This window comes from Falco punctatus (assembly GCF_963210335.1).
Source record: "Falco punctatus genome assembly, chromosome: 5".
In the NCBI taxonomy this organism is placed as follows: Eukaryota; Metazoa; Chordata; class Aves; order Falconiformes; family Falconidae; genus Falco; species Falco punctatus.
The window spans coordinates 67,517,940-67,806,297 of record NC_137584.1 but is presented as its reverse complement, the minus strand read 5'-3'; the positions used below and the strand labels follow the sequence as shown (position 1 = coordinate 67,806,297).

The 288,358-nt window shown below is 41.5% G+C and overlaps 2 protein-coding genes and 2 long non-coding RNA genes across 14 annotated transcripts; 1 reads left to right on the top strand and 3 right to left on the bottom strand.

The window, feature by feature from the left end:
* The first annotated feature begins 53,066 nt into the window (after positions 1–53,066).
* PRDM1 (PR/SET domain 1) lies at positions 53,067–157,260 on the top strand. Of its 6 annotated transcripts, XM_080389841.1 has the most exons (9): positions 53,067–53,652; positions 54,294–54,387; positions 55,139–55,177; positions 133,855–134,103; positions 140,891–141,010; positions 144,185–144,437; positions 152,149–153,257; positions 153,566–153,694; positions 154,121–157,260. In XM_080389841.1, the coding sequence occupies exons 1-9, from the start codon at positions 53,597–53,599 to the stop codon at positions 154,694–154,696; spliced, it is 2,625 nt and encodes an 874-aa protein (XP_080245967.1). In that variant the 5' UTR covers positions 53,067–53,596; the 3' UTR covers positions 154,697–157,260. The 6 variants fall into 6 exon arrangements, with proteins under 6 accessions (XP_080245967.1, XP_080245969.1, XP_080245968.1 ...); XM_080389843.1 differs by lacking the exon at positions 53,067–53,652 and having other exon boundaries at positions 54,066–54,387; positions 55,139–91,403; XM_080389842.1 differs by lacking the exons at positions 53,067–53,652; positions 54,294–54,387; positions 55,139–55,177 and adding an exon at positions 132,230–132,355.
* Positions 123,760–132,373, bottom strand: LOC308064812. The gene is made up of 2 exons (XR_013928534.1): positions 132,285–132,373; positions 123,760–131,474 (listed from the first exon to the last, which is right to left on the bottom strand). It is a non-coding gene; the product is annotated as an uncharacterized lncRNA (long non-coding RNA).
* On the bottom strand, positions 156,636–182,268 carry LOC308064811. The gene is made up of 4 exons (XR_013928533.1): positions 172,508–182,268; positions 165,103–166,263; positions 159,803–159,959; positions 156,636–156,756 (listed from the first exon to the last, which is right to left on the bottom strand). It is a non-coding gene; the product is annotated as an uncharacterized lncRNA (long non-coding RNA).
* A 2,732-nt stretch (positions 182,269–185,000) lies between these two features.
* ATG5 (autophagy related 5) lies at positions 185,001–266,772 on the bottom strand. 6 transcript variants are annotated; one of them, XM_080389859.1, is made up of 8 exons: positions 266,661–266,772; positions 265,636–265,796; positions 258,533–258,660; positions 252,392–252,470; positions 246,614–246,776; positions 233,024–233,118; positions 211,320–211,437; positions 185,001–186,858 (listed from the first exon to the last, which is right to left on the bottom strand). In XM_080389859.1, the coding sequence occupies exons 2-8, from the start codon at positions 265,741–265,743 to the stop codon at positions 186,722–186,724; spliced, it is 828 nt and encodes a 275-aa protein (XP_080245985.1). In that variant the 5' UTR covers positions 265,744–265,796; positions 266,661–266,772; the 3' UTR covers positions 185,001–186,721. The 6 variants fall into 6 exon arrangements, with proteins under 6 accessions (XP_080245985.1, XP_080245989.1, XP_080245986.1 ...); XM_080389863.1 differs by having other exon boundaries at positions 265,666–265,796; XM_080389860.1 differs by having other exon boundaries at positions 265,636–265,807; positions 266,661–266,768.
* Between the last annotated feature and the right edge of the window lie 21,586 nt (positions 266,773–288,358).

Here is a 288,358-nt window from a genome sequence, read left to right as displayed (position 1 = left end):
TGACCATGCTCTTCACACAACGGACAATTACTTCATGCAGTAGATCAAGGACTTCTGGAGTGCATCAGACTTTTAGCACATGCAGAGACCCTCTGGGCAGAGCATGGATATGCATTCCTCAAAATCTGCATTGACAAAGTTTCTGGTCTGAAAAACAGGAGGGTATGTCCTGGAAAACCCAGATGTGTGATAGTTTTAACTGAGTCTAGTCACAGGAGGGATTGTGAAGGGGTAGATTAGGCCACAGATGACCATAATTCTTAGAAAATGCCCTCACCAAACTAACAATCAGCCATGGCCTATATGCAAAATTCAATTTTCTTTTCATGGGGAATGGAAAAACCACACTTCTGGCATAAAAATTATTCTCCCCTGACAAGTTTCAAATCCTAGTCCCATGGGAGTATGGAAACACTAGCCCTTCCTAAAAGCAAAGGAACAAAAGCACACTACAATAAAATTTTTCACTAATGTATTTTTCCTTAATGTCATCCTTAAAAACAGCTGGATACATGTTACTAGCTTCTGCAAAAGCATCTAAGTGAGACATACACCTAGGAAGTTCTCAGCCAGAAATGTAAGAAAATTAATTCAGAATTGCAAACATCTGGCACAATCAAAACTGCTCAAAAAAAAGCCCTTATATAGGGCAGTACTAGACAAACTTAGCAATGCTGATGCTCTGTCCATAGCAAAATGGGTTTAATTCAATTTAAGAGTCTTCACAAATGATTGTATCTTTTTAATTAAATTAATTTAAAAGCCTATTTTATTTTTAACTGGTGAAAATTTCATGCATAAACCCAAGAATAAACAAACAAATAGAAAGATGCTAAGGAAACGGGACAATAATATGCCTTTATGTGCAAGACAACTTGATTCATTAGAGTAGCGTGGCAGAAGCAAACTTTTAAAAAGGACTTAAATGTGGTCGCTCTAATCCAGACCCAAATCTAGCCTGGTTACTTCACTGTAATTGAGATCAGATTCTGATGCCACCAGCAAAAGTTGCAAATACTCTTCCGAATACCATTAGTTCACCCTCACATTTGCTGGCAGAGCTTTAGCAACACATTTTGGCACCTGGGAAGCCTTCTTCCCTGGATTGCTTCTGGCTGCTTCTGCTGGCAGGGGTGCACCGCTGGCTGGCTGATGTCGAAGGCAAAAGCAAAGGCTGTCTTGCTGGGGCTCTGGCTAGGGGTGCACTGGACAGGGTCCAGGAAGCGAACAAAGCGATCAGAAGGCAAAGGTGTCTGCAGTACGCCGGATAAAAGGAAAAGTGACCTGTCTGGGAACAAATCCAAAGTTTGAAGGAGGGGAGATGTGACTGTGCCTTCCTAATTCTGTCCAGGTCTCAGAGAGAGAGAGAGAGAAAAATAGCACTGGGGGAGTCATTTTCTCATGCCATCTCCAGCCAAAAGTGAGTTGTTACCGGAAGTCTTCTGAGCCACACTGAGTCAGGAACAGAAAAAATAAAGGGCTCTGGGACTTAGGGCAATACGTAGATGGCTTGAGGCACCCACTTCCAAAGCTGTCATCCACAAAAACTCCACCCAGCAGCCACACAGCCCTGGAAGTGCCAGCATCCACAGGGCTCCAGTGGGGTGCGGACACAGGCCTCTCAAACCCCACACCAAGCTATGTGGTGTGGGCAAGCTCAGGCACAGGCACAGGGATGAACCCCTGGCTACAGGCTGTTAAACCTCCCAGAGACCAGGAAATATGAACCGGGAGGGTTTTGTCCACAAGCATCTGTGCTCTGAACAAAGATACATCTCTGCGGGCTGCTTCTCTCCTTTGCCAGAACAAGTCACATTTACCCCACAGGGGTTTTTCTCACATTTTATAGGCAAAACAGAATGCCTGGTGTGGGCCCAGGCTGGAAAAGGGATGGCTCAGCCCCACCTCTGGTCTGGAGTATTCCAGAGTGAGGGTCTTGTGCAGATGTTGGCAGGTTGCTCACATCAGAGAGATAGCAAGTATGGAACAACGGGGCTTGTGTTAGTTCACTTGAGTCCTTAAAGCAGCAAGTGAGCAGTCAATGGGACCTGTGCAAAAGCAGGCATTGCACTGTAAAATGATGTACTTTCTCTGGGCCACATCCATGCTTGGGCTGCTCCCAGGGTAAGGGTGGTGAGACAGCAATAGGTAGGAGAAGGCTTTGTTGTTCACACATTTAAACAAGTTAAGGCCATACTTTTCCTAATATTCACACTGATCACAATTTTCTCTTTATAAGTGTATTTATATATGCATGATGCATTTTAATTGATGAACACACGTATACATATACTGCGTATTGATTTAGATTGTGAAGAGACTATTTCATCCTGCGTTAGTAGCACTTCAAAACCTCAACCAGTGCTATTGTGAGGCTGGAAGCCTGCCTGTTTATGCAGATAATTGTAAAATATAATTCTTCCTTTATCTTACACCCTCACTCTTCATATAATACTGTAAAATCCGATCAAGGCACATCACCAGAGGCTCAGCAGTGTGTGTGTGCAAGCAGGTGTCCCATCCATCTCTGGTATTGATACTAACATCAGCCCATGCAAGAGACTCAAACAACAGTAAATAGGTTTCACACAGCTTTAGCAACACTTTGAGTTGTTTTGTTTTGTTTTAAAAAAGGGAATTGAAAGCAGTACTAAATAAAATGAGAGGGGTCACAAGTCTGTGGCCAAAATGGAACAATAGCCATAGTAAACTGTTGGGCAATAAGAAACAAGAAGAGTTTTTCTTGATTGCTTTTGTTTGTTTGTTTGTTTGTTTTCTACCCTCCTTGAATGTTTTCCACTTCATGTCAACCACTGGATTGTGGAAATTGATTCCTTCTGGATCTTTCCCAGTTATGTGTGCTGGGACACTGGCAGTCTGCAAGACAGAGAGAATAGTTGCCTCTGATTCAGATTTCTTGTTTCTTCTGTGGGAATGATCCTCTTTCAACGGGTTGAATTTCTCCTGTAAGACTGGGAGCTACTAAAGGGTTAGGAGCTCCAGCATCCACGCGGTGGTGTCAAGTGGCTTCTGACCCATTTCAGAGCAGTCTATACATTGCAGCTGTTTATGAACTGCCCGTCACAGCAGAAGGGGCGATGGTGTGCAGCTACTTCACTTTTCCTCCAAAATGTTTGTGCCTGGTTTGCAGACTGGCTGAGCTGCCAAATACCAATCCTTTTTGCTGTCCTGTCAGCCATCAAACACCAGACCTACCTGATGACCATCTCTACTGAGGAACAACGCAACCAACTGCCAAGCGCAGCAGCACCTTGGAATAGTGCGTTGAAGTGTCAAAACCAGGGTTAGGATCTCCAGTTATTTCAAACAGGCTTTTGATCTCTCACCCCTGTAAGATCTCATAGACGGTTACTCAGATGACTTCCCTTCAGCAAAGGCAGCTATAAAGGCTTTGGACTACCATAAGGTCAGCTAGCAGTTCCACCTGCAAACTGAGTCTGGGGAGATCCGGGAGCCAGTGGAAGTCACAAAACAAAACCTTGTCCCACATGTCATGGGAAGGGACTTCCTCTGATCACCTGCAATGGGTGCAAAGATCTTCAAGCTGTCATAAAGCCATATACTCGTCAAGAAGAAACCGCTGCTGGTTAGATGAGGCTGGTGATCATTCCTGACTAATGGAAGAAAGCTCAGTGCTTGCACGACCTTTAGGAGAGCTACTCAAATGACTGTGAACTGTTTAAATAAAAGCAGAGTTTGGCTCTAAATAATCAGTAGCTTAAGAATATCAATAGTGTCTCAGTGGGTTAGGGGAAAAATGCATTACAGGTGGCTTTCTAATTGACCAGAGAAAATCTTGGAAATTTAATCAACACATTTAGTCTACACATCAACAATTCGTTTCACAGATGTTTTGTTAAGAGGCCCACAGGCCTTATGTTGAGTAAAAACTCCATTCAACAATCTCTATTTTTACTCATATTGTTGAGTGAAGAGAAAATAGATGCTTCAGTTGACAGTCGAGGTCCCATTTTGCTACACATGGTCTACATGCGAAGCAGCAACCAGTCCATCCCAGTACATTTACAAAGTGAGCACATAGTGCAAAAGCAGGTGCCTAAAAGAAACAGGAGGTACTCAAACTAACAGGGAAATGATTAAGATTAATATGGTAAACGTCAGCCACCCAAAGCCATTCTCAGACATTTTATAGATTAACTATCTTCTCAGAGGCATAAAGCTCAGCAAGTCTGAAGTTATCTGTGGAGGTATGAGACACGCAATGTCTACTCCTTGATGCCTTTGATGAGTATGGCTCTTTCTGAAAAAAATCCGTTATTTATTTTTTGGTGAAGCATTTCATTAAACATTATGAAAGGAAAGATATTTTCTGCAAAGTGAAAACAAAAAGCAGTATTTCTGAATACGAAGCATCCATGGGAGATGTTTTTGTTTGTTCCTCCAGCACAAGCCAAATCTTTATCTGCTTATTTTTATTAGCATTATTGATGCATCAGGGAAAAAAGTAAGCAACCAGAGAGTGTTCTTTAAACAGATAATAAAATCCATCATTCTCAAAATCGAAAACAGATTGCTTCATGCTGAAAAAAAATGGTCTCATCATAGGCATTGTTTTACAAGGGAAAAAAGACTATACTCATTTGTAAAATGAGGAACTTTCACAAACAGTGAAAACCAAAAGTGCTGACACAAGAAAGGAAGAATGTTACCACATTGCGATGCGAAGAAAAGAGACCAAAAAATCCAAACCTATACACTTTCAGTCCTATGCATATACGCCCTCGCTACATTCACTCACTCACTCATTCTCTTTCTGATGTGATTCAAACATTTTAAGAGGAAAAACTAGGAATCTCTTCCAGTTGAGTGGGCTTAGACCAGGTTCACGTGGGCAATGGGTATGTATGCCCAGAAGTGTTTCTGTCACCTTCTCCTTCCTGTATTTAAATCTGATTCTTTCTTCCATTAAGGAAAGAGAAATCCATTTTGTATCTGCAAACTCTGCATAAAGGTAGAATAGACAAAAGCATTCTTGTTAGTGATTAACTTTCTTCTGTCCCCTTCCTTGTTGTTTCACTTATTTGAAAGATTTTTGGGTTTAGTTCTCTGGAGCAAGGATTGTCTTACCCAAACACTCTACAGCAACTAGCAAAATGGTTCCCTTGCTTGGATGGGAATTAGTAGCGTTACTGCAATATCTATACATAATAATAAAAGAAGATTTCCTCTTTAAAAAATGCCCTAGCCTTTCCCCACTGAGAGGAACTGACAAAAAAAGACTTTTAAAATTACTCTATTATGTTTGACACCGGGTTTAGTCAAGAAAAATAGGAAACTATGAGTATAAAAATCCTCAAAAATAAACCAACATGGATAGCACAATGGGGGAATTTTGCACAAGCTGTAGTATTCCCATAACTGTTTAAGAACTAGGTGGGAATAAAAGGCATCAGATTTGTCTACTTTGACTTCTGCTTAGGAAAGGAATAACTTTCCACCTAGGAAAATAACTCTCTTCTTCCTGACCGCTGTCCTGTCTTTTGAAGAACATCTTTTAAACATCCTGTTTCTTCAATACGTCTTTGTTGCAAACCAAGACTGTGATCTAATGCTTAGTCAAGAAGGGATCTTCCTGGCACAGGGCCTTCTGGTGGGTATCACACAAAGGCTTGGATGAGCAAAGTCTCACATGTTTGTTTCAGACTGTGATGACCACCTTAAATTGACACCAGAAGAGACGCTTCCTTCTCCAGACAACAAACTGTTGAAATGCTAAGACCAAACTTTTTAATGAAACCAGAAGGCTGCCAGCAAGATGTGTTTCATCAACCACGTATTATAGTCCAAGAAGACAGAAATCTCAGCAGTGAGTCAGGAAGGATGGTTATTTCAGATTTTAATAGTAGTAGTGAACTCTATACTAATCTGTAGGGAAAAGAAAAGGAAAAACTGAGGAAAGAACCACTCTGTAGAAGGTAAATAAAGAAAGATAATCCTTTTCACAGGGCTTTCCAGTCAATGATAATAATAAAATGTTTTCAAAATAGAAATAATAATAATAAACAGATGAAGGGTTAGATATCTCATCAAACAAATAGGATGAAGAACTGGTGCAGTTTCTTAAATAGTAGTACTGTAGTTTGTGTTTAATAAAGAAAAAGCAGTAGAAGTGGGGAAGTAGAAGATACTCACAAGTCTTCACCTGGTAGACCACAATTGTTGCAGTGGGTGCTATAGGTGTTAGAACAAGAAAAGAGCTGAAGGAAGATACGCAGCAGTGGCTTGAATTTTGGTGCTTTGGGAAGCATTTTGGGAGAAGGCATTGGGGGTGTTTAAAAGAATCGTGCATGAAAAAGGTTCAGAACTGACTTTGAACTGAAGGGAGATCCACAAAACAGCTGTAAACCTCAGTCATATAGACATAGTGACATTAAGTTGTGAAGAGTCCTCAAAGTAAAGACATAAAATATTTATTTAGCACAGAGCTGAACTGGGACAGGCTTTGTATAAAAAAAGATTTTTTTCTAGTATCTTTTCTTCTTTATATTTTCTTTCTCATTGTTTGATTCCTGCTTTCCCCAGTGACTGTTTATCTGCCTTTCTGTTACTCTATTTTATTTTAGATAATGACTTAAAATTAGAACTGCTGAATACACTTGCTAATTGGGGAGCATCAAGGGGATTGGTATTCAGATCATTTTACATCCAAATAAAGCTCCAGTGGAAACTGCAGGTATTAGCCAGAAATGTGAAAAAATCAGTGCAGCTACTCAGGCATTAGGATATAAAAGATACCTGCTTATGCAAGTTGAAAAAGTATTCACTATGTGCATTGGTGTGTTTGTTGATTCATTATTATCTGAAAGATATTTAGTTAATTGTACTGCTGAAATATTCTGTATTGAATTTGACAATGAGGATAACAATATTCAGTGTTTTCTTTCTTCTCATTAAATTCAGACTTGCTTTTCTGTCTGAGACTTAAAAATGTTGGAAACAGCAGAATGGAAAGGTCTATGGGAGGTCTGGCTCGACCTTAACAGAGTCGTGAATCTGTCTGCTCATTTTCTATGACTCTGTCAGCTAATGTCTTCTACCAGCTATGCAACAACAGTGGAAATGTGGAGTTGAATTTTCAGTTGCACATGGGTTATGATGCACTTTGAAAGGACTATTACACTCCAAGTGTGGCCAAGATGTCCTTATGTATCCTTTGTGAATAGGTGATGATTGTCAGGACCTTCCTTTGATGCATAATAATGACTCCTTTTAAAACTTTTGCAAGTATAAGTTCAGATGTAATTCTTAATGACTCTAGGAAACAGGCTTTTCATTGTAATCTTAAAGAAATATGCTGGGCTTTGTAGAAGGAGAGAAGATTGAATCAAGAGCAGCTTTCAAGTGAAGTGTGAATGCAGAGAGAGACTAAATAATGATAGAGGTCACAACGTGAGAAGGCTGGAGAGGTCTGTGAGCAATTATGACAGCGATTTTCCTTTTGCAAGGTGTTATCAGACAGTCCCAGTTTTTCTTTCCCTTATCCAACACATCTAATACAAGGCTGCTGAACAGAAGTTGAATTTGCTATGTGAATGTGCAATTGCCTTGATCTGTAGACATCATGTTAGTGTATAGCAATGGCTAGTGAAGTATTGCATCCCACTGGAAAATGCTTCTAATGGGTCTGGTTTAAGAGCTGTTGTGAGACTCAGCTCAAACACAGGTCTCCCACATGCAAGAAATAGGCTTACCTTTCGTGTATGTTTCATTTCATGTGTTTAGGCTTAGTGATTACAACATCCTGAAACCAAAATAGTAGGCTAATTAGGAGCTGGAATGAACTTCCCGAGTCACTGGGTTCATCATCTCCTGGCTTTACTGGCAACGTTACATAATGCCCCCATAAAGCAATGGAGCTTCAGCTGAAAGTTACTCAGTTCTTGCTGTTCCTCCCACACAAACGTTGTTCCACACCCTCCCTGCTCTGATGGTCAAGAATTTTCTTCACTTTTCCTGCACAATATCAGATCCACTTTGTACCCATTTGTTCCTGTGCCAGCACTGGATTATGGTATATATAGCTCTTTTCCCTCTCCACTTTTCACTTCTTTGTTTTATTTGTAGTAAGCAATTCTATCCCTTTTTGGCCTTCATTTTTTTAGGCTAAGAGAGCTAGACTTTTCTAGCTTCCCCCTCCTGGATGACAATCTTCTTTTCCCTTAATGGTCTCTGCACCTTCTTTGTACCTTTTTCCCTCTGAATTCCAGCCTTCCCGATTATGGCTGACCTGAACAGTACATAGTAATCCAGATAAGTTTTGCTGTATTTTGTACTAAAATGACAATGCTTCCCTCTCCCTCCTAGATGTCTTCTTTAAGACTGTGTCATGCTGGTAGCTGACAGTAACCCTGTGATCCATTACTATGACTACATATTCTTCCTCCTAAAACATTTCCAAATGATGTGTTCTGGTATATAGAGAAAATTTTGGCATTAATCCCTAACAGTGTGATGACTTTGTACTTAATATTATTAAATTTCTACTCCTATTATGCCAGCCCTCAAGGCCATCCCAATTATTCTAGTATTGTATCATCTCAGTTCTCTGTGGTACTAAAAATACCCCAACAAGTCACTGGAGAGAGCCTGACATGAGATCAAGCCTCAGCACCAAGTCCTTCAGAAACTGCCCTTGTCTACATCCATCTAAGCATACCATTTTCTTGTCAACACCAGGTGCTGTTGCCTTCCCCTTTCACCAGCCAGCCTACCGCTCTTGTACGTATCCCCATCTCTCCAGTCTGAACCGTGCTGCCAGATTCATGGGTTTGACGAGTCCAGGGAGATTATAGCTGTTGCCGTTCTTTTGACCATAAAGCCAATATTATATCACAGACAAATATGTGTGGGATAATATACCAATGCAAAACTTTTATTCTGTCCCATTTTCAGTGCCTTTGATTGTTTCTAGTGCTCAACTGTTTGTCCTTCAGATCAAGACATATGGAAAGACTGCCTGTAAAAAACTTTCTGTGGCTACCACCTGTTTTGCAAAACTAATCAGAGCGTAGGCAAAAATTACACTGATACATAAATTTGGATAGCTTTAATACATTGCAAAAAATGAAGGCTTCCCGAAAACTCTCTATTTTTTTAATTCACAACAGACTTTACGTTTACAGGAAACCACTTCTAAAATGCACCAGATTGCAGTATTTTTCGTGTCAGCTAGTTAAAGTGTTCCCAACAGCTTTTCTTTTGCCTACCCTCCAAGCTCACTTCTCTCAGTTCAGCCTGGAATTCCATTATAATTGAGCTGATCCAATTTTTGCTCAAACCACTTTCACCGCTGGCAGTCACCAGCCTCATATGAAATAACTTTGCAAGGCTGACAAAAACTGGAATTTGATCTCCTATGCAGGTCCATGCTTTGCAAACATATTCTGGTAAAAGTAGGAAGAGATTGCATCATTAAAGCCTGCAGTCAATTCAAAAGACTTTTCTCATCGGACTTTGTGACTTTGCAAAGAAGCGTTCGGAACTTTCACACACAGAACAGACCAAAGTTGCCCATTTCCTTCATCATCATAGGGTGGAATTAAAACCTTTTGGCCAAGCTGCCTAATAGGCAGCTGCTTGCAATTAGATGGAGCATTACATCCATTTCTTAACTAACTTCACAACTGGATAACTACAGTATGAGCAATATACCATGAAAATTTGCCAGCATGTTTAACTTATCTGCATTTCTGGTGGTTTCTGTACCTTGCCCTCATTTTTCCAGTCCGCTCGCATACTGTCTGACACTGACAGTTCCCACCCTGTCGCAATATGGCTGCTTATAAAGCTTTAAGCAAGACTTTTGTCAGTCTTTACGTAGATGTGCAGCTCTGTGGCAGGACATAGGTTGCAAAACTAATGCATTTGATCTTTCTAAAAATAGCCTTAGTGTCTGAGCAGAAAGCCAGTGATATCATGTTTTTTATATACTGCACTTTCATTTCCCCTGCTAAACTGACGTTAAGTCCCAGTCATCTTGCTCACACAAATAGCCTTGCTGACGTGGTTTTGCACAGAAAATCAAGAAAATTAATTTTCACTGTTTCTTCCAAAAGTAGAAACAAAGTGAACAGTACTTATGAAGAAAATGGCATTTGCTACCCCTTAAAAAAAGATGTCGCAAATTAAGAGACAGAATGTCTTTTCTCAAAGCCTATGTAAGAGAAAACACATCTAAATTCAAAAGTGATAAATTCTGCAAATGTAAAGATACTAAAAAAGTAAATTAATAGAATTCGTGCTCCCTATTAGTTACTCTGCTCTACTGGAAAGCATTAATATCCACAGGACCATAATATTAATGCAACTGGCCTTAAGGTAAGTTCAAAGACCAATAGGATGTATGGGAATCTATAGTGCTCAACCTGTGCAAATCCATTTGATGAATTTCCTCATTCCCTGCCTAAGAAAATAAACAGTTTGGGCCTTGACAATTTTACTTTCTGGAGAAGAGTGAAGTGGGAAAAATGTAGCAGACAGACCAAGGACAGGGTGACAGGTGGCAAAGATCTCATTCCTTCTGTGGACTCAAGGGAGAGGCACTGGAGGGTGTCATTTAGGAAGGACAAAGGAGACCAGTTTGATATGACGGTTGAGGAAAGGCAAAGGCAGAAGGACAACACAAGAATGGTATAAACTGGGGTACAACAAGCAGATGAAAGGAAGAGCAGGTTACTCTGAGATGCCAGGCAACAAATCCTGGAGTGTTAATGTGCACTGTGGGTGCCCCCCATGGATTCTTGCTGCCTCCACTGTTGTTGGGAGAATTGCTGGGCAACCACCCTACTGAGGTGAAGACCATGAGTGCCTCGTCTCACTCCACCCGAATGAAGGACAAGCCTACCAGGATTTATTGTCTAACAACAGGCAGCTTCTCCCCCAGTGATACAGGCTGGTATAATCTCGGGAGAAAGAGACAGGACACAGTGGACTCTGTACGCCCGTTCCAATGCTGGGGGGGGGGGGGGAAATCTGAAGTTTTCAATGGGGGTTAATAAAGGAAGCATATCTAATATGGTGCAGGGACAGAAAAACATGCACTTAAAAACAAGCTGATATTCTTTATATTAACAATATTTAGTCTTTTATTAGCATTTCTCAAACCTACTCCAAATCAGAAATTTAAGCCTTCCTTGACAGTTCACCTTCTGGCCAAACTCACAAGCCACTAAGCACAGCTGATATGTCCAGAATGAAAAATGTGTTTCAGGGACTATGTGTGAAAAAGGGGAAGGGGGAGAGAACCAAAGCTGTGAGCATTTATTGGTCTCTCATTCTTAATCTTTTAGTTCACAGAACTGCCTTGACAAAGACGGGCTTCTTAAAACCCACAGGTTTAAACTATATCTATAACCAAGGATCTCAAATACGGGTCCAAAATTTCATAAACGTGATAGTTTGCAGATTTCAAAGAATTTACTCTCTGGTATCCAAACTGCAATCTAAGTCACTGATAAGCTTGCACTGAAAACAAGGGGAACAGGAATTAGTTTTTCTAAGAGAAGTAGGACAAAAGCTATCTTAAAAGAGCTAACTTCAAAGAAAGGAGGTCAAATAACCTGCTGTCACGTAACACATCATTACGTTGGCATTCTCCTTGGCTCTTGAATTTAAACTTTGCAGAGAGGATAAGGATACTAGAAACTAAGACCTTGGAGTTTCCACTTCCTGTTAGTAACCATGCTTTACTGGAAGAAATTAATAACTATAAATGTGTCATGGGATGCAATATTACTGAAAATTTTAGCTGGAAAGAACCATCGCATGCTTTCTCCCTCTCCCATCCCTACACACATATCCTGTGACACAGGGTTTGCTTTCTTTTCCCATGTTCAATAGCATGTCCAATCTAACTTTCAGAGCCTGTTTGTTTACTAAGAAAAACCCAGTCTTCAGACAGTCAGTGCAGAGAAATTTTTGAAAACCATACTGTATCAAAAAGCTTTCAAAAGAGCATTCAGAATCACTAGCCAACATAGAAAACAGAAAGATTCCTTCAGGTGGCTCACCATGCCCTGAAAGTCTTGGTTGCCTTGACTTACCCAAGCAAAATTAGTATCAGAGCTGATCTCAGAGGTGGCCAAAATGGAATAATATCACTTTGAAAATACTTCTGTGCCGCAAAAGATCCATATTTCTAGCACTTTATTCTCACTGACAGCTTGTATCTCCCAGGGGTGGCCATGCTGCACCTCCCAAGTCCAGCTTTTCAGCAGCATCAAGCTTTCCTGTAAAGTAGCATAAGATGCATAAGGTTAGAGCCACAAGAGAGACTTAGGCATGGCAGATGCCCATGTTTGTGACCATCTAATTGCCCAAAACATGTACATTGTCTGTAATGTGCTCCCTTGAGCACCCGAAGACATGGTGGCTCAGAGAAGTCCTTTGCAGCCCATACATGCAAAGCGTCAGAACCAACGCCCAGGCACACTCCCATCACCTGCACAAAATGCTGGACGAAGGAAGGAAGCTATTTGTTATGCCCATTCCCACCACCACCTTTTTTAATATCACTGGCTCACAGTTAGAGCACAGATGTAGAGGGGGTTGGAGGGTGGGTGGACACCCAGTGCTGCAATCCCTCTTCTTCCTAAGGACACTTAGAGCTGTTCAAAGTAAATGCCTAAACAGTGTTTGCAGTCATCCTCACATCACAGTCTGACGCAAACGTGTTCAAATTAAAGTGAAATAGGTGCCACAAGAGAAATAAAAATACTTCCAATGCAAAGTTTTAGCCCTTTTTTATTGGTAACCTAAGTAATTTTTTCACCTAACCTGCAGTGCCTTATGAATCCCACCTGTGCACAATGCAAGGCAGACTATGCATGCAGTGCCTTATTGCAGTCTCATCCAGGGAGTCTCTTGTTTCACACACACGCCCTCCTTAAATATATGTTTTGATAGTAAACTTAATGGATTATGAGGGCTGCTCCGTTTTGATGCAGAAACCATTACTCTAAAACACACAAGCAATAACCTATTAGCGAGCACCCACAGTTAAAATGCCAGCCGACTGTCTACATTTCAGAAAGGTTTTTGTCTGTAGTGTGAAAAAGAAAATGTGCAAATCAGCTACAAAAGAAGGAAAGCCGAGGTCAGGGCAGTTCCCTGGAGCTCTCCCTGTTTACAAACATGGAGCGAGCTTGCAGAAAACTGGAATGAAGTTAATCTAAATGTTAGTGTAACTGAGATTGGAAACTGGCTCTGTATGCACCTCTGTAGAGATATCACACTTCTAGATTAAATGTGAGAAAAAATATCCTTTTATAATCATCACCTCATTGTTAGGCAGCAAATCTTAGCACAAAACGTTTGATGTTTGTCACTGACAAGAAGGTTCTATCCTTCTCACATGATGTGACACAGTTTCTGGCCCCAGACTCAGAATATATCAGCCGATGTCAACACTTTCTCCTTCCACTTTCTAAATATTGCTGATTAGGCCAAGTTTCATTTCACTGAAAAGGCCACTTTCTTTCCTGGCTGGGTGGAAGAGAGAAATTCAGAAGGGTTCAGACACGATAGCTACATCTCTGTCAGTTTAGACTGCAGCCTCTCCGTATTTCAGCTGACAAGTTCCCTAGATGGCAAGCATGCAAGGCAGCACAATGTGAATTTGCTGGTGGGGTATGGGTGCTTGGACCATTCTTAACCACTCTGCCTCCTCTTCTCCAACTCCCCGTCGCTCAAGACCCTTCTGCCAAAAGAGGTACTCGTGGAAAGAGCTGCAAGAGTGAAAGCAGAAATCTTTACAAGCATTTTGCTGAACTAAACCACTGAATTTCAGGATGCCATGCCCACCCTTTTTATGTCAGCTTTGCAAAAGAGTTCAGTTAAAGTTTATCAGAAACATAATTAGGGTAAACATTTTTTTGAGTTGCAGCTGAAACAGAGTTCTGCCACTATGACTGATGATGTTAGGTGCTAATGATACAACAGGGTGTCTGACAGCTGCTGGCTTTTGTCTTCTCTGATCCTATCTAATGTATATGGTGTCCACCCTGGAGTATTCAGGTCATGTTTGTTGGTTTTGTTCAGTGTCTTTCTACATACATGTTCACACACATATTTTGTCCTTTATCCCTTTTTTATCAACTAGTCTAAACCAAAAGATCTCCAGGAAAAAAATCAGCAAGTACTTTCCATGTGTATGAAGTTACATGTCATTGGCAGGTTTTGCACTTGAAATTCACTTTATTCATGTTCTCAGAGTGCCTCCTTCACATGCACTCCTCCATATGTCTTTGTTACCTTGTGCTTCGTGTTCCTCGTCAGGAGTTACTGGCACTATGAAAATAGAATATTATTTTTTTCACTTAGGATGTAAAAAATACTGTGCTCCTTCTGATGGAAAGTCTTTTTGAAAATACAGAAAGCTAGGCTGAGAGATTCCAAAAGTGGTGGCCCTGATAACGCAATGTCTACACTGAAAACTTACCATGGGTTTGTTTGCAGACATGGTAGCCCAAGAATATTTCTGTCCAAATCTGAGTATTTATTGGATAGAAAGCACAAGATAAAAAGACATTGAAACACAGCAAAGGATTTGAAATGGCAAGATGTTTTAATGGGAAGTCCCTTTGGTGGGTAAAGGACATCCAGTTCTGATTTCTTATTCAATTAGGCTCTTTATTTTGAGCCAAACAGAAAATGTGATTTCACTCAGGGAATGTCAAGTTGGTCCCTTTGAGAGCTGTACGGATGTTCTGCTCTTGGGAAAAACAAACAAAAGGGTGGAGAAATGGGATAGTGCAATATAGGAAAAAAACAGGGGTGCTTGTTTCCAGAAGCAAAGGAGTTGGTCAGTCAGGTCACCTACTCTGGGGTGGCAGGTGAGCCACGGTTGCTTTTGCTTTAGACCTTGGGCTCACCTGGGACGTTATCTGTGTCTAACCAAGTCCTTTTCCTTCTGCATAATTCAGTAGGTCTCTAAAATATGGCAAAGCAGGGAATGCAAGACAAAGGACTCTGCAGGGAAAGAGCAAGCAGAGAAGGAGGAAGAAGGTGCAAGGTGGCGGCCATGGGGTACGGGCACAGCAAGGGCCACAAGAAAGTGGCAGGTGAAGTGCAGTCACAGACACTGAAGCTCAGTTCCATCCCATGGCATGGGTGAAGGGGCCTCCTGGCCGGGCTAGTCTGGATCACCCAGTGACTGAGGCTTGCTAATAAAGGGAAAAGCCTCCACAGCAAAGGAGGCCTTCTGCTGGGGAATTCCCTAAATGTCTGCTCTGCCCAAAGCTTCCCTTTTCTCAAGATGCCAAAAAAAGCAGGGGGGGGGGGGGCGGGGAAGGGAAACACAGGCTTTCATTATTTCAGTCACCATTTAGGACTGAAACACAATATACAAATTTTGCTCTAATATCCAGTTCCCACACCTTTTTTGTTTGCCAGATAGGAACTTCAGGCTTTGGTGCTACGAATAGACTTTCTCGTCTGTACTAATTTTTCAGTTCATCTCTTTTTCATCCTCTTCGGTACTACTCATTGCTACAGGTAGTATAACACAAAACTGTCCGCTTCTCTCCTCCTCTGAGTTCACAGTTTGTCCAGACGTGGAAGGACTTTGGGCTGGTGAGCCTGCACGGCTCCGTTACCTCACTGCCCACTCAGCAGCCCGCAGCTGGCTAAACACATAGCACTGGTCCTGAAGACATCCTTTTTCTCTGTGCAGGCATGCTAAAGAAGCAGACAAATCTGCATGGAAAAGGCAAAAAAAAGGAAGTTCAGCTGGGTAAGCTTTATTTCTGGTACCACAGCACTGCTACAACTACTTTACGTAGATGGAGTCTTCTATGGTTCAATAAAGAGAAGAGACAATCTCTTCTTTGATTAATGTAGCCACAGATATTACCTGAATCTGTGCTGCAATTGTCCCCTGCATGATAATGCCACTGCCTAACTCCCCTTCTTCACAGCAGCACAAGTGCACTAGAAGACCTGTGTGCTTTCCTTTTGCTTGGTGTCGAAACCAGAACCCTTACTCTGTGCAAGTTCCCTGTACTGAAATGAGGACCATTGTTCTGAAGCATGTCCAGGATATTACAGACTAAAGCAATATGAACATTCACTCTAGTAAACAGATCTTTATTTAATTAAATTGCATGAGTACTATAAACTCAGAAAAAGAGAAGTATCTGAAATATAGGTTGATTTAATCCTCTGGAGACAATAGTCTAACAATACATGTGTCCAATTTTATTATTCCTGTGTCCAGAAATTACAGTATAAACTGATCGGTTGAGGGGAAAGTAAATCCTTGTTGGCAAACGGACAGCATGCGTTCACCAGTGAAACAAGTTGTACATTTTATTTGCCAAAAATGAATGATGAGCCAAAAAAGGCCTTTGTGAAGTGATTCAGCTTTTGAAAAGAGAAGTATTAAAAACCATATTTTTTTGTGAAAAACGTTTACCCCAAAATTTGAAACAGGTGAGGGATGTGCAGAAGTGATGCCATTATTCATAACGTATTTTAGTGGAATTTCGGGGTTATTTGTGTGACAGGGTTTGAGGCACATTGATTATGTTGCTGTCTCCTGGGTTTAGGTCGGCAGCTGATCCTCCCTTCATACCCAGGACAGGTCTCCTCCTTTTTTGCCGAAAGGCTCCAGGGGAAATCCTGGCCACCGGGCTCTGCAGGGACAGCCCGGCTTCCCTGGAGGGGAGTTTCCCACGCCCAAGTCCTGCCAGGCAAATGCTAAGAAAACCTGAGCCGAAGCGAGCAACAGGGCTGGGATTTGTTATGAGATTTTCTGGACTTCATTAGCAAAGCCAAGGCCCGGGAAGTGCAGGGACAGGACCCTCTACAGAAAACGCAGTCCGAAGCAAGGGGAGTAAAATACTAGCCCAGAGGTGCTCCCAGCGATGGGCACATAACACTGCACAGCTGGGCAGCAATTTGACTCATTTTTTCTATTATTATTTGATTGTCAAGGGGTGACTAGAAAAGGCCTTTTATATATATATATATATATATATATATATATATATATAATATATATATAATTTTTTACTTCCACAATTTTCAGGCAAATTTGAAGAAGCCTCTTTAGGTCATGCTTTACCACTGAGAATATCTTTTTCTCATATTACAGCTTTTGACAGTTACTTTATATTCCTATAGCTCCCAAGTGTGTCTGCTGGCCTTCAGGGGAATGGCAATACTAACTTATAAGAGGAACAAGAAGGGAGCAAGAATAAACCTGAACAATATTTTTCTTCTTGCATGGATAATTTATTTGCTAAAAAAAAAATAATTAAAAATTCACATTGATCAAAACAAACAGGTTTTTTACAGATAAGAAATTTAAATTAATTATTTCAGTGTCTCCTTAAGGCAAAATATCCTTATGTTCTCATTTTGAAAAATCTGAAGTGAAAGGGAATTTTTGTTTCAAACTACATCAAAGTTGGTCTGGCATAAAACTGGAGATGTCAAAGAAAATTTTACCTGGAAAAAAATGAAAGTATGTCTGTAGTGGTACAGAAACTCAAATTTCTTTTGAATTATGAGCTTTTAATGAACCATATAAATGTGTATGAATATAAGAGCACCATTTTCTTTTATATAGAATAATTAAGGTTGCATGGAAATAGAACAGTAGGTTTGCCTATTTCTTTGGTGCAAATCATAATTACATAAAACGTTTACTAATAATTTCAAATATGTGGTGGGAATAGGTCTTCTCATTTTCCGAACTCAACAGTATGCAAAAAAACAAGCAAAAAATATCATCTATACTTCCCCAATCTTTCCCCAGGTATTAAAATAACTGCTACATCACAACCTCCAAGTAAAAAACATATTTATTTATGGTCATTTTCCATTGCCATTTCCTATGATGCAGACCTGTGTAAAAGTTTGGGTTACCCTACAACAGAATATTTTCCTTTTGAAAAATGAGAACTAGCAGGCCTTGGCTAAACAAAACCCTCTTCCTAGAATATTATCTAAGGACGTGGGAGAAAGGGCTGTTTTTAAAGTCACCTCTTTGTAAAACTTAAAATTTAGATAGAACAGAAAATAGAACCCAATTTTAATTAGGGTCTAATGGCCCCTCACTGGCTGTAGAAGAACTGTTTCAATTACACTGTGACCAGTGTCTTTGTATGTCAATAGCTGGAGCCTCTAATAATGCCAATAAACTATTTCTTTTGTTTCCTTTGTTGAACTGTTTGGTTTGAAGCTATAAATTGGGGACAACAGCATCAAGCGTCATCCTGTGCTTATGAAACCATTATGGGGTGCAGAACTGTTCTGGGGTTTTAAATGTCCATTTCTCACAGGACCTCTCACCGAGCTGGAGTGCATCTCCTCACTTGCCTGTTGTTCACGCTGTTCACACTCCAAGAAAGGGCAGAATTAAAAGATTACCAACCTCGGATCCAACTGTGATATACTCCTTTTCTCCTGTCAGTCTGACCAAATACAGCGCTTGCCTTTTAAACTGACCTGATACTGCAGGTTGTTCTTAAATAATCAGCTAATTAAAATGTGACGTATCACAAACACCGCAACTTTAAATAACTTCAGTCGCCTAAAAAAAGAACTGATAGCTTTTCCTAAGGGGAAAAGCACTAGTAGCTTACTAAGAAAGCTTAGCCTCCAAGGCCAGTCTAGCTAACTATGGCCTTAGGGCTTAATCCTTGCAAAGTCCATCTGGAGAATGTCCTAATTCCACTGCCTGCTCTTCACGATCATCCTTCTGCTTTTTTTTTCCCCACCCTTGCATCCGTTTAGTGTCCTCATTTGCTTTCTAATGACTTTCTAAAGTGAACTCCGCTCTGGTTTCTTTCCCAGATGACCTTTAGCTGGCTTTCCTTTCCTTGCTTCCCTACATCATGGCAAGGTGAGTCGTGATACTCATATCTATATGAGCATCATACCAATACCATATGCTCCAGATACAGAGCAGGTAGCCAGCAACAAAGCTGAGCCATGATAAAACACACCTGTAACTTCCCAAAAGACTAGATGGAGCTGTGTAGGCATCTGAGCCACTTCTCCTGCACTTGGAAACAAGCAAAGGTGCTGAAAGATTTTAGCCCTGGTAGCCAGGGCCAATGCTTTATGTCAGATATTTCCAGTGTAATTTCTTGTGGAGCCTGCTGCTTTTCTCAGCCTCCAATAATTCATCTTAGCAGTGTCAGAGATGAAGCAGTGACTCCTTTCTGGACAAGGTCGTGTGTCAAAGCGAGAGGATTTCAAGGATTTCTGCCAACCTGATTCTCAAATACTGCAAGTACTATGAAACCCTTGTTCTTCTTGGGGTTGTTATTAATCAGCTATCAGAGCTGTCATGTAATTACTGCAAAGATACTTTCATTTGGAGAGAAATGTAGCAATCATAGCCTGTTTTCTGGTATCGTGGGGGTTTTTTTTCACCTTTAGAGTATGAACACAGTTTCTTAACTGCAGTCTTTAATTCAGAGGTGTTCTCCCTTTTACATACCCCTAACTTTCTTGCCTGAGAAAGACAAGCACGGAGAAGGGGCAGAGTGCACCCCTGCATAGCAAATGTAAAGCCTGCTCGTCTCAGGCTGCTTGTCTCATACCTCCCAGGGACCCCTGGAGAAGAAATCTGAGGATCTCTAGCGATATGTGGGCCAACAGCCGACAAGCAGGAACCCAGAAGTCCTCACAGAAGGAAGTGAAAATACTGCAGTGTTGTAATCACTGTAACCTTACACGTACGAGAACATAAAGGCAAATGAGATGGTTCATCCTTGCTGCAATTTCTTGTTACTTACACGCCAGTTTTCAAGCACAGACTCTTTAAGCAATTAAGTCTTGCAGTTAAAAGAGCTTGTGGGAGCCTTGTAGTGGCAGTAATTCTTTCATGTCCTGACACACTGACCTGAAACGCTCAATTCCCTTTACAGCATCAGGCATCTTAGTAACAGGGAAATCTTTGATAGCGAGGGTTTGACAACCTGACAATACGGTTAAATTTCCAAAGTGAAAAACTCCTGGGGTAAAAATAAGGTGGGTTAAACAGATACACCTAGGCTAATAACTAGGTACCTGTTTACACTTATTAGTCACCTCATTAAAAGTATTACTCTAAATAACATGCCAGTTATATTTGTTAAACCCATTTCACAGGAAGCTTAACTAAAAAGGAAAAGAGGTTAAGGGCCAGATTTTAACCTCTGCGTAAGTAGGTGGCTAATCACGGCTTCAGACACGCCTGGTGGAGGGGGAGGCCCTGAATCAGGGCAGAACGAAGAGGTAGGTGCATGCATAATCACTTCCACAGTGCCTGAGCTTAAGGCATGTTGTGGGATTGGGGTCTGAGCAAGAGGAGCAAACACTAGCAGAGCTGGGAATACCTTTTACTGCTCCGGGGATAATGCTTTTCTCTTTACGGGGAGGCTTTTAAATTATCTCTCAGTATAGCATATTAACAACCTTGGTTTTTTCTGAGTGCTGGTCTGCATATGTGGTGTGCCTGCAGATGCTGTGTGAGTTGTTCCAGCTCCCCTCAGCCCTGCCAGGTCTCTTCAGTCCTGACTTGCACACTGTCCTGCTCCACTTCTATCAACAGCAGAGGTTACCAGCTGTGGGATGCGCTCTTATATTCTAGGAACTATGATGTTATTACCAAATTTATTTTTCCATGTAACTTGAGAGAGGAATAAAAAGCAGATTCTCAGCTAGCACAGATCATCACGGCTCATTTGTGATGGGGGAGGTTCACCATACTACCCAGAACAATGTTGATCGTTATCAAACAGGGATTTGACTCTCAAAACCCAGGCACTGGGGAGACTCCACCAGCCCTCCACCAGCCCTGACCTCCAGAAGGGCTAGATGGGAGGATAATTCCAAATAAAATGCCTTGGGTGCTACATGGGTTGGATCCCTCTTCCATTTTCAACACAGCTTTTATTTTTTTGGATTCTTGAACCAGATTCAAAAAGGCCTTTAACGGGCAGCAGGGAAGGGGATGGGACTGAAGTCACTGTTTCTGCCATTTCCCCAGCTGCAAGCTGAGCTGTCAGCCAGTAGCCCCACGTGGGCCAGAGTCCACAGCACTCTCGTTCCTCTCTTCTTTGTCCTCTGGTGGGCTGCCTGCTCCTCCCCCATCCAGGTGTTTTTTTTCACTTGTAAGGTAAAATTTCTTCCAGGCTGTAAACTGCATTGGTTCAGAGACTCTGACAAATGGCACAAAGTAAGCAAAAGGAGCCTACAGCTGGGGATGGGAAGTCACAGGCATGGGGAGGGTACAAGTGGGACCTTCCTCGACAGTGGTGCTGAGCTGTTGTATCAGCTCCCACGTATCCTGTAGACACAGCCCACACCCACCACCCTAAAAGCCCCTGTTCAGCTGTTGTCAAAACCCCAGAAGGCCTTTCTTGGTCAAAAGCTTTTGAGGTGTTTAGCTCCAGGGCTGTGTGCAATGCCAGGGTTGTCCTGACAATGAAAGCTGAGCAGCCTGGTGCCTACCCCACTGCCAAAGCGACCCAAGGTAACTGCCTGAGTAAGAGGGAATGTAGCAGGGTGGGGAAAGAAGAGCTCTGGGTGCTTGACCTTGCCCTCAGGACTACTTCATGATCACTGGTGGAGAAGGATACAAGGAAGACACTGGAGTGAGGGCTCTTACAGCTACCCACAGCACTGAAGTGGGGCATCTCTTCCCTCCTGCAGAGTTTCAAAAGAAAAGATCCATCCTTGGTCAGCTGCATGGGCAATCAATGGTTTACACCTTGCACAGTAACAGGCCCAGAGCAGGGGAAGCCAGACATCTCCAAGTCAGATTCTGGAGGACCAGAAACCATGATGCACGAGGTGTCCCCTTGGGTAATTCCTGGCAGCTATGCTCAGGGTATCAACAAGAGATGGGTCACTCCTGCACATTGTGGAACCTACTCTGAGATGCTGTATAGGGTCTGGCTGAGCCCCATAGCAGCCCTCATGGTGCTGTGCTTTGTATTGGTAGCTAGAAAGGTGCTGATAACACACCAGTGTTGTGGCTACTGCTGAGCAGTGCTCACACAGTATCAGGGGCTGTTTCTCCAATATTTCCCCCATACCAATAGGCTGGGGGGTGGGCAAGATCTCGGGAGGGGATATAGCCAGGACAGCTGACCCAAACTGACCAGTTCCATACCGTATAACATCTGCTCAGATATAAAAGCTAAGAGAAAGGAGAAGGCAAGGGGGACATTTGTTATTTACAACATTTGTCTTCCAGAGCAATCGCTAAGCAAACTGAAGCCCTGCTTCCCGGGAAATGGCTGAACATCGCCTGCTGATGGGAAGTAGGGAATAACATCTTTTGTCTTCCTTCACTTCCACACACATGACTTTTGTTATTGTTTTGTTAACTGCCTCTTTCTTCACCCACAAGGGTGTTTTTTTTTCCATCTTATTTTCTCTTCTCCTGCTCTGCTGAGGAGGGGAGTGATAGTGCAGCTTGGTGGGCACCTGGTATCCAGCCAAGGTCAACCCACCACAGATGCCAAATCCTCCTCAAGGACTCAACAAGCATCCCAAAGCCCTCACACAGGGTTTAGGGCTCTGTGCAGGCAGTCAGACATCAGCAGGTGTTGTGCCATTTAACCTGTAGGCAACCATGCTCTTTATTGGATTGGGCCTGCCAGATCAGATCTTGAAAGTTATTTGTGTTTGTGCTTCGCTCAGCAGTGTGTGTAAGAGAGCAGAAATGCAAGCTATGTAGATATCCATCCTCTGTCAGTGCCTAAGAACAGCTGAAATAATTAGCAGATGGTGATGAAAGTGACCCACAAGAGAATCACATAACTCCATCCTAAACAAGCCTAGATAAAATTATTGTTGCAGAGGTAAAGGGATAATAGCAACAGGCTTCATTAAAGGAAAAGGAGACTTTTAATCTCCTGTACAGGGACAAGTTTCTCTTGCTGGAGATAATACCTGTAGGAATAAAAGAATCCTAATGTTCCCATGTTCCCTTATGAAATACTTTGAAATGCGTTACTGGAAACTTACTTTAAATACATATCAAGGCTACTCATAAGGAGTAGAAATCATTCTGATTTACCAGAACAAAGAAAAGAGGCTTGTGTAGTTGTTTCTACAGGATTTAGCTTATTTACCTCACAGCTGGATTATAGACGTACTGAAAAATGACCAGAGGCTTGATTTAAGTTGAAACATATATTATTCAATAAAGAGTCCAAGTCAGTAATTTAAGATCTAAATTGTTTCAGCAGGTTTTTAAGAAGAAGAAAGGTATTTAAAGAACCATAAATTCACAGGTATACTGCATTATATCCAATCACCCATGTAAACTTCTGAAATACCTTAAGTATACGTGAGATGAGATGACAACTTCCTAATTTTCTAATTGGAGTCTCGTCATGATACATTGCCTGTTTGGAGCTCTGTGGCTGCCAGGAGACAGGCAGAGCCTGGGCAGCGCTGCGGGAAGAGGATGCAATGGCAAGCCCCCCCCCCCCCGGCACCCCACTGCACAGTACATGTCTGGAGGACATCAGCTGAGTGGGTCCAAAGATTGTCTCTCTTCAGGAAACACAGCAAAATCTCTCTTTTTAGAAAAGTCTTCTCACCAGAAAAGTAACTTGGAACAGATATGCTTCCATGTCCCGTTAGTCTGCCTTTACTCTACAAAATGGGAGAGAAAAGTAAGGAAAATTACTAGTGAAGTCATGGGAAGATGAAAGCCACTTTGAGTTTGAGTTTGAAGAGAAAGAATTCAGTGGAGACTGCGTTGTTGCTGCTGATTTTATGTAGAACGTACTCAGATACTAACAAGATTATATAACCCAGATAGGTGCCTAGATAATCAGGCAGACTGACTGAGCTTATTTGTTTGCTTGTTTTTTTCTTTTTGTTGATTTGAAGCCAAAGATCCAAGCAAAGATCTCTGCAAAGGCGCAGCAGTCTGTAAATGGTATTTTCTCACATAAAGTTGTCTGAGAGGCTGAGGAAGAAAGATGAAGAGAACTTAGAACAGCACTTTTAGTGCTTTTTTAATAAAGATGTATTTGGAGTACATTCTCCATTCAATGTACATGCAGATCAGCCTTAATAATAACATATATTATATTTATAAATTTCAAAGAAGAAAATACTTCAGAGAAAGGTTAAGGTAAGTCTGAGGAGCCTTAAACAAACATTTTTATACGGTTTTGTTTTCTTCCAAAAGTTTCTTAGAGAAGACACTGAATTTTGTCATTTAAATCACATTTATAGAAGTTGATATATTTAATTTCAAATGTAGTTCTGCTTCTTAATCCAAGGGTACATACATCCCCATGTCACAAAATCATCTGATTATTTATTAAATCTCAACTGTGCAGATCAGGCAAAGTTTCAGACTATTGTTTAAATTTCCCTTTAAGAATTAGGTCACTTCTAATCTTCACATTTTAATAACTTCCTCTTCAACTGAAATTTAAATTGCTGAGAAGCTTTGTGGGGGAGAGGAAAACTCCCATAATCATGTCATTTGAATAATTTGAGAAAAACAACATGAGTATCACTCGGTACAGGTGAGCAGGATGCAGGTGAGCAGCCACAGTCAAGTGAGGGGTCTCATGCCATCCCACCATGCGAAATCTGGCTTGCCTTGGATTTAGGGTTAGGATGAGTAGGATCTTTGACACTGGGTAATTCATACCAGCCCTGTGCTAGGCATGGGAATGGATGGTGCCCCGCACTGAGGTATCTCCACTTGACAGAGAGAAATGGGTGGAGAGCTGGCTACCTCTGCGGCTCTGGGTACAAGTATGCTGAATGTACAAGAGATGGGGGACAAGAAGAATCCCCAAAAGAGAGGCAGTAGGTGCATTCTGCTAATTCCTGGGACCTATAACGCAAGCTGTGAAGTATTCAGTCACGTTTCCATAGGGAAAATGCTACATGAAAAGATACTGGCAACAGATATGCTAGCAAATTATGTATGGTTCAGTGCAGGGATTTTCCTGTTGCAGGATGTCAGGCTTCCCAGTCAGCCCAGTGTGGTGGGTGGTGAGAGCAATGACATCCCTTCTTCAATGGGAGCTGTGGTTCAATTCCTCCCAAACTGGTTCTCTGGGATCTTTCTGAAGCAGCAACCCAGCTGGAGAAGCTAAGCCCATCTAACTCTGATCTCACTGTGAGGAACCACGTGAGAGTGCTTGAGGAAGTGGAGAGGCAGACACAGCAGAGGACAGAAGGAGCAGTGGAGAAAGGAGGAAGGTGGACCCATCCCCAGCTTTCAGCCAAGCAGTGGCTTGCCATTAGATCAGCAGCTCATGGTCTATGACATCAGTAAGGAGCTTCAGGAAAACACTAAAGAGAGCAATTCTACCTGTACATAACTATCCATCTTTACAGTAGCCTTTCCTTCTGGCAGTGCAGACCTTCCACTGCCTCACTTGCATTGACTGACATGCTGAAGGCTGCAGAGTCCTCTTGCACCACATGAAGTCGCAACAAAAAAGAGCAGCTGCAATAATTTGTATCTTGTCCCACTCCTGGATGGAAAGAAGCCCCACTAAACCTGATCATTAAACCTTGTCAGGCAGGCAGAAGTATGCAGCTGAACCAGCATTTCTTTTCATAAAGGACCTAACCTTATTTTCAAAAATAAGTAAATTTCACAAAGTACTATGTCAACGTTATGTTAAAGAGACCTCTAATACCATGAACACCAGCTTCAGGCTCAAAAGTGATATGTATGCTTTCTTACTGCAGAGTGTGTTTATTTTTTTCCAGGAAGCTGGTGGTGAAAATAAGTTTCTTCCACAAGACATAGTAAGTGCCTCAGAGTCAAAATGGTATGGATCAGAAATGGTAGCTAGTATCTAACCCACTCAAAGTTTTGCTAAATACTCTCTGAATTTCATTCTTCCCATGCTTCTTTCTTTCTCTGCTGAAGTATTTCTTCCCATCAAACACTGAAATAAATATACATTCTTGGGCTGGCAAAATCTCTTGAACCACTGTTTTGTATTTGTGAAAGGAGTTGCTATGATGGGTGAAATGAAAAGTCAGGACTTCCAGGTGTCCCAAAGGGCATTCCTAGGACATCATCTAGAAAATCATGACAAACTGGCCACAACCTGGCACCAGCACTGTTGTAGCCTCTGAAGAATTCTCTGTGAGTCCATCTTTCATTCATGACGGCCATTGTATCCCTGGATCAGCTCCATCTGTTTTTGTCTTCTCTTAGACCCTTTACAGTTTGGAAACAGAGAATTTTGGACATTTGGAAACAGAATGGCCTAATCTGCTCTCCTGGGATGTGTAGTGGTGCTGTGAAAGGCACTAAAAACATAAACGCACACCTAATCTCTGCCTCAGAGTGATGCAAAACGACTTTGAAGACAGGACTGCAGAAGATTAGCGCTGTGAGCATTGTACCTGAGCAATCTAAGCTGCTGGCAGCCTCAGCTCTTTCAAAGCACTCCCACCTACCACTGTCTTGTTCTACATAATGTGACTCCATCACAGTTCCTAGAAACTGGTAGATAATCCTTTCTGAATCATAAACCTCCCATATATTCTCTATTGCTATATTTCTTTTTTCTTTCTGTCTCTTTCCAGCTTCGTTTCTATGTTAAAAAGCTCACAATTCATAGAAAAAGGTTTCAAATTGCTCAGCAAATAAGATTAATAGAAGTGTGGTTCAACGAAACAGGTCCAAAAGTCCATCACCCCCACTATCCTCTCTTTGCAAGTGACAAACAGGACAAGAAGGTCCTAGACATGCTGACTGCAATAGCTCATAGCCCTGAAGCTCCTTCCCTGCCTCCTTTTCCTTTGCCTGGACCAGGAGAAGCAGAGTAGGAGCTAGAGCAAGCTGACGCCACCTCACAAACTGCCACCACCACTTGCCAAGAGCAAAGACCTGACATGGCCAGTGCTGCACCCCATAACTATGTAGAGCTTCTGCTGGGTGCAGGCTGGTCCTCAAATCATCTGGAGAGCTGGCCCACTCACTGCTCCTCCTCTGCTCTGCACCTCCTACACAGAGGGAGTTGGGGGGTAGAAGGGAAAAGGGCAGAGTGCCCCGTCCAGCCCTGCCCTGGCTGCTCCACCACCCCCATGCCATCATTCACCTCCCTTCTCTCTGCAGCCTAATCCTCACAGGCCTTCTGCCACGCTGCCCCTAAAATCCCCAGGTATCAACAGGCTGACCTGGCTCAGATCTCACAGCTATCTGGAGTGAGTGCTCTGGGAGCAGGGTGCCCTCCTTTCTGTGCAACAGGGCCATGACAGCCCCTGGTCAAAGAAGGACCACAGAAACCTGGGGAACCTGAACCTAGAGCTGCTCTCCAGCACAGATGACAAATTGACACCATCTTGCTGCAAACAGAGTCTGTGCTGAGGAACATTATCTATCTAGAAAAGACCAAGACAGAGTGATCTCTCTTGTCCAGATCCCAGTGACCCATCTACAACACAGGTGGTTAAGCTTGGAACAGGATGCTATGTGCCTTCTCCCACCACTTCCAATGGTTCCAACACAGCTAACAGCTTTTCACCATCAACTTGAGATGCCCTATCATACAACCCTCCAAACTGCCAGGATTTCCTCACAACCTGGGGAGATCTTTGGAGTCACCAGATCTCCATGATCGGCAATGCCAGGTGGATCCCATGCTGTTTGCCCAGCTCACAGAAGGCCCCTCCTTCTCTGTCCCTATCCCATCTGGTCAGCATGCTCAAATCCCACAGTCTTCCAAGACACTCTTAAATCCTGCATTCCCCATCTATCTTGACTAAGTTTACAACCCTTGCCAGGTGCACCCTCGTATGCTGCTCTACCAGACAACATGATATCCAGAAAGACTGTCTTAGAACCACATCTTGACAACATCTTTATGAGTTCTTGCCTTCCCACTCCACTGCCTCATCAACTCATCCCACCTAGACACAAAGTGCTAGGAGCTCTCCTCACCAGGAGAAGGCAAGGAGCACTAGTGGGCTAGCATGTGCTCCGAGCTAATTCTGTGCCCCTGGGAAATTTGGCAGGTGGGGACTGTAGGTCCTGTTCCCAATGCCTGGCCCTGCCACATCTCCTTGCAGGGTCCCCCTGCTCAGCATCTAGCAGATACTTAGGTGCCTCAAGGGAGCATTTGGTGCAGTTGGGTGCCCTGTCAAGTCTCCCCTTCTGGTTCCCTACTTTTAACCCATTGACTCTCCTTCAAATCTCTTTATCATTTTTGCCACTTGTGATCTCTTAGAGTTTTTTCCTCCCCAGTGTCTTCTCTTCATCTCTCCTCCCCCCGTGGTCTTTGTTTTTTTGTTGGGCTGGGGAGGCAGCCCAGCTCTGTTAGGGTTGGGCTGCCTCCCCTACCTGAAGGGGAAAAAAACATGGGGACAGTGGCCAAAAGCAGATAACTTTGGAGGTGTACAAAACAAGGAAAAATACAGCAATGTTTTCCTGGTACAGTTTCCCAACCACCACACTCTCCTAGCCTCCAGCAACTTACAGGTCAGGGATACAAGCAAACACTTTCTTCAGAACTGTTCATCAGAACTCTCTTTCTTTAGTAATCCACAGTGGAGCACGTTCTATTATCTCCCACAAATAAATGTATATTAAAGGTTATGTCTGGCTATGGCAAACATTACTGGGTGAACAAGGCATGCTGCACCATGCCCATAAATGAGAGAGACCCATGATGTCCTTGGAGAGAGAACAGAACTTTTATAAAGCCATGGAGGTTCTTGTAACAAGCTTCATTATAAATGCAGACCGTCTGCCCATAAACTAAAAGTCAGTTCCTGCCAATTTCCTTGTACACCTCTAGTTCCTGGTACCTTATGAACCAGGGCTGGGTTTCCTTTCAGTAATGAAATGGAAAATGAAAGAGCATGAAGGGGCAGCAATGGCATGCTGTAACAGAGAGATACATATGAAGAATAAAATTCTTACCTTCTTGAAGTTAGCAGGATGTTACCACTGACTTCATGGGGCCAGAGTTTCACTCTGATCTGTAGAAGCTGGCAGGCAATCTTATCAGTCTTTGGAAAGTGCTGCTATGCTTGTTATTTGTAACATTTTAAGCAATTTCAATGACATTAAGCCCTAGGAGGTGAAGCCCCAGGAAACAGAAGGATGCAGGCAGCCTGAGTGATAATATCATGAGCCCTGCTAACTCTCTGCTCAAGTCAATACCCTCAGCTGCTCGATGCAGAGCTACAGTGAAAGGAAGAACACGAAGCTACCACTGGGACCTTGAAAGTTTTTGAGGGAAAACAAACCAAGATCAGCCACAAACAGAAAGTTCTGATGGGGCCACTTCTTTTTTTTTTTTTTCCCCCATATTGGGAAGTTCTGAAAATTCATCACTGTGTTTCTACTCACTCACTGGATCAGTCATATGGCAACTTATCTTATTTACATTTTTACTATTTCCATAATATCTACTCTAATCACAGCTTGTTAAAAAATTGTGGGCACACTATATGCAGGTGCCTAACTCCACCATAAATATTTACAGCAGCGTTGCCACTTAAGAGTTTTCACATGTGGCCATTTTAGGTGGTAATTTATGTGTGTTTTAACTCTTCTGATGCATTAGAGCATGCAGGTGAAATTTCTCTTTAAAAGTGCAAACAGTGACATCAAGTATTGCCTAATAGCTAGAGCATGCTTCACATAATACTCATGCTGTTTTGGGGTCTAATCCTTCAAATATTCTATGCCCTTCTTTAGATTTCTATAGCCTAACACATGGGCTGCTTTCTTTTTACAGTCTTTTTTTTTTAAAAAAAAAGTCCTCCCACCTTGCCCACTTCATCCATTGGTAAAAGACCTGACTGACTCAAATGGTAAAAGAAGTAGAGGAAGCCTGCAAGGAAAACTTATAAAATCGCTCTAATCTTTTTAAAAACTAGTTTCTAAAAACACATGCAGCATTTATTATTGTGTGAATAGAGCTTTGTGAAGGGGTCCTTTTATTATCTAAATTCAAGTAAGAATTTAACAAAAACACTTCTGAAGTTTAAAGAAGCGAAGCTGGTGATGACAGAGATTAATGTTCAGTTTCAGGGAATCCACTTATTAATTTTGTCAGGCTGAAAACAACGGTTAACAGTTTCCAAAATAGCTGAACAATGTCAGCAAACATTTGCTTTGGCTGAACTGAGACCCTCCCTTGCCCTAAGATCAGCTCCAGGACATTTTCAGAAAGCCTTTCTTTATCTCTTGACAGTGTGAAAAAAACATTACCTGCAAATTGACTTGCGTGTAGAAGGAAGCTATCATTCATGCTAATGGAGCCCATCAGCTTGCTTTCACTGTACCATGATACCCTGGAGCAAAAAATGTGAAGCCTGTTAAGCCCTGGGCGTAGCAATAGGATTTAACAACTCTAAAATGCCTACCTTCCTCTGTACACGAATTGTCCACCGCTATCCCACACATTTCTCCCCGTTACTGTGACAGCTGGTCAATGTAAACTAGCTCTTAAAAGATTTTATGTTGATTTTTATGCTCTAGGAGATGTTTGCTTAAAATAAAACTTTCAAATTCAAAAAAGCAAAGGCACAAAGAGACCTTGGAAAACTGCAGTAGAAAAGAGAGCAGAAAATTGTACAGAAATTTGTTTACAAAGCTCCCAATAATTTGGTAATGTGAAGCATCTTCCCTCCTTGCTGCGCTCCTCAAATAAAATGCTAGTGGGCACATTTTGAAAGCATTAGAGATCACAGCTCCTACAAAAACTTCGCTTTTATAAAATGTGAAGGCATGAGAAAGGTTAATCCCAGACCACAAAGCCAGAGAACAAAAGCATGAACAAGCTGGTCCCAACTGTGCTTGATAGAAAGGCTTTGACTGGGACACTCAGGTGGGTTAAGATGCACCAGATGTGTCTAAGTGGCGGGCAGCAACTTTGTTAGAGATAATTTACCAGTTAATAGTATCATAATGCTAACATGCGAAGAAGTGTTCGGTGGGGGGAAGAGATGGCTCGAAGCCATAATCTGCAAATGGGGAACATCAGACTGCTCCCAGCCTGGCCTCCTGAGATCTGGAGCCAAGCCAGCCCTGGGATCTGACACACCCCATCGCAGGCAAAAGAAAGGTCCAGACAAAGGGCTCATTGACAGGCCCTGCATCTTGGGTCTCTTCTCTTGCCCATAAAAGCTGATCATAACCCTCCAGAGCTGGTCCATTGGCCCCTGTCCTTCACTGGACCCTGTTCAAAACTGTGAAAGCACTACCCTCCTCAGAATCCAATCAACACTACGTACTGCCAGGCAAAAGTTAAAAAAAAAATAAGTCATTGACTATGAGAAAGGAAAAAAACCCTTGAGGATATGACTGAAGTCAAAAGAGAAGCAGCAAGATTAAACAGAGCACGAGCAGGGTGGAACAGCAGTCCTCGTGGATGGCACCGAGCAGATACCCTTCACTTCAGGTGAGACAACAACTTATACATCCCTCCACTGTGGATAGCTGGCAAAAAGAGATGGGTCAGGAGAGGGACAGATGGTGAAATACAAGAGGACAAGGAAGCAAACCATCATGAGAGAAGTGTTTTATGAAAGCCTACAGTGAAGTGTAATGCTCAGAGTCTTCAGAGCCCATGAAACCAGCCTGGACTGCTGCCTGTTTAACGAAGGCATCCTTGGGGTCAGCCCAACTGCCAGTGCCCAGCCGGGACACATAAGGCTGGAAAAGCCACAGAAGGGGCTGGGAGTCGCCCTTCCCTGCCTGAGATGAGGTGAGTTTGTTTTCAGAGGATAAAAAGGACTGAGATAAAGAAGGACTCTTTCTCTGGAGGTATCTTAAAAAGTCCCAAAGATACAGTAAGTTAAAAGAAAATGCTTGCAGACAGGTAAAAGAGAATGAATCAATATTTTCAGTAAACAAAAAAGGTATCTTTCACAGGCAACTGGTGAGACCTTTCCTTCTTGCAGTGAAGCAGCAGTACATCTCTAAACACAAAGCGCTGAAACAATTGCAACTGGATGGTGGTGAAAAAAATAATGTGGTTGAACCACTAAGGAGGCACAAATAGGAGAAGTAAATCTCCCTTTACATTGTGGTGAGTTGATGGAAAAAGGGAAGCATCTTTTTTAGAGACGGGACAAAGTTGGATTGCTTTCATGCCAACAGAAAAAGATCAGTCATGTGTAAATCTTCATACAAAAGAAAAAATGCCTAACACAATCCCGGGCATGTTTGGTTCAGATGCACCACTGCAACAGAAGATTTAGATGACTTCCCAGGACAGCACAGGTGGGTACCTAGGAAGAACAACCAAGGCACCACAGCATCATCCACTAGTGCCTGACCTGTGACAGGGCATTTTAATAGAACCATGATCAGGTTTGGGTTTCTTCTACTGGCACGCACACTCCAGGAGCATCTCTCTTAAATGACAGTTAAACAGAATTCCATTAGGTTGAAAACAGAAATAATAAGACTTCCAAGATGCCTTGATACTGGAAGATGTAGAAGTTGGGACAGATATTTCTGGAGACTTTCTTCACCTTGGGATTTTGTAACAGTCAACTTTTCACACTACTAGATTTTTATTTTTTAAAATGCAATACTGGACCATTGATTATCACTTTAATACCTCAGTTAGTTCTTATATCTGTTTAACGCTGGGAGGAGAGTCATAATTCAGGAGACTCTGCTCTGCTAGGAGCATCTGCATTTGTTATTCATTGCCCTTCTCTGAATACTTGGGATAGCTCTGCTCACATGCAATACTACTTACCCAGAAAGTCCTATTTCTCAGCTACCAGTGCAGATCTGAGATGGCCTCCAACTCTCTTGCTATATGCAACATCCTGTTTTCTGGATGTGGAGGCACTGTTTGTTGTCCACAAGGTGCATTCATTCAATCTGTTTTCAGGACTCTAGCCCAGGCCCTTCCCAGCCAGTCTTGCTGTGCTACTTTGTGCAGTGATTTGCCTGGGATTCAGTCTGGTCTCACAAAGCCTTTTTCACTAAGTCCTCCCCCTGGCTATAATCAGCACTTCCATTCTCCATCAGGCAGCCTTGGACTCTTGGTCCGCTGCCCACCTCTCAGTGGGTATGGCACCAAAGGACCCTGAGGATAGACAGGAGTTTCAAAAGCAGATTCATAGTGCTCGATGAAGACTACAGAAGTCTGACCAGAAAGGATAATAAGTCTTCCAAAAAATTATTTCTTTGCATCCTGTCATACCATAAAAGTACATTACAGACCATAGATTGTCTGGACTTACAAATGAATTCCCAATGTTTAATCTATCTGAATTTCTTTCTTGTGGTTTTTTACTTCAGTGTAATCCTTCACTAAACATTTTTCAGCCATTAGCTCAGGACTATACATTTTTCATTATTAAACTGCCTCATGTTTTCATTATATCTGCATGTCAGATTTTGCTTAGTGATATATCAGTGGGATCACCTCTCTTATTACTGCACTTGAATTCCTCTTCTGAGAGAAGTACAGTTATTTCAGATGAAAAGAGGCTCCTCAAAGCTAAATGGCCATGAAGTATATTGTCACAACAGCTACTCAGATTATTCTTGCCTGACCCATGACAATTTGTATGAACTGAAGTAATATCAAAGTAATATCACCTATGAGAAGGGAACCAAACCAAAAATTATTTTCTGGGGCAAGGTGCTATGTGTAGCTGGAGGAAACACCTGCCCCATGCAAGAGCTGCCTAAATAGACAAGACAGACAAAAGGTGTGAGAAAAGAAGTGTTGTTGCCCCATGTTACAAACTGGGACCTGAGTCACAGGGTGAGTAAGTGATCCGGCGAAGGTCACACAGGAAATCTGTGTCACAATTGGTTATTAAACCCAGATTTCCTGATTTGCCACTGAATCCCATAATTACAAGACCATCCTTCCTGTCCCTTCCAACTCTATCCATAAAGTACCTCAGCAGTTCGGCAAGGCTTTATAGGAAGAAAAAGCGTTCTGTGCATCCTGCAGCGTGATCTTGGATGACTCGAATCACTGGGTCCAAATCCATGGCCCTAGAGCCTCGCTGAGAAATTGTATTTCCTCATTCCCATCAGGCTACCTGCCTACCCTCATGCAGATGACCTCCAACCCAGCTCGTGCCTTGGCACCCAGCCTGCTCCGCTTCCTCACACCACCATCCCTGCTCCTTGGCCACAGTTCCTCTCACAGCCCTCCGTGCAGGCATCTGAACCAACCCTGCCCCTGCCTTCTGGTTTGTTGTGGTTTCCTCACTTTGTTGGTCGTGGTCTGGCTAGTGAGGCTGTAGACAGGAGGCCCTGGAGTTCTTCAGGGCGGATCCTGCAGTGCATTCAGTGATTCTACTTGAAACAAATCAAATGAGGTCACAGTGCACACAGGTTAGCTAAATCTTATCCCTCATACTTCAATAAAAAGGAAAAAAAAAAGAGTAAAGATGGCTGTGTCAGGAGGAAGACCACCAAGAAGATTTCTACCAGCAGGGGGAGGAGACTTGCAGCTTCAGGAATACCGAATTTCTTAGAGATTTAGGGAGCTTCCGGAAATCCGAAGACAAAGAGACAAAAAAGATTGGGCTGGGACTCCTATGAATAAGAGACAGAAAAGAGATGTGAGGATGTGAAGTGGACACAACTCAGCCTACCTAAGAAAGGAAACAACTGAAAGCAAACATCTGAAATATCAGGTTTAACAGGAAGATAATTATACAATGTCACAGATTTCCATAATGTGCTGAAGAAGACTCAGATCTAGATGAAAAAATAATTTGGGTCTGTTCTTAATGGTCTTCTGAAAGGTCTAAAAACTGGTTTTGGAAGTGTTAAAGAAGTAGGTAGTGGAAATAAAGAGAAGATACAGACAGGCAAGCCTCCCTATGGAAGAAGCAGCAAACTCATTTTCAAGCTTAAAAAAACAGAGCCATATGGCTGGATGGTAATGCAGGGCTGAACCCTATTTAATATCAGCATTAACACTATAGAAGCTGTTGCTATAGTAGTGACATCTGGAAGAAACCTTCAAATAGATTATTCTCTAACCTGGATGAAGGATTCTGCCAGTCTGTCTGTCAAAGAAAGCCTTCAGAGCAAATCAATAACAAAGATCTCATTACCTGAATGCAATGTAATTCAGTGGCTAATCAGTTTGACAACATTAAATATATAAGGAGAGAAGAAAAGAAGGGTGGAAACCAGAAGACATAATTAACAGCCAGGAAGGCAGAAATTACTCCAGGAACATGAGAAGAAACATCAGACTTTTGTACGTCACTATCCACAGAACTTGATCAGAAAAATCACACCTCCACTCTATAAACTGTTCCCAGTCCAGCTGATACTGTTCATAGGCTCCACTTAAAAAGCAGCAACGTTACCAATGGATACTATTATTAGTAAAGAGGAGAGCTGCATGCACAAAATGCTGTTAATTGCCAGAGCAGTGATAGATACAACGTCTCATCTTTGTTTAATGTTGGTCTGAATCCCTGTTTTTCTTTGGCCAAGTGGGAAGGTTCGTCTTGACTAATTGAGTCTGCTGAGCACAGACATTTGGCAGCCTCTGGAAATTCAATTCCTCCTTGTAGCTGGCCTCTCTGGCTGAAACAGTATGTGAAATTGTTGCTAGAAAAAGGAGTCTGTTGGTCTGTTTGTTGTTTGTACTTACACAAAAGCATTTTGGACCTGATTTATTTCTCCTCACTCAGCTGAAGTTGACAGGAGCAATTCTCAGCACTGCTTGCACCTTATGTAGTCACTGAAATCATAAAAGACTGTAAGAAAATTAACAGTGCCAATTCCATTCACTTGCACAATGTACAAAACAACTGCATGTCAAACACTCTGATGTGAAATGGTGATCATGACCATATGTTTTTGGAAGTTAACAGACTGTATGTGGGGATACAGCATTTTACTCTAGAGTTATCATTGAAAAAATCTTGGAAATAGTAATTGACATTTTTCATATTTGTTTTCAAAAAATGCTGCACTTTACATCCTTTAATGTAATATATCTATTTGTTTCCTGCAGAGAACAAAATTATTTATTCATTGAATAGACTTTGACATTCATCAGAGGTCTTATCCAGGCCCCTTCAAAGTCAGTGTGGATGAATACCTGGTCCAACCCTGTATGTCTTCACCATTCAGTGAGGCAGATCTGTCAGAGAGCAAAGGCATGGCACAATTCCTGACCTGCAGCCTATGGTCTTCCCAGGGGAGCAAGGCAATCCTGCTTCTCATGAACAGGCATGGGCCCACACTTAATAGGCTACATTATTTACCCTATGAAGCAACAGAAGTTTCATCGTACAGTCCAGTGGGAGCAGATTCTTGCAGAGTTCCCTAACGTCATCTAATGTGCCACCTGCAGACGTCTCAGAAAATTAGTGGTTTTATAGTTCACACTGTCCTGATTGTTCAAAGACATATGTGAGTGGGAGCTAGATACACTATCCATATGAGTAACATTTAATACCAATATCACCTAGAAGTTAACACAAAATGTGCTATTTTCAGTATGCCATAACCCTCACACAAACAGTGATTCTGGACTTTCTTGTTCATGAAGCAGAGTCAGAATGTACAAAGGTCAGGCACTGTTCAAAAGGTGAAAACAGAGACAATCTTTAGGCCAAAAAGCCCATGCTCTTTGCAAATCATTATTTTTTATTTAAATATACAAGGTTGGTTAAAGTTATTTAATACCAGAAATCATGAAGTCTAAGCAGGAGTAGCTGTAAAGAGAGGAAAAAGTAGATGGAGCACTAGAAAAAAAATAGAAATTTTGCTCCAGTTCTGAGAAAGTGGTTAAGAAGTCCCTGGATGGCTGTTCATGTAGTTCTTACTCTGGCAAAACTGCCACTGACTTTAATTGCAGTTCACTCAGTTGGATCAGCCTGCTAATCAACTAAGCACTTTTCATTTCATGGCAATAAGAAGGTGTGCTGAAAATGCCATCATATCTCTAACCATCTTCAAAGCCTAGAATGTCTTCACACCATTTCATGGGTTTCCCCTTTCCAGTACTAAAAAAGGATGCTATAAAAGTCATGATTTAAATGATATATTGCAATTTTATGGACTTGGAAGCTAATTTTGCTTAGAAGCATTTTTATGGACTTTGGAAGCCTAGAGTGGGGGGAAGCAGAGTTCCTAAGATCAAAAACTTTCCTTCTGTAGAAAAAGGTTTCAGGGGAAGCAGTTTCTGCCTCCTTTGGACAGGTCTCAATTGCTTCTCAGGTTCCGATATTGAAAGGTTTTTGCTGAAAAATACATGTAAAGAGGGAATTCATTTTATCTGCCTTGCAAACAAAAGGGATTATTTTCAGTTTCTCTTATGAGAGGGAGAAGGGTGGGGGTGTGTCTTTTCAGGGAAAAGCTGTGAGATATTTTCCTTAATTAGTTTAATTACAAAATGTACTAAGACTATTAGATAAACATTAGGCTGTTTTCGGGTTCAAAACAGGCAGATGTTAGCAGGATTAAATCGAAATACTTTATATGCCTTTGAAGATTTTTTTCACTCAGAGTCCTCAGCTATTTTTTTTTTGGTCTTTTTAGGCTCTGTAACAGCTCATATTATTATTTTTTTTCTTTTGATTAAAATTATGTCCATCTAACTCACACAAGTCAGCTTTCATTAGCAAAGCAAGCGGGATTTGGTCCATGGTATCACATTTCTGGAATCTGATGATTTCTTTTGTATTCATCCATTCTCCCTGCTCTGATCAGATTCTAATTACAGCCAAATTACAGCTATTGTCTCAAAGGCTGAGTAACATATTTGTGGTGGGGGGGGGGGAGAACCAGAAGATGGCCGATTTAAAAATAGGAATTATACAAAGTAATAAGAGTTGTTTGTAATATTTTTTTAATGCAAGATGGCAATGGTGGGGAGGGGAAGGCATCTCTACATCCAAGTAGGAGAGAGTGTACGGTTTGCTGAATTGAAGCTGTCTTTCTACAGCTCCCTTCACTATTAAGACTCTAACAACTGCTATGAGGCACGGAAGAACTAGGTAACTCCAAAGTAAGAATCACAAAACATACTGCTTTAGGACCTAACAAAGAGTTTATGAAATATATCAACAGGTAAAGTATCACTGGAGAAATAAACATAGAACATGTAGAGAAATATTCATAGTCATGAGTAAATCTGCTATAAACTTGTATTTATGTCACAGTTATATACATACTGAGGGAAGAAAAAACACTATACTAATCAAATGGGTAAAGAACTGAACACCATGCTTGAGTATGCTCATAAGCAATAACAACGCTTCTCTCAAACCATTGAAATGATTTCCAAACTGAATACAGGCCAATGGCATTTCAGGCACAAATGTCCTTAAGTGTAATTATTTTATCACCTGAGAGTGACAACCTGACATAACTACTTTTAAAGGTATGAATGTCATCAACCATAAATTAAAACAGAACTCAAAGTAAAAAGGGCAATGAACTATTTTGGTCAGAAAGGCAGTTTCCAGTGCTAACGTATTTACAAAGCATTTTTACCTTGTCACTTTTAAAATCTATTGCTAAAGAGCACCTCTAAGATTGGTTATTACCAGCCTGCAAATTACTCCAAGATACACGCAAAGCCAAATGAAAGACTTCTCAAACATTCTTGCATATCAATAGAAGTTGTTTTACAAGAACAAGGCCAAATGCAGTATATTTTACTGCATCACCCTGCTGGTCACTCAAAAGGAGCTTTGGGTACTCAGCAGCCTTTTGCCTCCAGAACTGGTCTAGAAGTGTGCGTTCATTATTTTCTCTAAGTCTATCCTCACCAGCATCCACCAAGTAGAAAATAACAAAACCCACCAGGTAGGCTGATGCTGAACAGATAAGTTCACCAAAAAAATCCATGAAACACAAGAAAATAGTATATGGATAATGCCACAAAAACAGTGATATATCACTACACATTCAGTAAAAAAATGTGAATATTGTGCATTGTAAAGAGTACACATCTTGAATGTCTGCTTGCATGTGCACAGACAGCCCACTGCCCTACCTTTCACATGCAGTAATCTCTTTAAAAACCTTTGATGAAAAAATACAGGCTAAAATCCATGAAATGTTTTTCCTGTACACAAGCTGAGATGTGCAGGTCTTCCTCAGAAAGAACTGTATAAATATCGTCAGGTGTTAGTATAATGCAATGACCATCAGATTTCAGTAAATGACTAAATCTATTAAATGATTAAGTCCTTGAGCACACCAATTCATGTCAAGTGTAAACATACGGTGAAACACTTTTAAATCAATTACCTGATGATAAAGGAATAATCTTCTTACTGAAAGCAATTAATGTATGTCAGGGCTATGCATTTAAGAGGTTTCCAGGATCAGAACCATCCATTTGATAGTACCTAAACTCACACTTTCAGAAGCTAAATATCACTAGCAGATGTTGAGTAGTACTGAAGCACAGAGAAAACTAAATAGTGTTTAATTTTTTTTTCTTCCGGCACATTTCATACCGCAGGATCTCATAACATTATACTTTACACAACACTGAAATGCCACCACTGATTTCCCTCCTGCCGTTTTTTTCACTACCAGTAAAGGTGACACGGGGAGGGGAGCAGAAGTGGCGTACTGCTCCACTTGTCCTGCTAAGAGTGGTATTGTGGAGCTCTTAGTAGCAAGGGTGACATGAATAGCATGTGAAAAAGAGATGTGATAGGGCTGGTTGATGCATTTTGCAGCAGTGTCTGAGCTACTCAAGGTGATTACGGTTGTGGAGCCAGACACAGCATCCCTGTGCCGGACTGGGCACATAACCTGCTTGTTCTGAGACCCCTGGACCACAAAAACTGAGACTTTTCAGTGGCCCCAACATACACCAAGCCAGCTGACAAAGAAGAAATACAGTCAGTAGTTTAACCAAGAGCATTTACAGAAATTGTGTATAGGACCTGCCACATTTTCTTTTGACTGTCTTGCCAGCCAGGCCCATCTCCTGTTGTCAGCAGAAACTGTGGCTCTTGGTCTTGCTCTTGGCAATGTCAACCTAAGGATAAATGAAGGACTGCAACTGCCTCCCTTTTCACACTCTCTTTCAGTCTCCTTTACTCCTTCCAGCCTTTTAGTTCCCACTTCTACAAATTACTATTTTTTTTAATTATTTTTGCAGTATTGTGGCATGGAGATGTGGGTAGAGGTGTGTCACCACCATGGTGACAGAGCTAGGAGTCACCCTGTACATATAACCACTAAGAGGTCACGTCCTGAGCAGAAGAATGATAGCGAATGCCAAGCATGAGCTCAGGGGGCCTAGCTGAAAAGCAGTCTTCAGCATGCATTATGTTGGATACTTCAAACATGCTGGGAAGATCTCATAGCATTGCACTGTGGCTATGCTGAATGACATGCAGCGTTAAGTGACGCTCATGCGCAGCGTGACTATGCCCACGTAATGCACAGAGAAACTGCATTACACATGGCTTGTGCAAGAAGTCTAGTCTCAATGAATATGCAATGTACATTCATTCTGCAGCAGGGCCTTAAGGCAGCTCAGTTAAGTGGCAGCGACAACTGTGGGTGTTGACAACTGTGGGTGTTGGTGGAGTACACTGATACCCATTCCGCTGAGAAATAGTAGCATGTTTCTGGGGCAGTCACAGCAGTTCATCCAGCACAAGTTCTGTGTTCTGCAGCATTGCAGGCTTTGTGTGGGTTAGGCTCACCCAAGGTTGCAATAGGATGGCGACCTCTCCTTTATCAGTCCCCCCTCTAGCTTTCATCCTAATTCTGTGAGAGAGAAGTTTGCTCTTCCCAGCACATGGGGAAGGGAGAAATTCCAGCCCGCTGCCAGCCATGGCTCAGAAACTTAAGCTGTCAGATGCAGACAAACAGATAGGTAAGTAGTTGCAGATGGAGTGCAGATAGAGATGGAGACGTGTCATGAGTCTTGGGACTTTCTTTTCCTTTGGTTGACTGGCCTTTGGCACCAGACTTTTCCTAAAGTTTCACTAGGTGCATCCTTACTTCATTTGGTTAGTCCATCTACCATGTAGGGTCCTGGCAATTTCCTCCTCCCTGCCCTCTCCTTCATGCTGTCCTCACACACCTGTATTGGAGGGGTGGGGTCTAGCTAGGGCTTCACTGTATCACTGAGTGATATCACCCATTGAGTGGTCTCAGTGTGCCTATGTCTGTATGGCAAACAAAATCAGAGGGGGGAAAAACAGTCGCAGTCAGAAACAGTTCCAGGATCACTATGTCCAGTAAAATCTTTGGACCTGTGTGTTTTTGCTCTGATTGTATTCTGAGAGCCACTTCCCGAAGTGACGTACAGGACCCTTAGATGTAGAGAGGTCCTTGGCCTACAGAGTCCCAGCCTTGGCTGACTGCATCACAAATGACGACAAAATTTATTTCCCTCCAACCCACATCCCAGGTTTCACTGACAGGTTAAGAAGAATCCCCACCCATACAGGATGACACAGAACCAAACCCTCAGGGACATCATATGCAGTATAGATGTATCACACCGAAGTATTTGACTTGTAGCAACTTTTCGCTCTCACTGCCCTTATATCCCCAAACTGACTGCTGGAACTTCAGCTATGGTTTACCTCCAATGTACAGTCTATATACTATACATAACCATCAGCAAAAAACTTTGAGCTTTCTCCCATGTCTGCTGAACTTCATTACAAATTCCCCTTAACCTTTAATGTGTAGATTCAAGTTCTTTCTCTAATGACTGAAGATCACTTTTAAAACCAGACCACTTCTATGTTTTAAAACCTGAGAAAGAAGTTTAAAAGACCCTCTTCTACTGTTTCCAAACCCAAACAATTGACCAAATTGCTTAATTTCAAAGTCTTTCAGAGTGGAAAAAAATGTCCTCAGTCTCTGCACACCAAACTAAGCCACAAATATGTTTTTACCATGACCATTTACAACTGGGAAATGTGTGGTTTGTAATGGAATGATCATACAGCTTTAGCTTGGGATGTCACAGGCCTTCTGGTAAGGTAAGAGAGAACGGAGCTAGTTCTGATCTTTCTAGGTTACGTTAGGCACAACTGTTGTAGTAAAGCAGCTTCCTGGCCCTTCACACAGTTTTACCAGTTCTGGGTTTTGTGGAATTCTTTTTTTAATAAATATATGGTCTAAGGCCCAGCTTGAAACAAAAATGTTCGTTGCTTGCTGAGTTGTATGAACTTTGGAAATATGGCAATAAAATGGACACATATGTTCTATCATTATTATTATTATTATGCTTAAGGGCTACAAAAATAAATCATTCTCCAAGCTCACACGGACAAAATGAGTACTGCCTTCTGTGAGAGTCTGTACTTACATGTATCTGTTTACTTAGATGCATCTGTTCTTGATATCTCGTGGAAAAATCAAATATTGTATCTTATGAAAAACCATTGCTGAAGCATTGTTCAGAAAATCAATCGTAAACCAGAAGTCCATTAAAAAAAGTGAATACCTGGGTCTCTCTGCTTGGAACTCTCTTTTATTGTTATTAATAGATCATTTATCTTCAATATGGTTGGAGATAAAAATTCCTTTTTAAAGTGATGAAATGATGAGATTTGCAAGTGCTGAAACCCCCTGATCTCCCCCTCTCTCTCATCACCTGATACCGGCTTAAGGTTTCACAGTTTGTAAAAATCAATGGGAAGTTCTGCCTTTGCCAGTGGCTCAGGCCAATTTAATAAGTACCCGAACAGAGAGGCAGCCTGTCGAAGGGGCAGTCACCTTTTGCCTGGCAGGAGGAGCTGCGAGGGCCGGGACACTGGAGCGCATTGTGTCCCCGTGCAAAGGCCTTCAGCAGCAGCGATGAGATTTCTTGGGATATCTTCTTGAAGACCTGCTTCCCACTCCCCCACCCCCCCAGCCTGCCCGTAACCCAGAGGGGAACCTGTGAGGGGATGGCCAGCTTCTGCCGCAGGACGTGGTTACTGGGATGGGGGGACTTCACATTTCCCGTAAAGGGCTTTCTCCTCTCTCACTGGGACAAGCACTTCAGAGGGAAACTCCAAGCAGCTGCTGGGCAATTTCCTTACAACTCTGTCCCAACATCGCTGTTTACAGTTTTATGAAGGCAGCTCCGACTGCCCCTTCTCCTCCTCTCCCTCCCACTTGTTCCAAGTTTGTCGATACCCGATCCACGACCATATTTTCTCCTTCCCTGGAGGAGTTTTGCGCTCCACTGACCTCAAGTTCAGCCCCAGCAAGGCTGGCAGGAGGGCTCAGCTGGTTCTCTTCCCCCACTTGCTGCAGTCCCTTGTGCTGGACAAGCAAAACCAGTGTAATTCAAGAGGAGGGAACCCTTCCCTCGCCTGCTTCTCACAGCCCCGGGCTCTACTGCTGGGGAAAAAAGTTCATCCGCCCCGGTCCCAGCCCACGGAGGTGAACCCCCTACGCTCCGTCCATGGAGGCCACCGGTGCTGGGGGCAAACGAGCAGGTCCAGACCCTCCCCCCGGCTCTGGCTGCCCTTAGCTCTCTCCTCCCCGGTCTGCACCGCTCCGCGCCGCCTGACACCGCGCACCGCACCGCGCACCTGCGGCCCTGCCCGCCTTCCCCAGGTGGGTCCCGGCCCCGCGGCACGGCTGTGGGTGCACGGGGGTGCAGCGCCGGGGGTCGGCAGTGGGATGGGTGAAGGGGTCGAGGGAGTGGACGGACGGACGGACGGACGGCTGTGCGTTTAACTTCCCTTGCAGCTTGATCTCCAGGTGGTTCCCCTCCCACCCTGTACCACCGCTCCTCACCACCGGACCTCTCTTGCCTCCCCGCCTCCCCTCCCCACTTCTCCCTTTTCGGCAGTGACAAAGCCTTTTTCTTTAACCCGTTCGGGCTGTTCGCTGCGATCCCCCGAAGATGGATTGACAAGAGGTTGGGAGGTCGGGGGCTTTCGCTCTGTCACCGGCTGCGCGGCCCCCGCCTTGCGCGCCGCCCCACGCCCGGGCGCGGGCAGCCGCGGGGGTGCGCGGAGCTGCCGCCGGCCACTCGTGGCGGGGACGGGCGCGGGAGCCTCGGGTGGAAAGAAAGGTGCGCGGGCGGGCGGGCGCGGCGCAGACCCCCGCGAAACCCGGAGCAGGGGAGGGGAGGGATCCCCCCGCGGATCCACCAGCCCGGCTCTCCCGCCGGCTTACGCGGCGCCCCGCGGAGGCGGCGCGCCGGCGGGGGGCGGGCAGGGCAGGGCTGGCTGCCCGCGCCGCGGCTCCGCGCTGGCTCCGCGGCCCGGCGGGGAGACCCGCGCTGATTCCCGCCGCGCGGAGCCATTCCGACGCTGGCCCAACAACACGCGGAAACCGCGGCCCCTCCGGTGGCTCCTTCTGCGCCACCGGCCACCCAAACATTCGTGCAATGCCGGCATTCGTTGCTGCCTAATTAGCGGCGCCCGAATCCGTCTGCTTCGTCTTGTTCTTCAAGACGTGGCTGCTACGCGAGCGCACATCAAAAAAGGAAAAAAAACCCACACCTATATTTTAATTAAATTACCTCGCCCTGCTCGCGGGGGGCGGGGGGGAGGGAACCCCCAAACCACATTCTGGGAGATTATCTCTACTTTCTGCCCGCTCTGCCCAGGGTTATTCATTCCGGTTGCCGTGCTGTTATTTATTGGCGTGTATTTATGTTTCCTAGTAGTTAAATAGTAAAGCTGTTTACGCAAACTGCAGCAAGGGAACCGAGGCAAAAAGATTTTTGGAAGGATGTGAAAATCAGTGTGGTTTGATAGTGCCAGGACTACGGCGGAGCTCGCATTTAAATCGCACTCTTCGTCCTAGCGCTTTGGTTGCGCGTAAAAAGAAAAGAAAAAGAACAAAGAAAAGAAAGAAAAAATAAAAGTCCCATACGCTGGGAATAATGTGCTTTTCGCGGTGCTGCCGAGGGGCTGGTGGTGGAAACCCGCCCGAGTTTGCTCCGCGCCAGCCCGGGGAAAGCTCCCGCGGCCGGAGCGCCCCGCGCCCGCCAGCCGCGTAGGGGCCGCCGCGGCGGGGACACCGAGCCCCGGCGCGCGCGGCTCCAGCCCCGCCGGCGGCTCCCGCCGAGGCCGCCCAGGTGCGCGGGGCGGCGCGGAGCTGCAGGTGAGCCGGGCCGGTGCCCCCCGCGGGCTGAGGCCGCTGCTTAACGGAGAGCGGTGCAAAGGCAGAGACCATTAACGCCGCCGCGCTAACAGCCTCTCCTCCGCGCCCATCCCGCCCCCGCCGCTGCGGCGCGGCAGCATCTGGGCACACCTCGCAGGTGGGGCGCGGGGCCTCGGGGAGCCCCCCGGGGTCCCCCGCGGGGCTGGCGGCGCGGCTGCCGGTGACGTTTTGCCAGCGCCCAGCCCGACCGGGGTCTGTTTTCCTCTCCCCTTGCACCAAATCTGGTGGAATGACCGTGCGGCCGCCCGGCACAGCCTGACGCTTTGGCTGCCCGGGGCTGCGCACCGCCAGCGCGGAACTTGTCGGTGGTTCCTGCGCTGGAAGGTCGGTCAGTCACCACCGGCAAGTCCTGATGCTCAGGAAACGCACCCGGGGGGGTGTCGGGAAGGAGAGTGGGCATCTTTTGGATTTTTCCCTTGTTCTTCCCGGAGGTTTATGTGAAATAAAAAATGTCCCGTTACAGTGCGGTTTAAAGTGCACGATTTTATGATAAAACACGAAGTCCCTCGACAAAGGGTTTAGGTTCAGTCCGAGGAAATACCTTGTCCCTCCGCGCCGCGGTGCCGGGGGCGGGAGGCGGCCGGGCCGGGCCGAGCCGAGCCGGGCCGAGCCGAGCCGAGCCGAGCCGAGCCGAGCCGAGTCGAGCAGAGCCGCGGCGCGGGGAGCCGCTCGCAGGGGCTACTTCAAACGTGCCCCCTCGTACAGGGTTTATAAAAACCGATCCCCATCTGCAAGCAGCTCCTCAGATGCCAAATGACCTGTTATTATCGGCTGCCTGAGTTTACCACTTGCCTCTGGGGTAAAACAACGGTAACCTTCCAACAATAAACTTACCCTGGGGGTGGAAATGAGATTCCGGGAGGCTGCTGATGTCTTCCTTGGATTGTCCTAAATGTGACATTTTGCATAGTCTTTAGTGGCTCTCTGGTCATTAAAACACCACGGAATTATTGGGGGGAGAGGGGTGTCAGAGACAAGGGGGCCTGTGCTTGCAGGGGGAGAGATGCACATGCTGGATTTTAGGAGTGGGGAACAGCGATCTTCCTTCAAGCACTTACTTTCCTCCTAAATCATGCTTTTCAAATCCAATTCACCTAATTCAGTGAGGACCTGAGCCTCTTTCTCACTGGTACAAAAAAGATCGGGTTGTTGGGGCTCTGGTCTAGTTGGCAAGCTATTGATTTCCCAGCTATCAGGCAGACAGACTGAATGCAATTCAGCAGATGCAAACAGGCAGAGCCTGGCTGAGAGATTGTTTTCCTCCAGAAAGTAACCTTGCAAGATGCTGAGGTTATTGACTTTGGAGTGGAGAAGGAGGTGTCTGATAATCTGCTCACGCCCTATCTCCCTTAGATTTATAGATCAGGGCCTCCCTGTCACTCCTGAAAATATAATCATGCTGGCAATAAACCCTGAGGGAAGAATGAGACGGCAAGTGTTTTTTCTCAGAGTTAACACAGTGACCTTTGAGTTACATACTTAAACGAGCCATGATGTTATAGCCAGCCCAGCGCTAGTCTGATTGCCCCGTCTTGGTTAAGCTGCCCGAGAAGGTGCCATAGCTGTCCCCGCACAAGCAGGGCTGGCAGCATCCCCCATACCCACAGCGCAGGGACACCCAGAGCACAGCACCTTGCTCTGGGTCTGAAACTGCTGCCACAAGGTGCGGTGATGGTTCTGAGATACATCGCTTGGGAGCCAGGGAGAGATCTGTCTCACTTTGTTTCACCAGATGGGAAAGCTACACCAGAGGGACTGAGCTTTTTTTCTGCTGCCTCCCCTCCTTTTTCTTTTTCTTTTTTTTTTTTTTTTTTTTGACAGAAACATTTCCTGTCTTCTTTGCAAAAATGTATTTTATGACCATCTTGCTGTGCAGATTTCCCCCTTTCTGGACATTGCACAGAGTAATGCAACACCTTCAATCTGTAGAGCAGATACCTCTTGATTTCTTTATCTCAGAACATGCCTTTGTCTCTCCTTCGACCTGTTCTTGCTCTTCAGTGAAAACTCACCTTTTTACAAGCTGTCAAACGTAACACTAACAGCTGAGCATTCCTTAGGAAAAAAACCATATTTACTTAAAAATCACTTAGTATTTATAGCTCCTTGATTTTTTATTAGCCTTTTAACAATGTCTCTCACTTTAACACTAATCCAGAGGGAAGGGGCTCTCTCCTGTGCTTGTGGCAGATATATCAAAACAGAGAAGGGGAAAAGAGTTGTTTAATCTCTTCTAGTATTTCTGATATTTAAGGCCATTTTGGAACAAGTAAAAGACCCCACTTTAGTGTGCCCCCTGCTAAAAAAAAATATTGTTTCCAAATGTCATGGTCTAGCTGGTTATAAGCAGGATTCAAACAAACAGCCCAAAAGGCTGCAAATGCAATGCTTCCACAATCCCATTCCACAGAGGAGGCATCATTTCCCAAGGGACCTCATTTAACAAGGAAGAACTTGTAATCAGGAGATGAAAGTTTGGCCCTTTGAAACAAAGATGGCCCAGGATTCACAGCTCCCCTTCACTTTCCTTCCTAAACTCAATTGAGTAATCCCAGCCTGCCCACAGTCTGGCAGATGGAAGGGGAGGATAAGTGCAGCTAAGTGGTATCCATCTTAAATGGCGCAAGTGGTTACTTTGGCCAAATGCTTGACAGACTGAGAGGAATTTCAGAGAGGCCCAAGGCAGCCACGAAAATGGGTAACAGCTTGGTAAATGTTAAACGGCAAACACAAGATTTGAAAAACACATTCACTGATTTGCCTCTTAATATACTGTAGTGACTCAGGATGGAAATCTGGACATCACTGTGGATAACAGTGAAAACCTCTGGTCAAAGGGCAGCAACAGTAAAGGAAGCTAATTAAATATTGGATAGCAAAGGAAAGGGGAGGCAGGCGTGGGAGAAAGATTTACATAAGCTTCGTCATCATGTAAATCAGCGGGAAGCCCCTGCCAGGAATAGGATCTCAAAAGAAAAGCACAGAAATAAAATGGCCCAGGGAAAAGCACCACGAATTGTCAGTGGTATAGACAACACTGATATTTGAAAAGATCATGGCTGCTTTGGGGAGTATGGGATAATGAGAGGGTAAGATGAATAACACAGATGTGTAAAATATAATGGGTGTAATATAAGGTAGATTTGGAACTTCTTGGCCACCCTCATGACTTGTATGAGTAATACATAAACAAGACAAGAGGAAATGGAAAAGAGATCTTAGGAATTTTCTGTACAAGGCAGTTACCTTGTGGAATGCACTGTCATCAGATGCCATTAAAAGCAAGGTCTTGATGGAATTCAAAGAAAAATATACATATGGATATTGTATTGATATGTATGGAGTTGTATTCCTAATCAAGGTAATAGTTTTGTACTATCATATTTAGAAGAAATGCAAGTCTTCATCTCTAAGTCCAAGTAATAGAATGTGTAGACAGAAACATGATTACACTAGCAATACTTTTTTTCGGTGGTTTTTGCAGCTTTCTCTGAAGTAGCCACCAACGGACATAATTTGAGGTTAAATACTGGATAAACCTTGGACTGAGCTAGTATGACCGTTCCTATGTTTCTACATCTCCTGGAGAGGCTCTTTCCTGGACAGTTTTTAGCCCTCCTTACTAGTGCCAAGTCTGGAACTGAATTCACAGAATAGAAGTACCAAATAAGACACTAAAATATTAAGTAGAACAATTCAAATAATGTTCTATCCTTTTCTGCATGTTTATTACAGCACCAATGTGAATTAGGATGTCTCATTGACTGTCAGAAAAATATTATAAGTCTCCAGATTTTTGAACAGGAGACTTGGAAGTTTTTGGAAATGTTGCATACTGCCAAAATAATAATGTGTGATGTATAAACTGTTTCCTTCTCGACCTATTCAAAATAAGAATCATGCCCATTTGTCTGTTTCTTCACACGTGGTAGAGTCAGTTTGACTGTCCTTTCCAATTCAAGTAATCACTACAGGAAATCTTTATATTAGTGTTCTAATTTGAGGGCTTAACTTTGTTTTTAGTGGAACTAGAAAAGAGTACAAACATGCAACGTAAACTTTCTTTAAAACTACAAAGAGAAAAGTTCCACTTTTATTTTTGTTCCTTAACTTTTAATAAGAATAACTTTAATTTAACACATCTGGGCAGCTTGCAGACTATCAGATAGTGCCTGCATATCTGGTGTTCTAAGTACCCTGGACAAATAATAATAAAAAATATCTCTAATTAAATAAACACAAGAACAACCACTGACACTTATCAACTGCCCTTACAGACCTGCAACACTGTTTCTTTGCCCTTCCAAACATGCATCTATTCCAGGCAAGGCAAAAAGAGTTGCGGGCTTGCACCCTGACAGAAAATAGTAATATCAGGCTGTTTGAAGCTCAGCAATAAAATAAGCAGCAAATTTTCAGGACTCTAATACAGTATTTCTCCCTCAGTACAGACTACCTCCGGTAACTGAAATTTCAGAGGTAAGGAAATTTCTCAACTAGACTCTTTGCCACTTCACATCAAGCATTTTCCATGTGGGATTGCTGAAGCACGTTACAAACTTGAAAGCAACATTTACAGTTGCTGGGACATGGTGGACTGCTTTACAGAGAAATATCAGTTACCTTGTACAGAAAAAGTAAGACACAACATCCTGCCCAAGATTCTGGGAAGTCTGTCTAGTTCAGGACTAGAAAGCTTAGTAGAATTCCCATAGCCAGACCACTTTTCCACATCGTGTTTAATCCGGCTGCCCCACCTCACACAGCACCACGCTTTTGTCACATTTTGTCTGTATCAGTTGTCTTTACGGACGAAGGACAAAAAAGGGTGTAGACTGCCCCAAAGCACTTTTCCGTCAGCTCTTTTTTTCAGAACAGGATGCCATTTAGACTCATGCATACCATTATCATAAATAACCTCAGAACTACTTAAATCACAAAGAGAGTTTGCAAGCATTTGGAAACAAAAATATGCACCAGGTATACATTTTAATTTATCCTTCCTTCTTGTTTTTTGCTGATAAACGTTGGTAAATGAGAATATTGTGAAAACCACATAAAGGGACAGCTTTGAGTTCACTCATGCCTCTCTTCGCTGCTCAGCACCCTGGTGTGTGTTTTCTGTGTACCTTAACATGCAAACACAGGCTTGGCTGTCTCAGATTATTCTGCTGTTGATCATAAACATTATTCTGCTAGGCAGCGCTCCCCCCTACAACTCTGAGGATGGAAAGCCTTTTTGTCAGTTGATTTAAAAATGTATTTCACTTCTTTGAGACCACTTTTTCTGATGTTGCAAAAGCCGATAAAGTCCCCAAATTTACTTAAAACATCACAGACACTTGATGGACACTTAACTTGATATTCCTTTAATTCTAGCCTTTTGTAAGTAAAACTGATGCTCTTTTAATTGCAAATATTTAAATCAAAATGCTCTGTGATGGAAGTGTGATAACAAATAAATATGTTCCTGCCTCTTCTTAAACTGAAAAAAAAGAGTCAAGTTCCTTCCTCTCACTTTCTGTATTTTTCCATCTTTTCCTTTTCTTTTCTGAGCATCCAAAGGTAATAGAGATTGATAAAAATGTAGGAGCGGGTGGGTGGATGGGTGTCAGGCAGGAGGAGGAGAAGGAAGATAACATTATTCCAGACCCTTGCTCTGTTTTGTTAGGACAGATTTAACCTTCGGGCAGCATCAGGAGATAGGCCTGAATGACTGCCTGATCATCTCTTCACTCTCTCTTTTATCTGGATTACCCCTCCACTCTTTTCAGGGATGATATCTCACTATTCTTATTTGGTAAATTAGGCTATTGTTTCCCTGTATTTCACTTATTGTAAAATGTTTTCTTTCTTAACTTCTGGCCATTGTTCCAGGGTAGTGAGCATGCTGTCACTGGAAAGGGGATTCGAGAGAACTATATAATTGGGGACAGATTCTGTCCTATTTTGCCTGTTAGCAGTAGCTTGCTGTCTAGTGCTCTTGATTTCATGGGGGGTTCTAGCAGAAAAAAACATGGATAGAAGGGGTGAAATCAGGCCTTGTAATTGAAGGGAAAATTAAGGAAAGATAATGAATAGTATAGAATATGGAATAGTCTCAAATGGCAATTTAATTTTCAAGTTAGCAAATACTCAGAATGACAGGCCATGCACTGGGTGGTTATTGAGAAAGCATTTGTTCACAGTCTGATTTATCAATGCTTCTTGTTGCCTCATGATAAACACTAAAAGAAGAAAGAAACACAAACACAAATATCACAGTCATTTTTGTTCTGTTTAACAGTGAATCTCAAGGCTAATGGTTTTAGTTCAGAAGCAGAAATTTCAGGACAGAATACTAAAATGTGTGGTGCCGGGACTTCATTTATTGTCACTGCAATGTATATTCTGTGCAGTAATATTTTATCTAACTGTGCTTTGAAAATACCCCCCCCCCAACCAAATTCAACATAATTATATATTTCTTGTTCATGCTGAGTAAAACATGTCAGACATTTTGGGAAATCAGGCTGAGGTGCAGAGGAACCAAGCATACTAGGACTTCACAGGACACGCAGCCTGATGGTTAGCACCGGCATCAGCCAGGCTTTGACGAAAGCCAAGCAATTGCTTTGCTTGTGACAAGGGCTTAGGCAAAGGTGGTTACAGGCCAGCTCATGGAAGATGATGAACATGTGTTGTGCCATGCTTGATGACTGTTGAGAGAAGGCCAGAGTGAAAGAACTTATATAAAAGCATTAACAAGGACATAATGCCAGCTGACTCACTCGGCACAATGTCATGTCTGCACAGGGCATGTGAAGCTGTAATTAGTGAAGTGCTGCTGTGTCTTCCAGAAACTGCTGGGAGCCACCAGCTCCGTTACATGGTTAATGACCACCTGCCCATAAGCACCATGCAGGCGATGGGCATTTCACAGGAGGCATGTGGAGAGCTTCTGTGGAGAAGGCTACTGCTCTTTTCTGGCTCTTTCTCGTCCCATTTGAATGGTACCAGCATTTAGATCAGAAGTGATCATGGCAAAACTTATTCTTCTTACAGAAAGGTCAGGTCCATGAGAGTGGGGTGCCCACAGTAAAAGAGGGGAGCAAGAGCAAAGTTGTAACTCCTTTTTCCTATTTAATTGCTCTTTCAAAATGAAGCAGGGAGGCAACAGCATTTGACATACTTGTATTGAGTGTGCCTCCCACACCCACCCTGGAAGTTTTATTCTAAGCTCAAAAAAACATGATGCTGGGCCAGATCCATCCCTGGCTAAATGTGCGGTGCTGGCCTCGCGGGTGGCGGGGTACTGAGCAGCTGGTGCCCGTAGGTGTGGGTACAGCGCGTTTTGGTGGGAAGTGCAGAGAGGACCGGTGGGGGCACCGCCACATCCCCGTGCCAGACACTGGAAACTGCCTGAGGTGACCCACCCTGTGCAAGCCTCTCCAGTGGCATTTTCGCCAGCCCCTTTAGATAAATTGACTGAAGGGATCAAGGAGGTTAGGGGGGACAGGACATGTCCCCACTAGGCTGGGGAAAGTGTCCCTGCCTACGGCTCTGAAATGCCCCACTCCTACCAGTCAGCCTCCTGCACCCCTCTGCTGCAGCACTACATGGGCCTCCCCAGACCGGAGCTCCCACGGACCCGGTTATCTTTTCATTATTCTCACTTTTTTCCTACTTCAGATGCGAGAGGAGGGCTGGCAGCGCTGGGTGCGCAGCGCCGTTACCGCCGCCGCGGGCCCAGGGGCGGCCCCGCACCCCGCCGGGCCTGAGGGGAGGCCGCTGCCCCGGCGCCGACCCGCGCCCTGACAGGGGGTCGGGGGTGCAGCTCGGCCCCGCAGCCCCCCCTGGAGCGAAGGGAGCAGCGGGGAGCCCCCTCGCTGCGAGGGCTCCCGTTGGGCTCCCGTTAGGCGCCGCGGCCCCCCGGGAGCCCCTTGGCGGGGCCAAAGTGAAAGTGAAGCGCCTCCCGAAACCCTTTGGGGGTGGCGGCAGGAGCCATGTGACAGCCGGGAAGCAGCGCGGCCGCACGGGGCTGCGGAGGGCGATTACCGGGAGGCGGGGGGGTGCGGGGGTGTACGATTCTAACGGCTGCGGTGCGCCCCCCCGCCCGCCCCGGCAGCAGCGCCGAGCGGCCCTGCGCCGCTGCCTGCCCTCCCCTTCCCGCGGTCCCGCACCGCCGGCGCCTTCCTCCCCGGCCGCACTCAGCCCGTCCCTGGGGGCGGCGGCGCGGGAGGCCGGGCAGGGCGGGCGGGCGGCACCCCCTTCCCTCCCCTCTCCTCCGCCGCGTCCCCCTCAGGCAGGGCAGGGCAGGAGCGCGGCCCGCAGCGCTGCCCCCGAGAGGAGGGACTCCCCTCCCCGGCATGGTCACGGCGGCTTATTAGGGTGGTCGTCTCCCTCCGTTTTTCCTCTTAATTATTATTTTCCATTTTCCTCCTCCTCGCCGCGGCTGTCACTGCTCCCACCGTTACTCTTACCACGCTTCTTCCCGGGGCTCGCGGCGCGGCCCTGCCCCGCCGCCCCTTTGTGCCCGGCGCGATGAGGCGAGGGGCCGGCGGGCGCGGCCGGCCCGCGGCGCCCGGGGGCAGCGGCAGGTAAGCAGGGCGGCGGCGGGGGGCGGGCACGCAGGGCAGCCGCTCTTTACCGCCAGTGCGGGCGGGCGAGCGAGGTGCCGGTGCGGCGGGGAGGGCGAGGAGCGGCGTGGCTGTGCGCAGTGACACCCCATGCCGGGCCGGGTTGGCCCGGGCCGGGCCCCCCCGCCCCGCCGCCCGCCCGCCCCCGGAGCAGCCCGCTCCTCACCCGCGCCGCCGCGGCCGGCCGGGTTTGTACCTTCCTTTGTTGTACTTAGGCTGTGTATAAAAACTTGTTGTCACCGCCACCCAAAAGGACACCCTCTCCCATCCCCCCATCCCTGCTTGAGACCTCTGGGGTCTCTGCCCCTTCGCGGGTTGCCCTTTGCTTTAACTCTCCCCGTCCCTTCCCGGTATTAAACCTGTCTCCGGCTGCGTATCTTTCCTCTCTCCAGCCTGCCCACCCCGAGGGCCCCCCTCCAACTTCTGTCCCCGTTTTGATTATTTTTTCTTACCCCCCCACGCCCCGGTTTCTAAGGGACACCCTCCAACCTGTCTGTAGGTATGTTTGTGTAACCAGACACTGAGAGTAGCTGTCTGCCGAGGAATTAACTCGGTAACCCCCAAAGCTTAGTTTGCATTCAATAGAGGTGTTTGTTTTTCAGGTTTAAACCTCCAGACGGGTTGAAGAAATCGCCCGAAACGAACCACTTGGCAGATTTTGTTTCCTCCCTTGAAATCCCTGTGGACGTGGAGCAGGTGGGGGATCGGGACGGGAGAGATTTTGGGGGAGTGGGAGGGGGTGGTGGGATGGAGAATGACCAGGAGCTGAGTGGTGTGGGAAGAAAGAGAAAAGGGCTTTAAAGTTGGGAGAGTGGAGCCGCGTTTCCCCCCTTCCTCTCCTCTGAGGGCAGGGAGGATAGCTCAAGGCTCTCACTCTCGTTCGTTAAAAATAAATACTACAGAAGTTGGCAAATTTTGTAGTTCTAGAGAAGTGGATTCTCTCCAGGATTAACGTAAAAAATGTTGATGTTTGAGGAACTGCTCTTGCTCAACCCGTAAATAAAGTGGAGATGTTGACAGTTTGTCTAGCCTCTAGTAAACGAGAAAAAAAAAAAAAAAATTCATTTCTTGAAGGGCATCAATAATTGCGAGGGGGGGAGGGAGAGGAAGGAGTTTAACTATTAACCTTTATCTGAGATCGTAAATGAGTTGAAACTCGTGTTTCTGAAGCTTCTTTTATGCATTTGCTTTTCTGTTTCCCCCCTTCCGCTTTCCTTCCCTGGAGATGGTGAAAGGTAAATGAAAACGATGATGCTCACATTAATTGGACAAGCAGGCGATTTTATGGCTCACCAGTAAAAAATAAATGCCACAGGAAAGTTGCTTGTTTGTAGTGCAAGCAGTGGGAAAGTGGTCTGGAGGGTGTGTGTGTGTGGGGACGGCAAATCAGCGGGGCTGGCTGTGGGTTGTGCTCTTACTTTAGGGGGGTTTGGTTTTGTGTTTCCAGATCATTCACTTGAAGACGCCGGAGGACGATTTGTGGAAGGTAAGAGAGCCTTTTCCCCAACAATATCCTCTGGGGCCACATACTGTGCGTACCTCAGTATTTGCCTACCACTCAGGCCCACAGTGCCAGCACACTCGTGCTGCGAAGTGATAAATAGGAGAATGCTGAGCTGTTGCTGGCCACGGTGTGGATATTGGGAAGCACAGCATTTTTTAGCAAACAGATGAGCTGCTTTTATGCACTAAGATGCTTGTGAAGCTGATTAATTCCTCCTGTCCAAAAATGGGGTACCTTTTCTTAATCGGGACATAGCGTAGGCAAACAGGAGATGAATACAATGAAAAAGTTTCTGTCCTGACTGTTTTCTGCATGTAGAAATAATATGCCTAACTTAACATGTAGGTTGTTTCCAACAAAGGTGTTAGTAATTTTGGTATGAATTGGGGGGGAAAAAATATCCTTGTATTTCTTAATTGCAGCTTTCACAAATGTGTTATGTTACTTTGTGACATTTGTCTGAAGTGAAATAAAATGGCTCTTACTACTACTGAAAATAAACTGTGTCCAGCCATCAGAGCTTTCCTCCTTCCTACAGGATTAATGAAGTGAATGCTGGAGATCTTGGGGAGGAGGCAAGGGTGGGAGAGATACAGGATCATAAAATTTGGCAGAGCAAGTGTTTGGGGGGTAGGTGTGTGTCTCTGTTAGTTTGTCAGTATTGCAATTACAAGCAAAGTATGCTGATCAGTAAATGCAAATTCAAGTAATCTAAAATGAATATTGTAGAAATGCTTTCCCATTTTTTTTTTCCTTAGGAAGAAAAGAGTCTTTCACTTGATTGTTATTATTTTGTCATTCTCTTGTCTAGGAATCAAATACAAAGACCGAGTAATACTGCTTATTCTCATGAGTTACTGTAGAAATCTGTACAGCATACTCGGTTCTGAGGTAGTTCCTCTTCCCTTCCCTTTAAATAAGTCCCTGCCAGCAACAAGTGTGTTGATATACTGATCTGAAGGACTTGGGCACGATGCCAACTCAAGCAATTTAAATGACATGGTTAATAGTGTTTCTACTGTCCTTATCACGCAGTGAACTTCCAAGTGATAATCGTGGATGACAAATTAACTCAAGTTGTAGCTCTCCTGTTCAGATGAACTTCATTTTGCTCTGATTGAGAAATATTAAGTGCTAATTCCAGATGAACTGTAAGAATTTGCAAAATATACCTCTCTCCTCTAAACATGTGATTTCTTTCTGGCAAATAACAGCCAATTAGATTATCTGAAAGAATTTCTAATGCTGAAGTGTTCCCATGGGTTCTACTGCTAGCACTGTCGTTTTCTTAAGTTTTTCTGTAGTAATAAATTTACGTGGAACACTGCATCCTTCAAATGAATCCTTATCAAACACTTCAAAAGAGAAAGTAAATTTACATAAAGTAGGTAGACAGTATAATATGTCTAACAAATTAAACCACTCTGTAATTCCTGTAAAGCATTTTGGATTGAAGTGAAAATGATTGTTCCATCAACTTCAATTTAAAATAGGTAACCTTTAAAAAGTTTTTAATATAATTTCAGTAGTATGCACACTGGCAAACGGTAAGCTATTTCACAGTGGAAGTTTTAAAGTTTTTCGAGTACCTCTGGCACTCATCCTGACTTTTTGCTGTGTAGAATTAAAAATTATAGCATAATATGAAACTACAGAAGAAGAGGCAGAGTAGTACAATTGATAGTTTAACTGCAGATTGCATGTATGATTGCTTAGATTATTATTTCTATTTTTTGCAAGATTTGATCCTAAAAATATCTCTGCTAGATCTCATCTTCCTGATTTCCAACACTGCTAAGTCTTGCCAAAAGCCATAGAAACACTCATGTTCTCAGCAGCTGTTAAGAACTTGCTAAAGCGCTTAATAATAATATGTTTCGTGTCTTGTGGCTGTGATTAAAATACAGTGCTGTGTGCTAAACTGGTAAGTTTGGAAATGCTATTCTTAATGGCCAAGATTGTATTTTTGAAAATTAATACGTGACTGCAGATTGTCGAATTTCACAGGTTTGATTCCTTGTGGCTCTGTCTGCAAAATTCATTCCTTTGAGAACAGTGAAAACTTACTAGATTCTACCTGTCTTAAAAGTAAGAATAATAATAAAAATAATCAATTACTTTCCTAAAAGCCTTGTACAATTGAAGAAGTCTGGCAGATTGGTTTTCCTTTTTTTTTTTCTTTTTAAATTTGTGTCACCAATCATATTATAGCCACCAAAAAAAAAGTTTTTTAAGTGTTAGCTTTGGTAAAATTGAAGGACCCAACCTGAGATAGTACTGTAGTACTGGAATCTTACCATGAAACTCCTGTTGCCCAAAGAATGAGTCAAAGAAAGGAATATGCCTTTATGTATATATTTGCTATATATTAGTTATGTTACTTTTAGTCATTCCTTGACCATATGGATCTGCTCTATTCAATAAAACTAATTATTTGTTGGTTCCAAGTAACATTTGGAAAGACACTGGATATGAAAGCACAGTATCTCTAGAAATGCTTTTAGATTGTTGATCACTCCTCCTTTTGGATGCTGTGAAATTATGATGGTGGCTTTCTAATACTCAGGATGTGAAGTTAAAAGTGATCTTTGTTGTTAAGCCTTGTAATTTATGAGGTTTTTTTCTCTGCAGCCCTCCTCAAACCTGATAGCTCTTTCAGTTTCACAGTTGGCCTCATGTTCCACTTTTCTTTTTGCTTTGAAGGCTGGGCGGAAGGCTTGTCAGGGTTTGCAGTTGTACTGCTCTGTGCAGGGCTGGGTGGCTGTGCTTGAAACCATATGGGTGTTACTCTTCAAGAATTGTTGCCACTGTTCCCAGTTTCTCTTTCTTACTAAAACCAATGCCAGGGATCTCTTCAGTAGCAACATATTACTTTAGAAATCACACACAAAGCATCATATACTTGTATAATGACATTTTGTAACGTAAAGCCTTGAAGACTTGGTGGTTTGTTTTTTTTGTGAAAACTGGGCATGTTAAATGCACAGGAAAAAGCTTTCAGGTTCAGAAAGATCAGATGTAGTGCATTTGAACCATTTGTCTCTAAAATATCTTAATCTTTTATCCTCCCTTATTTGCTCTGTTCATGTCTTAAGACCTGAAATTGCTAGTACATGTAATAAGCGTAATCTTAGTACTGTGAGGAATGCCACTGAAGTAATTGGAATAATCTCTGGTAAAGCAGTGCCCTGTGTTTGCAGAACAGACTAGCCCTGGTCTTTTAAGCCCCACAGGGCAGGGAATTGTCTTCGAAGTATTTTCTGTAAAGTGCCTGGCATGTCTGTGTGTGCCAAAAAATGATAAATAATAACAAACAGTAGTTGACAATTTATGTAGACTTTCTTTATTATTATTATTTTGGAATTTGCCTATAGGGTACTTTCTAGCAAAAAGAAAAATGCCAGAGTGGCTTCCAGCTGGGGCAAGATGTGCTGTGATGGCCAGAGAAGCTTTTAATCGAAATAGAACACACATATAATCTATAGTATCTTCTGTGAGGCCGTTGGGCCAAAACATTAACTTTTTGGCTTTAACAGTTTTCCTTTAATCTTCTTGCCACTTAACTTTTACTATGATCTGTCCACATTCCAGAAGTGTGGAATGAAGATGGGATAACTTTTCCTTACTTTCTTCCTCCTTTAAGCCTTTGGTGGCTTTTCTTTTGTGTGATGATATATGCTTCATTGGTTATATATGCTCTAGTCTTCCCTTCAAGCCTGTGAAGGTAGATGTCCTCAGAATCACGCCTGAAAAGGGGGGATGTTATATTCAGAAACACTCTAGTCTTGTGTAGCTTGCCATATGCAGGTGTATTGTGAATAGCTTCCTGATCATACTGTATCTGTGATTAAAGGTTCCTAAATAACGTTAGGAACCCTCTTATTAGCAATGTGTCACGTACAGAAGTTTTGAAACATTGCTCCCCACATCTATTTCCCAGGATAATTTTATTGTGTCTGCCAAGCGTCTTAATGTTTTAGTTACTAAACAGCATCATCCATATGAAGTAATTGAAAATGTTGAGAGTGTACAACTTGTGTGGTGGGAAGACTCAAATGATATTTGGGCAGTAAAGAGGAGAATAAATTATTTATCTTCCAAGCCTCTAATAAACTTTTTTGAAGGCAGTGTTACTAAACTAGTTCTTGACCTGAGAAAACTGTGAGTAGAGACACTAATTTTCAAAAGTTCAAGCTAAATATTCTTCTTTCCTATTAAAGTATAATGCCATTTTTAGAATTTCAGCATATTTTTAACTAAACCTGCTTTGTTAAGTAATGTAGAAAAGTAATCAAGTTTATTAGATGACTGTCCAAAATTTATGGTTTTGAAGAAAGACGGGATACTTATATGTGTGTGTGTGTATGTTCAGATTTGGACACAGTGGAGAAATCATAAATCCTAACGGTCATACAGAGCAGCTATGAGAATGTGATTAACTGCCTAATCATACATTTTTGCTCAAATGTCTTCTTACCCTATGTCCAGTTTTTCCTGATCTGTATAAACTAATAATATCTTCAGTGGAAAAAAAGTAATTAGATGAAAATATTGTGCCCAGATGCTGCACCGCAGGTCACACAGAAATGTCTGTAGAGCCTGAGAAAGAGTAGATTCTGCAAGTGGAAATGAGCATACTCCATTTCCTTTGAACTGACTGGAAAGTTACTTTCCTCTTTCCAGCTTGCCAGTTCTTCCAGAGCTGTAAAGGACTGTAGTAACTGAACCTTTCACCAACATTTTATTAAAGCAGGAAATATATGCAATTACAACAATTCAAGTGACTCAAGAAAGATTCGTAGAAACCAGTAATACATGCAATAATTTCAGTTCTTACAGATGCTCAGATATTGTTTTCCTTTTCATTTGCAGTTTGGAAGAACTTTGGATGGAAGTGGGGCTGCAGAAGGGCAAGAGTTCATGCCAAAAACTAAAGTTCATTTCAGAGCCTGCCTTGATTTTATTTTCTATCTGTGATACAGTCTTGGCAGAAAGTGAAAATATTCTGAACAAAACTCAAAACTTGACTGTAAGGCTGTAGGAGCTAGCAATTTTCAAAAATGTGTGTCTCTCCGATATACTTCCAGCTTGTGTAAGATGACACATTTTCAGTCTTTTTTTTGTATCTATTTTATTGTCAGAAACACATGGCAGGTCTTCAATTACTCTTAGTTGGATGTCAGCCCAGTTATGACAGTTTATAGTGGCTGAGGTTCTGTATAATAGTGACTTGAGAGCTGGGTTTTCGTAATGTCACATTCAATTAAGTCACATTTCATAGATAGCATGTTATGGTAAGGAAGACTAAACTTTTAGATTTTTATCCAAGAATTTCCTAAAAATATACATTTTTAAGATACTTTTATAGGAGAGGGAAGTCCTGTTATTTCGCTGTCTTTAATGGTTTTCTTAAACTTCTGTATGGTATTTACAAACTCCAGTTAATGATGAAGAATCAAATGCTATAAACTTGCACTGTAGATTGCTATGTCTAATGATGTTTTTAGGGTTGCAAATACTGGCATGTAATTTATAGCTAAAGTAAAATAATTTCTCTGGTCAGTTCATTAAGGTTATAACAGCAGCTTATGAATTGGAAACTATTTTAAATATTTTCAAGTAATTTTTTTTTTCTTACCTTTTTAATGAAATTGTAGAAGTGTACAAAAGACAAGAGGTGGATTTTGGGAAGTGATTTAGAGAAAGTAAAAAAAGAAAATAATTTTTTAAGAGAAGATCAGTAAAGCTAGAAATCACTGCTTTTGTGTGAACTTTGTTCCTAAAGAGAAAAACAGCCCCAAAATATTTTTTCTTTTAAAGTTTTATGAATATTTTAAAACAGTGGAAGAAAGTCTGTAGGGAGAATTTTTTTTAAGGCTAGATCTTGGAGGATTTTATATACCAACCTAAATGATTCTGTGATTCTATATTAGCTACAGATCACTCCTGGCTAGTTACAAAAACTCTGCAGGATGCCTACTCATACAAGGTTTTTGTTTTGAAATTAAACTGGGTTTTGCTTCTGCATTATAAACAATTTGAGTAATATATTGGACATACTATGTTGAATAGCAGAACACCCAAAAAGTTTGGTGGATCAGGAGTTTTATCCTTGCACCTTTTGCTCTGTACTTGTGTTTGCACAAGTTAAGTGTTGTCATATGAATCTGATTGCAGCGGGAGGGGGACACATGGGATGATGCAGACAAAGTTGTTTGCGTGGGAGTGCTGCAAGATCAGAGCCTTGTGCTTTTAGGTTGTCCCTCATGATTTCAAAATGAAAGCATGTTAACCTATAAGCTTAAAAATAGTTACTCTTAATTTAAATATGCATTGGCAGAATCCTAAAGACTTCTAAGTGCTCTTCTGCTGTGACTTCATATGCTGAGTTGTCTGTTATAGAACTTACTAATGAAAAAAAAAAAATCAAACCAAAAAATATATCTGATCAAAGCAGTTGTTAGAAATGACACTATTTGATAAGATCATCTACTGAAAATAAAGGGGGAAATGAGATCTGACAGAGGTAAAACCAGGTAAATAGCTTTCAGCTTTGCTTTTGTTATTCAAGAAGAGAAAGAAACAATAGGTGCTGTTTAGAGTCAGGAGCTGCCCTTGTAACCTCTGCTGCTCTTAAAATGCCTGAAGGTTATTGCATGGTTCTTGGTGGCTTTTATGCTTGCAGTGCAACTTTTAATTTTCTAACAAAAGGAGATGCAGTACCAGCCTGCTGATAAACACCGTGCAGAACACTTGGAGAGAAAAATGGAAAAATTCCTCACGCTTTTTTCCTTTCCAGTTACTGAAGTATACTGGCATATTTTTAACAGAAGAGCACTGCCTCCTATTTTAAGCTGCCAAAGCTGGAGGCTGGTTTTTAAAAAGTAGGAACATTCTTTCTACGAGGATGGGATGTGCTTTTTGCATTCAGTAGCCCCAGCCCAAACAAATGACTTGTTGCATGCTGTTTTGGGGAGTGATCTGAACATTCATAGGGGCTGTATCTATTTCAACAAGATTCCTAATTCTTGTTGCACTGGCAAAATCAAGTCGAGTTAGCCTTAAATCCAGCCTTCTCAGCATCAGAAGTCCAGCTGCCTGGCCCAGAAGTGTTCCTGCTGGATGTGAGAAGCACCCTTTCTCCCTTTCTCTGCAAATTGTAAAGCAGTGCACAGTGCAATACAGGCAAAACTCAGCCAGCGCTTTGGCCCTGTCCTTACATGTGCTGCATGAATTTGTTGGTGTGATCATTGCTGGTGTTTAGAATACCATGCTTGCTGTGATGCTTTGTACTTGGATACTGGTGTGATCAGAGGAAAGAAGGGGTCAACTTCTGAAGGTACTGTTTTCCAGCACAGCTGAAAGTCATGGAATGTAACAGTTTTAGGAATGTACACCTGTGAGTATATAATAAGAGAGTATCTGTTTGTGTATTTTCACTGCTGACATTCAGATCAAAGGTCCTAGGTGGTGATGTAGAGAGAAAAAGGGAAAGGGGCCACATGTCTTACCAACTCTGACCTGTCGTCTTGCTCATTGTTTGCAAGTTTTCACTAGAAAAATCAGTCATGAGGCTGCTTAGATGAAGTGACTTACTTTCAGAGGTTCACTTGGCGCATATGGATATTCAGTTCAAAAAGCTGCAGATTCAAGTCTTAGTGATTAAAAGAAGAAAGACTTATCAGCGAGTGCCGCCACTTAAATATCAAAACTGATGCTTTGGAGAGCGCTGGGATATCATCACAAACACTTTAAAAAACCCATTGTGTTCGGAGGCAGTGAGTATTACTCCTGGATGACTGATGCCAGAAAGGCTGACAAGTAAGCTGAGAAACATCTTAAAGCCTTTTAAGCATCTTCGACCCTTCACAACTACATGCCAGCTAAAACAAAAAGCTGAGGAGGAGTCTGTTGCTGGCTTACAGCTAAAGGAAATGTATCCCAAATGGAGGAGGATCCCCCAGGCCCTGGAAGTTGTTTAATTAATCATCACTTTCAGCCTGCTCATTAAATGGCTATTCTTTTCTCACATGGGCAAATGAAAAAGATGATTACACCTGGGAGAAACAATGACACCTGTTACAGCTTCCTTTACTGTTAAGCACAGTTTAAACAAAACCCCCAAAAACAAATAAAAAAATTAAGATTTAATTTTAGATACACAGAATTGGTAGAACTATGCTTGCTTTCTTTTTATGTAGGTTACATGGAATTTGTGCAGGTACATGTGTGTCATAATAATGTATGCTATTATACCTGGCAGTAATGCTCATATTCTTTAAGTTAATTTGCTTAAATTGGAAATACTAGCTTTTTTTTATTTATTAAGGTAGAAAGACTTTGTCAAATTCTTGCTTGCTTCCTTGACACATCTGAATCAATTTATGTATAACAAAAGTGTTTTACATGAAAGTGAAAAGTATCCTCACCAGGGTCTTCAGTGTTTTCTGCTCCTGTTGCATTAACATTTTGGTCATGATAGATGTCTTGGCAGCTTATGATGTAATTTATCATGTTGCTTCAGTGCTGGGGCTTTGTCAGCAACAGGGAATTTCAGGAAGAATTTTCCATTGGCTCAATAAAGCCAGCAGCAGCACTGTGAGAAATCTACATGGAAATCTGAGTGTAGACATGGCCTAAGGGAAACTACTCGTGTCTGATTTTGGGGCACATTTTGTAAGAAGTAGTAAGCCAGGGGTGTTGAGTAACTGTGGTCATCAAAGCCTAGCTTGCTGTCCATGCTCAACGTGCATAAGACCGCTTGCAATCTTTTCTCAAGATGTTGTGGAAAGTTATTAGCACTTTGATAATACACATTTTTCTTTTTTTCTTTTGGGCTCTGCAGCTCCAGTTTGCTCTGGGTAAATTCCTGGGGCACATTGCTTACTGTACTCAGGCCTGGGAAATCAGTATCTTACTAGGCGATAAAAACTGTTGTTCAGGCAGTTTGATTTAAGATATTATTTCAGAGACAGTGAGTCACATTGAGTCCTCATTTTGCTTTATCCGGATTTATTCCAGAGAAAATGACAAGCTGGGTATAATTTGCAAATGTTTGCTTTAGTTGCGCAGTTTTCACAGTGTGTTCTCCCAGTTGAAGGCAGTAAGGCCTGTGACACCATTTCACACAACCCTTGGCCACATGGTTTTGTTTTATTTTTGCTTTCTGTTGGCAGGCACTAAAGGGGGTGTTAATTCGTGGCCTGCTAATTTTGCTTAGAAGGTCTATTCAGCCATGAGCACAAAAAGGGTTACCAGCCTTGCTGTTGCCTATGGCAGCCGTGGTGCAACACCAGCATGTGCTGCTACAGTCACGATGCTGGACTATTGTAATTCCCTCACAGTAAAACCTTCAGCCCAGCTTCTCCTTTGCTTGCCCACTGCTTCTTCAGAAAGCAGCAGCATGGTTGCTTGTCAGCCGGTCGTACTATATGCTAGCTGTGTCAGCCTTCTATTTTTTGGCTTGGCGTGCTATGAAATAGTGACCTGACTTTAAGATGGTGATGCTATACATATTTCAAAGCTACGTGGTAGGACCTAGTTGCCTTAAAGATTGCTTCCTGGAGCTTTGGTCTGAAGGATGTTTGCCTTCAGATGCTAACCTGGTTTTCCCACCATTACATTGGCTACGAGCAGGAGTGGTGAAATTTTGACTTACTGGACCCTGCCCCAGCCCTTCAGGTTTAGCTTTAGTTCATTCTTTGGTCTTTTGGCCAAAGTAGCATTGTTCCAAGAGATGCAGGTCCACAGCAGCTTAAGCTCTCTTCTTCCTGTTCCTGCCTTCTCCCTTGCTCTAGAGCTGGCTCCCAGCTGATCCTGTACAAGCCACCTTACAGTCCTCAGCCTGCAGACTAAGTCACAGAAAATGGAATAGTTTTCTGCAGGGTTATCTCTCTGAGCTGGCTTGTGACAGAATTGGACGTGTTCCACCATGAGCAGCAAAGATGTGGTGGGAACAGCCAGCCTGGACAGGGGGGAATGGTAGCACGGCCCTGGCACCAACTTTCCTAGCTCTTTCCTAGCTCTGCAGTTACTACACATTTCTAAGCAGGAAAGCCTTTTCATTGCTTTATCACATGAGCAAGACAAAAGCTAGGGACATTTTATGCATCACTTTTAAAGGGCCTGGGGTGGTGGTGTTTTAAATGTTATCAAAATCCTTGTGGTTGCCAGTGACTGAGAACTGATCTGTATTGTTATATCATTTTGCTTTATGTTTGGAGATGATATATCAGCATAAAAATTTACAAACTAAGAAACTATAGCCCTTTAACTTAAACCCAAGGGACAAGGGTACAATCTATTCAGCCCTATGCCTCTCTAATGCTTGCTTTCTGTAAAAGACTTGGCAATACCATGGCAGGCATTTTTGGCTGAGGCAAGGAGTCTATTTGCAGTATTTACATAAATATATTTTCTGGAGCAAATGCCATTCACTGTACTTCATACCTAAGGTGATCAGCCAGTGGGAGAAAAAGAGTTCATTGCTCTTTATCGTGCGAAAGAACATAAAACACTTTCTGCTTACATTTTTGCCTTTTAACTATCAGAATTTATCTTCCCTGGGGTTTTTTGTTGGTTGGGTTTTTTTCCCTTTTTTTCCTAAAACAAGGCTAAAGAACTGAAGTAGGAGCTGTCTGAGTCTGGAATTGGGAATGACAGATCTTTTATTAAATTTATTTTCTTATTTTGGTCATCAGCTAGTGTTGAAAAAAAAATAAAAATCACCAGAACCTGAGTGTATGACATGCATAGATTAAAAAAAAACCAAACAACCGAAACAAACAAAAAAAACCAACCAACAAAAGTCTGATTAAAATGCCTTGCCCTGCCAATTGCTTAGCTTTTGGTCTCTTTATATATTTGAGGTTAAAAGCCAGCAAAAATAGCTAGTGGGGTGTAGAGTTCAAGGAAAGGAGAAAAAAAACAATTGACAGGCAGATTTTGATACAAAAATAAAAGTAGCAACAAACATAATGCCTTCTGTCTTCAGAATAATGTTGCAAAGGGTTTGTTTAAGTTTTATCCGCAGAAGGGCTTTGTTGTGTTCCAGTGATTCATAGGATAAAGTGATTTTTATGTCTTTTTACTTATATTTAAGTGGGATTTCTCTCAGATAAACAAAGTAACACACACTCAAAGACTCTTTCTGCCTCATTTAAACACCCCACCTTATCAAAACTCCATTTCCATGAGTGATGGATCTTGACTCTGGATGGGAGAATGAAGTATTCAATTACCTTATTTTCATGTGCTAATGAAGCAGAATGTGGCTTTAGGGGGTTTCTTTTCAGCAAGGTAGCCTGTTTGGTTATGCACATGCCGCCTTCTTATGTTTCCTTCCACGTCTCTGTCTACACTCAAGCGGTGGTCTTAATGGGCAACAGTGGCTAATCTGTCTGCGTGACAGCAAGCCTTGGCCTTCTTCAGCTCAGCAGGAACACCCCTGGCCTGTAATTAGCAGAGCCATCAAACCAACTGTTTGGCTCGAAATGATTTCTTTTGGCACGTCTTGGAACAACCTTATATGCTGAAAATCCACGAAGGTTGTTTTCTTGTTTCTGAATTTTCTTTGCTTCATGGAGTGCTGATGTGAGCAATGTGAGCTCTGAAATCCTCAGCCTGAGCGGCAGTAGGTTTGTACTCCAGCTGTCCTCAAAATGGGAAATGTCCAGTTTAAATGTTTGCCATTATTTGTTCAACTGAGCTTAAAAGTGCAGGTGCATTTTTGACTGAGAGTCAAACTGTAAAGGCAAGTATTTTTTTATAGCATTGTCATCCTGTTGCCGATGCAGGGAGAGGTATGTATACAGCTTGGGCGCTCTTCAGTACTGGGACCCCTTCCTCTGGCAGCCTCAGCTTTACCTCCATGAGAGGTACTGGTTTAATGGGTGAGATCATTCATACTTTTGAAGCTAAGCTTTTACTTAGTGCTTGGCTGAAACAGGAGGTAACGTTCAGTGCTTTACATGATAGCTCCTTAGCTGCAGTTGCATGTCCTTTTAGCACTGTATAATGAAAATGTATGTATTGTGGGGGTTTTCCTAGCAGCTGTATGCTAGGAATTAGGTGTGTCAGCTTCACCACAATGGATGATGGAGGGAAATAACCATCCGGGAGTTACTCACTGCCAGTTATGAAGTTGAGGAATTGGAAAAAGGCAACACATTTTCGGTTTTTTCTTCCCCAAAGAATTAAAAGCTTTACAAAGTACATTGAAACATCTCCAAGTTTAGGTGCTGGGTTTTTTTGAGGTTTTTTTTTTTTTTTTTTGGAGATGTCTGAAGAAAGTGAAGAGAGGCTTAAATGGCTATGGTAAGTATAAGAATAGTCACCTTCAGTTCTCCTGGAGAGCAATAGACTTAATATGTTACACTTTTTCCCTCCAAAATTCATGAATGTTCCTAAGAATTATTCAGCAGCATAATGAATCTCTGCTCCCACTAACTGATGGTAACTAGCAAGTAAAATGAGGAAGTGTAACAAACACCAAGTATAGCACGGGTTTTGTAAGGTGCACCAATGCTACTGGGTGTTTTGGATTCTCCTGAAGGAAAAACAGGGGGAAAGAAATGTATGAAAACAAAAACTGAAACCTTTGGATATTCTTTTGATGTAGTCTTTCACAAAGGTACTAAAGTAAGTGTAAAGTCCTGTCATGAATTAAAACAGGTGAAAAAAATAGGAGGCGAGTGATAATAGTTCACAGCTTTCAACCTGGAGGAGACTCCTGCTTAAGTGGAGCTTTAAAATATTGGTATGGGGAGCGGTGTGTGTGCAGGCAGAGAGGGATCAAGAAGCAGCGGTGATCAGCAAGGTTACCTGTCTGGTGGTTTGAAGTTATGTATGTTAAGGCTTGTACCCCCAGAAGATAACTTGAGAAGTATGCAAGAAAATTGGGTAACTTAATAACAGATATTGTGGCTGAAGTACATCACAACCAGATTTGATCAGTGCAGTGATGTTACTGGTTCCCCTTCATGGAACTAAGGCTGATACTGTGTTCTGCTGCAGCTGTTGAATACGGCTTTCCTACAAATGCCCCAGCCTGTGCTGGCTCCCAGGAAATTGACCTCCTGTGAAGGAAATTCCCAGCATGCTTCCCACCCCTCCAGCCTTCCTGCCCTTGGAGGGGAATTTTCATGCCTCTCCCTTATCTCTTGGCTATCCTATCTCCAAAGTGAGCTGAGGGAAAATAAGTTGTAGCTGGAGATCTGCAGAGCACCAGCTGCCTTTGGCAACCAGAGAAGCATACTGTGATCTGAATGAAGTCACAGCAGCTCTTTTATCCCTTAAATTTGGGGAAACAGTCCTGTGCTTTTTAGCTAGAGTTGGGTAAAAGAGGTTTTCATGACTAATAACTTTGTTTGCTAATATGTGCTGTTCTGAAAAGCAAAGCAATTAACTTGCTTGGTTATGAGTTCATGAGTTCATTTGTTGTTCTCATTAAGAGCTGGAGAGTTTTCAGTTGAAACTTTTAAAAGTTTTTAATTTCTTTAATCATTCTCAAAGTGCAGTATCTCAGAGCGTCACTTTCAAAATAAAACATGTACTTTTCAGAATACACAGACTTTCTTTGGGAACCCTTGGTGAGACATATTTTGTTTCACAGTACTTAACGTTATTCATTTGTCCCAAACCAAAAATTTTTCGCTGTGCAGAAAAAAACCAAGCCCTACTGCCGCCTTAACTGGTTTTGAGACAATTCTCCTCCTCCTCCCCTCCACCCCCTTTTCTATGTCCCTTTCTTGGATCTGCGTAGTAGCGCATCTGGTATCTCAGTGTGGCTTTGAAAAAAATAAAGGGAAGCAATGTAGCAGAATTGTCTCCTGACTTGAAAAAGTAAACTTTTTTATAGTGCTGCACTCAGCGCTAGTCAGCTTGGCAAGAGCAGATACCTAATGTGCATTTGGAGCTGATAGTAAATGAAAATTAATAATAAACTGCATATCTGTCTTACAAAAGTGTATTTATTCTCAGAATAAAAAGAAGTTTGTTACTTAGGCTTTTAGCTTATTTCCTAGATGTTTCTCAATTGAGAACATCTCACTAAAGTTGTTAACTCCTGTTTCACTTTCTGGTTCTCATACACCAGTACCTTGCTGCACCATTTACATTGAAAACGGTTGCAGAGGTCTTTGTTTCCACCAGCATGTTTATTGAACTTTTTAGAAGTTAGTAAACTGTTGTGTTTTGGAAAACTCCTCAAAAAACCTAAATTTTTCAGCACCTTCCATTTTAGAATTATGATGATAATGATAGGAAAGAAAAAAAATGGTGGCAGAGGTAGTATCTTTTACATTTTCTATCGAGGAGAAATGTTGAGTTCACTTTATAGTGAGATGTGTCTTGGGGACTGTGATACAGCTTTGTATATTTAAATGCATAATTCCTAGGCATGAATTCTGTGTGAGAAGCAGTCGTCTTACTGAATCTCATCTTACTGTAGAGGGAACTGTGAAAGTTTTATGATCATACAGTGTAACTTTTGTATATAATAGGTATAACCACTGAATTCAGAGTACTGAATTGCAGTATTCAGTGCCTAACAGTTTATAAGATATTTGGGGGTGTTATTACTTCATAGATGCACAGACTAGCAGTCCTCCTTCTGCCTGGTTATAGTTAAAGAAATCTCTACTGAGAAATATAAAGCAAACAGTCTCAATAACCAAGCAAAACCAGTAAGAATTGAGAGAAGAGTACAAAAATAGCAAAAATCATCTCAAGAAGAGAAGTCTGCCTCCCCAGTGAACTGATTAAAAACTGAAGATTAGCATTTACATCATGCCGCTTCTGGCATATCAATAATCTTATGCAGATGTATAGTGCCACTGAATTGTCTTGCAGCAGCATAGGCAGACATGTATCTTGGGGAAACTGAAAGCATTTACAGTATAAAAATCTATACCACTGAGTTAAATTCAGCCTGCAAACCTTCTTGCATAAGTAATCATAAAGCCACACTTAAGGCTGTTGTGTGTTGGATTTCACTTCAGATTCTGAGTAATCTTAAGGACCTGAGCAAGTAAAGCCATCGCAGTAGCCTGTTCTTGAGGTGACCAGAATATGGTAAATTTCAGAAATCCACATCTGAAATAAGAGGTTGCAAGCTCTTTACCAAGTGCAGACAAAGAAAAAAGGCTCTTTGATGTGGCTGTAGTGTAGTATCAGCTTTGTCTCTAACAAGACCTCTGTGCTTCAAACTTGATTTGTGTATAAAAGGCTGTACTGTTGGATGGAAGGGCTGATACAGGCTTATCCTGTCATCTCCACCCCCACTCGCCTTCTGCACCTCTCAGGTCATCTCTGTTTTGGCTGGCTTGAGTCTCAGCCAGCTAGTCATCATCCCAGCCCAATCACCTAAAAACCCCGGATAATCCCATTGGAGTGCATAAACCAGAGCAACCGTAACAGCAATAAACAATTGCATAGCAGCTGCTTATTGGAGACGTACACCCACTGGAGATGCCTTGGGAGGCAGGGGGACCTCAAACGCTGCTGCCCAGAGAGCAGGCACGTCGTGTGGCAAACAGTGCCTTTGGTGTCTCCTCCTGGTTCCCAGCATGCAGCAATTTTTCTGCCAACAGCAATTCGTACTTCAGCTGAATGTATACCTCTTCTTAATATTAGCATTGCCTTTCACCTCACTGCTACTCCTGCTGCTTTCTGTGCCTGTACATAGTAAGTACTTCAGGGTACATAATAAGTACTGAAGGGTCCCTCTTCCATGCTTTCCCCTAGCACAATCCTCCTTTGCCCCGGAATTCATTAGTGTAAAGGAGCTAGTTTTGGTATACCTCATCTGACAGCGTAAGATGGGACAGTGGCCTTCTTTCAGCCATAATTATTTACAAATTAGATTGCTATAAGTGGAGATGTGAATATGGTAAACTTTCCAATACGGTATTGTAGACTGTGGATGTGGTAGGAAAATGTTAAAGGATGAAATAACTAGGAACCTCCAGTGAGGCAACTTCCCTGCCCTTCTGCTATGCTTTTTTCACGCTACCACTGCCTTTTAAGTAGCTTTATGTTTTGGAAAAAAAGAGGTTAGGTATTCTGCTGGGTAAGAAATGTCTTGTCAGTCACATTAATGTAATTAAGCTATTACATGGATCATTGGTCCTTGTACTTCAGCCATGAAATGGCGTTGGCCGGTTTGAGAAGAATCCTTAGCTCCTGCATAGGTAGTGCCTGCTTTAGGGCAGCCGGTCAGGGAAGCTCATGAGGGGGTCTTCACTTCCTTCAGAATTCAGGCTGTCCATATACATGGCAGAAGATGGGATTTAGCAGTTAGTTAAGGACATTCTCAACTTGATTATTGAAAGGGTCCCACATAGTATCACAGCAGAATAGCCACTGTTGTGGTGCGTACATCGGCATGCTTTCTTGTTGCAGCGACTTGGGGTGCTGTGGCATAGAAGGATGGCCCGGGGAGCCCTGCCTTGCCCAAGCCCCACTGCATCCAGAGCCAGAGCACAGCACAGCATGGCATCGGGCTTGCACTGGAAAAACACTTTCACTGGCTCCAAAGTCTGGGTGTCCGGTTAGGGTGTCATCGTGTTTCAACTGCCGAGTGACTAATGCCCGGCCCAGGCAAACTGGTGGTAATAGCCGTTTCTGCTGTCCTGCTTCTTACCTCTCCATCCCAGAAAGTACTGATGTTTCCAGCTCTGCCGAGACAGCGCTGGTTGCACTGGCGTATAAAAATGATTAGTGACCAGCTATGCAGTGTAATTGCTAGCATGGCTGCGGTTGAAAAAAATACCTATGTTTGGACTTCAGGCAGGAGCTTGAGCACTGAGCTGCCTGTTATGCTCTTGCTGTGGGGAGTGCAAGAATGAGAAGTGACGGGTGAGGTATGCCTCCAGCCCCTTCCTCCCACCCCATGCACTCACGGGGCAGAGCTAACGTGCCAGGTAGGGCACTCTGCTCCCAGCCTGGAGTGTGGTCTCCTTTTACTGATTTTCTCTTATTTTTCAAAACATATTGCAGAGTATTTACCAGGCCATAAAAAATACACTGTGAGGAGTTATCATGTATAATTGCAGCTGCCAGGATGAGAAAAGTCCTATTTGTGAAGATGGTGATAGTATTTAGAGGGGACTGAGTTACTTTGGGTTTTGATGTGTGGTGTTTACATGCTACCTTACAACACTCAGCACAGCATGCTTGAGCTCCTAGTGTAAACGAGTCACAGCTCAGCTCTCCCAAGAATGTCTTCAAACAGGGGCCTGTAAGTCAGAATAGCAAACTCGATACCTGTGGTGCCCGGACCCCCATCACTCTGTGTGGCTGTGAGTGGAGTAACACAGGTCTCTCCCTTGTCATTTGCTCAGCAAATGAAGAGAGAAGACACAAGTGGAAAAGGTGACCAGCATGATTCCCACGTTGGCATGTGGGCAGCAGGTGTGCTCGCAGTGGCTGCCTGCCCACAGATGGGGCTGTGAGTTGTTACAGCTACTGAAACTGGACAGGTTGAGGGAATTCAGAAGGCAATCTGTTGATTTGTGTCCCCCAGATGACTCCTGTCCCTGATGATGGCTGCATTAAGGAAAACAGGGCTGCTTATCAGGCCTCAGTTGTCACTCATCAACCAAGCAGTTATTTTTTCCCCAAATACTGCTCAGAGAGCAACACATAATATATGGTGGAGGCTCTATTGTTTTCATTTTTACTTTTTAAACAAGGCAATTATTAATTGTAAAGGAGGTATTAGTTAAAGGAGATTCATACCTCCTGGCAAACTAATCCACCCTGTAATCTTTTACTTTTGGTTATATGGTTTAACATGTTTGTATGGCAGAGTGTTAGCTGTTATCACATGTTTGTGTCGCAAATCAGTTTGGTCAGGTCTAGATCTGCTGTAGAGGCACTTCAGATCACAGCTCACATGAGGGACTGATCCTCCAAGTATCATCCTGGGAATTTCTCCTCCATGCATCAGAAATCTAACTTTTTTGTTATCTGGGTAAGGAACAAAAGAGGAGCTGATAGAACTCACTCATTGCTGTTAGCCATGAAGCAGCCATGACCTTGTTTGTTTTGAGCTAGTTTTTGGATGAAGAAGGCATTGACATTTCTTTCCCCTCCTTTTAGATTGATGGGTGGAAGCAGTCCTTGGGATTTGGCTATTTTCAAAACAAAATATTTGACCTGAAAGGTAATATTTATAGCAGGCAGCTAATAGAAAACACGCTTGCCCTCTCTCTCTGTCTCTTGTGTATGTGTGTGTGTGCACTCTGGGTTCCCTCCTGAGCCTGACCTCTGCTGCGCACACTGTAGCTTCATTGACTTCACCTTCTATTCGCTTCTCCTGATAAATGAATCACTGGAAGCAGCAGGGCTCGGTATGCGGGGAAGCAGGGTGCAGGAAGTTCAGGGAAGTCCTGTGCCATTCTGACCCTCTGCAAATGTCCCCTCCTGCTGGAGTGATGGATGGCACGGGGCTTCTGCGTCAGTCACTTGTGAACTCCGAAGGTCACCCCAGACAGCGTATTCTCTCTTTGGAAAGACACCCTGGAGGGATGTTGATTTAGTGACATCTAGCAAGGACTGACCCTGTCAGTCAGTGCAGTAATGTTGGAGTGGGGAATGGTGTTAGTGTTGGGTCACTGGATGTAAAGCAGGAGAAAATGATAGCTGGACTCCATAAAAGCCCTCGTCTGGGTCACTGATTGGATCTGGCAGGTGGGAAAGGGCTATTTTGGATGAGGTATCTGGCTGAAAGAGCAACTGCAGTCCCAGCTTTCTTGCAGCAGCAAGTGCTTTGCGTTTAAGCAAGGACTGGGTAAGGCCTTCTTATTTGCTTGCAAACAGGTGCTCTCCCATTTTTTTCCTCAAGGAAAAAATATCAGCGGGATGGTAGGGTCTCTTAAGGAGCTTAAAAATGCCTGTGTGATTAGAAATGGTGGCTGCAGTTTTTTAGACTCCAGTTTTCTGTGAAGTTTGGATTTGAACACATCTAATTTTTCTCATGTTTGAACCCCTGTGTGCATGTTAATAAATCCATTATTGTTCAGTGAGGATTTGCTGTGATGGGGGGCTGGCTCAGTGGGATTCAAGGTAGGCACAGAATAGGCAGTGAGGTGCCTATGTCATTAAGATGAATGCAGAGGTGGTGGAAGCAAACCAGGTGCAAAAGCAGCATCTGGAGTGAGATGTGAAGAACCTGAGCTGGAACAAATACAATTCTGGTCTCCCTTCTCAGCCCCTGCTCAGATGCAGAGCTGGTGGGCTTACCATCAAGGCATTCGCAATACTGTAGTCTGGCCATAGCTGTAGACTTACCATATTATTTGAAAACACATCCTGGTTTTTTTCAGCCAGAATTGCTGGTACACCAAACAGCAGTGGCTTCACAACAATCCTGGAGACCCGACATGAAAACCTAGTGTTCTGCAAACATCACAAAGTTCCTGTTCTTGGTTTAGACGTTACAGGTTTGGAAACAGAGTTCATACTCGAATCAAGTTAGAATTTGTGTGAATTTAAGCAGAGTATTTAATAAAACTCTACTTAGACTGGGCCGTGGTGAGGCAGGATTGCAGAGATACAGACTGTGATCAACACTCAGCAGGAGGCTGTTTAGATTAAATACCAACTGTCTTGGAATGGTGGGAAAAGTTTCAGACAGAAGTTTTATTTACTGTTTTTTTGGACAAAGTTGTGGGCTTGCAGTATTATTTCAGGAATTCTGCTGGACAGATAGTTTTCCTCCTTGAAGAAATGTTCTTTGTGCATTGCAGTGTTCTTGAATTCAATGACTCCCTTACATATCCTCTGATGTATACGGCTGAGATCCAGTTTGCTCCCCTCCTTTATCTCCTTACTGTGAGACTGTAATCATCCATTTGCTTTCCTTCAGTCTGCATTCTTTTTGCCAAGAGAAAGACAAGGGAGAACTTTTCGTTTGGGGCAAGGAAAAAAAGCTTCACAATTTTGGAGTTTTTCTTGAGTTTTTTTTCCCCTTTTCCCTCTTTCCTTTTCCATTTTTCATGTTGACCTTCCTTCTCACCTTTCCTTTTCCTGTGCCCTATCTAAAGGGGAGGGCTTACCCTCCCTTCTCATCTACTCTCTTATTTTTGAAAATAAGAATGATGACTGATTGTTTTATCCCCCCTCGTTGTTTATCTACTTACTTGTCCACACCTGTTTCTTTCACTCTGGTTTCCTTCAAGTTTTAGCACGTATTTTCTCTTGTTCTGCCTTTTGCTTTTTGTTTCTCCCCTGTGATTATGCTGGATCCCCTGGTCTCCCCTCTCCTTGTTTCCTAGCTGCCAGCCCTGGGCTTGCTTCCTCCTGCCCAGCCCCAACAGAAGACTTTGCAGCTTGGCTGAGCAGCACCCACTGCCACTGTGGTGCCTTTCCATTTCTCCCAGCACCACAGCATCAGTTTGAGCGCTAATGTGATTTGCATCATTTTATTTTGGGGTCAACCCTTTCAATTGCTAATGCATGTAGGAAGCACCATAATGACTATGTTACGGTGCCAGGCTTGAACTGCATAAAACAGGGTCTACTGACTTACTTTCAGAATGAGTGCACAGTATATAAAAATCACAGAGAGGAAAAATGATACTCATGCAGTTAATGTCCCTGTAAACAGAATGAGTGATTCCATAAACAAATGTGGCAAGCACCTCCCTAAAATTAAGAAAAACGCATGTTTCCTGTAAGACTGCTTCATGTTTATATGGGGTCTACTCGTCTATTTCTGGCTCCCTAAAGTGAGCAATACAAAATACTGGAAATTGTAGTTAGACTCTTTCTCACTTAGGCAGGTAAGTGAGATTTCCTGTTTCTCCTTGTCATCTGGCTACCATGATGGAGATATTTTTTACAGTTGCTAATTCTGTCCAAAAGTTTCTCTTTTTTAGGCATTCTTAATTGCTGCAAAGTTTTCCTGAAATCAGTTTTACTAATTGGTGTCTTTCTTTTGCCTCAGTTACTTTTCTTTGTCTGACTTGGGTCTTGGAGGTTCCAGGTGAGACTGTGCCTACCAAAACAGTCAGTGGAACTACACAGTCCTTGTCACACAGCACTGTGAAATAAATCACCACACAATGGGCCTTGGCTGTAATGGGCTAAAAGCAGCTGCCCTCCAAAAGTCACAGACACAGGCGTGCACTGTAGGTCAGCAGGGAGCTGGTTGGAAGGTGGAAGTCTTGCAGGCACAAACTAATCAAAGAGTCAAATGCTAGAACAAAATGAACTGGCCCCATGGCCTGTGCAGATGGATGGGAGGGAAGTACAAAGACTGAAGTATTTCATCTGCAGAGGTGCAGTTTAAAAGGCTGATGTGTGAAGTGTGGTACTGCTCAGCATAAGCTGAGGAAGCCCGGATGATCTCCGTCGTCAAGTGAACCTTACACTTCTTTGTGTGAGCCATGCAGGACAGGCTTTGCAGCTGGCATCCACTGACCATGTCAGAAAAAGAAAGTGACGTAGACTTTGTAGAATACAGGTACTTTTTATTAATAATTCCAACAAAATACAAAAATTATAAAATTTGTTAAAATAAAACTGAAAATAATGAAAGCCTTTGGTCAGAATTGACTCAAGCTCAAACTGAAACTGTCTTGATTTTTCCAGTATTGCAGTGAAACCAAATACATATTAAATCACTGTAACAGTTAACATCCTCATGTCTTTTAAGTAGTCTAATGAAGTTTTTGTTTCCAATAAAATAATTTCACCAAAGCAACATTTATCATCTGAACTGCGCTAAGTAGGTTAATCAAACTGTAATATATTAAATGAACCACAAACACCACATCAGTTGTGCAAAGCTCTCTGGTTACACTTTCAGGTCTTGCATCCTAGTTACTCCTCTTCCATCCTGCCCAGCATAGAAATGCTGTAACACTTTAAAAACTCATAGCTCTTAACCAAAACCCATACGTGAACAATTTCAAGATGCACAGCACACTTTTAAATACTGTCTCCTTCAGACCCTTGCAGTGCTTAAGCACAGACTGTTTCTTACAGGACCTATCTCATAAGAGCTTTAGGGGAGGGTCCCATAGGGACAGTTTCATCTTCTTGTCCTGACAACGAAGAAACTGGAAACATCCTTGCTATTTAGTTTAAAAAGATGTCAGCAGACATTGGAAAATTAAGATGGTTAAAAGAGAAGAAACATGAGTGAAAAAAGCTTCACAGGTTCTCAGCTCGTGCAGCATTCTCGTTCATGAGTGGCAGAAGTGCGAAGTAGATGGCACTGAGCTTCTCATGAGTTGTTTTCAGCAGGGTAGAGACAGACTGATCCTTGGATGGTGTCCATTGACTTACACAGCTTCCTCTTTCCAAGGTGCTTCCTTGCAGAAGGTGTGACCAAAATGGCAGGCCATCTGAGATTATGATAAATTACGGTGCTTTAGGAATGATGCTTGGTGTTGGACAAGCAGTAACCACCACAGGGATGTGTACCATGGCAGCTCTGGTTTGTAAGCAGCTGGATCCATGTTTGCAGGAGGTCTCAAATAATGCATTTCTGTTTGAAAATGTTTAAACAAAATTTTAAAGTAGTTTGGGGTTTTGTGCCAGGGTCTATGAGCACCCCTCCATGTGCCCCATCAAAATTCCTCATGAGGAAGGCCACTTCAGAAAGTATGCTCTTCTGTTGTTGTAACAGCTCTACTTTCCAGAGAATTAAGCATAAAACTATAATTAATACGGTTATGAAAGCAGACAAGCAGCCTCTCTAAATACAAGCATACAGCTCAGTAGCTAAAATGATTGCATATCAGCAATAAAAAAATAAATTCCTGTACAATAAACGTCATTTTCTCTTTTGCTAATCTAAAGAGAAACATTCTTGTTCTTCATGTAAACAAGGCAACTGTAGTTACTTTCCTATTTTGGATTTCATCAGTACGTTGTCACAGTTTATTTTCCAAAATCTAATAAAATGGATGGGAAAAATTCTTTGAAACTCATTAAAATGAACCTTAATATGTATAATTTAAAATGTGGTTTCTCTGCTTCTACAAGCTGTTTGCATGCTATGCTATACTGCTGGTTTAGGATCTCTTAGATGAGGGAAGAGTGATGAATAATAAAGCTGCAGCTTTCCCCAGTGTAGGGGTGACTGCTTGAACAGAGATTTCTACCAACACAAAGAGAATTTGTGAGAAGGCGTAAGGCTGCTATTTGTTGTGGTATCTTCTGAGCCTAAATAATAACTCTGCAAATTGAACATAGAGGTCTCAAATTGCTGCCTCATACCAATTCCCAGGATATTTCAAATCTCAGCTGAAAACAAAACCCCAAACTTTTCTTTTCCATGGGTTTCTGCAAATAATGTATTCAGGTTGGGTCTGTGTCCTCTCTTAAAAATTTGGTCCTAGGTTCTGGCTCTGAACCAATGGCAAAATTGCAATCAGGAAAAATACAGTTTTAACTTGGGTCTGTATTGAGACCATTAATTTTATTTTCAGTCATGCAATTTCAAGACAAGATCATGAATTAATGCAAATTTTTAAACTGTATTTCGACAGTTTCACAGCACACACAAAAATCACACAAAGGTGATTTATAGCTTATCACTTGCAGCATCATCAGGAAGGTTTTATGTGGGCCTGAATTTGTTCCATGTGCTCACAGTAGCTCTGAATGGCACAACCTCCTGTAATGTTTTAAGTGTCACAGAAGTATGAAAATATACATTTCTCTGTCACTGTTAATGTGATACTGAGCTGTGATAGATTTATGAAAGAAGCTATGTCTAAGAGGCACTATTTCTATATGAGGTACTGCAGGAAATATATGAGAAATGGTGCGGAGTTAACACACTTTGGCAAAAACTATGGGTTCAATGTCTTGCACGTATAGAGTATTATTTTCTTCTCCTCTCCCAGATTAGTATATTGTGTTTAGATGACAGAGGTAATACAAATAATGCTCTAGCTCTGCAAACATTCAGTGGGATTGCCCATGGCAGAAAAGCTACATTCATTTGTCAGATAGGCAATTTAGAGAGATAGTAGGATTCATAACAGAGCATTTTGCTTGCTTGCTTGCTTACAAATGGTTTATTTTTGGCTGATCTTAGGTTGGCTGTGTGCAGACGGCATCAAGCCATGTTCTGAGGCAAACCTGCTTTGTTACGTTTTGGAAAAAATGGTTTGGATTATGGTTTTCCCTCAAATTATTAACAGGCACAAATGGTGTTTGATTTAACTTGCTTTTTATTTACGTAATGATCAATAATAGCGTAATGTCTGAATTAACTTGGAAATCATACAACTGTTTCTGTTTGACCTGGTTTCTGTATTTGGATGAGTTTCCTTTTTCTGCATATAAATATCCATAAAAACATGTTGACAATTTCTGGTCTCACCTAGTTATTCACTTTTTTGTGGCTACTGCTATCTTTATGAGTTTGATTCTCACACACTTATGTACCCATGTTCCACTTGATGGCCTGTTAACACATATTATACAAATAAACCCCCCTCAGTTTCATCTAATTCAAATGTAATATTCTTCTCAGAGAATCACAGAATTAAGAGATAGGAAGGTCAACTTGTACGTGCTTTTTAGTTGTGTAAGACTGTTCCCCGATTCCAGACTCTTATCTGTTCTTTTTGATTATTTTTATTACTTATCAGTTGTCTGTTACTTAATAGATGGCTAGATACCATGTTACTTAGGTAGAAAGCTTTCTTTGCCCCTGAAGCTTGAGCAGTTAGTCATTTATTATTATCCGCAGAACATTGTTTTTCCTATGGAAAGACTGGTAGCTATGCTGTTTATAAGCTGGCTACTAAGAAGGCGTAAAACCCCATACAGTTCTGACTGTTCCTCTATACATGGAAAGTACAAAATAATTTAAGAACTGTGTTTCTCCTTTTTACTCAGGCAATGTTCCGAGTAAGATTTCAGCAGAATTGCTTTTGTGATGCAGCAAAAAAAAACCTGTCCGAGGACTCCAGTTTGTCCTCACTCTCTTTCTTTCTCATTTTTATGTCTTGCAAACAGATATCGCCGTTACCCAAATTAACCTTTTCTGAGTTTTGCTTTCCTGCACCCCCTGTATTTGGATCAGGCTTCTTTCTGGGTGGGGCGAAAAGTGAACTCCTCTAACATACAGTACAAATTAGGTCTTTTTAAAAACAAAAACTTTTCTTAAGAATAGCTGTATTTTATTTCTGACAAAAGAAGGGAAAACACAAGTGCGCACAGTAAATCAAGAAGTCAAATGTGTGTAATCTGATGCCAAGTGTAAACATGTATGGACTTTACAAGGCTTGCCGACACTAGATACTCTGATTTTCTTTCATTTGAAAAAGTGCTTTTGAGTTTTCACAGTAGTGCTTGCAAGAGGCAGTCAAAATCGCAAAGTGAATAAAAACAGGTCTATACAACAGCTCATGTTGAATCAAGGCTTTTCTAATTTTTTATGGACACAGTATTTTCCACTTAGAGTAGCTAATATAAATTTGGTAGATCTAGCTCCATATGCAGCAGGGCTTTTTGGCAGAAAGTTTCTTAAGTGAATACTATAAAAAGCTGCTAAAGAGTGAAAATAAAGTCCCTCATATAGTAACAAAACTGTTTGATTCCAGGGGAGGTTAAGCACCTAACTACCTCAGGATATTGGCCCTAAAGACCACCTGAATACCTTTCCAGCACCGAAGGCCTGAATACCTACCTTTCTGTGTTCGCTGAAGGAAAAACAGTGCAGAAGTTAGCGATTTAATAAATAAAAATGTTGTCTTGTCTTCACTACTATTCTATCAGGCTGCTGCTGTAACAAATCATGGTATTACTCCATTTGTGCAGAAGTACTGCTGTAAAACTAAATTTTCAGGCTGCTTAACATTTGTACTGAACGGTTCAAGCTGTGTTAATTATCTATCTGTGAGTGCTCTGGTACTGAATGTTGGTTGGGTAGATCCCAGAGGTCTGCCAAGGAATTTTTCACATAATTTTAATGTTAACAGTATTTTTGTAGCTGGGTATTTATTTTAAACATAAGACCAGAGTTTCTAAGCACTAAAAAAATCACATTTGCAGTTGGTGAGTGGGACTTCTGTTCTTCAGCCTTACCTCTAATTACAACCCATGACTGTTAGAAGGGGGGTTTCATTTTTGCTTGTTCATGCTTTAGAGCAGTTACCAGATTGCTTTGATACTGTTGTGAGGAGGCAAATGTATGAATTTAGCCCTCTACATTTCTTCTGGAGATGGTGAGGCATGTGGTAGTCTTTATTTCTGGCAAAGAGGGAGATACTGATCAACGTGCAGTTACAGGAGCTTTTCTGTGCTGAGAGACAGCGTGCCTCACAGTGGACAGTCTGAGACTCTGATGTCCTGGCATGCAAGGAAAATGAAAGATCAGGGAGATGTTACATCATCTTTCTTCCTCCCCTCCCTCCTCTTCCTCACTTGGCGGTGGCTGAGGGCTGGTTCAGCCTACCGTGTGAGCTACAGCAGCCATAAGACCGGTCCAGCCTAAGCCGCTTGGCACTTCTGAAAAAAATTGGGCACCAGAATCCAGCTTGAGGAATGGATGACTTGCAGCTCTGGAGAAGCATGGTGCTCGAGGAGCTGTATTGGTAGTTCAGGATTGTCATAATAAACCCATGAACCTAATGCTGGGCTTTCCCCACATAGGCCTATAGGCAGAAAGGACAGCAGGATGCTGGGTTCACCCAGTGTTGGTGACATCCTATGGCTGGCAAACTCCCACCTGCCCCAGCCTGGACACATGGAGCAAATGTAGCACTAGCCAAGTCCCCAGCCCCAGAGCTGTCTAGGGAGCGACTCATTCCCTCCTCATAACCACCTTGGGCACAACCGCTTCAGTAGGTTGTGATTGCTCCTCAGGAAAACTGACAGGAAGGGATGGGATGGTTTGCTACCGCCTGCCCTGCTTGTGCCACCAGACCTGAGGGACACCTTCTAAAGAAGGATCTAGAAAAGCCTAGATGGACTCATACAGTGCTTCTCTTTCCCTCCCCTCCTCCCCGAAGCTTTTTCCATGTAAAAAACCCAGAGAACTGGCTCCTAGAAGTCATTTGGATTAATATAAACTCTTGACAGTGTCACGTAGCCCTTGGAATAATTCCCAATAAACCCCGGCTTATTTGGAAAAATTGCTTCTTAAAAGAAATGCACAAACATTGGTCTTGATCCAAAGCCATGAAATCAACAGGGAGACTTTCATTACAGAGGGCTTTGGATCTGGCCCATTGGTGGCTATGACCAGAATGATGGTCTGTTACAATAAATCATTTTTAGATTCCTAGTTTACAGATGCCTGCAAAGTTTTGGTGAGAGGAGAAAGAAAAGAACAACCTTCAGCTGCCTTCCAGTGAAATCTCCTTCTCTTTTCCAAACTCTTTGAAACTGTAATTTATGGACTGTCTTATTATTCTACTTTGAATGCAGTACCTTTTCTTCTCTCTTCTTACAAAGATTAGAGATATATATATAACGATTTAGAATGCAGAGTGAATTAGCTGTGCCAAGGGCTTCTGATGTTTTTAATTTTCTTTTTTTGTTTTCCTTAACTGCGCAGTTTTTTGGATTATCTGAATCCATAGGTCATAGTTTAAATACCCATGACACAAAAGAAGAGACAGAGAGAACAGCAGGGACTGAAAGAAAAATTTGAAGTTTGCTGTAGTTAATGTGTTATGTATTGAGTTCTTCATTGTGCTTCTGCAGAACAGAAGCTTGAAATTGCTTATTTGTTAGTATAATTTGCTTTGCATCCAGTTTTTTATCATTTGAGTTCGGGTATTATTTTTTTTTTGAGAACAGTGGACACAGTGCACTTGCTTTGTCAGAAAACTACAGGCTTCACTAGAAGAGAGTTGCTAAATACAATAATACAATGAAGAACAAAGTATTGATTTAGAGGCTGGAAAATGGAGTTTGTATGAGTTAAGAGTATCAAGGTAGAATGTTTTATCTGCAGGAAAGCCAAGAAAAATACTTAAATTGGTGCAGAAAATATGGGATCTTTAGATTATCACTTGTAATATAATCAAACCCCATCTTCCAAGAACTGTGAGTCAGGCTTTAAAGTCATGAAGTTGTTTTAAAAATCACAGATTATGAAAGTAATACTTTGAATATTTGAAGGCTTTATTTAGCCTTCTGGGTTTGGTGCTATTAGATTTCAGTTTCAGGTTTTTCTTTGTCACCAAGAAGACTAGACACTTCATTTCTTTCTCTCATGAAGGCTGAGATCCCCACAAAATCATGAATTTTTTTAATACAAAGCTTTACAGAAAGCCTGTCTGGTAAGACTCAAAGTAGAATTCTTAAATGCTCACAGCACTGGTCTTGCATAAAATACAAGCTGATAGTGGATAAGCAGAGTCTCCAAACTAACTCTAATAAACACATTCTGTTCCTCACTTCATCTGATAGATATCACTGTAACATCCTTAAAAGTTGTGCTCATAAATTCTTAAAGGAGCACCTGTTACCCTTAACTGTGCAGAACAGTCTCTGCTGCGCCTGCAGTGGGAGAGGTTCTCCATCTCCCAGGCCATGCTGGCGGCTCCAGGTGTGTCTTCTGCTATCCTTTGTACTGAGGAAGGAGAAAGCAGGGGGCAAGAGGATGCAAAGTGGGCTCTGTCTGTCTCTCTTAATTAGCAGCTCTAATTAGTTGTCTTTTTCCAGAAGCCATGGAAATGGTGGAGGGGTGACACTAGTAGTAGGTTTTCCCATTGACAAGTCTGGAAATTAGGTAGAGTAGAGACTGACATTTTTCAGGTCATCCACAACAGGCAATAGCACATGTGAGGAATTGATGCATGGGCAGAGAAGCAGCACAGGATGCTTTAGAGGGTTTAATTTACTACCCTGCTAGGATTAGAAGTATGGCTGTATGGTGTTTTAAGTGTTCAGAGAGATGAATTAAACTCCATTCTTCTGTTAGGCTCACAGTGAAAACTGTAATGTTCTGGAAACAGGACCAGATTCACAAATAAGTGCTATATCTTGGACCAAACTTTTGGACTCATGTGATGGCAGGATCTCATGAGTGAGCTTTGATTGTTCTTTCTGGAGGAGGTAAGAACACTGAAGAGAAAAGATGGTCCATATTTTTGTCCTTAATTTTGAAAAGGGGTGACCGTTTCAAGTAGAAAATGAGTTCTAGCAGGGGTTGGGACACCTGGGTTAGGATGAAGATGTCTTACTGAGTCCCAAGTGAAGAAGTCTAGGCAGTCGCAGGGAAGAGACACAAGGTGATCTGAATGGCTAGGCCATGCCCTCCCTTGTCCATCAGTTCTTCTGGCTGGAGCAGGACAGTACTGTGCAAAGGGAACATACTAATTCCTGATTTTGCTTGTCTCATTACATCTTATCAGCTCCTTTTTCTGAATGCATGAGACTGAGCAAACAAGGAGAAGCTGTGGCACAGAGATGGGGACTGATGTGTGGAAGGTAAAAGGCCTCTTAGTCCCCCCTTCGACCAAGAAAATCCATACTTGGCCCCACTTGTGCAAGTTACTGCCTCTGGTTTGAAGAAATGGTTAAACCAGTGTACATTGGTTTGGGTTATTTTTCTGTTTTTGTTTTTGTTTTTGTTTTTTTTGGTTGGTTGTTTTTCGGGGTTTTTTTTGTTTTGTTTTGTTTGGGGTGGGTGGTACACTTTTGAGGTCTTTATAATGCTGAATGCCCAGAGTCTACATGCTATCGTTTATGTAAGTTGATGTGATTTCTTTAATATTCTGCATTCCTGCAAATACAGGATTATTTGCTTTCCAGCTTTTGAATGGTATGGTAGGATGTGTATATATATATATAGATGTGTGTGTGTGTGTAGATGTGTTCACTTATGGTAAACGTGGAAATGGAGGAGACTTGAGAAGGATAAATGAAGAGTCAAAGTGAATCTCAGAGGAGATAAGTGGTGAAAATGGGTAAACAGAAAGCTCCACTTCTGTGGGAAAACATGGAGGAACAAAACCACAAACAGGAGAGGAAACAGCCAAATCTAAACAATGAATTGCAGCAGCAAGCTGCAGCAAATGTGATTTTAAAGAACAGAGTGATCACAACAGACATGCGTCACTGCAGAAGATCAAGTATGTCAGCACTGCTTTCCTGCTTCCCCATCCCCAGTACCTCCATGGAAAGCTCAGCCTCTCCTGTCCACCTTATTTGTTCAGTAGTGGACTTCATACGACTGATTCAGTTCTCATTAAACTGATTTACTGGGCTTGCTGGCTCTGCTCAGCTTCAGTTTATTCCTACTTTGTTTAAAATTCGGGAAGTGCTGGGGGAGGGGACAGGACACTAATGGCCATTCTCATGCAAGTGGAGTGGTAGCTGATTTATTGCAAAGGTTATAAAGGAAAAGTATTAAGTGTGTTCCATTCTGTTTGGCAAAGCCATCCTGCACAATGTCCAACAAAACCCAGAGACCGCTGGTTTGTACCAAAAAAAAAAAAAAAGGGAGGAAGGGTATGCGTGTGTGTGGAGGGGGGACGCTCCACCAAAGATGTGCTCTTCTTCTTTTGAGCATTAATTAAGACTGTAAATCACAGGCAACATGAAACAACTGTATTCGATGGAACGTGGACAGTTCTGGAGTTCTGCTGTGCTTGTGCGATCAGTTTGAATACCTACACTGAAACACTAATGGGAGAGCAAACTTCAAAGAGAAATTTTGGCATGAAGAAGTGGCCTGCAGGACCATTACATGGATAAAGTTGTAAAATAGACTCCTCTGTGCAAACAGGGGATGGAGGTGGAAAGAAAGTTTGAAAGGTTTATAGGAAATCAGGCTGCTTTTCCTTTTCATGCCCAAAGTCAGTCCCACATTAATTTGGTCTTGTCTTGAAATAAGCTTGTGTATTCGTGTTTTGAATGAAAGGGGGGAGAGGAGGGTGGCAGCAAAAAAAAAAAAAAAAAAAGGGTACTTGAATAATGAAAAGCTCACTTAATTGTCTTTAAAATTAATTTTCCTTCTGTAATAAATAGTTGAGGAAGGTCTTTTGTCATATCATAAGTAATGGTGGTTACACATTCCCAGGTTTATAGAATTTAAAGCCTAAATTTGTTATGATCAAGTAGTTTTATCTTCAGCGGAACATGAGTTATAGATAGCCAGTAATTCCAGCACAGATATCATGTCCTAAATGAATGTGCTAAAGCTCGTTTTTAGGAAGCCATCTAATCTTGATTTAAAGGCATTAAGTAATGCAGAACACCCACCACCACCACCTACCACCCCCACGTCAGGTTGTTCACTTTGTTATTATTTTTTTTAAATAAAACTTAATCTTTAATATTCCACTTTATTTCTCCATGACTTCATCTAGTTTCAGTTTCTTGCTATCGTGTCTCTACTGGGCTGCAGTGGAGCTGTTGTAGTGTAGTTGAGAAGATGATTTTCACCCATTGTAAAATATGGTCCATTTGTTCCTCATTTTACTTTGGTGTAAAGCTACTGGATGCAAGTAACATCTTGATGAAAACCGGTCTGTCCTTAATAGTTAATTCACAAGCAACATATTTCCCAGCACAACATATTTACGTAATTATAAGTAGACTTCTGTCCAACTACTTGTCCGGGATTCCTCAAAGCATTTTTGGTTTGCCAAGTGTGGTTTGAGATGTTATTCATAACATGGGGGATTCCAGAATGACTGATGAGGTTAATTTTCCTTCTTGTAGAATATGATATTGTAATAGAGATGCTCTCTTTAGATATGCAAGACGTAAAAAAAAAATATTTTTAAAATTTAAAGAATAACTTTGAAAATGAAATCTGGAGTTAACTGCCCAGAGAGGCTGTGGATGCCCCTTCCCAGGAACTGTTCAAGGCCAGGCTGGATGGGGCTTTGAGCAACCTGGTCTAGTGGAAGGTGTCCCTGCCCATGGCGGGGGGGTTGGAACTAGATGGTCTTTAAGGTCCCTTCCAACCCAAACCATTCCATGATTCTGTATTTAGTATATAGGAGTCAGGAGCCCTGTTTACAGCAGTAGTCCCCATGCTTGCCATAAAGCTGCTGCTTTTCACTGACCTTACTAATTTTATGCCATCAAAGGATAACCACCTGATGTCATGATACTACTCTGAAGACTCTTCATTAATATAGATACATTATTTCTGTATTTAAATATAGTATAAGTGTTTATGCAATAAGCAGGGAAAAGGAATTTGTTGTATTACAGGAATGCGCATGCAAGGGGGTTTATGGAATGAGAACTCGAGTGCCTTAAACCAAAAGTAGGGTTCAGAGTAATTGGACTTGTTGTAACTTGCAGAAAGGGCCAGTTTATCTGTATGCTTATTATGTTGTCAAGGAAAGTACTTGATATACAGCACGTGTCCACTGCTTTGCCACTGTGTTGGTACTTCAAAACAGTACCTCTCCTTTCCTTAATGACAGAAAAAAACATTAACTGACCTTCTGTTACATTTAAGACAGCATCTTTTTTCTTGATTGGGAGCCAGGATTGTGCTGGCTTAGTATGTTGTGCCATTCAGAGGTACTCAGGTGGTCTTGAATGAAAATAAATGTTTGCTGTTTGCTAAAAATCAAACCATAGCCCTGTCATATATTTGAAAAGGCTTACACTTGCATGTAAGGCTTATGCTTGTATGTCCAAGCACCCTGTAAAGGGTGCAGTCTTGAACTGTATCTATGCTGGAAGAAACGTTGTCAAGAAGGCAGAGATAACGGTTGACACCTCTGTTATTTCACTGCTGTTCTCTCTCTACCAAAAAAACCCACAGCATAAGTGAACACTGTATGATAATTCTTTAAAAAAAAAAATAAATATATATATTTCAAGTGTTATCACAGAAGTTCATACAAGAGGCGCATTTTCAGCTTGCCTAACTCGGTGCTTGACCACTGATTTCTGTGGACCTAAACCAGTGTTTCTTACACCCAGCCAAAGTGGCTGCATTCAGCTACTAAGGATGTCATGTGCAGTCACCATGCAAAAGCATACTTTCATTATACAGTTGTCTTTCTGGCAGTGCTGTGACTAGTTTAGATTGGCTGTGGCTAAATATGTGGTCACAAACTTCTGGCCTGAAATGATAGGCAGATGCAAAGGATCTGTCCCAGGCTCTTTAAAACAAGCATACTATAACCTTGGTTCCTTAGTTGCCCTGGTGTGTATATTCCTGTCAGTTCTTGGATCAGCCAGGAACAGTACCTATCCATAGCCCAGGGATTTATGTCCGTTCACAGGTAGTTTATATGTATGGGAAGCAGGCAAACATTTCTGAATGGGAGGTGATAAAAGGAAGCAAGAACCAAGGAAGGTGCTGGGTTTTCCATTTCTTGTTGACTTCATTGTGTTCTGCGGAAATGCACTCCCTGCAGATGAAATGCATGGAATTAGTAGCCAAGTGAAAAACACTGGCTAGTGCTATGTAAATGAATGGGCTTTCTGCCCATGCTGGTTGAATCTGTGATAGCAGAACAGCTGAGCAAACGACCTTCAACAGCATTTGATACCAATGCGGTTGCTGTTCCACAGTGATCTTGTATCTGCCTATACTCACAGGCAAGGATGCTTTAAGTGTCATCTGGTAGCAAGCATATTGACTTGGAAGAGAGAACATCCAAACTGAATTTCATGGTCTCCCTTTGTCTCCAGTGTGATTCTGGGCAGCGAGCTGGGGTGGCATATTTTTCACCCAGCTTCATATACCTGAATTTGAGTCAGTTCTCTCAGAGTTCCCTTTACTGTCCATAGGGAAAACCAGCCAACATTTACAACACATTTATCAATCTCTTTCAGACATCTGCAACCAAGAAGTTTACCTTTAGTCAGATGAAACTGACACTTAGCACCAGTCTTTAAAATGTATTGAGATGTCCGATGATGCAGATGAATACATACTGGACATATTATCAAAAGTTGGTGGAGATCACTCTAGGCTGTTCTGCCTCCCCCAGGAGACTAAATACCCTTAAATCAGTTTCTGGGCCTCTGGATTAATGATGCTAGCTTACCGGGCATAGGAGCCCTGGGTGCTGGAAATCTATACTGCTAACTGGTAGGGATGGTTACTAGCAGTTTTGGTCTGACTCAGCCAACACTCTTTTGGACAATTTCTGGGCACAGTTCAGGTGTTAAAAACAGACCAGGGGTCATTGGTGGCAGGTGACTTGGATGTAGCCCTGTTGCAGGGGCTAAAAGATGCTCGTAGGTTGGACATAGGCCCTTCTGGGTGAGTAGTTTGCAGTGCTGTAGAATGGTTACAGCAGTGGCTGTAGCCTGTGTGTCCCTGTTTCTTGTTTATTAAATTGTGGCCATAGTGTTCCCTGCCTTGTAGTTGTTTATGAGTGTAAGTTAAAGCTCGTGGAAGAGTGCCCAGCCAGGGTAGTTTACAGCTGGAGCAGTTCCTTGATCCATTTTGCACACAACTGTAAAAATGCTTGTGTCTTTATCAGTGAGGACAACTGGGGTGGGGGAAGGTAAATGTGTCTGCAGGTAGAAAGGGGGTAGCAGCAACTGCCTTAAACCAGCATTGCTGCCAGAAACTGTTCTTTAAAAGACTCCCTGCCAACTTCACCTGCCAATCCATGGTCGTTTGCATAGTTCAGTATATTGGCTTTAGGGAGCCCCAGAACAAAGGGTTTCCTTAAAAACCTCAGACTTTACTCAGATAAAACTCCCACTCACGCCCCAGGAAGTTTTGCATGATGAAGAGTGATGGGATGGTGTCTCAGCTTTGCAGTGTGTACTGCTTATAGCCACTTTCTAGTTTTGTGGATGAGTGAGACTGTTCCTGTTTAGAGGGAAACTTGGTGTATGTTTGCTCCTGCTCAGTTTGCTGGAAAGTTTTTTTTACCGTCCCCTTTGTGGATGGCTTTTGAGGAACCTACAGGTGAAGAGGAAGGGCACCCGCCAGAAGGAGGTACCTTGGGTGAGTGCTGAGAAGGAGGGGGCTTTGAAGATCTCAGCAGGCAAGCAGTGCCATTTAAGTTTCATAAGTTGCCTGTACTCCCACCCACATGAGACCCAAGATTTTGGAAGTGAGAAGTTACTCAGCCCTGGCAGGACTGCTGCTCACCCCAAGCTCAGCCCGTCAGTCTGTTCAGTGTTTGGGGATTCTGAGATGCCTTTTTTGCCCTCCTTTGCTGGTGTGGCAGGTATGCTGCATCATGTCTTTCGCTTCTCTGATTCTGCAATTACTCATTGTTATTTTGTGTGAGCAAAGCAGGCTGATGTTACAATACCTTCCTTGTCAGCATGTCTTGCAGTTTCTGTTTCCTTGGATGAAGCAGTAAAGCAGTGACTTCAGGGCCAGAGAATTGGGCCTGATTTCGTCAGCTGGAAGGTGACTAGTTAAAATCTAACTAGCAGTCTCACACCCAGTGCCTGACAGGAACAGTCTTTGAAGACTATTAAGAAAACAAAAATTCCCTGCTCTGTCATATAATGGAAATGAGTATACTTCAACGGCCATCCCCTCTAATCTGTTAGCCAGTCCTTAGCAGCTTACCAAGCCTGTATTTAACCTATTTCCCTAATGGCAATTAAGAAATGTTTTCATTTCCCAGGGAGAGGATTGCCAATGAAATCCCCCTCTCCCCCAATCCCCATCCTGTGGCTCCGCTCTCTCCCTCCTCTTCCCCACACCCCAGCTCCTTCTTCCTTAGCCCAAGGCATCCAAAGCATTCCCCCTGTGTTTGGGTAGCATGCAGTGAGGAAGAAATGATTAAGCAGCTGAATGTTTGAAATCCAGCTAAATGCACCGATTATTATCTGCTTAGGGCTTTCTTATCTCGAACTGTGTGGTGCTTAATGGCAGGCCCATTGTTTTCAGCTCAAAGGTATTAATGAAGGAATCAGGGCAGCAGGCTGATGTCATAGGTGGCTGAAAGGTGACTTGCTGCACTGATTTCCCTTACTCCACCCCTTCACAACTCCCTTCCAACTAGTTCAGGAGAAGGGTTAGTATTTTTAGAGCGGAGGGGAAGGACAAAAACAACCCCACCAACAGGCAGGTTGCATTTGTGTGTCTGGTAAAGGGATTGCAGAGGCTCCTAAATATCCTGCTTAAAAGATATACTCTCTTAGCTTCTGCTCTACTTTCTCACTTCATAAAGACTCTGAACTGCTGGCACGGGTCTCAGTGTGAAAGCGGTCGGCTGGCCCTTGCTCACACCTGCCCTAGGCACTGGCCAGCAGGCTGCACCTTACCTTCTGACCTGTATCCGAGGTTTCCACTTGGTGCTTTCAATGCGAAGAAAGAGCTGTAAGTAGCTGCTACCAAGGGTTACTTCTTGAGGCGGATGCAGCCCCCAAGACGATGTACAACTTGAGAAAGTGTTTATGTAGTCAAGTATCAGTTGTACTTTTTGGCACTCTTCCGAGTTAAATTACTTTTTTCTTTTTTTTTTTTTTTTAGTCTACATTAGATGCAGAGTGATGTATGTTTGTGTGAAGACAGGCTTGTCTCTCTGGGGTGGGGTATTGTGAGTGTTCAGTTTTCTGTTACATGGTACAAATAGGGGAAGAGGTGAAGATTCAGAGATTAGTTTTCACTGTCATTGCTTGTATTTTAATCATATATTATTAACTCTGTAATTCTCTTTGTAACAGATTTAATCTGACATTCCCTGTTTTTTTTGTCGTGGACTTTAAAAACATGCTGCTTTCTGTGACTTAAGAATTAATATTATTGCTGTACACTGTAGACTTAGCATCACACTGCCTAAGTATGGTAAATGCAAATAAAATTTCATCAAGTTGTTTTTTTTTTTAACGGACCCAGCTAAGAATTTGAAAAAAAATGTGTTACCAGAAACTGACTTGTGGAGCTTTTGTGATTTATGAAACAATAAAAGAAAAATAGGTTTTAGACAGTGGTGTCATAAGGTAGTAGGCAAAGAGGTCTTACGTCTATACATACCCAAGCAGCTCTCAGACAAGAATAGAAAATAACGCGCTTTTTTTCTTCATTTGAATGAAACAGACTTTTCATGTAGTATGTAATGTAATCAGAGGCTCTACAGTTAAAATTAATGTCTTTGCTGGCATGTGGTTAGTAGGTTAGGATTTCTGTCTTACCTAAATGAATGAGTGAAGAGTTTACTTTTTTTTTTCTTATTTTTTTTTATTGCTTTGGGTTTTTTTTCTCCTTCTCAGTTTAGTTTTAGTCTGGTGAACACGTGGTAGCTTTCACTGTTCACTGGAGTATTTCATGCCTCTTGAAGGAGGTGTCTAAATAGTCCACAAGCAAAGGCTAGACCTCAGAAGAGAAAGCGGAGGCAGGAAAAAGTGGCACTGAATATCCACACATGCATCAAAGCCAGCTGCTATCTTGATGACAAAGATTTGCTTAACAGCGTATCATCAAACATGGAAATGTTCCCTTCCATTTTTTTTTTTTTCTGAGGAAAAAACCCAAACCTGTATACTACTAGATTTCTTTTGATACCAGGTAGCGTTCTGAAGGAAAGACTGGAGAACTTTTAAAAAATACTAGCTGAGGTGCTCCAAAAAGATTTGAGTGAACTGACCGGCACTTCCAGTCCTGTCCTCTCCCATCCCCCCTCCCCATTTCTGTAGGCTCAGCAGTAAAAACCTATTGAAATGTGAGATTACCGAACTGAAGCAATCAGTCTGAAACGATTAAGGAAAATTACTATTCTTTTCTTCAGATGACCAAAAGTCATTTTGTTCAGAGTTCCTTATCTTCGAGCTGCTGTTTCACAACTGTTTCTAAGTTTGTATTTCCTATTAAAATCTAGGAGTGCTTTTCCTAGTATGTAAGTTTTTATGTAAAACCATCACCAGTAGTTATAGCAGTGGGGTCTGTCTTTCCCCTAAAATTATTAAATTAAAGGAAAGAGTGTTTGTTTATTTCTTCAGTAATTTAGCAGATTATGTGTCAAGCCCAGGGTGAAATTTTGTTTGCTGAACTTATCTTAAACCTCAGGAGGGGAGGAAGGTTCTGTTTAAAGGTCAAAGTATTTCAGGATTTGAATTCAGTGTACTTTTTACCTTTAAAGTTTTCCCTTACCCCACCCAGACCTCGGACCTTAGAAGCTTTTCAGATGTCTTACACATGTTCATCTTGTATTGAAAAATTTGAAATGGTTCTAAATGAAATCCTAGGATAGTTAAATATCCACGTGTGTATCATCCTCTGTGCATAGGCATCGCTCTGGGAAGAAATTCTGGGAAGAAATTCGGTGTTTGAGGTTAGGGGAGAATGCTGGAGCTGACAAAATTCAGATGCTAATGATAATTAATTTATGTACTGGCAAAGATAGGTGCACTGCCAGGTGCTTTACAGGCAGATAAGATCTGGTTTCAGCTTCAGTGAGTTTACAATCTGAGGCCCTGGTGTTGCAGATAGTTATGCATGTGAGTTGTGCCACCGAGTGAATGACAACTCATGCATGTGAAGTTACTCACCTGTAGTGAGCATTTCTGTGTACAGTTTCAAATACATAAGCTTTTCAATTGATTCTGTGGTGAGTCAATAATTATTTGGTGTGATAATTGAAGTTACTTAATAAGCTGTGCAAATCAGAATTTGAAAGAAAATACAGGAGTCGCCTTTCCTGAAGGGAATGGAAAACTGAGATTTTTCTGGGAAGTTTTTTAGAACACAAACAGCCCATGTTAGATCTGGCACTTCCATGTCACTCTGGCTTAAATTATGTCTATTTGCTTACAAATCACACAGGAGAAAAAATCACCGGATAATTGGAAGGGAAAAGTGTTATTCCCCTTCCTCATTTGTCGTGATGCTGATCTTGGGGCCACATTAGGAGTGTTTCCAGTGAAATTACTTTCAAGTCTGGGAAAATTTAATCAGCAGAGGCCTTGGTAGCTGTAAATTTGTGGCAGCAGTCCCTAATTCATCTTGTAATTCTATGACAGGCTCTGAATTGCCCGTATTTGGCCAGGGATCACCTCAGTGGACAGTTAATGAAAGAGTAGAGGGAACTTGAAGGTCAGTCGCACTGAATTCTTTCTTCTTCCTGGATGTGTCTTTTTTATTGCAACCTATCTTTCTTTGTATAATTTATTAAACAAAGTCCTTTTTTTGTTTCCTGCAAAGGCAAATCTATCCCTCTTTGTTCATCTGCCTTCTTTTCTTGAAGCATTTATAACACAGCCAAAAAAGTCTCAAAATAGATGTTTCCATTGAAATTACTAAACAGAATTACACTTTAGCCAATTTCTGTTTCTTGTCCGAGTGTGGCTGTGACGATAAAACTGCAACAGATGCTGCAACCAGGTATGTTTTTGAGAGTGGAATGCGTACATTGACCTGTAAATCTGATCTCAGTACAATGAGAAGACTTTAGTTACTAGCTCAAGCTCAGAATAAATTAATTTGAACTTCAGAAAAGCACAAGACTGAGGAAAATAGCACAAGAAAATGCATTTGGGTCTGCTGGATTGAAACTAACCAGAAGATAAGCTGAAATAGCTTTTGTTTATTGAAAAACTATAGTAGATGGGTACTGACTTAGCCAGAAACAGAATTTTCTTGTGACGAGTGCAGTGTAACAGATATGTTGAAAATAAAAAGGAAAAAATCAAAACAAAGAGAAAGGCACAGAATAAAATTTATAATGGCCTTTCCATTTTCTTCTTTCCTCTTTCTTATTTAATAAAGTGAATGCCTGTTAACACTATTTTCTCTTTTTCAGGATCTTTTCTTTCTTTGGAGGACACCAGCCTTACCTTTTGTTTTTCTCAGTCACTTTCTGCCTTGGAGTACCTTGTGTCTTAATCTTCTCTCTCTAGCTTATTGCTTCACCCAGTTTGCCTCGGTTTTTTATCTTTTTCCTATTGTGTTTTTTTTTTGTCATTCATTTTGACTTCCATTCTGAAATGCAGTATCTTCCTACCTCAGAGTTCCCTTCCCCTGTTTAACCTGTGTCACACAAAAAAATTTTAGGACTCACCATCATTTGACACTTCAAGATGAAGTGTTTTGAATGACCACTTTGGCTTCAGAGGAAAAGAAAGTGTTGGTAGATGAAGTAGTGGTTTTTCAGCACCTGATCTCTTAGCGTCCTTTCAGTCACAAAAAAAATCACTCCTGCTTTCTCTCAGGTTGAAATAAAAATTCTTTGCAATGCTTGGACAGCTTAATATACTATTAAATTGAACATACAAAGTGGGGAGAAACAGGAGATAGGAGAAGTGGGTAAAGAAGTACACTTTCGGCCTGGTATACAAGGAAAAAATTAAAAAAAAAAAATATTCAGAGGTGAGTTTGTTTTTCAAAGTACATTTAGTTTAAACTATCTGTAAGTATTACCTGCATTTTTATGGTTATCATCTAGTCAAGGATGCCCTTACTGTAAATACAGTACAATGAGCTTTTCTATTTGTAAACTTGGGATTTCATGTCACTTTTTAATAGGCTTCAGAAGCACACGTCCATTTGACTAGCTGTGATACAGCAGTGGTCATTACTAGCTGCAGGACGTGCTACTTAGCATGCACTAGCTGCGGCTGCCTCAGGTGGTGGGACATCTTTTGTGAACAGTGTGACTGTGACCACTTGTCTTTTACCAGCACCAGGGGATTTCAAGCTTCAGCACTTTTGCAGATTGCAAGTGTGGTGTGGGAAGCAAGATGATGCCTCCTGACTTGGTCATGCTCTTGCATCCGTGCAGACAGGAGGGGGTTTTGCCCATACTGCACTCTTTCAAAATGATGCCAGCACAATCTCAGTCAAGTCCTATTGAACAAAAATTGTCTTTGTTCTTGCACAAGCCAATGTGGGGAACAAGGTGGCCTCTCACAGTGTTAGCAACACAGCATTTCTACACGTGCTGAGTTTCCCATGTTTGTGCAAGCAGCCACTCTGAGAAGGTTGATTGGAAGTGATAAGGATTGTTTTGCATCTTGATTTTGTGTATTTCTGTTTAAATCCAAGTAAGAGGTCATATTTGAAATGCTGGAGTTGGCAGTAACTGCAGCATAATAAAATTGCTTGAAGGAGAACATGAATATCTTCTGGGGTTTTGTAGGCTATTGTTAATTTAATATAATGGGGTGTCAAGCTTCAAAAACCATCATATGCTGTGTGTTTATGAAGCCCTTTTATTAATGGTGTAAAAAAATCCAATACTAACCCGAGAAACTTATCATTGTGAAAGGAGAAAAATATTAGTGCCTTTCCTGACAGGGTTTCTTTTCACGAGAGATTCCTCTGTGGAACACTAATCAAGTCTATTCAGAAAGGCCTTAATTAATTTAATTAAAATCTGTCAGATCAAACTGATTAGCCTGACATCCAGCCTGGTGGGAGGAAGGAGACTGGTACATGCGTTGTAACTGTGTTGAGGTGGGCTTGCTGTCTGCAATCAGAGACGTATGGCTGCTGCAGTGATCAAAGCCGTCTTTCATTGTTCTTGGAATAAATGTTACAGCTCCCCCAGGCAAGTGATCCAGTTTCTTTTTGTTGGAAAATATTTTATACCTCCATAGCCCTGGCAGCTCACGAGGGGATGGCAGGTACCTGGCTCTCGTGTGATTGAAGGGTAGCACCAGGTGACCTTTCCTACCCTTCTGACGATGGGAATACAGATAAACATTTTTCATCCCTTCGCCGTCCTCTGTCTTAGCCGTTGGCCATGACCACTGCCACACAGACAGGAGAGAGACAAAGGCCATGTTGACAGGGGTGGCTGTGTGCATTGATGGTGAGTGTGAGTATTACTGCAGCAGAGCCTTCCACGGAATGGTGTGTCCGGGTGGGGCATGTTCCTTTCGAGGACTGAACTGAGGTGGGAGCTGAGAAACTGCACCCTCTGCTATCTGGCAGCACTCATCCAAAATATGAGGAACTACCTCAACCACAGAGGCTTCTTAATCCTACAGCTGCTAATAATGATGTGTGGTTTCTATGGCAAACATCAGGGCAGCCAATGCAATCTGTGTCTCTAGCCCTTTCCACTTCCTCTACCCCACACATGTACTTACAGAGTATCTCTCAGCTTCAAAGCTTTTTTTATAAACACTTTTATCCATTGTTATAGTGGGATGGATCCATCAAAAGGGTAATAGCTAGTAAATACTCAGGTTTTTAGGCCCCAATCCTGCAGGCGCTTAGGCATATGTTTTAGCTTTATGCTCTGTAGTTCAAGCTTCAGTGGAACCATTCACACTGCACGAAGTTAAGCATCTGTGTAACTTAGGAATTGCAAAGATTAAATAGCATTCCTGTTTGCTAGAAATCAAAAGGTAGATGAAAACAATGACCCCAGCTACAGAGGAACTGCAGTTCCTGAAGGAAGAGCAGCAGCAGCTGACATGAAAGACTTGCTAAGAGACGACCTGCTAGTGACATGTGTTTGGTCTCCATTTGTGAGAAGGGCCCTTCTCCTGGCAAAATGCTAAGGACCAGTTTCTCTGAGTGTGGAAATCATCTGGAGCATCCTGTTCCAGTTGCATGGGCACATACATAGTGAAAGCATCTTTCTACAGTTTCACACTATGTATTCAGTTTTAGTACTTGGGCTTGACCAACTTGTGAAATGGTAAGAAATGCATTATTGGAAGAAATAGAACTTCAGTTTCATCTGCAGGTATTTTTCCTGACTTGTAGCTTACCAATATTTGCTGGCCATGCTAGTTGAATTGATACTGATATCCTTGAAACAGGCAAGGTAGCTTTAGTTTGAACAGTGAGCCTGCAGTAAAAAGAGTATGTTTGGTCCGTTTAGTTTCTTACCAGTGGAGAAGCATGCTTTATGGAATAATTCAGGGTCGTAAGGGCAGGGCAGACAAATACATAAGAAAATGAGTCAGTAGCCAGTATATTTGGATTTTTTGAAAAAATATCATACTTTGCCATCTCTGCTGTCTAAGCCTGAGCTTAGATGTGTAGACACATTTTCCCCTACCTGCCAAGAGCTTCATTGATCCTGACCTTGTATTATCTCCATGCTGGCCCAAGGATCCACTCATGATGAGACCTTTTTGCAAGGAAATGTATTTCACAGTGTCTGCATCGTTTCAGTTGATGATGACTAAACTCTAGCGGTTTCTTCCTAGGGGAGTACAAGAGTATTTTATTTTTCTTCTTGCCTTTACCATGGGGTCCCTTCCCTTGTATCTTCCCAATGGCTCCATTATTTGTGTCAGAAGATAATACAAAACTGAATTCTATTCACCTGTACTCAGTAAATTGGATTCTGCTCTAAATTTTATTTTATACTTAATCATCAGGTACCTAGCTTGAAAAACTTCCAAGATTCCGGTAATGTAACTGAGAGTGAGTGGTTGGTTCAACACATTGCTAAAATGCATGTTTGTAGATACAAATGGGCAACAAGAAGTAATTTTTAATGAGATATTTCTTAGTAGGATTTTATAAAATTTGTCTTTTCCCATAAAACAGCTGTACTAACTTGTACGTACTGCTTGAATCAAAGTGAGTTTTATTTTTATTTTTTCTTAATCTTTTTCTTTCAGCTAGCTTAATATTTGTGAGGAAATAACACTAAACGTTATTGATCTATTTTTTTCTTTTCTTCCTGGCTCCTAGGTCACAGTTTAGGCCCTAGTTCAGCAAAGTACTTAAGAAGAGGCTTATCTTTAAGCACATGTTCAAGTCTCAGCGGAGTAAATGAGAATTAAGCAAATACTTAAGTACTTTACTGAATAGGGATAGAATTAAGCACGTAGTTGAATGTTTTGCTGATTCAGGGCCTTAAAATTAAAAATTAATCTTATTTGCTACAAAGATTGAAACGCTAGGCACTAGATTTGGATCTTGAATTAATATAAACCAGGAACAGGGTAGCACCAACTGTCACAGGAACAAGGGGGTATAGGTGTAAAATGGGGTAAAGTTGGGGTTGTTAGAATTGTGGGTAGGACAGGAGATGTGTGTTCCGTTCCTGTGTCTGTTTTACACTAAATTAATGGAGATTGACAATCCCTTGTGTTTCAGGCCTGGTGCTGGTGAGCCCTGGCATGTGTAAAAAGCCCTGTAATGGTAATAGCTGCTGTGCTAAGTCTATAGTTGCAGAAGGGGCTTAATCTTTCTAAGCCTCAATACATACTCTATTTGTCCTGTGAAGTGACGGTAATGCCACTTACCTTTGTTTCACTTTATGTCTCCCTTCTCTATCTGATTGCAAACTCTTTGAGGTGGTGAAGTTTCTTTCTACATGCTTGTGTGATGCCTGGCATGGTGCTCTTGCTCATGGCTTCTAGATGGTTTTGTAATAAAAGTCCATAATAATAAAACTTATGCTTTGAGCTTGACAAAATAATTTGTGTGATGTGACAGAGTATCATTGCAGCTAAGGTTTTTGTCAAGTTTTAGGTTAATACGGTTAATAATAATGGCAGCACTAAGTAGTTTACTGACCAGTGTAAGTAACTTGTGAGACTCTCGAAAAAAAGATTTGAAAAACCATGGTAACTTTACACTGTTTTTTAGAAGACAGCTGCTGTTTTCAGCCTCTAAATTTGAGCAGCTTTTGGATGAATGAAGAGGAATGTTTGCATAAACGGGTTTTAAGGACATTTGTTAAATCTGTGAACACCTAATGTAAGTCTTTAGTGCCCATGAATTCCCTTGGAGAATTTTTTGTATTGGTAATAAATGTTTGAGTTGTGTAAGTGAAGTGATTTACAGCCATTGTTTCTACAAACATGGAGCTTGTTCCAAGGCAAGCTCAGTGTGCATCATGATGCTCTGTGTTGGGGCAGTCGATGTTACCCTTTAGCCGTGCTCAGAGAAGACTGACTAACCCGAGTGCTTGTCTTAAACTAAATTTCGTTTAAAGGATACCTTAACAAGTATGCATAGTGAGTGTAACATGATCTGTAGGGGTGCTAGCTAATAGTTAACCTAATGGTTAAACCGGCTCTGTTGAACCTGTGCTCCTTGAACAAAGCTATCAGTGTGGGATGAGTTGTCTTATTTCTGCAGACAGGCTAGTGCAGGTTGGAGACTAATGCTTTCTTCTTAGGAGTAGAAGACAGCGGGAGGGCTTTCACTGCCTGCTCAAACAGGGAAGGGAAGGATGGCATCACGTTACCAGAGCTGCTATTTTCAAATAAAGATGGGAGGGATGAGGGTAGTGGGGTCTCCAAGTATGTCCTGAAGTTTGTAGGGTGGCTGACCTCAACTCAGCTGTTACTTTGATTTTTTAACTGACTGTTGTCTGAACAGGTGCTTGGTGCAGTATAAAGCTTCTCAGGATAGTTGGCGTAACTTTGCTTTCATGCTTTGAGAAAGGGGAGAGAAATAGGCAAGATCATGCTTTACGCAGGAGGTTACTATGTGGAGATACTCTGTGCAGTGCATGCAGGGGCAAGATAGTGCTGAAACTTTGAGCTTTCTGTACAAGGCAAAAACCTAATAGATCAGGTGAGTCAAAACTGTGCATCTTGCTTATATGCTGGGGGATTTGAAAATTTTGTGGAATTTGCTTGTCATAAGGCATATGGGATGACAGTCTTGTTTTCTGAACTTTTACCAAGGCAAAAATGTGCATTTTATATATGGGAGAGACCTCTCACCCAAGCACAGTTCTTGCAGGGATAGCATTGCATGGTCAGCTTGATTAATCATCTTGGCTTACAAATGGGTTGAGTTAGCATCTTTATTCTGAACAGTTCTTGAACTGTTAGAAAAACACTGGTTCTGGATGACTTGTAATTGTCTCTCTTTTTTTATTTTTTTTTTTTTTTACGGCAAACACAAGTCCCCTCTATGCATATGAAATAAGAAATAGAGGCTTTTGTTGAGCATAAGCAAATTATTCATTCCTATGGGTAGAAACCCAGAACTCAGCATGAAAGGCTTCAAAAGCACATCTAGAGCAAAACCAATGTATTTTGTTTTGTTATGGCAGATGAAGTTGGTATTTCAGTTTTTTGACCGTGGGCAGTGGGTGATATATTAAGTATTTAAGAAATTGTCTCTTCATGATTATTTTTTCAGACTAACTTTTCCTCCTTTGATGAATTAAGTGACCTACCTTTACAAACAAATGAGATTGTTAGCTCTGAATAAAGTAATGGATTTATAACTTTATAGCATCCACTACTCGCAATAGAAGCCTCTGTTTAGGACAGAAGTTTAGAATTTGATGCTTTTAAGGTATTTTTATTGACCAGGTAAAAATTATTTGTTAAAACGTTGGGTATTCAACCCCCTCTTCATTTAGGTTATCCTTGCACTGGTGTAAGTACATTTAATTCAGTTAAGTTCCCTGTGACTTAGACCATTAAACATGTGGCAAGAAACAAAATTATGAGATAATTAAAAGATAACTATTTTTTATGTTTGTGTTGTTTATTAACAGTATACTTAATTTGACTGTGGTTGTACAAAAGGTCTGTCAATTAAGTTAATAGTAAATGTCAGTTTCTAGTTAATATGTCAGAAAAGCCTCTAGAGTACATAATGATTATTTTAGGACTCATTCACAAAATAAAATACATAGCTGTAAATCTTTTCTTATTTAGTCTTTTAAAATTACTATCAAAGAACAAAACCTTAATTTGTAGCCTGAAGTTATTTTGTTGAAATAATTTTTCTTGACAGACTCATTCATACATGAGTATGGTTTGATATAACTGATTTGATTTATAATGGAGAATGAAATAAAAGTGAAGATATTTTAAACCGATAAATGAGATATTGACAGGCCTGTTTTGTCAATTCTCCAGTCACTTTTTTCTTAGACAGAAAAATCACACAGACTCTTTCTGTGAATTATTCTACTAACTGCAGAAAGTTTAACATTATAAATCAAAATTTTTGAAGTTAATCTGAAATCAGGAATCTGGAATGACAGGCTGGTTTTGGACTCCGTGTTTGTTAAGACAAAAATGCATTAGCTATTTTGCTAGGAAGTGCCTCTTTAAGCATAGCAGAGTTATAAATATTTATCTCCTTAATACCGTTTTGGATTAAAGTAAGAAAGTCTCAAATGACTCTATGAATGCATGTTTCAGATTTTTTTTTTGTTTTGTTTCACTAACATCCATTTTATGGAGGCTTTATGAGTTCCAGTGCAGCTTCCAAATATTGACAGTGCCAGGGCTGGATGGAAAGTTCAGACAAATCTTGAACCTTCTCCTGTTGGTTCTACAGACTGTCTGGAGTCCAAAGGTTACGAACTGCTTGTAAACTATCTCCAGAATAAAAGCCTGTGTGCCAGGACATCAGTGCTGGTATTGTGTTCTCTATTCTTTTACTAATTTGCAGTTTCTCTCCACCCTGCCCCCGTGGATTCTCAATGGCCTGAATTGCTTCAGTCTATTTAATTCAGTGAGGCTATGCTAATCGGTGTCAACTGAAAGCATGTCCTGAAACCCTGAGACTTTTCAGAGATGTTAATTTGCTTAGTACTACCAAAAAAAAAAAAAAAGTTCTAAATTGTCCTCTCCTGAGGCACAAACATTAAACCCCTGGATTCAGCAAGCTATTTAAGTGAGTACACTGCTTTTAATGGTACTGATTTAACAGAACTTGCTTTTAACCGTAAGCACCACATACAAACATGAGGTAACTGATGTAATTTGTTAGCAGTGAAGGGTCCTAAATGGTTCCTTTGCAGCATTTTTTCTCTGCTGGTGTCTGGCAACATAAAGATTAAAATTTGCATTCTAAATACTTTGTACAAGATTGACCCAGTGACTACTGATGTCAACAGAAGTCTTACTGTGTTTCTGAAGTTAGTTTGCTTTGCTTCATTCTGCAAGACATGCAGACTAAATCAAGTAAGATCATTTATGTCCTCTAACGTGAGACAATAACATATTGCTCAGCCTATTTCCCAGAGTGGATGTGGACCCACTGGAGAATCTTCAAGCTTGAGTTAGGTGCTGATGCTCTCCAGGTAGCTCACTGGGAGAAGATAGTGCTCAGGAGAGGACTCCCAGAAGCCAGCGAGCTCAGCCAGAAGAAACATCCTGAGTTCGGGTTCAACAGTACAATCTGTGAGTTTTTGCAGAGTGGAGAGTGGGACATAGTCCAGCCTCATCCTCCCCCAATAAACTGAATTGCCTGTCTGTGCTGGATAACCTTTGAGGATCCAGGCTTCTCAGGCAAAGTGGTAGACTTCCTCAATGTTACAAAAAAATGTGTTTCTAAATGAACATTTCTGCCTAAAGCCCTTTTCCAAAGAAATACTTTTGCTAGAGACAGGGAGCGATCACTTACAGCTTTCCACAGGCAAACACTGTATGTATTTTACTTCCAACTGTGACAAATTTACCTCTATTTTAGTTCATTAAAAAAATTTCAGTAGGGAAATGCAATTCCTCCTCATTGTGTAAACATAACAAATAATACTCATCTCCTTTGATTGGTTGTTTTTCAGACATGAAATTCCTCTAAACAGATCTAATTAATATAAAAATTTTAAAACCAACACAGTATTTCCCGTGCATCAGTGTGTGGTTTTTAGTTAGTAACAGAGTGTGTAGAATCGATGGTTCATCAAAGTGATCAAAGGTCCAGTGAAGGCAACTTATGTCTTTAACTCTGAATTGATCCTCAGTGGTCAACTTGTTGCTTTATTCGCCTGAAGTAGCTTTCTTTTTTATAGAACAGCTTTTACCAAAAACTTCTTTTGTGCCAAAATTTTTTAACAAGGCTTTGAATGTTCTTAACTCTTAGTGAGATAAACTGAAGTTTAGTGTGTTAAATATTTTGAAGAAATAGGCCTGCTGACTTTTAATTTGCAGGTCTGTCTTGTACAGCATGCAGGTACTCGGCATCTCTTGGACTGCATAACCCGTATCGCACGCACAGCTTGCAATACGGGCAATACATTTTGTTACTATTTATATAATAGCACATATATAACATATATAATATAAAAATAATAAAAATAAATAATAAAAATAATAAAATTAATATTTTGGCAGGCAATTTGTGGGGCATCTTACCGAAATACGGAAAACTGATGCAGAAAGAATGGTGATTAAGGCATATTTGGCCTGTAGTCTTAATTCTATTTTAAAAATAGGCAGCAATGAATTATTAATCTTCAGAGCTGTTAAAACATTGCAGGTTGGGGGATGTGAAGGCAAGCCCTGCAGAGGCGAGCCCTGCAAAGGCGAGCTGCACGGGACACCAGCACCCCTTGCTCTCCAGTGGCCAAGCATTCCATGCCCCCCCCCCCCCCCCGCACTCACCAAGATCTGTTTGTCCAGTGATGCAAGGGTTTGCCAATTAAACAGTTCACAGCAGTGTTTGGGGCAGAACCTGTGGACATTTAACCAATTGAACAATTTATTGCTGTAATTGAAGGGGTTAGCTGGTGTTTATTAACTAGCCTTCCTGTCACATTCGAATGGCTGGACTAACCCTTGGTCCCTGACTTGTTTTCAAGCATCCCACTGGTGGTGTTGGCGCTGCAGTTGTCACTCTTCAGGCTGCTGCTTCAAGGCCAGCACTTTACTTATCCCCTTTTGCAAATTCAGCAACATTACTGGGCTTTTTTTTCACTTGCAGAAGCTAGTGTTTTATTACAGGTGAAGTACTGTCCCTTTAGAGCAAAAAGGAAACAAAAAATAAATCGGGATAATTAGGAAATTTCAGCAACCCACTTCTAGCTTGAAAATGGGTGTTAGGCTTTGTAACCTCAATGTAGCATTAGTGTATTTTCCTTTTCATGGTCACCTCTACTGTCTCCATTGCCATTAAAGCAAGTTCAGGACTAGGATAAAGGCGTCACTGCCGTGGCATGCAGCAGGGCTTCCAGTCAAACTGCTGAGGCACACACAGTGTGGAACACAAATCTCTGTTCAGGGGAACAATGAGTCCTGATGGCGATAACAGGCTGCTTCTCCCCCTTACCCGTGGAAGCTTGTATAACTAGAACTAATCGGCTGTTCTTAAAGTGCAGTTAGCAGGGATGTTAAATCAAGGCCTGACAGGTGTGAAATGTGTTCGAGTCCATTGGAAAGACACCCTGTCTGACCAACCATAGGAGGAGCCTGAAGCAACTGTGTCTATAAACTTGTAAAGTTTTAGTTTGTTGGAACTTAACAGCCTGCTTTTATTAATCGCATTTAAGTCAGACAACATTAACTCAGCAGAAATGGATGGGAGAAACTTCACATAATACAAACATAATACTTGGTATCACTTCCATCATCGGGAAAGGAAATGCTTGCTTCTGCCTTCATTTGGGTATGGGAAGAAAAGAGAAGACTACTTAAAACCCCCATATTTTAATTAGTTAGGTCTGAATAATCTTGCATTAAGGAATATTCAGTGTTGTTCCCCCCCCCCCCCGCCTTAACTTCTAGTGCAGTTTGATAATCTCCATTTGTAATGTTTGCTACTTCACTCATTTAGTTGTTCTTCATCCCACTAGGCACAGCACATAGCAGTGACTTTAAAAGGTGTTGCCACTGAGAGTGGCATTCTCATCAGCTGTTCAGGTATTATGTAGCAATCTATGATGGAGTTTCAGGACTTGTTTAAGGAACTCAGGCTGGATACATCATTACCAGTTCAGCTTCTTTACATGTGGTATAAAGGGGCTCAGCCCGGTGGAGCTGCACCAATTTATACGTGTCCGAAGATCCTGAATTTAGCCAGCAGACTCTGTGGGATGCTGAAGGGGTTCCAGCGGAATCTGCGGATGGCTGCTTGTGCTAGTGGGCTTCAGGCTTGGAACTAGATGAGGAAATTTGTATTTCTCATTTTAATTAAAAGGGGTGTTCACAATATAAGACTAAAAGACAAAGCCTACCCCAAAGACAAGCATCTGTTTTACATAAAATAAATGCATTATAAAAGTGAGAAATTGCTTGAAGATGGTCATGATACTGAAAATTATGTGTGTTCATGGGCACGCATATGCATGTATACTGCTCAGTCAGCTAGAATTTTCTCCAAAAGAGAAAAAATCTCTATTGTTTTATGATGCATAGTCTGGTCTGAAAAATGTATGTGTAACGCTTTGCTAGTTCATCCTTCTAGGAGTACCTGAATGTCTAGAACATTGTAATAATATTTCTCAGAAATATCTTAGAAGATTTGCTAGAAAAGGTGAGTCTAGAAGAGGCCTCCCTGGTCAGTCAGCCCAGTCTCCTGATGGGAAAGGCAACTTCATAAAAAAATTATTAATGAACAAGGCCTGTCATACCAAGGCTAGGGTTTTTTGCCCCACCGCTGTAATGGAAAAGCCCCTCTCAGACTAAAGAACTTCTGACCTTAACTTGCTCAGGCCAGTTTTGTTCTTCTGTGAAAATCTTCAGCTGAAAAAGCTCAAGAAATAGCTCCTTGCTGTTTACCCCATGACATATAGAGCACAACCATGTCCTTTCCCAACCTTGGCAAAGCCAGAAAGCAAGAAAGATCATGCTTGCGTTGTGTAATCAAACAAGGTTCAGCAGCCCTTAAGGGTATGAGCAGTGATTGAGATAGCCTTAGAAACAGTGTAAGTATGTCTCTGGAGTTAAATTTGTGTGCCTTTCTGAGCTGTAATGCATCTGCATTGCTTTCTTGATGCAGCAATGTCCCTCACAACACTGCAGTTTTCCACAGATAGCAGGCTTGGTGCTGGCTTTATGAGCTTTACAGCATGATGTAGACATGCTCTTTTGCATCTTTTCTAAGAAAGGCTCTGCATTTTCTAACCTATTGCCATCTAAATTGGTCTTGATTCAGCATGGATGACCAGCCTAAGAAATGACACCTTCCATCCAGAGCAGTAGCAAGGTTTGTAATTTCTTTGGAACCCATTGCCTTTCCATCAAGACATCTGAATTTTCCAGGTGATTTATAGGTTTAGTATTCAGTTCTTGATTTGTGAGGGCAAGGCAGGCTTTTTCTTGATTGCCCCAGATAGTGCAAAAGATACAAGAGGAAGGAGGGTCTTGTGATTGAGACGAAGGGCTGTGATTCAGGACATGTGGGTTCAGCTCCTGTCCCTGTTGTCTGCTTTCAGTGAAACCTTGGGGAAGTCATTCGATCTCTTCCTCTTACGCAAAATCTCTGACTCTTTCTGTCTTTTCTATTGAGCTGAGAGATTCTTGTCATCGGCTGTGCGTTTGTATGCCTTCCCCACCGTTGTTGTCCACTAATGCAATCTGGACAGTCTGCTTTCTCATGTTTGGGGAAGAGGGGTTCAGGTATGAGGTTTTGCGGTCTGTTCTTAGAATGGAGAACATGATCCCACACCCAAATCTGCTACCAGGACTCCTGCTCGCTTTTCCATCTCTCCCTCCATTCTCTCCCCCCAACTTGCTCATTTTCTCCCCCATCCCTCCTGAACCACCCAGAAGTGGAGAGGAAGGGTAGGGCTAACTTCATACCTCCCCACTCTGAAGCCAAAATGTATTATTATCAGTCTCCTCTTAACTAAATGTGGGATCAAGATTACTCAAATTGATGTCAACTGAGTACCAGTTGTGCACTTTTGCATGTTGCTGACAGAAATTATTGGAATTACACAGAGCTAAGTGATTGTTATAGCTGGAACTTGGTGAGCCTTTGCTGTTGACACCATTGTTCATGGTGGAAGGGATAAGTCCTGCTGCTTCACCTCTTCACCCTTTTTATAGACAAAAAGGGTGAACAGTGAAAATGTTTGTTTGTACTAGCTTAACCTCAAATGTTTTGGACAGTTACTTTCTTCATACCTCAGTTATATTTTCATTCCTGTTCAGAGTTTTCATTAGCAAGTTATTTTGCGGCTACCCAGAGTGATGTTTAATAATTGCATTGAGATGTTTCTCTCAGAAGTCTAAACTGTAATAATGTGGTAAAACCTGCTTTTGCTCAAGAGGTACCTGAGCAGAAAAAATCAGCGATTAAAATAATGGCAAGTAATCACTGATGTGGTATTTATTGATAGAAAGCTGCAGCTCTTTGCTGTGTGGCTGGTAAGAACTGAGAATGAATAATAGCTACCAGTGTCCCAAGTTTGAAAAGTCAGAGGAAATGGCAGCAAGAAAAAGCAAATGAAGATGGATGAAACCCCAGGAGGGTGAAAGGAGACGTCCTCCATGCTGAATGTGGCTGGACGGCTGACTCCTGGGTCACCTCAGCTGTTGCTTTTTGGAGTGGTGTTTTGAAAGGGCACTGTTTGGGAGAAGTGCTTCCGGGCTGCCACCACCGTGCACCACTTGCAGATGCTGCTTGTGGGTCAGTGGGAGGTCACCGCCAGTTAACTCAACACCTCCAGCGAGGAGAAAGCTCTTGGGGATAAACTGCCTTACTATCACTGTCGAACCCTCACTGAGAGAAATCGCAGATGCTTAACTTGTCCCTTTGCTTTGTCTTGAAGTATGTTTTCTGGGCATCGTTAGTGCTGCCAACTAATACCTCTCCCTCACTCAGTACAGCGGGTTCAGCATCGGTTTCTCCAGCCTGGTGGTTGGGTTTTCTCCTGGCAGGTTCCTCTCCACATGCTGTGGCCAGGGCCAGGCTACCCTCCAGTGTCTCACTGGCTCCTCAGAGAAGCTGCCAGGGTCCAGACAAGACCTCGGGGTCTCCGGAGGCAGCAGCATCTCGTGTACATATGGGTGCCCCCAGGGCTAAAACAAGGCCAGATCCCCATTGCCATGGTGCTTACAGCTCTGTGGCTCAGCACCAAAAAGGGAAGAAGCAACTCTTGTACCTCTGCCTGTATTCAGTGACTGTGTTGTCACTAGTGACATCAAAGGTGACAACAAGAGGGGATAGAGTGAATGTGAAGGATGGTGTTTGCTTATAAAATACAAAGTCTGAGTATGTTCAGCAAACTGCATCGAGTCCTGTAGCTCTGCAGAAGTGGAGCGGTTACATTCAAATCATGGCATTTTGAAAAAGATTAATAATGCAAATAAATGGCACAGGTAGTGCAGGAGCCCATTTCTTATATATACGTAGAGGTACATGAGAAACTGATGCATTTTACATTGCTCCCACATTTTTGCTTCTGAAAGCAGTTAGAGAGCCCTGCTCACAGATGAGTCTGGGTGCAGGCGCTCCCCGGTTACTTCCCTGGGTGTGAGAATTGGTGGGGCTTTCTCAAGTATAAGCACAGATTCTGGGCAAAAGTCTAGAAAAGGTAAAATGCTGAGGCAAGGGGATTGAACTCTGCAAAACCTCTGCAGGTTGCAGACTGCTCTGTTCTTGTCCATAAAAGAATTTAGTAGGCATATATTTTATGTGTGTGGGTGCATCAGTAGATGCATAAAAACACATATGTCTGTTTTCAATAAAAGTACTCCATGATCTAAACATCTTCCAGATAACATCTTAAAAATCTTAAGCTTCACATTTTCTCAAACAGGCTTGTTCAGGGAAACGAAAGAGGGTGCTTGACAAGATTATGGTGTTGCTTCTATACATTTCCTTTATTCTTGTGGCTAAAAGGAAATTACAATGTGTTGTTAAGTCAAAGCTTGGTCTGTGGAGCTGAACCAAAAAACCTTTAAATGGACTAAAATTCCCATTCTGATAAAAGGGAAAACTACACAGCAGAGAGACAGGATATCTTTAATTTAAATAGTGGGTTTAGGTATATTAATTTGAGTTCAAAGCATCTTTCAAAGGGTATGATGCCCACATTTTTAATTTCACCTAATACTGAGCATCTGGTGTGGACTGGTTTGTGGTACTGAGAGCAAAAGGAAATACATTACTCATAGATGAAAGGAGTGAGGGGGAATCACTGTCCTGACTAAAAATAGCCTTTTTTCCACCAGTTAATATCAGCTGGAGGTTTGATTAAATAGTAATTGTCTAGAAAAAGACAATAATTGAGTGTGACTGTTTCCTTTCAGGGGCCAGGCCCAGGTGGTGAAAGTTAAGTATTGTCCTTCAGATAAGGTTCTGAAAGCAGTTTTCCTGGATGTCCACCAAGCCCTTCTGCAAAATGTCCTTTCTGGGTGCTGAGCTGCAGACAGACAAAATCCAGGCCTTTTTGCAGGGCAGCAGCAGCTTTCGGGGATGTAGCGCCGAAGGATTTTATGGCTGCATTGCAGATATGAGCTGGCTCACCTCTTTGACTGGAACTCTAACCCAGAGGCGCAGAGATCACAAGAGACAAATGTCTTGAATTAAGAAATGGGGTTGACATCTATAAAAGTCAGAGCACATCTAGTAGGCAACATGTGTAATAAGACTATAACATTATATCTAATAGGGAGATCGGAAAGCTGTCTAAAAAAACGCAGCTTCCGTTCAGATCTGCATGTTCAAAACCAAAATACCCCAGATTAATGCTTTTTGGGGTTTTTTCCTCCCTTAATTTATTGATCTGAATCCCTATAGTCTTTTCCTAAAAATCAGTCTGTCTTTTTCAGTATGAGGTCAGTGATGGTACCAGTAACAACTTTGTCTAGCTTTAATAGAGTCCATAGTGAAGAAATGTGTATTTCTGTGAGGTTAACAATATTTTTCTCTAGATTTCTGTAAGGTTACTCTCTCTGAATGACTCTTCTGTGTTTTGTAACATTAGCACTTACCACTTGTCTGAGGCTTTGAATATTAAGAATATCTAAGCATTATTTAATTAACCTTTGCAAGTGTCCAATGAGCTAGAGGGCCATTTCCAGGCAGGAAATGCTTTTTCTGCCCTGTGAAAGTTTTCAAATTGCTACTTATTCTGAGTGGAAGGCCTCAAAACTTTGGGGAGGTTTTCATGAAGCAAAAGTGGAGGAGGAGAGAGCGTGAGAGACATACTGGTTTGCTGCAAAATAGCCAAAAGTTACAAAGTGCTCCCTGGGGAAGCGGAAAGCTATCGTTTCATCCCTTTGTCCCACTTGATGAAGATCTGGGACTTGAGCCTTACGCCCCCACATGCCGAATTAGGACCATAATGGCTGGGGCAGAGTCAGGCCAGCTCTGCTGGGTGGCCTGGGGACAAGTGCTTGGAGAGGCAGTCACCATAGCCTGCTAGCAAGAGCAGCTCCCAAAGGCTTTGCTTGCTGTAGCTTGGACCGTCTTTTCTTTTCTGTTCCAGGTAAGCGGTCTTACTGCAAGGTGAGGACTGCAAGGTGAGGTTGAGCTCTCATCCAGCCAGAAATACCACTCACTTGAAAAATAGCACACACATTCTACCAGAAAGCCTAGGCTTTGGCCATTCAACATTTTCCAGGGGAAGCTGACCCCTTGGATAGGTAAGGGTAGTTGCTTCAAAGCCACAGCAGAAATTGATACCATATTCAGTTTGATAATTCAGATGTCTTGATTCTGTGGTTTAAACCACTAGACCACACTCTTTCTGAAATAGGTAGGAATATTTGCATTTTTATATAAGGAAACTGAGGCACGGAGAGGGTACAAGTTATGCCAGAAGCCATGTAAGAAGCCTGTGGCAGAGCTAAGAACAGAAACAACGTTTCCTGATACCAGCACCTGTGATTCAGCTACACTGAGGGCTGGACAGGAAGGAACAAAATGATCAAAACTGATTTTTTTTCCGAAAGTGAAGACTCTTCTTGCTTCAGTTAGTGTTTTCCATTATATCCAGAGCAATGATAACGTCAGATTGATTGCTGCATCCCTATGATCTAATTTTTCTTTAGCAGTTGGGTTTAGCAATGAATATTTCTTTGGCATCTACCTCAGGAAGCTGCTGGCCTTCTGCTAACCGCAGATCTGTAGGCTACAGTGAGAGACTGCCCATTGAGAATGTAATCCTGGTCTGCAGGGGGCACAGAGATTTCTTCACCTCTGGGAGGCAGCCTGTGGTTTAAAGTAACTAGGGCCTGAAACTCCTCATTTAGGTACAGCATAGCATGCTGAAAGTTAACGTAAACTTTAAAGAGGGGGAGAGTGGTCTTTAGCTGATGAGAAGGGTGACAAGTTTGCTTGTAGTCACTAAATATGTAGAAGATACACAGAAAAATTTAAAGGGCATGTTAACTATCAGTTCAGGAAAGCAGGTATTTTCATGTCTTCCTTCACTGCAAATATAATGGGAACCCAATATAATTCTGCCCACATTTATAAATGTGTTTTAACAGAAAAAATGGGGTCAGTAAGTCCTCTGAAAAGAGGCTAAAATGAAGGAAGATTGAGAGTTCATTGCTTCCCTGTTTTGAGCCTGCGACTTCCAAAATCAAAGGCCTAGTAATCCTAATGGATTGACTTCCAAAATTCCTTGGATTTGTATTGCTGGACTTGTCTCTCTCCAGGGCTTAGCTGGATCCCTGCAGATAGATTTTCAGGTTTATATGCTGTAATTCCACTTAGTCCAGCTGTAAACTTGTGATGGCTGAATTAATATATTATGGGATGGGGGAAAAAAAAAAGAGAAAAAAAAAAGAGTATACCTACAAACCCCCTAGCTTGTATATCAAATCCCGAGGGGGAAAAACTGGGCATTTCAATTAGTTGGTTGTGTGGCCTGATTGAAGAACAGCCCTGTGGCTAACAAAGCTTTGTCTGTAGTATCAGCTTGCTCCTCATCCACCAGGACAAATAGAGTGGTTGGTCATTAACGGGCTAGCCATCGGGTAGGGGTTTTGTTCTTAAATGGGGGCTTTGTCTTATCCCTGCTGTTTAAGCCCTCTCCAAGCACTCCTCACCTGTCATATCTGTCATACATTTAATTCATCACGCTCTCTGGCCAAAAGCTACACTGGTAGTATCAAAAAAAAGAGGAGGGGGCTTCTTGTAACTTTAGCGATCAAAGGAGATTACCAAGCAAATAAGATTTTAATGAAGATGGCAGGTTTGGAAAGGAGAATTTACTGCCCTGTGAATTGCTAACACATTAAGATTTGTTTTATTTGTATAGTATTTGAGAGTGGAATCCCAAACTATTACAAAAGAAGGATGGGTATGTGTGTTGGTTTGTGGTTTTAATTAAAAATGTAGAGGGAGGAGATGTAGGGGGGATAAAAGAGCTCTTGTATTTCACTTACAAAGGTCATATTTTTAATCTGTAAATATGATAAGCATAGCAGATTGTTTAAACACAAGTTTATTGCAGTGCTGACAAACACATCAAGCAATTTGCCACTGAACTGGTATTGTCAAGCCAAGGCTTTCTGTTATTTGACCTGAGTGTCAAAATATCAGTCACAATACTGAAATATGCTTGGCCTCACTGTAAACACTCAAGAGGCAAAGCAGGCAGGCAGTTCCCGGTTGCAGGCACGGACACCCACACACTCCTGTGATCATACATGATGGAGGCCAGAGATAACAGGGATGCACTTTTTGGGTTGGCAGGCCTTTTCCAGGATGGCAGCCCTGCACCAGAGCAGCAGGGAGCACTGAACGCATTCACTTACAGGTTTGCATGCAAAAGCACGTGCTGCCCCATGGTGCTTTGTCATGGAATGCAAGCCTGCAGCATCCGCACTTTAACTGACAATTATTTTCTATTAAACCTGCAGTCTTTCTGCAGAGGAATTATCCCATTTGGGGCTGTCAGTCCAGAAGACTTACCATTTTCTGGTAAAGTGGAAACAACCAGTGGGGAATCATCTGTTACAGTTCCTACTGCTACTAGCATGCAGTAGCAAGTGTTGCACAGCCATTCATTCAGGGATTCAATTAGGAGCAAAGATGGAAACATAAAAGTTATGGAGCAGATCATCTTGAGTGCCATCAGGTGGCACATACAGGACAACCAGTTTATGAGGCTCAGTCAGCACAGGTTTATGAAAGGCAGGTCCTGCTTGACTGACCTGATCTCCTTCTATGACAAGGTGAGCTGCTCGGTGGATGAGGGAAAGGCTGTGGATGTTGTCTACCTAGACTTTAGTAAAGCCTGTGATACTGTTTCCCACAGCATTCTCCTGGAGAAACTGGCTGCCCGTGACTTGGATGGGTACATTCTCCACTGAGTAAAAAGCTAAACAAGTGAAAAACTGGCTGGATGGCCAAGGCCAAAGAGTGGTGGTGAATGGAGTTGCATCCAGCTGGCAGCCGGTCACAAGTGATGTTCCCCAGGGCTCAGGATCAGGGCCAGTCCTGTTTAATAACTTTATTGACAATCTGGACAAGGGGACCAAGTGCACCCTCAGTAGGTTTGCAGACAGCACCGGGTTGAGCGGGATGTTGATCTGCTGAGGGCAGGCAGGCTCTGCAGAGGGAGCTGGGCAGGCTGGACCGATGGGCCCAGGCCAGTTGCATGAGGTTCAACCAGGCTCAGTGCCGGGTCCTGCCCTTGGGTCACACCAGCCCCACGCAGCGCTACAGGCTGGGGGAAGGGTGGCTGGGAAGTGCCCGGGGGAAAGGACCTGGGGGTGCTGGTCAGCAGCCAGCTGAACGTGAGCCAGCAGGGTGACCAGGTGGCCAAGGAGGCCACCAGCATCCCGGCTTGTATCTGAGACAGCGTGGCCAGCAGGACTGGGGCAGTGACCGTCCCCCTGTACTGGGCACTGGTGAGGCTGCACCTCGAATCCTGTGTTCAGTTTTGGGCCCCTCGCTGCAAGAGGGACGTGGAGGTGCTGCAGCGTGTCCAGAGAAGGGCAATGGGGCTGGGGAAGGGTCTGGAGCACAAGTCCTGTGAGGAGCAGCTGAGGGAACTGGGGTTGTTTAGCCGGGAGAAAAGGAGGCTCAGGGGAGACCTTATTGATCTCTACAACTGCCTGAAAGGAGGCTGTAGGCAGCTGGGTGTTGGTCTCTTCTCCCAAGTGATAAGTGATAGGAGAAGAGGAAATGGCCTCAAGTTATGCCAGGGGAGGTTTAAATTGGATATTGGGAAAAAAATAATCACTGAAAGGGTGGTCAGGCACTGGAACAGGCTGCCCAGGAAAGTGGTGGAGTCAGCATCCCTGGAAGTGTTTAAAAAATGTATAGATGTGGCGCTTAGGGACATAGTTTAGTGGTAGATTTGGCAGTGCTGGGTTAACAGTTGGACTGGATGATCTTAAAGGTCTTTTCCAGCCTAAACGATTCTATAATTCTGTAAAGCAGTGCTTCAGCCACTGGCTGGCATCCATGCATGTATAGAGCCAAACCTGCCCTGTTAGCAGCAGAACTAGGCAGCTTTTTTTTTGCAGTTTTTCCTGGTGATGAAAAGAAAGTGTCTGTGACTCCTGAAGCCTTTGATAAAAGAAGGGGTAGTTGTATTATTAGCACGGATGTTAACATCTTTACTTAAAAGATGGGGGGGAAGTGGCTGCCTGACTTTCTTTAAATTGAATTAAAAACGTGGGGTCCAGGAAGGAGCGCACAAAACCATGTCTGAGCTTGTCAGCCTTTGTGGGTTTGGGTGGAAAACTCCAGTTCTCACTTTCCGCTGAGTAATACTGAGAGGTCATTATTTGTGTGGTTTTCAACCTGGTTATGAATTATGAATGATTTATTTAAGAAGTGATAAACTGTGGGCCTGCCCTTCAGCTATGAGGAGGTCCCTACAGCTGAGATGTTTTACATTCAGTGAGGAGATGGTCCTCAGCACCTTTCTGACATTGGAGTTAATACCCTGGTATCCATCACTTCAGTTTCTTTTCTGTAGCCCACGGAATCTCCTCATATGCAGTGAACTAGTTTTACTGAAAGATGGAGAATCACATGCTCTCATCTGGTGACATGAATTCAGCTGAACCAAACTCAGACCCAGATTTATTTGCAAGTGAAGATGGGATAAAGATAAAGCCAGCACCAGTTTAGAAACTCCGCTTGAACTGTGCTTTTGAGTAAGCATGTCAACAAATAGCTTCTAAACTGATTTGCTTGAATCAATAACTCTAAAACCCATGTGTGAATGGGGCCTGTATTTATCTGATACTGTGAGGAGAAGTACAGCAGAGGCAGCTGCAGCGGGGCTCTCCTGGCGCTCACAGCAGTTCAGTGGATGGGTGTTAGTGGCGCTGGGGGGTTATTCTGCAAAACTCTGCCCTTATAAACAGGGTTGCCATGTGTGCCAGACACAAACATTTGCATTTACTGTTGGTTTAAGGACCTCCATGCTTTTATTCAGCTGGAAACTTGGTGGTTTTTTTCTTTTTTATTCCCCTCTGTCAGTTAAGGAGGGCAGAGGCTAACTTACAGTGTTGTCTCTTCTGTCACAAATTAGAAACTCTGGGAGGGTGCGTGGGGTACCTGAGGTATGTATGGACCAGCCATCTCGACTAACGTGTTCTGGGTATAGACCTTCACAGGTATTTGCAGGACCGAAGTGCTTATGTAAAGAAGTGTTTTTTAAAATAAAGTAAGTCCACATGACAGCATAGAAAAGCCAAATGACAGAGCAATTAATGGGTTATTGTTACAAAATTAACCTTTCTAATGAGCTCCTAAAATACTCTGTGGTTGGGAGTTTCACTTAAGGAATTTACTTCTAAGTCACTTTCTCCAAGTTTAAATCTGTCTACAGAAAACTTCAAAAACTTTTTTTTTTTTCCTTAAGGAAAAGATGGAAGGAAAAATAGCATCCTTTTTTCTGTGTTAAAGCAAATGCTTTTGAAACATACCACCCTATACCTGACTGGAATGAAAAAAATATATTAACTACAGGAACAGGGCATCAGTTTTCTTTGACAGAACAAAACCCACTGTGCCAACACCTAGAAACGCAACACATCAACTGCTCTTATAGTGCATAGTTTATTCTCTGCATCAAAGCTCTGGTGGGGGGGAGAAAAAACAGAGAGTGAGAGAGCGAAAGAGTCAAGCTCTTCAGAGCCTCTAATGACGCGTGCCAAACACGTGGAAGGTAAATCCCCTAATTCAGTCTATTCTTTCAGCATTCCCTGGCAGGAGGCCAAGCTAAATATTTCTGCCGGATAAAAAATGCATACGAAAATGCACCCTCGTATGCGGCACTTTCTTAACAGGATGGCTCTCCGGCTTTAGTGGAGAGGGCTTCTCTGGGGGAAAGCCAACATGTGTGTTCTCTTATCTATTTATTTATTTTATTAAAAAGGGGCTTTATGGGCTGTGATTGGATTAACTCAGTGAACCCTGGAGGAAGAAGAAAAACAAATTGGGAAGCTGGTTTAGCACCCCCACCTTTTTGTCATCTTCTTTTGGGATTTCCTGGCTGGCTGCCACCTTGAGCCTGTTGAATGTTCTTTAGATCAATCAATTAAAAAGGCTTTAATATTTGGGTGATTGGAACGCAACATATGGGCTGCTGGTGCGGATGTCATGTGGTGTGTGGAGTTAATTGAAATGATTAATAGAGGTGTTAGTTTCTTCAAGACTAATTGAAGAAAGAATATAATTGGAAGCATGGACTAACCATTATTGTTGACTTTTTAAAACATTTTGTGTCCATTAAACACTTTTACGTGTTTATAAGCATGCAGATGGATTTTGTTTAGATTTCTTTGACGTGGTGATTTGCAAAATCATGTCTACTGTACAAAAGTCAAATCTGGTTTTATGTAAATTAATCTGAAAAAAATATTCCCATGTGTCTTTTCTGTTTCAGTAACCTGTACATACATGGAATTTCTGGTACCTGTTTGTCTTTGATCCTTGCTAGACTTAAAGCAATTTACCCAGCCTTACTGTTATCTGTGGGGTTATAGCATCCATCCTCAGAAACTGATCATGAGCCTCCAAAGGTCTGTTCGGGCACTATTCTGTCTGCACAGTGAGTTGTGGTAATTTGCACTCTTCTGGTGCCCTAGCAATGTGCCATGTATTTCAGGGAAATACCATCTCGATCGTAGTGCCCCACACCTTGTCAGCTTGACCGTATTTCAAAGGGATCCAGTTATCCGTACACAGGACTGGCAAAAGCCTAGCTTTGACAGTCAGGAAGAAATGACATGAGAGAAATTCAGAGGATTTAACTGAGAGCAGATCTTTTGGACTCTCCACCTTCTTTGAGAATAATACGTACTTTTTTTCAGTAGTAGTAGTAGTAGTCTCTGAATTTTTACCAAAATTGTTAAGCTATTGCGAAACACAAAATGAAAGCCATGAACCGGCCACAGAGGACATCTGGCAGCAAGGAGAGGGTACAAAGGGATGTGTCTCTCAAAGTCTTCCTGCTGCACAGGGTAGCTCTCAGGTTAGAAGTGGGGAAACTGAGAAAACATGACAACCTCTCATCTGTAGTCAGCAAGCATGAGCTGGCCGCCTGAGTGCCACACAAGGAAGAGCAGTGTCGCATCCTGCTTACTGCTGGGCTGTGGTTATGAGTGCCATAGCGAACTTCAGCTGGGGATTTCTTAAGACTGAAGATCATGGCTTAAATTACTTGTGAATCTGCTAGAGAGCAGTTACCTTTGGGAGAAGAAAATCAGGCAAGATGGTAATGGAGTGTTGATCCAAAAGGTAAGTCAGTTTGGATTTAGGACAGATACTGTGCATTTTGAAGCACAGTATTTTCACACCAGCCTTGGTTTTGCTGGCTTTTGGTAATAGAGGAAAAGTTTATGTATAATTTTAATGTTCTGGAAGAGAACTGTCTGGAAAGGACATACAGATTTTCTCTGTTGTTTCCTTTGCACATGTGGCGCAGCTTATGTGCATCTTTTTCAGTAGTCAAGAAGTTTATTCTGCAGCCCAGAATAAACAGAACAGGGAAGTGATAGATAAATGCAGAGGGGGTTTGTTGTTGCCTTAGAAGAGTACAGGATGGTTTTAATATCTTAGAGTCTTCCCACACAGATTTCCAGTGATGCTTTGAAGGCAACTGTGTGTCTGCAAAGACTTTGAGCCTCCCCGGAAGATGTGCCCTGTCTTGTGTACAGATCTGAGCAAAGCATTTGTAGAAAGGAAGTGGCTGTACTGGGGGCTGAGAGGAAGGGAAGACATTAGGTCTGATTGCAAGCTTCCCTTACTCCCTGTTGCCTGATTTGTGTGCATGTAGCGCTAATAATTTTAGATGAGGAATATGCAGGGACAGACTGGTGCAAATTAATCTTCCAATTTTTTTTTTTGTTATTTGGTGAAGAGATTAGTCACTTAAAGATCTGATTTTATTACAGCAAACTACTGCAATTAGATAGTCACTTGTTTATTTTTTTAATCTTAACAGCGATGAAAAAGAGTAGCATCAGCATTTTTGTTGTCTCCATTGCCCTTCAGGATTTAGTGTATGAAAAGGAGTACTTTACATAAACCTGTTGGAACAGGAGCATCCTCACTGTCTCTATCAAACCTTGCCATATTGTATAATTAATACAATTCTAGTGCATTGGCTTGGGCCACTGAAAGAGGAATAGCAGGCCAAGGAAACAGGGTTTAAATCTATGCACGTGCTTTGTATGTGATTTGTGTGTGATGGTGATGTTCTCATACAAAGGAAAATGTTCAGTAACATCCCCCTAAAATTAATCTCAGGAAACTGATCTCTATAAGCAAGGCTGGTAGCATCACCTGTTGCTAAGAAAGACCATTTGTATTAGGAGATCCTACTTCTAGGTGCTCATAAATCTACCAAGTTCTAAACATCTGGCTCAATTGTCACTTAAACTTTACTTTCCTCAGGTTGCATTTTCCCCCCAAATCTATTCTGCCGTTTCCAAGAACTTGGCTATGTCAAAAATTGTGTTGCTAACATTGTGTGATGACTTTTCTTTTGAAAAGCTATCTCCACCGTGACAGCCCCCATTTTTTAGAGCAGAAGTTTGAATGACAGGTTCAGTGGCTCTGGGAAGGACGGTGTATGTGGCAGGAGAGGGGAATGGCTGTTGCTGTCAGGGATGCTCAAATACCATCCCTCTGCCAGGATCTCTTCCCAGTTCCTGGATCTGCACATGTGCTTTACCTGCATCAGGTCTCTGTCAGAGCAAGACCTGGACACACACCAGTCCTGTCACCACCTCCATTCCTGACTCCTGCGCCCAGGAGAATTGCTTTTGAGCTAGAAGCCAACCTAGATGACTGGCAGAGCAGCCCGCCCAGGAGCTGTAGGAGGGCATCACATCTTGCTTCAATGAGTGAATGCTGTTGGGTCTAGGACTGCGTGCCTGAACTGAGAGCAGAAGGGTGCATGTTTGGCGCATACCTACTGCAAACCATCCTAAGGACAGAGAGTCATCAGAAGGAGCTGTTTATAAAAGCCTATGGACAAAAGCTGAACCTTGAGAGGATTATGAAGGAGGAGAGACTGTGCCTGGAGATCAACAATGTCAGGGAGGAGGGAAACTGAGAGTAAGGTTGGTACAAGACCAAGGGATTTATCTTTATGGGTTATTGTAGACAAAGACGAGCAAGCTCGGTGTTAAAAGCGGGTGGGATGTAAGCCAGCTCTGATCCAAAAGCTGCCTGACTGCATTAGCACGGTGCTAAGCCCAAGCTAATATATCCGGCTTCTCACCAGGGCTTATTAGCTTGGGCTCAGTGCCATACTAACGTAGTCACAGAACTTCCAGTTGGCTTGTCACCATGTCTGTTTAACGTGTGAACTGAGCTCACTGCTACGTGCCTGCGGAGGAGCACCAGGAGATGCCTGGAGAGACTTGACTACACCACGCTGCTGTGGGGGCCAGGCCTGCCAGGCAGCAGGAAGGGGCACATGGGGATGGAGAGTGTACCCTGTGCTTAGATCAGGGTGGGAAAGGAGTGCAGTGCAGGTGAGGAACCAGGAGGGACTGAAACTGGCTCAATGAGAAGGCTTGGCACATAGGGCCTGGGTGTGGGAGTGGAAAATGGGAATGACTGGAAAGGGAAACTACAGGAGGGGTCAGGAGGAACAAGGCAAGGACTTGCTGGGCAAGGAAACCAATCAGTAGGCTGAGATGAGGTCTGAAAGATGGGCTGAGACAGGAAGCGAGGAGAGTAGGAACAAACCACACCAAACCTGGCATGAAACCAAGATGCCTGAAAATAGTCATTCTTCTGCTTCCAGCAGATCACCTGGGGAAACCCACCAGCAGAAGTGTCCTATCCCTTCCAGTGCTTGTGCTGAGCTTGCCAAAAACAACTGTATGGTTGGTCTGAGCCAGGTCTGCTAGCTTCCCCCCAGAGGTCTGCCTGTAGCAGATCAAAATATTCCAGCTCTGCTGATCCATCTGTATGGGTGTCAGTGTGATGCCGGGCTGTGGGATCTCTGCTTTTTCTCTTTGCAGTTTCAAAAACCAGCACAAAAGCTGTGGAAAAACCTTACTGAAATTGCAGACCCAAGTTCTCCAGTTTAGGTGGTTTGCCTAACCCCAATTTGATCCTCATGTGTTATGATACAGTCTTTAATTACTCCTTTAATTACTGGGTTTTTTTCCTGCTAGTTACTTGCCTCATTCAGGCATCAGACAAGTTTGCTACGGGAGGTGAATTGGGGTGTGTAATAAAACGTTATCTTTAAGACGCCTCTTCCCCCCACCTCATTGACTGCCACGTAAGGCAGTAAAATAGCCATGGTAGGAAACAGTGTTGCTCTTCTTGGGGCAGGTGAGCTCTGCTCTGAGGAACCAGGTATTATATCTGCCCATGATTCTGAGTAAAATTCATGCCAGTTCAACTCAGCAAAGCCTTTTGCAGATGGTCATTAATTTTGGCATCTTCCTCGGTGTCTGATGTGAAGACCTGCAAAATGCAGAGCCGTCACAGATTCCAGGAAGAGAAATGCTTTGAACATAGAAAGTGATATGCCATGCTGACTAAATCAGCTTCTCTGCATCCCAAAATTAATGTATGCTTTTGATGTTAATGTCATTGTGTCTCCTACCCTTTCTGCAGAGTGAGAATAGCAATAATACCTTCATCAGCATATGGAGGAGGTACTGTGAAAATCAGATTAGTCATTATTTGATATTTGTGAAGCATTCTAGTGTTGTTGTTGTCATAAGCAAAGTAGAAAAACAGAAGACAGAATTGGTTGGCCTTCCATTTGAATGGTCTGTGGTAAAAGTAGAGGCACTGGGCCTTTCAAGGACAAAGAAGAGAGAAAAAAAGCTGGAAAAATTACTTTTTCAGTCAGCACTCTTCTTTCTAAACACCGAATGAGGAAGCAGTCTGGTGGAAAAAAAGATGTACAGTGTATGCCAGGAGTGCAGAACTGAGTTTCTGTATGCAATTCTGCGTTTGGCATTTCCCACCATTTGACAGAGTGCCGGATTTTGCACCGTAATGGGCTCCATTTACTGTCATTTTGGACCGTTTGTCTCATTGCAAAGCATAGCTTTTTGTGTGAGAACGTTGTCATGCAAAGCTGATGGTTCACTGTAGGTTTTTACAGAACTTTGACTCAGCTTCAGGGAAGGAGGAATGAAGAAGCAGAAGAGTGAACTTCTGGAAGCTGAAACCCTCCTTTCCCTGTGTTTGAGCAATCTGCACTCTTATGAAACTTTTTGAAATCTCATTTGCTGATGTCTTTCTGACCCCCAGAATTATTCTTGTGCAAATGTTGACACCCAGCATAGATGAAATCGTTGGCTTAGGAAAACATATCTAGCTTGTCAGAAGCTGCAGGATTCCAACAATACACTAGCAATACCAGTCTTTTTTTCTTTCTTTCTTTCTTTTTTTTTTTAAATTGTTTGTGTTTAGTTGGCAGATGGTGTTGTGAATCAGGTTATATGTATCTGAGGGAGCAGAATGTTTTTCCAGTTCATATGAACCCGAATCCATGTCATATACCAAACTGGGTTTATTTTCTGGTCTGTTTTCTGCTCGTGAATTTTCCTGTGTGTTTATAGTTTTGATATGTTTACTGATTTTATGTTGACAGTGTTAAGAACACCTTCCCAGAGTATATAAGCAGCACAAGAACTAGATATGTTTCCCAATTGAATTCAGGCTATGTGTAAATTTTCTGTGTGGGTTGGACCCCATAGCTCATGAAATCAAAGGACATCAAAGTTTCCCCACTGACCACCTGAAATCAGTTAGTCCTCAGCTGTTTTCTTTTTTTTGTGGTTTTTTTTTTTTGTTGTTGTTGTGTTGGTTTGTTTTTTTTTTTAAATGATTCTGACCCTAATTTCTTTGATTTAATTGCTGAAGGAAAGTGATGGGTGGACAAACCATCAGAAAAAATTTTGAGGCTTTGGTCTCCTATGTCATGCCATTAGGCGGCAGGCAGGGCAAAAGAAACAATTACAATCCATTTATTCATGGATGTCTGTAAAACTAGAAGATGCATTTAAACTTGATTTTGCATCTTGAAGTTTTAGTCGCAAAGTAATTAAAAAAAAGTTTATATCGAATTTGCTGTGTATAGGAGGAGGGAGCTGCCCTCTAATAAACTAGCAAAAAAAGAAAGTAGTCTCGTTGGTCCAAAATCAACAGTTTTGAGTTCTGCTGTTCAGTCCTGAGTTTGGGGTTTTGTGTTTTAAATTAAAAGGGTGGCTGAGTGTTCATTATCCCTATGATAAAGGCAGTAAAAATAGGTGCAAAATGGCTCTTTTGCAATGTTGTAATTTACCTTTATTTTAAACTGGCTTACACATCTTAATACATTATGACAATCAGAATTATCAGGCCACCAGGCGGAGAGGAGTTTGTTTTGTTAATTGCTCTTGTTAAGCCTAATTACAGAATGGGGTGGAGTGGATGTGAGGGGAGGGAGGAATCTGCTAGCAAGAGGAAATTCTAAAATCCTCGGAGCGGTTCCAGGCAGTGCGTGTTGGGGAGTGAGAGCGCTGGTGTGGTGTGCATGTACGCATGTGTGTGTGTAAGGGTGTGAGAGTGAATGACAGACTTCCCATATGGACTAAAATCCTGAGATGCATGAGCTGGAGGTGGGGAACCTGTGCTGTGCGGACACATGAAGGTACAGCTGAACAAAGAACTGTGCGGTATTTTGCTTTATGAATGAACTCCTTTTTCTTCTTTTTTGGGGGGGGGGGGGGAAGGTGGAGCACGACGTAGATTACTTACTTTGCTGTTAATTTTTGAGTTTCATGTTATCAGATTGAGTGTTAGAATGGTTTGCTGCTGTGATGTGCCATCCTTTGATGTTATGGGTTGCCAGCATAAGGTGCGTGTATGTATGTAGCTGTGGGGTGGTATTCTAAATCCCTTTGAGCTGTTTTCCTTCTTGGTGATAGTGGCAGAGATGTGCTGCCCACAAAATGTGTTACTTGTTTAGACTTTCCAATGGAAAGCATACATCCAAAGAGCCCTTCAGCCTTGCATTGTTGCAGTTTGTTTGTGTGCCCCATATTACGCTGCTGGCGACTTACTGTGCCTGACCTGCATTGTCAGCCCACTCCATTGCCTTGGGAGCCTCTGGGACAGAAGTTTCTGATAAGGCAGTTTTGAGCAAGCCAGATGCAAAGTAAATGATTCTGTAACAAATCTGTGCTCTTCTCTGGGGTATGTTACCTGACTTGTTTGCTGCCAAGGTGGTTTTATTGTTTTGGCTACTGGGCGGAGGGAGGAGACTAGAACAGCAGAGGACTCACGCTTTTGTTTTGCTTAATTATAATGTATGCTTTTAATAAAACCTTTTAGTGCCATGAATTAAATGGTATTGCAGTCCTGCACAAGAAGAAAAATGCTACTGCTGTTGTAGCTGACAGCTGAGTGGTTAGATGGCCAGTGTGGGTCTGAGACTCAGAAGCCTTTTCTTTGCTGGCTGGGTAAATGTGTTTACTTTTTCCTTAGTATTTATGCTAGTTAATGTGTCGCACTAGATAAATCTACTTCCTGAGTCCATCTTTCAGCTTGCTCTCTTCCCTCCCAGTTGACAAATGGTTTGAGTTTGACACCGTTTTATCAGTTGAACCCCTGCTGGGTGCTGCATGCCTGCTTGTTTCTGCTTTATCGTGAAAAGTGAATTATCTGCAATATTTTGTTACCATCTAATTAGGAGTTGGCAGGCTTTCCTATATGAACTGATTTAGATTTCAGCAAGGGGAGGCTGTTGTCTTTCTCTGCAAAGCCCCGTTGTTGCTCTCCAGGAAAACAAAAGATCCCGGAGCTTTCTGCACCACAATCTGCTGCTGTCCCACTTTCAAGGAGGTGTTTTGTTTGTTGCGGCAGCTTCCTATCTTAAAATGATAAATTGAGCGGACATGTGCACTGTTTGAAAACCTCTGTCTCCAGGGCTTTTGTGTTCACTTACGATAAAATACATTATTTTGTGGTAGGCTCTGGTGTGATTTAAACTTGATTTAAAGATTACAAAGCAAAAGGGAAAGCATGAACATCTTCAGCAGTGGTAGTTTGATGAGGAATAGCTGTCAGGAGAAGAACTGTACCGGCTTACCTTAAGTGGGTTGCAAATGCATTAGGGATTCATTAATATTAATAGTAGAATAGACATTTCCTGCATTCGTTTGACATCTTCCATGCTTTTTTTTTTTAAAGCAGCTTGGAGTGCAGTTTTAACACTTATACAAGTTAATACAAGGATGATAAGCTAAAGTTAAACAGAAGGAGACCCCTAAGTGTGTGGGGTTGGTCTAGGATTTCTGGAATTTGGTGCTGTACTTTTGAGAAAGATTGTGGTAAACTCTTGTGTCAAGCTTTCAGGGAAATTTGCAAAACAGGTCTTCTAGGTACAATTGTAACCAGAAGAAATTGTTCTATGAGAGTGATGGGATGGTCGCTATCAAAATGGCATGTAAGGGTTAGTAGCTGTGTAGATTTCTAAGGTGGACACGGTAGTGGCTTGTTCGCAAGTTCAGGGGAGAAAAAAGAAAATCCAAACCATTCTTCAGTCTCCAAGTGCTTTGTGAGGTTGGCTGAACAGTTCAGTTTGAAAAATAAATAGATCCAAGGGTAGGTTTTTTTACTTGTTTTCTGTCTTTTAAGTCCTGTGATGCACTTTTTCATGCTTCTGTTCTGTCACCAGCAGGCTTTCAAACTTTCTTAAAAAAAACAACAACCACCAAACCTCTGAGATGTAAAATAAAACCACGAATATTATCAGCACCAGGAGGGAACATGTAATTGCAATGATCGTTTTCAGCATCCTGCACAGCACATCACATCACAATTTCACCTACTGAGCCCTTTAACTAGGAGAACTCGTGGTAGTAAAGTGAGGCAGGGGCTTGTAAACACAGCTAATAGTCCCAGTCCATAAAATGTCAAAAGAAAAAAAAAATATGCCCCCACAAAGCGCCTGGTTTGGCAAGACTAGTGATGTAGCAGCTACAAGCACAGAAGTGGGCAGGAGTTTGGCAGCTCTTGCAGATAGGGCAATTTGAATTGTCACTGTGTGTCTGCTCTACTTGTTGAGCCTAATGAAAAGTACAGTTTAATCACTGGTGTGCCAAATTGACCATGATTAGCTGTTATTGCAGATTAGTGCATTGTCTGGGGCTCCAGAATTATTGATCCGGGTGCTGTGCTCTGGTGTTTTCTGTGCCCTCTATCGTAACCTCTTCTTAATGCTTAGGAGAGGGAATCAGGAAAGGAGAGTAGGAGGGAAGAAGTCCAGATGGGAAGAAAACAGGTCCTGAAAAGACCACATAGGAACTAGGTCAGGTACTGTGGAGATTAAAGAAGCATGCTTCATCCCTGGACGCAGGAGGCAGGGACAAGTAGCATACAATTACGAGGAATTAGAACGGCAACAAGTAGTGCAGATTTATCAGCTTTAATTGTCTATTGTCAGGACAGAGCCCTTCTTGTAGATCAGGCGCTGCCAATGCTTTAATACCTCTAATGGACTCTCTATTGTGGGATTATCTCTCCTAAGGACAATGTCTTTCTTAAAACTAGTTGTTTTGGGAGAGGGAGGAAAAAAAAAAGGAAGAAAAAAAAGTAGCTGCAGCCCTCGGGTTTTTTCTTTCTGGTTTGTCACATTCTGCAGGAAGTAGTTGAGAGCCCAGTGTTGCTCTTCTGTCAGCAGCACTATTCCTTCAGGGGAACTGATAGATACCTATTGAACATTAACCCCCTTTGCTCCACCTTCCCCAATGAGCTCCTCCAGAAACAATAGCTGGTTGATAAAGAGCAGATAAGCGAGGACACCCGGCTTAAGAATCTCTCTGCTATCTTTATTTTAAAAGCTTTCCTGGGTTTTGCAAAGTAAACATTACAACATTTAAAGAAGGATAAGGTGTCAACTATTTAATGAGAAGTTGTGTTTAATAGCAGAGGAATTCTTCCCTCCCCCAGCCAACACACAGGTATGAAAAGACTGTTATTTCACCACCCTGGGGTAGGAAAGGTGGAGAAATGACAACTGTACTCTTAGAAGCTTAAAAAGTGGTCCTTCAGCCCACCCCTACCAGATTCCCATATCAGCTCTAAACATGCAGTCACTGTTTTGAATCCTTTGGTCCTAGATGCGTGGTAGTCACATTCCTGGATCTGTGATAATCTGTGGGTAAATATTTTTGTTTCCACCATATGCGCTTTGTCATGGTGTGTAGCTGTTGTTTTTGTTAATCTGTTTTGAAACTCACTCTGTGGCCAGTTCTTTGTCTGAGAAAAGTGGTGTGGTTCCACCCATGGATCTCACCCTCCTTCTGCTGTGTTCGTCAGCTCCATGACGCTGGGCAGCCTGGAGAGTATCTGAAATGAAAACTGAATTGTGCAGGAGCAGAGTCCAAAGTTTTGCTGTGGTTCATATCTCTATGACTTTCCAGGCAGGTTGAGGAGAAAATACCCTGAGAAATGTCATGACTACAGAGTTGGGAAGAGACGTGAAAGTTGAATTAATGCTATTAATTCTGAAATGGTTTCGTTATTTCAGGTTGTTGTGAGCTTTTTGTGGTGCTGATGTCTTTTAAATACTCACAGGAGTGAGCCTTCTATAATATGTATACTGTTCCATCCCTCCTCAAGAATAATCTGGAAATCAGCCTATTTTAAAAGAAAATTTCCCAAAGCACACCCTTTTTTTCAGTCCTCTGTCACTAGTAAGATTGGCAAGTGGTTGGAATGAGTTGGCCTGTTTTCATTCATTTTTCCTCAGACTCAGTTGCTATGGTCAGAATAATCAAAAGTCTCTCTTTTGAGATGTAGAAGGTTGATTTTTGTGCTCAGGTTTTCTTGTCCGGTGTAAACTTGGGTTGTAGAAACATGCAAAGACAATACAAGTATTATTGTATGGACTCCTGGCTATCATCCCTACCTTCCCCAAGACGACCATTGCTCAAAAGTGGGATGGGAAGGCTGATCTGTGGTCTTTGCTGTGAGGCATTTCACTTTTCATAAGGGGCAAGGAGGTGGCTCCTTACGTTTAGTCCAGACCCTAAAGTCTACTACCTTTACCCACAATGAAAAGAGGTGCAATGACAAAACAGCTGCTGCTGCTGCTGTCTCAGTAGCTTCACTCCAGCTTGCTTCCTAGGAAACAAGAGCGAGTGGCTTCAAACTGTTTTGTCTTTGCTGCTCAGCTGTGTTCACAGCGAAGAGAAGCCCAGCTTCTCACAGTGAAGTGACTTCTTGCCCTCCTTATAGCAGGCCCAGACGGCCTTGACTCCTTCTTCTCAAACTCGAGCCTCAACAAGAGGAAATGGCTGAAGCTTAGTTCTCACTTCTGTGTGCTGCAACAGTGTTTTTTCCATTGGAGGAGGGTTGTTTTGGCTTATTCATACATCATCTGAACATTATTTTAATAAGGCCTGGCTGGAAACAAAAAGGCATATGGTATTTTAGTTTGATTCCTTTTTTCTGTTCTTAAGGAAAATTTCTTGAGAGAATAAAACAGCAGAAATCAAAAGAGATGTTAAAGCTTGCACTAGGCAGTAGCTGAGAGTGCAGCCAGAAGATCTGCTTTTGGTATTGCACAGCTGCGACAAAAATAAATGTAAAGGGCATTTGGAAGTGCTACGAGGCAATGACCAGGGTGCTCTGTAATTAAAGGCAGTCCATGAAAGCTGCATGTGTTAATCCAGAAGCCTCCTGGCTACAACATACAGCACCCTAAATGCCCTTGCAAAAACCTTCATGTAGATTCAAGTGTAATTTTAATTTCTCTCCTTATAGGCAATACCATGCTGTAGCTGTCTAGGGCATACAAAGCCTCTGAGATTATATCTGAAGCCTATAGGCTGTGTTTTGCAAAGTCAGGCCAGTCTGTGAGAAGGCGGCTGTAACTTTTCCTGTTGCACAGTCACTAGAGCGTGCTGGGTCTCTCTCTTACCCTTGAGTCTGACAGCAACCATGTTTTCAGAAACGTGGCCCCAAAACAGGAGTGTATCTCAGCAGAACTTGAAAGCAAGTTCTTTGAGTTTGATTTCACAGTTGGCTTTTAAAAGATGTGCAGTTGTGCAACTACATCGTGTACCTTCTCCAAGTAATGACCACAACTGGTCCCCAAATGTTTACCAGCACAAGGATGCCTACATGCAGGAAGTGGGAAATGGGGGTGGGTCTGGTAGTTACTCTTGATGTGGTCAATCTGCTGCTGACCTTGTTTGGGTAAGGGGAAGGGGAGGATGTGAAAATGAGACTCTGCTTTAATCTCTTGTGTGCATTTTATCTCCCCTCCAACTTTCTAAAGAAGTTTCGTCTATTAGAGCAGCTCCCTTCCCTCCTTCTTCCCCCTACAATTACAGCAGGCACAGGGAGAAGAGCAGCAGCAGAGGCAGCGGAGGCTGAGGCTGGGTTGCGCAGGCTTGTTGTTGAGCTGAAGTGGTGATAGCATCAAAGGAAATGGATGGGGATTTCTGAGATCAGAGCTGTTAGGGCCATTCATGATTTGTTGCCAGGCTGAAAGCTGCTGCAGAGAGAGCTGCCTGAGAAATGCTGATTAATACAGTAATTGAGGTTTTCTATGAGCAAGAAGGAAAAAATGAAAATATGACTAAAAATGTTCTTTTTGAAATGAACATTTTGAGATTGCACATTCCAGACAATAGCAGCTACTGGTCTGAAAGATTTCTATAAAAGAGCAGAAAACTTCTGGTTGAACAGGGTGTCTTTTTATGTTTCTCTATTAAGGAGGAAGGTCAGAAGGTCAGTCTATGTATTTCTTTAATGGCAGAGTTTCCTTTGTGATTCTTACTTTAGTACACATCCTTAACAATTTGTTTCTGTCTCTTCTTTCTTGATAAACTTAATTTTATTCCAGATCAGGCAGGCACTATTAGGCTAGACCTGCACACCAGTGAAATCCCTTCTGCACTACAGTAGTTCTGGGCTCAGCTTCACTGAGACACCTGGAGCTAATTTCAGGATAGCCTCAGAGTGTGCCACAGAGTTATTTGAAGTCCATAAGCTTCGTAGGCTGTACTTGCCTCCCCAGGCTTCGGGGAGAGAGCCACACTGACCTGGGATGCTGGCATCCTCCTGCCATCCTGACGAATATTTCACTTCATCTGATCTGATCTAATCTCTGCTTCCTTTTCTTCTCCAACGCAAAAGCACTCTCAGTTCTCTGAAAGGCAGATTTGCTTTTCTCCTGCTCTCCTTTACATTAAGATCAGCCCCCTGAAGGAAACACATCAGCCCTTTTTTCTTGGCACCCCCCCCCCCCTTTTTGTTTTTCTTTCAAGCTAACAGGGAAGTGAAAAGCTCCGAAACAGCTGCCTCTCAGAGTGAGACTATTTTTCAGTAAAATAATCACCTTCAGTATGACTACATTGTTTTTCTGTTCTATACGGTGTGACTCAGCATCAGTTAATTAACCCAATCAAGTAGGCCGGATTTCTCTCCTTTAATGAATGGTTCTTCCTACTTCAGAGCCTTCCTAGACCTCATTTTGGTTATGTCTCGGTTTTACTGGGTATATCTAATTACATTTATATCCTTCAGCCCGGTGTTCAGGCCACCTCTCTTGTGGAATTACGCTGTGGTGGAAGTTAAGCCAGGACACTCACTTGCAAGCAGTTGCCCTACTTAGGTCTGCTGCCATGAGCCCTCATGTGTTAGCGCATACAGAAGGTCTTTACAGAGATATACTATTCTCAGCATTGCAGACTGAAAATGGCAAGTAATCCTTTCCAAATGTCTTTTTATCAGAGGGAGGAAGAGCAGGTTGAGGGAAGGGGATGTGTGTACACCCATCAGAGAGACAGGCAAGCACTTGATTGCATAAAACGTGCTTCCCGCCACCCCCTCCCTTTTATCTTCTGAAGAATGACGTAACACCCAGATCACCCCGAAATATAAGTGTGTGTGTGTTTAGAAGAATGTGAAACTAGCTTCCATGTGAAGTGCCAGGAAAGCTATGAGAAATATGCTTGCAGACGTGTGAGGAGAAGGAAAAGTGGTAGAGTTGCCTTGCAGAGAAGCAGCTAGCATTCGCACTGGGCTGTAGACAGCTATAAATGGAATTGTGCATCACCGTTCTCTGAGCTCGAGGACGCCTCGCTGAAGAGACAGGACCACTGAAGGAAGTAAGGCATCTGGTTGTTTTGTAATGAGAAGCAGGAATGCTCTTAATAATAAACAAACAGGACATTGTATGCCATCATCACAGGATGTCCTTCCTTCAGCCAGCGTGCTGACTTGGATCGGAGGAAAAGAAAATTGGGTGCAGTGTCTGCTAATTGCTATACCAATCCTCCTTCCATCACCGTCGTGCTCCTGGATGGTCGCTTAGGTACTGCCCTGCGCAAGATCACTGTTCTTACCACGCTGCGAAAGAGGCATCGACTTTGGAAATGCTGCCTGCCCTTGCCCTGCGCCTGTCAGCTTCCCTGCTGTTACCTGGGGAGAGGGGAAAGATTTTATTTGAAGGAAGAAACAAATGTTTTTCCTAATTCCTTTTACAAGTGTTGCTAAGAGGGACACTCAGGAAGGGGATAAAATCCAAACTCTGAAACTCCGAAACCGGTCGTGTCATAAAGCACTGTAATCGTTAAGGTTTGGGAGCAAGCACTTTTTAAATCGGGTTTTAATCGGTGTTCTGGAACCTGGGAGTCAGTTTTATTGTTTTGGGTTTGTTTGTGGTTTTTTGAACGAAAGCGGGCACGCGTTGGCCTCTGGAGCTTAAAATAGGAAGAAAAATAAGATTTCCCGTAGAAACCGTCTCACACGGGCTTCTCTGCAAGGGCTGGGGCGCTCGCCCGCCGCGGGCCGCAGGGCAGCGGCGCGGCTCTCCCGGCTGGCACACAGGCCCTCCCCGGCCGCCACATCTCGGTCGAAACGGGGGCAGAAAAGTTATAAATAATAATATTTAAAAGGGAAATAAAGCGGCGGCCGGGCGGGTGGGTGGGGGCGCGGGGCAGGGCGCGGGCCGCAGGTAGAGCCCCACCTCCCGCGCCGCGGCGAGAGCAGCCGGGGAGAGGGAGGGGCCGGCCCGGTGCGTGAGCGCGAGCCGAGCGCGGGCTGCGCGCGAGCCGCGGGCGGGCCGAGCGCGCGCTGTGGCAGGCGGCCCCCCAGCGTTTCCCAGAGGCAAGAGCAGGGCGCGCGGCAGCACCTGTCTGACAGCGGGGGAGGAGCGGGAGGGAGCGGCGGCTGGAGGTGTGAGTCAGTCTCCCGGGGACCCGGCCGCTGGAAGGAAGGAGAAATGTTTACTCGGTAGAGATGAGCCAGGTTTGCCGCCGACGGTGGGCTTCGGTGTGGAGACGCGCGCGGACTCTGCCCCGGTAAGGAGCGCGATGGCGACCCTCCGTGCCCCGCACCTCCCCGGCCGCCGCCCCGCACCTCCCCGGCTGCGCCGGCCCCGGCCCCGGCGGACTGAGCAGAACTTCCCTCGTCGCCCTTCCCGGGCCGGGAGCGCTCCTCCGACCGGCGCTAAGCCTCCCGCGCCGCCGCGCACTGAACACCCGCCCCCCGAGTTTCGCTGTTCGTCTCCGCTCCCCCTTTAACGCCAAGTCAGTCGCTGTTGCACCGCTCGCCTCGGCGGCACTGGGGACGGGGCGCGGGGGCCGGTCCCGGGGCCGGGGGGAGCTGCCTGCCGCGACCCCCGCCCCAGCCTCGCCGGGCGGCTGCGGGCGGCCCGGCCGTGCCTCCCCGGCGCGGCGCCGGGGTCTGCCGGTAACCCGGAGTCCGGCAGTCCGGCAGCCCTTAACCTCTTCCTCGGAAGACCGGGTGCTTTCTGTCTCCGCGTTTCGTTTTTCCCGGAGGAAGGGTGTGAATTTCACAGTGGCTGCGTATCCGAAAAGGAAAAATAAAGGGATTTTATGCCGGACTTGAACGTCATTCCCGGCTACCAGCGCAGGCACAGATTGTGGTCCCTAATGAACCTTACGGAAAGAGCTCGACCTAGTACCTGTTTGGGGATAGGTTTGGTGACAGTGCTTCGGTCCCGAATAGACAGAGGGGCTGAGGGACTTGGTGGAATTGTCCTGTGAGGCTCCTATCAGTGCTTTGAGGTATTAATTCTCAGAGGTACCATCAAAATCAAAAGGGAGAGAAAAACTTTCTCTTATTATTGATTTTATTTATTTCCCTTGCTCCTTTTCTTTTTTGGCCCCCAAGAACATGTTGCAGTGCTTTTTGCAGGGCTGCTGCTGCTGCAGTGATGCTGGCAGGATGTCGGCTTTCTCAGCCTTCCATGCCAAAGGATAAGGGGACCTCAGGAGGAGGCGGGGGGGCCAGGTTGTTTTGAAAGTTGTTTGTGTGTTGAAAGCTGGTGGGAAAGTTCAGGCTTCCCCATTTGGAAGAGGCAAGGCTGGGTTCCGCTCTTCCAACATGCGCTTTCCATTTTTAGCTTCATTCAGACGCAGACAGCAGCTCCTTTCCTCTTCCTCTCCTTGTTTGTGACACTTTTCTGAGGCAGCTTTTCCACAGGCGACTAAGTGGTCTTGTGGCCATGACCCCACGTTTTCTTCAGCACGGAATATTTTTTTTCTCTCTGATGCATTAAGGAAAGGGTCTGAAAAAGGTAAAGTGGTTGTCAGCCTAAGGATTTTTTCCTCTTTGTTTTTGTTCCCTCCTCATTATTACTGAGGCTGGCATTTTAAGGCGCTGCTTCAGTCAGAGCAGCTTCGTTTATGCTGCTTTTTGGCTATTACTCAACTGTACCAACTATCCTGCATACGCTTTTAAAGTGTCACAGACTACTGTATTAGTCATGCTGTATCAACGGAAACCACAACACTGAAGGACAATGAGGATTAAAGGCTGTTTTCTTTTTTTCCAGGCTGCTACACAGTGTAGCTCGGACGCTGTGAGTTTCAAGAATCTGGTGAAAGGGAGAGAGTGGACAATGAAAATGGACATGGAGGATGCTGACATGACTCTGTGGACGGAAGCTGATTTTGAAGAGAAATGCACGTACATTGTAAATGATCACCCGTTGGATCCCAGTGCCGATGGAGGCACCCTAACTCAGGCAGAGGCTTCCTTGCCAAGGAACTTGACTTTCAAATACGCATCTAACTGCAAAGAGGTAAGCGGCAATGCTCTGGGGAAGGTTGGAGTCAGACAAGCCAAATCACAGCGCTTCGGAAAGTGTGTGCTCACACTGGCTTCCATTCTTTAACACATACACACACACACCCCACCACCACCAACTGCTGCCTGCTGGCTTTTAAGATGGGACCCTAATAACTCTTTTAAGAAACTGTGAGCTGGTTATCTGTTGTGTAATATTTTCACTGGAAGTTGCAGCAAGCCTATCCCTGAAACTGGTTCTGTACCAATTCACAAACAGTTAAATTTTCACAATTTGAACAGCATCTGAATAAGCATATTTAAACTGTGGGGTAGTTCTCTGTGCCAATTTCTAGACTGCTGTTTGCCAGGACCATTCATTGCCTCTGGCTCAGAGATTAAAGTGCCTCGGTTGTCCAATAAATAGCTTTAAAAAAAGTAGAGGGAAAAAAACCCACCAAATTCCTGGAAATGTGTTTAATTATTTCTTTTTGTTTTCCCTTTGGTTATGAAATTGCTTTATTCTTTTCATGAGCTTGCTGTATTCCCGACTTCCTAAATTCTTAAAAACTCCAGCATGTTGGTTAAGGAAGTGATGGTGGAACTGTAGCAAGCTTGACAGAGGGGTGGCCGTAGCTTAAATTAACTTTAGTTTATCTGGGACAGTATCTTCACTGGTAGCTAGCCGTGCAAGTCTGTCCTATCCTTGTCCCTGGAGTGGGTACATTCTTTGTTGTTGTTTCAGAAGGGCTGGAAAGAAATGAGCCCGGATGAGCAATTTGGTTTTGTGTTTACTCCTTCATATAGAGTAGCTATTATAGCTAGGTGTGATGTTCAGCAGGGTAATAACCCAAGGGACAACCCTTCATTTCTCCTTGTGCTGAGACTTGTGGTACAGCAGCTATTACCTGTGCTTCTACTTTGGCTAAACACACTGACCACAGAGCTGAAAAGAAGAGGTACGCTCATCTGTGCCTATCAAATATTTCTTTTCAAAGTAGGTACTTGTTTAATCCTGTGTGCAGAAATAGGGCGAGACCCCCAGCTGGAGGGTACTGGCACCATGGAATTCAGCTTGGCAGTGCCTAATACAGTGCCTAGTAGGTTTGGTAAGAGTTTAAAGCTAAATTTGTCTTTAAATCACTCTTGTCTTCCCATCTGCCCTGCCCTGCAGAACTTTGGCAGAGAAAGGACGCGCTCCAGAAAATAAGTGTGAAACCTTGTTTTGTGTTAATGCGTTGTTAGATGGATCTTACGGGGGGGGGGGGGGGCGGGGAGAGATAAAGCCATGACTCCACTGTGTGATACGGCACGATTTCTTGGTTGAAGGATGAGCTTGCAGCGCGACAGCTCAGGCAGATCCTCGGCAGACGGCTGGTGACTGATTGGCTGCTCAGGCTGCTTGCTCTCTCTGCCCCTATTGAGTCCTGCTGCCATGGCAGGAGATGTCCAAGGAGCTTTCAAAATTCCCAGCACTGTGTTTGGAAACACCGAGGTGTAATTTCCTTATGCTATAGCTCAGGTTAGTGAATCAGGGTAGGAGGATTGCTGCCATCTCTGTGTAAGAGGTGGGGGGAGAGAGAGAAGTTGTTAAAAGATTCCCGGTTCTTCCTTGTAAAATGTGACCCATGCAGCTACCTGCTAGTGGGAATCTGAATATAGGACATCCTCCTTTTGTTCTCCAGAGTTCCCCCTGGTCTTTTATTTGCGCTGAATAGCACCTACTGTAAGGAGCAATAGGAACTTTTGAACCCTGACTATTTCAAAGGTAGTTCTGAAAGAAAAGGCCGGTCTGATCCTTTTTTTTTACCCCACTTTCTGTGAAAGCTATAGTCCTGTAAATGTACGGACAGGGCATTTGTTTGCTACTTGTCTGCAGGGTGAAATAGATGTAAATGGTGTGATCTGTTTGCGTTCCAACAACTGCTGATGTGAAACATTATTTTTTTCGGTCTGTCTTCCGAGTCTGATTTTGTTCAGTGGGATCAGGACAGGGTGTATGTTGCTTTTGCACATCAGCATTTGTGGGGTCAGCAAGGGAACCTGATTCTGGTTTTGACCTCATGGAAAACTGCTGGAGTCCTGACAATTTGGTAGGATGGGATTTTTTCACTTGCGAAAGGATGAGGTAAGACTTCAGGGGATGCATCGTGCGTGTTTGCCAGGGGGTTTCACATGTGAGCTGTCTTCATTGTTAACTTTGGGGAGAGCTGTGGCTTCATCTGGTTGAGAGTTTTAAATGCTGAGTCAGTTTATTGACAAAAACATACATAATACATCGCTTGTGAAATGCTAATACTGTCATGATTAGATCATGAAATCCTGGTGCTGTCATGATTAGTATTGTATCTCCACTTGGAGTAGGAAAAGTACTGGCGTGCCTGCTTAGGAGGGAGGAAGTACAACCGCTGTTGTTTGGGGAGGGTTGCTTTTTGTGTTTCTTTTCCTTGCATGCTTTGTGAAGTGAGTAGCTCCTCTTTAAAGGTTTATTGAATTTGCAAGGGAGTCCATGACACGTCATACTCTTGTTTATTCTTGGATCTTGGTCGGGGATTTTTCTGAAGGACACATTTTTCATTATGAGTTCACAGTATGTGTCAGCATTTTAAAAAATGAATTACTACTGCTCGTAACATTTTAGGCTGCTAGATTTACATGAAGTCATGTATTTATTTTTATGCGTGAATTTATTCTTTCCTCCAGTTTTAGCGATTGACAGAAAATGATGAAATGCAGTGCCAAAATCACACTCTAGAAGGCCATATGCGAATCCTCTTTTTCATGCAGATATTTAAAACCATCTTCTTCTTTTCAGTAATTTTTCCCTTTGTTTTCAGTCCTTAAAGCCTGAACAGCCCTTCTTGATATGAAGTGCCAGTTATTTTGCTGTCTTGAATACTCCTAGTGCCTCATCCTGGTCCACGAGCTTGACAGAAAGAAATGTATCTCAGCAAACCCGTTACTTGTTGCATTTCCCTGACAAGGCTGTTTCTTAGACCCTGAAACAGTGATTTTAACGAAAGCAGTGATTTTGAGCTGTTTCAAAGTGTGCCTTGCTGATCTGTGACACTTGCTCTCCCCTGTTGCTTTTATTTCGTTGGTTTTGTATGTGATCACCAAGGAAGCAGTCTGAAATTTCATGGTGTATCTTCAGGATTCTTTCATGGCACTTTATTTCATGGCACATCTTCTAGAAAACTGGTCACTGAACGAAGGCATAAAATTTATGCAGTTTTATGTAACTGTAGAACTAGTAGTTTTAAAAAAAAATAATCGGTGTCATTCCAGGACACGTGATGGCCTTCCCTATTTGCATTTGGAGAATACTGTTATTTCACTGAAGCCAATAAGAGTTCGTTAGGTGCTGTGTTTCGGTTTGTTTTTTTTAAAGCAGTTTAGGGGGTCCCAGCTGCAAAATACCTTGCCCTTGCAGAATTAGCAGGGGTGGTTGTTTACTCCCAGTGCCCTCTCCCCAAACAAAGATGTAGGAGCCTTGGTCTTTCCAGGCGCCTTCTAATACCAGATTTGGAACGGGAGCCCATCCGTCTCCTGTCCGGGGGGAGCGGGCGGGGCGGGCTGTGCTCCGCCACCGGGCCCGCTGGCCGGGCTCGGCGGGCTCCGGCCGTGCCCCTGCCTCTGCCCCTGCCCGCCGCCGGCCCCCGGCGCCGCATTAGGACCCTGGTCAGTTCCAGGGCCGCCGCCGCCCCGGCTGCTCCCGGCCCCGGCCCCGGGCAGCCCGAGCCGGGCCAGCCCGCAGGCGGCCGGGCTCTTCCCGCCAGCCCGGCCGGGCGCCGCCGCTGCAGCGCCTCCAGGTTGCAGCTGGCCCCGCTCGCCAGCCGGCTCCTCTGGGCGCACCCCGCTGCGCTCGGGCCGGGAGGAGGGCGGGCGAGCCTCGGCAGGAGCCGCAGCAGCCCGCAGCGCCGGGTGCCGGCCCTGCGGCGGGAGGCTGACGCTAGGCTTCATCTTCGTGCTAGAAATGGCTGGTTTACTGGAAAGAAAAAAGTGGTAGCGGCCCGCTTGCAAGAGCGTTGAAAGCTGGAGCTTCGAAGGGAGAGGGGTTAAGTGTCTGTAGAGAGGAAATTGTTCACAACATAGCGTGTTGCGCCCTTACGGCATCGTTCAGACCCAGGAGGCTACACAAGGGCGGTAGGGAGGGTTTTACTTGCGGGGAGCTAGCTCAGGTCGTGCTTCCCTGCGGTTCCCTGCCACGAGGCTTTTTCGGAAGGTCTCATCGCTGAGGCGCAGCAGTCTGCTGAAGGACACCTGGTGGACACAAGTCTGAAATGCCTCTCTGCGGCAGCTTCTCGGCAGCCCGAAGACGGCTTCTCCTCCGTTCTGGACGTGGAATTCCTTTGCCGTTTTGCCTACAAGCCCGCGGCAGCTCTGTACTTCGTGGCCACTTGTTAAATGACACCCTTTAAGCTGCAGCAGGGCAGGAGCCCCTTTTGGGGGCGTCTGCCAGCAGCCTGGAGCCACCTGGCACTGCTGATACCCCTCTCCTGGAGGGTAGCTGAGCTTGTAGGGGCACAACGGAGGCCAAGAATTGCTGACCTAAAAGCTACCCTTAGTTAAAAGTCATCTGGACAGCTTTGGTCTGGTTTAGCAAAACTTTGCTGTTGGCATACGTGGATGTGCAGAGCATTCTCTGCCAAAATAACCTTCTGGTGGGTATAGGGTGAGAAATTGTCTTCGTGTCCAGCTGTGCTGGAGGAAAAGCAAGCACTGCATGTAAAGTGAATATCAAAAAGTATCTGCTATGTCAGAGACACTAGTTCAGTGAGTGTTTCAAGTTGACTAGTTCGAGGATGATTTCTAGAGATTCTGAGAATTTCATTAAAGTTGTTTTAATTAAGGCCAAGCTATTCTAAAACTATGAAAAAACTCGAGCTACCATGCAGTAGAACTGATAGGGTGTGCTGTAGCTTGGTTGTGAACTTTTCTTGAGAGGGCAGATGGATGTAAATGAAGATATATGGGGAAGATGAGAAGAACATCTGCCTTTTTCAGCTATGAGAAATGTACAAGCAAGACAAAAATAAAACTGAGCCACCGAGCTTGTTTCAGCTTGTGGTAGGTGTAGGAAAATTTCTGGAAGTCCCTTTTCTCTCTCTTCAGTCCAGATGCACAGATCAATGGAGCATTTAACTACCTTTACTGTTGACGTTTAATTTTTTTGTAATATGCTGAAACACATGTTGAAATGCAGACAAGCGCAAACAGTCACCATGTACACCCAGCAATCTGTTTCCGGCTGGATTACTGCCTTGATTCCATGGCTATTATTTGTCTCCTTTATTTTGACATTTAACGTGAAATTATGCTAGGCGTTAGTTGTTTACTTGGATTTTCAGTCTTGACCAGTACACAGGCAAGCATTTCTCTGTCTGTCTTTCTCCCTCTGTCACACCAAGGGTGATACAACAGAAGAAAATGCAGCATGAGAAAATCACAAGACTCAGCTAGTTTGTGAAGTGCTGCCTATAGTCCACGGGTTTTACTGTCCTTTGCTATGAAGGACTGTTAGGAACAAAAAGACATGCTCACTGAAGTGAGCTATCTGTAGGGTCTGATGAGGGCTAATCTGCTTTGGTAAGAACACTGATTCCTTGTGGGGTAGACAGCAGTAATCCCAATCATCAACCACTTCTGCTGTTACTGTCTTGTTCTGAAATCCTGGCAAGCAAAAAGACAAATGGCAAGATATGTGAAGGGGGTAAGATTGAAGCATTTTGCCATGAAGGTTTGGTTATAACACCAAATTAATGGGCTTTTTACCTTCCTTTTTTCCACTATCTAAGCAGTAGGATCAGTCTTGCAAAGGCTTGGGGTTTTTGCTTTACAAAATTGTTGGTTTTCTAACGTTGTTTGGATACATTAAATTTAAGAAGATTGGTGAGGAACAGAGAGAGACAAAACCAATAACTCAGCGGTGTTTTGCAAAGGGTTACTCCAAGGCACGTTCTTCTGAATAGTGATGAATTGCTTCCTGATTTGTGGTCAGTGACTTTTTTTTGGTATAATTACTGTCAAGAAGGAAGCTGAACAACTAGAGTACATTTCTTAGACCTAGCATAGTGGAGCATTTTCATCAAAACCCTTACGTCTTTTTGACCAAACCCACTTGGCGTATGTTACTGGAACTGCTGCCTCCTTTTTATAAAAGAGGGTGATCTGTGAGTACATGTCCCAAAGCCTTTTCATACTCTGTTTTGTATGCCACTGTATGCTGGTGAGAGGATTGTAGGTCATCTTTTTTTGTTGTTCTCCTTTTAGCTATCAGGACGGGTACAGAGTTAAGGGGGTGTGGTGTGTGTGTGTGTGGCGCGGTGGGGGAAGGTTTCGTTTTGATCTGGAAGAGCAGTCATTCCAGTCCCTAACTTATTAGAAAAAGCAAACTCTGTAGCAGTAAAGTGATTGATAGCTGTTGAATATTTTTGTTTGCTGGAACTAGACTTTTGGAGGTTGCCTTTGATAAGAGAAATAACTTCTGAAGATATTTGACAGTCTCTATACATTTTGTTTACTGTTTCTTCTTGTAAATGTATTTCCACAAAACACACTTTTCAGGTGGTGTTCATCTTTGGCTTCCGTATGTCTCAGTAAGATGCTGGTATCTAATAAATCTGGTGATACCATATCCAACTTCGTTAATTTATTTCTGCTTTGCTGACTTGTCACTAAAAATTTCTTTCATCGGTTGCTTTACTTCATTAACCTTGTTAAGTTTGGGGGACAGGGGAGAGGAAGGAAGACTCTTCGATTTCCGTTGGCAATGGACTGATCCTGTGCTGCTCTTCTTGTAGGTCACTGGAGTTATAAGCAAAGAGTACATTCCGAAAGGAACACGCTTTGGACCCCTGGTAGGAGAGATCTATACCAGTGATACAGTTCCCAAGAATGCGAACAGAAAATACTTTTGGCGGGTAAGCAGAAAAAAACAGCACCATGTTGTTGCAGTAAGCAGATCACTAGATGAGTACAGCTGAGAAGCTGGGTCACTTCCTGCTTCAGACCTGTGTGAATGCAGGGGGTAACTTCTGTATGCGGCCAGGCACGAACAGGGCCAGTGGGGTGAACTAAGCCGAGTAAGAGCCTGGCTGTCTTGGATATAGGGACTGCGTGGGTGTAGAGAGCAGAGATGCGCAGCCTCTCCTGGCTCTGTCTTCGAAACAGATTCGTGCTTGATTGTGTAAAGAAATAGTTCTGCTGCTTGCTGTAGGGGCAGGTTATTTTGCATTTCTTTACAGCAGAAAGTCATTCTTGTTTATGCAAATATCATGTACCCTTGATTTTTCCAGCTATGAAGAAACTGTGAAAGTACTGCATAATCTTTTAATCTGGAATTATGATACGTTTTGTGACTTCCCCCCCCCCCCGATTTTGAATAGAACTACTGTAACATGGTGGTGGTGGTCTTCAGCATATATCATTCAAGTCATAAGCTTTTCTAGTCCACTTCAGAAAGTGTTAAAAAAGCAGCCTACAGATCTTAGTGAAGGGGCAAATCCATTAATGGCAGACAAACACTAGAGGTGATGCCTAATTCGTACTCTGTAGTATAAGCTGGAAGGGAACACCAGGCAATTCGTTTTGGCTTGGGAAGTCTGTGCTGGGGAATGTGCTTCCAGTTTATCAGTTGACATAATCCTCGGTTTCCTTTACAGACTCATTATTAATTGTTAAAGAACGTTCCTTCAGCCCCATCTCCTTCCATGGATTTGTTTTGCTGCCTTCTAGCCATTTAGGTTGTGTCTAAGTTGGTGGATTTGGGAGTATATCCAAGCCTCTGTGCCCAGGTGCCTGTCTGCCTTAGTAATATCCCAGCCTCATATGCAGGTGAAACCCAGGGCAAGCAGCAGCGTTCCCCACACCCCTTTCTTCCTACCTAATTGCATCATTTTGGTTTTCTCAGATCTTAATACAGCATTGCACAGGCAGTTATATGCATGAGTGCTTTTATGAAGCAGGCAGCTGTTTTCACATTCATAAGGCTACAAAATGTTTCTTTTAGCTGAATTTTTCAGAAGCTTGCACCCAGCGTAGGAAGAGACCAGTATGCCAGCCCTAGCTCTGCTAGTTGTTAATAAGGCAGCAAACATCGGGAAGAGGGACTGCTAACCATCTTGCAGGTCTTCATTCATATGTTGCAGCGAGAGAGATTACATCATTCTTATGATGTGACTTTAAGCCTTAATGCAGAGGGATCCTCAGAAATAATATCCTAGGAGCCATCTAAGCATCATTAAATTCTCTGTTACAGTATCTTGATTCATTCAAGCCAGGCTGCTGCAGCAAAAATGAATTCCTTCCTAGGGGTCTGACACAGGCTTGCATATGCAAAGGAAATTGTGGGAGATAACTTCCCACATGTTATTAAAGGCATCCTGGGCTTGCTGGCAGGAGTGGGAACATCTGCTACACGCGTGGGGGGATGCTGCCTGCGCCTTGCCTGTGTGAGGGGAGTGGGGCCACCCGGGGCCAACGTCATTTCTGGGAACTGCGCCATGACTCAGCACATCTGGTCTCGCCTTCCCCAGAATAGGTGGGAGCCTGGTGGGGTGCCTTTGCCCTGCAGCCGGAGCACAGTGACCGGCAGCATCCGTGGCCATGCCGTGGGAGCGGTGGAGGGCCAGTTTGGGAAGCGGTGGCAGGCGTCAAGTGCCGGAGCCCCGCGTTCCTGGAAGTTTGCTAGCTGGGGTGAGCAGAGAAACCCAAAGGCTCCTCTTGATGCAGCACAACTTGCCCGGCTCCCTTCCATTTTCTCATAACAAACACACCGCAAAATCTCTCACAAGCTGCTTTGATGAGGCCACATGTATTTCCCCCTTCTCAGTTTACAGGAAGTTACTCTTAAAGAAAGTGATTCTGGTGTTTATGGCCCGCGTTAAAGGGCCAGGCTGCCTCGCCCCTCTCCGCTGGTGGCTCTCTCCAGAAGAGAGGTCCCGGCTGACCGGTGGGCGCTCGCAGGGTGCGCTGTCTGGCCAGGTAGTTGCAGAAGACAGTGGTGTGAACACGAAGGCAGGAACAGGCCATGGAGTGTTTTCCCCCTGGAGTGAGCTCTGTCTCCCCTTCAGAAGGGCATTTCCTGCTCACCGAGGTACGTTGCTGGTGCAGGCTGCTCCCACTTCAAGGTCTGGTTTTTGCCCGACCATCTGTTTTGCAAAACCCAAGCACCCCATTTCATCCAGAATGGAGCTGGTTCCTCCTGAGAGTAAGGGATGTGTCCTCAACAAACACGTCTCTGGCATTTTTCTTAATGTGTTTTGTTTTTTTTTTTTTTTAATAACTTTCTTATTCTTACGGCTTTTAAGAAACAGTAGCTTCTGTCAGTGATTGGGACTTCTTTCTCCCCAAGTCGCTGAACGGTTTTTACATTCATGTTTTCTTTCCCCTCGTGGACAAGCCAGAACATGTCCCTCGATAAGAAAAGTGACTTTTTTTTGGCTAGCCCCTCTCCAGGTCTTTCAGTTATGGCACGTGAAGTTCATCTTTGCCTTGCCCAGCCTTTCCACAAAAGGTTTACAGTCCAACTGTGAGCAAGTGTTGCTTAGGACTCTGGGGGGGTGGAGGATGTTTGTATAGTTTAAACCTTTGGGTGGAGGTGGTAGGAAACTGCAAGTACAGAGGCCATAGAAAAAGGCAAGAAAGACTCTGACGTAGCACAGCCAGTCAGTCTTATACACAGGTGACTCAAAGCATTAATGCAAGCATGCACTCAGACCTGCAGTCATCAGCATCACCCACTTGTTGATCATAGCACGGGGAAAAGGACTCTTAAGGTACACTGTTCACACAGGGAGAGTACTCTGCATTTCATATTTTGGGTCTGATTTGTCCATACTAGCAGTGACACAGGATAAGCAGAAATGGAAAAAGTGATGGTGAACTTTGAATAAGCATCTATTTCCTTACCGCAGAGGATAGCATAGCTGGAAAGGGGGCAACCCAGCTTGAATTATTATTACAGTGTTATCTGTTCATGTAAAAAAAAAAAAAAACCACAAACAAAACCTTGTAATTTTTCGCCTCTGGACTCTGTGTGCATGTGTTACGTATTGTGCGTATATATATTCATAAGCCCTTACTCTCTATTCCAGATCTATTCGAGTGGTGAGCTTCACCACTTCATTGACGGATTTAATGAGGACAAGAGCAACTGGATGCGTTATGTAAACCCTGGCTACTCTGTTCAGGAACAGAACTTGGCTGCTTGTCAGAATGGAATGAACATCTACTTCTACACCATCAAGGCCATCCCTGCCAACCAAGAGCTGCTTGTGTGGTATTGCCGAGACTTTGCAGAGAGGCTGCACTATCCCTCTTCCAGAGAGCTGACAATGATGAACCTTAGTAAGTGGATTACAGTGTAAACAAGGAATGCTAGTAATGTCTCTTCTGCCTATGTGATCTAATAATAAGTTGTATAATTACACAGCTGCATCACCTGTTGTGTCACGGTAGGTAGCTCAGAGTGGAAAAGGGGAATTAAAAACCCCAACAGAAAGAGTTCCCTTTGCCCATTCGAATGTAAACACAGTATAAAAACTGTGAACGGTTACTGTTTTATTCTGGACAGACAACCTGAATACATCCTCTGCCTTCAAAACTGTAGATGTTTGTTCACTCTCAAACTTTCCACGTCTAGATTTCATAGTGCATTGAGCAAAATTCTGCTTTGATAGCATATACTAAAGGCTGGCCAGTCATGCTCCCAAAGGGCTGCCCTCACTGTACAAGGAAGTGGCTATGTGCCATGACTCTGTCTAGGTGTCTTGACAAAATATATGTTTACTGCATAATGCTCTTTGAGCCTTGCATCTACGCTTATGGGAGCAAACCTCCTGTTGTCTTCTCATCTTGCTACTTGTTTTTTAAGCTCAGTCAGTGTATTTCGTCCCCGTTTCTTGGCTGTGTATTGCAGCTTTCATTTTCTGTTCAAAAATAATAGCATTGGTAGCAGGGGGAAGAGGTATTTCCAGGAGTTTATCTCTGTGTTCCTCTGCGGTTTCTGACCATATCCAGCCTCAGCGCTTTACTCATAGCTTAATCACTGCCTAGCACATCACACAGAGCCACTTGAAGAGAGGGAGAGATTCTTGCTGACTTCTCATTTGACTCTTAGGCTTACTCCCCCCCCTCCCCCCCCGCTAGCTGCTCTGAGATAGAGCAGAGCATTCTTTTGGCCTGCTAGCCCCTACACTGACATTTGAAGGAAGAACTGCAAGCAGGTTTTCTTATAAAAAGGACTATTTGCTGTTATTTGGCAACAAATAATGGCTTATAAAGTATCAGTGTTACTTTGGGGATCATTAGACCTAAAATGTAACCCCACATCATGAAAATGATGCCACACATTCAAATTAATCAAAAGTACCTCTGTCCTCCATGGATGTCGTCCTTCTACCAGTTTTTGGTCTTTCCCTACAAATTACAGGAAACAATTTGCTTTGTCTTAATGGCAGAGGGAAGAGAGGGAGGGGATGTCCTATGCTGCTATATTCCATATTCAAAATATATCTCACTGATTCTGTTATATTTGCACATGTCATATCACCACTTGCTGTGCAGTTTTATTTCCTGATATGAGGAACTGTTGCCTTTTCAGTAGGACCTACATGTGGTACGAGACAACAGCATTAAGTGTTTCTGTGCACGAGGAGTTTGCAAACATCCAGCCAGACATATTTGGCCACTAGCTAGGAGGATACACAAATGCAGCCTTGGTTTCCTGCATCTGCTGGCATCTTAGGTTGTCTTGCAGAAGTAGCAAGGAATGTATTTCGAAAGTGTCAGTGAATTGGCTGGTTAATCTTTATCAGGTCAAAGCTAGGGGTGTCTGGACATATGCAGAATAATCCATTTTAATAAAAGTAGGCTCAATATGTGGATTTAAAGAGATGGGATCTTTAGCAACAATTGTGTAGTTCAGTCTTAACATTCAAAAGAACAATCTTCCCAGATGCTGAAATCAAAATATCCCTTGTTCTTTTTAAAGATAATTCTGCTTAAACTGTTCAGAAATTTTGTTAGCCCCCTCCACCTAAACAAAATAGCCGTTCAAAAAAATGAGAAAAAGTTCTCACTTTTTTTGTTTTGCCCCCTCATCTTTGTGACAAACACATTCAGGCTTAAAGCCTGCAGTTGGGCCAGAAACCCTACAGATACCATAAGGACTGAGGTTTTCTAACGTTTGGGTACCCTTTCTTGAAAAGTATGGAAAAAAAACCCAGACGTCTCCCAAAGATGCTTATTTGCTGAAGGCCCTGTAGCAACAGTGCAAGCAGGGATGGTTTTTCCAGCGTTAGTACTGGAACCAAATGAATTTAAAGCAAATGTGAGTACTGTTCAGTTTTCTTTTTCCCCTTCCTCTCAGGCCACTTCTTCTGGTTAAATCTGAAACTAGTGAGCATCCTGCTGCCCCTCCAACCTTTCCCTCCATTGCAAGCCTGGCCAAGGTGCCCTTGCGTTGTGTTCATCTATGAATAAAATGCAGAAAGCTTGGCCCCAAATCGCTAGCATCTTGTACCTGCTGCAGACATGGGGCTTTGCCCCATCTTAATATGGTCTTGTTTGGGGGCACCCTGCACTGGTCACCTCCTCCGGCTGCTAGAAGGTCAGGAAAAGCTCTCTCCAGCCAAACGGATTGCTAATAATTCACCGTTTAAAGTGGCACAGCTTCCCGCAGAGGAGCAGCTGAGCATTGCTGCCTCTCCCAGCTCCTAGCTGCTGGCTTTGGCACCCTCTGAGGAAGAGGGAGGGAAAGCTGGGGACCAGGTCCCGCTGCAGGCTGAAGTCAGGGCTCCACCCTGCTGGGACACACGCTAGCGTGAGCGTGGGGCAGCAGCACTGCCAACTCCTGGCCCTGCTGTGTTGCACCCAGCTGTCTCCCTGCACCATGTCTCTGTGCCCACAGGAGGCTTTGGAAGAGCCGTGCCTTGGCTGGTTGCCCAGCCTGGCACAGGCCACCTGGGACACACACCTGTGGAAAGCTTCCAGCCTTGCCAATTTAAAATACAGGCAGTTGCTTTAGGTGCCTCAGGGGTTTGGGGATCACGGTCTTGGGAGTTTAGCACCTCAGTTCCTCTTTAAGCACCTGAGCGGGATGGGCCTCTGGGGAAAAATGTATCAGAGAATTTCTCTGGCTTTATTTCCTGTAATTAGTGGCCTCAAAAATGAAAGAACTACCACTTTAGAGCATAAATATATATTACACATCCACATATAACATCTACTTGCCTCTGTAACAGCAAACTTTCAAATTAAAGGTAACTTCTTCAGCATTAGTTCATTTGTGCTGTAGAAGGAAAGCATCCAGATTCAAGACAGCAATTAGGCATGTACTTAGTTATGGGTTTAACCCTGTCCTCTGTGTTTTCTTGAATTGGGGCCTTTGACCTGGTCCTTCAGACGCTGAAGCACACACTTACCTTCACAGCCATGATTAGCCCTGAGTGGAGCTACGTAACTTCGAGTGGATGTTGGAGTGCCTGCAAAGAGTTGCACAATAGTGGTGGAGGCAAGACTGCATTATCCCGGTGGCAGAAACTCAGTCTCATTTCAAATGATCCCCTTCTTCCTGCCTGTTTTGAAGCCACTGATGTTGTTTATTATCAAGATTTGAGATATGTCATCTTCAGATGGTACTGTTGTGCATCAAATGGTTTTAAGTGTGATGGCACAAGATTTATGTATTCTGCTGGCCAAAAAGTCAAATTCCAGTAATGTGTTAAATATGCTTGGCCTCATTCAACTGGACTCTCAGTTTGTCTTGTCTGTGATATTTTATTTTTGGACTAGCGAACAGACAGAGGAAATTTGCATTGGGGGTCCCACATAATTTAGCATATTATTCCTACCTCATTGTAGGGGGGATTGTTTGGGGATGGAGGGTGAAGAGGGTAACAATAAAAAAAAACAAACCAACAAACCCAAACCAAACAACTGCGTTGACTCAGGACATGACTATTTGATAATAATGTTCATGTATTGCAATCATGTGATGCAACTTCCTGCTGCTCATGTCGTGTTTGTCTCCTCAGTCAAGTACAGGCAGGTAACATCTGTTGGTCAAGCTTCAGGAAAAAAGTTTGAGTTCGGGGAAGACAATTTGCATGTTTAGAAAATATTTGGCAATCTTTTTGTTTCATTAACAGGCTTAACGAGGTATTATTTAAAATCTTTCAGATTCTGTGAAGATTTAACTTTTTAATGCTTGTTTCTTAAATGTGGTTTATTCTTTTCTTCTTCCTGCTGGCCCTGACATGCTAGCCGTTAGCTAAGCCCTGCTGCTTGCTTTCCCTTTTGTTTATGGGCAGTTTCACTTTCTGGTTTTGAAGTTTTTTTCTGTTTGGGTTGGGAGGAAACATCTGCACTTGCTTAAAAAAAATGCCTCCTGGAATCTTCAAAAGAGCTCAGGAAAATGATTTTGAAATTATATGAAAGGTTGTCTTCACAAAATCAGAATTGGAGGGCTAAAGTTGACTTAAAGTTGAGGATTATTTGAAGACTTCCTTAAAAACCTTCTCTGAGCAAAATGTTTTCCAAGGCATGTCACCCAGCCTTGGACACATTTAGAAAACAGATGATCAAATTATATACTTCTAATGTATAGGTCTCCGTTCTCATTTTGAATGGAAACACTCTTTGTTTTGCCTGCTTCACAACTTCGAGGTTCTCTTTCTACTAGCAAAAGAGGTGCTTAATTTAGATCGAAAATGTGAATCGGCATAATTAAGCTCTACCACTCGAAGTGTTCAGTACCATCTCACTCCTGAAATTACTATTGAAATTACTGGCCGCCTACAACCGTTTTTCAAGTTTTTAGAAAAAACAGGTCATTGTTCTTATGAAGTCTTTCTCAGGCTACAGCTCGGAGCACAAGAAACGAGAGCAAAGCTTACAGCTATGCAGCAGTCTGTAGCTGGAACACCCACATTGGAGTGACTTCAGGCAGCCCCTCCGCTCAAGTTTCATTAATACTTAAAAGTCAGGAGTTTTGTCCCTTTTCCTCTTGCACGCACTCACTGATCTCAGATCTGAGCAAATAATCTGTCGACCTCAGTTAGAAGTGGATCAGGCTCCTAAAGAGGCACGTCTGGGTTTTTTTCTTTCTTTTTTCCCCCCTCTCCCCCCAGATCAGTAACTTAGAAATGCAGCTGCACTGTTCTTGTTTTGTCATGAACTTCTTTTCTGTGTGTCTCTCTGACCACAGAAACTAGACAGATCTTGGAAGAATATGTGCCTATATTTACTGTATATGTATGTATGTGGGGGTGGGAAGGAGAAATGCATTTCAAGAGCAAGAGGGAGACATTGTCATCAGTGAGAACTTAATTCTAAAATCAGAAGTAAAACCAAAAAAATCATGTATAAGAAATACATCTTTTTATGGCTCCTTTAAGAGCAACAAGAAAAGTTGTAAAACTCTCAGTCAGTTTCAGCCCTGGTTTAAATCCACTTTCAGTATAAAAGGTAAGAACCTCTCCTTGGCCCCCAGCACTGCCTTCTCTTGTTTTACACAGTGCTGACACACTTGATCATGTTTTGATCTCTCTGGTGTTGTGAAGCATCCCTTATGCTCAGGTAAAATAGGTGAAAAAGCCAAGAGGGGGTTTATGGACCAAAGATAGCTTGTGAACTAAAGAGAACTGTCACGGTTAGACCTGAAAAATGATCTTTAAATATTGCAGCTTCTGTCTACACATGGAAATTAGTTGGAGGGAAGGCTTTACTGGGAAAACTTTGAAGGGAAGGAAAGAGCAATTATCTTTAGCCTGTCAAGTGGGGGCATGGGCCTGTTGCACAGAAAGTTACGTTCTTGGTGTGAGCTTCCTTTTTGTCACTTGCGGGCTTTCTCCGGCACATAAGGCACATATGTCCCCACCCTGATGTTTAACCTTGTGACAGTAGGAGCCATTCCTCTAACTGAAGTGGCCCCAGTTTCTCTGTCACTTTTCCAGCAGCGCCAGCACTTCTCCTTCCTCTTCCCCTCCCCCTGGATTTTCTTTCTTTAAAAGAGAAAAGTGTCAATTTGAAGTTCCTGCTCGACAGATAAGGTGGTATTTATTTATTTTTTCGGCTGCAAGGCTTCACAAGTCCTGCTTCCCACCCGCTGCCCAGCTTTCAATACTTCCAAGTCTCGATACTTCCCGATGATAGTGTCACCAGGAATGCTTGCTCTGAGAAGCTGGCATGGTGACAGGCAGCTGATAAGAAGATGTAGATAGTACTATCCACAGTGCCATTATGGAGCTTCCTGAACCTAGCAGGATCTCTTGTGTTATATGCAAAAATTTGGGTGGATAGTTAGAAAATGTTTACCAGTCTACAAGTACAGACAGAACGACCAAAGAAAATAGATTATTTTTGATGCCAGGCAATATGACACACTATTAATTTATTATTGAAACAGTTCTGCATTAAACTTTAACATCAAGAGAAGTAATCGGGAAGCTACTTGCACATTTACATGTGTACATGCTTGCTGTACAACACACCCTATATTTTATCATAAATATTTTAATTGAACTTAAATGTGTTCAATTGCATTTCATTGCAACTTGAAAATCCACAAAATGCCCACATATCTCCAACTAAAATTGCTTGCTACTAGTCTAATGCTGTTTGAAAAAGGATGCTACTGTAAAGCAGGTTGCTGTGAGTAGGAGCATGCTTTGAAAGCAGCTGCTTTCTTGGATACGTTTAATAGATGGCTGTTTCTTTGCCTTATAGGGTAATGTTGCCAAATGATAGATTCTGTCAGGGCAGTGAATAGTGAAGCAAAGAATCCGCGATGAAAGCAGCGTGGCCATTGCGTGTCTGCATTTTCCTTACTGGTCCTGGTTCAGCTGGTCCTCCAAAAACCAGAAATAACTGCTTCTCACCTCAGTTAGTGAAGTAGGAGCAGTCAGTCACAAAAGTAGAAACTTGGCTGAAGGGCTGTGATACTTTTGAGTCACACAGCTATTGGCATCAACTTGTACCTCCTGACGGAAAACCTTGCACATAACTAACCATGAATATGAAACCTTCTTGTAGATTTTCCCTTATAATAAAGTATCTTACAAGTCATCGTTTCAAGATTATATAACTATTAACTTGGGGAGAGCAGATAAAAGCAGACTTCTTTTTCTGTTGAAGACATCTTTCAGTGTACTGTTTATATTCTGTTGTGTCCAGATAATGAGTCTTTGAATACAAATAAACAGTGTATGTGCTGAACTGAGCCGAACGGATGCTAGCTTCTGTTTTCTTCTAAATACATATTTCTTTTCCTCCCTCTTTTTTTTTTTAAGTGCATTTCAACTTAAGCTGGAGCCAACCAGTCTTGCTTTCTTTTGCTTCACTTCAGCATTTTTTTTATAAAGTACAGCTGTAAGCAGAGGAGTTTTGCATAGACTGAATGCCACAGAAATCTGCAGTAAATAGTCTGCTTTGTTGTAGATGTTCCTAAGCAGTATATTTAATGAGTAATGATCTGTTTACTGATGGAGAGTACCTTCTCTTTGAAGAAAGCTTTCATCCTAGCCAGCCATGGTTTTTTTGGTACTGTAAGTAATTGAACTGGCTGGTGAAGTGACTGCTGCGGTTTGGCAAAAGCCTATTTGTCATGCCTTGTTATTTATTGAGGAACATTTCTGGGAGCTTGCGTTCTGCAAAGTCCTTCTGTTAAACCTGTATTGTGAGCAAATGCTTGTTACTGCATTTATTAGAAATACTGCTTAAACAGACGTCGAAAACAGACAGCAAAGCTAGTCAAATGTAAAGGGAAAGAAAGGTGAAATCAGTTTGTAAAGTGGAGCCTAGCATTTTACGAATGAATCATCATTCAGATCTGTATGTACTGGCTGGTATTCCTTAAATTAGCAATGTTTTTTATTAACACTTAATACCAGCAGGCATTTCTTTGCACAGAAATTAGGCTTTTGGTGAGTTAAATGATTGCTCATCTCTGAGAGTGGCCCTTCCTTCCCACTAAACTTGTGGGAGTTTGATTGTGTTTTGAAAAGAGGTAATGACGGTGGCATATCTGAATAATCATTAACTTGTCTTTGTATTTCAGCACAAACCCATGTTAATCCAAAGCAGCACAGTGCTGATAAAGATGAGCTCTATCAGAAGGGCATCCCAAAGAAGGAGCACAGTGTGAAAGAAATCCTGAAAATGGAATCTAATCCTCCAAAAGGAAAAGACTTCTTCCAGACCAACATTTCACCAGTTACTCCAGAAAAAGACTTGGATGATTTGCATAAGAACTACAGCCCAGAGAGGTGTTTCTTCCCGCGAGTTGTCTACCCGATCCGACCTCACATTCCAGAAGACTATCTGAAAGCCTCCTTAGGATATGGAATGGACAGACCTAGCTACATTACTCATTCACCCATCCAGACGTCTACTACGCCAAGTCCTTCTGGGAGGAGCAGCCCGGACCAAAGCTTAAAAAGTTCAAGCCCTCACAGCAGTCCAGGGGTCACGGTTTCACCTCTGGCACCTACTTCCCAAGAGCACAGAGAGCCGTACTCTTACTTGAATGGATCGTACGGCTCAGAAGGACTGGGGTCTTATCCTGGATACGCACCCCCTGGCCACCTCCCGCCTGCCTTTCTACCGTCCTATAACCCCCACTACCCCAAATTCCTATTACCTCCGTTCAATATGAGCTGTAATAACCTAAGCGCTTTGAACAATATCAATGGCATCAACAATTTCAATCTTTTCCCAAGGATGTATCCTCTTTATGGCAACCTTCTCAGTGGAGGCAGCCTTTCCCACCACATGCTGAACCCCACCACGCTCCCCAGTTCATTGCCCAGCGAAGGAGGCCGTCGACTGCTGCAGCCTGATCACCCGAGAGACTTCCTCATACCAGCACCTAACAGTGCCTTCTCTATCACGGGTGCTGCCGCCAGCATGAAGGACAAGCCATGCAGCCCTACCAGCGGGTCGCCCACAGCTGGAACAGCAGCCAGTTCAGAACACATAATGCAACCTAAACCTACCTCAGTGGTGCTGGCTGCCACCGGCGGCGAAGAAGCCATGAATCTCATTAAAAGTAAGAGGAATGTGACCGGTTACAAAACCCTCCCCTACCCACTGAAGAAGCAGAATGGGAAGATCAAGTACGAATGCAATGTTTGCTCCAAGACCTTTGGCCAGCTCTCCAATCTGAAGGTAAGCAGAGGAGACCGAGACGTGAGGCTTCTCGGGAGGGTCTGGTTTCTCCCTGTAGGTTATCTAGGAAAAGCAGGGACGGGCCTCCCTTGCTTGTTAGGCTGCTTACCAGTTGGGGCTTAATAGGGGCATCTCCCAGCCGGAAAGCACGGTTGTAAAGACAGTGTTTTCATACTGACGCCACCTAAGTAACTAGGTGACATTGTGTTTTGGTGATGGGAATTCCCGCTAACTTTAGGAAACCTCTGAAAGTACTTCTGTTGCAGTACTGGAAACTGGAAATTGTTAATTGCTTTGTTTCTCCCTAGGTGCACCTCCGAGTACACAGTGGAGAGAGACCGTTTAAATGCCAGACTTGCAATAAAGGCTTTACACAGCTGGCGCACCTCCAGAAGCACTATCTGGTACACACGGGAGAAAAACCCCACGAGTGTCAGGTATGCCACATGCCACAGAGGCAGCCTCCCTTGGAGGCCAAAGGGGTGGCAGCGCTCGTGCGGGCGCAGGGCGTGCACGGCGTGCAGGGAGGGCTGCGTGGCGAGCCCTCAGCTGCTGAGGGCCGCAGTCAGTGCTGCAGCTGTTTCCAGCCCTGGCGCGGCAGCATCTGTAAGAGCAGAGTCGCCTTTAGCCTGCTAGGGCAACATCTGCCCGATGCAGTTTTGCCGTCGGCCATACTCGAAATGCTATTTGGCAATATTTACATAAAAAAGGTGGGGATTTTTTCCCCTTTGTGAGAAAGTGTGAAGATATAAAAAGCTGCTGCTTCATTCTGCTGTCTCCTCCTAGGTGTCTGTGATTTAAACCATAAAATCCCCTCCCACTCATTCCCTGTTTCTCTGCTCTCTGCCACCCCCCCGCATTAGGTTTGTCACAAGCGGTTCAGCAGCACCAGCAATCTCAAAACCCACCTGCGGCTCCACTCTGGAGAGAAGCCTTACCAGTGCAAGCTCTGCCCAGCCAAATTCACCCAGTTTGTGCACCTGAAGCTGCACAAGCGTCTCCACACCCGGGAACGTCCCCATAAATGCATCCACTGCCACAAGAGCTACATTCACCTCTGCAGCCTCCAGGTCCACCTGAAGGGCAACTGCCCCGTTGCCCCTGCCTCGGGCCTCTCCATGGAGGACCTGAATCGAATCAACGAGGAGATCGAGAAGTTCGACATCAGTGACAATGCTGACAAGTTGGAAGAAGTGGAGGACAATATCGACTTAACATCGATCGTGGAGAAGGATATACTGACCATGCTCAGGAGGGAAATGGAAGGAGCTAATCTGAAAGTATCTCTACAGAGGAACCTGGGAAATGGACTGCTCTCCTCAGGATGCAACCTTTACGAGTCGTCAGATATGTCAATTATGAAGTTGCCTCATGGTCACCCACTACCTCTGTTACCTGTAAAGGTCAAGCAAGAAACAGTTGAACCAATGGACCCTTAAGACTTTTTGGCAAAGTGATTTTTTTTTTATTTATGACTTGGCAAGTCAGGGTGCCTGTAGCAGTTGCTTGTACATAGTTTCAATGCTGCAAAGCAATCTTGGCTTACAGTAGTTTCCCTACGCTCTCCAGCTGAAAGAAGGAACTCCAAAGTTACTGTTTTCTCAGGGCATAAAAAGGGGCAAAGGACTCTACATTGCCTCGCCAGTTACTAAAAGACAATCATCTATCCATAATTATTTTTTCAATGATAGTACTTCATAATTTATTATGCAATTAATCATTCTAAAAGCAATAATTAGGAAAATGTTTACAATGACTGGAAAATTCATTGTAATTTTTACTTTAAATGTTTTTATTTTTTGTTCTATGGCCATTCTTTGTAGATATGTTTTTCTGCACATCTGTTTTAAGAACCTAAGATCGGGGCTTCAGTAAATATGTTTTATGTACCAATGTCTTTTAAACAAATGTGGTTTTTTGTTTTGCCAAAGTTGGACGTTTGACATACAGAATCCTAGATCTGTTGGGTTGAAAAAAATGCTGTGTACTTTTATGTGCAAATCACCCCACTGGGAATTGAAAAGGGAAAAAAAAAACCCCGCAGAGTAGCAGCAAGCAGGGAAGAAACTGCTGTCCCTGCCTGCCGGAGGATAGGAGAGAGATTCTTCTATCTGCAGCTCTGCCCGGAGCAGATGTGGCACAGCAAACACCTACCTGCCATGGACAATACCACAGGTTGTTAGAAAACAGCTCTAGCCCCACACGTTGTCATGTGATGTTATGACCAAAGGAATGCATCAGCTTAAAGTGGCTTTTCCAAAATAGAATCTCACTTACGTTCTTTGTTTCTGAAAGCAGTTTAAAAGCAAACACACAAATATTCTTAATATTCTGCCTAAAAGGAAGTTTTTGGCAGGCTTCTTTCTTCTCTCTCTTTTTTTTTTTTTTTGTTTTTTTTTGGCCAGAGCCTTCCAGGGATAAAAAAAAAGATGGTAGGGATAAAAAAAAGACGGTCAGATTCCCTGAGAAAGAAGGGGTTCAGTTTTATTTGTATTTTTCACTCCCACTTTGCCTGGGTAAAAGTGGGTAACAGAGTCCTTTCCTGGCACATATTTTTTTTCTTCCTTCCTGTACAACTCTCAGTATTTGTGTTTGTACATTTTGTGGTTAATTTAATTAAAGAAGAAAAGGGCATTGCAAAGTTGTTGAACAACAATTACCTCAGTGCTTGTGTCCAGTGGTGCAGACAATGCTGTTTTATCTAAACGCTTTGCTACTTAGAGAAGAAACCAAAATGTGCACAGGGAAAGATAGAATGCACGTCCTTTTATCTTTTTGTTTTGCTAAGCCCAAAGATGATATGGTGACGTTTGAGGTGTAGCAAAGAATACATGTATATTTATAGATATATTTATACCACTATACTATATATGTATATGTATATATATTTATACCACTTAAGTTGTGAGCCAAACCATGTAATAAAACCTATTTTTCATCTAAGTGTGAAAATCAAATGTTATCCAGTTTTGCATACTACCAATGACCTCAAACCCAGAAGGTTGTACAAAGGCATTTATCACTCGCAAGTATGCTTGCGTGGCTGTCCAGGGGAAGCCTGAACTTGCAAACAACCTGATGTGAATAACGTCACGTCACCCACGCGTGGCGTCTCAGCAGATTTGGTGGGAATGACCCTGTTTGCAGAATGGGGGGATCATCACTCCCCTGCTCTCTGGGCAGCGTGTACTGGGGGGGAAGGAGCCGGGTGGTCAGTGAAAACACAGCCAGAAAACATAACTGAAGAAACCTGAGAGGCAGCCAGGTACCACCCACACACGGTGTGTTCGCAAAACGCAGTGAAGGGGGCAGGGATAGTTGGGATGAGCCCCTGGTCTTGTTTTACCCTGCTGTTAACGAGTTGCACAGTCAATTCACGTAGCATCTCCCCTCCACGTACATCTTCTGTCTGGTTATACTTCCAAATTTTAAGATGACCCACTTCAGCAATCCAGGATTTGGAGGTTCTTTTTCTCAGCAAATTTCCTTTTCATGCCTTCTGTTAAAAAAACAAACAATCCTGAAATAATAAGTCTCTCAACACAGCTTTTGAAGGACTACAGTTCATTACATTTCCACTCCTGCAAATTGTGAGGCTGACATCTTTTAAATGTAGCAATAGTTCATAAATATAGTACTTACTTGTAGGATAAACCAAAGTATCACTACTCTGTCACTGGACACACACTTTTCCTATTATTTGCCTGTAGTGCTTTCTTGTATTTGATACAAATTTTACAAGAATTTATATGCATCAGCTTTAAGAATTGTTACTTCTCTTTACTGTTTCTCCCTTCCCTTAGACGTTTTACATGTGAATGTAGCAACAATCAACAGTGTTTTGGGGGTTTTTTTTGTCTCTCTTAAGAAAGACTCTGACCAAAGTTACCAGGCTTTTTACTTTGCTAGAACAACAAACTATCGTATGTTTACGTATTGGTTTACATCATTATTTATGTGCAAATTGTCAAATGTAAATTAAATATAAGTGTTCATTGCTTTACTGATGCTTCCCTTGTCTTCAATCTCTCTGCACTGACCGCATGCGCAGCCTCGTTGCGGGGCGTCTTCCCCTCCCAGCCGCAAACACGCGCAATGCCGAGGGCGATGATGTCTCCAACAATGCCGACTTCTGCCTTTGTGGGCTCTGATTTTCTGTGATTGAAAGTTGCAAACAGCAATGCCAGAGCCGAATACCCTGGCGCTGTTAATTATGGCGCTCTCGTCAGTTTTAGCCAATACCTCTTTTTTTTTTTTTAAAAAAAAAAAAAAAGGATTTTTGTTCAAAAACAATTTTCAGTGTTTTGATGGAAATACTTGAATGCAGTCTGCCTCACAGATATATGATCAGGGTTCTCATTTACATTTTTCCAAATGATTGTCATTTCTGGCCTGAAACCCTAACCACTGGGACCACAATGACACACTCAAAAGTGTCAGCGTGAGACCACTTTGTCCTGTATCAGCGTGGTGGGAACTGCATTCAAAACAAATGTGGATCTGTTTTCACTGCTCACAAAGGAGATGCAAATGCAAACTAAATCCAGGAGAAGGTCAAGTGTCCGTTCCCCCCGCCTCGGCCCCCCAGCCAAAAAGTTAACAACAGGCCAGGATGCCCCAGAAAGCTAATACAACATTTGCTACTTCCATCATTTACTGTGAGATCTAAACCAGAGAGGCCATGTGCTGCCCTGCCCTACCTGAACGATACAGAAATAATGTTCCTGCTCATATTGAGACACTCAGCACCATATGATGTTTTAAAAGTATTTCACTGTCCTCTTAAAAAATTCATTTAAACATCTGTCTCAAGAATTTGAAATACTGCCAACACCGAACTGTGGAGTTAAGAAAACCAGAGCACTGTTGTCATAAACGTGCCAAATGCAGCATGTTATACTCCTATATTTGACAGAGCTATTGCTGTAATAATTTTTTTAAAAACACATAGGATAACCGTTACCGCTGTAAATCATACTTCATTACTTGGCAAAGCGTTATGTTGCACTGGAGAGTTATGTCCTGGGGACACTTGCAAGCTTTAGAAGATGTTTAATAAAACGCATTACATAAAAAGACAATGCACGTTATAGATCACAGCCTTGCGAGGCTGAGCCCGGCAGCTGCTGCGTTGGTTTCTGGCAGTCCCCAAGCCAGTCAGAAGCCAGTGAAGGCGCATTTTGCAACCAGAAATACAGTGGGTTTCAGCCACAGCAGCACCACCACCACCAGGCCAGCTAACCGCAACAGCGTCAGCGAGGTGCGGGGTGGGGGAAGCTCCTTGTTTTGGGTGCTGCCATGAAATGCAGCAAGACCGTGTGCCCCCAGCGCAGAGCCGCGGGCTGTCTGTGGGCAGGCCACCTGGATGTGTGAAAATGCTGGGGGACCAAGCGTGGTGTGCCCAGGAAGGCAACGTGCACTTTCCGCCCACAGCTCTGCCAGCTGAGCTGCTTTGCCATGGGATGGGGCAAATGACAGGTGAAAGACTCACACACACACACATTTAAGGAGGATCCTGCCCTTCTGGCTGATTTATAAAGTCTGGTGTCTCTCAACTGGGTGCTGGGGGAGACACCGCTAATTCCCAGCATGGGCAATTATGACCTTGAGGTCAAAAAACGAAATATGTGACTCATCAAGGGGGTATGAGCCCTTCGGGTTCAAATCAGCAGCTGCCGGTGCACGGCTGCGTCCCAACATGCGTCCCGCGCTCCGTGTGGGATGGAGCCCAAAACCTTTGCTGTCGTTCAGAGGCATTATGTTACAGTGAGGGAAATAGTTGTGGCTGTAATTAAAGGCAGCCAGGAAACACTTGGCTAATTACTGCATGAGCCAGGACTGAGTGGATGCGGTGTGGCCTAGGAATGTGCCCGTCATGAGGCAGGTATCTGCAAAATACGGGCTGTCACGGTGGCCTAAGAAAAACTCACCGACAGCACCAAGGGTTGCTGCCCTGGCACGGAGATGGAGGTCGCCCTCCTGTGCACCGGGTCAGGGAGAAGGCAACTGCCCGGGCTGGGATGTGGGGGGCACTGACGGAAATTTTGGCAACTTCAGCACTAACCAGTCCTGCCTGAAGAGCCGGAAAGCGTGACTTTTTGTCCAAGATGCAACACTTCCCAAAAACATGGCTATTTAATTTTTCATCAGATGCTGAAAAAGGACTATCCTGCAGCCAGCGCGGCTGCTGCCATTCCCATTCTCATGAGCAGTACGTGGAAGTGCTGGCAAACAGCACGTTCACACACCCATCAAGGTCGCATTTGCACTAACTGCAGTCAACAGCAGAAGGCTTGAGAGTTCCCAACATGCTGGTGACATGTTTTTGCTCATTTTTAAAACAGGTTGGGGAAAATTTCCCAGCAATTCACAGCAGTGGCTGAAGGGGAGAGGAGCCGCTAATCCTCGCCAAGCCCCTGCGGCCTTGGTGCCTACTGTGGCTGCAAAGCTGTATTCTTGTCCTGTGCTAGAGGGGTCAGATGTCAATTGCTTCGAGATGCACACAAGCAGAACTTGCCTTCTGCTTCAAAACCAAGCCTCCTTACCTCCACCGTGACAGCTTGCAGCTTGGCACAAGTTGAACGGCACTCTGCGCAGGAAAACGTGGCACGGGGAAGATCTGATGCTTTCCACCTCCAGCCAACACGGGCTCAGCTGCTTCGGGCCTTTCAGCTCTGCAAACTTCAGGCTGTGCAAACTCACCTAGGAAAGGCAACTGAGATGTAACCCAGGCTCCTGACATGCTGTCTCAACCCGTGCTGATGTTGTCTTACCACTAGCTATAAAATTCTCCCCGGCATGCTCTCCTAGGGCAGGGCGATGCAGTCCTGTGCACCAGCCAAAACCCAGTGCCTGAACATCTGTCTCCTGGCACTTCAGAGGCACCTGCCAGCCATCACATCTGGGCCCAAACTGCTTTCTGGAGCTGGGGGTTAAACAGCCTGGCTGCCACAAGAGGTAAGCCAGGGCCCCAAGCAGATACACAGTAGTGGGGCAAGGAGCTGCAGTCACTGGGCAGGTGGCACACATCCCTAGGACAAGACCCTCCCTGGAAGAGACCCCCTGCAGCTGGCAGGGGAGAAACTGGTGCAGCGCATGCACAAAGTTCTGCTCCTTTTTGATGCCAGGGCTTGGGGCAGAAACCTGCGAGCAGAAACCCAGAGCACAGGGATGGGTGGCACTGGTGTGTGTATTGGGCACAGATCTCTAAAAACAGATGCCCAGCCCTCCAGGAAAGGGAGATGGGCACTCAGAGCTCACCCTGCCCCATGAGCCAGTGGCCAGGCACCTTGGTGGCACACAGGTGCAGTGGCCCTTCCCTCCTCCTTCCCCAGCTGCACGAGCAGGAGATGGTTGGGATGCCAAACCACTTAGGTAGGTGTGACCAAATAGCCCTACTGAAAGGAGCCAAACCAGTATGACTTCCTTATTGTGCAATGATTAATAAAGGCTTTCAGCTCTTTTTTTCCATTAATTGTGAATAGGCAAGTCCTTGATCATTTCCTTATCCAAGGACCGAGTGAGATTCCTTACAGCATTCCTGCCCCAAAGAGAAGTGATCCCTGCAATATTGAAACCATGCACAGCAAAATCAAAGGCTGAAAACCTCTTTTCCGGCTCGCCCCGGCTGAGGGCAGGCACCACCACATCATACCAGGCTTAGGGTTCGGGAGACCCCAACACGCCTGCCTTTGCCGGTTGAGTTTTACACGGTAAATCCTAACGCAAATGAGCAACGCAGAGAGTAGCTTTTGGGCATGAAGAAGAGTGCGGCAAGCAGCAGTCTGTATGGGATGGTTTAGATATTACAGTCTCGGTTCCCAGCTTCCCCACAGCTCTCCTATGGCAAAACTTTCTGTGTGAGAACTGTCCCTCTGTGAACCACAGGGGACATTTGCTTTCCCTTGTCCTTAAGTTTACCTTGTGTATTCAAATGACCTTGTTTTTTTTAAAGGACAGGTCCTGGTCCTGTGCATCTTCACAGGCAAGGTCTGCTCTTCTTGTCAGCCTTGAAGCCCCGTGCAGAGATGTTTCAGTAAGCAGGGAAGGTTTGGTTTCTTCTGGTTGCGCTGGGGCCGAGTTGCCAGGTGGGGACCCAGTTAACCAGGCTGGGTGGCAGCCCTGAGAGGCCTCACTTTACTTGCAACTGGTCATGAAAAAACCAAAAGTTAAAAATATTGTAGAAACTGCAACCAGGTGTGAAAGGGAGCAAGAATACATGAAAAGTGAAGATTAGCCTTTTTAATAAGCTGTCACAAGTTAGTTGGGTGTTCAGGAGGGGACACAGGCTGGCGCCTATAGTCATTCAGAGAAGATTTTGTGTGTGTGTGCGCGCGCGTGTGCGTGTTTTTAATGAGACCAGAGGCTGCAGAACAGGGCTCCTTTTCTAACCTATATTGCAGCAATTTGTGCATGTCTGTAGCTGTGGGTGTTATGTGCTCTCTACTCTGAGTGGTAAGTTTCAGTTTGATTCTGCTCTCGAGAGCTGTGGGGACAGTTTGCACTCGCCTTATCAACGCAGAATCCAAACAGCCTCACAGTGCGCCCAGCCCCCTGACACTGCAAACTGAGAAAATATGCTTTAAGCACAGGAAAGCGAGTGAGGTGACGACCAGATGGCTTTTTATCACCAGAGCATCCCAATCTCCCAAAATACTCATACCCCAATCAGCGGAGCAATAAGCTGCTTTGAGAGCCACATCAGCAGCACCACCCTGAGAGGCCTCAGCTGGGACCCTGGGGAGCGGAGCCAGGACCCTGGAGCTGGGGCTCCTTTCCTACATCTCCATTGCCCTAGACCCCTGCACCGCCTCCTCTAGCTCTTTGCACCAATGCCCCAGCACTGAGGGCCTGGCCTGGACGCTGCAAACCGGACAGTCGCAGGAGGTGCTTGCCTGCCCCCATTCCTCCCTGGGCTGGCCCTGAGCAAGCCTGGCCACTAGCCACTGACTGAAATTGTGCCCATGGCAGCAAGGAAATGGCAGGGCAGGTACTTCCATGGCCCTCGCGAAGCAGATCTAGTTTGGCTGCAAAGACTCGTGGTCTCAACAGTAACCCCTGTGCCCAGCCATGCCTCTGATTTCCAAATGAGTGTTGCTATCTTTACACCTGTTTGCTAAAAACATCTGTCTTTTGGACTACACACCAATGTCTGTGCTGCCTGTCCTGCTGTCCCCAGATGGGCTGTGTCCCCTGATCCCTGTGCCTCCCCTGCCTGGGGGTCCCTGTGTGGCCACCGGCCCCACAGCAGAAGCCCTGGTGTTCCATCACCCTGAGAAAAGCCTGCTCCCTGCAGAGACACCTCACAGCAGCCTCAGCAGTCGCTGCTGAAATCTGAAGAAAAGTGCCCCCTGAATTTGGAGCCATTTGGGAGGAATTCAGCACACTTTCCTTGGGACACAAGTTCTACTCACCCTCCTTGGGTGCTGTGGGCTGCTGTTCACTGGGAGCCTTGTTCGTAAAATACCTGAATGTTTCTCAGATGAAATTATGACCTACATAGCAGCTAAGAGCAACATTCAGATTTCCTCCCTCCCTCGGATCTGCTTGAGGTTTTTAATCCCCCCACGCCACCCCACCCCCAGATACAACATTGAGGAATGACTGCGGTGTTTGCTGCACAGTCACTTGTCCTGCTTGAGCTCAAAAAGGAGCCCAGGAGACAAGGTGGAACAGTGGCTGCAGGTACTACAAGTGGTCCAGGCTCCTCCAGGGAAGAGGCAACATGGCATGGGCCCTTCTGCTCTCTAGGGCAGGATTATCCTTATTCTGCTAGCGAGCACCCAACAGAGAAGCAGGCTGATGACCAAAGGGTGCAGACCATACTGGAGGCACAGTGCTCTCCAATTTTGTTCAAAAGCACAGTTACTTGTCCAAATTAAGGAGTCCAGAAAACAAGGGCCCTCCCTGACCTTCAAACCCATTCTCCTGAAGCAGAACACACCCCTGCAAAACACTCTAAGAGCCTTGTTAGACACGACCACCCTAAATCTCAGTCCTTTGCTGCTGGCCTCCTGCCTGCTAACTCCTTCTGTGCCCATTAGCCACAAGAGAACACAACTCCATGTGAGTCTGACGTCAAAAACACATTCAGGGATGGATGGACCTAGCCACAGAGTTCAGCTACAAGTTCTCATTCCCCCCCAGATTTGGGGTATTTAAGTCTGGGAATACCTGTTGATGCCATTCCTAATGCATTTCTTTTTTTATTACTATTTTTAAATTAATTTCCTATGTAATTGTTTAGATCAATCTAAACACTACGGCAGTGATGTGCATCTACACAGGGGAATATACCCAAGTTTAAGCTTATCTAACAATGGAGATTTAAAGACAGACTTCGTTTTACCTAGAAATTTCAGTACTTCAAGGCCAGAGATAAGTTTTGCAGCAAGGACAGGAACCCAGGAGTCAAGATGACTTGGTCCTGGTTTTGGTATCTCCACTGACTGGTAGCGAGGTCTGGAACAATCCAGTTGACCGTCCCATACAACACCCGATTCATCTGTAGAATAGGTACAAGACTTGTGCAAGTTGTGGTGTAAGACTAATATTTGTACCTTCTTTTGAGATCCTCAGATACGTAATAGCACATATTTTTGTTGTTCATAGACAGAACAAGTTGCTCATGATCTGCAATATTTAGAAGTCCTCCCTTAGAAGGGCTACGACTACCCTAAACGCAACAACAAAAACTCTCTCTGCCCCAAGGAGCTTACAAACGAAGCACTATTAAAAACCAAAAAAACCCCACAGCGTCTAGGTGCAGAGCTTAAATTTCCATTTTCTCTTAGCATTTTCCCACGAGGGGATAGCATGTGAGAGCACACAACAGAGAGTCAGATCACACCCGGTTCGGTTGCTCTGGCATGCCATTTGGCAATACAAGAATGACATAAATTAAAGTGAAACCTCTTCACCTCAGCGTAAGTGAAAATGTGAAAAGCGAGGGGGGTGAGGAGGAAGGGGGGATATTGATCCGTATCTACTCAACAGTCAGACCAGTGGTGTGGTGGCAACAAAAGATGTGCCATTGCTTTTTCAGTAACTAATAATCTATAGAGAACCATTTCCTTTTCTACTGTTAAGATAACACACTCACCACCTCAGCTGCATGCAAATAATTTGTGCCTCTGCTTAACTAATTGACCTCTCTGGTGCAGACAGAAGAGCAGAAACCTCCCACCAGCATCGACTGATGTGCAACACTGAAAAAGGAGCCAGCTCACCCAGAACTTTCTGAAATGTTTAAATTGCTAGAGGACAACTGCACCAAACGCTCTGCAAGAGAGACATGGCTTCATGAGATTAAATGGATTATTTTTGCTGGTCTTCGGTCCTGCCTCGGATCCACATGTGGGCTGCAGGCTGGAACTGACATTATTCGAAGAAAAGCATTTGATATCTCTGCACATAGACCACAGCTGGTCAACAACTCATCCCAGATTTAAACACAATATATTAGCTCTCATCTGTTGCCAGAAATATTACACACTATTAAAAGCCCGGGCGCCCAGAAGTGTGCTGAAACTGAGTGGGCCTTCACTTCACATTGCTTGAAAACAAACAGGTATCAGGCTGGACATGTGTCTGTATCTGATGGAAACCTTGTTCTAATCAAAAAGCTCATGCTACTTTCACTCACTCGCATACGCACACCTCTCTCCCTGCATTAACACAGTGCAAGCAAGGTTGCAATGTCAAGCACCAAGAAGTTATGAAATGCCAGAATTAATTAAGCTTGTCCACACATAAGCTTCAAGAGCAGCCCTTGCTCACAGGTTCACACACTGGTTTTCCTGCGGGACTTCTATTTCACTCAGCCCACAAGGCGGGAGATGCTCACCCTGCGTGGGAACAGGCAGGGATGCCTTCCTTCTCCTCCCACCTCTCCCACCTCCATTTCTGGCCACATGACTCTGGCCTTTGTGCTCCTGCCCTGCTCTCCAGTTGGGGCCAGTTGCATCTCATTGCTTTTGGTGGGTTCATCAGGAGGATGACTGAAGGCTTCACCTGTATCACTCAACATCCACGCAGAAGAGGAAGGTGGTATCCCTATGCAGGCAGAAAATGAAACAAAATACAGGAGTTGCAAGTCAAATATTCTCTTTGGGTGCACAGACTTTTCAGGGCAGTTTATCCCAAGTGAAGTGTGACTTGACTGTAGCATAGCTCATCCTAATTTCAGGGGTCACTGGGAATCCTCAACGCCTTCAAATCAAGCACCTAAAACCACAGAGTACCGTACTTCACAGCCTGTGAAAACTTGGATTAAGTGACATGCTCCGTGCTATGAACAACTCCTTGGAAACGTGTTTCCCCCAGGTAGTACCCAGCTCCCTGGCCAAGATGGACCCTCCACCTACCCCACTCCTTTCAACAAAGACCACCACCAAGGTGTAGGGTTTACAGATTAGAGCCTCCTTCAGTTTCCAAAGCCAAGGGCCATAGGGTAAGGTAACACGCATCCCGTAAAGACCATGTCATTACACACATCCATAGGGGCCTGACTCAGCCTCAGTTCTGGCTTTTCTCAAACCCTGAGTGCCTGAGCTGTTCCCACAGGCTGCCTGGACAAGCTCCTGGGTTTTGAAAAGCGCACAGGCCAGAGAGATGTGTCCCTTTCTGTGGCTGGCCTGCAGTATGTCAGTACGGCGCAGCAGGATTGGTGTTTTCCATGAAACAAGCTACCAGCTCTGCTGGCTGCGGCACTGCTGCCAGGAACAGCCTGTCACCCTTTATGTAGACTAGCACGGGTGTGTGGTGAGCCCCATGCCCTTTCTCGCCGTCCCTTTTACCTTTCTCATTCTTCCCTTTCCTGTGCTCAGTCCCATCCTCTTGCCTCCTTGGTGAGCACCCCCAGGGCTCCCAGCTCCCTGCTAGCTAGCCACAGCGGAAGGTGGCCACCGGCTTCTCCAGTCTCTCCAGAGGGAGACTTCCTGGTGGATGGAAGTAGTGAAACACCACCTTTTCCTTGGAAAACCCAGTGCCTCCTAAGCAAAGGGACCTGCGCAACAAAGGGCAAGGGTGAGATGAAACACTAAGAGAAGGAAAAGAGAAAAAAAAGGGAAGAACATCTTTTCATAGTCCGTAGATGCAAAGTGAAACTATTTTGATAGATTCAGCTTTCCCATGTTGAAAGGCCTAGAGCTTCTCATTTCTGACTTTACTCTGAGGCATGAAATTTCACCCATGACTTAACAAACTATAACACTGACAATGCTTTGCGGCTCATCTGCTGCCACCCTGCCAAAGCTTACCTTGTGTTTTGCTGGGATGATACTGCCAAATTACTTCCTTTTTTAGTGTTTTCCTTATTTTGACACATCTTTCTTTGCTAATACTTCTCCCTGGAGCTGAAAATCTAGTGATGTGGAACCGGTCCTCTTATTAGTACACTGGCATCTCCATTACTGGATACAGGCAGCCAGAGAAGAAAACTGGACCCACGCTAGCAAAGTGTCCCCTTTACTGGCAAGTGATCACCACTAGCTTTCCTATGGATGCTGAGAAAATTGCTAAACCGCTAATTTGCCCACACCTTCCTCACAGGGACCACCTAGCTCAGCAGAGGGCAGATCCAGTTTGGCAGCCTGATTTTGGACGGTCTTCATAATACAACTCACATAGTGGATGTATAAATCATTGGTTTACACAGAAGCATTTTAAACGAAGAGAACTGTTTAAGCCTGATCTTATGAAAGCTCAGCCATGTGTTTGGCTTACTGAAGTTAGCTCAAAGACGTAATAGTTCTATATACTGCCTTTGAAAAGATGCAGTGGTTTTGCTCTATTCTGTTTTAGTAAAAGAACAATCTAGCCACAGAGATGAAGGAATCGGTAAATGTTTCAGTCTGGACCAGCCATCTTACAAAAGAAATGGTCTATGTCAATCAAGTTGCAGATGGCTTCAAAGGAGTGGATGACACTTAGTAGTTGGTACCATACAGGAAACAATCATGGATTAAAAATCTATTATTCTGGGATTACTGTGTGAATTTTCCTTGTAGCATTATGAAACATTTCTGTTTCCCTGTTGATAGATCATCTTCTACAATGTCATCTAAATACGGAGTACCTCATTCACTCACTGTCACCATTGTTGCGCCCTTTGATTAAGGGGAGATAAGACGACAGATCAAAATAGAGGTAGCAGGTGATTGTACCACCTGTGAAATATTAATGTCTAATATGTTGTTTGCTAGAGTTGATGCTCAGATACTTAAGATAAGTTTCCTGCTTTCTTCTCCTTCAAAACGATTTCTTCTTTATGATTGCTATATTATCTTGGTCAGATTTGGTACTGACACGTGTAGGAGCCTGTATATACACTGCTGGGCTTCAGGGATAACTAATGTACCTCTCTAGAATGATTTTAAAAAGCCAGGAATGGGGAAGAACAAAAACAAAAGACAAACTCAATGCTTTGGAGACCTTTTGTCCTGGTACACACAGGAATTTTTTTGTGTTTGTCTCCTCGCCTGCTCTAACGACAGAGGTGGCATTAATAATGCAGAGCACATACCTTTTCAAGCTCTCTTGCAGCTTTTAAAACATAGAGAGCAAATGGCAAATTTACCTTTCATCTCCTTTTGAAACTCAAGTTAGGCCTTATTGGTAACAAGTGAAATTAAACTGGTTGTTGCTGTTTAACTTCTCTGTGCTATTTCCTCACATGAATTAGTCACGACCAACTCTACTTGGCAGTTGTCCTCTCAAAAAACAGAACAGAGAAGGGTTAAGCACTCCCATACAATTTACCTAATAAATTTGTCATACCCCTTATATAGAGTTGTCCCTCCAGTTCTGCCTGTTCCCTAACATATCTGGCAGTTTGAACAATGTTGGCAATATTTGAGCAATTAGGCATTCCAAGTGGAAAGGTTAATATACCTTACCCTCAAATGCAGGGTGTGTTTTGTCTTGTGCCTTCAACCATCCTTGATGAGCATCGATTGCACAACAGTCATGAAGCAGGAAGGTCTTCTTTCAATTTCAGTATGGCCTAGATTGTTTTGGTTTAGCAAAAGGCCAGTAGCCCAATAGCTATGATGAGACAAACACGCATTGACTTGGGTGCTATTGAGGCAGATCACAAAGAGGGGACTTCATTGCTGTTAACACTTTCCGAGTGTTAAATGCTTTGGTCACACTAGCACTGGTGCAAAACCAGGTAAAAGATAACCCATAAAAGAAACCCCTCTGATGGAGCCTGCATTAGGACTGGTCAAGGAGATATGACACTTGTGGTTTATTTCCCCCTCTTTTGGTTGAGCAGCATTGGCATCTCAGTTTATTTTTTAGCCAGTTCTTGGAGACAGCCCTTTGTGGTCCAAGTCTGGCAGATAGCTCTGGGGAGGAGCGGGCAGGGCTGCAGAAGTCCTGCAGCCTTGTGCTGGGCAGGACCTGCAAGACCACAGTCCACCAGGACAGAGACAAAACCACTTCCCAAGCCAGCCAGCCCAGGAGACAACATCCTCGGCCCAAACCATTGCTGAGGTTGAAAAGCCAGTGCAAATTGCAAATGACAGTACCACAGAGGAGCACCCCAGGTCGCCAGGAGGCCAGCAGCTGCCAGACCGGCTTCCACAGCCCTCCTCCACCAACAGCAGGGCACACCCAGTGGCCAGCCTGCCCGCCCTGCCCAGCAGGGATGCTTGGCTGCATAGTCAGGACCTGGCTTAAGTAAGAAAAAAAACAGGTCTAAGCAGCAGAGAAGGAAAGTTTGCAGGTCACAGCCACCACCGGTGCCGATCCACCCTGAGCGCCTGCTCAGGAGGTCCGGAGTGCTGGTGGGCAAAGGAGGTCAGGTCCAAGGTGCCCGGTACATGCCCCCCCTCCTGTGAGACCTGAACGGGCCCGAATGACCCAACCTGTGCTTGGGTGCTCCTGCAGGGCTCCACATGCGCACGAGGGTCTCTCACGTGGAATCCCTGTACCAGTAAAAACTGCTGAGAATTGGGTACTCAGCTCAGCCTCTCCACTTGTGGCTGGTGGTATTTTCCTGGCTGGGCTGATGTTGATGTTTGTAATGAAGCTTTGGCAGAGAAAGAGAGACATGTTGTAACCATTAGCAGACTTTGCATTTAGAATTTATCTCAGGAAAGGACAAAGGATAATTCAGCTCGATGGAGTTTTTGTGCAAGATTGGGTCTACACTTTCTATTGTAATATCAGTCCTGGTCTTCACCATTCTCTTCCTCTGACCCAGAAAAAGTTGTTCGTGAAAATAGTGTTAGTTAGAAAATAGTGGAACTGGTAAGTCATTACAAGCACATGTGTGTCTCATTATACATCAGTTTGGTTTCACTATATATTTTACACTATGTAACATAAATTTCACTATGCACCACAAGTATTTCAATATGTGATAGTCAGAAAGTGGCAGTTTACACTAAAAGTTTCAGTATGTGGTAGGATATTTCAAATACTATAAATTCTCCTTTTAAATGAAATGCACTGTGTAGATTAGTAAGAAATGCAGTGTTTTAGTTCACCCAATGTGGTTTTCTTTCAGAACAGTATTTAGTACTGTGCTGTTCAATTGCCATGTTTATTTTAATCATACATATTAATGGATGATTAAGTGAAAATTCATTAAACATACACCACATAGGATCCAGGCAAACCTGAGTTCTGTTTCTTAAATCTTTTATCTCAACTCAGCTTATACCATATTAACAAACACATTATATTTACAAAGACTATATTAATGAACAACATAAGCTTCCTGTGAGAGGCCTGTTACTGGCCTGTTGACTTTTTAAAAACAAATTCTCCTTGAGCAAGTAAAGTCTGAGGGACCTGAAATCCCCTGTAAGGGTGAATCACTAAAGCAATGAGCAGGCATATCAAGGGTCTGCACTGACCACCGTTTATTGCAGATGATCACCATTTCAGTTGCAGCCAGCAGCAGAGGAATCTGCACTGCCAGCACAGTGCTGCTAATCATGGCTTTAAATCTCTTGATCAGTTGGTCATGCAAGTATCATGTTAATCAGGCCTTTTGCTAGCAAACTCTGTTGCAGTTGCTAAAAAGGGGTATTCACTGTGATACTACTACACCGAAAAGCTCTGTCATATATTAAAATTACCAGGTCATAGTATTTTCACATGTGATGTCCTTCAGTGCCAGAGGGTATAGATTACCTTGGAAATATACTTGCCATGAACCAAGACCATATCAAAAACAATCAACATAGCATAGTAAAGCCAAGGCACAGCAAAGCAATTTCCCCATATCCATCAGAAATGCAGAAAGAAGAAAAAACATTAGGCTAAATTTGGTTAAGAGTTCTCCCTCATTCTCATCTCCTCTAAACACAAGCTACACCAAGAACAGCTCCATGCAAAGTTCTATGTTATTCAGAAAAGAGCCTCAGCAGAGACAATGGGGCAATGCTGAACTCCAGCCCAAGAGAGAAACATCAGCCAGTTATCTCTGCTCTGGCTTCTGCCCCTCAAGATATAATCACACAGATAATTTCCCAGCAATTTTTAAGGGATAATTTCAAAGTACTAATGACCTGTACTGAAGTTCAGTGTATAGAAGAACTGGAGGCCTCATCTACCCTGTCTCGCACTCCTAAGACAAGGGTGACCCTGCACCGGCGTGACTCTGGACAAGCCACTTAGAGAGTTACAAAGGTCCTGGATTAATTAGAAACTGGGTCTTTTAACATAACTCCTTGCTCCATCACAGGCCTAGCAGCCCTCATTGGCTCCCTGCCAAATAGTTCAAGCACCTATTAACCAAGGAAAAGATAAAGAAGCTTGGGTTCTAACATGCTGGATTTCAGCCCAGTGGTTTCAAATCTCCTAACCTGCAAGAGCAGCTTATCTGTGTTTGGAGGTCAAAGACCTTAACAGAGCCCTGTTAATAGGTGCATGCTGGCACAAACTCAAACATTTGGCTCTTCAGTTTACAGCAATTCCTTGGTTTCTTACAAGTGGGGCAAAAAGGGCCACCAAAGTGGCCAGTGACACTCTTGGGGATGGCCTGAGTCTTCTTATGCCAATTTATTTGGCAAAATGAGTGCTTCCTTAGCTCACAGGAGCTGGAACCAAATGCATCCAGTACAAGGCTTGGCTATCCTACTCTTCCAAAATATAAACCCAAGACCCAAGGTACTCCTTGTTTGTAGCCTCCACTGACCATAAAAAACAGATTGTGCCCCAGACACATCACAAAGCAAGCTTACGAGCTGCGTCAGGTATTTCCCAGGGACTGCGTTGGAGGAAACGGGAATGTTTGTGTCAGACGTGAGGCATGGGGACAGCCTGGAGAGCAGCGATTACTGCTTTCATCCCAGACGGGGGCTGGGTGCAATGGGTGCTGCATTCCTGTGCCTAGCCTAAACCCTTGAACCATGAGTTTCCTCATGTGCCTCCTCCAAGGAAACTTGAAAGCAGCCCTGCTGTCTGCCAGAGCATCCCTGCATCAGACCAGATAAAACATGGGCTCATCTCTGCATTCAATAGGATATTTGGGATGAAATAAAGCTAGTGTTTTTAAGTGCATGTCTGCTTTCCAGCAGGACCAAACCTGAGCTGTTCCAGTTTAAGAAATGGAGAAGCAGCAAAGTTCAAACTTTCCCCTGTTCACTTACTCCTGTGTTAGATCTGGGCTGAGATACATATAAAACAATATATTTATGTCCTAGATTCCACTGCCGATACTGACAACAAAAGCTATATTACAGTGATTTTCCTGTAGTCAGGTTGCTAGTCCAACAAGTTTTGGTAGGAGGGAAATACATTACGCACATCCTCCAAGTCCCCTCCTAAGGACTGTCAGGCTATAATTTTAGCCTACTCTTATTACTGATCAGGTATAATTGTTGTTGAGACATCCTTCAGCCAACAGGAAAGTTACATTATCTAAGCTGTTGCATTACTTTCACTAACTCATCTTGTCCAAAGTTTTTAGTATTTCTTGACTGAAAAGGCAGAATAGCAACAAAAGTTCACAAAACTCACACCAACTCATTTATCAAATCCAAGCCTTTTCATTTGACCAGTTAAGTTTCACCTGTAAGCTAAACCACATGATTTCAGGAAAAGAAGTTGCAGCGCAGTTTGCAGTATTTGCTGTCGTGATTTCAGAAACAGCTGGCATTGGCTTGAAGACCGCAGTTTCATGTGTACTAGTAACATTTAACAAAGGACTTTTCCATCTTTGCTGACTGAAGTAGGACTATTTGCAGCATACAATTAATCTGTTAGTTTCTGTTGTTTTGAATGTGACCTACCTTTTTTTCTCTTCATTCAACTATGGCTGAAGCTAACATCTGTTTGTCAAAATCCTTCCGTTTTGAATCAATGTATCTCCATCTATGCAAATCTGAGAGGGAAAATGCTCACAACAGTTCATATTCCTGATTGCTGAAATATTCCTGTGGCATCTCTCTGCCATGTTCATATTTTCAGACACCTCTCTGTTTGAAGTCAACTTCCACAGGTTTTCACACAGAAAATTTTCATCAGCCTCAGTCCTTCCAGCTTTAGCAGTAAAACATCATCATCAGCATGCAATAGGCAAGAATCTTGCAAAGTGACACCTTAAAGGAAAAAAATTGATGAAAAGGTTGTCTTGGCATGGTGTGAAAATTTTCCACATCAGCAGCTTCTGCTGATTTTCTTCAAAACAGCCTTCCCTTCTTTTCTAAAAAGAACAAGTATTGATTCTTCTTTTAGCTCTGATTCATAGCAACTGAAGATTTCACCAACATAGCACAGCAATAGTATTCTGCTGATCTTCGGGAAGGAAAAAGACCAATTAGACCAAACTTGCTCATTCATTGCTGCAAGTCCCTGCCTCTAACCAATGTTCTCTTCAGGACAGGGACATCAGCTTTGCTGGTAAAATTTATTGAGGGTTTCAATGGGAAAAAGGCCTCTCCTCAATGTTCATACTGTGGCTTTTATGCTGTGAGACAAAGAACAACTGCAAAATTCAGCATCTGTTGAGTTCCACCTGTGTGAACAGGGAAGCATTTCCCTGCTCTTTAATTAGGGTTTGCAATATTGTTTACAAGGACACCAAAATCTCCAGCTTTCACAGGCAAAATGCTCCACAAATACAGGTGAAAGCCACGAAGGAGACTCAGTGCTCACTTTTGTATCTTAAGCTTAAGATGGCCAAATGAAAAGAAACAGCCTGCCAATTTAAAGGTATGCTGCAGGAAGTCCTCTGCAGTAGCACAATACATTCTACCTTCTGGACAACCGCAGAAAATTAACAGATCCCTTGTTTGATGCTGGATTTCTCTACCTAGATGCCTGCTGGTTCTTATTTCCTGTAAGCATAGGTTAACACAGATTTCATTCTACCAAGTAGCAGAAAACAGCGGTCAAAAAGAGGGCAGCACAGTCGGCAGTTGTCTTCTGAAGTTGGCATATATAACCATTGCCTCATGTTTTATTTTTTAATTTTTGAATTTTCACATGCCATTATTTTCACACAGCTGGCAGATCCAAAGAGTTGGAGAGGAACAGATCAAATCCAAACAATTCCTTACATGCACAAGCATCAGCAGGTGCTGCAATCCCAGAATGTCTCTAGGAAACTCCAGAGCTGGGGAAGTTTTCTGCTACATGGGGGTTGTGCCTGGGATTAGGCACTGAGGCACAGCCTTTGGAAAGGACACTGCTCAAAAGGCACAAACCAGTGCTGATGTAAAGGAACCTCACTGGTTCAGACAAGCCCCAGGTCATCATGGCCCATGCAAAAACCAATCATTACAAGCAAAAGTACTCTGAATTCATTCTCAACAAGTGCCATTGCAGATCAGATTCACATCTGCCCTGGAAAAGTTGACATTTGGCATTTGCATTTCTCTCTCAACTGCTTCTGTGGAAATAATGAAAAACACCAAAATGAAACCCAGGAATCAACCCAGATCCTCACTGCAATACAACTAGGCATATCCTAAACTCTGGGTGGCAGGAGAGGGAAGCCATGATGCCTTTTTCTTGTTCAGATAGCAATACCCAGAGCATACTGAAAGCAATTATTTCCATCTGCCACACACAACCCAGAAACCTGAAAATTGTTCTGCTAGTAGAAATCTAATACACCAGTGAGCAACCAGAAGCAACCTACTGCTTTCTTTTGTGAATGGCCACAATGTTCTGGAGATGTCACAAGTGCAGTTCACTGTTCTGCTATGCCTGGTAGGGCAGATATTTGGTACTGGCCTCCAGACTGAGCAGCCAATCAAGCAGCTGGTGGTAGAGAACAGAAGTACATAAAATGCTGAGCCACTGCAGAAATGACTTCTGTTTGCCTTTCATTCTGCATTTGACTAGTCAATTTTTCCCCTTCTTTGGAGGAAAAGTAATGATCCAATTAACTTCCTGCAGAAAGATAACTACTTTGAGATTACGAACTTCTTTCTGCAAACAGCCACCATTCATAATAAAAACTAATTTCAGGGTAAATGTGTAGGACTTCAACAGGTACAAACATCCGTTTAAGTAGTGCAGTTGCCATAATTCAGCCCATAAAATTCCCAGATATTTAGCTGGTCGCTAATATTGAGATTACTGGTCATTATCAACACAAGCAGAGATGTCACTCCATCAGTGCACCAGCACTGCTCCTCATTCCTGTGTATCTGACTTTTAAGCTGCTGCATCCACATGTCTGCACCCTGCACCCCCCATCCCCCTTTCCAACAGGCGCACAGTACTGGGTGGGGAGGAGAAGGGAAAGGGAAACGAGCTGTAGGCATCATTTCTGTAGCCATTTAAGCCCTATTTGGTAAAACAAGGACAACATCAATATTTTATGATCAACTTGCATAAAACACCCCAGGAAAAGAAAGCGTTATCATCTGAAGGCACAACTTAACCTTTGAACAGTGTAACAGTCTTCCTCTTAACCATAAATTTAGGACTACATACACTGTCTCTGTCTTCCATAGGTCGGTGAATAGCTGTGAATGTTGGACCTTGGTCAAAAGTATGAGGACAACTGAGCAGATTCTCAATCACTGAAAAGTAAGCATGCTAAAGAGGGAAGCAGATGACCTTCCTACAAACAGCACAGATGAAGTCTGGTACCTGACTCTTTATATCCAGGCATAGGCTCTGGATGCACCCAAACTGTCAGTCACCGAAGCTAAACAGTGTGACCAGCCAATCCTTAGCAGTCAAGACTCAGTCCCATGCACAGAAGACAAGCTCAGATTGAGTTACCTGGCAAAGAGCGAGCTGCTGGTTTAGCAGGACTAGCAGAATTTTAAATAAAAGATGAGATCACACTTTTTTTTTTTAAGAGAAGAATCTCAGTGGCAAACACATAAAAGCAAAGCTCTCACGTTTGCTAGAAAAAAAAGATTTTAACTGATGAAAAATCTGCAGTTACTAAACATGTCACAGTATTCCCCATGAATTTCTCAATAACCGAGAAGTGGACTGGCTAGAAGCAGACAGGCTAGGCAGCCACTCTCCCATTGTTAAAATAATTGGGATGTCTCAAGATTCTCAATTAAGATAGCAAACTAACTAGTGTGGTCTGATCTTGCTGACATATTTTGGATATTCTGTTTCTGACAGTCCAAGGAATTCTATTATTTTGTTTGACAAAAGAGGCAAAACCAGTAGTTCTGCATGATGAATCCCCACGTAATCACCCTCCAAGCCAGATCAAAGAGGAGCTCTGTCTCAGACTGCAATATTCATCTCCCCCAGCTTCTTATTTATTGGAGCTGGATTTACCAGACACAATATTTTCCAGAAGGGAAAGCAAGGTCCAGAATGCCACCTCCCCCTAACCATATATACTAACTTCAGCCCTATCAAAACAGTCAAGAAAATCTGAGGGTGCTGCACTGCATTGGTTCAAATTAAACATGCCAAGCAAAAGATTTTAAAAGTTTTATTTATGAGATGTGAAAAAGTTGCCTTCTACTCTCCAAACCATAGTGCTAAATACCAAAGACACTGTGAAAGGGGTGCCTCTATTATTCAAAAAATATTTGTGTGCTTTTGGTAGATTAATTGCATTTAACATTCTGGTTAAACACACAAACAAGCACAGCTTTTTGTTGTTGCTTCAAATGAAGCCAGAGAGAGAACAAAAGGCATTCAACTGAACCAATTTAGGTTTATAAACATATTAATTTTAAGAGCGCTATGTGTACACTTAAAATGAATTTAAAGCAGTCAACCTTTGCAGTGCGATGCCCAGTTTCACTGTATCCAAATAATCCATAAATCCAGATGCAAGTTGTCACAGACACTTCTTTGGAGAGCTTGCAAAGTTAAAAGTCAATGTTTCCTATTAATTAATAATTGTTTTCAGCTGTTTTGGCAAGTGATTAAAACAAAGTGTCTGCCTTTAATGTCACAATATAAGTTTTCTTCTTTAGAGGCCTAAGTGCCAAGCGGGAATTACCTCATTTGCAGGAAAGTGTCATACGTGATTGCTTGGAACATTTGTAAGCAAATAAGATGAACAGATATTGTACCTGCCGGTGCAATGATTTCCATACCCCGTCCATTAAAATTACCCACCAAGCAGTTTCAGAAGAACATCCGCTGACATAATTAAAACAATACTTCTCATGTTAATGGAGTACCATGCCATGAAAGTCATCCCATAAAGAAACCATAGAGGCTGTGCATCATTAATTAAACCGTGCCATCTCGTGAATTCAGTATCACATACCCTCTAAACTTTGCACTGCAAAGCACAATAGATGTTTCTGACACCCTTGCTCAACGGATCAGCAGAACCGCAGTTCCGACCAATGCCTGCTGCACAGCAGGATTAAACTCAGCTTTGAGAAGGACCTTCTGCCGTAAGTAGCCCTCTAAACATCATCTTTTATTCCCCAAATTCTACCAATTCGTTCCCCCAGTAAAACTGAAGTAACTTCTCTTGGAAGCTGCATTTCTACACGTCTGCAGAGGAAGGGTAGCAGATTTTGCAGCACAAGCTGAGAAACTCTGCTTGCAAAGTGGAAGGTACTGACATTAACATAAGCAGAAGTAAGATCTCTATTTACCTTCCCTGTCGGAGCACTGGACAACTCATTGAGATAACTTTCACTTCTGTTGCATCGAGAGGCTTGCGGAGTAATGAGAAGTGCAGCATCTGACGTCCTCTCTTTCTGGTACATTATGGGAGTTGCTGCCGGCTCCTCTTAGCTCTTGGCTTCTGCCTCTAGTTTTAAAAAATTGTAAGGTGTTCTTTGTTTGTTGAAGTAGAATTTTTTTAGACTAAATAGCATGCTTTATCTCTCCAAGGCAATGAGTCCAGATAAAGCTGCAGACTATGCTGAGCAAGCAACAACACGACTGTCCTCAGGGAGTATATTCATGACAGAATTCAGAAGAACAGACTCAGGCTTAGGTCAGCCCTTATTCCGGGGAAGATCTTTCCACCAGTACAACACCCTTACTACATGGTATGAATGGCAGAGGGATACTTCAGCGCTTCAGGCAGATAGTGACCCACCAAAACACTCAGCAGAAAGACAGCACAGGCAGGAGCATTCTCTCTTGTTCCCTGTGATCCTATTTGCCATTGCAAAATAAACTCAAATAATTCTCAATAAATTTCCAGCCACACCATTCACACTTAATCATATCTCCATTGCACAGTGAAATGAAATAAAAAACCCAGACGCTAATTTGTTTCAAGTAATTTACACCAGTGCCAGTCAATAAAATGATCCCTTTTCTAAGGTTGCGTCAAATCCCTGAAAACTCTGTTAGATATAAATAACAAAATAATTCAAAAGAAATCCTGCAGGTAAAAATGAGCACTCAGACTCATTACTGTCAGGTCAAGATGCGTATGTGGTTACAGAGCATCCGGCAAATTTACAGTAATTATTCATCGCCACATTCTCCTCCCCAGCCAATGCCAGAGAAAGCACCCTGCTGTTCTCAGAGACACAAGCAACCTGTTTACTCTGGGGCAACAGAAGGTAAAAGTTCCCTATCTTGGGGCAGCTCTGAAAAGCTCACACCCTTGTTTATGAATGTGGCAACTGCAGCACATGCCCATATGCTAAAATGTTAAGGATCTTCTCCTACATTGATGGTATCCACATTCATTTCAGTGTAGCACTTCACAACACATTAGGATCAAAGCAGAACACCTAAATATGTTACAGAACATTCCAAGTATATATTACATTAAAGATGAAGACTGCATTTTTATCCTATCCAGTCAATAACTTGCAGCAAAGATGCTGCATACTCAATGCCTTTGATTATTTCAGCACCTTCCAATGATAAAGACTAAACTCCCTTTAAAAAATAAAAACTTTTTTTTTTCTTAAACTCTCAAGTCTTCTGATACCATCAAATGGCATTTTGGAATAGGAGCTGCATGTGGTTTTGAAGCACTGTTAATTGCCTGCAGTGACACAAGCAATGCCTGACTTGGGTGTGGGCAGGGGGAGGGGAGTTGTGCAATAGGCTTCTTCCATATGCCATCACACAATCTCAATTAGGTTTGCTTTTTGAAGGTATATAGAAAGCTGATTACACAGAAACAGCAAAATAAATGTGAACAAAGGTAAGTATCAGCCTTTGTGGATACTTCTAATTACTTGAATGCCAACTTTAAAAGAGAATTTAATTTACACCTTGCGTTATCTTGATGGAAGCTTGCATGGTTACCCCAGACCAAGTCTCTTTTAGAGGTATGGCTCAATCTGGAAATACCAAAATTTCAGAGCCCCCTGAAACGATAGCTGCAGAATTAATTGTTATGTCCAGTAGCTATAGTTCATCCACTTCATTGTTCAAACCATGCAACAAAAAACCCAGAAGGGATGCGTTATGGAAAATGGCAGCACCCAGTCTGGGGAAGAAGGGAGGGAAAAGTGTAAGTAGGTAGGCTTCAGAGAACTGAAAGGTTTTCCCCCATGTCCCCGAAAGACACTGAACCCAACATGATTTATGGAGGTCAGAGGGGATATAAGTCCTCCTGCACCTCCCCAAGGAAGCCAATTGCAGCAGAACCCTTGAATGCATTCAAGTTTCAGTAAGAGATAAAGACCAAATAGTTCTTCTTATCTGCATGTTAATTACAAATACAGAATATATTTCAAGGAAATTGTAAGCTGACCCATTAGGATTGCACCCTCTTACCACTGAAATAACTGAATGTACAACCAGAAGTAGGGCATCATGAATTTTGCTAAAATCTGACATGATTTCTTAGTGAAGGACATTTGAGCAATAAACTAAGCTTTTTTCTTTTTTTTTTTTTTTTTTAATTGCCATTATGGCTATTGTTCTAGTGAATTCCTCAACAGCTGTCAAGTATAAATTCACATACAACAAACCAAAACTGGACAGTTTGCGTAAGGGAGCAGATCCCCCAAACTGCAGAGAAACTGCCTGGGTGGTTCAGCAAAACCACACCTCAGCAGCAAGGCAGAAGTCCTTTATGTGTCTTCCTATCGAAAGGTGTCAAGATGTAAAGTTCAGAAATGCCGATGATTAAAAATGACACGCCCTCTTTGTACTGCCTATACAGCCTGATTATGAATATTGACATATTTTTCTACAGCTAAACCCAATATAATGGAATCTTATTCTGACTGGAAAACGAAACTGAAAAGGCTTGTGACCAAAACTGGGTTTGGTATTTATCACACACATTGAAAATGTGTTCTGCTGTTCTGTATGAAACATTCATAACAGTATAAAGTAAAACCTTTAGAACCATGAAACAGTAATTTTCATGACAGAAAGGTTCTCGAGCAACTCCATCGTTCATTCCCTGAATAAAAAAGCAATGCTGATGATGCAGTTTTCCATGACACAATATATTAAAACAGCAACATGAAGTGCCCGTGCAAACCGTGCTGCCATTTTGTGCGGGACCTCTTGATGCCTCAGCTGGAGGCCCAGGCCTAGGACTGGCTGCAAAGGAAGCAGCTCTGAAACAATTTTTATAAATAAAGGCCTTCTTAAGCAACATGCTAAAACAACAAAGTGAAATACACCCTCTGAAGTGTACTGTTCGCTCTGAGAAGGCAGCTATGGCAGACGGTGACAACAAAGGTGCCAGACATTTCGCTTTGCAGATGGAAGCCAACACACCACCACATTCATGGAAAGGACGCAAAGGAAAGCACACGGTGGGAGCTGTAACATGATGAGTGAACAAGAAACCTGGGTGAGATCAAGAATCCTGCTCTGTCATTTCACTCCCCATGAAGTATTTTTCTCTTGAGCCCCACCTTCACTGTTTTTTCATTATTCTCATTTCCCCATACCCTCCTCTGCACCTTTCTCTCACTTGTTTTCCTACAGGGCTACCCAGTTTGTGGTAACAGCCAGCAGAAACAAACTCATGCCTCAGATGTTGAGGGAGAAGCTGAGCAAGAAGGGTCACAGAGTGCTCCAGAAATCAGGGTTTCAGTCACAGTCACTGCACATTACTGATAGCAAGCCTGCAAGGGAGGGACAGGCACTGGAGAGCAACGGGCAGGTTCAACCTCATCTCCAGTCAGCTGAGGTCAAGGATTAGTTAAAAAAAAAAGTGAAGCTGCAAATTAAAGAAGAGTTTGCAAGTAAGGGACAGAACTCGTATGGTAAAATTGCTGCCGTGGAAATAGCTAACAAGCCGTATAACTTCCTGGGTCATGCTGGCACCTCAGGCCTCGAGGCCCACCACCGTGGCCTGACCTCTGCCTCCCTCTGCCCTGTACAGACTGGGACAGACTTTAAAATGAAAAAGGCAAGCTTATTTCGCTAATTTTGAACTCTGGAAAAAAATCCAATGAGGGCGTGTGTACATATGACTGATGGAAATCAAACCTCTGAAGTGCAGATTATTTTAATTATAGCTAGAAGAACATCTAAGGTGCAAGTTTCAGACAGTTTCCATTCTGATCTTTAATTCCGTAGCAATGAAAATGTGAGTGCCTCTGTCTAGCTGAAATAATTACAGACTTTCTTTTTTATGGCAGCTGGGACACTACTGACCCTATGCAACAAAATCTCAATATACACAAGGAGAAATTATATACATATCTATGAAATTAGACATCACCAGCTTTCACATGTGCACTCTCTCCACATACATCTCACTGTAAGGCACCCATTGAAAGGAGAGGTTTAGAGAACAATGCTATTGATTTTTTCTTTCCCCCACCACAGCCCAGGTTTCTTGGAAAGAGGACCTAAATTCTAGCAACTTTTAAGATGTGCATGTGAACTTACTAAATGCATCTGACAAAGTCTAGCAAGTGATCCTCCAAATTATGGCAGATGCAAACTGTATCACATACCTGCTTTACCCTTTCCACCGCATAATACTCACAATTACTGTGAGTGCTAAGATGAGAATATAATGTGTATTAATAACTAGATCACACATTTGCCGCCACAATGTATTCATTTTATCTGTTGACCTATATTAGTGAAATGATGCAAAGATTAAAGCCTTAAACATCTTCAGTGGAAAGTGCTATTTTAAAATCTGATGAATTTTGGCAGTTTCAAGTGCAGTAAAGTCAAGCTCCTCCAACCTCCAACCCTAACCTGGTGTTTGAGTGCCTGCCTTTCTACCCTGTTTTTTATCCACATAAATACTATTAAAACCACGTGGAAACCCATACCTTTAAACTTCATATAACTGCGAGTTATTTTATACACCTGAAGTACACAAAACTCCTCTTTGTGTACCTGTTTGCATAGCTGCATTTGAAAGTTTTGTATTCTTCTGTGTTCTTTAATCTATTGTTTAGAGAAACTGGTGTTTCATTTCACAGTTAAAGAATTTAATCACTTTAATCGTAGAGACATGAAAGGCAAAGGAAGGAAAGAAAACATCTCACATTTTAAACTCTTCTTCCACAAGCTATTTTGATAGTGTCACTTGAAAGTACAGAACTCTGAAATCTACTTCTGAGCATTTGAAACTTCACGTTATTTTTACCTCTCTCTCAAAAGATACTACTCAGGTTTAGTGTGACATTTTGAAATGTCACCACCCCTGTCTCAAAACCAGAAGTTTTAATGCATAATAGACACCTACCTGTTTTAATTCAGAAGTCCATTCTGTACGTGATGTGATATTCTAAGAAAGTCTGTGCATACCCTTTCTCATCCTTAGGAAAGAAAAAAAAAATCACTTCAGGAATCTCTTTCCCAACCAAATTAATGGGGATTGCTAAAAATCAATGGCTGAAGTCACTTTCTGAAAGACTTATTATTCTGATACAACCACAAATTTTGAATAAAAAATATATTTTGGGGGGAAATATTTTCCCCTGAAATACAATTCTGCCATGTCAAGAAAATATTATTATTTTCTCAGTAAAGACAGAGTAATTTTGGTTTTGCTGGAAGGCTGAAGCTTGAAAAAGTGGTAGTAATTGCTAAAGATCCACTCAATCTCCACATTTCATCCATTTGCAGCACCAGAATAATGGCACCCAATGGGAGCCCTCACGATCACTAACGCTATTCTCTTTCTGGCATAATTTGATAACCATCAGTATTAGTATTTGACTTTTGAAAAGTAGGTGATCAGTTTTAACATATACATATGGCAGCATATGAATAAATACATTCTATAAGCTACTACTGCTAACCTTGCAAGCAAACTTACATCTATATTCTTCAGTTTAAAATCATCACATGTAAAAATGCTTGATTTGGAAAGTACCTGTGAAAGGGACTAATCTGTCCTTTTTTTGTCCAGTCCCTTGATTTATTGATAAATTATCACTGGCAAGCTGTGAAATTTGCTTAAAACATTCTCCAAAGTGAATAATCATTTTTTAGTCCCAGAAGTCTTCTGAGAGTGTGCTAATACTTTTGTACAGCCAAGATACAGATTCCTAAATATCAAAACCAAAAAAACACCAGCTACTGTCAGTGCCATAAACCAGGATTTGTCACTCAGACATCATTCACCATGAGGAAATAAAAAAGCGCCATAATTATTATGCAGGATATAAATAATACAGGACGTAATGACCAAGAGTCTTCATCAGCAGATATGTACCTGGCTGTCAAAGCAAAACATGCAAGGACACAGAACCAAAAGGACTTTCCCAGTCACTGAGTCCAATGACTGCTATTGTAGGCAATCAGCTCTTAGCCTTTTCATAACTTAACCTTTATAGTAGTTTACTCCCAAAACTCATGGTGGAGAAGTAACTGGGTTTGGAGTAGCTCAGTGGTTTTCCTTCCCATAAATTTATTAATAGCTAGTTCATACTGCGTGTTCCTGTGCCTGATCTGTCCTCAAGATTAGTATTTCTTCACATTCCTACAAGATTTCCCAACCATATTGATACACAAATTCAGCAGTATCTGCATTTCTGCCACTAAGGCAGCACAGTATCTACGCTAGCCTCATCTTTCCTTTCCACAACTAGATATTCAAACTCCCTCCCCTCGGCCCCCACAAACATTCCATGTGAAAACATCTGCCTAGGCAGGCAAACAGGTCCCCCCTCCCCATTTTCTGTATATAATAGGAACCCTGGATTAGAGGTGCTTTAGCAGTGTAACTTGCCGTTGTATGAGCTTCCCATACATATGCATGTATTTCCCAGCAGAAATCCTTCTCCCTAGTCCCTGTGCCCACTCTGTACATTCAGTTCAACATCTCCTGTTCTACATTCTTCAGGGTTACTAGTCCTTATTGCATTTAGGGTGCCCCTCCCCCCCCGCCCCCGACCAGGTATTAATGGAAAATAATTTAAAACTAACATAAATTTCTAGCACTTAATGAAAAGGCATTGCCTTATGTGCTAACAGCCAGTGGTATCAAAGGAATAATTGGAAAATTCACTCTTCCTTCACTGAACAGCCAAATATGGAGGTAGCCATTACCAAACATCATGAAATACAACAAGCTCTAGTATTCTGCTCTTTTTTAAACTATAACTTAACGTGTTCACCAGATACACTTAAATTCTAAGTGTAAGAGTGCGTGTATATATTTGACACTCTTCCTTATTATTTGAAATCAGTTTAGTGAGCACTATGTTAATTCTAACCAACTTAGACAAAATCTGTTTTTTCCTGAAGTTACAGCATTTCAAAGTGAAGAAAACTGTTTAAGCCACAACACACCTTCTGTTCCTATTGTTATTCACAAAGTAAAAGAAACTAAAAAAATGTGATTTAGATCAGGTAAAGACACAACTTCATTTTTGTGATGATGTGCTTTTGTTTAGATACATCACCCAACCAGCTCTTTAAGAAGTTCCTACTTATTAAGTATTGTTTTCATCACTTCATGACAAAGATGCTTATTTAGCTGCAAATAAAGACAGACTCAAACTTTGTTTTATTTTTTAATAAAGTTTAAATAGTTAAAATAAGAGGAAGGAGTATGTTTTAAAGCCAAGCTATTCCTTTGTTCCATGCTAGGCCTTAAAAGTTGGATTTACTAGCAAATATGGGCCATGAGAAGACAGCTGTATATTTAAAATGCTGGTGTAGAATATACTAAAATAGTCAGTGATTTACTCCATCTTACCTTAATCAAAGGAAACACAACCTCTACAGTTTTTTAAATGTACTACCTCTTACCCTGATTAATGGAAGAATTATCCCTACAAAAGACCTTTTTTTAAAAAAAATACAAAGACACTACAAAATATTTGATTTATCCATTGGCAGGACTTTGCAATTCTCCAGAATATTTAGATATGTCTGCCTAAGAAAGTTTATAAATGTCAATCCAACACTGCAACAAAAATTCCAAACAGAACTGGAAATTAGAATAACTCGACCAAATCATCCCACTGTAAGAGTATTATATTTCAATTCTGCATGAACACGATCAGCATGGTTTGTTTTGTTTTAAAAATTCTTCATGAGCCACAGAATACAGCATAGGTTTATTTCACTGTTATCTTTTCCCTTCCATTTCCTTAATTCTATTTCTTCATTTACATTTAAAACACTACCTAATTTATCTACCGGCTTTTTCTGCCCTTCTATCCTCACCCAAGGAGATCCTTCCCCTCTTACACTTTGAAGAGGCTTTTGTTTGATTGATTTTCATTTTCTTCTTTTTCAGATACAGGCAAGTATCCTACCACAAAGGGAGCATGGAAAAGAACGGGAACAGTGCTGGGAGTTACTGGGACATGTGCAAACCAAGACCTTGAGTAGGAACTTCAACAGTTACTATTTCTGAAAGAAAAACATCATGCTTTCTTTATATTTGATATACTTGACAATATGTCTACTATAAACATAGTCTTGTGTCACAAACAGCCACACACTGCAGACAAAGCAATATAGCACACCATTTGATGAATTCAACATAACACACAAAAAATGGTAAGAGTCCTAGCAGCAGCTGCAATGGTAACAAACATTTAGAAACCAAAGCGATCCAATAACCTAAAAATACAGCTGCTAAACTAAGGAAAAATCTGTGCGATGACATTAGAAGCTTCCAAATTTCAGACTAATTGTTCAGGGACCACAGTAGAAAACTAAACTCAGATGTAAGGAAGTATTAGTTTGGAAAAGCCTTAGCTTTCCAAAATTCAGAATTATTAAAAAGCAATACATCTGTTCATCATTCCACAATTTAAATGTTTTCTAGTCTAAGGGAATAAACAGCAGGATACAACCGTTTGCAACATCCATTTACTTATTTTTTTGGAACTTTTAAAACTAAATTAAGAAAATATTCTTACAAGAAAAAAATTCAGATGAGGAACAAAGAAATGCCATGATAAATCCTGAGACAAATTATCCTACATCATTGCTTGTCTATGAAAACTAGTTTGAATAATAAACATACTGGAGTATTCAGTGACAGCATACAAATCAAAAGTATTTGTAAATTATTAAATTGTGCATGTTATTAAATGACAAAACATGCTCACGGGTTTACTTTAAAATCTCTCACTGCTTGTTATCAAAGTTAAAAGATCATTTGCATACCAATACACATACTGTAAACATGAACTTCTCATTAAGGAAAGAGGCGTTTACAGTAATTTGATCTTTTACAAAAAGCTATTGGTAACTGAATCTCTCAGTGTCTAACTTTCTAGAAAATTAAGCCCAAGTTTCCACTCTCAAAGCTGAAACACTAGTGCTTTAGGAAACAGCCCTGTTTATTTGTTAATCAGAAATACAATCAAGTGGCATATTTCCATTTGCTCTTCAGCTGACAGTTTCAGCTTCATTATGTTTTACAAGAAAACAGCAGACTTGCAGAGGTCCTGTAAATTCTTTCATATCGCAACTGATTTAATTACAGCGGTGAAGAAAAGCAGTGGTGATGCAAAATAAGATCAGCCCAATTGCCCTTATCTGATGATAGGATCTTCTCTTCCTGTTTGGCTTGCAGCAGTGAGGACTTCTTGTTTTATTTCGGTTTTTTGTTGGTTTTTTTTTTTCTGGTCATGCTGCCTCTGTCAAGACTGACAGAAGCAAGTTGACATGCCCTTATAATTCCAGCTTGAGAACGATCCTCATACCCATACAGCTGAGTTTCAATCAGTAGGTCGGGGAATGATACTAATGTGGAGAAAATTATCTGGATAGCTCATATGTTCACTTAGCCACTGTATGGGTGTTTCCAGCATTGGCTCAATTCCATGAATCATCACTTGAGTCTTCTGCTCGCCATCTAATTCAAAGAAAAAGAGAAACCACTAGTATACCAAAGTTCACAGAAATATTAAACATTTACTTCATTTACAGTATATTTAATTGGTGTTAAGAGTTCAACATTTAACAGAATGAAAAGCAGGAAGTATTGGTATGGAGAAAGCTGAGATTACTATCATCCAAAACAGAAACTAATTCCAAGGGAAAAAAAAAAAAGGGTTTAAATGAAACTTAATGAAAATGCCGTTCTTCTTTATTAGTTGCAAGTGTTTTTTTTCCTACAGTGATCACAGCTTGGTATCAACACATTTAAGGCATATCCTTCTCACCCAGCTACAAGCCATATGAATTTTACACAGATCATGCTTAAGATGTTGAGCTTCCTAAAACATACTAATAAAACTGTATTCTTAATACTGTCATCTCTTGAAAGAGCTGGACTACATGTAATACATAAATAGTCCTGAAGTAATTTTGTTTCGCTAAGATTAAGTCACTAGCAATATTTCAGAGTTACTCAGAGGCTGAGCTGGCACCAGCTTTTTCTCACTTAGTTTCATCTCTTGGAAAAGTTAAGTTCACAAATGATTCCCAGTATGACAAGAATATTTTCTAAGAATATTTCAATTCTTTTTATTTATACTTGTCCCGGAGGATGCAAGTACTTTGATCCTTTGATTCAAATGATGGGAACCAGCTAAAGCAACTGACATTACTGTCATGAAATGAACTAAAAAAACCCCCAAAAATGAAAATTTATTTCAGAGCCTTGAGATGAGAAGAACATCTGAAATATGCTCCAAATGATGGTTAGGGGAGAAAAAAAAAAAGTAGGCAGTGACCTTTTACTGTTTTTATACTATAGTCTGGCATTCTCACATGGACCTACCACAGCGAAATCTACATTGCTCAAAAATATCACTGCCTTCTCTAACTGACATTTTATGCTCCCCCTCAAGTTCGTTGGAAGAAAGCAGAATCTACAAGTAAAGGTACCATTACTGGCTCTTTCATTCTGCTTCCCCAATTGCAGCATAATTCCTATTTCATAACATAGATAAAAAAACTTATTTGCTTGGTAACCAAAATGATTTGACAGCTGCCTGAAGAAATTTGTATTACAACCAGGTATCTATGCCAGCACAGGCTAAATTAGACTAGGAGGAATCATACTTGAATATGGTGTTGACTATGCTAGTAATAATTCTTCCTGCAAAGTAAACAGTTATGTTTGCCTAAAAAAAACCCCTTACACGTTAGTTACATATGGTAACACATTCTGCACAAACTCTTGATTAAATATATAAAGCTTCAGTCTCTACATGGCACAGTATACACATTACCACACTAAATCAAGCATAAACAATTGCTGTTTTCTGGTTTTATTCCAAATAGGTTAGAAGAACGCAGTATGTCATTTAAAAATAAACTTCTGATATTTCCAACCAAAGCAGGCATTTACCAGGCTGAAACGTTACCAGTCCAACTGTCAAGACTGCAAGCTCCAAAAGAAAATCTCAGAAACCAAGATTTTACAGAGAAGTCAGGCAACAGCAAATATTCTCAGTATAAAGTAACTCCCAAATATATGTATTTTAACACTTTCAAACTAAACTCTATCTATGGTATTCCCAAAATTTGCTGCAGAGTCGGTGGCATTTTTTTGCATTTTATAATATAATTTAATTTTCAGAAACAACTAATTTGCATACACAGACAGATGGCAGAATGCTGTTTTGGCATTAGTAGTGTGCTAGCCACCTATATATAGCTGACTTGGCAAAAACTTGCACAAAAAAAATAGATTAAAAGCTTTAGAACACCAGTATAATTTTCTTGTCATTAGAAGAAAAGCTTATAAATGATAAACACTTCATTTGGCTCTTCTTTTACTGTATGATAGAACAGTATTGGATGTGTGTGCATATGCGTAGTACTTTGATGCCGATTGCTTAAAAATGAAATGCAGTTAATCTGGGTGTTGACATTCCCTGCTCCCTACCCCACTTTATCCCTTTCTCATACAAATCTTTTATTCTATTCCTCAGCAAACCGAGAAAGTCTCAGAGGTCAATGAAGAATTTACAGTTTAATTAAAATCTAAATCTCTGCATTAGCATTGTTTGTGCTTTAGTATTATCGCTAACAAAGCTTAATTCCTTTCCCCCTTGAGGCTTGACTAAAGAGATCTTATCTACCAATTCTGTATTTACTGTAGCTTTCTTTCACAAAATCCATTGTTTTTACTTCAGCATTCTTCCCTCCTTTTGTTACTAGGGACAATAAACTCTCACTTAAGTCACATGTACTCAAACTTTCTTCAACTTTCATGTTTTCAGTAACTTTCCCATTTTGAATCACATACAGAGTCTGTCTCCTATAGATGGCTCCTCTGCTTTATGTAGCAGAAAGGTTGTCAACAGCAAATACGCCAAAAAAATTTCTGGAAATTATTCTTGTTTTCTCAACAGCTTTCTAATTCTTATCCACCATTACCTACCGTGATCTGGGGTCTGGATGATTTGCGAGCTATGAAAGCTTCATCTACCTGGTTTACTGATAACAGTAGATTTACAGAGTATTTTTCCTTCCATTACTGTTCAGTCTTAACAGTTGTAGCTTATTTTGTATGTAACTTGACACACCAAGTGCTGTTCTCTTCTTCCCCACCCTGTATTCTATGATAACAGAGTCTTTTTAGACTGAAAAAATGCCTCTGTAGAAGTGTACAAGTTGCTAAACACAACATATATTTAAATGAGTGGTGTAAGATTTAAATGATTTAATTACAAAGATGATGAATGCCATTCATGCCATTGGACCAAGCCTATAAAAATTAGGGCAAATAACTGCCCATTTGTAGTGCATGGGGTCTAGACCTGATATCATTACTGTCAATATCCATTTTACGATATTCAGCAATGTAGTAAAAAATCCCCAGGATTTCCTTAAACCAAGAAGTTCAAAATTTCACCTCTGACTTTTTTCCCCCCCCTTTTAAAATCACAATAGAACAGAGTTACATGTTAGATATTGTATGATCGAAGATGGTTTCTTTTACTTTGTTGCAAATTAGTCTCAGTAAGATGAAGTGGAAATATCAAAAAATAAAAGCATAGCCATAGACATTTCATAGGAATTTTTTTTATAATGTGTGTACATAGTAACTATTTACTTAAAATCAGCATATTTTTGTATTACTGAAATTTACAAAAAAAGCCTCAAAATCAGTTAAGCTGTCATCTCCTATCAGAGTGGTTGTCCCAGGATTAAATTGTCTTTGCTTTACTTGTGGAAAGCCATGAACAGGCATTATAGCCCCCCAAAGTCACTAGTGGCAAGTGATAAGATTATAAAACAGATTATAAAACTTTTTGGTAAACCTTAACAATATTCAATCTCCAGAAGGTAGATAACTATGCTTACATGCTGTATACAATGGCATTTTTGAGACCACTTAATTTAGATACTAACTCAAAGGCTGCAACACTTAAAGCAGGTGCCCGACCCAGGCTAGTAAATCACACCATGTAAAGTCAGAACAGTTTTCCAGCTCTGCACAGAAAACAGAGAAACAAGCAGCTCTGAAGTGAAGGTTTAAGAAGACTTCTGCTTAAACCTTCTCTATTCTGATTCTCTATTGTCTGTAAGATGCCTCGGTATTCCTGATCAGGAAACCATCTGATCCAGCCAAAGAAAGTATTGACAAAGGACTTCTGCAGATAAGCATCTGCTGGACGGAAGAGATAGTGGCTGTTGCATCTCGACAGTCCTCGAGGCAGTGGCTCAAAGCCCTCCTCAACCTTAGGCAGTTTGACTCCACTCTCCTTCTTTAAGGAGAATGCCCTAAATACTACATTTGCTACTGCTAATCCCAAGCTTCCTCTAAAAATCCTCAATGTTCAAGAATCAGTGAGACACAGAGAAAGAACAAAGAAGAGGAGATCTGTAGTCTTCAGAGAAGGTAGGAAGATGCACAATGTCATGGTATCACATGGGAAGTTTTTCTGTTTCCTTTAGCTGTGTAAGTTACTGCTTGCAAAGGAAATCACTCAATATCAGGAAACAAAAGAATTAGCATATTCAGCATAAATTCAGATTGTTACACATACCCCTGACGCAATCTAAATCAATTTTTCTACTGAACTATCTTTTCATTTAGAAAGGAAGAAATAAAGATGTAGGGAAAAGAAAATGTTTTTGAGACAGGTTCAAGTGCCTAAGAGCAAAATAGTGAGAAGGCACTACTTCTGGCAAAGGTATGTATTTCAGCCATTTTTCACTCAGATTACCACCACAATGCTCACCAATGCTGCAGAGACATTCTCCCTTTCACCTACACAAGATCAGCTTCTCCAGTCAGACTAGATCTGTGATGCACCACTTAAAATTCTTTAGTGGGATGAAAAACCTCCCTTTTGATTTGCTGCCTCTAGCAATCACCTGTCAGGGCAATTTAGCTGGCTTAAATTCTTTCATTGACAGACAATACAAGATAGTCAGGATTTAGCAAAAATGTTCCTGGGGTAGTACAGTTAGAATCCTCCACATGCAAGTCCTCTGCAAAGCAAGTCCCAGAACCTGCCTGCAACCATCAAAATGGACAATGCAGAAACCACAGCTTCTGAGGGCAGCGCCACATACAAAATCGGCTTTAAAACCCTAAAAAGGGAAACAGAAGTTTGTGCTCCAAACTAGAGGCAAACAATGCACTTTTTGCATGATACACGGCCACAGGGCTATATTGGACAAGGATACTAAAAAGTGTGAAGTGTAAATCCAGAAAGTGTCACGGAGAAGCAGCCTTATTAATAATGTAATAGAACTAGTTTCCAGCTTTTTCAGCTCTGAAGTGAGCCATAAACATTTGCTTGCTTACCTTTAGAATACATGATATATATACTCTGGATTAGATGATACTAAAGGCATTCCTGATGACAGGTCATACCACACTGTAGGAAAACTCACCTTGGGCCAGTGTTATAAGGAGCAGAGTTCTTTTGTGACTGTGGTGGGGCTCCTTTCCTTTCCGCCTCTCCTGCTCCTCAGATTACCAGGCAGGACAACAGGCCTTTAGGTGCATGTAATGGTGAAGCAGCCACAGTACACGTGACAGCATGTGCTCAGCAGCTAGGGCCCTGGACATCTCTGAATCTGAATAGACATCTGCCCCAGGAAGTCAGTCAATTACTTCTTTAGGCTCCCTTAGGAAATTGCATATAGATACATAGCTTTCAGTAATGTGCTTCATGCATAGATGCAGCCACTAAGTTTGTTACTGACAGGTGCTGCTGATTCAATTTTTAAAGCCTAAAGACAAAGCTGGGTGGGGCTAAGCCTCTAGCAAGCAAAGGTGAAATTTTCCTTCTTGAAAGCTACAATTCTGGTCAAGCACAGAGGATCACACATATGAAACTATGTGCAATTATTTACAAAAGTCTACACTATATTAGCAAGCAAATTCAAAAATCATGTTCTAAGTGGTAACCACAGATGGTAAGAAAGAACTGGACAGTGGTTAAGTTATCCTTCCCCTCTCTAGGCATCTCACATTAGATATTCTAGGACATCCAGAGAACAGACAGCACCACACAAGCCTCAGTCGAAAGTAGTAGTACTTGAGTGACTTCTGCACCAGTAGTAGAAAATAAGCAAACAAGCACTTAATAAAAGTGCAAAAAGTGAAGTACATTCAAGAAGGTAACATCTCTAAAAAATCCAAAACCTCAATATTGTCAGTAATGGTTCAATTTGATACAGGAATCTTGCAAATGCTAGCGCTGAAACTGATGAATAGCATTTAGGTCTTCAACAGTCCAGAACTGAAAACTGCTCTAATGTCTGATGTCAAAATTTACAATGACTGGATACTGTTTACAACAAAGCAAGCTTCACAATTATTTTTGTTTGTGTATAATACAAGAGTCACATGTGCTGATAAAATTCCCATAAACTTCAAAGAAATTAAGCTAAGGGGTATTTATCAACATATTCGTATCACTTTTGTAATATTTGCATTAACCAGATATCATATCTTCTTTCAATTTATGGCAAAATATTTATTTGCTCAGTGAGCAAGCTTAGCTAAAGAAAGAATTCAACCCATCCCTATATATGCTCTCTCTCTATATATATATATTATATCTATCTATGCTTTGTTTTTCTTAAGAATCTTTAAAAAAAATAATTAGAAGTCAAAACATTATTTCAGGTTTTTTCCATTCATAAACTCAAATTTAACTGGAACATTTCCACAATAAGTTTCTGGCACGTGTATGCATAATAGCAACCGAAGTACAGAAATATAGTGAGATATTCAGATTCCACAGCAATGATGACATCAGTAGAATGGTCTCAAATAGAAAAACAAACTTGTATTTTAAACACATTTTACCTACTCAGCTGGGTACTAACAGGTGCTCAATACCTACGCAACTTTATAGGAAGCATATACAAACAAAAAGTTGAACTTGGTCAAATCTCTCGGCCAAATGATTACTTGCTCTTTGAATATGCTTAGCACAAGTACTTCAGACAGTGAACGTTTCAGTACTCCTTAATGATAAAAATATTTCATAGTTAAGAAATGATAGCTTCAAGGTCTAAGGTTACCATACCTTCTACTAAGCAGGGGCTTTTTTTCAGTTAAAATAGTTTAAATATGAATAAAGTCTTAGTATGAGTTTTCAGAAGCTTCACACTAGCCTATTTCAGCTACCATATCCCAGGCTTTCCTTACTTTTCTGTGAATTCCACCCTGTTGTAAAAAGGACCCTGCTTGTCACAGTAGCAGGCTCTTAGAACTTACTCATTTTCCATAGCAATCTTAACATATGGCTCACTAATGGCACATAAACTACCAAAATCCTTACTCCCTTTTTCTCCTCTAGTTTGGAATAATTATCAGTTTAATATATTCAGATGATACATTGGATCACAATCAGCAAGATATGCTGTTCAATATCCTCTGACAAAAAGCAAGAACATACAAAAAATTTTGCAAAGCTGACTCTAAAATAGCCTAGCCACAACAAAAGGTTCCTCTGACCTCAAAAAACTCAAGAGGCTGACACATGACACGAAAGCACAGGACTGGCTTTTCCTTCCTGCCTACATATCCCACCAGCCCTGGGGAAAGCCACTGATGCCGATTTCAGGGGAAGAACTTGCACACAGAAATACATGGTCAATGCATCATTCAGAACAAGTCTTTTTCCTCAAAATGATTCTGTATCTGGAATAAACATTGTTCCAAACATAAGATGTGGTTTAGAGCATAAGAATTTCAGTTCCTGGATACAGTCCAACTACCCAAAACAAATATAAATCACCAATCAGATAGATCTGGTGAACCGGCAGCAACAAGAGAGTATCTGTCACTTCAAACATTGGTAGTAACATGAGTTCTATTGCTCAAACTCGAAGGTCACAGTTTTCCTAAATGTACGTTCTCAGCTTTGGATATATTTGATATCTACACAGACACCCCAGAGAGCTTTTAACTATGGCAAGTTCCTGGCATCAAAGACATCTAATGGTAAATAAAATCCACAACTTTGTATTTTGTTCAAAAAACTTTTAAAAGGAATGTTCATTTCTAATAGGTTTATTGACTCCGTACAGATAATAGCAGTGCTTAGTCTACCTTTTCTAACTCATAATTTTTTTTTAATTATCCTCTAAAATAAACAGCTCAAAACATCAGTTTCTCTCCACCCTAAATGTTTTTCATTCATACTAAGTGTCCCAATTTCACCCCTACAGCACTTTGATGTCATCTTGCCCATCACAAGAACTACTGCTTCTTGGTCCAAAATGCTACGGTTGAACTAGACCTGTACCAAACTCAGTGAACTCTTCTTGCAGAATACTTGACTGCAAAAGCCCAGCTCGAGGCAACATATCTCAAGCATTCCTCCATTGCAACACTGTCATGAAGTCCACATTCACTGATTTAGCTTTAATTACTGCTGTATTTCTTTATGTGGTTTTGACACAGGCCAGTTGGCTGATCTCTACATGATCTTCTCGTGGCATAAACATCTCCTACTTGAGTTTAAATGTTTGTGACTTCAAGGAGAGAAAAAAAGTTCCTTTGTTACAGTTCTTAGTATGATTAGATTCCCTGGATTATATTGCAACACAGTCCTAGCTTTCTCTATCCCCAGAACAAAAGTAGATGAATACACAACATTATAACCTATGTTAAGTATCATTAAATACTGAGATAAAAACCAAATTCTTGGCATCACCCCTATTAATCTTTTCCTTCTCCATGCAATTTTCCCTCTCTTGTTATTTCCTGTCATCTTCTACCTCAAGTCTATCCTCAGGTCAGATATGCACATTTCTGAAACATAACAAAAAAATGTGGATTAAACTAATCACCACAAGCACCAGTTTATAACCCTTTGGAACAGCTTACGAGAACTTGGGTTACACTTCTAATCTCACAGCAGCCAGAAAGTATGTAGACAATAGAAAACTTTTTTCTATTAATTGAAGAAGTTTTTAGAGAAAGCAAATTTAGCCTCAAAAGTCCAGGTTGCCTGAGCAGACTGTTTTCAACAATCCTCCATGCAGTCCCAACCAGTTAAGACTGACAGTAATGCCATCTAAGCAACCAAGGGGATTTTTCCTTCTGTAAAAGAATTCATGCAGCTCAATGGAAAAGTCGATAGAGGATGGAAATGAAAGTTTTACTTAAACTCTGTTGGTTTTAATTTTTATTTTTGTATATTTAATAAAAGTTTTTAAATGGGGTTGTTGTAATAAGTCCCAAACTAATTTGACAGAAGCCTGAAATACCCTTCTTAAAGATCTAACATTTTAGTAGTTACAAGGTTTTAGAAGACCTTCCAATGACTGAGCCTGAGATACTTCCCATCAAACATTTAGCTTCAGGCAGGAAAAAAATCACCCCAAGAAACATTTTATAAGACCAAACTCAGGAAATATTCTTAAACTTCTTCCTTAGCATCAGTGCCTTAACCTCAGCCCCGAACCAGCAATAAGCCTGTGCTAGTTTATAAAAGACCGGTGTTTGCAACTGAAGTTTGTGATTTTCTGTAATGTGTTTGCACATGTGAACAGCGTGGCAAAGTTCAATGCAAATCATGCTGCTGTTCCATGGAACAAGTAAGCACACAACACATTTATATATACAAGGAACAGGCAAGGTGTGCATTAAAAGGTAAGCACTTGAACACATGACAAATTGAGCCCAACTCACCCATGGTATGTTTTCCGTTGATGAGGGAGAGCTAAATCACTTTTAGAAGTTGTGCAGCTTTTTTAAACAGCAGGCATCTTGACTTACAGTAAGTTAACCCTTCCATGCACCATGTCCTTAATTAGAGATGAGGTTTTCCTTCCCTCTAAACTTTATACAACTGACCTTCAGAAATTAAAGGTTAGCTCTGTATACAGTTAGGGAGCTAAATATGATCAAATATGGCTCTTGGAAAAAATGAAAGATTTGATGAAGATTTTTCTCTATGAAGACCGGCATAAAGCAAATTAATTTGCTGTAAAAGACCTCTTGTTACTAATTGTTCATGAGAACTTTTATGTCATTGTTTTTAAAATACTGTTATGCCAATTAAATAGAAAATTCTCTATGCAATCGTATTTTATGTTCCCTATGCATATGCACATTCATACACTTTTAAAGGTTTTTAATAGCATTCTTGAACTTTCAATCTCTATTTTACTTCATTTTGAAGTTACTATAATTCACATCATGCCTGCAAATATTCTTTCATTCTAATGGCCGTCCATCTTTTATAATGAACTTCTCAGATAATCAAATTATGAACTATTCCCAGCAAGGCAAAGCAAAGAAGGATTACTGTTGCTGCATAATCATTGTCAATACAGGAAAGACCAGCAAATTTATTTGTTTTCATCAATCCACAATGCTAATTGTTAGTCTGCCTGCCCAGTTTAATAAATCAAATTCAAAAGTAGACATTCAGGCATAATTATAGTTTAAAAACATTTGCCTGAAAAGTGATAAGTAGCATATACAGATCAAAGACTTAATGGTTGCTATTTCATGTTTTGTACCTTCCCCTGTTTAACTGGAGAAAAATAAACTGGTTTCGCCTTTTTTAAAAGGCTGCTTTGTTAAATATCATCATAATGTTGCTGGAAGTAAACAACTTCGCAAGCAAACTATACATGAAAACAGAGATGAGCTATTCAATTAACTCCAAAGTATGGACAGTTTTGTTCCATGTCTGACAAATTTTTCAACCTCTGCTAAGCTGATTAGTAAAAACTCTGCTAATTGAATCCATTGATGTGAAAAACCACAGGCTCAAGTCTGTACTGCATACATCAAGCTGAAGGATTTCTGCTTCAGCCGTAGCGGTAATAGTCAGTGGGGTCAGGTCAAAGAAGGTTAAAGCGAGTCAGGATATAGCCAAAGGAATACATCAAACACTGATTTTAAAAGGGCAATTAATCTTAGACAGAAATGCTTCCTGGGGAACGAGATCTCAATCTTAAGAGCACACTACATGATGTAGCAGTAAAAATGTACATATACAAGCTTAGGGAGCTTTCATCCTGTGATCACAAACAGAAGGGGAGTGCTGTTTATCAGAGAAATACAAACCCTTGCTAAAATACTTACATTAGCTCTTCCGGGCCCCTACTCATTGAAAAATAAATTCTTTAATGAGCAGGCAATAGAGTTTACATGCATGAAATCTCTTTTTCTGTACATGTACTGTAAGTTCTTTTGAACAACTAGTAGATCAAAGTATTCAGAGATCTTTTAGCACAGTAAAATTTAAAAATTTAGTCTTGAAAAATTAATGAAAGAGGGGAAAAAGAAGTAATGGTATACCTGAAGGGCTCTTTACACTGAGCAGTAACTTAAAATATAAAGAACTCTCCATCCCCGCGAAACAGCTACCTGTTCAGAGTCAAGGTTGGAAGTGAATTTTCATCAAAAGTTCAACTTAATTTTTCCATTCCAAAATATCAGGAGTTAGCTTCAAAGATGATAATCTTAAGTTGCTAGTCAGACTCTAAAAATAAAGATTATATGATAATTTTTTTTTTTAGAGTTCAGAAAGTATTTTTTCACTTTACAGCAGAACAGTAGATCTGTAAGATTTGCAACACATACATATGGCATTTGCAAACAGAATTTGCTAAGTTAGTATCATTAATTAGTTAGCAGCATTACTAGAAATCGTCAGCTATGTGGCCAAAACACTGCTGGTACATAGCTCTGAAATGACTTACAGCTAATTTTACTGCATTAGTTTGCAATTTTAAAGACAGCTGGCTTTGTAGCCACCCTTCCCTCTGAGGATACCGATCCCTAACATTACAAGTGGCAGAATGGCATCTATTTGTGTATCTGGTCCATACATCTGCCTTCTTTGCTTAAATTGCCAGCGAGTAAGAGTTTGCATTAAGATCCTGGAATTAGTGAAGTTACCCAAAGTGTAGACACCCACTGCATTTTGCCATTTTAAGTGTGGTGATGATATATCAGGAAAAAGGGCAAAGAGCACAAGAGATTCAAATCTTCAATGATTACAGCACCAATGTGCGCATGCCAAGCCACTGCATAAGACTTTGGCTTCAACATAAGGAAAAGTTTAATCACTATTTTCTTACACATATTCTCAAAATTACTACAGATGCCAAATAAGATGGAAAGTACAATTAATCCTCTGAATGCGAAGTTATCAAAATCTCTGATTGAAAGTTAGGTATTCAAGAAGACAACTACTACTAACCTGTGCTTCTAAATCCTTAGAGTAGGACACAGTAAGTAACATTTATTAGTGGATTTCTGTGCTTTACATTATTGGTAAAGCTGCTACTTTTCTCCTAATTATTTTGTGTAGGTCCTTTAGTTGTGCAGGTTTCCCTTTTAGCCCTGTAAAATGTTTATCTCCTGGGAAAATCAGGTTATACCTATATGCATCAAGGCAGAATAAAACAAAACTGCAAAAGAGAAGCAAGGAAGACTGGAATGATTTTATTCAGTTCCCTCTCCTGATACAGTACATATACCTAATTTAAAGGTATAGATGTAGCACACAAAATGGACCAGGACCCACTCTTAGGACCTCAGGGCAAGTGTCAGAGAACAGCTCACACCTACTCAGTTAAATTATGTCCCCCTCCATATTGCTCACTGAGAACAGTCCCCAGACTGTTAATCCATGAACGCTGCCCAAATTTTCTGGGAGAGTATTAATTAGCCCAGACCAAAATTATGCCAGAGAACTGGTAACAGTCCTACTGCACAAACAACACATGTTCTAGCCCTCTTTTGTTTACTAGTATAAATAAAGACAATGACACCACAGTGTCTAAATCTAGTTGTGCATGGCAGTGGCAGTGTCCTGGTTCAGAACTTCACACTGGGAATCTTCACAGATGTTTCTCCTGTCTTCTGAAAGCTTTGGTAGATCCACTAAAGTCTCCAGTTACAGCACTAAAGGCAGCAGTGATTATACAGCATATGAACATTAACAGAATGACGACCTCTACTGAAAAAAAACAACATTGAAACATTCTCACATTTTCTATGAAACTAACTATAAAAAATATCCTGTAAGTCTATATACTTTGTGTACTTGAGCTGTTGCTGACATGCTTGTTTTTGTGAGCAAGGATATATGAGAAACTAGAAGAAAGGTTTGTTTTGGTTTTTTTCTGTGAAGTTTTTGCTGGCTCAGTCATACCGAGTAACCTCTGTGATCTCCTTGGGGTGAGATAGACTGATTTAGATCAGGATTCAAAAAATCCAGTTCTTAACTCTGCTACTGACCTCAGTGTGACCGGGCGCAAGCCACATCACCCCTCTGCGTCTCTAATTTCTCCTTCCTTTTTGTCTCTCTTCACTCATCTATTGTCTAAGTGATAAATTCTGTAGGAACACACTGCAATGGCCATACAGTGCATAAAGAACCTGAGGTCTCCTCCTAAAACACAAAAAGATATTCTTTTTAAAACTGAAAACTCACCACACCCAAAACATTTTATCAAGATGCTTTGATTCCAACAGTCTTTCTAAAACTCATATGCATGGCTGAATATTGACAGAAAACCTGCCCAATTTCTAGGAATTTTCCACAATGTTTTCTTCACTGTCTAGATTTTTAGATCCAGAGCATTCTATCAGGGATTTCAGTGTAGGACACTGATGCTCCCAAGAAGCACAGCTCTACTGCAGCCCATGAAGCAGACTGCTCCAGAATGAAAAATCCCACCTCTCTTCTGCAGAGAATTTTCGAAGTGCCGACTTGTGATTCCCAAACAGAATAAGCTAAATTTTGAAAGAGTTATTTTGCTCTGTGGAAGATTTTACTTTCTCCATTTCATACTACTACTAGTTAATAACAGACTTAAACTTTGTTGTGCTTGAATAAAGTCATTGGCCTTCTGACAAATTTAAAGAGAATAGTTTGGAGTCTGATACTAATAAAACTTATTGGGTGGTCGACAGAACAAATTTAGCTGAAGCTGAACAAATTTCCAAAGGCTTGTCCGAGAAACAGGATTATTTCCCCACTTGCTGTACCTCTTCCTACATTCTGTCTTTCAAATGTGCAGGCATGTGCATGCCCAAAACCCACTTCCAAGTCTCAAAGAAAAAGCACGTTACTCTTGTGATACTAGGAAAGTTGCTGGATAGAAGAGGAACGATAGAATAGAATACTTCAGTTGGAAGGGACCTACAATGATCATCTAGTCTAACTGCCTGGCCAAAAGTTAGTGTGTTCTCAATGGCATTGTCCAAATGCCTCAAACACTGACAAGCCTGGGACATGGACCACCCCTCTAGGAAGCCTGCTCCAGTGCTTGACCACCTCCTCAGTGAAGAAATGCTTCCTAACGCCCAGTCTAAACCCCCTTTGGTGCAGCTTTGAACCATTCCCCTGTGTCCTAGCACTGGATCCCAGGGAGAAGAGCTCAGCACCTCCCTCTCCACTTCTCCTCAGGAAGCTGTAGAGAGCACTGAGGTCACCCCTCAGCCTCCTTTTCTCCAAACTAGACAGTCTTCAGCTGCTCCTCATAGGACATGCCTTCCAGCTTTGTTGCCCTCCACTGGATGCACTCAAGGACCTTCACATCCTTCTTAAATTGCGGGGCCCAGAACTCCACACAGTACTCAAGGTGAGGCCGCACCAGCGCTGAATACGGTGGGCTAACGGCCTCTTTTGACTGGCTGGTTATACTGGGTTTGATGCACCCCAGGACGGGGTTTGCTCTTGGCTGCCAGGGCAATCGCTGCCTCACATCGAGCCCACTGCCAACCAGCACCCAGATCCCTTTCTGCAGGGCTGCTCTCCAGTCACTCCTCTCCAATTCACAATTGGGCCCAGCATTACTCTGTCCTAGATGCAGAGTCCAACATCTGGATTTCTGAAATTTCATCCCATCTGCCACCAGGAAAGGGGCAGAGGACTCACAAGCTACCAATTGGATAATCCTTGTATAGTTGATTGAGGTAAAGTTGCAGAAATCCTTAAAACTAAGTCATGCTTGCTGTTTCCTGAGAAATTCTATGCAGAAAGATAACAACTAGCCCCAGATTCCCACCATGTTTTTTCTCTTCTTTTGACAGCAGCAAGCAAGCCAGAACATTCTGCATACACAGAAGCCCCCTCTGATTACGCAAAGAGCTTGTTAGCCATTTCCATTTCTAAACAAGCCATATAAACAGCACAGCTGCCACACTTAACGCTCAGATTATTTGTACCTGTCTCTGTAGTCATGCCAAATTAATTCTATATTAATTAATTCTGTGGCCATGACAATTCTATAATCTGAAGCCAACCTTTGGACTTCCACCCCTTTTGATCAAGAAGAATTACTAAATCAAAAGGCATGCAATTTTCACACAGAAAAAAAATAATCTTTTCATTTCAATTTAAAAAAAACCCAACTGTGGCAGGTAGGGGTATGAAAGGCAGATGTAGAATGATAATCCAAGCAGATGGTTGGGTTAGAAAAGGTAACAGGCACAAATAATGACTCACACCAGAAAGGAGATGTACATGATGACCTCCTCCCAACATGGAGAGCACCACTGAGTCAAGGACACCGGGAGAGTGGAACAGCTTAAGCACTGGTCTGAAGTTCAGCTCTGCTGTGCAAGATGATTCTCATAACGGAGGAGACAGTGGACTAAAATTCGTATCACTGGTGAGCTTTTAATCATCTATTTAGTATGCCCGCACACTACAAGACCTCTAACTCTTCACAATACTGTCATATCCATGTGGCATGGAAGTGTGGCTAATAATCTGCCTAAAACTGACCAGGGCTGGCTATATTTCTAAATTTAGGTGGCCTGGAGAAGTATTTCAGCACCGTACCTCCACAGCACTGAAAAGCACAGAGAAGCCTGCAGAGAGCACAAGCTGTCAGACTTACTAGTGAAACACGGGGAGCAAAAGCTCCCCAAGTTTGCTCACCAGTGGAGCAGCAAGGACGGGGACGGTTCTGTGCAGCTCCCACGGCAAACCCCAGGTCCAGCTGCTTCTAACCTCAGACAGAGCAAGCTCAGTTAAATTTCATGTCAATTTAAAGACATCCACACTGCTTACTTTTACCTCCTTCTACTGCACAATTTGTCACTTGCATCAGGAGCCTACATGGCAAATCTAGACTTAGATTCAATTTTCTATTTGACTAATTTACTGGAAGTCAATGCTTAGAAAACTGAGGGAGAACAAAAACAATTAATATGTTGTCTCTCATACAATATGCATTAAAAAAAGCTGAGAGTTAATTGAAAACAGTTGATCCCTAATTTTACAAAATCATTCAGTACAGCAAGTCTTAAGAGAAAAATCCTGGAAGTCTTTTTGATCCTTGTTTTATTTCTGAAAGAACTAATGACACTGCTGTAGAAAGAGGTCAGTTCACACAGCTTTTCTGAATGAACAACAATGCTGTGAAAACTGGGATTGATTGATAGCCTACTGTTTGCGTCATTATGTCCAAATGCTTACCATTTGAGTCTTCAAGGAAGCATGAGACAAAAATCAAAACAAGTTTTATGAAGACTTCAACAACACTGGCAAATTAAAATTGTATCCAGAATTGTTTAGACATGATAGCAGCGGAAGAAAACTGTTTCCTTCTGTATTATACAATTTTTATCTCTGCATTATGCACAATGTCTTAAATTTCTGGTGTGGAAGAGGAAAGAAGTTCTTCCCTCCCCCAGAAGAACTCTGTTTTCTATCATTTTAACCCTTTGCCTCTTCAAAGCATTCTGCTGAACTCAATACTGTTTCCTCTTGCAGTTGTTGCTCTGTAGTTACATAAGATCATACTGCGTTCATCCCCTTCTCCTAATAAGATGAGTCACCATTTCTAAATGAACTGTTTACAGTATTAGGATGTTATTTTACAGGAACCTCATAAAAGTCTACTAAACTAATTTTATTTTTTTTAATTGCTGTGAATTATACACATTTTTTTCCCCTTAAATTTGATGAATTCTGAGATGCAGAGTTTACATGTCACTATATTCTGGAAACAAAGGCCCCTTAATTGGCAACAGGAACACCTACCATCAGATGCAAAAAACTGGGAAAATGCAGAGTGAAGTCTCTAGCAGAAACAGATTGATAACAATTTTATTTATCTTTTAAACTACATTTTGCTGTAAGCAGGCAGCCTAATCTGCCTAATCTCAGTAAGACAAGTTATTAGACATTAGGGAAAAATAGCCACGGTGCTATCTCTCAAGCATAGATCATTAATTTTGTTATTCAGCAGTTTTGGGAAGTAATACGTTCTACCATATCAGTTATGTGACCTTATGCTGTATTTGCAAGCAACAACAGGGTCTTAACACCTTCTCTTCCTTACCTGCATAGAAAGTGTAACTACACAGTCTAAGAGACCACAGGCTTCATCTAAGACTGTTCCTCCATAATACACTAAATCTTCTCACAAATAGTAATAACTCCCAATTTTTTTTTTTAAAGACTATCTAGTTTTCTGGAGCTGAAATTCCACTGACGATTCCACTTTACCACACAAGAAATATCCAATTAAAGGATCAGCTTTTGTCTGTGCAAGTGGCATCCACAAGCATAGGAAAAAAGAACAGACGAGTTTAAAAGCTGTAGCATGAATAATCAGAATAATCTGATTCTAACCCTGGAGTCCTCGTGAATGGGTGTTTCATATTAAAACACAAGACAACATCTGTCATGAGCTTAGATGCACAGTCCTATGAGAAGTAAAACTAGGACTTGGGACTGTTGGCTGGAGAAGATCTTCAGGAGTGCAAAATGGTGAGAAGAGAGACACTGGATAATTTTACTGCTGACTTCCCTGAGTAAACCAGGACACTAATCATCTTGGAGGACATCTGAAAACCAAGAGATCTAAACTGGGAAATAGAAGAATGTTGATATAGAGACATGGTCCCTAGGTATCTCAGTATTTTAGATTTTCATATCCAATGGTACAAAAAATTGTTGGAAAACTCGAGGAAACTGACATGGAAGTGTAGATAATGGAACACCACAGGGCAAATGGATGGAAAGCAAGAATAAAGAACTAAAGCAGAAGTAACAATGACTAACTACTTCCCTGAAGATGGAGATCTATTTCTATTCAGAAATCAGCTAAGGTTTGAAAAACTACAAAAATAGTTATACAAATTATTGTGAGCTTAGTCAAAGAAGTAGAAAAGCCAACTTTAAAGGATACTCATTTAATACCTGCTTTTGTAACAAAGGACAGCAAGAGTTACGTATGACTAGAACAAAAGTATTGAAGAAAAATGATGCATAAAAAAAGGAAACAGCTACAGAACCATTGACATGAAAGAAAATAAGATGGGTCAACACAAGTTGAAAGAAAGAACTAAAAAAATAAGTGCCACTCTTCCATGATTCTGGGATCAAGGTCAGCAATAATTAAACATTGCCCCAAACCTAAATGACCGGCTTGCCTCTGGTTTAAGTATGAACAACTAGTGAGAAACAAACATAAAACCAAGCGCAAGCATGCCATGCCCTAACAGGATACGATCACAACTGAGAACTAGATTTAATATGCTCAAATTGCAGAACTTGCAAAGTTCTACTTTAAAAGACTGAAAACTAAAATGAAATGGCACATCTTCTAAGTAAGGATTCCCAACAACTGTAGGAGGTCAGGAAGAGTAGTCCATGAATGGCAAACTAAGTATTATCTATACAATCACAGAACTCTCAAGTTGAATTTCAACTGTATGCAGCCTTTAGACAAATTTAAGTAAACAATTATGGAAATAAAGTGAATAAAAGATGTACTAATACACAGCATAAATTTACCCATAGTAAAATTTCAGACTGAGGTGTCTGTCTTTCATTTATGAGCTGCTGTGTAACTGGCAAGTTAAAACTTATTATTGCAATAACCAAAAAACAGAGGAAGTGATTAATGGATTAATTTGTACTTAAGAATATTAATTTTAGTATTTATTAAACATGGCAAGTAGGACTTCACAGCTTCCCAAACTTCATGTCAACACAAGAGGGTCAGAACAAAGAAAAAAATTTAAATACATTAAATGCATCTATATTAAATGCAAGGTGATGCACTTTCTGTGATAAGTGGGTCTTACTATTTCTGTTACCACATAACCACAACCACTGCCTGTGAAGTGGTGAAACAGGCCCCAAGGAAAAAGAAAAACTACTGGGCTAATGAGAAAAATTCTGATTTAACACATTTGCTGCCTAAATACTCATTTAGACAGAAAGTTAGAGGGTTTTCTTAGATCAATTCTAAACTAGTCTTCCCGAAGTACTGTACAGTACTGCAGCAGGAGTACTGTAAAGTGAAAGAAGTGCATCTTCTCTGAAGGCTCTCTCAACACTGTATTATCGTTAAAGAGGTTTGCTACTAATAAAGGTAGCCATTCTCCTTGTTGCTCTAGAAGAACAGGGTATCCTTGACAGTCAAGATAATGAATGTAATTGCCAAAAGTTTTAAGAATTACACTGGCTTCTTAGTGCTTGTTCTAATTCTAAGTATGGCTTTTCTTCACACTTTCTGATCATTACTAGTAATGTTTAAATTGCTTGATATGCTTTTTGACAAATGGGTTCCAAACTGCTATGCTCTCTGTGACAACACTGGCGATCAAGGACAAAAAAAGTCAAGTTAACACTCCTTACAGTCTGAAGAGTTCAAGGATAGACTCCAAGTAGAAGCCACTCTTTCCTTTGGTCTAAATAATGCCCATGACAAAAAGCCTTAACTTTCATCCATCAGTTTTCCTCTGATTAACAGTTTATGGAGATTAAACTATTCAGCAATCCAGAAAGGTGAATACTGTATAGCATTCATTAAGCAGCAAAATATATACATAACTGAATAAAGGACCAGTTTGAGGAAAGACAGGAAAGTATGGGTTGGGATAACAACTGCTCAAGTTTTTATTTTTTAGAGCAATTCAACAAACAATAAAAGCCTTGAATAAATAGTTTCATAAGCTAATAAAACGCAGTATCTAAACAGTTACCCACAGTCTGTAACAGTCCAAAGTAATATTGACATGGTATTTTACGAAGACCATTTTCACTATCAGTATTTTAATGTCACTATTCAACCTGTTCTACTTCTGACAATGTTCTTTACATTGTGTTTTCAACTGAACATACATGTTGATTATGAACTATCTACTTTATACGTAAATACATTTTTTCATTGAAATATTTTTTCTCAGCACAGTTAAGAAAGACTTAATTGTATCCACGTTTCCTAAAGCAAAGGCGTATAGACACTGTGGGTGGTTCTTGAAACCCTTCCCTCCCTCTTCTTGTGGTGGGTCCTTAAGTATCTGGCAGCAGGAGCAGCTCATATATACGACTACAAATGCTGAGCCTGAAAAATCATATATCCTCTGCATTCCCACGGCACACTTATGGATGTCACCATAGACAAGCAATCACCACAATTACCATCAAGCTTCTAGCTGAATGAAAAGTCATTGGAAAAAAACCATAGAGGAAGAAAGAAAGAAAAAAAAAGTTCAACAGATGGAGAAAAACAGAAAGCAAGAGAAGCTCATATTGTGTTGCACTGACGAAGAGATGCAACTAATGTCATGGGTGCATTAATTCACTGTGGGGTTAAAACACAGTCCTGGAAAAATATCTAAATTACTTTTTGAAAACAAGAGCGAAAAAGGTTGAAAACAACTTGCTTCGCTAGTATCTGTTACGTCTTTAAGCATATTTTTGATGAGACACTACTATTCTTTCCTTTGATCAGAAAAATTAGTAGATCTAAACTTTGATAACACTGAATAAAGTCTGAAAATCCAGATGTGGAAAAGAATTTGCCATCATTTTCTACTCTACCTTTCATAATGTATTCTATTTCATTACAACAGTATTTTAATGCCTTGATCAGAATAAATATAAAGTGTAGATTAAGATAAAACATGTAAATTTACCCAAACAAAAATTAGAAGATGGCAAAAAAGGTCCAAAGAGGAAGGATTTTTAATATGAAATTCAAACAGTCTTAACCACGAGCTGTTTTTCCTTCAGAAACTATTTCATCAAGATTTTCCTGTGTAAACAGACTGTAGTATCATTTTACAGATCACATATGAAGTCAAAGGGACATTATGGCCAGAAGTATCCACTTTTTGGAGGGTGGGAGAGAAAAGTAACGAGAGGCCTAGAATTTGACTTCAGAAGGTGCCTTGCACACTCAGAGCTCCAGAGCTCTCATCAATTTCAAGTGCAAACAAGCAAGCTGTTCAGCAGAATGCTCATATAGGTCACTGGATTTTTCTGGTGCTCCCCTCTGGAGGTGATTTACCATTTCCTGGGTGGGTTTGTAGCACTCTGCTTGCCTAGTATCACATACGAATGCACTCCCTAGGGGAGAAAGAACTGAATTCAATTCCCAAAGGCAATATTCAGCTGCTTAAATTATAATACTTCCTGAAGTACATTCATTCCCCATCCACTGTTTCAATAATCAGGACAATGATCTTTTCACTACACAGCCCTGACACTAAAATATGCCTAGTCTGTGCAGGAAGACAAAAGTCTCCCAGAAGGTAAAGGCAGAGGAGCGGTAGAGAATGATTATAAGCTGTATAATGATCGATGTGTATGGAAATTAAGATTGTACAGGCAGTCTACAAATCTGACACCTCCCAAATTTTAAGTATTCAACTTCAAATGGAAACAACTACTTTACAAGAAAAACTTTTATACATAGTTTTGCAAGTTTCCAAAAAATGCTTTCAAATTAAGTTCTCATATGTCTATAAAATTAATAGAAACACTCAGCTCTACAGTCTGCTCTGCATTTTGATCTGATGGAGCATCTATTGACACAGGAAACTTGTTAAACTCAAAGTGAACCAGCATCAGAGAGAAAATTAGTTGACCGAGTAGCTTTCACGGATACTTCAGCAGCACAGATGTGCTGAGGTTCTGTAGTCTGGAGTCTTGCTCCACTTGCTGGAAAAGGAAAAAAATATGCCCTCAATATGGCTGCTAACATTTCTATAGGGAAAACTCAGAAGTGAGTTAGAGTTTTGGGGTTTTCTTAGTAGCTCAAAGCTGTATTAGAGAATGAACACTTAATATGGTGAACATTACATCTGAGTAGTGAATGAGATAAGTGGACTAACCCAAGCAAGAGAATAATCAAAGTTCACTTATTGGCTAAATTGAATCATCAGTAAACAGAGTATGGGGAATTGAGGCAGTCAGGCCTAAACCAGTGCTGCCCTTCACACCTCTTAAGTGCACTGACCTTACCTATGCATGCTCCTCAGCAGTAAGAATCGTTGCTGTTACGGGCATCCATCTTTTCAGGTCATTTTCCGTAAGTCTGATCCTTTCTCTGTCATCCTCCATTTTGTCCTAGTTCTGCTTCTTCCTGATCTTTTTCCTAGGTCTTTTTTTCTTTCCATGTTGCCATGCTTAATTTTCTACGTTGTATTCCTGTCTGGTGTGCAGTCCACTTGTACAGCAAGCCCTGAACAAGTTTTTCCTAGTCCCTTATCTGACCCAGCTCCACGTGACCACCTGCATCATCTTGTTCTGACAGTGCAAACCACCCTTCTTTTCAACTTCTGATTCAATTTGTTTCTCCAAAAGGGGCTCCAGACCATCTGTACCACCTCGCCAGCAGGACTTCCACTCCCATTTCTCTCAACGGATGCCTTGCACAATCTCCGTGCCTGAATCACATGCAATATGCTTCTTTTTCTCCCTCATCCTTTTATCATCTCCTATCCCACTTACTCTCTCCAGGTGTTCACAGTTATTATGTCAGGTTTTGGCTTTTGCCCCAATCCCTTTCATCCTGCCATATTGTTTATAGTTGCTCTCCCCATCACATTTAATGACTTCCAGATCTGTCATTTTCCTCCAAATTACTTGTTCAGTCTGTCCCGTCCCCCCCCCGCCCCCCACATCTCCTCAAGAGTTCACATTATTTTCTGCATTTAGCTCAGACAGCTTTCCTTGTGTTACCCACCAGAAGAGGAGGAGAACACTCAGAACAACTAAACAATGTAACAATGCAAAGCTGCATTACAGGAGAAATTCTGCTGAATCCTAGATAGCTCACACCCATATGAAGGACTTAATTTATTAACCTCTAAGTTTGCAAGTTGCTCAGTAGAATGCTAAGGATCAAAGTTAAGTCAAATTTAAGCAGATTTATAGAGGAACAGACAAGTATATTCCAATACAAGGAAACCCTTCTGCCAGATTTCAAATAGCTCCTAAATGTAAGGATAGTACCTGGCTCAGTTTCTTTTCTTCCAAGTAATCACTGTTTTTTGCCCCCATTGGGAATAGGGTTTTTTTTAGCCTTTAACAAAAATGAAGCAAGCAATTAGCATAGCACGTTTCTATTCTGCTATTAATGGTTGGCACATTTGTCCACATCTGAAAAGAAGGCCTACTAATGGGAACAATCTAGTCACTGGTACTCAGTTACATTCACGCTTTTAATAAAGGCAGTAATGTAACTTTATCTAGCACATTACCCATTTGCAGCTTTAGCAAATCAACATAAAAATTACCATCCATTATATCATGGAGTAACTTTTGCATAAATGCTTTTTGAGTTTCTTTCATTTAATTTGTGCTCTTGACTGTCTTCCTAGTTAAAATGCACCATCCTTTTTAAAAAAAAATTCACTTTGCACCTTTTCACCAGTGTCTGTAGGATCCCCACACTTAAGTACTTAAAGATGGTTAAACTTGGTTGTACCAGCATTCAAGTAGCTATTAGTATCTTGCTTTATCTTTTGGACTGTTAGTTGAAAACATTACCTAAAATTATGCTCGGAAACTTATAACAGTTTTAGGAAAAATAGACACAAGGCTAGCAACATTCCAGGGTTTTTTTACCTTCTTTATATTTTTTGAAATTGTTTCCACATGTTAACAAGTATTAAAACAGGGGTAAAAAAATGTGTCAGTGTTTCAGTCTATTTCTAAGATCACCATACTTAAAAGAAATCCATGACAAGTGTTCAAATTTAATTTACACAACTTGTGTACAACACCTTATAGATTTTCACACTGATTTGAAATTTAGTGCTTTACTGTCAAAAGGTGCTGATACTACACTAGTATATTCTGTGCCAAGATCTTCCCTAGAATATCAGACATTTCTCAAAACAAATTGCAATTTATTGACTGAAAAAAATTACCTATTTACAAGTAATGGTGTGACAACAGTAAAAACAAGATGAAAAACATTTCATGTTAAATAATTTTCATCTTAATTTGCAGAGTACATTACTTTTCCATTTATCCCACCTAAAAAGTAGATCAGAGCTCAATAGTTATAATCTTTGAGGCTAAAATAACATTCAGAAATGCTTATTTTTCTGAATAAGTGCTGATCAACAAACACTAGTGTATGAAATGATATAATGCTACATGAACTGATTGGTATCTTGCCACACAATGGTACTTAGTAACCCGACAAACTCTTACATACTTACAATAATCTCTTTCTTTTCTGGTACATTTTTAAAGGCTGAGTTTCAACAGGGAAAAAAGTATTCTAAAAACATACTAAATTTTTATGTTTTTACACATGCAAAAAGTTTATGCTTCCATTGATGCTACTTTAAGATTATTTTTTAAAAATGCAGAAAATAACATGTGACTTTTTATTAAAAACAGCATGATGGCAAAGGAGTACATGAATTTTAAAGCAAAACTTCCAGACATTAATTTTTCAGGAGTGCCTAAGGACTCAATCTTACGCTCTCCAAACACTGTAGGTGATGTATAATGGGCACACTAAAGGGCCAGGAAGGAGTGAAATCTGGTACTCTGGTACTGAGACAGAATTCTCCAAAATCCCTTCCAAAGTTCTCCTCCAAAATGCCCATATTAAAAAAAAAAAAAAATCAAACCAACCAAGCAATAAATCAACAGAAAAAATTATCTTATTGTACAGAAATTATTTCTACAGTACCTTCAGGGGTGATAGCACTAGGACACACATCTTTTAGTAGATCTCCCAAAGTATGCAACTCTCCTCCTGAAGCAATTGGTCGAAATAGCTTCTGTATAAAAGGTCTCTCTGTTGTTGCCTGTTTTAATAACAAAATTAGCAAAAACAACAATTTAAGAACCATGCAAATGTGTAGTATTACCATTTGAGACACACAGAAGATAGGACAGAACAAGAGTTTGCAGTACCGCAACTGCAAATGCAGTATGTCTGGCATTTCCATTCCCACCCCCACCCCTTGCATTCCATTCATATCATGAAATGCAGGGAAGTTCTTGTTTGTTAACAACTGAAAGTTGACACTCCAGAAAACTGTGAAGATAGTTTATAAACAGTATCATGAATATAAAAGTGTTTAAAAACATATTAAACCCCCCGCTTCTGTTACAGCTTATTTTCTTTTTTCAATTTTTGAATATATTAAAAAACATTTCAATATATTCCTAAATTAAGTAAAACAAGCAGTGAGTGCAAATTTAGGAGCTCAGCGTATGCCTATACTTATTGCTAAGTCAAAGCAATATTGTAACAAATACCCAGTGCTTTAAGCAATAGTCTATCTTCCTCCTTTTTAGAAACATATTAAGTACTTCCAATAGCAAACAAGTACCCTTATAGCTCAAGCCAGGTGAAATTTTTTTTCCAGTAGATTTTATGTTGAGTAAGTCAAACTTTCAGCCACAAAATCCAGAGTATAAAACAATTCAAAAAAGCACTCTGCTTTGACAATTTAGTCTACTGCCTGCTTAAGGAATTACTCAGATATAAGGAACATATATGCCCCACTTTTGCTGCAGATACGCACAGGAATTCAGAATGATTTTAACTGTGTGTCCTTAGATTTTGCACGTGTCATAATTTCTTTTGGAAACAAGAAAAAGCAAATTAACTGGCAGTAACTACTGCCAGTCACTGTCCATAACCTAGTTAAAACTCCCAAGGCTGCAGAAGCAGCAAAGCAGCTTGTGGGATCACAGAGTGGGTTGAGTTAGAAGGGACCTTAAAGATTACCTAGTTTCAAACCCCCTGCCGTGGACAGGGACACCTTCCACTAGACCAGGCTGCTCCAAGCCCCATCCAGCCTGGCCTTGAACATTTCCAGGGATGGGGCATCCACAGCTTCTCTGGGCAGCCTGTTCCAGTGCCTCACCACCCTCATAGCAAAGAATTTCTTCCTTATATCTCATCTAAATCTACTCTCTTTCACTAAAAAGCCATTACCTCTCGTCCTATCCCTACAAGCCCTTGTAAAAAAAAAAAAAATATATATATATATCTCCAGCTTTCTTGTAAGCCCCATTTAGGTACTGGCAGGCTGCTATAAGGTCTTTCTGGAGCCTTCTCTTCTTCAGGCTGAACAACCCCAGCCCTCTCAGCCTCTTCAGCTGAGAGAGGTGCTCCAGCTCTCTGATCATCTTTGTGGCCCTCCTCTGGACTTGCTCCAAAAGGTCCATGTCCTCCTCCTGTTGGGGGCTCCAGAGTTGAACACGGTACCCCAGGTCTCGTGAGAGCAGATGGCCAGAATCACCTCCCTTGACCTGCTGGCCACACTTCTTTTGGCACAGCCCAGGATACGATTGGCTTTCTGGGCTGCAAGCACACACAGCCAGGTCACATTGAGCTTCTTGTCAATCGACACCAATTTTTATTCTCTCCCCCCTTCTAATCTAGTTTAAAGCCATCTCAATGAGCCCTGCTAACTCCTGACCTAGGATCCTCTTCCCCCTTTGAGACAGGTGAGGCCCATCTGTTGCAGTAGGCCTGGTGCCATGTAAACCGACCCATGATCAAAACCCCCCAAATTTAGCTAGTTTAGCTTCCCACTGACTTCATCTCTGAGCACGGACCCAGAGCTGCTGCTGAGGATGTGACACTGGCTAGGTGTTTCTCATTGAAATATGTTACCTTAATTTCTTCAGAAGAGTTTCACATTAATTTTTGTTTGCTGCACAGATAGTTTAGAAACATGTGTTTTCCTCCTGAGATAAATGTATAATGACATCTATCCAAAGAATGCATAAGTAGTCACACTTCAGAGAAACTGACGCACAATCCATTCTCTTCCTAGCCTGCACTTGTGCTTGGGATTGCCCTAACCCACATGCAGGACCTTGTACTTGGCTTTGCTAAACTTCATGAAGTTTGCATGGCCCCACCTCTCAAGGTCCCTCCGGATGGCATCCCTTCCCTCTAGCATGTCAACTGCACCACACAGCTTGGTGTCATCAGCAAACTTGCTGAGGGTGCTCAATCCCAGTGCCCATGTCGCTAACAAATATGTTAAACAGCACTGCTCCCAACACTGAACCCTGAGGAATGCTACTCATTACTGGTATCCACTTGGACATCAACAGACCTCAACTCTTTCAGTGCAAAGACCCACCCAATTCCCTATTCACCCAGCGGTCCATCTGTCAAATCCATCCAAATCTCCACTTTAGAGACAAGGATGTTGTATGGGACCAGGACAGTGTCAAATGCTTTGTACAGGTCCAGGTAGGTGACATCAGTTGCCCTTCCCTTATCCACCAACACTGTAGACCTGTCATAGCAGGCCACCAGATTTGTCATGCATGATTTGCCCTTAGAGAAACCATGTTGGCTGTCACGAATCACCTCCTTATTTCCCACGTGCCTTGTCACAGTTTGCAGGAGGATCTGCTCCATGATCTTGCTATGCAGAAGTGAGACTGACTGGTCTGTAGTTCCCCAGGTCTTCCTTGTTTTCCCTTTCTAAAAATGGGGGTTATGCTTCTCCTTTTCCAGTGAATGGGAACTTCACCAGACTGCTGTGACTTCTCAAATATCATGGATAGTGGCTTAGCCACTTCATCTGCCAGTTTCCTCAGGATGTGTGGAGGCATCTCAGCAGGTCCCATGGACTTGTGCACCTCCAGGTTCCTTAGATGTTCTCAAACCTGATCACCTTCTAAGGCAGATGGTTCTTCATTCTCCCAGTCACTTTCTTTGCCTTCTGTGACTTTGGTAGTGTGGTTGGAGCACTTCCTAGTGAAGGTGATGGCTATTTTTTTGCCTCAACCAAGTACCTCAGCCTTCTCCATGTCCCTGGTAACCAGGTCTCCTGCTTCCTTCTGGAGAAGTCCCACATTTTCCTTGGTCTTCCTTTTACCACTGATGTACCTACAGAAGCATTTCTTGTTACCCTTGATGTCCCTGGCCAGATGTAATTCTGTCAGGGCTTTTTAGCTTTCCTAACCTGATCCCTGGCTCCTCAGACAATTTCTCTGTATTCCTCCCAAGCTGCCTGTCCTTGCTGCCACCCCTGTAGGCTTCTTTTTCGTGTTTGAGTTTGTCCAGGTGCTCCTTGTTCATCCATGCAGGCCTCCTGGGCCTACATGATCTACAGATGCACTTATTCAAGAAGGTGTCATGGTTTAACCCCAGCCAGTAATTAAGTGCCACACAGCTGCTCGCTCCCTCCCCTCTCACCCCAGGGGGTGGGGAGGAGAATCAGAAAGGAATGTAAAACTCAAGGGTTGGGATAAGAACAGTTTAACAATTAAGATAAAATAAACCCAAAAGAACAATAGTAATAATTAGTTACAATGAAAAGGAGGGAGAAAGGGAGAGGAATGAAATCCAAAAGGAAGGGAGAAAACTAGTGACGCACAATACAACTGCTCACCACCCCTGACTGATGCCTGGCCAATCCTGAGCAGCAATCTGCACCCCCACCAAGCCCCCCGCACCCCCCCCAAGTTTATATCCCAAGCATGACATCCCATGGTGTGGAATATCCTTTTGGCTAATTCAGGTCAGCTGTCCTGGCTGTGTCCCCTCCCAATTTCCTGTGCCCCCCCAGCCCTCCCACCCACAAGGCCTGAGAAACCAAAAAGTCCCCGAACACACTGTTCCCACACCAAATTCAAAGCACAGCACTGCACTAGCCACCAAGAATAAAATTAACTCTACCCCAGCCAAAACCAGGACACAAGGTAATACCCTTCTTTGAGTATCTGTATAAGCAAACCAAGGGTCAGCAAGCATCTGATATTGAAAGGACAGGCAAAGCTTTTCTCCTCGCCTCACGACCTGACCTCTCCTCCAAACTGGGCACCTGAGCCAGAAAACAGAAGTTAAAAACCTCATATTCAACCAATCTAAAAATTTTAATCAAGCTCCGAATTGTTGCTGACAGATTTCTGCTCAGAGCTAACTCCAGAAAGCAGCTGATGTGGCCTGCATTGTGGGTGACTGGGCTCCAGCAAACTACACTTTCATCACATACTATCTTAATTAGAAAAGCAATACAAGCCACTGCTCCTTCCAAATTTAGTTTCCTACCTCTCAAAAAGTGGTTCCTGTCCTACTACAGTAATTAAAATAGAAACAGAATGACACAATTAGCCATCATAAGTGTTTTATCACCTGGTAGAGGTTTTTAGGAAAAACAAAACAAATCACCACCACAACAACCAAGTATAGTAAAAAATTTTGAAAATTAAAAATTAATTTTGAAAGGAAGTTACGATGTGGTCTCTATCACCTACCTACATGAAAAGCCACAAGCAGCAGATTAACCATGAGCACTCAATTGTCATTCACCTCTCTGAAACAGCAAGGCAAGCAGTATTTTCATAAGAGCAGTACGCTACCTCAAAGTAATTCCAGGACAGTACAGTGCAGAACTGTTGACACACAGCTACTTGTTACTTCTTGCCAATAGTCTCCAAAAATGGAAAAATAGTCTTTTTCCAGTTTTTTCACATAAGGACTGATCAGAAGGAGCTGACTAGCTGCTGTAGTCAATCCTCTGTGTCCTCAGGGTAGCAGAATGTGGATACAAACAGTGCTAATGAAATGTCTGAACATTTGAAGAATGATGGGAGGCACAGAGCCAGAAGGATCCATCTCAGACAAATCCACACTTGAGAAGTGAACTCCAGCACATTATATTGAAGAAGTACACATCCAAAACATTAAAAAAAACCCCACACAACACAACCCCCCTGAAATATTGTTATAGCCAAAAAAATTTTCTGTGGAGTTTATTAAAAAAATAAATTATTCACAGAAGTCTAATCACAACTCCCAAGTGCTTGCTATCTGAAGTAGCAGAAGAAGTAAACATCAGAAGGATGCAGGCAAACGTAGTTATCAATCAACTTTTAAGATAAGAATTTCCCAGGTGCATACTGCAGTTTCTCATTATTTATTAATAAATTACAATCATTCCCCTCCGTTATCGTAATTTAATACCAAGAGGGATAAGTCAAAGATACATTTTCTAAGGTCTCCCACATAGCTGCTGACTGCTGCAAAGCAATATCCTCAGCTGCTATCATGAAACAGACAATGAATTCAATTTTTGTGTTTTAAGTGTTGAGCAATACAGATGTGGTAATGTAAATAAAAACCACTGGCCTCCATCAATGTTAAAATGATAAAAGTAACTGCATGTTGTTTACACAAAGATTGCGGTTCACAAGTATAATTCTACAGGCAGAGTACTACCCCAATGTGCTTACACTTCTTCCCTCCCATACAGCAGATGCTTTGTGCATTAAAAAGAGTCAAAAGAAAAGTCCCATCCTACAATCTAGAATGTTTATAGGACTTTTCAAAGCATCTTAGTCATATAGGAGCATAAATCATTTTAGAAAAATCTTCCCATCACCCGTTTTGAAGTGTGGTAGCTAGTAGTATAAGCCCAACTCAATTACAGCTTTCTACTCCAGTATTTACTAGAGCACATGAAGGAATTGCCAACATGAGTGATTGTTTACATAATGTTGTGCTTTGTACAATATTTGTTTAATCAGTCATGTAAAACAGTACTATCTGTAATCAAATGCATAAAGACACACTGCGTAGCTGTTAAGTGACAATTATTTTAAATAATCTACATCAGGCCTACAGCATGTACAGGATCCAGCATTTTTTCCTCCAAAGATTATCATAGCTTCACCAGAACATAGCACTTTTAAATTATTTTATTTTACAGTCTAGCCTCAATGTAGCTGTGAGCTGTTCAAAAGATGCTGGATACATTTGCAGGATACAACAGGTGAGACTCAATCAGTAATTGCTGATGACAGATCGACAAAGGAAATGCCTTCAAGTACATGAGCATGTGAAGACACCTGGCCCAAAATTTACAGTGAATTTTACACTGATCATGTCTACAATTAGCATAGAATAATCAAATTTTTATGAAAGTAAATATTCAACTTTAAATTCACATGTTTTCCAGAAAGTTGGACTTACTGCAACTGAAATTTTCTCATTCTTCTATACTACTACATAGGGCCACAAAACTTGTGCTTTACAGAAAAAAAAAAAATGAAGACTTTACTCCTTTTAAAGAAAGTTTGAACAACAACAGTGACAGTGAAAATAAATTTACACTACAGTGAGTAAAAACAGATTAAAATTACCTATTTGGGTATACTGGCATTGACAGGAGTTATAGGTGAGGGGAAGTTTTAAGAGGGCCTTCAAGGCAGCATAAAGCCTTTACGGGATCAGAGACAAGCTATGTAGTTACACATTGTGCTAGCAATTACAGCTCTTTCTTCCCTATCATCCTGCCAAGAAAAAAAAAAAAAAGGAGTAGTTGTCAGCTTGCCTGGTCCTTTTCAGAATCAACAGAACATCAAACACTGCATGAAATCCACAATTTAATTAGTCAGATGTTTTATACAGGATGCATCTTAAAATGAAAAACATAACTCATGAACTGCTGGGTTTTAATCTGGAAAAATCACAGAGTTACCAGTATTTCCATCTAGAGGAAGGGATTTGGATTTTCTGCCTAAACACTCTGCTGCTACTCTTAACAGTATTCAAACAAATAAATGTTGCCATATATATTGAACTCAGAAAGTAAAAAAAAAAAAATCCTTATACTGCCCACATATACATAAGATAGTTGCCTAAAACTGTAGAACTTGATTCTTCCCTACATACTTCATTTTTTCAGTAACTTGTCAAATTCATAGTCTGCTGTTTTGTAATGAACCACATTACACTAAAAAAACTCTCATTTTGTTTAAACTGATTTAAAGTCAACCAAGAACCTTTAGAATTAGTAAGAGTTTTCATAATGATTTATTTTATGTAAAATACAGAAAAATCACTTCCTGAAAATACAATTATATACATTTTATTAGACATTTACTTAGAAGTACCTTTTCTATATATTTTCTAAGATGTCTTCTGCTTTGTAGAAATATTTTTAACTAAAAAATCTCAATGCACAGTAAGAGTGACTAATCTAAAAGATGACAAATTGCTGTAGTTACAGAACCATCACAATACCATGTCTGTCTGAAAGCAAGAGGCTGTAAAGCCCCCCACTGCTGCTGAAACACAGTCTTTCAAAATGGTATTTCTGGGTGGGTATCTTTGGCTTCTTTTTGCTTAATATTAGACCAGAATCACTGAGTACTTAATTGGGGAAAAGGCACAAGCAATGTTTCTGTGTTTGTTTGGGCGTTTTGTGGGTTTTTTTTTTATTTTTTTTTTTATTATTTAAAATAAAGACTCCACTCACTGGAAACCAGACAGGCAGGTTATAGACTTAGATTAGATGGAAGTGGCAGCTAAGACTGAAAATCAATGATAAACTCAAGGTAAAAAAGAATCAGTGTCAGAATGGGAAAGAACTATTTCTGGGTGTGTAGAAAAAGCAAGTTCTGAGAACCTAGCCTGAACTTGCCCCACCTCTTGTCTCAAGTTCCATGATTTTAATTATGTTATCTACAGTTGCTTCAACTGCTGCATATTTCGATTTTCATTCATAAACTAGTCACATGTTAAAGAGGGGTTACTTGGCTCTTAAGCTTATTTAATATATCCTGATACCTGCACGATAAAGCCAGTAGAAACATTTGACTGGCTTCTGGAAAAAATCACCAATAAATAAAAAAATACCATGTAAGAGTGCTTTTACATATGTAAGCAGCTAACATTAGATAGCCAAAACAAGCCAGCAAGGCAGTCTATGCAACAAATCACATCAGTGGTATAGGAGGGAAAAGAACGTTTGAACACCAGGGAAAATGTTGACTATCATCCAGAAAACAAACAGGTGACTATACAGTAAAGACATCCAAGAGCAGATTTAGTCCAACTCACATTATTCTGATGCCTGCAGGCTGCATAAACTGATGATCATAGATAACAAAATGCTTTGTAAGAAAAATTGTGTACATAGACCTCTAATTCTTTCCCCACCATTCAGTGCTGCTGTTCTGTTTTAGTTAGGATAACCTCAAAACAGTATTTTCAAAACGTGCTACAAAATAACATACTTACACACTCTAAGGCTAGAAATTTGAGTTATAGCATAACTTGAAATCCATTATTTAAATGCTAAAACACAACATCAAGGTGACTTAATTTTCACTACTGCAGTGTACCTACGCACCAAACACTACAACTACGCTCCAGCAAGTTAGCTGCAAACCTACAGATTTTTTTTAAAATTATGCAAGATAATCCATGTTTGTTACTTACAAATAAACTTATTTTGTATCCACTTCCCAAATAATTCAATAAAAGGTCATTTATTCATTTCAACACAAATGACAAGGCTTTTCTCAATAAGCTGCCATTACTCAAAGAGCAGATTGAGAAGCAGAAGGAAAAAACCAGATTCTTCTGATACAAAACATATTTAAAGCAAAACACTGTTTGATTCTTACATCTTCAATATATATTTGGAAAAAAAAGTAAGGAAAGAATGTTTCTTTCCACTTCACATCATCTGACAGCAAACAAGACTCAACAATGGCTACTATGCTAAATGGAATGATAACACATTTATTATGATCCGAAGACAACACTTTTTGACTTTGGCTTTTAAAAATCTCAGTGCAAGATACGGAAGTCTTATAGCCCAAAATACATCTATTAAAACAACTCCAAGCAAGTGGAAATGCAAGATCATTTAAATGAAAATTCTGATAAAATGGATCACTAGAGCAGAGGGAGACTTCCCCATGGACGCTGAAATTATTGCTACAGATTTCCAAAGGAGGAAAATAATTCCATTCACCATGTATCTTTGTTAAATTATACAACTGGGTTTTACCAAGATGAATGTGAGAAAGCCAAACATGAAATACATACATTACATTCAGTAGTGCCCTCAGACAAGTGAAATTACAATACGAGAGAGAATACAATGTTAATACAGTGACCAACTAAAAAAATCTGACATAACAATCTACTTAAATGACTCTAAAGTATCCCTGGATCACTTTTTCTTATTAGTCCAGTATTTTTTCTCTGCTGCAAAGAACTGTAATCACTGTCCTTAAAAATCACTGTATTACTCAACACAGACACGATCCAAGTTGTAGTTATAAAATTCAATTCATAGGTTTTGTTGTAACAGCAAAGCCAACTTCTAGAAAAATAGAAATTTAAATAAGTTGCTCAGAATATTCATATTGCTTTATTGAAACTTACCTGAATTTCTATGTTAAAAATATTAATTACCCCCCTCTACTTCCTTATGTGATTATTTTACTTCAACATATCAAATTCAGTGCTAAGCATCCGCAAACTAGGGGGAAGAAAAAAAGAAAAAAGTGGACTGAATTCATAATTCTGTTATTAAACCTTTTAAACAGACTTATCTCTGTTCCTTCCAAAGATTCAGTAGGAGGTCTTAAGCTGCTAGAAGGCACGGAGTTTCAAGAAAAGCTGTTCCCTCAGTTTTTATGCCCACAGGTTTACAAAGAAACAATTTTAGTGTGAAAACCAACCGAAACTTCCAGAGAAAGATGGGGCTGAAGTTTACATCTTTATTTTTGGCTTAGTATGTGAGAAGGACACAAGGTAACTATATCTTAATTATTCCAAAACCCAAGACTCTGCAACACTCAACTAATGCTTCAAGGGTCTGATTGCAAATAGCTGCTTTCTGGTAACAGGGAGGAAAGTCAAATGCTGCTAATATTTATTCTGCTGGAATACTAAACTAGGGTATTCCTACAAGCTTGTCCCACTTAAAAAAAACACCGTAAACCAGCTTATTTCTACTCAAAGCATAATTCACAGCCACAGTGCAAGGCTGTCTCTGCCACTCTAGAGCACAGCATTTCATATTATGCAGAACTTTCCAGTGACAAAATGAGAGGTTACCTACCTCTCATGAGAGGTTACAAAATGAAAGGAAACGTGATGGTCAACCATGATCAAAATGAAGCACACTAAAATACCTCTTTATTTTTACCTATTTTTTAAAAAGAACATGGTCCCCATATTTTAAATAATTCCCTTAGAAGCACTGGTTACACTGTTGCCAGCACATATAATTTATCCTTGCCAATTTCTTTGCTAGAAGGACCACACCATTCTCTCTGAAAGCATACTACTGCACTGGACTAAATCTCTGAACAGTAGACCTCACAAACTGACTACTGATTTTACTTTTATTTTTATACCTTTACAGAGACTCAGCTAAAAGTCAGTAACCGCTCTCCCTCCATTACCCTCAGCCAGCCTTCATATGAAATATTAGAACAGCAGGTTGTTATGAGACATTCACAGAGCTCCAGTAAAACAAACTAAAAGAAAGTTACCGTTTCTCCTCTGCATTTCAAGCAACATCCCCTCCCAAGTGACTGTATGAAGGACAACTAGCTTAAGTTAAACTTAGTAAGAAATACATATGTATGCTGAAAGAAGCTTCAAAGAACTCTCCCTCAATTATTTATTCAAACCCCATAAACTTCATCTCTTCCATAAGGCAGCAAGTTCACCCTTGATGGTCAGCTCCGCAAGCTAAAGTAGACATATACACACACACATAAAAGGAAATTATTTCCGTTTACTCATTTGAAATCTGTCACCTTTCAAATTTCATCACTATTTTTCGAGCTTCTATTATGAGAAGCATAAAACCTGATATGATTTGTCTTTATCCTGTAATCATTGATTGCTCCCCTCTCTTCCTTCAAATCTTCCAAGCTATAGAGGGCTTCTCCTAGACACCCCATTGCTTTACTGCACACCTTCGATGATTTTTCTATTCCAATTACTCTCCAAGTTATTATGACTGGAACAATGTTCCAAGAAAATTAAAAGACTATTTCTAGTATTTCTTTAATTAGACCCTGAACTCCATCTAATAGATGCTCTAGTTATGATTTTGTGTGCTTTGAACAAGGCTGCCACTGCTTTTGTGAGCATTCGGAACTTTGAACTGCCAACCTGCAATGTCACGCCACTGTTCAGACAATACGGTACATGACAAAATGGAACTAATTACATTTTTTTGAATAAAAACAAAGTAATGGGTTTATGTGTCTAATATGTAACTAAAAAACATTAAACAAAAAGGAGGTGTATAAATTTACGCTCAACACACCCATCCGGAATTACCAGAAAAATAGACTCGCTGACAGGACGCAGGTTGTAGGTTGCAGGACTAGCTGCAAAGTCAACATACAGAATAAATCAAATCACTTGTTTTTCCCACAACACATTTTAAATTGCTAATAAATTAAGTATTTGCAGTGGCTGTAAAAGTTACAATATATGCCTGATTATAACCTCTAGGAAAAAGTGCATGCTTTCATTTTTTCTTGAGTTTGTACCAGGATTTCTGTAGTTATGTGGTAAGAAGGAAGCACTGGTTTCCTCATGAAGTTAGAAGTCTTTATGATGATGATGAACAGTAACTTTGCACTCCCTAATATTTAAAAGGCATGCAACAACAACAAAAGGATGAAAACCAGGCTACACTTCATATATTTAATTCACACTAACTGCAGTCATATAAAGTAGTAGTGCAGAAGTGTATCGCTAGGTTGAAGCTTAACATAATTCTATGAATACCTACACATATGCTTTAATATGGTCATGACAAATGTGTATTTGGATACATGAAATAACATGAAAGGGTAAGATATGAAAATAACATACTATTAAAAACCATGCATAACATGCAGGACGTACAAACTTATTCAGTGGATCATTCTTCTCACATAGGAGTGTGCAACCAATTTAACTCAATTTGATTTTCTTACACTGCTGAACTCCCTGTACTCTGAATTCAAAGGTTATCTAGGAGAACCTTCAGATTTATAAGTGTGGACACCGAGACCCTTATGAGATGTTCAGAGATTGTAATCTCTTCCACCTGAAGCGAATCTGTCTCTTCTATAAAAAGTTCTTATTGTAGAACTTCAGTCCCACTGAGTGCACTTGAGTCTACTGTGTGTAAGAGTGGTTGCAGACTTGTTAAATTAAGAAAGGCCAGAACACATCCACATCCCTTTAAAAGTATTTTCATACTGTTTGAGCAATTCTGTAACTGGTGGGTAAATTCCATTGCTGTTGGAGAATATGGATCATTTATTAATAACTCTTCTTTGAAATGTGTTTTATATGAACAGAAAATTTTTCTGCAAGCTGCCAGACAAACCATCCATGGAAGGACTGAGTTTACTCTTTCTTCAGTTCTCAACCATGATTTTCTTAGTTCTTCAAGGTTTCTTTGAGAAACATTGATCAGATGATAGGTTGAGAATGTACTTCAACTTTTTGTTAAACACTATCCTTAAAAAGCCCATTACGCTGTGACTCCAAGCAATATTCCTTACAAAGCATGATCATTTGACAAGGCGCTTCAGATCCATTCCACAAATGAAGGCTGAAGAACCAAAGCCACACGATTTTTGGTTTCCATAACATGAGGAAAATTAACAAATGTGTGAAGAATCTCACTAAGTCTGCAAAGACAGCCACCAATATTGCTAGAGTCAAAGGAGACTGAGCCTTAATCAATACTTGCTTGTATCCTGACCAAGTTTGGTAAGATTCTTAACGGAATATGTGGTTAAAAAGAGCTGCGTTCAAGTGGCCAGTGCTCTGCATTTTTTTGCCAAACAGATGAAGAACTCTCCTAAAGGACTCTCCCCAGTCGATGTCAAACAACAAAGGCCACAATACACCAAAAACATGCAGCGAAGTTCAGTCTGGGCTGCATGCAGTTACGGACAAGACTGGCAACACAGCACCTTGAACATTCAACCTGGGAAAACCCTAAGTATTTAGGACTGTGCAGAACATGTTATTGTTTCTTACATGTAGTGATATAAGAAGGATCATCAACTGTAAGTCCTTGTACAGTCCACCCCTTTCGGTTTAAAGAACTGCTTGGAGCTTTAATAACAGCTAATAGTAACATAAAGACACTAAGAACAGACTTGTTTCTTTTTCTATTTCCATAGAGGGAAAAAAAAAATCTCTTACAAAAGAGGAAGGAGAGAGAAATCAAGATCTAAGCTGCCTAAGCAAATGAAAAACACTGAAAACCTTTCACCTGCAATTACATAGCAGATACACCCAACTAAGTGACCTTTGCCAGAAAGGGTTAAAAACCTCTAGCACTAACAGAGTTCATGCTGTAATCCAAAATACAATGCAGGTACCTTACCTAGAAGCAGCAATTTTGCTTTGCAACCACCTAAAAGCTCAAACTGTTTATCTAAATAGGCATTTTATTGGATGCTATCTGCACTACACCATTTCTGACAGGGAAAGAGTACATCTATAATAATATGAAAGCTACCTAGTGTCAGTGTTGCAAGGAAAAGGGAGCAAAGGTTTGAAAAGGTGGTGATGATCCAGCTGCTTTACAAGAAAGGTCTAAGAAACAAAGGTCGATTTCTTGGCACTGAAATCAAGAGGCAGAACGTACCAAAAATCAAAGATTTTTAGGACAGCCTGGAACAAACATTATCCAAAATAAATGTCCTGTTATACCTTGTGGATCATTTTAGCAAGACTGTATGTTGCCAGATGTTCCATATCAAAAGTTGCACAAGTACCACTCACAACCACTTTCATGTCAAAACGCCTAACAAGCATGGCTGAACCACATTATCTGTAGCCTGGTCTTCCAAATGATCCATTAAAATTGCTTGTGCAGGGAAAGCAGCCCTATCTGAACAACCAAATTTGCATTATTTAACCTCAGGTGAATTCTACAGATCCTAGAAGCAAAAGAAAGTCACTCAAGAGTGGTAACACACAGGATGGACATAAGCCAGCAACAGTCATAAGCCCAGAAATAACACAGCCTAAATACAAGGAACAGTTTCAGGAGACAGTTTTGTTGACCAGTGAAAAGACAAAAGACATTTACAATACAAGCATGGCCTTCAAGTATTAAATTTCCTTCCCAGGAAAGGATTCATATTTCCAATTGGTAAAATATCAAGGTATCTGATGAGTCAGTGACAACTAATGTATAGTACTTTTCACAGCCACAGTCTTATGTGCATATGCAGACCTAAGCCTCACATAAAAGTAAGCAGTTGAGTACTACCTGTGAAGCAAACAACTTTAGAAATAGATTTACATCCACAAAAGCAAACATTACATTCTTTGCTTAAGAGCAATGAATAGCACAATATTCCATACAACACTTTCAATCTGCTTAAAAGGATTAAACCCGATAATTTTCCTTAGCTTTTCTTACAATAGTGATTAACTAGAATAAACTCCCATAGTCAAGGATATAAAAATTTCAGAAATCTATGTTTGTTAATCCATAATGTATTCCTAGGGTATGGTGCATATACCACTTCCTTGTAAGTTTGTTACATTCCACACCTCCCTCTGTACAGTTTTCTTTCAGTCTTCTGGAAAGCACAAATAAAAGTCTTGGTACTTCCCAGAAAACAGAACACTTCCCGTATTTTCTAATCCTCAATTCTGTGCAGAAGTCAACCTGCTTTATTTATCTCTTTTACTTAAAAGAAAAATAAGATCACATACTGATATTGACAAATCAAAACGGGTACTGTTGTGATTTTCATCTATGCAGAGTTAACTTTTTGCACCATCATCATAGGCTAGGCTTTGTTCTAGTTTAATTCTTAAATTCCTAAGCAATAGGCACTGCATATGCTGCACGGCCACAGAAATAACCCTCAAGGATGAACTTTCTTCATCTCTCTGAAGAAGAAAAAATTCCCTATCTGCTTTTCCCCTTTTTCTGTATGCAAAGCAGTTCACCAGCTGGGTTTTGGTTTGGTTTTTGGATTTGTTTTTTTTTGTTGGCACTTTTTTGTTGGTTTTGACTATTTTTTCCTATTACATCAGAGTACAAAAGACAATCTCGGAGGAATACAGCTCCAAATCACAAGTTTCAGCCAGAAAAAATCCCTCTTCCTACAAAATGACAACCTGACCACATAATGAGGAATGTGGTGAAAGTGGCAAATCAGTTTATATTGACTAAACCGAGTGAAAGCGAGAAGTAAAATAATCAGCTTTAATGATCCAAAGGCAGGCAGCAATATACTAAAGAGCACTGCATTTCAATTACAAGATCTAACAGTAACTCTACACAGACCTAATTCAACTGAGTTACTGCTTCATTCATTGTCTTCATCCCAGCCTCTCAACATATTCACCTACCCTTAAGAATTAACACTCAAGGTTGAGGGGAAAGGTGCAATTTTTTTTTAGAGCTGCAAGAATTCAAACTTCATGATTTAAGTTCAAATTTGCACCATGAACATTTACATGAACTTACTACTATCCAAGTTCATTACTGTAAAACAACTCAGTGAAGAGATGACAAATTGAATTTTATACAAAAACAATTTACTAAAAAAAGTAACTACCAATTTGTGATTAGGGAGTTTAAGACATCTAGTAAGACTAAGCTACTTTCAAGATAGGAACAGACAAATATTTTTTTTCCCCAAGAGGTGTTCATTATTTCATCGTAACTCAAAATGTATTTTGACTTACCTTTTGCCAATAAAAAAAAATCTATATAACTGTTTACACAAAGTTGATTTATTAACTACTGAAATGCTACTAGTGTTTGATACACAGATTCCTCTAAAATCTGAGTATCTGATAAGATAAAGGATTTAAAAAAATACTACCCAGTTTTCCCCATTAAGCAGAATCCTGTATATTCCTAAATTGTTTTAAACCAGTTATGTTGTAATTCAGAACCTCAAACAAGCTATTTTTCATACAAGCAGCCCTACTTTCCTCTTTGTATACAAGTAATATACAAGTTAAACTCCTTTTAACCACATATTCAGTTAAGAATCTTACCGAACTTGGTCAGGATACAAGCAAGTATTGATTAAGGCTCAGTCTGCTTTGGCTCTAGCAATATTAATGGCTGTCTCGGAGACTTGTTATAGACAAGTTTGTATACAATTATCTACATTCAGTGCAGAAGGATTAATACAGCTCCCATTGCCAAGTCTGAGCTAGCTTTAAATTATCCAGCTTGGTAAAAGTTCAACCACGGCTCGGAGAACCTACCCAAATCAAGGTTTTATAGCCCTAACACTGCTGCGCCTCCTTCGCTGAGCACCATGCAACTTTTATAATAGCTTTGAACTAGGCAGATTGACAGTTTTACAGGTAACCTGGGCATATATATGTAAACTTTAGTTGTCTCTGATAACAAATACTGTTGATAATCTCAGAATTTTTCTTTTAAACTCTGACTGACAGCCCCTATCCTGTACTGAGATTCTTAAAGGTACAAGGCTGATCTCGCACATGGGTTCCCTGAAGTCTTCTTTTAAAAGAACTGCATGGACATTCCTTAAAACAAAACATGTAAAAACCAGTAATCTTTAACAGCATTAGCCTGAGCTAGCCCATTTCACTTTGCACCAGGAAAGCTCACACAATTATGGAGCCTCAACTGTGGTGACAGTGACCTTCAACTCAAGGTGACAACTTGGCAATTTGCTGTTACTTTCAGCACAGAACTAAGCAATCAGGTTCATGGCAGCTTAAGGTTCACGCTGCCCATGTGCAATACTTGATAAAAGGGTTTGGTCCCATCCCCCCCGCCAATAACAGGGCACTAGGAAAAATACATGCCTACAAAAGCTTTTAAACTGTCTCATGCACAGAGCTTTGATTTTGAAGCAATTTAAAACTGGTGAAAGTATGCTAATGTTTCTTTAGTGCTGAACCATCAGCTATTAGATGTGTGCTCAACTGATGAAGATGCTTTTTTTTTTTCCAGCACAGAAATTCAGCTGAACACAGCTCCGTTACACAAATCAACCATCATTTCCCATTATCTTCCTATTCACATAAACTTCTCTTTGAAAAAGGTTGATCTATTTTCAGCAGGTCCTTTATGAAAACGTCATTTTTAATAAGTAAAACAAGAAGTTAAATAAGTTATTACACACAGGTCTATTAAAGAGTATTTTGCACTAGCCAACAGGACACTGAAACTTGCTGTGTTGTGTTGCCCTCTTCAGGTCAACAGCACTTATATTTTCTAGTTTTTTTGCTTGACGAGTCATTGTGTTTGAACTTCTTTCATAATTTTCAGATTTGCTGTTTCAAGTAGCAGCTAACTTTACCTCTATCTTACCAGTGCTTCAAGTATTTTTTAATCTAAAATCCCACAGCAATGAACTTTGGTTTTGGCCTCCAGGTCTCCTTAACTTTAATACTGATCTTGAGGATTATCAAAATATCAGCTAGTGTTTGAAAAGATGACTAAAAAACAAACTTCAACATTGGTAAGCAAGCCTCATGACAAGAGACTTAAAGAGCTTAACTGATTCAGCTTACCAAAGAAAACTGAAGCTGCTGAAGTCAGTCTGTATGTGAACTTGGAGACTAGAAAGTCAGATGACTTTAAAGTGGTGTAAGGCAAAACAAAATCTAGAAATGAAGTCAGACAAATTCAGCCTTGAAACGTAGTGGAGGCTTTTCACCCAAAACAACAAAAGATTTTAATAACCGACTAGCATAAAAGGATGGATTCATTATTACTTGAAAACTTTAAAGATGGATCCAGCATCTTTCCAAACAATCCATTCTGTTCAGGTTTTGAGTAGCTGTTACAACATGGTCCAAATTATGATGCTGATTTGCATACCTGTAATCAGTTTTGGAATTGATCATCTGAGTTCTGCCAATTAATGTGGAAATACTAATAAAACAGTCTTCCATTGCTTGGGAAAGGGCCATGCTTGGGCTTCTGATTCATTCATTGAGCCAGATATTAATTCATTTCCCCCTCCCACCTTGCTATTTTTAGACGACAGGTCATGGTAGACATTTAAATCTATGTAGACATCTCAGTAGCGCAACTTTCACAGTAAGAGCCAAGTACTGAATTCAACTGATGTATTAAGTATGGAGAATTTCACTCATGTAACTAAGGCAGATGTACAGTCACAAATTGTTACGATGTTTGATTTAATCACATCTTAAGGGACTTACAATAGGAAAAAAACAGTTCAAAGCTAAGGCCTACTATGTAAGTAAGCAATAAAATTAATAACCTAATCAAAATCCTAATAAAACAGAGGCAAATGAAATATTCTTTCAAATACCATGGCACGTCCCAGTACCAAATAAAGGAACAAGCTAACAAACAATCCCAGATCATTCCCTTTTGGGCTGGCAAACACACAACCACCAGCTTGCCTTAAGCCAAGCGTGACTCCAGAAAAAGCTCAGAACTTGTCATGAAGTTTTCATGCCTTTTCTTGCACATATTTCCGCAATTTTATTCTCAAGAATGAAATGTTATTTACAGCTTTTAAGTCCTATATACTTAGAGGGAAGACTCAGAGGAAAGGAGGGAGCAAACGGGTAAGCATGACATCAGGAGAGAACATGATAGCAAACCTCGGGGACGAGTGCAAACTGCAACAGCTGAGACTCAGTGCAGACCCACCTGCAGCGTAAGAGAGCAGCTCACTGGGGTAGTCTCTATCAGCACATAGAAACTCCTCTCCAGTGCCCAACTAACATGTCCTGTTCACAGTGCCTGGAGCTAAAGACTGATGAAAACTTAATGCCATCTATCAGCCATGTACTCTTGTTCAACTAGAAAGTGCAAAGCCAGCTGGTCTTACAAACACGGGGAAAAATTCCAAGCCAAACTCTAGTACTCTACAAGAAAAGCGGCACTCTTAAATGCGTAATATACTCAAAACATTACTATTTTCTCTAGTGAGAAAAGTGAAAAAAGTACACTGTTCAACAGTACTATTAGACAAAAACATTTTGATGCAACTGTCAACTGAAGACACAGGCACTTACATCTCTGAAGTGATGAAGTGGGGCACTTTTTTTTTGACACAAGTAAAAGTGTCACAAAATTATAATCACTATTTTAAGCCGTTTCCGGTAGAAAAAGTTTCCACCTATGTCAAAGGTCTGTGTGGTGTAAATTCATACAACATAATCTAGACTATGGCAATTGGTAATGTAATCTCCAAGATCTTAGCTAACTTCTAAAACACTCAGTCTTTTTCTTCATCTTCTACAACAGATGCCATGATTCTGGTCCAATCTTAGCTACTGCACTTAGAAGAGGTGCTGGACAAGGGCTTTTAAAATTACCTGTGGTTAGTTTAGTTCTGACTTACCCAAGATGACGTTCATATTTTTGCCATCTTTCTCCCCCACACACCATCAGATTTGGATACCACATGAGGTATGATTCATATTATTCTTTAGAAATGTATTTTAATAGACAAGCTTTACAACTGAAAGAGCCTTTTAGTTTTGAAAATACTAGGCCTTCAGCAAAAAGCATGTCAGATCACTTTATTGCATGCACTTTTTCCTATAGTAACTTTTCCCAGTCATATTTAATCATTGCTAAGACAGACTTTTCTTAGTTGGTATCATAACCTAGTACATTCCTTTGAAGGAAAAGGAATTCATCCACCTCATACTGCCAAAACACAATCTAGACAGCTCCCTTCACAGAATTTCCTTCTAATAATTTTGGGGTAATGGAAGGTATGGAGACTAAGAGGAGGAACTCACTCTCTCCAGTGAAGGCAATGCCTAGTGATTTCCTGCCATCCACCTGTATATCCTTAAGTATCTACAAAAGCACTACGTGAAAACACATAGGGAATAAACATCCACTGTAATACATACCCAGGCTAAACTAGCATTTATGGAGGGACATGCAAGCAACCAATGAGAACACAAAGCCGACTTCTATCAGCACTGATAGAAATTAAGTGCAATTGGGGTGGGAGTTACATACATCTGAAGAATACTTTTCAATCAGTTATTTCAGCATATGCAAGTCTGTCACTAAACACTGCATAATTATGTTAAAACTACAGAAATTAACTCCTTGGAATCAAATTATCATCTCACTCTTCCTAACACTTTTCTGAAAATTCCTTTAAATACAGAGATTTTTAATGATGAGCAGTAATCAGTACACAAACCAACAAACCAAACAAAAAAGCTGGAAAACACTTGCATCCACTTTTTAAAACAAGAGGAACATTACAGAAAATATTCAGAAATATTAAGAGCAGTATTACTGAAAATAACATACACCAACCTTCTCAAAGGCTGTCTCAGCATCATCTTTATTTGTATTTGGTCTTCTATTCTTAGATATTTTGGGTTTAAACTACAGCAAGTAAGGGTTGCTAATTAAAAAGATAATGAAAATCAATGTAAGTACTACTGGCTAAAGGGATAGATATTACCAAATAATATTTTTTTTTTTTTTAAAAAAAGCTTTACTAGCATGAAATCATGTGATATCACGGAAAATCTCCCTCATGGTTTTAAGGTCTGTACCTTATTCAAACAGCAAAACCTCAATTTTGCAAACCCATTTATGTGATTTCTATGAAGACACTTAAAAAAAAAACACCTACCAGAGAACAGACAAACAACTTAGTTACTAAACAAAAAGCTGTGAACTACTTTTCCTGATACATATTTTTGATACTTATACAAACCTTACCATCTGCTATGTTCTCCGACAAAATAACTGACTTCCGTTCTCAATCTAAGGTTTCACTATGATGGTGCCTTATATCTAACATTAAAAGTTACTTCAGTCCCATTGCAAGATTGTATAGGTTTGTATTGTCATTAAAACCTGTTACAAAGTAGTATCAGACTACTCAGTACTACAAATAAAGTAATTTGATAGTTACAGGTATAGAATGTGAATGCAAATAGGTGAAAATGTCTCAAAGATGAAACAAAGCAGACTAATTTACAGAGGCGACAAGAGTTCTGTATAAACTTTTAACAACACAATTCCAAACTTCATTGTGACCTTAATGTTATAAAAACTAAGAGGACATTAAAAAAATTGTAATGATTTCAAGGAATACGTCTTCAAATAAACTGCTGATAAAAAAAAAGAACACTAGCATATTAAACCAGAAAAAAAGTCAAAGCTAGTTTTGGATTGTAAAGTATACAATTAGAAGACAAAGGTAAGAACTAGATGCAAGACCTATGCCACTACTTTCATCTTGTAATGCCAACAAGAAGTCTACGCTGTGGATGAGAGAAAAGTATTCCTCCTGAAATGTTTGACAAACTTTCCAGAGGACATTTCACATCCAAACCAGTTTTCATAGCTAGCAGTTATTTTTAATGACAGAATTAGCTTTTTTTTAAAAAAGCCCAAACATAATCTATACCAGCCTTAGCACATTCTCAAGTATGACAGACTTACAACATAATGAATGGTAACTACCTATTAGAATACATACAATCTATTTTGTCTAATTTATACAATTCAAGGGTCCAGCAAAGATGAGCATACAAAGTTTTACCATGTTAGAAAAGGGAATCTATTTTCAGAGTTATACATTATGATATGACACCTCAGTGGAAGATTTGGTTAAAAGTGGTTTTATTTCATTGTCTCCTACCTGATAAATTCTAAATGGGATGTATCGAAATCCACTATCTTCTGGAGGATACTCCATGAGTTTTCGATTTATTGCCCAAAACTGCTCAAATTTATCTGTGAAGGTAAAATTATATTTTGTTAATATTAATAACACTTTTTTTCAGCTAAAAGAGGTAAATGAGACACGATTGGAACAACATGCAAACTTCTCTTACAGAAGTTTGATCTGTACGAATATTTTTCCCACATTCCTCTTCCCTATTTAGCCTGAAGCCAAAGGTAAGTCATCTGCATCCTCCTATGAAAACAGTGATGGGGCAACTTAGCGAACTGAAAGAGAAAGCAACTCGAATTCATAACATATCTCCCACTGTAAGGGAAATACTGGGCCACTAATTATGGACTTCATTGCCTCAATTAACAGTGCCTATTTCTCCACTCCCTGCTGCTACTGGTCCAGTCTCACAGTTTGTAAAAACATCTAATAGTTCTTAACTATAGATGAATAGGTATAAAGTACAGCAAAACTAAAGAAAGAACTCCTTGAGGGGTTTATGTTTGGATATGCAAATCTTAATCTGCAACAACATACGATATAATCAAAAAATATACTGTCAGTTTTATGACACAACCTGGAAATAAAGAGTTTGTGTTTGAAACATTTTTGTTAGTATTAGCAAGTAACTAGGTTTAGTAGAGTAGCCTGAGGCAGCACACCATTTCATCCTGTTCAGACATGACAAGAACCGAATAGTTTATTGTGCTTAAAATGTATAAGGACAACATAGGACTAGAGTAGTAAAGAATTTTATACATGCAAATCAATTATTCAGATCAAGCAAACAACCAACACCATGTTCCTTTCTGTCACTTTTGAAGAACTGAGATGGAATAAAGCTGCTGCTAGCCTTACTGGAGAAGGCAGCTTTAGGAGGGGAAGAGCAAGACAAATTTCCTTATAGGCCCTAACTGTCCAAGACAGCAAACAGCAGACACTTCTTCAGAAGGAACACAGTCTCCAACTTTGCTTCCTCAGCACATTGTTCAGTGAGTCTCAAGACAGCTGGCAGTATAACAGTTACAGAATTCAGGCCCCCTCAAGCAAGGTTAAATTCAGAAATCCATTTGCAGAACAAAAGGTTCATCCCACTTCCAAAACTGCTGATAACAATTAAAGCAATTGCTGAAAATTAAAAGTCCGAGATTTGGTTTACTCCAGTGTAGAGCACAGATGGCTGTCAGTCTGCTAGAAGACACAGTTAATACATATTGCAGGGTTTATAACAGTGCTTTTCCTGACTGAACGTGATACAAGACAGGAATATCCAGGAAACCATAAACCAACTCCTGCCAGGTATTCTGTAGGAGCATTTCCTGATGCTTATCTCAGAAAGTACTTCCACACCCTTGTTTCCGGATTAGGAAATGCCTCTTGACAAGCACTTACCTGAGCTAAGTCAGCACCACCACACAAGCACCTGCCTGAGATGAGGAGCTGCCTGGACACAGGGTGCTACCCCATAGCTCACCAGCTGGGAAGCTCTGCGGGCAGCAGTGACAGCCCTGAAGCTGGCTGTACCCAAGCGAGCCTGCTATGAGAACTCCAGCCGACAGAGTCAGAGGTTTACTCTTGCAATGTCTAACACAAAGGCAGAATACATCCTCCTCAAATTCTGTCAGTGGGAAAGTGAAGATTTAGTATATTTCCCTCACCCTTGGAGACAGCATTGAGAATGGCTTACAGCTTTCACTACAGATTGTGTGGACGAGCATCCTATGGCAGGCGCTGATGAATTTACACTTCAGACTACAAACGCAGTTGATAAAACTATCATTATGGCTATATACAAAACACAACAATCAAGACCTACTTAAGCTAGTGAGCTTCAGCAGACTTATTTAAGGAACCTACATGTTTGGAAACATCCTACCTGAAAAAAAAACTAAAAGAAACAGTGACTTCATTTACTTATTTCATGCTCATATTACAGGAACTAGGAAAGCTGGGTGAACAGCTTACTGTCCTGAAAATTCAATAGAGATGAGCAACATACCTTATGAATCAGAAAAACACCAAATTCTGCACATATAACAGGCTTACAGTAGGAACTTAAGTATATTGTCCCTTGTGGCATATATGGCAGAGAAGTGAATCTTGTTTAGAAGGACAAAAAAGTTAAACAGTGGTAATGTACAGTTAACTCACTTCTGTTCTTCATTCCAGCTTCCTCACCTCCCAGAAATTGTGCAGGTGATCTTATTTAAGGCAGGGAAATTTATAAATTTGTACTTCTCAGATCATTCTCTGAATGCTCAAACAATGCTCAAGACAAACTACTGTTTTATCAAGATGTTTAACTTTCTAATAACTTCTGTAGTTTCTAAATATTACAGCAATAATTGCAAGAGGTGAATGACAAACTTGTTGCATTTTGTAATCAATTACGTTCTGTCAATTCAACCAATATCCTAGGGAATGAAAAACTTTCTGGTAAATTAGCTAGACAATGGAGTAAGACATCTTAAGACACATCTCCACTGTGTGCGCAGCATGGTCTGAAGACATCCAAGTTAATCCTCATAACCTTATATTGCTGTCCTCCAAACATCCTTCCACAGATACAGTATTTTTACTACAGGAAACCAAGCTGGGTATAAGAAAATCGACACAGATTTTTAAAGCAAGCAGCAGGAAAAGGCTATTCAGCCTGCGAACTGATATATGTGACCTGGCAAGAACTTTTATTAGCATTAAAAGCACTGGCTGAATGCCAGAATCCTAATGCTCCGAAATACAGAAATAGCTGTTTTCACAGAACCCTGAAGACTCAAAAGCTCAAAACAAACAAACAAAAACCCCAACACCCTCCCCAGTTCCCTTGAAAATGTAAGCAAAAGGATTCATCATTCTCCAACTTTTGTGTCAGTACCTCCTATTTATGCAAAACAGACTCAAGGAAGCTATTAATGCTATGAAAAAGCTATAAGAACTAATTAGTGCTTTGGATAGACAGGACTTAAAGGTGTTAGCCAGAAGTTTGACAATCAAAACAAAACTGGAGTTTTCATCAAGCCAGTAAACAAGGAGTTCTCTACCTATCAGAAAAGCACTTTACACACTCATCCTCCCTTGTGAAAAGCTTATGCAGCCTACATGATATCTAAACTCCTGTAATAGTCAAAAGTTATTGCTTTTGTTTTCCACAATCCAGCTGTTTTTAATAAAGTGCTTGACTGATGTATTAGAGAGTTTCTGTATTAGCAAAAAACCATACTTGCAAAAGGCAGATGTTCATATCTGCATAACAGTATTCAAAGTAATGGCAATAAGACTTGGACAGAAGTGACATTAGTGACAGGATAAGAGTTCCAGATGACTCTACTAATCACATTCCTTAAATGAGAGGATGGTTGCTATATATAACTTTGCCTAAAGTGAAATACTAAAACTTTTCTTTATTTTACATCAAAGATCAGAAAGTTAATAACCAAATAATGGAGGAGAGAGCTCACATATTTTTCAGCTGGATAAGTCACTTATAAATATAAATATTCATTTATTAGAAATGTAGTCACTGAATGCCCCAAATCTGCGCACATTACCTTTCAGTACTACAGAGATGCACAGAATCTAATGAGAGCTTTGAAAATATTATTTACATATATAGAAACAGTGTGAGTTAGCAAAACCACAAGGACTTAACATCAACCATAACAATAAACTCAGTACACAAATTCACTATGCAACAAATTAAACCTCAAACAAATTTACAAATACAGTGTGCCACATTATGTATGCACTTAGGGTTCAGAAATCTATCACTGAAATTGTTCATGCCTTTAATATGTCCTTTAAAACAGTTTAAAAGGACAGTTACAGGGAAACACTTTGAGAGTTGTTCCCTCCATTAAGCAAGACTGAAAATCCTTTAGCAGTCATTGATGTTAATCCAAATGTATAACTATTGTATTAAAAGGTTGTTGATAACTCCAGTCATAGTTTTATTGTTGATAGACAGTAACTGCTGAACCTTTTACTATCAAGCTGTGTTAACTAAGGATTAGTCCAGGCTGACATTTTGAAGGCTAGGCCTCTTTCTCAGGCTGAGACCCAGGGCAATGTTCTTCAGACAACCAGAAAACTTAGTTTCATTTGTGCTACTGTCTTACACTCATTCTCTGAAACTCAAGTACTGCCATGCTTCAAACAGCTTGAAATTTTGCATGGATCTTGATGTTAGATGCATCTCTTCCACTCACATGACTCTATGAAAGGGTAAATGGACTGCTTGAGTGCTTGCCATCAACACATGCATTTCAATGCAGCACAGCCTTAAACCAGCATATACAAAGAATATGGGCAATTATCACTGAATAATAAGTTATATTTACAAGTAACTTGCAATAAGACACAGTTGGTCACAGCATATGGCCAGTTAAAATGGACTTCCCACTGTAGAACAGCAGGCAGAACAACTAAAAAAAACCCACCCTAATCTTTAAACTTAACAGAAATATCTTAATAAGGAATTATTTTCTTTCTGTATTTGACATTGATGCAACTGCTACCAGAGTACTGACTCCGGAATTGCATCTATTTCAAGAAGGCTGTGGAGATTGTTTAAATAACAGAAAGGATTAATGCAAAAACAAGGGAAAGATTGTTGAAATTCAATAAGGAAACATGCACTCACGGCTTTTATCTTTTAGAAAGTCAAAAAAGAACAAACAGGTGTAGTCCTCAGGGTAGCACAGATGCATGATTTTTTGTCTGGACAACTTGTGCTTTCTTCTTAAAGCCATCTAGTTGTATAATTTTTTAGAAAACATGCTTGAATTGAGTTGTATCTCTTAGCTCTATGCAAGCAATACCCATTTCCAGCTTGCATAAAAGTGTACAACCCTTAAATTTTAAAAACACAAAGCTTTTGTCTATTTTCAGAGGTTCACCACTCTCTAATAACCATATGAACCATAGAAATGATGCACAGCTAGAAGTAGTTGGACAGAACCAACCATAGCATTATCTAAGAGACCGAAGACTCTCCAAGTGTTATATCGGAACCATAGAAAACTTTTAGATGGGAAGTGCCTTTGGAGGTCAAGCTTTGGAATAAAAGCTCCTGCCCAAACCAGAAGAGCTGTCTACATAGAATTAAATGAGTTTGCTCAAAGCCTTGCCCAGTCATGTTCTGACTGTCCCTGCAGGTTCCCACTCAATCCCTTTCACTCCCCCTCCCCCAGTATCCCATCAGCCTTTCTCCTGCCATGACTTGTAACTGTTTTCTTTTGTAATTGCCCAACTTCACGGCCAATGGAGGCATGTCTGAGAGGAATCTAACTCCATCTGCCTACAAGTTTTCCTTTTAGGTAGTGGAAAGTGGCTATTAGATCCATCTTCAGCCTTTATGTCCTCAGGCTAAACAAGGCAGTTCACCCACTCTCTTTTAATACAGGAATATGCTCCAGCCCCTGATCCATCCTACCACTGCTCTGCTGGCCTCTTTTTCCGATTGCCCACATTTCTTTTGTCCTGAGGTCCCAAAGAGGACAAGTATTCCCAGCACAACCTTAGATGTGCTGAGTGAGGAGAAAGTACTCACCATCTGGCTATATACTAGGGGGCACAAGGGCTAAAGCAGCTCCCTGGTTCATCTTCATTTCTGCAACACCACACAACAGATTACTCACTCTGTTCACCATTATGCACATCCACAAAGCTGCTTCCCAGTCAGTCCCTAGACTGCCCCAATGTAGGGTTTTTTTCCTGGCTCTGGTGCAGGACTTTACACCTGTACCTGTCAGCTCCAGAAAGCTCCTGCTTGCCTACTGCTCCTCATGGTCCCTCTGAATGGCAGATCTGTCCCCCTGTCTATCAACTGCTTCCACCAATGTTTTCTTTTGGTCATAAACTAAGGGTTTAATCATATACATATAGTCAAATTAACTGTACTGTACAGAGAACTACAGCTGCAAGTCAAGGACATGAAGTGTATTTTCTTAACAATAAAGCAACTATATCTTCCACTGACTTGGGCTCTAGCAAGCATTGTGTTCAACTGCTACAGCCAAAAAGTAGTCTTCTCAAAATTTAGTTTCCAAGAAGACTAAGACTCTACATGCACACGTAGTTCTGTTGACTGGTAAGCAATTTTAACCAATTTTATAAAAGGTTAAATTTTGTGTGGTATGCCTCAAGCATGAAGCAGCTTTGTTGACAAAATAGTTATTTTAAATACTTCAGTACCTTGCTATCCAGAAACAGTATTTACAGCTAGTTACTCTCATTTCTCAGCTATTTAAAGATCTGTCTCTAAAGTACTCTAGGCCATCTAAATTCATCGTTCTTACTCTTGTACAACAAAACCACAGATAATTATGATTATCAAGGGCTTCAGGAAGACTCTGATACATATTTGACTCTTGCTGACTACTATAGTTCAGTGCCAGCCTTTTTGAGAACACAGTTTGAAATACTGTTATAGCATCATTAAAGCACAAGATTTCCACACCACACAACCCCACATTTTACACATTGACACCATCCACAGTTAAAATATTCTTGCTATTAAATGCTTAGGTTACTCGGGTATTTTGACAGATCATGGTATAGAATATAAATCCACAACTGAAGAGGGCACACAAGTTTACTAGTCCTTTCAGACTATTTTCAAGCACAAGTAACTACCATATATATAGAGATAGGACCTTAGGACTGCTTTGACTTAATGTTAATTGACAAAGGCTAGGTACAGAAATATTCTTAATGTCACAGATAGCAAAGTAACAACATTCAACATGAATGTACGTATCTGAAGTCATAATTTTGCCTTGTAAATACACAACAGTCATTAACTGAAATATCTCCACTGCATGATGTGCCCACTAATCTTATATACCCTCCAAATTCACATTCAGCTGGTATATTGCTATAGAATACTGCAGGAAAGCAGCAGAATGTAAAATTTTGAAGTAAAACAAAAATAGGCTTTACTTTGCCTGTCCATGCTAAAAAAGACACAGAATCACCGCAAAGAAGCATCATGCTAACGAGCTCAAGTACTAATAATAGTAAAGTACAGTGGTATGGGCCTTAAGGTTGACTGTCACTCCCTTTTTAGTACTATGATCATGTAAATTAATTACATCGATGCACATCTGCTTGCCTATATGCACTATACCAACTTTTTAACAGCAGCGTTTACAATCAGAGAAGAATTAGTAGAAAATTCCTTCTGTATACTTAGCTGCAAATTCTAGTTTTTAAAAAAATAATTTATAAACCACACTATAAATGGAGCTGTAGATGCAAATCAAGAAAAGGGGGGGGGATCCCTCCCCTAATAGGTTTGAGATCAGTGTATTTAACACATTTACTTTTATGCTGTAATTTATGCGTTAGTTTTTATAGCAAAGCAGTGTTCTGAAGAATCAAAAGCATACTGCTTAAACTTTGCCGGTTAACAGAACGTTTTTATAAACTGTATGATAAAGCAGCATTTCACTCTTCAGATTAGCTATCTGATCCAAAAAGGCCTTTCCTCCCTGTTTTAATATACATAAGGTTGCCATACCTTATCAACATTCTTTTCGCTTGTTAAACACCATCTTAAGTACATTGTTTCCTTAACACCACCTCCCTTCACTTCCAGGTCATCAATTTGTCTGTTAAAGATTCAGGGGAGGAAAAATCATCAAGATGGACTACTTTCCTTTGTTCAAATATGAAAAAGCATACATCCTATGAAGCTTAAGCTTTCTGTGTAGCCTAAAAGCAGGTGGCCTCAGTAGGTATTGTCACTTAAGCTAAAAAGAAAGCTGTGATTATTAAAAAATGTGTAATCCATTTATTTTTGAAACACATAACCCACAGGTTTTGTAAGAATAGAGCAGCAGGGCTTGTTACAGACTTCCTTAAGTCAAAGGGAAAAGGACTCCTGACAATTTTACCTGTACTCCAGTTCTGTGCTCCACATCTAGATAGCCTGGATATTTTAATACCTTCTTTGCCTCTGATTATGCTCTGTTTATATACATAAAAATAGAGCAGCATCTCTCCATATAACTCACTAACCTACTTTGCTTTCCCTGTACTATGCTTTTTCTAAAATACAGCTTTTTTTAAAAGTTAAATAATCTTTATATTAAGGCAGCTGTCAAATTCAGTTTACCAGTAGAAAATAACTTTGAAGCATTTCAAACTGCAAAGCAAAACCCCCCCAATAACCAAAGTTAATTTTAAAAATTAAGGCCATTTTTTTAGAGACTGTTTACTTTGAAATGTAGTTAGACCTTACACATCTTTCAGGAAATTAAATACTTTGAGGGGGAAGGGAGGAAAGAAAGCAGGAGGCAGTAAAAAAGAAAAGTAAAATAGATTTAGAGAAATACAGTCAAAGATTCGCACAATCTGAATCCAAGTCTACCAAATATCTGTAAGAACTACAGAAGACAGAAGCAGTGAATGTAGACAATCAGTTTATGTGTGATTCAGGTTGAAGATGAAAGGCACACCTGCTTCAGCAGGAAGTCTGGAAGGTGGCTATCTTTCTGAAGAAATGGTAACGTTCCAGGAGGAAGAGTGTCAAAATGAGTACAAAACACGAGCCCTTGAAACCACAGCAGGTTTATAAATTAGAACTCTGCAATATATATGAACAGATTATAAGGCTGGCAGATTACCTGTGCCAAAGATGCAAAGACCTTCAGGTGTGCTCCTTCAGAGTTTAATGGTTTTAATTAGACACACGGGCTTCTAATACAAGGTAGTAAAATAACTAGAAAGCATTTCTATCTACTTATCTCTATCTCCTCTCATGGTGGAGACTTCAGTAGAAAGTAGCATTGCGAGCACTGGGTTACCTTTTGCTTTCCTCCCTTCATGCAGTTCATGTCCTCCTTTGAGACCCACTGATTCTCACTGGCCTCACCAATGCAGCAGCTCTGCTCTGTTCCCTTGTTGAAAACAGAGCAGAGAAAGCCAAGGGGGGAATTCAGGCTGCCATCAATTCTCCACCTTTGTGCTGCAACAAAGAGCAACTATGCAAGTAGGCACCAGGCCAGCACAGGAGAGTATCAAGGCAAAAGTCAGTTTCAGGGGGGGTGTGGGGTGTGTGTGAGAGACAGTTCAGAATCATGACACAGAACCCATATGGCTGGAGCATCAGTTTAGTCATTTGTGCAGAAAGAGTAACAAGCCAGTAAACAATGCAGAACCAACACTGAAGTCTATGTCACCATCCATTACCAGAAAAAAAACACAACCGAACCCCAAACAAAAACTACCACCACCAAAAAATAATATCCCTAGGAAAGCCTGTTCTGATGCATCTGATTGATTCTGCAGGTCCAGGCTGCCTGAACCTAGCTGCAGCTCAACACCAAAACAGTGCTGGGCTGACTGGGCAGATCTGTTTGAACCTGTCCACACCACACCCCTTGGCTTTCATAACATCAGCAACCCCAATGTTTGGTGTATGCCATGCTATCCAACTCCAGAATAAGCAGGTATTGACACTAATCATAAGAAAATGTGATGCATTGCCAGAAATTTTTAACCACCAGCCCAGGAAAGTAATGACTTAAGATATCTTTTTTAATCCTTTTAACCAATACACCCATTTTCAAAGCTCAAAAGAATTGTTTAGTCTTTCTTCACAGTTAATTGGATCTGTACAGATGAAACATGGAAAGACGTTACCATTTTGATAGTGACACAGGGAAGAGGAAAGAATGGCAGCTTTGTGATCTAAAAAAGCCTCATGGTGTGTTCATTCATTCTCCTGTTAAATTCCTGAAGATATTCTACATACATATTGCCTAATTTAAGTTACAAGGGATCAGGTAAGATTAGAGCGATTTGTTCAGCTACCAAAGCATGCTCATCACCTCAGACTAAGGTAAAGAACAGCATTGCTCCAACCAGTTCTCTATGAGACACATATACCAAACCTGAGTGGGCCATGTGTACACAGCACAAAAGAGATACTGCTGATGTACTGACACTATTTCTTTTTGGCAGTTCAAACATTTCTAAACAGCAATGTGATAACTCAGAAAAAACAAACCTTCTGCCCCTCAAAAATCCAGGACTGGTTTAGATATAATTTAGAAATAAATGCAAGACAATACAGGCCTGACTCTGTCAGTAAGACAAAGATCACATGCATTAAAAAATAAAATATTGCATAATCTGAATGTTTGTAGGATTTTTCTCCTTTAATATGAACAATTCAGTACGGCCATTTAACTTCCGGTAAGCCCTACAGCAAGAATGAGTATTACATTCTTTCTCCATAATATTTTTCAGTAAAATGACCTGCTTTTATTTTATAATCTATAAAGAAGCTGTAGAAATGGCTATGAGTTTTTACTGTTTATTTCCACCACTCATCTATCAGAAATACTAAGTCTGGTCTTCACCGGTTATAAAGGATGCCTGTGAGAATTCCAGGGTATGGATGCTTATGTCCCTCCACAACTGATGAAAAGCAGCTGTGTTGCATCTAAGAATCCTCCTTTATCAAAACTACTATATACTGAAGTTATGGATATTAATTCTTTGAACCATGCAAAAAATACAGCTCTCCCCCTAAAAACAGTTGAGATTTCATTTGTTTAAGTCATCACTAGGCCCACAGTCTTAATGTTTCAAAGCTGAAAGTCTTTATTTTTCCACACGAGACAAGAAGAAAAAACCACCCATTTGAAAATCCACTTTATCCATAATAAAAATGTCCGTAACACTATTAAAGCACAAACAGTAGTAAAATTTTCCATCAATTCTGATCAAAGAATTTTAACAATTCTTACAAAAGGGACAGAAGTCAGTATAGCTACATAGCCTGTCTTTATCACTTTCCTACCGCAGTCAGACATCCATGATGCTGGTCAAAATTAAAGCAACACAAATGTACCCGTTTCAAAGAAGTGTTCTAGCTAAGGAGTATCTGGTTTATGGACAAAAATTGGCTAACCGAAGTCTGAAGAGCAAGCAAAACCACAGCACAAGCAAACAGAAAAGTATGTTTACCTTCCTGATTTGATAGCAGATTAACACAAAACCAGACATGGTGGGAGGAGGCATGTAAAGGTTGTTATGAATACCTACCAGCTGTTACTAGTACAAGACTGCCATAAATTCACTATTAAAGCTCTTCCCCTAAAAGCCATCTACAGGCAACTGAAAGTTTCTCATGCTACCTGTTCCAAGTACTTCCTTCTCAGTAGAAACATTCATCTCAAGTTACACTTGTCATTGGTAGTTACATTTCTCCAACATTGAAATTTTTTTTCAAAACTAAGTTTAATACATATCCTGTAAGTATTGCTATCTCTCCTTAAACAAATAACACTTCCTATATTTAAGTACTGAATAATTTTTTTTCAAGTCTCACAGAAAAAAAAGCCTGCAGATGTATCATTACTTACAAGGCAGTTATCACAAACGCTACTCTCTTTTCTTTTTTGTGGTCATTCATTGTTTCATAAAGAGGTTTAAAATTATTACTTCTCAAACGAAAGCCTATAAAAACATACTGAAAGATATAACATGCTTAAAAAGAGTTTTCTTGGTTTCATAAGTTTTTCTTGTTTCTCTTATGAAGAGCTGAGAAATCAAAATTAGCATTTGAAAGTATTCAGAAGATTGTTTAAACTCATTTAGGTGTCAGATTTCACAGGTGCAATTCTTCATTAAGTAGTGAAACCCTGAAATCAGCCTTGCTAGGCAACCTCTGTTCTTAACCTTAAAAAGTAGAACAGCAAAATTCTGGTTTCCTTACACCTGAAGATACTTTTAGACAAATAATCAACTAAAAGATAGAGCCTAAGATAAGCACAGAAAGAATGCACTGCACATCTGTTCTCCTACCTCACGTATATTGAGGGTATCAAGGTTCTGTAACTTCTACTAAAGAAAAAGAACCTTAACTCATACTATTTCACTGTGTAGTCAATTCATCTGCCATTATTATAACTTATGTTAGAGGTTTGGTTTAATTTTTAAAAGCATTAATAAAAAGAGCACATAAAGTGCCCTGCGCTGGGAACACTGGAGCACTGGGATGAAGTGACAGGATTCTTTTTTGCAATAAAGCTAGTAATTCTCCAAATAGAAAACAAAATTATGTTTGCCTCTTGAACTGCCTACAAGGCATACTATTAAAGCAGAGTACTTTTTTCACAGAATTATTAAAATTGCAGTTTAAATTGACTTGTAACAATGTAAGCTTTAGGGAAACATGTATTTTATACCAATTCTGGCTTCCAGTGGACCAGTACTCTTTATTTACTGCTAATTCACAAAAGTGAAAATATCAGTTTGCTGACTAACGTCTACACAAAACAGGATGTCTCAAGAAGTACTTTGAAATTAACGACATAAAATGCAATTTCTTACTTGATAAATTTTGCAATTATGTACCACATCCCCCAAGATCTTACCACTCAAATAGCAAATTAAAATAATCCCTCAATTTCTATCTCTCCATCAATTAAAAAATAGAAACCAGAGTTTCTGATAAGCACTCAATCTCCAGAATTACAGGAGTATGCTTAATATGAAAGGCAGTACAACTACACAATAACAAAAAAAAATTAGAACCCACACACTCACTAAACCCACACATTAAACCCTAACTCACTCAGAACCTCACTAAAGCAAACATGTCTCAAGTAGTCTTGCATTCAAAGCCTCTCCCACTTCATTTAATTCTCACAAATGTGGGAAGATGTTAATTCTAAGTGTTTAGTATTTTGTACCTCAATATAAAACAAACAACTTCATGCTTACAGCTTCTGTAAAATAAATTTAACAGTAATAATATAAATGACAGCTTCAGGGGATGAGAAAAATATATTGCAAGTGGCATTACTACCCATTTCAGATAGTAGTTTCTGAAATATTTACAAAGCTTTTCAACTTACAGGCCTCTAAGAACCATGAGAAAGAGGACACAACTCTTTTCTTTTTGTTTGTAAAAACAAAAGAAGTTACATTTTGCAGTGCAATATGGATTCATGTTATCTGTGCAAAGTAAGAATGCTAATTATTTTAGAACATCCTGTTCTGAATTATTTTGCTGACCTTGCCAAGTTCATACTTATCTATGCAGAAATCTTTGTGAAAGCCATGGTAATATCAGCAATAAAAAATAAATTTAGCAGAGAGAAAAGTAGAATTATTAATCTACTGTGCACCTTTTTTTAAAGTTTACCTGTATTGTTTATCAGTGACAATCCTCAAGCATTAACTTGAGGAGGCAACCTTTTTTACTTTATGGTACGAGATGATGAATACTGAACAACACTTACACCCCAGATGTCTCCCAAATAAAAACTATCAGTTGCACAAAAGTATACTAGACAGTATTTATTTTGTTTTGTTCCTAGTTTTGGTTTGTAAAAACCTAATTTAGTTCCTTGAATAACTTAAGCCATACTTGGATTATTACATAAATGGCGATTAAAAAATACAAACTTTTCCATGACAGACTAAAATTCTGCAAACAATGACATTTTATATCCTGTACCATTACTTAAATTTGAAGTAGTTATTTATTAGCATGCTAGACCTAAATATAATTAATACTTGATGCACTGTATTTACCATTCTGTAATCCCATCCACAGTTGTTTATGATCCTTTTTTTGCATCTCATTAATGACTTGACTTTTGTGCTTTAAAGCATCTGCTTCTTTTATACAAGCCATAAAATGAGCTTCAATCACATCCTTAGAATGGCAGTGTAGAAGATCCTTTTCTGGAAAATTCTACAAAAAGAAAAGATAAATCAAGAGAAATGAATCTATCACATACCTTAGATGATTAAGAACAAAGAATAATTTTACTCTGGTTTACTTTTATACTGAAGAAGCACACTGGAATCTACTTCTGGAAGAAGTTAACAATCATTCTCTCATTCTGCTGACAAGAAAGGTTTTACAGGGGAAAAACATTTCAGAAAAAACAGAAGTTGAAGAATTTTCTGTGAAACCAGAAATTACTCTAAATCACCCAACCTCAACTTGATATATACATTTAAAAACATCAGCAGATTTATTTAGGCCCTTACATCCAAAATTCAGGAAACAAAGATTTGTAGTATGTTTTCAAGATGATGTTTAACTCTGGCAATGAACAAAAGAAAAGGGGAAGTGTAGAAGAATGAAGCTGGGTTAATTAGCATTGATAATATACAACTGTGGGCTGGCTTCAGGGGCGTGTTGGCCTATGTAGATAAGGTGCAGCTGTGGCTGGTTCTGTGAAGAGGTTGGGCAGCCAAGGAAGAGAGAGGAGGAAGAAGCAGAGAGAAGAGAGACTAGGAGAAGGCAGCAGATGGACTGGCATGAAGAGTATGTTGGTATGTGATGGTAAAAGACCTTGTTGCAGCCGGCTAGTTTGGAGAGTGCTGTGACAAGGGAGAAACAAGCAACCACCACTCAACCCCTATTGGCTCTCGATGGCAGTTTAGCACCCATTTCTATACTGGTCTTTGAAAAACATTTCCTCCAAATATCACCATCCACATATATGAACTATGGCATGTATGTCACTTACAAACATTTTTCCTTAAGAGATACAGGAAATCCTTGTCAGCTCCAACTTTACCAAATACATGAGCCTACTACTGACCCATGCGACTTGATTCTATACCCCTTTTATTTGGCACACTGCATTCAGTATTGCAGATGCCATTACCACTCCTCAGGTAACCGTTATCCCCTCAGTAAAAGATAACTACCTTTCCTAATTCATTTATTAAGGAATTATAATTGTAAATCTCATTCAGGTACAGAAAGATTTCTTTGGAAATGAACTCATCAGAAGTTCAGCATTGTATAGGTACACAGGGCTGTTCTTTTTTTTATTAACATTTAGTATCACTTGTCATTTTACAGTAATACAGGCATTATCAAAAATTTATTGTCTTTAGTTTTTAAAGGTTTCAAAACTCGCCATGTTTTAGCCCCTTCTTATCCATCCTCTTTTCACAGTTGCTTATGACAGTGCCAAACAGTGGAAACCCTCAGAGCCAAACTAGAGCAGCATCATTCAGTACTCCCTTTCACAACAAGGGCTTGCTATGTATTTTTACACTTTAATTCTCATGTTATTTCACAAGACTACCTTTCCTCTTAACTGATTACAAACTGGCTATTTAAAAAAAGCTTTTGCAAGGGACTGTTCAACCCATTTTGGAAATACAAGTACATACAACAGGATATTTTTCAAAGGCTTTTACAGTGTAGTTAACATGTCCAGTAGGAGCAATATAATGCTGGAAAACCTCACACCTTCTCTCCTCCACATAAAACCAGGAAAAATAGTGAAGACTGCTTCAAACAACAGGAATTCAAAATATCCAAGAACCACAAACAACAATATGAAAGGGCGTGGGGGATTGTCTTACCTTAAGGAAATTGAGGACAACAATGATAGTTCCCTCCTCATTAAGTTACTGAAAAGAGTGACATTAAATAATGGAATTTTATATCGTGGATTCCTCCTTATGACAGTGAACCCAGACTCTGGAAACTGTGGATCAAAAGGATGAGTATCTTCCAAAAACAGGAGTACAAAGGGAAGAAAAGACTGCTAACATCTTTTCCACTTAAGTATACATGGCTTGGCATTAAACTCACAAAGGAAGTGCCATTGTTACTTAGGGATGATACATGTGGAGCTGACTAGAAATCGAAGAGATAAAGCTTGCTCCTCCTATGAGGATGGCCAAGTGTAGAGACATTAAAGAGGACAGATCAGAAAGGAAAGTCCTCCTAGGGCAGACCTCGCTCACTTTCTCCACAAAGCTGAGGGTCTCAGCATAATTGGGCCCAAGATGAATGGAAAACATCACTGGGATTGTTACTTGCCAGCTGACATCTGTCTAGGCCTATAAAATGCTTTTAGAAGTTTAACTTACTTGCTCAAATAAAAAAAGTCAAGTCTAGTAACAAATCCAGATGAAAACAGTTAGAAATAGCATATTTCAAGATTGAGAAAGTTCTTTACATGCAAGAAATCATAATGAGACACTAGCATCCCTCAAAAGAATACAAAACAGTGGAATGTACTTAATGCCAAGTAATACAGGAACCTAGACACTGGCTTTCACAGTTAAAAGCTGAAGTTTTAGCTAAGTTTATGAAAACAACAGTTTTGTTACAACAATGTTTTTTACACACGTCTAAATCCTGAACTGCAGGGTCTTTTTTTGGACATTCCTGTCTTTCTAAGGGTAGGGATCTCCCTGACTGACCTTCTTCCAATGAACTTCAAGTTAAAGGGAATATCACTCCTGGGCAATGTGTTCCAGAGAATATACATAGGGTAGTCTGCAGAATAGCAAGGAAGTATTTAAAATTGGTCAAAGCTAGCTAAGTTAGTGAAAAGAACCAAGCCACTGTAGTACAAAGGTGTGGCATAGTTAATTTTCCAAGCTTGTAAGGGATAACACTGTGGAAAACACTCCTACAATCCTCAGTGCTGTCTTATCTTTAGAAGAAAAACACTGACACATTTCTATGCAGTACTGTAAGCAGAAGCTGAAAAACCTAAACATGAAAGTGGTAACTTGGAAAACACAATGCTGCATCTACAAGACGTGTATGAAAGTTTCACCTACATGAGACTACCAATATCCCCACTGATTTACAAAATAGGGCACAGAATAGTGAGTTTTATACTTAAATACAGAACATGTATATTTTTTGTTTTGTTTGTTGGTTGGGTTTTTTTTTTTCATTTCTACCAGCCTTCTTTCTACTGGAGGAAACAGTCAAATGTAACAACTTTATTCAGTTGCCTGAGAAAAGGGACAATTGTAAACAAGCTAGTTGTATAGCCAGGCATGGCTACTATGAGATGTGCAGAAAGTTTTAGCAGATCTCATAAGCAGCTTTAATTCAGGTACTCTTATTGGCGATGTCTTATTGCCTCCATGTTCTATATTTTTTGAAGAAAAGTTAAGGGTTGACTGATTTTCTTAGAAAGCTCAAGCAACACTAGGTTTGTTGCATATACCAGTAGACACCTGCAGCATAAACTTGGTCATAAAGAAGTACATATCATCGGTACAGACAGGACCACTAAATGACCTCTCACATAAAACTGTTCCAAAAACATCACAGGTAACTTCAATCTAGTTTCATAGCTCTATTCCACCTATGTTTATCTGTCAGTTCTACCTCACAAAAATACCTGTTTATACTGTGACAGTTTAGTTGCACTAGGCTCCACTTACAGAAAATTACAGCAACAATAGAGCTTTAAAAACTGTGTCCCCTGGCACACCTGATTTCCTCTCCTCCAACAGCACTACCCATTTCCACAGCCATTTGCCCCCTCTTATCTACTACACAAAATCTGGAGAGCTGGTTACCAGGCTGAGAACATGAACAGTACCAGGCATGCCGCAGCGTGGCATGCGATAACAGGAAGGGATAGTTACCCCCCTTAAAGCCACACCTGGGTAACAAAAGCAAATTTTCACACTACAGCTTCTCACAATTCTCAGTCCTTACTACACTTACAAGCTCACCCTTCTAAGACTACTTAAGGCAACTGTATTTCAGCTTTACTAGAGATATACACGCATGTTATTTTATTGCATATCAGAAGTACAAATTAATAAACTGTTTCTTCAATGCAAACAGAAAGCATGTCTATTATTTGGCCTGCATGCATAACACAAGGAAAATTACAACTACCTGTCAACTTTCAAACTTCTGCTGAACAGAAATAAACTTCTTTCATATTTTTAACATGGAACAAAGAAAACTGATGGGGGAAGAGAAAAGTTAAAATAAATGTGAGACAAGTGTTGTTGACTGCATGCTTTGCTAAAAGAAAGGAGAAAGCCATGACAGCAGAAGTTAAACCCCAGAAAAATCGAATACTGTTCAAATAAGCAAAAAAAAAAAAAAAAAAAAATGGCTCTTTGAAGGATTACCACACAAGTGAAAAGAATAATTCAGGCATCAATCTCACATCTAAACTATTTAGCTGTAAGAAACTAAGACATGAAAATATCTTCAATATTTTTACATCTTTGATATATTTCAGTTATGTTTTGACTTCAAGGATTAAGAGGGGTTTATTTAAATAAACTTTCAGATTACATCAAAAACAGGAAGAGAGATTAAGCAGGTGCTTAATCCAAGGTGTTATATTTTTAAAAACTAAATTACAGCTTTTAAAATACTGCCATAGCAGTAAATTATTTCTGCTGATCTTTAATATAGACCTTTGAGACAAACTTAAATTAGCTGATCTTTTGGCAAGCAGCAATATAAGGACATTAAAGTCACTTTACATTACTACATAAAACTAAATGCACTGTGGTGCTGCAACTTATTTCTCAAAACGGCTCTACTTTTGGATGGCAACATCCACACACTGCCAACTGTTAATCTTCCAGAGCTCTCAGAAGGTGTAACAATTAAATCATGACATACAGATGCCCTACAGTTTCTTCAAAACACTCTGGAAGTGTAGCTCTCTCTGACATAGATCTGACAGAAGTGTGGTAAATACAATGGTTTCAAAAACAGCCCCAACTTCAGATTCATTCAGTCAGTCATTTTAAAAGTTTCAACATGTGAAAATATGTATCATAAGAATGTATGATTTCAGTGCATACTTTCAAAAACAATCAGACTACTCCTGTTAGCAAAACCTTTTCTAAAAGATCTTCAAGAAAAGAATTCTTCCAACAAAAACATTCAAAACATGTCTGCTTCCCAGTAGACTTTTCATTTCATGTCACATCTCACACAGTTAAACCAAGCCTATTAACCTAGTCCTTCCCTTCAGATCAGTTTTCCTATTGCATTGTTTCTTTTACAATGAAGAAATTAAAAGTTTCAAAGTTAAATACCATGATTTCTAGCTGTGATTTTGACTTCAGAACATACCTGGGATTATTGTCTCAATGCCTTTTCAGAGTATGAAAGAATCCTGCACCAAGCTAACCCTGCACAAGTACTCTTCTGAGCAAAGATCAGTAGCTATGAAGTCATACCTAATGGTTCTACAATGTGCAATCAAAATAACGTTTCTCCTGTGACTAAGCTGTCACAAGACCAAACTCCTTTCCCTCAGTTCTCTAAAGGGGACCCACACGAAGTACAACAGCACTCCCTGACTTCAAGTATTTCTACAGTATCTCATACCCATGCTCATGTCCCTAAAAGGACAAGCATTTCTCATTCTTTCCAACCTTCAGTCAACTCAAGCTGGCTGAATTAAAGACATTATAGAAAGTTCTCCCCTTCAAGTCATACCATTCACTTATTTACAAAATAATTATGAAACCTCCTAGCTTCCAAATTTCATGCAATCCCACACTCACTTGTTCTTAACTAAAGTTGTATTTCAATTTTACCTTGAAATGCACTGTGATGCTCCAAGGAAGTGCTGTATTTGATGCATGGAGATCAAACAGCAAACCAATTGGGTAATGCCTAAAAATGAAGAGATATTAAATGAACAAAAAAGCTGTGCATTTAATTCTACATATGACAGTTAATATACCTGCATTTATATGAAAAAAACTAGCTGTTCAACTCCCACAATTAACATTCATTATTGCCGATTCATAAAAGTTACACAGGCAGGTAGAAATGACTGACAGTTTCTGGCAGAATCAAGTCTAGACTTTATATGTTCAGTATCTAAAACAGCAATCTCCAAGCTGTGCCCACAAAACACTGCCAGTTTTGCAACAGCATAGGTAGCCTACAGCTGCCCTATGGAATCCTTCAAAACAGTATTTTTAGCTAAAAAAGCTTGATAACCGTTGGAAGAGCTGGTCTGACAAACTTATACATGCTTTTAGATACTGTAATGCCACAGGTTCATACCACACTGACCCTTAACATCTCCTCCCTCTCCCACCTGCCTGATGTCACTGTGGAGAGTTGAGTAGTCAGGTAAAACAAGGACATGCCTGTAAAAGGACTGAAAGAGGATGGATCAAGATGAACTCTGTAACTCTACTATCAAATTAAGAAGGGGGGGGGGGGGGGGGCGGGAATATAGGACTTCTGTATTTCAGTGGCATTCTAGGTTGAAGACATCAAACAGAGAAGCTGCTTCCTCCAAATAGTCATTTCTGCCTTATAACTTTGTCTCCTTTAAATTTACTAGAAGATACAGCCTCTAGTAATATAAGGAATATATATCTCAGAAACAATACTTCTACAGGCACTGTAAAGAGGTCTTTTTCTGCAATTTTCTCACAAGCAGACACTAGCAAGATTTTTGATAGGGTGGGTTTTGGTTTGTTTTGAGTTTGTTTTTTGGTTTTTTGTTTTGGGTTTGTTTGGGTTTTTTTGCATTCAGCATACCAACTCCATTCTTTTATCTTTCAAAATTCGTAACTGAAAGAGCCTTACTCACTTCTCATCCTACGGAGAGATAAACACACACTTAACTGTAAACTCATTAGCATCACTGAATTAAATGGGACTGACCACAGGACACAGAGCCAAGCACATACATAAAAGTTTTGAAAGTCCAGACTTTAAAAACCACCTGTGCCAAGCCAATTTCCTGACTTGCTACACTTTCACACAACAGTGCTTTAGCACCCTCTATGGGTGAGCTAACCCCAAAGCTAAAGACAAAGTCATCGCAATAGCAAAATAAACCCCCCCAAAATAGTACTACAATTCTTGAATTTACCTATTGCACTGGTAACTTCTTTAAAGAAAGAATAGAGGGAAATGTCAAGAAAGTATCTAGATCTGTGTTTTCCTGACAAAAGGGAATGAAGAATACAGTTAATGCATATCCATAAACGCTCAAGTTTTTACCACCAAGACTTATTATTACTAACTGCCAATCACGCCTTCAGTACTTCCACAGAGATTCAGCAAGAGCTCCATGAAAGAGTGGGTTTTCAGGTGAGCTAAGTAACAAAGAGACAAGGTGAGAAGAAAAAGAGGACTTGTCAATGTACGTGGAATAAAAAAATCCCAACATTCCCTCACTCCACTCTTAAGTGTGTATCTACCTTGTACTATGAGCCAGTATTCCCCGATTAAAATCTTGCTTCCAGTGTCACTGCTGCAATACTGTTCCTGAACTTATTTGAAAAAGAGGTACTGCAATTAAAGAAATATACAAATGCTCTCTGGAACCTACAGTAACCAGGAGAATTAAAAAAAAAAATCAACCCCCCAAGAAAGCCTTTAAAGAGTTGCCCCCCTCAAAAAAAAGAAAAAAAAAAAAGAAAAAAGAGAAAACAAACACAACAACAGCCAAGGGAAATGTCCAGATACCAGAAAGGTATCATTTCGAGAAATATTATTGTATTGCTGAAATTAAATTAGAGTGGGAGCCAAGAACAGGCAGACCGTGCAGAACTCAAAGGAAATAATGGGAAAAATACCAAAGAGAAATCTCTCAGAGCCCACAAATCTTTTTTTTAAGGTTGCTAGAACAATGACTGGTTCTGGAAAGTCTTAAATCTATAGAAATGTAACAGCACCTTGACTTCCAGCCACTGTCAATTTATGATTGCTTTTATTTTATACAGAAGGTGGTTTCAGAGTATGACAGAATTCCTGAAAAACACCACATTAAGTACTCAAAATCCTTTCAAAAGTGACGGATTGACAGTAAGGAAAATTAATTATTACTCCTCTAGCAATTTCTTTCTGAACCCAGGACAGAAAATGACAGCGCGAGTTGGTAGGTTGTTTCCAGACCAGAATAATTTACTGTGGTAATTCAGTAATTCACTGTCACGTGAACTGATAAAACCAAGACCAAAAAAATCCTATGTTCTAGAAGTATCTGAGCTACTAAGTATATCAAGTGGCCAAAATCTAGCATTTAGGTATTTCTATGAACAAATGTCTCATTAAGGGAAATCTTGGCTGCATCAAAAAATAGTCTCACCTTTTCCTTTAGTATTAATTAAGAAATAATTTTTTCTTAGATCTTTTAAGGAAACGCTAGCATTTTCCAAGAACGTCAGATATGTCTGATCAAATGGTGCTTTGACGTGCTGAGATTTGCTGCTTGTTAAGAAGCTGCAGACAGACTGGCAAGGTTTCTCCTGTGCTTGGTTTATTAGCCCTTACTGTTTAACCACACCGGCACAAATCCTAAGAGCTGCGAGGGAACACTTGAGTGTTACCAAAAATGACTATACAGTTCCAGGGGCAAGGTGGCATCTCCACAATTTTGCCATTGAAGGAGAAAGGCTCAGAGGCATGAATGCTGGTCAATAACTGGTTGTGACAATAAGGACTTGGCTTTTACAGTCACAGGACACTCTTCGGGGATAAAGGACTGCTAGGGAGAGATGGAATCCACCTAGGCAGGACAAAAGTATTCACCTTCAAGTTGGCCAGCCTGGTGAGGAAAGCTTTAGACCATAAACAGGGGTGTGAATAAAATCCCACAGAGCAGCAGAAATTAATGGACACAGGTGGAAAGCAAGTGGTGAAAGGTGACAGCTACAAGGGAGATAGCAAAATCATAAAAATAGGATAGAAGCGAGTCTGACACAACTGTATCTACATAAAAGTACACAGCCTGAGGAACAAGCAGGAGAAACTAGAGCTCCACATGCAGTGACGTAACTGACAGTGTTGGGCTACCTGAGACACAGTGTTATGGATGGATGGACACAAGCTGCTCAGGAAAGACAGGCAGAGCAGATGAGGGCAAGAGAGTTGTCTTTCATGTCATGGAGTAGCTTAGATGTGTGAAACTTAATGGGACAGACAACAGGTTGTTTGAGACCCTGTGCTTCAGGATCAGAGAGACTAACAAGAGCAACATCATGGCAAGTTTGTTACAGATCATGCAATCCAGGTAAGGAAGTAAAGTCTTCTTCAAACAGCTGAAGAAGTTTCGGCATCTCAGACCCTGATTCTTGTTAATCTGTGACATCTGCTGGAAAAGCAACACAAGTAGTCAACATTTCTTGATACAGGACCAGAGCTGGCCTGCAGGTGAATCCATTACTTACTAACAAGACAAAATAGTTCTGGATGTGATAATCAGCAGCAGCTTTGACTGTAGTGACCATGAAAAGCCAGAGTTCAAGATTCTGGAGAGGCTGATAAAGCAGAGTAAGAATACAGACCTTTGACTTCACTCACCACTTCCCTCCTGGTGCCCCTTGCACAATTCACTCTTAGCCACCTCAGAAGCATCACTGGACAGAGCTTTTAGTCCCTCACCTGCAGCCAGAGCACTGAACCTATCCTGTAGTTACAGAAACGCAAATGGAGAAGGAGCCTTCCTCCTGTTGCCACAAGTCACAAGCTTCCAGCCCTTCCATCATCTTAGGAGACTGTTTGCCAATCCAATAATCACAGACTCTGCCTGCATCTCCTTCAATGTAGCTGTAAGTTTAGGTTCCTGCAGGGTCTCCTGAGATTTGATCCATTTCCTTTTGTAGTCTCTGATGCTGCACAGTCTGATAATTTCTTCCTGCAGCTCCTTACCCCTTACCTTGGTGACATAGACCCGCCCCCAGTACACATCACCTACAGGCAAAAAGACCATCTTCCCCTGCTCCAACAAGCTCAGTGGGAGGCCCTGGACCCCTGCAAGTCCAGACCTGGAGAACTTCATCCTCCTTCAGGACCCTGACCTGAGTGCTGCAGACTGTGAAATTGAAACTACATTTCAGATTTCCTCCTGTTTTCTAGTGAGATTTTGAAGAGCTGCAGCTGAAAAGAGAGACACTACATCCCAACCAGGTATGAAACCGCACACACTGTAAGCAACGTGACCACACAGTGCAAAGTAAATAATTAGAATAAACAATATTATTAGTAAGTTCTATTTGATTCTGAATGTGGAAGTTATACTTAAAAAGATTAAGCATTAATGCTCACTATTCTTTCTCTACAAACTACTAGCTCAATCTAATTCTCAGTTCTGGTATTTGGGTCTGCCCTGCAACAAGCTTCAGCTATTCAGAGTATTATCATTCTCCTAAAACAATGGTTTGCTGATAGCGTTTTCCTTAGAAAAGCAATTATACTGAAACTGGTGAAGCTGTTCCTGGTAGAATACATTTAGGCTTTCTGAAAGATCAGAGTCTTAATTAGCAGACCATAATTACACTATTCATTTTCATTTCAATGTTCTATGAGTTTACTAACTCTTCACTTAAAATTAGAATTATAATTTAATTTTTACTCTATACCTTTATTCTATAATTTAGGTTGGGGTTTTTTAAATTCCAGCTTCAACATCATGGTATTTGAAAACTTACAAAAAATACAGATCTCATTTTGGTTGAAGTAAAGAGCCTCTCCTTCCTTTCTTGTTACAACTTCAGTGAAAACTTACAAAGTTTCCCCCCATGATCTACCTAAGATAATGAACACACTGGTACCTTGTTTATTTGGATGGTATCCATGACTCAAGGTCACCATGGCACACCAAGAAACCCTGGTGTGTATTTCTTGAAACCAAGAAATCATTGTTAAATTTCATGTAATTTAACTAAGATGCCTAAAGCTGGGTTTGCCAAGCAGTTTTGAAAAAGTGAAAAAAGCTAGTTCTTATGCTTTTCTATTTACATGTTTTTAAGGTTTACACTAGGCTGGTCTCAAAGAAACAAGAGTAGAAGAGATCTACTGCATCACCAAGTCTAAAGAGATTCTATGATGTGATGCTCACATCACAAAACAATCCAGGTGCAAGAAGCTAAACCAGCCACCGTAAGTCTTCTTTCCTATTACGATACAGGAAAAGAGATACAAAATCTCTTCAGCATTCAAAATACTAAATACTTTCTGGAGAGCCTATGTTATCTATGCAGAGCTAGCAAACACTGCAGCTCTATCTTTATGGCAGAAATGGAAAGAAACAAATCTTATGAACAGTACTTATGAAAACCAATAAATGAAACAATGTCAGTCTTACTCCCCAACCTTGGGGGGGACAGGATGGAAGATACTTTAATAGACCATATGACAGAACAAAACCAGAATCAACATCAATCAGTTCAGTAAAGTTGAACTAATTGAATTCAACAAGAGCCTGTGCATCAGTATTAGATTATCTGTTTTACAGTGCAAGCACATATCACACCAGTAAGAAGTGAAGGCTACGCACTTATTTTATCTTTAAGCATATATTCTACTTGCATTCAGACTCTAGAAATAATACTTCCTATCTGTGTTATTAGGCATCCTTTAAGAAAGTAGGATAACCTAAACGAAAGTTTATTTAATGATTCTACTGCAAGAAACTACAGTAAAGCCAAAGCCACAGGTATTTTATATTACGGTAACTAGAACAAAACCAATAGGTGCAGCACAATCTCTGCCATATACATATAGTAAGTACAAGCAGAATAGTAAAAAATACATTCAACATTAAACCTTCTGATTTTCCTCAGCAACATGCTTTTCTTGCTCTCCTCCTCTTGCCATCTTTGAAATCCAATAGAGTGACTGGTTTAGGAAAAGTACTGACAACATGCTGAACTTGGTAACTCTTTACACAATAAACTAAGTAAAGGTACAAAGTTAAATAAACTCACCATTTCAGTGGTGTACCTTCATATTCAAACCATATTTCACTAACTTCCTCTTGTCTCATAACTTTCTGAAAGTGTTTCTTTACTTTGTCTGTTACCAGTGTCAAGTAGCTTATCCTTGGCAAAAGCAGCTGAAAAAAATATTACAGAAGCTTTAAATATTCATAAAATTTACTATATTAATAAAAATCTGTAACAAGTATGCATTTTCATAACCAAAATTCAGTCAGCATTCTCCACACACACACCCCCCAAAGGTCAGATGTTTGTTAGACAGTTTACTTATTAAAGGTCAATGAAAGGCTATAAAATTATGCTCTCAGAAGATGTATAATAGTAGTATCCAATACAATAACCGACAAAAAAATAGTAAAAAAGTCCTTGATTCTTTTGATGTGGTGCTAGGGAGAAGAGTGGAATTTAATTTCTGCTTTTCTGTATTTAAGCAGGCCAAAGAGCATTTTAAACAATTTTTATATGAACAGATAGGAACATGTTCTAAGTTCTTATTGAATATAATGAGCAACTGTGTAACAGCTATTATTTCAAAATAGAAATTCCTACAAAATTAAAAAAAAAGAGTGAAAACTAGCTGCTTAAAGGTTTGGTTTCCAAGTATGTTTCGTATTACCCATAGCCGGCAATTTCCATTTTCTTTGCACTGGGTTTGCCAATTCAAAATCAGAAAGAAAACCATCAATATTTTATCAGTTGAAAGAAGAAACCTTCTTACAGCTTTCTGATACACTAACTTTTTTTCCTCAAGTGTAATGTTGTGCACTATCCAAAACAGAATGCTGTGTTATATTTGCAACCCCCTCCCCACCTCTCCCTTTTTTTCTTTTTTTAAGTCTCATGTCTAGTAAGAGTGGTTAAGCAGACTGCATCAATCAGACTGATTACTGTATAGCACATTTACTTACAATTTATCAGTCTGTAAGCTTTAACAAACAATGCCCTTCGGTATTCCCAATGAGGAAAGTTTAACATCCGTGTAAACTAACATTTAGCTTTGGAGCGCATTTTAAATGAATGGTATTCATCCTGTAAAGTTAATTTAATTTCCTAATTATTAATAGATGGGTCTAAGGAATAAATAGAAATAAACTGCATTTCTCATATTTAGAGAAACATTTGTTTTCCAGTGTTCCTCCTTAAAAAGTTTTCTTTATAGTATATGGATAATGCTAGGCCTTAAGTGAATGTCTATGGCACAGACATCCAAAACTATGTAAGGACATATTACAAAAACTTGATCTCTGCTGCAACATTCTTCCAGAATCTCTCCAACAATTAGACCACACTTTGATATATAAATTAGATAATATTTTGGCCATTATACCAGAATTTATTTACAAATATCAGATTCACAAAGAAGTAACGAGAGTAAATCAAGAGCAAGTTCTTATGAAGGAGAATGGATTTGTCTTTTTGATAATGCTGCATTAGGTTACTAACCTGCATACATCTGTGAAACAACTAAATTTTAGGATTTATATAAAACTACAAGATTATCAAGACTCACCACTACCACAGTCATCAAGTCAGTTAACGCTTTATCTTTTGTGTACCATATGGTTTTCTTTTTCCATCTGTTGCTCTTATTACCATCATCATATTGTTTCTACCTTCTTTCATAGGAGTCCAATCCAGCAAGGTAATTAAAAACAGCCTTCAGTTTTAAAATGTGAACAATCTCAATAAATTCGATGAAGTCATGTACACACTCAAGTCATAATTGTCTGGTACCTCAATGACTTGAATGACAATATAATCTTACCCTTTTTAACATAATTCCACATATCTACACTGATTGTTCTTGAGACAATATAGTCCAGGCTATTCCAATCAACCCCAAATATTTTGGTAACAATCCCATATTATTTCTGTGTGATATTCACAATTAAATTAATGCTGGTATATTCTGCTATGAGACCCATCTGGACTGCTACAAAAGCCAGTCTTCAGCATGCTGCATGTGACACAGCCCTGCAGGAACTGATAAGTACATTAGTGTTATTGATTGCGACAGTTTGACATAACCCTTTAAACTGCATAACTAACTTCCCCTGTAAAATACTTCAGTTTGTAGTGTAGAAGAACAACATAGTTTCTATTTCAACACAATTCGAGATCAGAGACTATAACCAAGCAGCAAGTAACTGAATTTAACAGAATGCGGTCAGCACTCCCAATGGGCCTCTGGAGTACAAAACCTAACAGTTAATCAGGTTAACAGGGACTGCCTGTTTTTCAGAGATGCTGGGCATCTGCAGCACCTACTGAACTTTTTTTTTTTTTTTTCAGTCTTCCCACCTCTTGTACCTTGCTACAGTCTTTCCCTTCCATGGGAGACATGAAAGGATCCAATGTATTACTTTTCTAGCTTTAATTATCCTAGAGATTTACAATTATACTAAACCTGTTAAGTGAGACTTTTAAAAGCATAAAGACATTTTCATTTTGTTACCCCTTTTAATATCCCTTCTCCACCAGTTGCCTGCACTCTGTTAAAGATACCAGTTAACATAAAACATTTTTACTCAAAAAATCTTGTAATTTTTAAAAGCTATTACTGAGTATAGGTACTCAAAAATACTTAGAAAAAAGCGCTTAATGTATTTAACTATATGCTGGGCTTTAGTCAATCTCTCTGACAGCAGAATCATGTTAATTGTTTTATAGAAGCCTCTATGTGCAAACCACAATTCTACACAGCAATCCACCTTCTAGACTATTAGACACTCACAAGCTTTGCCAAGACTTCAGCGATGTGGCAAGGAGCCTTCACAAAGCCGTGTCCACCAGAATGTCACCTCTCCCACACTTTTGCTGCTGACTCCTAAACCAGTCCACGCAGCCAACGAGGCTATACCCTTTCAGCCTTTGATTACCCTACAGCAATACTTCTGGATGCTGGGAATGAACAGCCCTTGGGTTAGGGCTGTAATACCCAATTAAGAAAAAACCCCCACATGATCATATAAGACATACTAATCGAAGTTAAACACACCCCACTAGGTGAGATTTGCACAATTACCTTTCTTTTTTTGGAAAAATAACCTTCTATCAGCAGGCTATGTGCTAACGGTTAGAACATTGCTATGAAAATCAAACACGCCCAACAATGCAAGTAATGTAACAACCTGAATGCAACCTGAATGTAGGACTGATAGATCAGTACACAATATGCTAAAATTACATATAATAAATTAAATGGCCTAGAGTACTTCATGGGCAAATATGCAGACAAGGTAGTATCAAAGTTTGTAATGATTAGACTGAGCATGCATTTAGCATAGATTCAATATTTTCTCCTACACTATTTAAACTTAGAATTAACTAATACGAAAGTGCATGATATAGCATATAAGGAATTAAACAGAAGAGGATTCCAGTTTTGATTCAAGTTCTATGGCAACTGACTCAGTCATGCTGCTCACTATGCTGCATAGCAAAAGAAACCTGAATGAAAAACCCTGCTTTCATTTGAGCTTTGTGGCTCAGAAGGAGCCACGTCCGTCTTGTCCCCTAGAAAGGATGGACTTGTAAGAAGATTCAAGAGAAGTCTAAAGTGGTCAGCAGGTGAATTTTAAGTGTCAAGACTGAGAAGGATTCCTGATGTGTTAAGTGAAGCTGGGAGCCTTTCCTTCCAGCAACCAGTCGCATAAGTTTTCTCCCACTCAGTGCACAAACAAAAAGCTGGCATAAACTCCTTCAAAGTAGTCAAGACTATATGGTATAAACTCAAGTAGATGTTCACAACCCACTGGGATCAAATTGCCCATTGCAACAGTAATGAAGACATCACAAACAAACTGCACAGCACTAAATTAAAAAAATAACATTTGAGAACATGAAAAACACCTTGAAATTCATATTCACATCTGAATTCTTAAGTCAACGGCCATACCAAATGTAATTATTTAATCCTTTAAAAATAAACGGGTACTAGTTCTTCATTAAAAACAAGACACAACAATAATTAACTGCCTTTGATATGATTTCTAGCCTCAGCTTTGAAAGACATTGTGAAAAACATGTACATAATTTACATATGCTCAGCTTAAACCAGAACAGCTATACAAAACTGATGCAGTGGAGCAAACTAGCAAGATTAGGAGCTCTCCTCATTAAATTAAGAAAACAAAAGTGAATCTCCAGACACATTAGCAGGCAGGATAAATCCTAGTAGGCTAGAACATGCCATCCCCAAAATTACAGAAACTGCAACACCTTCCTTTTGCATATTGTACATTGCTACAGTATTTAATCACAATAACCAGGAATGCTTTCTGTAGAGGTTAAATGAAATGCAAGCAGCTCTTAATGCCTAAGGAAATGCTTGGCATTATCTTTGTCTAGAAAGAGTATCTCTCCAGCTATCTCCACAGGTTTTGTTGCAGAACAAAACTCCACTTTACATGCAAAACAGATTACAAACCAGAAAAAATTCTAAATTTAACAGGAACTGGACTGGTCTGATCACCAGTGTACCCAGGATGAAGAAACAAAGCATCTAACATGGAATGGCTTCACACACGGTCATCTCAAGAGAACAACCTGACACAGAGGAAGCTTAAAAGAATGGCCCAGTCAAGCCTAGTCCCTTGGGCTGAGTATCATACCAATGACTGCCTTCTGCTACAACGTTGTTCTTTACATCTGACAAATCTCAGCCAGTGAGTACTCTGCTTCCTATACACATTTTATTTCTCATTGTTTGCATCAAAAGGCAGACAATACACCATTTAAAAATAAAAATCATAATTTTAGGACTAGAGAAAAATCAGTTCAGCAACAAAGGTAGTTCAACCTTATTGGTCCTAATTATGCTTCCAATTCCAAACACAAGCAACTGTAGGAAACACTCCAAAAAACCCAATGTATCCATTTTCAGTGCAACTCTGCAGAAACCTACTTGGTTTGACTACAGGACAGTGCTTTACTTGAGATGCTTAGTCTTGATGTCACTACTCTTTCCAAAAGATAGACAAGCTCATCTTAAATTAGTTCTGCTACCCCCATGCAGTGCCATAATGCAATGCACACCTACACCACTCCTGTGCTGTGCTAATTTATCTAACAAACAAGGGTCTCCTATCACACCACTTGCAACAAACTGAAATCCATCACATGGATTCTAGGTTGTTTTTCTAACCCCGCACCCTCCAGGTCTATCTTCCTTCATCTTCATAAAGCAAGTTCCTCAGAGCAAAAGCATTTTTTCCCCTCTTAACGATGCCAGTATTTCCTTCCCATGCAGCCCTCCCATTTACGGAGGGCAGTCTGGAATACAGAGGCTGTATCTATATTAGCAAGTAGTGAGTGAGGTGTGAGAAGAGGAGACATGTAAAGCTGAACAGCTTATGTCACAGACTGGGAATGTTCATGACACTTTTTTACTACAATTTTAGGGGGGTTCAGTTTAGCTCCAGTTTGATCCCATACACTATACCCATTAGCAGCTGAAGCACATCTACTTCAGCTTCACATGAAAATGATTCAGCTTGTGGGCTACAAGACCACTGTGTGATGCAAACCTGGGCACAGTAAGTGGGAAGGATGAAGACTTGCTTCAAAAATGCATTATAGATCTAAACAAAAACATTAACACAGATGCACTTTGAAACCACAAGAACTAAACACGATTTAAATTTTGATATTCTACCTTTTACTATTATAAAACCTTGGTCCCTTCAAGAAGCAAAGCTATGTTATCAGCTCCAACATGACCTGAAAAAGGAAGCTAAAATTTTAGAATTGCAATTTCTGAATAACCAGATTTTGCAGAAAGAGAACTAAGCCTTGAGAATTTCTGTGTACATTTTAAGCAGAATAAAAGAAACGCTACCAGCTTAAAACTAACTCCTTGGCTTAGAAAGTTGGCCACAGCATGAAGATAACATGCTTTTGATACCAATTGTTAAACAGATCAAGACTGCATTTCTCCATACTTAAAATCACACCTTTCATGTAACTTTTAAAATGTTTTTATATATAAGAATTAAAATATATATGTATACATAATACAAAGTCTGAGACTTTTAGATGCTCAGAAGCATTTGGCAATAGGTCGACCACATGAAGTAGAAATACTTCTGTTTTACCAGCGATGAAAACTAAAACACAGAAAGATGAGCACTGCCATCACTGCAGAAAAAACATTGATGGTTTATTAGGTTTCAGAAACCCACTCAATGCACATGTAAATCAAAAACTGATGACATAAAGATACTGTTAAACACAGGAAAAATTATTTCTGCCCAGTAATATTTTCTAAAAGAGTAGAATAGGATATGACAACACTTAAGATTTCCACATAAAAACTCATAACACAAGATTTTCCTACCAATTACTTGTGACATTTCAAATTTAAGTTTCACTGAATCAGCAAACATTCTCTATCAAGCCAATGTCTATCAGATGCTGAGAGAACAAAAACTGCTAGGTAGACTACAAACAAATACCACGTAATTACAAAAGGCACTTCCAGTTTACAACTCAAATACAGCCATCACTCATTTTTATCATCAACTAGCAATCCAGTTCAGGCACTGTACTGTTAAGACATTATAGCTGCTTTTCCTACGTCTGAGCTAGATCTCTCAACACTGCTAGCATTTAAAGAAAAGAAAACTAGCTGAAGTAATCCATGAGCAGAAATACCAAAGCCAGTGTTACAAGTTTGTGTTGCACAGGTGACTGATCCTCGTGTTTAAGATTACACAAAGCTCTGACTGAAGTTACTTCTGTAGTAAAGTAAAATAAAAAATATCTCTTCTTCTGGTCATCATCCAAGAACATACAAAGTCACATAGAGCCACCCCCTCTTACCTACTTGTTGACTTTTTCATCATTTTTTAAATATCATAATTATTCATTATAAGTTTCACTGGTGAAAGAAGCTTAAAGTTTTGAACCACTGTGAAAAGAGACAAATCACACAGTATGGTCATACTGTTTACTTTCATAAGGTACCAGGAATAAGAAGAAAAAAATTAGGGTGGTTTTTTTTGTTTCCTCAACATTGTAGCACACATGTAAGAATGAAGGAAACTTAACTATGACATTGGACTACCTGTGACTACCCTCATTATACTCACATAGTAAGGTTCAGCTTCCCTTTCAGTTACCTCATCCTGATACAGAGTGAAACAGGTTGGTATTCGTCCAAACCACACATCTCGAAGTACATCTTTGTCATCTGTCATTCTTCCAATGGATAGTGAAGCACATGTAGATCTGTTTACTTCTTCAACTAGAACTGCAATCCCGCTCCCCCCAAAAAGAAACAAGTCAGCAGAACTGCAAATAAAGCACATCTTGTTAAAGGTCATCGTGACTATGCTCCCACAAGCATTAAACGCATCGGTTTGCACAGAGAACGGCATGAGTTAATGCCTCCGCGTTAACGCTTTCCCAACTACAACACAGGGTGGATGGCGAATAAACGAGCATTTCCTAAGCCCGCATCACGCCCCAGCCGCAGAGGCAAAGTCCCCTTTCCCGCTACCGCCCTGCGGCCGCCCCGCAGCTCCCACACCCCTGCGAGGCCCCGGCTTCACCGCGGACCAGCGGCCCCGGACCCAGGGGCAGCCGGCAGAGCCAGCGCCCGCAGCCGAGCGGGACACGCAGCGGTGGGGACGACGAAGCGACCGGGTCTCTCGCCGGCGGGGCCGCAGGCCGGCCCGGGGAGCTCACCGAGTCCTCAGGACGGGGCCCAGCATCGCCATCGCCCGCCGCCGCGTCGAGACCCTGGGGCCCCCGCCAGCAGGCTCAAGGCGGAGGCCGCCCCCCGCGCCCGCGGCAACGGCCCGGCCAGGCCAGGCCCCGCGGTGGCTGCCCGTCTGCCCGTCTCCCTCCCCAGCGGCCGCCCGAGGTGAATCAGCAGCGCACGGCGCGGCGGCGCCCCCGCCTCACGGGGCCGAGCCGAGGAGCACCGCGGCGGCAACCCCCGGCGTGCTCTCCCCAGGCAACGGCAAGGCCGGGGGGCGGGCCGCGGCGGCCCCGCCCCAGCCCCGGCCCCAACCCCGGTCCCGGCCCGCCGGGTGCGAGCGGCGTCCCGGCCCCGGGCAGCAACGCCGCCGCGGGGGGCGGGAGCCGGCGGGGGAGAAGGAACAGCCGGTACCTCAGTCGCGACCCGCGCCACCTGCCCGCACGCGGAGCATGCGGCGCGCCAGGCAGGAACTGAACCGCGGCCCCGCCCCGCCGTGGCCCCGCCCCTCGCGCACGCGCTGTCCGCCGCACAGCTTCCGCCCGGCTCCCGGCGGGCAGTTCCCGGTGCGCCCGCCCCCAGCCGGCGCCGGAAGCCGGAAGCGGGGCGGGTGGGTGGAGAAGGGCCGGCGGGGGTGGGTTGGGCTGGAGGTCTGTGGGTGGGAAGGGGGCGGAGGGCCTGTGGCTGGGCCCCTCAGGCTGCGGCTCTGCGGTAGCGTGGGTGCCGGGAGGGCGGCGGGAGGGAGTCAGTCCCGCAGCTGCCCCGCTGCGGGGATGCGGCCGCCCGAGCACCCTGCGTGCGCCGTGGGAGCTGCAGCGGCAGGGCCGGAGGCGGGGGTCGCTGTGCTGCCCGTGTGACCGGCCCTGGGCTCGGGCCCGCTCCTGAGGCGTCGGCGGAGCCGGTCAGGCGATAGGCCGCGCTTCTGCCGGCGCGCAGGAGCCCGTGAGCGTTAGTGCCGAAAGCCTTGGGTGCTCACGGGGTTAAGCGCTCTTCCGAGTATTTTGAGCACAATCTAACCGCTTAAGGTTTCTCTTCTCTCTTACCCGGCTGTTCTCTTTCCCTGTTCTTTATGTGGTATATTTTATACACGATGGTTTTATACCGTGATCACAGGAGGCTGAGGGCACCTCTTCCATTTTGCATCATTTTTTATTGGTCCAACGGGTGCAAGTTCACAGTGAATTCCATCTCTGCGTTTTATAGAACATTTGCATTTCTGTCGCTGTGCGGATCCCCATCTCGCTGTCCTACAAGAGTAGGGGGGAACAGGAAAGGGGACTTCTCAGGTGGGAGGGAGCATCGTAATTCCAAGATCTGTGTCATAGCTTCCTTGCTAGTATGTGTCACGCACCAGCAGTTGTCAAAGCTGGGTTGTTCTGTGGCAAGCCGTACAACTGTAGCAAATGTATTACAACTGGTATTTTGGCAGTTAACGTTTGAAAGAAAACTAAGTGTTTTTTTACCCGATGTGGATGGCGCGCACTGCAATTTCAGTAGCGCGACGTTCTTGCTATGCTGGCTTGTGGCCACCAGATGTCAGACAGTGGCCACCGCTGCTGAAGGCGTCATGAGGAATTCGAGCACTACCGTTACTGCTGACTTTTTGTGGGGTTTACCCAAAGACTGGTATTTTAATGGATTTGTGTATTGTTTATTCAACCATAGGATCTGGGGAATTTTGATATGTTTTCAGTGTCATCTGGAAGATTAGAGAAGTCTGAAGAGCTTTTTTTATTTTTTCCAGTTTAAATAATCTTGTCGTGATCACCTGTTTTTGATAAAACATAATATTCTGAACACAAGCCCTATTGTGAATTATTAGAAAAAAACCCACCTTTTTGTTAATGCTCTATAAACAAAAAGTTTAGCTGTGGCACTTCTGTGATTTGGGACATACACAGTGAAACTTTGCCTATCTTCTCCTCAAGGGTTTTTGTGACACATTAATTCAAAAAACAGGTAAACTGGTGTAAACCTGAAGTAAACTTCATATTTGGCACGGTCTACCCCAAAGCATAGGGAAAGACAGCACACAGCACGTGCTATATTGCAAGGGCTTTAGGCTCTCAAGTGAACAGTTCCCTTACGCTCCTAATACTTACACTTGCTTTGGGTACATGTATTGGGCAGCACCTCCAAAGAGCATGCTAATGCTGAGAAGATGGAAGGGGAGGGGTTCCTCCAGAAGTATACTCTGTGCACTCACAACAGTTCAACTAGTGTGGATGGTGTGGAAATTACTGTCTTGCAGACCTGGAATGGCAGAAATTTCTGGATGCTGGAGGAAACTTCCACATAGAACTGCGCAGAACTGATTCCGCAGTTACAAATGCACTGCGGAATGCAGTTACAAATGACCCACAAGCACTGGTCACTGCTACAGGCTTCTCTATGGAATTCTGCAAGGAACCCCCTTAATGCTGTTCCAGGTCCATTGAAACTGGTTTGATGAGGATGCATTGACTAGTGGAGCTCCTATGAAGTACCAGTTCCACTGCAAGGAAAACCCCACCGTGCCCTAGTTATAAGCTTTATATATATATTTATTTATATATATATATATATATATATATACACACACATATATAAAAAGTTATAAGACTTATAAACTTTCAGGCGGCTTTGCACATATGGATTTCCCTACAGGAAATCAAGAAGAACCACATGTTTATTTTTTGCCCTTTCCTCCTATGAGTTCCTCAGAGTTCTTCTATAGGAAAGGATAGTTTCGGTAGTGCTGAAGGGTTTGACTGATCATTGTAGCAGCATCACTAAAGATAATGCCAGCTTGTATTGAAAAAAAAAATAATGGCCCAGAAACATCCACTGGCACAACTGCTCCCACTCACTTTTTCTCATGAACAGGAAGAAGTCTGCCAGCACTGCTCTTAGCTGTAATATTGACAGTGTTGTATAAACTGAGGATGTGACACATTTTTGATGCTGCCTGTGCTTACCTCCTGAGCCTTACTTAACCTCTACTGCTACAGCTCTTGAAACACACTGTTGGCCAGCTAGACTGTGTAATCAGCATTCTGTTGATTATTAAGGACAACTACCAAACAGATTAAACATTTACTTTTGCATTATTCTCTCACGTATAGTATAAGGAACATAGACAACCTGACTCGGGCATATGGATTCCACTCCATAGGCTGAAAATCGAACACCATTGAGTGCCCAAGTCTTTTGCTGGATCTAGATACAAGATGCTAAGGAGAGAATAAAACAGGAAGTTATAAAGTGAGATAACTTGCTGTTTAGAGTATCTTCCTATTTAAGAATCTGCTGATTAACTGCTGGTGTAGTTAGTGAACACAGATGCAGTAAGATACATTGTAAACTCTGTGTGAGATTACAGAAACAATAGTTCTATAGACAAATGAGGCTCTGCTTCTGAGATGAGCTTGGCTGTAGATAAATACTGAATACTGAACAAATAAAGTATACCTGAAGTGAATCCCAAGTTTGCTATTAATAGGACTATAAATAATGAATCTGAATTCAAACATGAAAAATAATTGCTAGGATGGAATGTCAAAACAGATACAATAAAAAAGGAATTACCTCCTTTGGCATATTGCTTTCCTCATTGTTATCTAATGCTTCAAGTTGCACCATCACTCAGCAGAATGGACCAATCTAAATTGGAAGGGGAAGAGTTCAACAAACATATTTCCAATTCCAAAGATCCTCAAGCAGTATTCTCCCATTTTAAATGTCATCATCAGACAACACACAGCGAGTCATTGCCTAATGGCACCCGAATTAAAACACCTGTTGGTGACTACATATGGAATGCAAAGATGCTTGTAAAGAACAAGATTGTAATTAAAGATGCATTAATTCTAACAGAAATAAGAGAAATGGAACAGATGGTTTACATATTTGTGGGCAGTTATGTTTTTGTGTAATGGTAGTGGAGATGAAGATTGTAAACAGAGCCACTGTATAATTTATGTTGGAAGGGACCTTTGAAGCCCTTTCCTGACCTCTAGGCCAACACCTCTTCTCAAAGCAGGAGCAGGTACAAAGTTAGATCATGTTGGTGAAGGGAAATAACGCCAACATTCGGTTGCTGAAAAGCTACCTGAAATAAAATGTGAAATATTATTTCCCTCTATATTTTGCTATAACTGGGGTAACTGATATTCATTGCTTTGATCACATGGAACAAATTAATGCTGCTTACATAGAACTGGTATTTTATGGCACCTACATATACACCAAGTAAGGATCACTAATAATAAAGAACCCTGGCAGGTGGACAAAAAATTCCTTTTATTCAGGCCTGGCTCCTCTCTGCACAAAACCCTTACTCAATTAAATCAATGGCAAAATACACAAAGATATGTGAAACTTAACTTACTCTACTGTTACTTTATTAGGAACTGATCAGCAGTCACTACTGATGTTTTGATTTCCCTAATAGTTTTAATAGAAAGCAAAACATATTTTGTTTTAATTTCTTAGCTATTGTATGTAAACAAAAACAGATTGTGAGAATCATTACTGTATACCTTTTAACATGCAACAGTGAGTAAGAGTCAAATGAAACTCATGATGATGCTATTCATATCTAGTTAAACAGTTCATTGTTGCCTACTCCCAGTGCAGAATTGATTTGATTAATTACATGAGAAGCTGACTCATTCATCTGAGACCTGTCTGGAAATATTACAAGAAACAAGTACCACATCTGAAGGCACTTAATGTTTTCTCTTACCTGGATATATTTCTCCTTTCATGCCCTCTTCACCTAGTAATACTGGCTTTCTATGACAGGTGAATAGGTTGAAAATATTCTGGACTGTTTTAAAACTCTTTCTTGTCTAAATAACTGAAGTGTGCTGGCAGCTGTCGTAGTTTTCCCTCACAGAGTTAACTGTTTTACTTTGCTGATTTCGTATTTTAATTCTAACTTCGAATTCCTACGTCATATTTCAGACTACCAAAATAATCTTTTATTGCTAAAAGAAGTGACTGGACATTAGGAACTCCCAGTTCTAAGTCTGCCACTTACTACCTTGAACAAAATGTCTTGTGTTTGCTACTTTGTCATAGCCTCATTAAGACATCTTGGTCTTACTAAGGAGGGTGGGAAATACTGTCTTTAAAAATATCAGAACATGTATGTATGGAGATTTCTTATGAAAATAGATCAGAAGTTTTCTTTTTAAATATATTAACAGTGCCAAGAGCCATTTGTTCACTTAGCTATATTTTCAACCCTCTGCATGTTAACTAAGTAATACTTATTCTGTCAAGTATTATTACTTATCAAAGATGAATGTCTAGTATTCAAAAGGCATTAGGACAATGATTCCCAATTATTCCCATTTTTTCTGTGGGGAATACTGACAGAAAGGTTAATGGCTTTCTCAGTACTATCTTGGTATATGACAGGATTGGCTCCATCTATGTATGATACATAAATTTAGCTATTTATGACTGAGGATTCCACTCAGTGCTGAATCCTAGCATGGCCAGGAAGTAAAACAGAAATATAAGGAGGATAATTTAATAATCCTGTGCTATTTGGCTATTGGAACAGCCTTTAGGCAAGAAGACGTGTCACCTGTAATCTGAATGGAAACCTCTTGTTAATGCTGTTGGGATGTCAGCTTCTGAGACAAGGGCAGTCCTGTTCTCAGTACAAGAAGACACTAAGCACCCATGTGTCACCCGGTACTCAGGAACTGCCAGAACTGAAACTAGCACTAACTCCTGTCTATCAACAAGTAATCATTTATACTTTGGTAAGAAGACTTCTTGCTGTACAGCTTTATATTAAAATTTTTTCAATAAAGCTGCAAAGGAGTCTTTGCTCCAGTGCCTGGAGGATCTCCTCCCCCTCCTCCACTGACCTTGGTGTCTGCAAGGTTTTTTCTCTCACATATTCTTATAGCTCTCTTATGACTGCTGTTATTGTGTGTTTCTTTCCCCTCCTTCTTAAATACACTATCCCAGAGGCACTACCACCATCACTAATGGGCTTGGCCTTGGCCAGCAGTGGGTCTGTCTTGGAGCTGGTTGGCATTGTCTCCATGAGACACAGGGGAATCTTCTAGCAGCCTCTCACATAAGCCATCCCTGTAGCCCCCCCACTACCAAAACCTTACCATGCAAGCCCAATACAACCTTGAACCATTAACCGCTACTCTCTGAGCCCAGCAGTCCAGCCAGTTTTTCACCCACCTTGCAGTACACTCATCCAGTCCACATGTCCTCAGTTTAGCTACTAGTATACTATGAAAGACTGTGTTGAAAGTCTTGCTTCAGATAAGCTGTATCTGTTATTCTCATTTCATCCACAGAGCCAGCCATTTCATCACAGAAGGCAGTCAGGTTGGTCAAGGATGATTTAACCTTGATAAATATGCTGTCTGATTCCAGCTGTCCTTCTCTCCTTTATGTGCCTGAAATGGAAAGGACTTGTTCTTTCATTTTCCCAGGAGCTGAAGAGGTTGTAGGTCTTCCTTCCCGGCTTTTTGAAATACTGACGTAATATTTGCCTTTTATGAGCAACTGGGGAGCTCCCCCAGTTGCCACAGCCTTTCAAAGACGCTAAAGAGGAGCCTGATGAAGCCACCTCAACTTCCCTGGATGCATCTCACCTGGTCCCATGTCCAGAATTACTTAAATCCTACCTAACTTGATCCTTCTGTACAGCGTGTAGTACCTCATTTCCCCCAGTTTGCTACTAGGCACAGAGAACTGGCCTTGCCAGTAAAAACTAGGCAAAAAAGCTATGTAGTTTGTCACTAGGTCCTTTCTAGCCTGCCTGCAGCAAATGTACATTTTCCTTCACCTTTCTTTCAAGGCTGTTTCCCTGTAGAAGCCCTTCTTATTGCCCTCTGCACTCCTTGGTGTTTTCAACTTCAGCCGTGTGTGGCTTCCCTAATTAAACTCTTGCATGCCTGGGTGATAGTGACAGATTTCCTGGTACCCTGTCCCTGCTTCCACTTTCTGCACACTTCCTTTCTGTGTCTGAGCTCAGCTAGAAATTCTCTCTTCAGCCAACCTGACCTCCTGCCATATCTGCCCATCTTCTTGTGCAATCACAATGGGCCGTTCTTGTCCTTCAAGGAGATTTTATTTGGAGATCAACTCTAATGGGATTTTTTTCTTTCTTGGCTCCCCAGAGATTCCCGCCTACCTGTTCCCTGACCAACCTGAAGTCCACTCTCCTGAAGTCCAGGTCTTTACTTCGCTACGTACCTTCCTCACTTCTGTTAGCTTCTTAAATTCAACCTGTTTCTCTACTTCATTTTAGGCTTTGAGCTCCATACTCTGATGAACCTGCTTAAAAGCCTTTCCCAACAGATTATCAAGAGTTGGGAAATTGGGAAAGATGCTCTTGCCTCTCTTTCTCATGCTGGTGCCATCACTCCCCACCAATTCTTGCTCCCAGAAGACAATCCATGGGCACAGAAGCCAAAGACGCTGCCTGTGATGCCAGCCACACTCGCTTTGATCTGCAAGATACATCCTCTCCTACCGAGCCTATTTCCTTGACTGTTAGGATCAAAAAGGAACATCACTTTGGCCCCTTTACCACAGCTTAGAGCACAGCAATCATCTTTGATCTGCTCAAGGTCTCTTTTGACAGCAAGACTCATGGCCAGCAGGGTAAGCAGAAACAGTAATAGTGCAAAGACAGTAATAGATAGTAGTAGTCCAAATACCCCATCAATCCTTCTGTGGTGTCCCATGTCAGGGCCCAGGGCAAGCAATCAGCTTCCCGACAGCAGGTGGGTACTCTAGCTCCTAGAGAAGGGAGTCTCAGCCACTGCTACCCATCACTTCATCCTTATGGTGCTGTTTCCAGCCAGTTTGGGATTTTCATTGGATGCCTCTGGAATTCCCCATGAACTTCTCTGATTTTAGCTATCTGCCAAAACTTTCTATCCCACATAAATTTTACTGTCTTGCTACATATCACAGCTCATCAATGAATACTTGAATAAGAACAATCTTATTACAGATGTTTTGGAAGTCCATTGCTTGTTTCAGCTCATATTGATTCTTCTTACTCTTTATGTTGGTCTACAACAACTCTTTTCTCTCTCAACCCATAAGTATATCGTTTCCTTGATAACATATTGGGAAGGGCATGGTTATAAAGGCTGAATAAATTTCAGCTTACTCATTCTGCTTCATCTACTTTTTTGTAGACCAGCTAGCAGATAACTCCCTAATTATTGTTTATTGGTGGTAGAAATCCATTGACCTGCATTCTCACAGTCACTCTGTGTGCTTGTTTTAAATATTACATTCTTATTCTCTGTGATAGCAACTGATTATCATGGGAAAAGCAAATGCTGATGAACAGCTCTGCCATTTCGTGCTTCTACTCCTTGGGATTCCCAGTAACTGGTTTGCTTCATTAGGCTGTTTCAACACCTCCTCTTTTGGATAACTTTTTGTGGGATGGTGTAAGGTTTAGATTCATCTCAGAAGAGGACAGAGCTGATGGCTGCATAGAGCAGTGCTGGCTGACGGTTTCACAGGGTCTTCACACAGATAAAAGGGTTTGTAAAATACAGGAGATAGGAGGAAGAAGTGACTGCTAGACATAACTATGAACAGACAGTTTCAATTTCCTAGTAATGCTCCTGCATTTTCTGCAGATATGTAAGAACAGTTATGCTCTTAATTATACCTGGTTAGCTTAATACTTAATTTCAGATTCTTTAGCACCTAAATAGGTTACAGAACACTGGATAGCTCTTGGATTTGTCACAGGACACTCATATCCCATAGCAATTTAATCAGCTGTGCTTACGCTTCAGTCTTTAGCATGTTGGTTTGAGACTGTAAATTGCTAAAGATAGACACCTGCCTTCCTGCATGCTTGTACGTCTCCCAGCTCATCTGTTAGTCAGTATAAATAATAATAAATAACCAATATTTATGTATTTAATTTCCAGGGCTACTGATTAAGTAATGTACTTGGAAACTCTATAAAAAAATTAGTGGTAGTTTCTGCTTTCCTTCTTAAAAGCTAAGAGTGAAAGATCCTATCCTAACTTCAGCCATGCTGGACGATAGATTTCTATGAGAATATGATGAAAATACAATAAAATGGCATTGCTGATTTAGTCAAACTTAAATTTAAAACTATTCTTTAAGATGAAATATTTTCAAATTAATTTCAACCTAGAAAATAATTAAAATTTAGATCAGGATGCAAAATAAGAACATCAGATATAGCTTAGCTTTTAGGCAACCATAAAAGCATAGCAGTACTATGCACACTAGTGGAAAACTGGAAAGCAAGAGAAACAAAGCCATAAAATATTAACCTGGAAATATATACACTTCAGCAAAGCTATACCTACCCAGGAAAACATAAGCACATCTTGATATTAAGCAGTAAATTAACAATTCGCCAGTATTATATTCCTAATGCCTCATTATTATGTTAATTTTGGTATTTTTTAATGGAATTGATTTATGGTATTATTAGTATACCTTTAAATTGTGACTACAGGAGAGCAGTGATAGAATTTCCGCCCCCCCCCCCCCCCCAAATGGAACTCCACAGGAGCCTGGAGCTCCCAGTTGACAGAGCAGCACAATGCTGCCAATCAATGGCATTTCTGCCCTCGTGAGAAGCAGCATCTCCCACCTCCCACTCAGTTTCTGTCAGTCTACAGAACCACCAGCAGGGGAAGGAACAAAAAAATCACCACAGTGTGGAATGTTCTTTCATCTGAGTAGCATCTACAGCATTTGTTTCAGTCATTATAGAGTCTGATTTCTCATAAGTATTTTATTTTCCCCTGTTGCAGTTTCAGGAAGGAAAAAACTACTTACTGAAAAACCTCAGACACCAAACAAATGCTACAGTGAACCAATGTTGACATTAAGGGAACTGGTATGAACAACATAGCGTACATATAGTGTTTACGATATTTTAGTGTTCAGCTTGAGACCAGGCACAGAATCTTTATGTAAACTCTTTATGCAAATTGGCAGGTCCAAAGATTGAAAGCTTTGAAGAAACTATGAGAAGAAAAATGTACAGAGGAAACATTCATCTTTTAGAGGGGTGCAGAAGAACACAGTACTTGGATACTCAGAGTGAGACAGAAGTAGATTGTAGGTATTTTCCTGACTTTGTACTGACACTGCACTTCAATAAAAAGTAGTTATCATTAAAAGAAAAGTAACATTGAGTCGTCATTAACAGCATGAGAAAAGTACTTAGCAGGTAACAGAGAAGGAAACCCCTGAAAGAAAGTTTTCTGTGGGACAGGGTTTTTTTCTGTGAACTGATTGGAGAAGAGATAAAAACTGCTACCACGGTTCTATTAGCAAGAATAAAAGTGATGTCCTACACTGGGAACTCCTGAACATTTCATAACTGAAATCTGTTTGGCTATCTGCCTGGACTCACGGGCTGCACCTAGTTGGCACTGAAATCAAATAAAGCACTCTGACTGTTAGCATCATGATGGGAGTATTATGTGTAGGTAGTAATGAATGCAGAAGTAGTTTACTTCTACATTTTAGAAAGCTGGGATGGCTCTGGATAGCACTGTAAAACTCCATGCTATAGTTAAAGATCCCGTGCTATACCTTGGCCATGTTGTGGGACACTTTTAATGGGTAAGCACTGAAGTCATAGAACCCCATGAACTACATACATGACTGACTGTTTTCTTCCCTTGAGCTGTAGGATTCTAATGCAAAAGCCTCTTTAAAGGCCCAAAGATGGGTTGCAGGACTCTTCTTTGAATAGCTGGCAGGAGGTGTGTGGGTAGCAGGAGGGTCTATATAACACCTTCCATCTATGTGAATATATATGCAACTCAAAGGCTCAGATAAATTTTTTGTGTTTTACAGCAACAATAAGAATAAGAAACCATGCTAATATTGAATAATTGAATGTGCTAATTTCCCATTACAAAATCTATCCACTCCTATCTGCTGTGGACTACTCAGTTTAAGGAATAAAAATCTTTTTAGAATATCAATGGGTTCAGCAGAACTATCCATGAATAACCAGATTACAAGTTAAGCCAAAGCTATCAGAATGAAGGTGAAATCTTGACCCTGACAAGGGTCACATGTTTTTTACTTGATCTGATCAGTAACTAGCACCTACAAGATAGGCATTACATGTTTTCAACAGGGGTACCAGCTCACAGATGGAGTTAAATGCCAAAGATGCCCAAATTGGACCATGATGGGAACAAGATACCTCAAAATGAGACCAAAATCATCCAACGCACAAAGCTAAAGTTCTGCCTGAAGTAATCATGCAGTGTGTACAAGAAAGAAATTCAGAGCATGAGGTTATGTAAATTCATCCCCACTCCAAAACGTCCCTCAGAGCCTGAGGTGCCTCCATCTACTTCAGCTCCAGCGCCTGCCTGCTCACCTGTGTGTCTCCCCAGGCAATCCAGCCATACGGCCGCCAGACAGGCCAGGGTAAATCATGGCAACTGGCACGCCAGTAACGTTGACTAAGTGAATATTGCCCTTTGAGCCTGACTGGTGTTTTGCCCCACCTAGCAGGTACGTAAGGCAAACCCACAAATTCTTCTTGGCTTCCAAATGTACTTCTTGGTTGAAGCTGAAATCCCTGGCTCTTGCTTCCAGATTCCTTAATCCTAGTCTCATTCAATCTCTGTTTGCTGTTTTTCCAACGTCCCTCCCTGTGACATGGACTTGCTGACCTTTATAGGGTTTGCCCTGCTATTTGCTCTAAGGGCCTCCTGGCTTCTCTGGCTTCCTACCTATTGCTGTGGCTACAGTTCTGGCTGGCACATTCCTGAGCTAATTTAGCTCCTAGCCTCGGCTTTCCCTGGTCGTCATACTTAGTTGCATTTTCCATTTTTGATTTCAGGCTGTCTTTAACCACCACGAATGATCACCTACATCCTGGCCATGTCTGATAATATACTGAGGACATGTATTTATGCCTTTTCTTTCAAGGCATGGAGTGGGACTCATTCCTTCTTTTTTCAGGTATAGCCAGGGAACCTCTAGTCTTGTTGGGCCAGAAAAGAACCATTAGTGGTGATATGACTGTGTGGTAGAACATCCCCTTGTACGCAGGATCTTCCTGAATTAAGGCTACATTTCTATTACTATTTCTACATTGCAGCTTGAACTGTGGGGAAAAAATGGAAGCCAGTGCAACATTTTATATAAACCCTGCTATTAGTATGTGTGTTAAACAAGACCCAAATACGCCAACCACAGGGAGTCCCAGTGGAGATTTAGGCCAAGCAATACCCAGGTTTTAGCTGCTTGTCAGGCTTGGGCAAGAAGCAGGCACCCAGCACTCAGTCCTGTGAAAACTGAGCCAGTTCTGGGCATGTGGAAAGGTGAATCCCTAAGTACCTGGGACACTTCCAAGAGAAACAGGGAGGCACTCCTGGAATTTAGGCGCCTGTAGGGTTAGGTGTCAAATTAATGTGGGATTTCAGGACCATAGTTTGGATCTCACATGCTTTATGTGGGACACAGGCAAGATTTTGGCCCCTGCATACTTTATTTCTCTTTTATCACCAGCTCTGAAGTGTGGGAATCCAAACCACTCTTCCTACATTCTGACACTGAATTACCTGAATCTCTAATTTTGCATGCATGTACTTTCTGGAGGAAATGTCAAACCTCTGTTGTATTGGAAAGGAAGATAAAGTATTTGGGGTCAAAGTTGATGATAGTCCATTCCTATTTTTCTATTATTTTCTTAGGGGCTTTAGATTGTCTTTTTCACATATATTGTGCCATCTATTGGACGTTAGAAGGGTGTTTGAAACAATAAAAAGGGAGGATCAATGATTTGAGTAAATAGCGTTATCTCAGCTTGTGTGTTATTTAGTTTCTGTAACAGCTTTACAAACGTTGAGTCTATATTTGTCTGATTCTCATCGTAATTCCAAAATGTGTGTGTTTCTGTTTCTTTCTGTAAATCTCACATACAGCGTGCAGTCAATCTATGTTGATATTGAATAGGATAAAGTCGTTCCAGATACCAAATCATCTTCTTTTTCACCATGTTGGAATGAAACCAAACAGGAGAAGGATAATTTGTTGCATAATATCTTTCTATGATATGAATTACTACAAACGGTTGCAAAATTGTGTTGGTTCAGATAAAAGCTAGACTGACTTGTTCTGTTGCATGTGTCAGGACTACTGACATAAACACAATCATCATTTAAAGTTTCCTAAATTACTGGCTAATTCTAGTGAATTTCTACCTTAACTAATGAAATTAAAAATGCCTTTCCTCAAAGAAGAGGTCCAAATCTTCTAAATAAGCCTAAGAACAAGTACTGCAAGAAGTACTGAGCCTCCACAAATCTCTTTGGTTCAAGATCACATGTTGTTCTGCTACCACCATATTTAACACCCAGACTTTAATTCTGGCCAAAGTTGGAACAAGTATTACCAACCAAATCCCCTTCACCTGCTTTAGTGTAACAGGATATCGTAGTGTATGTTAGCACTGAAGTACAAATGCTGGATGCCTCAAAGCTGGTGTTGCATGCTTAGTTCTTACACGTGTCACTCCAGAGAGATACTTAACTCTGCATGTTTTTTAGGTACTTCATGATGCTAATGCTGATCCAGACCCTGCCAAAATAATCTAAAAGGTTTTGAAAAGATGCATGCCTTGCACTTCTCCTTTCTTCTGTTCTATGATTTAAACTGTATGTTTTCAGGCCATGCGTGTCTTTTTTTGGTGTGAAATGAAGTAGCACAGATCTGCTGACTGTACCCTTGGCTGTCTGGCCTGCCGAAAACTGTGGGTACCTGGTGGGTATAGTGGCAGTGAGAGGAGACACAGGGACTGCAGTGGCCCAGACTCCTCTCTCCCCGGTGCTGTTTAGCTGAAGTGGCTCAACAACACCAATTTATTCACCTTTGCTCTGGCACAACAGAACCCCGATTTATAACGGAGACCTAAATGGAAATGTAGTATACATACTTAGTAATATGTTTATCTGTCTTCTTCAGTGGTGAATGGCATAAAATCCCATGGTTATGCCAGTTGTGGATCTCTAGCCAAGGAAATAGAAAAGAGTAATTTTAGGCTAAAATAAGAGAAGAGGTATAGCTATTTGGATCTTTACAGTTTACAGCCAGTGTCCACAAATCCTATCTAGGCACAGGAAACAGGACTTCCTGCTTTGTTCATGGCCATCTGTCAAGGACAGCATGCTACCTGTCATCAGGTCTCCTGTCTCTGACCTTGGAGATACCTGAAACCCAACTGGACATCATCCTGAGTAACCTGCGCTTGCTGACCCTGCTTGAGACGGGGGTGTGTGCTAGCCAACTTTCAGAGGTCCCTTCCCACCTCAACTATTTGGTGATTCTATGGTTTCCATGCTTATATAAATTGCTTTACTGAAACTGACCTTTTTTTTTCTTGATCCCTTACGCATTTTATGAGGGTACAATTGTCTGCCTCTCTAGTTCTGCCCAATTTTGTCGTGACACATATTGAATTTTGGGAATAATTACTTTCTTTGTAGGTCAACCTGTTTAGCTAATCACTAGCCAAGCAAATTACACACCACTCAGGAAAATAACTGAATTTGCCCCCCAAACAGGGGTACATATTGCTCTGGGTAAAACAGTAGTATAGGTAGGGCTAAGCTGCCCGTCTGTATTTTGTCTTCCCCTGCCTACCTCACATCCTTGTCCTCCTGATGTAAAAACCCCAGCATTAATTTAGGTCCATCCGTTTATATAGTGTTTGTCAATTATTGGCTGACCATGACTGTTTCGTAACAGTGAACTTGAAGTTTTTCCAGCAATACAGACTGCCAATATTTTTATTATCTCAGGTTAGCATTTTCAGCAGACAGTTATAACCTCCATGTTCCATCAGTAGCAAGCAAAATCAGAACTAAAAAAACCCAACCAAACCGCATCCTAAAAGCTCCTTACAGCAGAGGAGCGGATGCTTGCCAGCCACAGTTTAGGACACGCCGGTATCCGTCAGCGCAGAGCAGTAAGGCTCCCAAGGAAAGCTGAAGAGGACCTCAAGGTCGTTTCAGAGAAGATCCTGGAAGCACCGAGGGACGCGGGGACCACCCCGCCAGGGGGGCTGGTGCCGGGGGGACCCGCCGCGATCCCGCCCGTTGCAAGCGGGCCGGAGGCGCGCGCCCGGCCGGCCTCTTTCCCGCGCGAGCGGCGCTGCCTCCCTGCGCACAGCGAGCCGGCAGGACGGCCCGAGCCGATTTATTCGCGGGGATAAGCAGCTAATTAATTAACGTCGCGGGTACCGGGACAAAAAGCAGCGCTGCGAGGTTCGGAGCGTGCTGGCTCCGAGGCCGCGGGGGGACGCGCAGCCCCCGGCGCTGCCCTTGCGCGGGGCGGGCGGGCGCGCAGTCCCTCTCCGCTCCTTGCACAAGTGTCGGGGCGCGGGGCTCACCTGAGGGCGAGCAGAAAACAACAACAAGATAATGGCCCCTAATGCGCACCCTGGGCACGGATCACACGCGGGCCGCTCCCTTCCTGTGCGACCGGCGGGGAGCTGCCGCGCCGCGGCTCCCTCGGCGGGGAGGGACCGACGCGGCCGGCGGTGGGCAGGGAGGGAGGGAGGGAATCGCCTTATTAAACGCATACAGCGAGGCGGGCGGCTGCCTCCGCCGCCCCGTCCATGCCCGCGGACTGCCCGCAAGCGCCGGGAGCGCCGCGCTCCCCCCGCTGCCGCTCCTGCCCTGGCTGCCGGCGGGCAGGCACCGCCGACCCGCACGACCCCGCCGCCCGTCGCGGCGGCACGGAGCCCCGCATGGCGCGGCGCGGCCGCTTCCAGCGCCTCTTCGGCCGCAGCGAGTCGGAGGACTCGGACCCCGAGGGGGCGGCCACGGCCCCCCGCCGCCGCCCCTCCGCCGCCGCGCCCAAGCGGCGCCCCGCGTTCCCCCACTGGCGCCCGAAGAGGAAAGAGCAGCACCCCCGCGCCGCCGCCGCCGCGCCCGCCTGGACCTCGCCGCCCGCCTCGCCCCCCGGCTCCCCGGCCCCGCGGTAAGCGCCACCGTCGCGACCCCTCCCCGCGGGCGGCGGGCGGCGAGGGAGCGGGCGGGGGCCGGGGGGCCGGGGGGCCGGGGCCGGCGGGCGGGCAGCGCGGCAGCCGGGGCTTCCCTGGCGGGTCGGCAGCGGGGCTGCGCGTTCCGCGGTGGCCGTGGCGTGCGGCCGGGCGGTGCTGGCCAGCAGCAGCGCGGGGGTGAACGAGTAACAGTCACCCCGTGCCCGGAGCAGGGGGAGGCTGCCCGGGCCAAACCAGCCGCCTGAGTAGCTTTTACTCTGCCCCGGCGGTGGGCTTGCTCAGTGCTCGCTTCTCCTGGACGTAGTGAAGGAGGGCGGGACGAGGGAAGGGCTTGACGCCGCTCTCCTGCACAGCTCGCCGTAGCCGTCGCTCCCCAGCGCGGTTCGAGGTCTCCCATGAGCAATGACCGTTTGATGCACGCTGTCGTACAAATCCTGGACACGGGTATTCCTCGGGGGCTGTTAGGGCCGGTGGCAGCTCGGTGAGACGCCGGGGCTGCCGAGCAGCAGGGCCTTGCGACGTGAAGGTGGTTCAGCAGGGTATTGTGAACTGGGGGTCACGGCAGGAATGGGTTGGGTTAGTGCTGCTCACATTTGAACAGCAAGACCAAGGCTACGAGAAGATGTCACTGCTACTTGGATTTAAATAAAAAGAAAAAAGTTGTAAGTTATTGGTCTTTCAGGTGTTTGGTCAGACTGAGAAATATGTCAGTTACAGAAGGTGGTCCACTGTGTTTGGTTTTTTTAATATATATAATATGTATATATAAAATAAATTACATAGAAAATGCTAGTACTTGCCTAAAAATAGACACAATGTAGATGTATGGACTTGACTAAAGTATAGTCTAATGATGTTTGCATTTGGTTTTGAAATGTATTATCAAAAACTTTAAACACCAACATCTTTTACAAAAGAAAAAAAAAAGACCTTACGTTTACGTATTTACAAGAAAAAGAAAAAGAAATCTGCTTTTCAGAACTGTTAAACCAGAAATTGATGTGTTTCACACTGCTGTTGAGTTGCCAGGCTCAGGGTGATGCTGCAGGTGACCTCAACCAGGAACAGACCCCTCCTCTGCATTCCAAAAGCCAGATAAAACAGAAGGGGATCATAGTGTAGCTCAGGGTGGGCGGGAGCCCCTAGCATGGTCAGCTCTGAGTTCAGACCCAGGCTGCTCAGGACTGTGTCCAGTTGAATTTTGGAGTCTTCCAGGACAGAGAGTGCACAACAACTCTGGTCAAGGTGCGTCACTGCCTATGTGCGAGAAAGTGTCTCCCGGTACAAGGTTGGAACATCTCTTCTTTCAATTTATGGCCTCTGCTGCTCCCGCGAAACACTACTGAAGAGCCTCTTGGCTCTTCTTGGTGACCCTCACATGGATATTGGAAGGCAGATGATGGGTCCTCTCTGGGGTCACCTCTTCCGTGGGCTGAACCAACCCCATTCCCCCAGCCTCTCCTCTCAGGGGACAAGCACCAGCCCCTGCGCATCTCAGGGCCCTGGGCTCAACTCGCTTCAGTTTATCAACATCAGTTTTGTGTTGAGGGGGCCTGAAATTGAACAGAGTATCTAGATGTGGCCAAATGAATGGCAAGAAAAGTGGAATAAGTCTTTAGGTGTGAATTCTTTTTTCTTCGAGATGCCTTACTAGGTCTACACTGCTAAACCAAAATGGAAATGCTGTGTGAGATTCGGGGTTCAGTTCTTACACCTGAAAAAAATTGGAGGATGTTTTTACTGCATACATTTATTACCAAGTTCTGCCCCTAAAAATGCAAGTGAAGTCTAATAATTGCAAGGCTTCTGAAATGACAGGGTTGTAACTCTTGTTACAAAATACTCTTTTTTTGCTTCTTGGTCAGGGAGCCAATCCTTCTGCTATTGATACAGGTTGGGCTTGGGCTTTGGCACGTGGAAGTACACATGCATGTCACCGTCATTAGCTGCAGTTGGTCATCTTCAGAGATCATAAATGTCTCTTGTTTCTGTACCCTTCTACCACCCTCATTTTAAAAAAAAGGAATAAACTAAGCCTTTAATATACAGTCAAAACCACTCAATGCATTTTTGTGATATGTTGGTAGACTATGGTAGCATTTCTCAGAAGACATTGAAGTATTTTATTGTTATTACATGAATGGTAGGCTGTAATGCATGGTTGCAAGAATGCTGTATAGGCCAAATAAAAGTATAGTTTTAACAGTGATGATTTTGAAAATTTGAGACACTTAATAAGTGGCTGTGGCTTTTGCTATGTCAGAGACATGGTTTTGCACATAACCAGCATGACAGCTGGCAGTTTGAAGACACCTATTTATATGATAGTCCAGTTTAAAAATTATCTGATGAGCTGTTCTGCTATTCTTATTTTTTCAGGTAGCCGATACTTTTCATTGCTGTTAGTTACTTATCTTGAAGAGCAGTAGCCAATATGGCATAAAAAAAAGAAATACCTTACCATAAAAACCAAACAAGCAGCCCAAGGCCTTTAGACTTGAGGCTGCAAGTATGCATTGTGCTGTCTTGATGAAGTTTGTGTTGTATTGTTTGTGTTCATGGGTGTCTGGGTTAAATCAGGGAAGCCAGCCTGGTCTCTTTTTTCCGGCAAAAGGTTGTAGAATCTCTTTCCCAGAGATAATAGTTACAGTCTGGAGCCTCTACACAGAAGAAGGTGCAGTGAAAGAGAAGAATGAAAAAGAATGGTAATTGTCACTATGCCATAGAAAACTGCACCTCATTAAGAAATCAATTTTTACTTGATCCCTTGGAAGTCATGTCCCTACAAAGTTGTCATGTCTTGGACACTTAATGATCTCCACCCAAGGGCAACTTTAAAAATTAAGATGATGACTTGGATTTGAACTTTGAAGCAGGAAGTTGACTACAGGAGGACAAAGAAAACTGTCTATCTTTGAGGTGTGATTGTTTAGCAGTCTTTCTCACAATGTTTGCTACTCTGTGAATCTGGAGCTTTTGGTATTTGATGGTCAAGACCAGACAAGTTACTTCAGTCCGGTTATGAGCTGGCTAACACATAAATGACAGTGGCTAGATCCTTGCCCAGAGAGTGGCAATGTCATCACCATGAAAAAAGAGGGCATTACTGCTGCTTATTACTTCCTCGGTTTCAAGAAACACTGATAATTTGGTGTTCTCCTTGTTATTGAGCATACTAGGACTGCTACCATCAGCAACACTTCTTGTTCTTACTACTTTCCTCTCCCCTGATTTCCCTGATTAAATTCAACTCAGTTTGACCTCATCAACACACTAAATACATGAAGGCAAAGAAACCTGTGTGAACTTAGTCTACAGTGATTTGGCAGGGAAACAAAAAAGAATTAGGGTTCAGTAATAACATAAAAATAAGCAAAGGGAAACAGTATTAGGCTACATCCAAAGGTGGACTGTGGAATAATTTACCTTATCTCAGAGAGAAACATGCATGTTCAGATGTGTTGAATGTGAAGAAATGCTGTGTTGTGAGTGGAGAAAGGGAGATGAGACCAAGATCAGATACCTCTTCCTTACTTTCATAGTCTTTGAGTTGCTCTTCTTTGACTTCTGTATTAGAAGAGTTGAAGGAGCTGTGCTTCACAGCCCATGTGTAACATCACACTTCACAGAAAGATGAAGAATAAATGTTTTACCCTGTGAAAAACAGAGCTTATAATAATATAATAATATAGAACATCAGTAGCTTGATTGGCAAGAACAAAACTTAGAAAAGTCATGCTGTCGGTTGTGTTAAATAGTAAAACCCAAACACTTAATTCAGTGTACTTATATGTGTAACTTGACATTTGTGCATCATTTGGTTGAAAGAAAAAATGGATTTGTTCACCAGTGTTCTTTGCAAGATTGAATGTGGATGTGTAGAAGTGTTCCTGGTTGCACTTTATGGGAGGTGGAAAAGGGTAATTATGTTTGCAGTATAATTCTTGGTACTCTGTAATGGAAGCATAATGCCTTAGGAATAAAGATTTATGATGTTAATTTTGTTTTATAGAGGAAAGAAGTTCTCTTAAACTATCATGATTGAATAATTAACTGCAGAATTTTTTTTCTCAACTTTTATCTGCACTGTGACCTAACGAGGAAATCAGTGCTTATTAAAAACAAGATGTTTCTAGAAAGGTAAGAGGAATGGCATGCTAAAGCATTCACCTACTTTGTTTGCATTCTTAAGAAGTAAAAAATACCGTCCTGTGAAAACCTACATAATGACATCTGTACCATGAAAGTAACAGTCTGTCTCTCCTGCATGAGTTTAACATCAGCTGCTGTTTCTGTGTTGCTGATTTTGCAGGTTTGGTGGCTGTGAAAACGTCAGTCTGAGGAGCACTTTCCTTTTTGTTTTGTCCTTTTAAAGATCAAATTACAGTCTGAAAAATCTGAACCAGTAAGACTGCTGGTGCCTTCCTGATCAGCCTGCTTGGATGCCAGTGGAAGGCTAGGTCATGGTGGGGAAGAGTGAGATCCCATTCCTGACTTTTGTGGTGCAGAAGAATTGCTGTCTTTCTTTATTCATGCCTTTTTGCTTAAATTAGAAAAAATGATCTTACAACATAAAGGGAGTCAATGGCTCATGCCGTTCACAGTCAAGGAGTTTTTTGTTGGGCTGTTGGGTTTTTTTTTTTGGTACTTCTACCTTTGTTGCATGTTTATTTTGGAGAGATGATGTACCCTACTATAATTGGGTGTATCTGATCCATAGTAGTGCTGAGTACCAGTGATCTGATAGGAGTTCAGTACTGAATAGTCAAATGCCTATTAAAAAAAGGACTGTTGAGAAAAAGCAGGTTCTAGCCTACTCAAACTAGGTGCCAGTCTTGACAACTTTGATTTTAGTGTGTCAGATCCACACTTCAAAACCGTTACAAATAAAAATATAAAGGTGTTTTGAGGAATTATTATTATAAAACACCATTGTGGAAACCACCCAGGAAGGTGCACAAACAAAAAGTTTGTCCTGAATGCAGGTACATACAGTTAGCATTTAATAATGCATGGAGTGCTAAAACCAATATTAAATATTGAATGCATAGCAGTTCAGCAATTACCATTTGTCTAAAACTGAGAACAGCGGTTTTCACTCTCTACTTTTTCTTAACATTGCTATCTCTTCTTTTTTCTACTTGTCATGTTCCCTTGTTCCTACAGCCCCTTGTCCCATTTTTCCCTCTATTTTCACCCTCTGGAGGTTTGCATCAAGCAGTTCAGCCTTCATTCTCTAGTGGGTTCTTGCTTACATGGAGCAAACAGAAGAGTGATGCGTTACTGTACCTGTGATGGCCTGAGGGCATAGGCAGGATAACATTTGTAGATAGAAATTAATATTTGTTATTGAAACGCTGATTATAATTAGTTTGACGTCATATACAAGTACAAGATGGGATCCATGTCCTCTAATTTCACATATCTACATCTGAACTAGTTATTCCCTTTGTAATCAAGGAGGGCAAATAGCCGCATGTGGTGTACAATTCACCTCCCCTAAGGTGAGTGTCTAAACCAGGTTACATGTATTGCATCTTAGTTTTTCGTCATTGGCTTTAAAAGCTGCCTGAAGGTGATGCCTCCAACATGTGAATTTGGGCGGCTAAATTCTATCCATGTTACTTGATAAGGGGGAGTCCACAGGCTGATACTTGCATGCAGGAGGTGCTACAGTGCAAAGTCAAACAGTCATGAGCTTCAAAAGCTATGTTCTGGGTTTTTTGTGTGCAAGTTCAAGGCATCTTCTTTGTCCGCAAGCAGTCTGCTTTTGAAGACATTTTTCTACAGAACTTGAATGTTATTCAGTTGATGGTTGTTAAGAGTTTGCAAGTTTCTTTAGGGAACTGAGGTTGATCCCTACTTCTGCTGTGTTTCCCAGGGAAAGCTGCACAAGTAATGAGCAAGTCATGGAAAACAAACCTTTCACAAATGGTTACAGAGAGAATAGGGGAAGCAGGGGAAAGGGGAGAGGAGACTACTTGACCTGGGGTATGATTTACAGAATTCTAGCCAAAATGGCAATGCTTAGGAAAGTTAAAGGCTGCTGGAAATGGAATATTATAATGGGAAAGATGGGGAACTG

Excerpts from the sequence above, each read along its gene's own strand:
- PRDM1 (XM_080389841.1), top strand. The coding sequence starts at position 53,597 with ATGAGGCGAGGGGCCGGCGGGCGCGGCCGGCCCGCGGCGCCCGGGGGC. Across the intron at positions 54,388-55,138 it reads TCCCTGTGGACGTGGAGCAG|ATCATTCACTTGAAGACGCC; the intron begins GTGGGGGATCGG and ends TTGTGTTTCCAG. Across the intron at positions 153,695-154,120 it reads AAAAACCCCACGAGTGTCAG|GTTTGTCACAAGCGGTTCAG; the intron begins GTATGCCACATG and ends CCCCCGCATTAG.
- ATG5 (XM_080389859.1), bottom strand. The coding sequence starts at position 265,743 with ATGACAGATGACAAAGATGTACTTCGAGATGTGTGGTTTGGACGAATA. Across the intron at positions 258,661-265,635 it reads GGGAAGCTGAACCTTACTAT|CTGCTTTTGCCAAGGATAAG; the intron begins GTGAGTATAATG and ends TATTTTTTTCAG. Across the intron at positions 211,438-233,023 it reads TCCCATTTAGAATTTATCAG|GCAACAACAGAGAGACCTTT; the intron begins GTAGGAGACAAT and ends TTATTAAAACAG.